Source organism: Corythoichthys intestinalis, chromosome 18, assembly GCF_030265065.1.
Source record: "Corythoichthys intestinalis isolate RoL2023-P3 chromosome 18, ASM3026506v1, whole genome shotgun sequence".
NCBI classification, from domain to species: Eukaryota; Metazoa; Chordata; class Actinopteri; order Syngnathiformes; family Syngnathidae; genus Corythoichthys; species Corythoichthys intestinalis.
Genome location: NC_080412.1, coordinates 12221237 through 12494792, shown reverse-complemented (window position 1 = coordinate 12494792; position 273556 = coordinate 12221237). Strand labels below are relative to the sequence as shown.

Below are 273556 nucleotides of genomic sequence, written 5' to 3'. Positions count from 1 at the left end.
ACTTTAAGATGATCACAATTTTGAATTAGACTGAGATCAGGTGATTTAACAAGTACATATGACCAGTGGCGTGGTTAGGCCTATTTTAAGGGGGCCTCAGCCCCCCTAAAATATTCTTAAGCCCCCCCCAATAATTCGGTGTTGTTTTATTTTAATTTTAAAAAAAAAACAAGCTGGCATATTCACTATGCAGTTGCCTGAATATTATTTTAAATTAATGATCATATAACCTTTCATTATTAACTTACATATGATCTTAGATCTGTCAGTTTCCTATTACGTCATAGAGAAAGGTAGAAAGTCCCTTCAGTGCGTCGTTATCTAATCCATTCCACTTGTTCATATAGAGAACGCCCACATCTGTGAAAATCCAGTCCGCGCTTTTCCGTTTTCCCTACCTTTTTTTTTATTTTTATTTTCCGCAGTCGGTCTCTACGTCTTACTTTTGTTGTTTTGCAGTCAAAAGTTACATCCCAAGTCTGCAGTCGGTCTCTACGCACGTCTTACCTTTGTTGTTTTGCAGTCTAAAGTTACATCCCAGGTCTAAAATAACGCTGCTACTTATCTGCTGCTTGCTAGTCAGTCTGAAATGCATTGTTAAGGTCCTAGTAGTGTTTAGTGTGCACTCTTGTTACCACTCTCTTTGGGGTGACTTCCTTCTGGAGCATCAGCTGTGTTTCTCACTTTACGCATAGAGGAGTACAGCAGCTGAGCTCATTCACGTATGATTATCATCAGTGGATAGTCATAATAATGCATTAATAATAATCATTCCACCACCTTTATTGGAGTCAGAGCAGAGGAGCAAAGAGGGTTACAGGGGAGAAACCTCTACTTAAAAGGTTAGGAGGAGAGTAATGATTAGAAAGTGGAGAAAGCCAAGAAGATGATTTTTTGTAGCATACATACACACTCACCCTACACACACATATACCGGTACTGTACAGGCCAAAAGTTTGGACACACCTTCTCATTTGTGCATTTTATTTTCATGACTATTTACATTGTAAATTGTCACTGAAGGTAATAAAACTATGAATGAACATGTGTGGAATTATGTACTTAGCATAAAAAGGTGAAATACCTAAAAACGTATAATATTCTAGTATATTTAAAGTAGCCACCCTTTGCTCTGATTACTCTTTTGCACAGTATGTATGTATAAGTAAATAAGTATTTAGTCAACCACCAATTGTGCAAGTTCTCCTACTTCAAAAGATTAGAGAGGACTGTAATTGTCAACATGGGTAAACCTCAACCAGGAGAGACAGAATGTGGAGAAAAAAAAGGAAAATCACATTGTTTGATTTTTAAAGAATTTATTCGCAAATCATGGTGAAAAATAAGTATTTGGTCAATACCAAAAGTTCATCTCAATACTTTGTTATGTACTCTTTGTTGGCAATAACGGTGGCCAAACGTTTTCTGTAACTCTTCACTCTTTGCTTGGTGTAAAGAAATCAACTGTGGGAGCAATTATTAGAAAATGGAAGACATACAAGACCACTGTTAATCTCCCTCGATCTGGGGCTCCATGCAAGATGTAACCCCGTGGTGTCAAAATGATAAAATCCCAGCAAAAATCCCAGAACCACACGGGGGGACCTAGTGAATGACCTACAGAGAGCTGGGACCACAGTAACAAAGGCTACTATCAGTAATACAATGCGCCGCCAGGGACTCAAATCCTGCACGGCCAGACGTGTCCCCCTGCTGACGACAGTACACGTCCAGCCCCGTCTGCGGTTCGCTAGAGAGCATTTGGATGATCCAGAAGAGGACTGGGAGAATGTGTTTTTGGTAAAAAGTTCTCGTGTTTGGAGGAGAAAGAATACTGTAGTTCATTCACTAGGTCCCCTCCGTGTGGTTCTGGGATTTTTGCTCACCGTTCTTGTTATCATTTTGACACCACGGGAGGAGATCTTGCATGGAGCCCCAGATCGAGGGAGATTATCAGTGGTCTTGTATGTCTTCAATTTTTTAATAATTGCTCCCACAGTTGATTTCTTTACACCAAGTGTTTTACCTGTTGCAGATTCAGTCTTCCCAGCCTGGTGCAGGTCTCTGGTGTCTTTCGACAGCTCTTTGGTCTTGGCCATAGTGGAGTTTGGAGTGTGACTGACTGCGGTTGTGGACAGGTGTCTTTTATACCGATAATGAGTTAAAACAGGTGCCATTAATACAGGTAACGAGTGGAGCCTCGTTAGACCTCGTTAGAAGAAGTTAGACCTCTTTGACAGCCAGAAATCTTGCTTGTTTGTAGGTGACCAAATACTTATTTTCTTTAAAAATCAAACAATGTGATTTTCAGTTTTTTTTCCAAATTCTGTCTCTCATGGTTGAGGTTTACCCATGGTGACAATTATAGGCCTCTAATCTTTTCAAGTAGGAGAACTTGCACAATTGGTGGTTGACTAAATACTTATTTGCCCCACTGTATGTATGTATGTATGTAGTACAGTATGTATGTATGTATGTATGTAGTACAGTATGTATGTATGTATGTATGTATGTATGTATGTATGAATGTATAATGTTTGGATATATGCTTGTGTGCATGTGTGTGGGTGTGTGTAAGGAAAATTAGCCTGACCCAGATATTACCCGTAATTTTCGGACTATAAGCCGCTACTTTTTTCCTTCATTTTGAATCACGCGGCTTATGGTCCAGTGCGGCTTATTTGTTGATTTATTTGGGTTAATAGGTAACACTTCATTTGAAAGCAGCGTCATTAGACTGTCATAAGACCGTCATAATTATGACGTGACACTATCATGGGCAATACTGAATGCTTATGTAATTAGGTGTCCTCCAGCAAATTATGTCACTAACCCCATTTATGTCCAGCGTGGCTCTTTTACATCCATTCAAAAGTGAAATAATTTGCCGGATAACACTAAATGACGTCAGTTATAAGCATTCATGAATCCTCATGACAGTTTCATGTCGTAATTATGACTGTCTAATGACGGTCTTATGGCAAAACTGTCAAATAAAGTGTTACCAAATACCATAACTAGCAGTTAATGAAAAAACCAGAAAAGTAATTGAAGAAATAATTACCACAGAACATGAATTTTGATTGCTATTTACATCTGTAGCGTTGCAATGCAATCTAGGAGGCATGTTGGACAACGACAGTGTTGACAGCAGGTGGCAGCAGAGGTTGACTGTCTCCCACAAGGGAGCAGTGATGGCCAAATGAACCCAATTGGATCAAAGCTTCATGGTGGTTCATTTGGTCTTATGACAGTCATATCATGCCACTGTCAAATAGTGTTACCGGTTAATATCTTTTGGTGTAAATATCCCTTAATACACTGAGGACAGCTGCGGTTTATAGTCCAGTGCGGCTTATCTATGAAAAAATGCAGTTTTCGTGCCAAATTTGGTGGGTGGGGGCTTATAGTCAGGTGCGCCTTATAGTGCGAAAATTATGGTACATAAATTCAAGTAATTAGTAGTATTTTTCAGGGTTTGAAATTACAGCAATTTTTGTTACATATGTGCCCCAAATTTAATCTGCGCTATTTACAAATATTTGGGAACAATCAATTACTGTGTTGTGGGTGAAAGCCATGGCATTAGCCTCCATGATATGGAGGCTAATGCTAATGCACCTCTCTTTAAAATAAACTGCTGTATTTTAAGCCAAAAGAACTGTTGTGTTTGATAGAACAATATGTCTATATGCTGCCATAGCAGATTCATGGCACATTAAGCCCCCGAACGATTTTTAATTTGTCCGTTTTACCCTGGAAACCCCTGTTTACAGATGTCGCGCAACCGCTTTTGTTTTCCACCCTAGCCATAAAAAGAAGGTAAGTAATGGTATTTATTATTCGAAATGTCTGCCATTTTTAGCTTAGAATCATTAATTGATGTATGATATTTTGTTTGAAAAAAAAAAAAAACGACTTTTAAAAATTATTCACTCGCATATTTTAAACTTTTAGACAAATTACGTCACAATGAAAAAATTTGCGTCTGTAAAGAAATCACGGATATCTACCTCATAACTATCGCTTAATTGTATTTCTTTCGTTACTGTCGCATTTTCCCCAATATTTTAGATGATAAATAATCCATCCAAAAAAAGAAAAATTGGAGAAAAAAAACAAAAAAACGTTTAAAAGGGTAAATATATGAAAATGGAAATCTCGACCACTCCTTGATGTTTGCGACTTCGGCATCGCGACCCTTGTTATATTGCCATGTTTCACCCATAATATCCCCCAAAATCCGGCTGTGGCCATTCACAGCTGTGTCTTGACACTCAGTGATACATGCTACATGGAGTTTTTGGCTCGAAACAAGGTAAGTACGCAATAATATCTCATTAAAGTCATGGCGTCTGTACTTCTGCTCTCACGTGCTCTCACCTCCAGATAGGGTTTTGCTGTTTCAATTTTATTTATCTTTTTTAAATGCCCTCGTTTTCAAATTCATGCCCCAGGAAAGTGAGATTTTAAGCTTTCCAATGATGTATCACACATGCATTTCGGACCATTTTGAAATTTGGCTAAATTCTCAGAGCAGAGCTTCAAGTCACCTGAGTGTTTTCCGCCATAGAGAGAGAGAGAGAGAGAGAGAGAGAGAGAGAGAGAGAGAGAGAGAGAGAGAGAGAGAGAGAGAGAGAGAGAGAGAGAGAGAGAGAGAGAGAGAGAGAGAGAGAGAGAGAGAGAGAGAGAGAGAATTATTAGTCTTTGTAAACTGTGAAGTTTTGTTTTGTACGCTACGTTCACGTACATCCTGTGTAACTCCTGGGGGCTTAGCCCCCCCTGTTCTTAAGACCTAGTGACGCCCCTGCGAGTGTACTTTTCAGTTTGTAAATTAATAATAGTATTATTTTAAAACCTGAAACTTACGACTTTGTGTGTATTTTTAGTTTGGAAAGTACTGTGGTTGTGTTTTTTAATGCCTAAATTATACGGACGTCATTACACTGTCGGTTTCAGGATTAGGTTCCACGTGCGGAATGAAAACTGAAATCAAGTGTGTGAAGTGCTGCTGCCCGAGAGCTCGACTCGATTTATTCTTTCTAATATAGTATTGCTAACGTCCTGCTATTTTTCCAAAACTACTATTTAACGTGACCTGATGCGAGGTAAGTTTTTCCACATTTACTTTCAGCAACAGGCAGTGTACAACGTTTTTAACTCACCTGACTAAACCGTGTCGTTAAACAAAAACGTTGCATTTGATGAGTTACTTGTTGCATTCAGGGACAGTTCGAAATCCTCACAGTATTTTCTGTAACGGTTTAACTCCAGGTGAGTTTGAAATCCTAGCTTTCGTCCCTGCACTAATGAATAATTTGTCTGAAGGATGTCGACTTTAGCGCTCAGGGAAATTCCTCAAACAACTGCTCTTCTAACTAAATAATCATCAACATTCAAATAATGGATTTAGAGATTGTTAAATCCCATTTTACGTACTCATTTTACTCATATCAATAACTGTATCTGCATACTGTATATCAAAATTACCCCTCTAGATGGCGCCAGAGTACGAAGAAAAAAACAACTTCCTTCTTTACCCATGAGAAATGTGGCTTAATCCATGTTCTTAACTCATTAGCTGCCATTGACAGTGATAGTCGTCCAATACATTTGAACTAGGAGATATGGTTCTGCCCCCAGTCAAAAGGATTGGACGTCTACTAGTGTCAAACTAAATTAAATTCACAACAGAAGGATGAAAAGAGCCCCATGATTGGACGTCTATCACCGTCAATGGCTGCCAATGAGTGAATTTATGAAATAACCTTTTTTCCCCTTTGATTTTTCCGTGCAAGTTTTCCAGTCAAAGATTCCCAGATGTTGCTTAAGCGTGAAGCTTGTGGCATAGCCAGGCCCGCATGCGTGTCATGTGCAAAGCAAATATTTGCACCTGCATGTATCATCAGTTTTTGTCGAGTCGAGTGAGAGCGGAAAATTACAGAATGATTAACACGCCAAGCTGATGAGTTTGATTTGATTGTGTGTGTATTTAGTAATTACAGGTAAACACCGATACTCCCGCTACACCGCCTAAGGATAAGTGTTTTATTCTGAGCTTCTATAGAATTGAGATTGGAAAAAATAAATACACAACATAACAAAATGCCTGCAAGGGCGTAGATTTGCATGCGGACATAACACTACCAGCATTTCAGGGTTCTCAAATTGTCCCCATCAACTTTTAAGCAACCTTATTGGCATTATATCATGAGTTCAGTTATATAATTTAGATTTCCATATGTTCTATGGATAGTATTGACCCTTTTATTATGTTCAGGCTGACATTTACCCCTTTTCACTTGCTGAATGTGCCAGTCCATTTTTCCCTCAAACACACGTTTGATTGGCTGATGACATGACCCCCCCCCCCCCACACACACACACACACACAAACGCACTCACAGCCCAGACAGAGATACAACATGTCGACAACATGCCGCCTTCTCTGCCCCCTTCGAAGACAAGTGATATTAGAATTTTATTTCGGTCAGCAGCAGCAGCAACCACTGTAAATAATGTAAAAAGACATCAATGTTGTGGAGGTGGGGAACAAACCACTAATTTTGCTACTATAAGTCCGACCTACATCAGAGTTAGCACAACATTAAACTGTATACATTTGCTGACCTGCAAAACTCAAGTAGGAAGCTGCTTGGAGAGAAGTGTCCTTCAGTATGTTTTCTTCTGTTAACCTTAATTGTGAGAAATGTGAACCGAGGTTTAACCCCTCCTCCCCAATTTTCATTTTTATTTTATTTATGTGGTCTTTAAGCAGCCCAAAGGAGCTTTATTTCTTTTTTTGTTGTTGTTGTTGAGTTTGTTTGTGTTTGTGGACAAAAGCATTCGTGTTTTACCTGAAGGAAGGCTCCATTTTTATTCACTTTTTTTATACGCTAAAATGTTTTTCAGTTATATTTAATTTATTTATTTAGATGATATTAAGTGGTCAATTGGTAATTTTTTTCATTCCTGGATAGTTAAGAGATTACTGTGTATGTTAATATTAGGGCTGTCAAACGATTAAAATTTTTAATCGAGTTATATACAGCTTAAAAATTAATTAATCGTAATTAATCGCAATTTTAACCATCTATAAAATATGTCATATTTTTCTGTAAATTATTGTTGGAATGGAAAGATAAGACACAAGACGGATATGTACATTCAACATACGGTACATAAATACTGTATTTGTTTATTAGAACAATAAATCAACAAGATGGCATTAACATAATTAACATTCTCTTAAAGCGATCCACGGATAGAAAGACTTGTAGTTCCTAAAAGATAAATGTTAGTACAAGTTATAGAAATTTTATATTAAAACCCCTCTTAATGTTTTCGTTTTATTAAAATTTGTAAAAATTTCAATCAAAAAATAAACTAGTAGCTCGCCATTGTTGATGTCAATAATCACACCATGCTCACTCATGGTGCTAACCCATAAAATCAGTTGGACCCAAACGCCTGCAGAGGGCGCCAAACACAAAAAAACAAGTAACAAGCGGACATTACACTGTACTGTCATTTTAGTCTGTTTGAGCGGGGTATGTGCGTTAATTGTGTCAAATATTTTAACGTGATTAATTAAAAAAATTAATTACCGCCCGTTAACGCTTCGACAGCCCTAGTTAATATGATTTAAATTCTGTTCAAGTATTGCAATTTAAATTTGCTAAAAAAAAAAAAAAAAATCCAGACATTTTAAGTTTTAAAATGTTTATTTAGTAGTGTTTGAAAACAAAGGTTTGAATCGAACGATGTATCACTTGAACTAATACATATGAAAGTTAGTATAAGTCAATACAGATTTATTTTGCATTGATCATTTAGCCTATCAATTAATTAGGTTGATATTCGTGAGAAATGTATCCCTGACCCCCATTCACCCAATCTGTTTGGTTTTGTTAATGTCCCGTCCCCAGCAAAAAGTGTACATGCAGTTTATGCTGTTATATCGTTCCTACCAATGTTGAGACCAAACCAATGCCCTTGTGTGGGGAGAACCTGGAGTACCCGGCACGGGGAGAATCCTTGATCTCAAGTCTGAAAGGCGGACGTGCAAACCACTCTGCTATAATTCCGCCCTCATTGAAGCATCTCTGTGGAATGTAGGGCAAATACTACAACCGCAATACCACATAAAAGAAATACCATGTGTGAGCTTCATTCTTTAGTCATGCGAGAATATTTTATACATATTTTTTAAATCCATAAATATATTTTTAAATGTGAAAAATATACCGTACATCAAATAATTTATTAAATGTATCCTTCAAAATGTGGCAATCTAATTACAAATTTAGAATGTAATTTATAAAACCAAATGTTGTCATTTTGTACATGTACAAAGTATTTGCTTTCCTTTTATTTGTGTTTGGTTGGGGAAGATTTAGGAGGATCGTGTCATACATAATCTAGCATTTTTATTTCGCAATTCTTTTAAATGAACCCTTTCAGGGATGGTGGTCACTAGGGTGGACAGAGATTCAAAAGTTGACACTTAAGAACTTTAATCCTTTGTACGGAAAGTTACTATTTTTTTGTCATTTAAAAAAAACAATATTAAGTTTATTACATTAATTTTATTAATTAATATTGTATCTTTTAAATTACTGCTTGACGTTATAGATTTATAAACTTATACAATATTGATGAAAAAAAAATGATAACACCAGAAATACCTATTGCTTATGCCTCCAAGTAAATTTTTTTCTCCATAGTATTTACAGTGCCTTGCAAAAGTATTCGGCCCCCTTGAACCTTGCAACCTTTCGCCACATTTCAGGCTTCAAACATAAAGATATAAAATTTTAATTTTTTGTCAAGAATCAACAACAAGTGGGACACAATCATGAAGTGGAACAAAATTTATTGGATAATTTAAACTTTTTTAAAAAATAAAAAACTGAAAAGTGGGGCGTGCAATATTATTCGGCCCCCTTGCGTTAATACTTTGTAGCGCCACCTTTTGCTCCAATTACAGCTGCAAGTCGCTTGGGGTATGTTTCTATCAGTTTTGCACATCGAGAGACTGACATTCTTGCGCATTCTTCCTTGCAAAACAGCTCGAGCTCAGTGAGGTTGGATGGAGAGTGTTTGTGAACAGCAGTCACAAGCATAGCATATTGGTAGTTCAAAACATTACCATAAACTGACAATATTTACGGTAATAATATGATTTGACAACTTCTCCAACTTACCAGAATCTAGGAGAAAACAAAACAGATGTGACTTTCCTTTAAAGGCTGCTGTATAACTTGCTCGTTTCATCATGATGAATAAATGTTTCTTCCATGGATTGAAAGTGAGGACGTAAGTCGGAAATCCGAGAGAGCTCATTGCTGTCGAAACGACAGCAACAATAGAAACTATTGTTATTTGGGTTTGAGTTTCCCGATGGACAGATATAGTTGACGGACACACACAGGAAGTCTGTGTTGTTACGTTTGTTATGGTCCGAGTTGCGGAGCTGCAATAAACGTTGACTCAAATGAGTTCAAGAAACTAAATTCTGTGCTTTATGAAGAGTGAAAAATGCAGAATTTAACACAGACGAAATCATTCGGCCGATCCGAGTGAAGTATTACCGAAACAAAATGGTGACGTCACGTACCGTAATGGTCGGCAACGGATCGCCGCGTACGTTTCTTCAACAGAACGTGGCCCTGTCAATAAAAAAAAAAATTGGTTTATATATAAATATATATATATATATATATATATATATATATATATATATATATATATATATACATACAGTGCCTTGCAAAAGTATTCGGCCCCCTTGAACCTTGCAACATTTCGCCACATTTCAGGCTTCAAACATAAAGATAGAAAATTTTCATTTTTTGTCAAGAATCAACAACAAGTGGGACACAATCGTGAAGTGGAACAAAATTTATTGGATAATTTAAACTTTTTTAACAAAAAACTGAAAAGTGGGGCGTGCAATATTATTCGGCCCCCTTGCGTTAATACTTTGTAGCGCCACCTTTTGCTCCAATTACAGCTGCAAGTCGCTTGGGGTATGTTTCTATCAGTTTTGCACATCGAGAGACTGACATTCTTGCCCATTCTTCCTTGCAAAATAGCTCGAGCTCAGTGAGGTTAGATGGAGAGTGTTTGTGAACAGCAGTCTTCAGCTCTTTCCACAGATTCTCGATTGGATTCAGGTCTGGACTTTTACTTGGCCATTCTAACACCTGGATACGTTTATTTTTGAACCATTCCATTGTAGATTTGGCTTTATGTTTTGGATCATTGTCCTGTTGGAAGATAAATCTCCGTCCCAGTCTCAGGTCTTGTGCAGATACCAACAGATTTTCTTCCAGAATGTTCCTGTATTTGGCTGCATCCATCTTCCCGTCAATTTTAACCATCTTCGCTGTCCCTGCTGAAGAAAAGCAGGCCCAAACCATGATGCTGCCACCACCATGTTTGACAGTGGGGATGGTGTGTTCAGGGTGATGAGCTGTGTTGCTTTTACGCCAAACATATCGTTTTGCATTGTGGCCAAAAAGTTCAATTTTGGTTTCATCTGACCAGAGCACCTTCTTCCACATGTTTGGTGTGTCTCCCAGGTGGCTTGTGGCAAACTTTAAACGAGACTTTTTATGGATATCTTTGAGAAATGGCTTTCTTCTTGCCACTCTTCCATAAAGGCCAGATTTGTGCAATGTACGACTGATTGTTGTCCTATGGACAGACTCTCCCACCTCAGCTGTAGATTTCTGCAGTTCATCCAGCGTGATCATGGGCCTCTTGGCTGCATCTCTGATCAGTTTTCTCCTTGTTTGAGAAGAAAGTTTGGAAGGACGGCCGGGTCTTGGTAGATTTGCCGTGGTCTGATACTCCTTCCATTTCAATATGATGGCTTGCACAGTGCTCCTTGAGATGTTTAAAGCTTGGGAAATCTTTTTGTATCCAAATCCGGCTTTAAACTTCTCCACAACAGTATCTCGGACCTGCCTGGTGTGTTCCTTGATTTTCATAATGCTCTCTGCACTTTAAACAGAACCCTGAGACTATCACAGAGCAGGTGCATTAATACGGAGACTTGATTACACACAGGTGGATTCTATTTATCATCATCGGTCATTTAGGACAACATTGGATCATTCAGAGATCCTCACTGAACTTCTGGAGTGAGTTTGCTGCACTGAAAGTAAAGGGGCCGAATAATATTGCACGCCCCACTTTTCAGTTTTTTATTTGTTAAAAAAGTTTAAATTATCAAATAAATGTTGTTCCACTTCACGATTGTGTCCCACTTGTTGTTGATTCTTGACAAAAAAATTAAATTTCATATCTTTATGTTTGAAGCCTGAAATGTGGCGAAAGGTTGCAAGATTCAAGGGGGCCGAATACTTTTGTAAGGCACTGTAGCTCATTTCATGCCATTGATGGCGATTTTTTTCCAATTGAAATAAGTGAATGAAGTTTCAACGCCATTGACGTCTAGCACCATCAATGGCAGCCAGTGAGTTAAATGTGTGCCCTGCAAGAGTTTAAAAATATATATACAGTGTATCACAAAAGTGAGTACACCCCTCGCATTTCTGCAGATATTTAAGTATATCTTTTCATGGGACAACACTGACAAAATGACACTTTGACATAAATAAAAAGTACTCTGTGTGCAGCTTATATAATAGAGTTAATTTATTTTCCCTTCAAAATAACTCAAAATATAGCCATTGATATCTAAACCCCTGGCAACAAAAGTGAATACACGCCTTAGAAACTACATCCCTAAATGTCCAAATTGAGCACTGCTTGTCATTTTCCCTCCAAAATGTCAAGTGACTCGTTAGTGTTACTAGGTTCAGGTGTGCATAGGGAGCAGGTGTGTTCAAATTTGTAGAACAGCTCTTACACTCTCTCATACTGATCACTGAAAGTTCCAACGTGGCACCACGCGGCAAAGAACTCTCTGAGGATCTTAAAATACGTATTGTTGCACTACATGAAGATGGCCAAGGTTACAAGAAGATTGCCAACACCCTGAAACTGAGCTGCAGCACAGTGGCTAAGATCATTCAGCGTTTTAAAAGAGCAGGGTCTGCTCAGAACAGCCCTCGGGTTGGTCGTCCAAAGAAGCTGAGCGCATGTGCTGAGCGTCACATCCAAATGCTTTCTTTGAAAGATCGTCGCAGGAGTGCTGTCAGCATTGCTGCAGCGATTGAAGAGGCATGGGGTCAGCCTGTTAGTGCTCAGACCATACGCCACACTCTACATCAAATTAGTGTGCATGGCTGTCACCCCAGGAGGAAGGCTCTTCTGAAGACGGTACACAAGAAAGCCAGCAAACAGTTTGTTGAAGACATTTCAACAAAGCACATGGATTACTGGAACCATGTCATATGGTCTGATGAGACGAAGATTAATTTTTTTGGTTCCGATGGTCTCAAGCATGTGTGGCGGCGACCAGGTGAGGAGTACAAAGATAAGTGTGTCATGCCTACAGTCTAGCATGGTGGTGGGAATGTCATGGTCTGGGGCTGCATGAGTGCTGCAGGTGTTGGAGAGTTACATTCCATTGAGGGAAACATGAACTCCAACATGTACTGTGAAATACTACAGCAGAGCATGATCCCCTCCCTCCAGAAACTGGGTCGCAGGCAGTGTTCCAGCATGACAATGACCCCAAACACACCTCTAAGATGACCACTGCTTTACTGAAGAGGCTAAGGGAAAAGGTGATGGACTGGCCAAGCATGTCTTCAGACCTGAACCCAATAGAACATCTTTGGGGGATCCTCAAGCGGAAGGTGGAGGTGCGCAAAGTCTCAAATATCCGGCAGCTCCGCAACGTCGTCATGGAGGAGTGGAAGAATGGCGTTAAACTTATATAGCGCTTTTCCACCTTTAATGGAGCTCAAAGCGCTTTACACTACATCGCCATCTACCTACTGGTGACGCAGCACCAGGAGCAATGTGGGGTTCAGTATCTTGCTCAAGGATACTTAGGCAAGTTCATCAGGGCAGAGAATCGAACCCACAACCTCTGGGTTGGGGGACAACTACTCTACCACTGAGCCCTGGAAGAGCATTCCAGTGGCAACCTGTGAAGCTCTGTGGCCTATACTTCGAAGCCAGTTTTCTGGCTTAGCAGGGTAACTTCGAGAGTAACTTCATCACGTGCGACCTAAGTTCGCAGCTAAGCGAGACTACGAAAGGTGAATATGTTGGAACCGAGAAGTGTTGCCATGGCAACACACGCCACACGAGAAACCTGGTCGTCTCAGAGTTAGATCTTGCTTAACCCCAGAATTCTAATTAACCACGCTATATTTAAACAGCACTCCTCCGCAGACGTGTCCTCCTGACAATGACAGCGTACCTGGACGACCCATACGACATTGGCGCGCGGATTGTGAGGGGCTCTCTTCGGAGGGCACGGGTTTTTGGAGACCGCCAGAATCCACTGGCGTACCCGGAAGATGTTCTCCATGAAAGATATAGATTTTCAGCTGAGGGAATTCTTTATCTGTGCCAACTGATCGAGGCAGACGTCACTATAATGTAACCCGCCGAAGTCAGGCCCTCACAAACGGGCAGATTGTGTGCCTCTCCGTGCGCTCTTTCGCCAGGGACAATATATGCATTCCAATGGTGATGCTGAATAGCTGCGTAAGAACACTGTATGCCGTGCGATTCGAAGTGGGGTATGGAAACGCTTCAAATTGATCGTTGAAATTGCTGAATGTAAACGAATGCGGAGCTTTGCTCTCATATACAAGAAATATATTTAACGGACTTTTCCAACGTTATTTCGTTGTGTAAATGAGTTAATAATAATCATAGAAATATGTAGACTATGTAAACATTGAGAAAACTTGCGTTTTTTTCTGACAACTCGAAGAGATTAAATTAAATGTCAAATCCACTGATAGGACAGACGCACAAATATAAAAGATATAAATGTTTATTGAATACTCATCTTACAGTCTTGTTTAACTGTGAAAATTCGTTACAAAAGACGGGCTTTAATTCACGCAACAACGCATGGCATCCCCGCATTTCCTTCTTCTCCTGAGTCCTCACAAAGATAACATAAAATTATGGAGGGGGGGGGGGTCGGGTCGGGCTCGGGCCTGCAAATCAAGTTAATTGATCGGGCTCGGGTCGGGCTTGATTTTTTAGGCCCAAACTAAGGAAAAAAAAAAAAAGGACATACGTATTCATACAGTCAATGGGACTAAACATACAATTATCCTGCTTCATGTGGTGATGCGCGATAAATTATTTTTTTACTGTTAACGTACCAAATCTTATTTTATTGTCCTGACAGCAGGCTTTATTTCTTTGCATGGACATAAGTAAACTGGCATATTGACGCATTCACAAATCACACGATCTGTAAATTCGCTGTCAACAGACCCGTCGCGCTCTACTCGCTGAAACGGTGTTCGATTTCGCGGTGAGGGTGGATTTTAATTCCTCATAACTCCGCATGATCATCGCGCATTCCTCCTCCGTGAAGTAAGGTGCCCGTGCCATCGTCACAAGTAGTGTTTGACTCTGGTCTCCGCCCCCTTTTATGTGAACGCACAGTAACTCTGACTGGGTTGACACAGGTTCGACTAATCAACCTCATAATCAGCGTCGTAGCACCGACTGACCACAAGCTAGACAACCAGGTTTTGTCAACTCCAGTTACCCGCTGGTAAACTGGATTACTTCTGGGGAGGTTGAACTCAGTTCGTAGTATAGGCCACTGGTCAACTCCATGCCCAGGATAGTAAAGGCAGTTCTGGCTAATAGTGGTGGCCTCACAAAATATTGACAGTTGACAAGTTGTATGTTAATATTGACAACTTACTCACAAATGTACACACTTTTGTTGCCAGGGGTTTAGATATTAATGGCTATATTTGGAATTATTTTGAGGGGAAAATAAATTAAGTCTATTATATAAGCTGCACACAGACTACTTTTCATTGTGTCAAAGTGTCATTTTGTCAGTGTTGTCCCATGCAAAAAAATATACTGAGATATCTGCAGAAATGCGAGGGGTGTGCTCACATTTGTGAGACACTGTATATATCAAATTTCGGACATGAAAGGGTTAATTTAATTGGAACCTTTTCCAAACAAAAAACGTGTCGTGCAAAAAAAAAAAAAAAACAGCTAGATGGCAGATGAGAGCCACATGTGGTTGAGTCGTGTTTCCCAGCCAGTGGAGCATTTCTTTGGAAATGGCTCGAAGCTCTCGCACCTCCAGCTGGAGAAAAGGCGTACTGCATAGAATAAGTCATGTGACTTCTCCTAAATCACACGGCAGCCTGACCCTTGCTTGATGCGGTTTTTTTGGCCTCACTGTGACATTCGGAAGTGCATGATCCACTGCTAGAGTGGCACTGATTAATGGTTGTTAAATCATATCATAAAAATGGGCCCTCAACTCCCGTAGTCATACTGAAAAAACAAACATTTGCCACATGAAAACAAGTTATGCAGCGTGCCTTACGTCCTTGCTTATTTGAGAAAAAAAAATGTTTTTGTCATACCTGGTACCATGTAATGCACCTGCTGGCACACCCTTGGTTGAAGGCCCGGCAAGACAAGGAAAAACATTCCTTTTGTCATCTTGCTGTATTTGTGGAACATGTTTGCTTTGACCTGGCTCATAGAATTAGCCTAGTGTTTTTACATTGTGGTTTTGTGTTCGGCAATTTGCCAGTTAATGGTGCTTTTTAAGTAGAACAAGTTATCCCCTTTTTATGTTTTGTTAAAAGACACTCATGAGTGTGGTGTGAAATTAAAGCTTTTATTTTTTTCAGGGCGGTGAGTCTCAAAGTGTAAACAGTGATTCCTCGTCTTTCACGGTTAACGGGGACCAGAACCTGATAAGTAAAAAAAGCGCAAAGTAGCGGCACCCCCCCCCCCCTTTGTGTGTGTTCAATGTATTTATTTAGATTTAGCAATGTAAAGATTTATGGCGGAAAACACAGACAAGACTGTAAAAGCAGTTTCTGCTTTTGCACCCCTCCTTAAAATAAACTGCCGTATTTTAAGTCTAAAGAACTGTTGCGTTTGATAGAACAATATGTCTATATGCTGCCATAGCAGATTCATAGAGCATTAAGCCCCCAAACTACTTTTAATTTGTCCGTTTTACAATGGAGACCCCCATTTAAAGACGTCGTGTAACCGCTTTTGTTTCAACCCAGCCATAAAAATAAGGTAATTATTTTAAGGCTGTCAAACGATTAAAATTTTTAATCGAGTTAATTACAGCTTAAAAATTAATTAATCGCAATTAATCGCAATTCAAACCATCTATAAAATATGCCATATTTTTCTGTAAATTATATATATATTCTGTAAAATAATTTGTTGGAATGGAAAGATAAGACACAAGATGGATATATACATTCAACATACGGTACATAAGGACTGTAGTGGGCATTTCACTCTACTGTCATTTAAATCTGTCTATGCTGTCCTCACTCCGAAGCGTCTACTTTTTCCAAAGCTAAACAGCTAGTGAACGACGCCTTAATAATCAGACTTCTTTCTTTTTCATCTGATTTATTAACAAAATGGCCTCAAACCACTGTCCTCTTTAGACCGTAATGAAACTACAAAAAAAAGTACACAAGCATTGCATTAGCAACAACGTTAGCTTAGCACGCTATAGACGTTCACTAAACATAAACAAAAAGCGTCTCATACGAAAAATATAACATTTCGCTGACTAACATAATATGTACATTCTTTACAACAACCATACTTACGGACAAATCTTGTCCAAGGATCATATAAGTACAACATTACAACGTAGGCGTCAGCCCGAGACGTCGTGCAGCCATATTGAACTGGCAAGAAAGCAATAAACCATGTCGCAAAGCGACCACAAGAGTTCGCTGTTAGACAGCACAAAAAACATTGCTGTAAAACTTACCAAAAGGCAGAATACTGTCATGTGCGTTAATTGCGTCAAATATTTTAACGTGATTAATTTAAAAAATTAATTACCGCGCGTTAACGCGAAATTATTTATATTTATAATTCAAAATGTCATTTTTAGCTCAGAATCATTAATTGATGTCTAATATTTAGCTTTAAAAAAACGACTTTTAAAAATTATTCACTCGCATATTTTAAGCTTTTAAACAAATTACGTTTACAATAAAAATAATGGTGTCTGTAAATAAGTCACGGATATCTACCTGATAACTATCGCTTAATTGTATTTTTTTTGTTACTGTCGCATTTTCTCCAATATGTTAGATGATAAATAATCAATCAAAGAAAAATTGGAAAAAGAAAAAAAAAAAAACGTTTAAAAGGGTAAATATATGAAAAAGAAAATCTCGACTCCTCCTTAATGTCAGAGATTTCTGCATCTCGACCCTTGTTATATTACCATGTTTCACCCATAAAATCCACAAAAAATCCAGCTGTGGCCATTCACAGCTGTGTCTTGACACTTGATGATACATTCTACATGGAGTTTTGGGATCGAAACAAGGTAAGTACGCGATAATATCTTTTTAAAGTGATGGTATCTTTAATTCTGCTCTTTCATGCTCGCACCTCCAGATAGGGTTCGCTGTTTTATTTATTTTAAATGCCCTCCTGTTGAAAAATTTTTCTTCACTCCGGTGACTTGAAGCCCCAATTTAGCCAAATTTTAAAGTTGTCCTATATGCATGTGTGATACATCATTGGAATGCAGAAAAGTTCAATTTTCTGGGGGAAGAAAAAAATTTTGAACAGGAGGGGATTTTAAAAAAAAAAAAAAGTTTTTAAATCCCTAAACCCTAACTCGAGATGAGCGCATGAGAGAGCATTATTAAAGACCCCGGGATTTTAACGAGATATTATCGCGTACTTACCTTGTTTCAATCCAAAAACGTGTAGCACGTCTCGCCGAGTGTCAAGAAACATCTGTGAATGGCCACAACCGGACTTTTGGGCGATTTTATGGGCGAAACACGGTAATATAATAAGGGTCGCAATGCAGTAATCGCAGACATCCAGGAGTGGTCGAGATTTTTTTTTTTTCAAATATTTACCCTTTTAAACTTTTTTTTTTTTTCTCCTTATTTTTCTTTGTTTGGATCGATTATTTAGCATCTAGCACAATTAAGTGATAGTTATGAGGTAGATATACGTGACTTATTTACAAACACTATTTTTTTCATTGTGATGTAATTTTGTTTAAAAGTTTAAAATATGCAACTGAATAATTTTATAAAGTTGTTTTTTTAATCAACTAATTATTAGACATCAATTAATGATTCTAAGCTAAAAATGATCGACATTTCAAATAATTAATATAATTACTTACCTCCTTTTTATGGCTGAGTTGAAACAAAAGCGGTTGCGCGGTGTCTGTAAACGGGGTCTCCAGGGTAAAACGGACAAATTAAAAATAGTTTGGGGGCTTAATGCGTCATGAAACTGCTCTGGCAGCTTATAGACATATTGTTCTATCAAACTCAAAAGTTCTTTTGGCTTAAAATACAGCAGTTTATTATAAAGAGTGGAGAAAGAGCAGAAACTGCTTTTTCAGCATTGTCTGTGTTATATACACATATATATAGACATGTTTTTTTTTTGTTTTTTTTTACCTTTTTTCTCCAAAGTATAATTTAAAAAATCTTTTATATACATATATATATATAATATATATATGCATATGTACATACATATATATAAATATATATATATATATATATATATATATATTTTTTTTTTTTTTTTTTTAATAAATGGTTGGAATCACTTCAAATGTAATAGTTATGATAATTTTTAATCATCTTAATGTCCCACTGAATTATATTTAAACCAGAATAAAGTAGTAGACAAATGCTTGGCTTTATTAAATGCTTCATTGAGTGAGTCCACTCAAATCCACTCAAGCTGCTCACACAAAATGAGTTGCCACAGCAAATGTTTAACAAGTTAAACGATGATTGACGCATGCGGCGCTTTGAAGTTCGCTTCTCTGGCAAGATTAAACATTAACGTCTGTCAATCATGGTTAACTTTAATAAGCAACTCCAGTGAGTGCACTGAGTGACCAACAAAGAGCAGGTAGAGGGAGGGAGGCAGGGAGAGTTAGACTGCGCGACCAGCTCAGGACAGCTCATCTGTATTTTAATCTTGATTTTTATTTTTTTAATTAACAAAAAAATCCGCGATGGACAGAGGGCTTGAAGTTTAAAGCACGAAGTAGCGAGGGATCACTGTCGCATGCAACAAAAAACAAAAAAAACAAACAAACTGAATTTACAATCTACATCACCAGCACACATCCAATCCATTTGAAGTAGGAGTCTGGCAGCGTTCTGCCAGCCCTCCTACTTCAAAGAGATTGGACGTCTAGTGCTGTCAGCACTTATCACTAGTAGAGTATCACTTGCAAGGTGGCAGCAAATGAACATTCGGACTCTGTTCGTTCATTCGCTGCCATCCCTCTCAGTGGTAGATAATGAATTTACCAATGTCTGACCTATCCATGATAGCAATTACTTTACAGTCAAGTGACTATGCTGTCAGTATAGTATCAGTAGGCTATCAGCCGATAACAACACACAGCCGGGTGTGGAATCTATATCAGGAGCGAAAAAATAGTGTCGGTGCAAAACTGCTAATTTGGTTTAAAATCCAGCTCATAGTTTTTATAAATATGAATATAAACTTTTTGTCTTTTAAGTACAAAATTATCATCACAAACACATATTTAAAATACAGTTGGGTTTTATTCAACTCAAGTTGTTCAGTACATTTTTTTATTTAGCGCATGTGCAATGAGTCAATATTTAACACATTCGCTTCTAGTGACAGTGATAGACATCAAATCCCATTTCAACTAGCATGGCGGGCATTGAGAGATCATGTTTCACTGCTATTGAGCGCGATAGACGTCCAATCCAATTTTACTAAACATACAACCTCGAGCAAAAAGTATGGAATTACCAGTCTCAGACTAGCACTCACTCAGACATTTTATTGTGTGGAACACACACAGAAGATAAAAAGCTTGAAAAAATAATGAATTCGTTCAAAAGTGCAACTCCCTGGCATTCAGAAACACTAAAAGACATGAATTAAAAACGTTGTGGTGGTGAGTAAAGGTTACCTTTATAGAGCAAGTGCAGGGGAATAATCATTCCATTCTGAAGAAAAAAATATGGAATCACTCCATTTTGAATAGAAAATACAGACACACCCAGTCAATTTCCTTTCCTTAATTGGGCCCCTGCCTCACATTAGATCTGCTTGTTAGTCAGCAGTTAAAAACAGTGCAGTTATCACACCTTGGAGGGCTGCTGGACCAAGTGGATTCACAAGAATCATGGCTCCAAAAAGAGAGATGTCTCTTGAGACCAAGGAGAGGATTAAGGATTGGACAAAGTGATGATGCTGGAACTTTTGTTTGGTGCCGTTCCAGTGAGATTTACAAAGATGACTGACTTAAGAAAACATCAAAATTCCCCTAGGTCTTGATGATATGGGGCTGCATGTCAGGCAGCTAATGAGTCCAGTTTTTTTTCTTTCATTAATATAAGCGCAATGAAAGCAGAAAAAAACATACCATTGACATTGATAGATATCCAATCTATTTTAAAATTGGACATCTATTGTTGTCTATCTTCTGATTAAGATCATTCGCTGTCAGCCTTCTCAGTCTTTCAAGTATTACACAATTCCTATTTTGACCTCAAACCTCGTCTGGATATTTTTGTTAACACAATTAGGCAAAAGTGCAACTGGTAGCACTTTGTATCACTTTTATTGCCATTACAACATAGCCTGGGAACCTGACCTGTTTTCCGAGTGGAGGAGGTCCACGCTCTACTTGAGTGCCTTTTCACTCATAAATATTATTGTAGAGGAGTGCGTGCGTGTTGTCAGATGTGTGAACAATTTACTTCCTGTGATGAATCCAGTGTGACACTATCACGTACCCTGAAGGTCAGAATGATTACAACAATAAGAAGTTGTAGGTTTTTTGTTTCACAAAATAAGCAGACAATTAAAGGTGGCATGTAAATCATCCCAATGATACTTCAGCTTTCCCAGGCTAGCGAGCTATCAGCCGCTAGAATGTGTCTTCACATTTTCAAGCGATGACATACCAAAGCATTTTTTTAGAAGCTCGCCCCTCCCCCCTTCAGGAAGGAAGCAAATAACAGACAAAGCCAGCAGTTGCATTATTTAAATTACAGTCAACCTCATTATTGGCAACCATTTGTCTTCAAACACAATACTTTTATCAACACTGTCTTGCATAATAATTTTTTACAGATTGCTGACATGGAAACCTTCAGATACTTTGGAGGTGTTTGAAACAATAGTGTTCCTCTTGCACTATAAACTTTAATTGAGTGTAAAAGTAATGGTCTTATTGTAGTGTTTTTGAATGGGTTGTTGTTGTTTTTGTCATTTAATAATCATATTGGCATGTTGCATTATTAGTTGCACGAAGTGCATGTGCAGTGCACAAACAGGAGGATTCCTTTACCCCATACCAAAGAATCCTAAGCTTGTGGGATGGTATATCTTAAATTAAACATCCTGTAAAACAGAAGTCAACATCAATAAATTATTTGATTGGCTGTTTTCATCCTTCTGCCATGAATTTAAATGAGTTTGTCACTAGCAGACGTCCAATCCATTTGAACTGCTCCGAGTCCAAATGTATTGTATGTCTATCGTCGTCAATGTAGTTTGAAATTTGAATTGATAAAAACATTGGTAAGTGTATGTAATAAGCAGTGGTGAAAGTGGCTAGAATTTCTTGCCGGAACTCCCTGACGTGAAGGGTTGCCACGGACCTCTTAAAACCACCAAAATGCAAAGAAAGCTGCTTTGGCACAGACATTCATATAACACATTGAAAAGCTGATTTTCGTTCAACGATTTGCAAAATAAAAGTTAACAAAAACAGCCGTAACCTCAACCTCCATCTTTTCATTTTCCCTCATTTCTTCACATCTAAATGCAAAATCTCAATTTTAACAACTTAAGAACATCTAAGAACATCGGATGTACATTAAAATTGACGTTAAAGTAAACATTTACTTTTTTTTTAGTAATAATGATAAAGATGTAAGTAACATATATTGAAAAAAATAAGTACAAATGACTTACGTTATGCAGTCAAATGGAATATATTTGAAGATCGCGCAAACATTGACTTTTTGAAATTATGAGGAAATGAATAAGTAGCCTAACATAAATGAACAAAAATAAGTCAAAAGTGCATATTGACATCAGAGCAAATGAAATATAATAAGCCTCTCCAACTCTTTGATTTGATCTATTTTCTGTTGCGTTCGCCTTTTTTTTTTTATAGCATCAATTCAACAAGTTTTTTTTTTTTTTTTTTTTTTTTGCTGTTCCAGAAAACATGCACATTTGAACCAATCAGAGCTAACTATCTCTGCTTATCACATGTCAGTATGTCGGCCAATTGAACTTCAAAGCTGCAGGGTTGTCGATTGTCCTCGCCGATCGGCAACCCGCCCAGCGGCAAGCAAGTTAGAGCTTGTCGTTCCCCTGCTGAGGGCAGAGGACTCGTTTGCGGGTAAGCAGCTGGACCACGACCGCCGGACAAACCGGCCAACATCAAAGGAGAGCGTAGCTGCCAAATGGTTAACACGAATATGGCAAAAGAATGCTTTACTGCACGGCGAAGACGTAAACTGCGAGAGAGTCATAGGAGAGCGGCTCTAGTTGTTGCGCAGCTAACATGACAGAATGTGTCTGAGGAGACCTACATGCCCATCCATGATCAAACGTAAGTAAATAGTCCATTATTTAAAGAAAATTTGTAGTGTTTACTTTGTAATCGCTGTATTCGCGGCCATCTTTAATGCAAAGTTGCAATTTCTGATCGGCTGGAAAATTTGACAGAACACCGAGCACACGAAGAGGGCAATAAGCTGAGTATAGTGCTCTTCCGGCGGGGGGATGTGCGACAATCCGCTGGTCGTCTGCCAAGGGGACAGGGAGCATGTCAGCCACAAAATGCAAGCCACCTCAGGATTAAAACGTGTGCCATGATCCCAGTATTTGACATAATACAAAACACGATGTTTACTGACTTCCTCGTAAGTCCAATGGTCCCACAGTAGTAGGGCTTGTTTTGGCTAATATCCACCGGTAAATGGGAACCTTTTGAAACCCCAAAAAGGCTCACACGCCTCTCCCTGGTGCAGTAACCTTTTTCTGCAGCGGTTTGGCTGGCATGACGCGAAAAATAAACGAATTAATCGGTTTGGTTCATTTTCGGTACAGTAAGAAAACAAAATGTAAAATATAAATGTGCTAGTTGTTTATTACACACCTTTCAACAATAGGAACATCAGCCTATACAAAGCTAGAATTCTGCTCAAAAAGTAGCGGGCATTTAAAGATAATCCAACAACAATTTGCCTTTCAGACCCCGCGTATTGGTCAGCTTTCTTTCTGAAAGAAAGAAAGAAAAAAGAAGTCCTGTGCTAAAGAGAAAAGCAATCCCAATGACAAAGATTTTAACATGTATTTTACAAATGAAATGCCTCAATGAATCTTTTTTTTCTGATGAACGGTTTTCAAAAGCTTTATTGGTGGATTTTCTCAAGTTAAAGCGCCACACAGAAGTGAATAAATTTAATTGTGTAAGCAGGATTTGTGTATTATTATTTAATTACAGGTGTTTTAGCTCATTTCAAATTTTTTTATTTAAATGGGTTATTATTTATTTTATTTTATTTTGTGTTTATATTTTACAAATGTGATATAGTATTCATTTATATTGTATATTTTATGTTGTATAACTTGTGAATATTAGTTCCTACTTGTTTTGTTGTGGTAGGAGGGTTTCGTATTGAACACGTGTTGATTATTATTATAGCAGAGAAAGCAGTAAATCAACAAAGACAAGTCAACTGTGTCCTGATCTACCACTCAAGAGATCTGATGGACTGAAAAAGTGGGTTACGATTGCATATTAGTTTGAAAATCGACCGGCTCCACCGTATTTTTACACGAGTGACTTCCTGTCTGCCCGATCCTAGCTACCGGTAGTAGTATTGACGCAGGAAGATCGCGTCTCGCGTCAAATAATGAACTCTGCCGTTCTTTTCACGTGCATCGTGTTGAGCCGCTTCTGGGACGCGTCTAGCACGCGGCAGCACTGCGACTGGTGTGCATTGGCTGAATGACTTTAACGCCCGCGTTTCATTGCGTTCTCGCGGTGGCCACGTTGTCGCGCCGTTGACGTTTCTGGGTTATACTGTCCTACCGTGTTGGTCCTCATTATAGTAGAGAAGACGGAGTAAATATAATCTACACAAAGAAACTGTAACCCGATCGACTCACAGCCTCGAAAAGTAAGGCATATACATTACGTCAGAAACTCGTTCGGTACGCCTCCGTTCCGAACCGAGCACCACGTACCGAAACGGTTCAATACAAATACATGTACCGTTACACCCTTAATAAAAACAGATAAATGAATAAAAAGCAAAAGTTGTACAATTGAGTATTTGAACCGTAGGGGCAAATATAAATACGCTGCTGTAAACAATACCGTTTTTAGCTTAGTCCCTATACAAAATAGTATAATTAGAAAAATGAGTGTCTGGTTTCAGTGGACCGACTCACATTAAAAAGACTGCACAGTTGGTGAATTGGCGAACACGTCCGTCTCAGTTTAAAGTGGTGAGTTAAAATTCGGCCTCTGTGACCCTTAATGTAGGTCGGGAACGTTTCCCCTCACAGTGACTCAGTGATCGCTTGGTGTGATGAGTCCCCACCCTCTTAAGTAGGCATCCTGCCAGGAAATGCTGTTCACTCCTGCAATTTTTATTTCCTTTTGTGTGTCTTTTCATGATAAGGGCAAGGAGAGGGTTAGGGGTAGGTTGCAAATATTCAGCTGTCAAAAAACTGCTTGTGTATGTGTGTGACTGCTCTCAGCTTTCTCATCCTATGAAGCCAAGGCCTTTCTGCTAAATCACCTGACTTCTGTCACTCCTCCTACCATTGGCTTCCTCCCTCTCTCTCAGACGGTCACACATTAAAACATACAGTACATACAACGCCACTCAAACACCCGTGTTTAACACGTTGGCCCGAGGCAACACCTTAGGCATGGATGACATCAGGCATTTACAATAAAGCAAAGTGTTTGTCATGATCCGTTTGGAACGCTTAAAACCAAAAAGTTGGCTCTTCGTAACAGGATTACCTCACTGAGATGGAATAGTAGCGTGCCACGATGGCAGTAGTGCTGAAAGTGTTGATAAGATGGATTTAGCTAATTAGCTGACAGTGAATGATCATGTTTCACTGCCATCATCAATTTTGACTGGAACAAACGTTCATTCGCCCCCTCCTAGTCAAAATGGATTGGACGTCTATCACTGTCGATGGGAGCCGGTGTGTTTAAAAAAAAAAAATCTTTAATGCAAAATGTTACACTTTTTTTCCCCCTCCACAAAAATACAATCTCTTTTTGAATGAATTGAATGAATTACTTTCCCTCCTTCCAACTTTTCCTGAATTCTTCTGAGTACTAATAGCAAACAAACTTTTTTTACTCTCTTATATTATCTGCATCAACCTCCAGTTTTTTATCTTTTCAGAAACGTGGAAGAGAAGCATTTTTTTTTTTTTGTCAAAACCAACAAACACGAACCTGAATAAATTATTATATGTACCGTATTTTTCGGTATAAGTCGCACCTGAGTAGAAGTCGTACCAGCCCAAAAATGCACAATGAAGAGGAAAAAAAACAAAAACAGAAGTCGCACCAGAGTATAAGGCGCATTTTTGGGGGAAATTTACTTGATAAAATCCAACACACAGAACAGATATGTCATCTTGAAAGGCAATTTAAAATAAAAATACCATCGAGAACAACATGCTGAGTAAGTGTACAGTATGATAATGTTACATGACGCATGAACAACGAAATGCGAACCTGGCCGGTATGTTAACATAACATAGCTATTAAGAGTTATTCAGATAACTATAGCATAAAGAACATGCTAACAAGTTTACCAAACCATCAGTGTCGCTCCAAAACACCAAAATAACATGTGAAATGATATCATGTGTTAATAATTTCACACATAAGTCACTACAGAGTATAAGTCGCACCCTCAGCCAAACTATGAAAAAACTGCGACTTATAGTCTGGAAAATACTGTACTTAATATATACAGTGTATCACAAAAGTCAGTACACCCCTCGCATTTCTGCAGATATTTAAGTATATCTTTTCATGGGACAACACTGACAAAATGACAGTTTGACACAATGAAAAGTAGTCTGTGTGCAGCTTATATCACAGAGTTAATTTATTTTCTCATCAAAATAACTCAAAATATACCCATGAATATCTAAACCCCTGCCAACAAAAGTGAGTACACTCCTTAGTACACAGGTGTCAAACCGGTCCTCAAAGGGCCGCAGTGGGTACTGGATTTCATTCCAACCAAACGAGACAAATACCTTTTCATCAATCTGGTTTCTTACAAGTGTAATCAGTTGATTGCAATCAGGTGCTGCTTATGTTAGTAGAAACCTCATTGGTTGAACTGTTTGTGCTGGATCTGTTGGAACAAAAACCAGGACCCACTGTGGCCCTTTGTGGAGTCGGTTTGACACCGCTGCCTTAGTAAATACGTACATCCCTAAATGTCCAAATTGAGTACTGCTTGTCATTTTCCCTCCAAAATGTCATGTGACTCGTTACAGGAGTGCTGTCAGCATTGCTGCAGAGATTGAAGAGGTGGGGTGGTCTGACTATTAGTGCTCAGACCATACGCCGCACTCTACATCAAATTGGTGTGCATGGCTGTCACCCCAGGAGGAAGCCTCTTCTGAAAACGGTACACAAGAAAGCCCACCCATCTCATCAGACCATAGAACATGGTTCCAGTAATCCATGTGCTTTGTTGACATGTCCTCAGCAAACTGTCTGCGGGCAAACTGTCTGTGTACCGGCGTATGGTCGGTGCACAAACAGGCTGACAGCACTCCTGTAACGAGTCACATGACATTTTGGAGGGAAAATGACAAGCAGTACTCAATTTGGACATTTAGGGATGTACGTAGTTTCTAAGGGGTGTACTCACTTTTGTTGCCAGGGGTTTAGATATTAATGGTTACATTTTGAGGGTAAAATAAATTAACTCTTATATAAGCTGCACACAGACTACTTTTCATTGTGTCAAGTGTCATTTTGTCAGCGTTGTCCCATGAAAAGATATACTTAAATAACTGCAGAAATACGAGGGGTGTACTCACTTTTGTGATACACTGTAGATATGGACGCAAAACAGTGTCAATTCTTAGTTAAAAGCAAAACAAAAAACGTGCAGTTAGCATTTATTTTACGTAAATATGTCGAAGTACGATCCTAGTCTGTTAGTCAATGTGGCGGCCGCCTTATGTAAACAGAGCTTTTATGGTGAAAATTCTTCTGAATAAATGCTGAAATCCCTGAATTTTTTATAGATACAGAGGTAAAACAGTCTCGATTCTTGGTTAAAAGGGAAAAAAAAGTGTGCAGTTAGCATTTATTTTGCGTAAACATGTCAAAGGACGATGCTAGTCTTTAGTCAATGTGGCGGCCACCTTGCGTAAACAGAGCTTTTTGAAAATATATACTTAATTATCTGCAGATAAGCAGCATACATGTTGCTAATCAGTACGTGTAGGATGGCACAATTATGTAAACGCATAAATGCAAGTTTTTTGTTCGTTTGTTTACAGGTGGAAAACGCTGTTTGGCAAGGGAAGACAACTTAATGTGCCTCACAACAACACTTACTGTCAGTCGATGAACATAATCGAGACTACGTGCGTTCTACTTTGATGATGGAAGGGTCGACTTATGCTCCACCTTCGTTAATATTTTTCTGATTTTATAAATTATTTATTGACCTATTTTGCACATGCACGAATCGTTTGAAATAAAACAAGAAATGGAATCATGTTGTCCAACTCTTTTATTGCGATCAATATCTGCAATAAAAAAAGAATGGCATACTATTTTTGTTTATATGTACATACCTTGTAGGATTTCCTTGTAACAACAAAATCCGTGTCAGCCCTTCTGCATTCGGCAACTGTAATATTATTTGTAATTTCACCTCAGTTTGCTCACTCAAGTGGCCGACGTATCGTTCTACACCTCACGTTAACACAGGCTGCGCAGATTGTTATAATTTTGTCCATGAATGATCCACCAAGTGATAAGAACAAACATACAATCTTTGAAGTTAGATCCTTAGGTTTAAACCACATTCTTAATTTTTATTGTCTGCAGCTGGTTTGTTTTAAGGCGTATGGCGAGGTAGATCAACACTGGCGCATAGCAGCTAATAGCTGGTTGCTGATCAAAACATTACACTTTCAACCATATTTATATAGGCGCTTCCAGGAGTTCACGCAAAGCACATAATGTCTCGGACTCTCACCTACGTCGTGCTGAATCAAATTTTGGAGATTCCGTGGGTTCCTCTGGTTTGATTTTGCAGTTTTAACTTTGTCAACACACTGCTTACTTCAACCGCAAGTCATGTTGTTCTGTCCAAACCGGAAGTTCAGAGCAAAAAGGATCAAAGATGGCGCCGCCCATGTTCCGCTCAGGAAACTTGTCTATAAAGACAGATTTTTTGGGTGTCATATTAGTTTAACCCACTGATGACGTAATTTATAGTTAACAAATATACAATAAGTATTGGAGGAATACGTAAGTATTTAAAAAAATGTATTAAACTAAATATAGAGAATTAAACTGAAAGAAATACAGCTAAAAATTTGAAAAACTTGAGCTATAATTCTTGGAAAAAGATTGAAAATAAAATCAAATGTGAAAGATAAATAAAAAGTACCAATTTTCACAATTCTTTTTTCACTGCAGTAATGAAAATAATTGATTTGTACCTGTATGAATCTTCTGAAATGTTGGAGATGCAGCAGCAGTAGAGCAAACCATTTCCATATATTCTGGGAATGTGTGGTTAGTCAAAAATATTGGTTGGACATTCATTATCATCTACAAGAAAGATGTTCAATTTTGATATCCCCATGTCCTTTGTCACCATGTACTTATGTAAAATAAATGTGCAACAAATTAGCTGTAATGAAAAGAAACTCATCCACATTCTATTGGCTGCAAGCAAAAAAGCATTGACAAGAAAGTGGCTCAAACCTGCAAGACCAACAACAGAGGACTGGATTGACGTCATTAGAAAGATTTTCATTATGGAGAGGAGTCCTACGCACTAAAACTACAACTTGACATGTTTTACTTTATGTGGACAAAATGGACAGAATATGTTAAGCCTGTACGAAATGATTTTGGTTAATATATGCTCACACATAGTCATTTCTTTCATGTAAAAAATGTGGCGAAGTAATAGCTTCCCTGCTCCTCGGTTTTGTTTTTACTTTATTTTTTTGTAAAACTCCATTTTTTTTTTTGCAAAATAGTAAAGGCAGAAGAAAACTGTAAAATCTTTTGTCTGGTATGTTGAAAGAACAAAGTGCTTTACAATAAATTTAAAAAAAACCACAAGAAATGTGTGTGTGGGGGGGGATAATTTTCTGAAATGTAATCCAACTTAATTTGCCCAGTTGTCGTGAGATTTCGTTCACATCTGTGCAAAAAGAAATATCATTCATCCTCAATGTTTTTTGCAATGCTGCCGATGAATCGCTCTTTCTCCGCATTTCTCCCGCAGCTTCAGCATTGCCATTTCCTGTAAAGCAGATGACCATTCTCACAGCTGACACCCACGCACCTAAAAGAGACACGCCTACGAGAACTTTGGCACTGGCAGAGAGTTTTTTTGTTTTTTTTTTATATATGGCGCATCACCTGATTGCCTGCTGGCAAGGGCGTAGGTTTGGTCTCAACATTGGTAAGAGCAGCATAACCTGCATGTACACTTTTTGCTCAGAAGGGCTTCATTTGTCATGAATATGAACCTAGTTAATTCATATGCTAAATCAGAGGTGCTCATTACGTTGATCACGATCAACTAGTCGATCGCAACGTTAGTGTTGGCAGCTCGCGGTGTACCCCCCCATTTTTAAAAAATTATTTTTAAATGTACACAGTTATGATTCCGGGCTAGTGGACACTCACCTTGTACCTCCATAACACTGAAGCCATTCATTCATGCTCTTGACTGTTTGTAACTTACGAACGTTGGGGTGGGGAAAGTGAACTGGGTTACTGAACACAAAAAAGAGGGAAAAACCGGTGAGAAGCTGTGGCTCCGTAGATTTTCTGGCAGTGCTGGAAAGGCTGGGATGGCTTGGAGTTGCTGTGAAGAAAAAGGATATCAATGAGTCAAAGTTTGGTCGATTGAGTGGCCTGTACTTTACCATGTGAGGTTAGGTGAAGCTCTGGCGTTGAATGATGTGCAGACCGGTCTTTTGTAGTGGCAGGCTATTGATTGTGAAGTGGAGGCAGGTGTGGAGATTGATGACAGGTGTGCACAGCAGAGTCAGTGAGGAGTGGGAGGAGGTGAAGGTGAGTGAGCCGTAACAGTCTGAGCACTAACAGGCTGACCCCCCACCTCTTCAATCTCTGCAGCAATGCTGACAGCACTCCTGTAATGAGTCACATGACATTTTGGAGGGAAAATGACAAGCAGTACTCAATTTGGACATTTAGGGATGTACGTAGTTTCTAAGGGGTGTACTCACTTTTGTTGCCAGGGGTTTAGATATTAATGGCTATATTTTGAGTTATTTTGAGGGGGGAAAAAATTTACTCTATTACAGTATATAAGCTGCACACAGACTACTTTTCATTGTGTCAAAGTGTCATTTTATCAGTGTTGTCCCATGAAAAGATATACTTAAATATCTGCAGATATGGGAGGGATGTACTCACTTTTGTGATACACTGTATAAAAATTCATGGATTTAAGCATTTATTCACTTTGCTGAGTTTTCAACGAAAAAAGCTCTTTGTCTGTGATTCCACTCGATCAGCTTTGACGACCACGTCAACAATGCAGGCCCCATATTGATCGGCCCCGCGCCCCGTCAATATCATTATGAAGTCTTTGCATTGACGTCCACATTTGTTCATTTGCTGCCAACCCTCCCAATTCAATTGGCTTGGACGTCTACTCATTAAAAACTAAATATACCGTAATCTTTGGACTATCAGCCACTACTTTTTTCCCTCATTTTGAATTCTGCGGCTTATAGTCCAGTGCGGCTTTTTGTTGATTTATCTGGGTTAATAGCACTTTATTTGACAGCGGCATCATAAGACTGTCATAAGATTGTCTTAATTATGACATACCAGTGTCAAGGGCATTAATGAATGCTTATGACACATGTCAATAAGTGTCATCTGGCAAATATTTCACAAACTCCATTTATTTACAAACTAAGATATTTTACATCCATTTAAAAGTAAGATAAGTTGCCAGATGACAAAATGAAATCTGTCATAAGCATTCATTAATGGTCATGACCAGTGTTGGGAATAACGCCGTTATAAATAAATAACGTTATAAATAACGGCGTTACATAACAGCGTTATTTTTTCAGTAAAGGGGTAATCTAACTAATTACTTTTTCCGCCGTTACAACGCCGTTACCGTTACTGACGGTCAAAAGCGTTGCGTTACTTACTCTAAATAAATTGAAGGAACTACCAGCCGTAACGAGTCTACTCTGCTCTGTTTATTTGTCATCCAAGACTTGGGGTGCGTTCAGCTTCGAGAACAGCGCATGTACTTTTTATGACTCCAGGCTGTTTGTCCCTGCTCATTAAATTAGACAATGCTTTCCAGAGCTTGCTAATGTTTCTGTGTTTGCTACACCTGAATGCTAGCCTCGTTCCCATCCCCCACTGTCAGCCAGCAAGAATGCTGCTTCCATCTTGAGGACGGCAGACGCTTTGAGGGTGACGGGAGGAGTAGGGGGACGAGGCTAGCTGAATGCACTCCATCGATAGATGCGATGGAAGTGATTGTGATTGGCTGAGGGTTAGACTCATGTGTCATGGTAAGCCAATCTGAGCCGGTGTTTTCACACACAAACCGGAACAGCGCGTGCGGCAAACACACACGCAAAACAGATGCAGAGGGATATCATGGCAGAGCATTCAGAGGAAAATTTGTCCTTGACGAGCTGGAGATATAAACACTATTTCAAGTTGGCCGAAATTAAAGGGAAGAACGTGCATGTAAATTGTAATTTATGTCCCGGGGCAAAACTTTTTCTGGTGAACCATTTCTGTGTAGATTTGGCCATATGTTTAGGGTCATTGTCTTACTGAAAGACCCAGTGACGACCCATCTTCAGCTTTCGGACAACAGATTTTTATTTCAAATGTCCTGGTATTTCAAAGCATTCATGATGCCATGCACCCTAACAAGGTTCCCAGGGCCTTTGGAAGCGAAACAGCCCCACAGCATCACTGACCCACCACCATACTTCACAGTGGGTATGAGGTGCTGTCTACATGCCAACAAGCTGTTTGGGAGGCATGCACAGAGAAAACCTTTCCTCACTCACAATCATAAACGCAAACGTCTGGAGTTCGCCAAGCGGTATTGGGGCTTCAACTGGGACCGTGTGCTTTAGTCAGATGAGACCAAGATTGAGCTTTTTGGCAACAAACACTCTAAGTGGGTCTGGCGTGCCACGAAAGATGCGCATGCTGAAAAGCACCTCATACCCACTGTGAAGTATGGGGGTGGCTCAGTGATGCTGTGGGGCTGTTTCGCTTCCAAAGGCCCTGGGAACCTTGTTAGGATGCATGGCATCATGAATGCTTTGAAATACCAGGACATTTTAAATGAAAATCTGTTGCCCTCTGCCCGAAAGCTGAAGATGGGTCGTCACTGGGTCTTTCAGCAAGACAATGACCCTAAACATATGGCCAAATCTACACAGAAATGGTTCACCAGACACAAAATCAAGCTCCTCCCATGGCCATCTCAGTCCCCAGACCTCAACCCCATTGAAAACCTGTGGGGTGAGATGAAGAGGCGAGGTCCCAGGTCTCTGGATGATTTAAAGAGATTCTGCAAAGAGGAATGGCTGAAGATCCCTCTTTCTGTCTTTTCCCATCTTGTGAAACATTATAGGAGAAGATTAGGTGCTGTTTTGTTGGCAAAAGGGGGTTGTACAAAGTATTAACACCAGGGGTGCTAATAATTGTGACACACATTATTTGATGTCAAATAATTATTTCTTTATGTGGGATTTTTTCCCCACTGAATAAATGCACTTGTATTGAAGGTTGGATTTTTCTCTTTTTTTCCATTAAGGTCCCAACTTATTTAGAAGAAGAAAAAATAATTATTAGAAGCTAAAAAACACATTATTATTATAAATCCAATCATTATGGAGGGCACTGTACCTGTCTGTTCTTCTCTATTCAATTGACTCGAATACTGCTCAGAAAATTTCAAATTCTTTGACATACAACAACTTCTTTTTAAAGTAACGGAAATAGTTACTTTTCCTGGGAACTAGGTACTCTTACTATAGAGTAATTCAGTTACTAACTCAGTTACTTTTAGAAGAAGTAGTGAGTAACTATAACTAATTACTTTTTTAAAGTAACGTGCCCAACACTGCTCAGGACAGTGTCATGTCATAATTATGGAAGTCTTACGATGCTGCTGTCAAAGTGATACCAGTTAATATCTTTTGGTGTAAATATCTCATAATACTGTGAGGAAAGCTGCGGTTTATAGTCAGGTGTGGCTTATAGCCCAAAAATGACGGTAAGCTATATATGAACACAGAAATCAAGAAGGGGGCAAATACTCAAAGCACTAGATCTGTGCTTGGAAATCCTCTCCTTATCAGGTGAGAATATTGCAGAATGACGTGTCACCGGGATACAGTTCAGGATATCTACCACAGGTTAACGTTCTCCACAAACAGCCTTGAGTACTTGTGTCAATGTGTAACCATTACCAAATGGTTTGCTTCAATAAAGTTTGACAATCAGTGCCTTAATTGATTCCTTCTAATTTATTACAAAACAATGACACTCGTCTGCAGTCATCATTTCCTAAAATGAGAAACTGAATGTTGAAATAACCCAAACGGAAAAGATTTAAAATGCAGAGGTGCCATTTTGAAGGTTCAATGTAACACAGAGTTCAAATAGGAGGCGAGTGTTGCTAAAAAATCCCAGACAGAATGCACCGCTCTCACGGGTGTCACTTCCTGTTGCGGTTGTCAAAAGAAGAGAAACGCGTGAAGTGAACTGATGTCCCACATCCGTTAATTTGTCGTGTTTAAACCAATGCAGTGCAGCGATTACAATTGAAGACACCCCAAATTTTTATACCGAGATGAAATGTTTTTTTTCAGTTAGCATTTACCTTTTAAATGAGTGGCACTGTCAGACCGCTTCCACTCCAAATATATTGGACTTCTTTCGCCGTCAATTGCAGCAAATTAGTTAAGCCAGGTGTGTCCAAACTATTCTACATAGGGCTGCAGAGGGTGCTGGATTTAATTTCAACAAAACAAGACAGTACCTTTTCACCAATCTAGTGTCTTACAAGTAGTGTTGTTAACCTTACTTTAAAAAAGTAATTAGTTACAGTCAGGGGTCACGTGAAGGTCGCCACAGAGCCCGAAATTGTGCTTATTTATTTATTTATTTATTTGTTTGTTTATTTGTTTTTTGTTTTTTTGTTTTTTTATTTATTTATTTATTTATTTTCATTTTTGGGAGGGGGGGGACCTAAAACTACTGAAATGCAAAGAAAACTTATTTCTATAACACATACAAAAACTGATTTTCATTCAAAATTTTATTTTCAATGATTTGCAAAATAAAAGTTAACAAAAACCGCAATAACCCCAAGCTCCATCTCCTAATTTTTATTTTCCCTAATTTTCTCACATACTAAATGCCAAATCTCAATTTTAAGAATATAAGATGTACTGGTATATTAAAATTGAAGTTAATGTAAACATTTACTTTTACTTTCTTTTTTTTATAATAAAGATATAAGTAACATACATTCATAAAAATAAGTACAAATGACTTATATTATGCAGAGTGAAATAGAATATATTTTGAAGATCGCGCAAACATTGACTTTTTTTTTTTTAAATCATAAGGAAACGAATAAGTAGGCTAACATAAATGAACAAATATAAGTCCAAAGTGCACATTGACAGTTAAGATGTTCTGAACCTCCCATTCAGAGCAAATAAAACTAAATATAATAAAAAAAGCCTCCTCAACTATTTCCTTGCTCTTAAAGATTTGATCCATTTTCTGTTGCAATGCCCTTTTTTGTCGCCTCAATTCAACAAACTTTTTTTTCTTTTTTGCTGTTCCAGAAAACATGCACATTTGAACCAATCAGAGCTAACTATCTCTGCTGATCACATGTCAGTATGTCAGCCAATTGAACTGATAAATGAGTCCAGGCGTTTTGCTTTGCTGCGTGCATTTGCACATTGACGTGACTCATCATCGTCAGACTCCGATAACTGCAGCAGCTGGGGAAACCTCCATGCCGTCCGTGGAATAACACAAGCTCAATCTTGGTTTCATCTGACCAAAGCACACGGTCCCAGTTGAAGCCTGGGACCGTGTGTATTTTTGTGTGAGACCAAGATTGAGCTTTTTGGCAACAAACACTCTAAGTAGGTCTGGCGTGCCACGAAAGATGCGCATGCTGAAAAGCACCTCATACCCACTGTGAAGTATGGGGGTGGCTCAGTGATGCTGTGGGGCTGTTTCGCTTCCAAAGGCCCTGGGAACCTTGTTAGGGTGCATGGCATCATGAATGCTTTGAAATACCAGGACATTTAAAATCAAAATCTGTTGCCCTCTGCCCGAAAGCTGAAGATGGGTCGTCACTGGGTCTTTCAGCAAGACAATGACCCTAAACATATGGCCAAATCTACACAGAAATGGTTCACCAGACACAAAATCAAGCTCCTCCCATGGCCATCTCAGTCCCCAGACCTTCTTTTGTTGGCAAAAGGTGGTTGTACAAAATATTAACACCAGGGGTGCTAATAATTGTGACACACATTATTTGATGTCAAATAATTATTTCTTTATGTGGGATTTTTTCCCCACTGAATGAATGCACTTGTATTGAAGGTTGGATTTTTCTCTTTTTTCCATTAAGGTCCCATATTATTTGAATAATAAGAAAATTATTAGAAGCTAAAAAACACATCTTTTTCAGGGGTGCCAATAATTATGGAGGGCACTGTAGATATATTTTTCAATATGCAGGTGAGGCCCTCAATTTCTTCCCTCTTCTCGTTGTTCTAGTTGTTTTGATTAGGAAAAAATACACAAGGTGTATGGACACGTCATTTAAGAAAAGTTTACGGCAAATGACTATTTTCCGTAATAAAAAACAAAAACAAATTATAATCATATTGTAGCGTCTACAAGGACAACGCCCACTTGGTAATGATAATGCACACTGAACAGGAAAACAGTCCATTATTTTCAATTATTTGTACCCACCTGAACGCCACGAACTGCATGTAAAAAAAATAATGATAATTGCCGGAGAATTTAAGATGACGCATAGACTTCATAACCTATTGACATGACACGGGAAACGGGGCCGATTGGTAGGGGCCTATTTTCAAAAACTTTAAATTAAAATATTAAAAAAACCAAAGCTGCTACTGACCTAAAACCAAAACAGGCACCTACCTTAGCCATATATGAGTCTCCATGAGCAGCGGAAAAAATTCAAAAGTCTCTTCCTTATAAAATCCCGATTAAATATTTTTCTTTTAAGTTATTTTATAAGTTTTATAAGTTTTATAAATATAACACAACTTAAAATGGCTATAAAAGTCTCAGATTTTACACTAGATGCAAAAATCATCAGATGCAGATATAATCACCTATATTTTCAGGATCAATAGCAATATTTAACATATATAGGTTTTTGACCAAAAGAGCACTTTTTTTTAAATTATTATTTACTGCAAGCTTTCAACAGCTAATAAATCACTCAATTTAACATCAGAAACTTAATACTTGAGGAAACCATGCAGAATCAATTATAAATAATAAGCAAACAGATTACTGATAAATTCTATATACAATCACAACTTCTTAGAGAATAAAATAGCCCTTTATTATCATTATACACTATATACTGTTAGCGAATGGGGCTAGCGGCTGCCTGGCGTAACAGGAGTTTTTCTGGCAAAAATTCTTGTGAATAAATGCTTGAATCCCCAAATTCTTCATAGATATGAACGTAAAACAGTCTCGATTCTTGGTTAAAAGCACAGAAACCGTGCAGTTAGCGTTTATTTTACGTATATTGACGAAGTACAATGCTACTATATATTAGCAAATGTGGCTAGCGGCCGCCGGGCGTTATCAGAGCTTCTGTGACGAAAACTCTTGTGAATAAATGCTTAAATCCCTGAATTCTTTATAGATATGGACGTAAAACAGTCTCGATTCTTGGTTAAAAGTAAACTATGAGGCTAGTCAGTTACGAAAATTAGTCACCTCCATGTGTAAACAAAGAAGAAAATTCCTGCGAATAAATGCTTCGATCACGCATGCATGGTTCAATCTGTTAACATTAACATATTTGATGTGAAAGATGTTCTAGAATGTATAATGTAATCCATGTATAAGATGAAAAGTAACATCAGTTACTTTGCTGAGTAACTAATTACTCTTACAATGAGGTAACTGAGTTACTTTGCCCAAAAAGTAATGGAGCTAGTAACTTGCAACTAACTTTTTAAAGTAAGATTAACAACACTGTATAGTACATACCACGTTCATAATAATTAGGACTATTATGACATTCAGTCATTGTTTCAGTGTGCTCAAAACAAGTATTCAGGGCCGGTGCTTCCCCACTCCTCAATTATATATTTTGAGTCCTGGACTGGCAAATCAGTAAGTCTCACCAAGAAAGTAAGAAAATGTATGGTGATCCTTTCCTAAGGTTGTGAAGTGACCGAGTGTTTATTTAGTCGTTACACATCTTTTGCATTTTTTAAAATTTGTTTATATTTCTAAAATGTAGTTAAAGGTATTATGACACCAACCTGGTGAGCTTCACCTCTACGACAGGTCCCTTCCCCCTTCTCAGGACACCGAACAGGTCCCTTCCACAAATTTGGTCTGTTACTGTTTTTCCCAAAAGTTTGCACACATTTTCTAAACTTCACATTTTCTAAACTACAGACACAATTACTGCTTTACATTCAAATTGCATTTCTAAAATACTTTATTTTTCAAAACAATGCACAAATTTGAGCCATTTTTTTTCTGTGGTTGTGTGGATTATAAAAGAAATTTGAACAAAGGAGCTAGGCACATTGTAGCCAGCAGTCGTCAGCTAATCCCTAAGGTAGAGCAGTTTATTCAACAAAAGAGGCTAATTGCCATCAGTCGTCATCTTGGAATTTGATCGCAAAAAGACTCTGGTCTATCATTCATATGTATATCAAATAGTCGCAGGTAAACAAAACAAAAAAATGACTTGATAACCTTTCAACGAGTGCAGTATAGAGGACAGAGGGTTTATTAGAGGTACATTTCTGTGGTATATTTGTGTGTGTTTTCCTATAGTATTTCATAGTTTTGATTTGCTGTGATAACCCTTGTTTGAATCCTGTGCATCAATAAATACCAGGAAGAAAAGACAAACATAAATTTTGTCAGACTCTTACTTCAGTTTTACATTTGATACTGATTGCATGTTCTATTTTCTGCAGGCACAAATTGTTACAACAAATATGCTAGCATATACAGGCCCTGCAAATATTCTGTCCAAAATATTTTTTTCCAAGAATAAAATTGTAAAGCAACACACATTAATAAGATGTGCAAACCCCATAAATGTAGCTTGACTTCAACTGACACAAACTATCACATGAATAGTTCGACCGTGGTGTGATTCCCTCCGTTTGGGCAGCACACCAACACAATGTATGTCTAGTGGTTGTATTTACATTTGAATGGTAGCTGTCTGTCGGACAACGACTTGCTAATTCAGAAGCAGTTGGGTCATTTTGGCCACCTCTGTTTTTTTCCGGAGGAGAAGCCAAATCGGCCATTGCTTGGGAATATTTGGAGTATTTGTCTTAGGAAAGGCCGATTCGGCCTCTGCTAGGTTTTCTAGTGTTAAAGTGTTATTGGGGGCCCATAATAAGTTTATTTCACATGGAATTGACTCAAAAAAAACATAGGTGTCCCAAATTCAACAAGAAGTGACTCATAAATACCCCTATATCAATAGGAAGTGACCAAAATACACGCAAGGTTACCCAAAAATCACCCAAATTTAATGTGAAGTGACCTGACCACCAAAATAATAATAATTAAATAAATTAAATAAACAATTGACCCGGAATTTAACCAAAATTAGCAGGGAGTGTCCTCAGATAAACAGGAACTGACCTAGAAATGCTCCAAACTCAAGAGAAAATGACCCTTAAATTCCCCCCAAAATAACAGGAAGTGACCATAAATACACAAGAAGTGACCTGAGATTTAGGGATTAGCATTTTCTTGGTAATTATTTACTTTTTAATATCTTATTAATTTCTTAATGTATGAATTAATAATAAAATCATGTTTTTTAAAAAGTAATAAGGAAAAAATGATAACACAATACAGTACTGTAATAACTATGTTAATGTTTCTTAAATTACAAAAAATAGCCTCTTGCCCTGCAAAGGGTTAAAACAGTGTTATTGTTATTGTATATCATTTAGGAACGTTTTCCCTCTATATTTAGAGAAATTTGGTTGTAATTTGTAACTCATCACATGCTTGATTATGCCATTGGGAAGTACCGAGACGCTGACTTTGTCGAGAGATGAAAGGAGCGTAAGGAGGTTTCCCAATATAATAGTGTAAAAAAAAAAAAAGAAACCGACTGTTGTAATGTGGGAAAGGACCAAAGATTTTTTAGTCCTTCTGCAAACAATACAGTTGTCACACAATTAAAGGGGAGACGGCACACGCTTTTTATAACAATTCTGGGTGGAAGAGAAAAAAATGTTTTAAAGTTATAAACATTCTATTAAAAATACAGCAATTATTAGATTAAATGCAATGTTTTGACAAAATAGGGTCAAATATAAATATAAGTAATACGGAGGGGTCCTACAAGTTTCTTCAAGTTAAATTTAAGACTTTTTAAGACCTAATTAAGACTATTTTTTAAACAACTTAACACAAATTTGTGTATATTTATTTTTTCGAAAGTGGACATGTGGAATGTGTGCAGGATATAAGAATGCAGCATATTGAATAGGCTACTTACACAACACCACCACAGCGCAGACACAGACAACTGGCCATGTAGAGGCGTTCTCGTTAGCATTAGTATTTAGCGTGGTGAGCATCATCTTAAACTCTCGGGTAACCACAACACTTCTGCCTACATGGTTGCTGTGGACCGAAACGATGTGTTTAGATCCACTCTCGGAAATCCACTAGCAATCATAGCTGGGCTGTCAAGGAATCTGACCTTTTAGCCAGACTGCTGGAATCGCGCCAGCCGAACTGCCGGACCCGCGCTGGCACAACTCCAACGACCCAGGCCGGCGGGACCTCGACATCCAGCCCAAAAGGCCAAACTCTGCGCTTTCACTATAGTCTTATCCCTTTGTACTGACTCCATTTTGAAAGAAGACTCACCGAAAACAAGTTGACAATTTATTGAGGTCAACAGCGATCAAACAGCAAGGCGAAACAGAAACAGACTCAGGCGGGGAGGCAAGGTCACCCTAACACACGTCAACAAAAGGTTCCCAAGAAAAATGACAACGTTTAGTTAAACATTCAGTCTTTTGAAGGCTCTCGTGGGGCGGGCCGTGGGCAGAAAGAAGGGTGTGTTTGTGATTATTGTCTGTTTGTGGATTGGACAGGAGGACTCGGGAGTTGCTGTTGTCAGGGCAATGAGGTATAGACTTCATAACCTATTGACATGACACAGGAAACGGGACCGATTCGTGGGGGGCCTATTTTCAAAAACTTTAAATTCAAATATTTACAAAACCAAAGCTGCTACCCACTTAAAACCAAAACAGGCCTACCTTAGCCATATATGAGTCTCCATGAGCAGGGGCATTAAAAAATTCAGAGTCGTTCCCTTATAAAATCCTGATTAATTATTTTTTTTATATAACACAACTTAAAATGGCTTTTAATTTTTTTTTTTTTTAATTTATCTTGAGTCATGTTTTGTTGTAAAGTACTTTGACGGCCTTTCAGGTTTTTGTAAAGAGCTATATAAATAAATTTGATTGATTGATTTGATTGATTAAAGTCACAGATTTTACACTAGATGCACAAAAAATCACAAAATTCAGATATAATCACCTATATTTTCAGGATCAATAGCAATATTTAACATATATAAGTTTTTGACCAAAATAGCAACTTTTTTTTTTTTTATTTACTGCGAGTTTTCAACAGCTAATAAATTGCTCAATTCAACATCAGAAACCTAATACTTGGAATGAAAAATGCAAAATCAATCATAAATAATATGTAAACAGATCATTAATAAATTCTATATACAATCACAACTTATTATAGAATAGAATAGCCCTTTATTATCATTATACACTATATACTGTTAGCGAATGAGGCTAGTGGCCGCCTGGCGTAAACAGAGCTTTTCTGGAGAAAATTATTTTGAATAAATGCTTAAATCCCCGAATTCTTCATAAATATGGATGTTAAACAGTCTCATTTCTTGTTTAAAAGCAAAGAAACCGTACAGTTAGCATTTATTTCGTGTAAATATTGCCAACAATTGCCACGTTTACATGGAGCCAAATATTCCAATTACAATCGGAATATTTGTTCAAACCGAATAAATGTGTTCCATATAAACACCTCATTCGGAATGAACAGGCCCAAACCGAATGGAATTTCATTCCGATTCACAGGGGTGGAATATTCCTTTTCCCAAACCGATTAGAAGTAAAATTATATCATGTAAACAGGGAAGCGGAATAGTGTCTGGTTCCGTTCGTTCTGCACATGCTCCGTACTGACGTGGTGACGTCACTTGGTGACGTAAGTAACGTCACATGCAACATGGCTTCCAAGCAGACGCACAGCGCACCCACACAACTTTTTAAATGAACGGCGTGTCATTCTGAAGTTTTGTTTCCACTCGAAAAGTTAGAACAGCAGCTGATCTGACAATCGATCTCCATGTTTTGCAACGTGACGCTTTGTTTTGATTAATCTGTGCATGTCAGACGGCAGTTGTCAAACGTCCTTTCGGAATAAAGGCAGACACATGTAAACGCTGGATCGGAATAGATGAAGTGACATGTAAACAGCTGATGTGAAATTTCCATTCGGAATGATTTGAATCGGTATGAATAAAAGTCAGCATGTAAACGTGGCTTATGAGGCTAGTCAGTTCCATGTGTAAACAAAGAAGAAAATTCCTGCCAATGAATGCTTCAATTACGTATGCATGGCACGAAAACTATAATATTTACCTTGAATCCTCGAACAAATCACTCCTGAGACAATCCTTCCTGTTTGTATGTGGTACAGCTTTCGTAGTTAAATCCAATCGTAAGTAAATCCAAGCTTAAATCCGACATGGAGTCTTATGGAGACTTTTGGAGTCTTATCAGTCGTGTTATCAGTTGGATATCGGGCGTTCTCCGGTGTTCCTTGTGTTGGGACAGGGCGTCCCGCCATTTGAACTGATTGCGAGAGTTGGTGGTGCAGACGTGGGCTCGTCAGCGTCAATCTTGCTCAGTCAGTTGCATGACGTAGACGTTGGGCTTCCGTGATAAGAAAGCGTCATATATCTTTTATGCCCTATATTCTGCTGGTTTTCCTTAAACTATGGTATAAGTGCTATTTATTTTATATTGGGTGTTTTGGAGTAATACAAACAGTTGATCGGTAAATGCAAGTAAAGATACTGTTCCCTAAATGATTTTATTAAGTGTGTTAGAATAATGCAAAGAGTTAGACAGTGCCTACGAGAAAAGGTGCTATCTCCTTCAGCTAGGATGCAGGGGGCTGCAGCACTAGCAGCTAGCTGGCTAGTGTTAGCTGCTATCGTTTCGCTTACATTAGCAGCTTTCTGGCTGGCTTTAGCTTCTGTCTCTTTAGGCTCGTGAGTAGCTGGCTGACTTAAACAGGCAGATTGAGAAACGCCGGCAATGGACGGAGTTTGTTTCTTTCCTCTTGGAGGTTATGTGCTTGGACGATTTAGGATGAGACTGTAGCGCCTTCATGCCCATTGTACCCAGCTGATTTTTTTTTTTTTTTTTTTTTTGCATACGATGCAAAAAGCCTCGAACACACTGTTATCCACTGGTTTGAGCCAAAGGCGAAAGGATTGTTTACTCAACCGCGCTTTGTTGAATTTACATTTCCCCATCTCTCTAATATGAAATGTTTGGCTAGGTGTAAAAAAAAAAAAAAAAAAAAAAAAAAACATTGTCGGGACTCCCGTCATGACACAGGAATCACGCGGGAATCCAGCGGTTGGGACGGGACTTGAATGAAAGTCAACTGGAGCTTGCAGGAGCAGGAGTGACATCAAATAGTGTAATAATAGTGATCTTTTTCAGCTGACCGCACAACATACCAAACGGCGTACCGCATGCAACACGTCACTTTTGCTCATTATTATTCATGACATTAGCATAACACCATTTACCATTAGCAATTGTTGCTAGGCGGGTCAACCTTGCGTTTGTCCCTAATGCTAAATGCAAGGAAATAGTGTACAAACGAGATGTTTACTGAGCTAAACCTACCAATCCTGTCCGGAAATGATGTCCCTGGTGCCATATTCACTGGTAAAGATGTGGAAGAACATACAAATGTTCAGTTAAAAAGATGGGTTGGGTGTCGAGGGCTGAAAAAGACGGGAAAAAGAGCCGCCCTGATCCAGAGGTAGCTTTTTTATCGACACCCTTTTCTTGTGTGCGTTGCCTTACGCCACTGACAATGACATTTTTCTGTTTCAACAATCTATTTTTTACCACCATACGCCCTGTCTTTCTCATATATTATATCCTTGGGTTGTCTTACGTCTCTGATCGTTCTTGGGGGTAATATACATTGCTATTTTTGTGTAGCGATGAAAAATCTTAATTCTATAATTTATTTACATTTCCCCTTACGAAAGTTGTTTTTTTTTCACAACAGAAAAGGTAACAACAGTGGCAGTCAAATACCATTTTAATTTTTTTCAGGTCATTGATTGTTACAAAGAGGCAGCAAGGCAAAACGCCACACTAAAAAATAAGTAAAAATATCAAAATTCCTTACCTCTTCATCCTCTTTAGGACCATGGCCCCCAACAAAATGTTTACTGCATATGGAATGTAAATGGCTTCACCTTGCTGGCGTTAAACTGGTCTTTTGGACGTCCGCGCAAGTTGATCCATTCTTCACACTTTTTTCACATTTTTGGCTTCGGGAAACGTATGAAGAAAACATCCTTCATATGTCTTAATGTCTAGAGTCGTTTCTACAAGTTTACTTGGCACGGTCTTTTTTGAAAGAAGAAGAAAAAACAAGCAGAAATAACATGGATTGTTTGCGAGGGCGTGTCCATGTTGACCCACTTCCGGGTTATGATGGTGACGTCACGGTCTAAAAATACCATTCATGCGGTACACTATTGAGGAAGCAGCCATATTTGTAGTCATCTTTCAGGGACCCAACGCTGTTTTGACCTTGGTTAGCAAATCAAAAGAATTACACAATATCTCATAATCCATCAGTGCTTGCAATCGGTGATTCTGACCTCTGGCCGGGTTACGTTCTCATTGATTGGCTCTTCCACCCCGTTTATTTATCCAAGCTACGTTATTCATTCAAAATGACAAATGACACTTTTGAGGAGAAATCAGACACAGAGAAGTTACACATCATACATTTTAAGACCCAGATATGAACATTTAATACTTTTCCAAGACTTTTAAAGGTATTATTTCCCAATTCATAAATTCGATTATTTTAAGACTTTTTAAGACCCTGTGGGAACCCTGAATACAGAAATACTGATTAGCAAAAATACACAGAAAGATTGGTCAAAGAAGCATAATATTTGTTGACTCACTGGGAAAGTACGGTGTAATGTTTATACTGTCCAAAGGGGAAGCACCTAAAACATTCTTCTACTTATCTAAAGACTGTGTGTTTTGTCACAAAAAGATTTTTGGATAAAACAATATTTTGATTGACTTTCTAGATTAATTTGCAAAACAAAAATGTAATAAATGTTGGACAAAAAGGCATAAATATTAGAAAATGTAACACTCAAACATTAGACCAAAATATTGCTCACCAACATTCCGAAAATCACATTTTATTGTTGATGATAAATATTACGTCATATATTACGGTATTATTTTATTCATTCTAAGTGCCAGTTTTGTCATTTCTCAGAAAAAATATTGATTTTATTTTGCAGTAGGGAATAATGTCAAGTGGATTACTGTGTCCATCGCTAATACATACTGCCTTGTAAAAGACAGAAGACAAGACTTTAAAAAAAAAAAAAATTAATTCAAAGGAGTTCATCAGCAGTAAACGAGGGTGGGTGCACTTTAGCCAGAGGAAGAAAAAAAAAAAAAACTCATCGGCTGCCACAGACAGCAATAAACGGCCAAGGCACCAGCACTTATTCCTTAGTATTCCCTGATACCTATGATGTCATTTTAGTGTTACATCAGTACCAATACTAGTATCGATATCGGTGCAACACTACTAAATACTGATAACTTTGAAATAAAACTTCAAATAATGTATTCACTCTGAGGGAGTTCTTTGCAAGCATAAAACATTTTAATCATAACATTTTAGAAATTATAGAAAATTCTGGAGCTGTACTTTACTGTGTAGAAGTTTTTGTATTTTGCAAACAATTTTAAATCAGTTTTTAATCTACAAAAATTCAGCCACACCACACTAATTGCCAGTGTTTTCACAGATTAGTTGAAAAAGTAATTTAATTACTGATTACGCTTCGAAAAAGTAATCTAGTGACTTTACTGATTACTTTGTTATCAAAGTAACTAAGTTACTTTAAAAGAAATTTATCGGTTACTTTTTCCCAATTTTTCGCCCTTTGATGCCTCAACATAAGAATGACAACAGAAAAATGTCATCACATGTAATTGACTTTCCCATAATTGAATTTAAAGGGGAAGATCAGAATTTTTCACATAAGGCTTAATCTTCGAGTTAGCGGGGGTTTAAATATTTGTTGGAGCTGATTTCAACCACCATTGATTCACGCTAGCTTAGCAACTCCAAAGCCCTGAAACTAACAAATAACTGACACGCTGCATGGAATTTTACTAACTCGAAGATTAAGCCTAATGTCAGAAACTCTGAACTTCGGGTTAGGGTTAGGCTTAACAGCATATCAGTGGCAATTTAAAACAATGCAAATTGACTGCACAATAATCAACAACACACAAATGAATTGCACAGTGCAATAAACACAAGTACGTCGTACACACTCTGTCAATTTGGCCATAAAACGCGATGACAACTAAGCACTTTACACTCAATCGGACTTACAACACATCCCAAAAATGCTAAACGAACACGTCACCTCACAGCATAAATGTGAAGCAGGAAAATTATGTTGACAATACTCACCGACTTCACGAGGACGAGCGGGAGGCATGACTACCCGCTGTCTCAACGGCAAGCCATAAAACAGCCACACATTTAGCGGCTCCAACCTATTGCTGGAACCCTCCAGAATGAAGGAAAAATACTCACGTTCATTCATGGACGCACACAGATCAAAATTCCCTTGCACCCACCTTTCTCAGTCCCAAAACACTTCGCGCGTGTGACTCGAGACCAATAAAGGAAGTAACTATGAACGGTTACCGTGAATACGAATGCGTAGTGGTTTCTAACATTTTCTATTCAAAATGCTCTTTGTACATGACTACAATATTCTTCATTCTACATACAGTGTATCACAAAAGTGAGTACACCCCTCGCATTTCTGCAGATATTTAAGTATATCTTTTCATGGGACAACACTGACAAAATGACACTTTGAGTCAACGAAAAGTAGTCTGTGTACAGCTTATATAATACAGTTAATTTGTTATCCCCTCAAAAGAACTCAAAATATAGCCATTAATATCTAAACCCCTGGCAACAAAAGTGAGTACACCCCTTAGAAACTACGTACATTCCTAAATGTCCAAATTGAGTACTGTTTGTCATTTTCCCTCCAAAATGTCATGTGACACATTACAGGAGTGCTGTCAGCATTGCTGCAGAGATTGAAGAGGTGGGAAGTCAGCCTGTTAGTGCTCAGACAATACGCCACACTCTACATCAAATTGGTGTGAATGACTGTCACCCCAGGAGGAAGCCTCTTCTGAAGACGGTACACAAGAAAGCCCGCAAACAGTTTGCTGAAGACAGACAGATTACTGGAATCATGTCCTATGGTCTGATGTGACAGGCGGGCTTTCTTTAGTACCGTCTTCAGAAGAGGCTTCCTCCTGGGGTGACAGCCATGCACAACAATTTGATGTAGAATGCGGCGTATGGTCTGAGCACTAATAGGCTGACCCCCCACCTCTTCAGTCTCTGCAGCAATGCTGACAGCACTGCTGTAACGAGTCACATGACATTTTGGAGAGAAAATGACAAGCAGTACTCAATTTGGACAAGCAGTACTCAATTTGGACATTTAGGGATGTACGTAGTTTCTAAGGGGTGTACTCACTTTTGTTGCCAGGGTTACATATTAATGGCTATATTCTGAGTTATTTTGAGGGGAAAATAAATTAACTCTATTATATAAGCTGTACACAGACTACTTTTCATTGTGTCAAAGTGTCATTTTGTCAGTGTTGTCCCATGGAAAGATATACTTAAATATCTGCAGAAATTCGAGGGGTGTACTCACTTTTGTGATACACTGTACATTATGAGGCAATTACAAAATAGTATCGCACTGACAATAAGAAAACTAACTTTAATCAGATTACTGGTTAAATGAACGTTTTGGAGTGCTTGCTACTGTATTCAGTATTCAGATTACAATAACGCGTTGCTTAGTAACACGTTAGTGACAACACTGCTAGTTGCGTATTGTTTTATGGTGATGGAAAGCTGATATTGGTTCATTTATTTGCTATCCCTTGTAACTCAAAATGGAACGATAATGGCAGTCAAAGAGTTTATATATATAAAAAAAGATCAACTTCACTACTTCACAAGTATTTTTCTTTTTATTGTAAAAAAAAAAAATCACAAAAGACAACTATATACACATATTTACATTTTTAACAACGAGTGAAAGGTTGTTTGAGCGAAGGTTAAATGTCTGGCTACCATAGTCATAACAAAACTAATGAGTTCCTGAAGCTCACAGATACTGTATTTATCTAATCATTGGGAAAAACTGCACTGTGGAAAGCCTGAACTGGCAACATTTTCCATTGGCGCCCCTTCATGTCAAAATTCCTTCAGCTCTGCATCTATAGTAGTCAGAGGCGACACCAACATGAAGACCGGAGATTTGTGGGCAGCACCAGATTGGTCTCAAATTGGCGGACGGCGGGGTGTTCACATTATAAATGGAGAAAAATTCGTAAAGTCCAATGAAGAAACGTCGTTGGGTTCTGAACGGAAGCTGCCGAATGACTGGGAGTGGAGGTCGCTCCAGGAGTCGTACGATGACAAGGGGATTTCCGTGCTCAGCGTGGTGTACATTCGCGACGGTTCATCCGAGTCGTCGGCTGTTCAAACAAAAAAGGGGCGCACTGTCACGAGTTTGAAGGAAACAATATAACCACAAAGTTCTACCTCGCAGATGCCTTCTGACTTTGAACTAGGAGTGGGAACCTTTTGGTACCTCACGATACGATTTGCAATACAAAGCTCACGATAACGATGATCTGACGATATGGCGATACAACGATTATCGATACATTGGTCATGAAATCATTCTCAGACCGGGGTCCCCAAACTTTTTCCTGTGAGGGCCACATAACTTTTCCCTTCTCTTCTCTTTGTAACAGAAAGAGTGTGACGATTGCAGGAGTGCCTAAATGTAAAAATGTATTGTTTTTCAGAAAGCTACACTCAAATAACCCTTTCTGAATTCTTCACAGAACAAAAGTAAATATAATATGATATAATATGATATGATATGATATAATATATAGGGCTGTCAAAATTATCGCGTTAATGGGCGGTAATTATTTTTTTAAATTAATCACGTTAAAATATTTGACGCATTTAACGCACATGCCCTGCTCAAACAGAATGCAATGACAGCACAGTGTCATGTCCATTTGTTACTTATGTTTTTTGGTGTTTTGTCACCCTTTGCTGGCGCTTGGGTGCGACTGATTTTACTAGTTTATTTTTTGTTTGTAAATTTAAAAAAATGTTATTAACACGAAAACATTAAGAAGGGTTTTAATAAAAAAATTCTATAACTTGTACTAACATTTATCTTTTAAGAACTACAAGCCTTTCTATCCATGGATCGCTTTAACAGGATGTTAATAATGTTAATGCCATCTTGTTGATTTATTGCTATAATAAACAAATACAGTACTTATGTACAGTATGTTGAATGTATATACAGTATCCGTCTTGTGTCTTATCTTTCCATTCCAACAATAATTTACAGAAAAATATGGCATATTTTATAGATGGTTTGAATTGCGATGAATTACGATTAACTAATTTTAAAGCTGTGATTAACGCGATTAAAAACTTTAATCGTTTGACAGCCCAAAATATAATATTATATAATATAATATAATGTAATGTAATGTAATGTAATATAGTATAATAATAACACTATTAATTAAATAGATAATAACTACATAACCCTCTCTGGGTTGTTCACAGAAAAAAGTCAGGAAATAAATAACACTATTGGGAAAAAAAAAAAAAAAAATTGTTCAGAGGGACGGACCAAATGTGGAGGCGGGCCGTAATTTGGGGACCCCTGTTCTAATATATTCTACAAACGACTAATAAACAGAAAAACAAGCTTCTGCTGTGAATTGGAATGAGTTTATCACTAGTAGACGTCCAATCCATTTGAACTGGGAGGGTGGCACGCTGCCATCCCTCCCACTTCAAACGGATTGGACATCTATGGAAGTCAGTGGCAGCCTATGCCAGGCAATGAGGTAATTTTGGGCCATTTAGGGTCATTTAACTGTTGATTTTCAGTCACTTCCTGTTGATTTTAGGGTATTTTATGGGTCACTTCCTTTTTATTTAGTTACAGAACATGAAGTGACCTGTTCATTTTGAGTTACAGAACAGGAAGTGACCTGGGAATCACCAAAATGAACAGGCAGTTACTCAAACTCAACAGGAAATGACCTGGAAATGCCCTAAAACGAACAGCAAGTGACCTGTAAATGGCCCGAAAATCGGACCGAATGACTGTGAATACTCTGGTTTTGAATGACTAACGTTTCCCAGTCTAAATGGATTTTTTTTTTTTTTTAAATAAATATTGACACCTTTTTAAAACGGTATCTCAATTCTTAACAGGAGCATATCGATAACCTTTTGGGATACAAAGTATCAAGATATATCACCATTTCGCTATTTTGTCACACCCCTACTTTGAACTATATCTTAGAATGCATGTAGCATTATTGGGGAGCTCAGTTTACCTGAGGAATCGCTCCATTGGCTCCCTGGACTGTAGTGCGGACTCAGGAACTCCTTGTTGTCATAAAAATTCATTTTCTGTGCTTCTCTTTCCAGTTGCTGGCAAATCTGGAGAGGCAATAGCGGAGTTTAGCCGTCTTACAGCATTTGTCTTTGCAGTTATAAGCCTGCGCGGCTGACAGAATAAACATGCCTGGTATGTCGCTCACCTCCACTATGTCGTATTCGTAATCTGGAGGGCGAGATGTCATGGACGGCAGGTGGAGGGAGACACATAAAAAAAAAGATAGAATTAGCATACAGTTTGCATTTTCTTATATGTTAATGGCAGCAAATGAGTTAAAACAGAAAATGTGTTCTTTCTTTGCCTAGGATGCACCCTCACACCAATTAGTTTATCAGAGGATGGCAGTGAATAATTAGCTGCCAACCCTCCCACTTCAATGAATAGGAAGTCTAGGGTGGTCAATGGGAGTTAATGAGTCTGTCAGCTTACCGGGGCTGTGTTCAGGTGAAATTTGAAATTTCTCTTCAAAGCTGCCGGGCAGGTGCGCGTTCAACTCAAATGGATTAAAACCTGAAAAGGAATCATAAAGCATTTTTTAAAAAATGTGATTCTTTCAGTGGTGCCGGGACACCTTGCCAATGCCTCATCCATCCCTCACCTTCTTTATTGTTCACGCCCACCGTGCTGTCCACCACATTCTCCTGAGGGGACGGCAGTTCATCATGCAACCGCTGAGGGTTAAGTGGTGATTGGGTATCGCTGTAGTCACTGTCCTCGGCCACAAATTTGACCTGCTTCCTGGACTTAGCTTTTGCTTTGCTTCGTTTTTCTGTAAAAAGGAACAAATCTGTTAATTTTTGTTCTATAATCAATGAGGTAAAGGGACAGAGTCAAACAATCTCACCTTTAGGTTTCTGGGGCAGTATCCGGAAGACCCGCATGGCCGACTGGCCCTTGTTGACACTCTTGTCCTTTACCTCCTCGATGTCGGGAAGCGAGTTCATGGCGCAGCGGAAGTTGGCCTTCCACGTCTTGGCATCGGGAGAGTTGCCCTCCATGTATTTTCCTACCGGAGCACGTTCAGGGTTAACCGAGTGTTGGCCAAGGTGTAGAAAGGATTGGAAGGGGAGGGGCCACACCTGTGTGGATGGCCCACATCTTGAACAAAGACGCATCCTTATTCATGTCCCAGCCGTGGCGAGCCGCATGCTTCCAAGGAATGGAGAACATGGTCTTCTCCTGGAATGGAAGATGGAGCATTGTCTGATTAAGTACTATTTGCTGACGTCCACTCTATCACTGTAGATGAGTTAATTTACTAGATTGAAACATGCAATTTAGCGGAGATGCATTTCGTAGACCTCACCTTGTCCAACCAAGTCAGACCGGCCACACTTTTGGACTCGATCATCCTCACCAACCACGGCCGCATCTTCTCCCTGGACACTGGCATGTTGGGCCTCTGAAAAACAACCAGGGGAATCATTTCAGTTAGGATGTAACAACTTTAGGCGGTGCGAGACGTGAAAAGTGGAGACATCCCTGCCCACCCACGCACTTTTATGGCTCCCGCTAGATATTGTGAGGTTGCACCGGTCGGTCACGGTGACTACGTGCAAAGAAAGCAATAGAGTGGAACTTCATAACAAATCACTCAGTGACACATTTCCCTCTCTTTTTTTGTCTTATAATCTCATTGTGAGCTTGTTGAAGTCATGCAAAGTGTACAAGAAGACCTTATTTATAATGCATAAAACTTGAAATTAGTATTTATTATCTTATTACTGCTTGTCCACTTACCAGTTTTTTAGTAATTCCAGTGAAGATGGAAAAGTGGCAAAAAATAATCCCCGCGATGGATGACTTGTTCCTGAATTATTATATCTCTTGTGTTTTAATTATCTTCTTTACTTCTTGCTCAAGTCTGACTTGTGCCGTCTTCTAAGAGCAGCACTCTCTTTTATAGAGAGCAGGTTGGTAATCCCCTGTAGGAGGGGGAGGGCTGCTGCGCTGTAAGAAATGTCCGCCCAATTGAGAAAGAACAGGCAATTTACATCGTGTTTTTTCCCTAAAATGTATGCATAAGTGGTATTTTCACCTTGAATGCAGGCTTAGTGTCTGAAATAACTATTAAGTCTCAAATTCATAGCACTAAAGGGTAAATTTGCACCGAAAATAGTGTCATTTTTGGTGCAAACGTGAACTGTACTCACATTTGCAGTCGTTTCGAACGTATTTATTCGAATGCTAATCCACAATAAGTCCAAAACGAATATTTGTAAGCTTAAACAGGAATAGTTTGTCATCTTTGGTACATAAACTTCTCCCTGTCTTGTTTATTATGCAGTTTAGTGTCTTATGGGTCACTAACACGTTTTACAGTGTACTGCGCATGCGTACTGGTGCACCCTTTCTCCGGCAGCTCTGACTATTCCTTGAAGTCACATGGTTTGACTAGACGCGGAAGTTGACGGCTTTTAACACAGGTGTGGTATTCTTTTGTAGGGTATTATTAATTTTAATTAGGCCTTTTGTGAAAATTATTGAGGTCAGCCATGAACTATGTGGGATGCCAAGTTATTGCGAGAAAAAACTTTTTTTTTTTTTTTTTTTAAATATATGCTCTAAAATGACAGAATTTGGAGAAAACAGATTCTCCTGGTTATAGGTTTACGTAAAATGTAGAATGAAACAATTGCCAATCACAGCAATTAGAAAAAAACAGCAAACACGTGCATTCGAGGTGATAAAAAAATGAACTTATTCTGAAATGCAAATCTTGCATCGAGTTGCATCATAGCAACAATGCCGAATTAACCACGTTATTTGCAACATTTGGAACAATCCAGCAACATTCCAGATTTCACCAACGCTTTATCATCATCATCATCATCATTGTCGTCGTCATTTCATTTAGCGTAAACAAGTGTGGCAAGGAGAAGCCCGCGCTTTCGCCGAAACGATGCATTAAATAACGTGGCCGCTTGAGGGAGCCAACGTGGTGTTTTGAGGTGGTTTGCATTGCGTGTGCATTGTGTGATGACGTCAGCGGACGGCAGAAAAAAACGAGCCGTAGCCCAGTGGGCGCCCATGTCGGTTGGTTGTGATCTAATGAAAAATTCCAGTTGGTTTCTCCCTGACATTAGATGTGGGTTTTCCCTATTTTGTATGAGTGTGCGTGTCCGTGCACGTGGATGGAAACCGAAAATGAGGGATGGGAGTCAGGTGACTTTCCAGAAATTGTGAGAGAGAAGGAGACAGGGGGTGTGTGTGCGTGCATGTGTGTTTTCTTAATTGTGTTGCATCATGCGCCCATTTCTGAGAGCGTACGATTGTATGTGCGTGCACTTAGTATATGAAGCCGGGAGGCAAAAAGAAGGAACGATGTAAGTCATGTGACTTAGCAGAAACTCTTGAGTTGTGTGACCATGAGTTTAGTTATTATGTCAGAGATAGCGTCTATGAGTGTGTCTATATGAGCTCGAGGCAGAACGAACGCGGGATAGAACTCTGGTGACTTCCCAGAAACGGAGTTGTGTGTGCGTGCGTGTGTTTTGTGTCGACAGTTCATATTTAACTCATCCACTGCCACTGGCGGTGGTTGATTTCCAGTCCTTCAATTCATGGCAGCCAATAAATTATGCGTAACAGGGTAAGACACCCACCTTGCCGAGTTCACTGCGTCCCCTGCTACTTATTTTTAGCTCTCCAGCACCATCATATTTCTCTTGGCCATAAGAGGATTTAAAGGGGGGAACAGGCTCCCTTGGTGGCAGGAAAGTGTCATTGCATGTAATTGACTTTCATATATATATATATATATGCATACACAAGCACACAAATAAGTTGTAAAGCAATTAAACTGCAACAAAAATGAATGAAATGAACAAAAAACACATTTTTTTAATGGGTCGAAATTATTTTTTGAGCACCTTAGTCATTTGGTTTGCATATAATAATGAAAAAACAAAACAACAACAAAAAATATATATATATATACAGTTGTGGTCAAAATTTACATACACTTGTGAAGAACATAATGTCATGGCTCTCTTGAATTTCCAGTTATTTCTACAACTCTGATTTTTCTCTGATAGATTGATTGGAACATATACTTCTTTGTCACAAAAAACATGCATGAAGTTTGGTTCTTTTATGACTTTATTATGGGTGAACAGAAAAAAGTGATCAAATCTGCTGGGTCAAAAATATACATACAGCAGCGCTAATATTTGGTAACATGTCCCTTGGCCATTTTCACTTCAATTAGGCGCTTTTGGTAGCCATCCACAAGCTTCTGGCAAGCTTCTGGTTGAATCTTTGACCATTCCTCTTGACAGAATTGGTGCAGTTCAGTTAAATTTTATGGCTTTCTGACATGGACTTGTTTCCTCAGCATTGTCCACAAGTTCTCAATGGGGTTTAAGTCAGGACTTTGGGAAGGCCATTCGAAAACCTTAATTCTGGCCTGATTTAGCCATTCCATTGATGTGTGTTTGGGGTCATTGTCCTGTTGGAACACCCAACTGCGCCCAAGACCCAATCTTCGGGCTGATGACGTTAGGTTATCTTGAAGAATTTGAAGGTAATCCTCCTTCTTCATTATCCCATTTACTCTCTGTAAAGCACCAGTTCCATTGGCAGCAAAACAGCCCCACAGCATAATACTACCACCACCGTGCTTGACGGTAGGCATGGTGTACTTGGGGTTAAAGGCCTCACCTTTTCTCCTCCAAACATATTGCTGGGCATTGTGGCCAAACAGCTCGATTTTTGTTTCGTCTGACCACAGAACTTTCCTCCAGAAGGTCTTATCTTTGTCCATGTGATCAGCAGCAAACTTCAGTCGAGCCTTAAGGTGCCGCTTTTGGAGCAAGGGCTTCCTTCTTGCACGGCAGCCTCTCAGTCCGTGGAGATGCAAAACACGCTTGACTGTGGACACTGACACCTGTGTTCCAGCAGCTTCTAATTCTTGGCAGATCTGCTTTTTGGTGATTCTTGAATCTTCACCCTCCTGACCAATTTTCTCTCAGCAGCAGGTGATAGCTTGCGTTTTCTTCCTGATCGTGGCAGTGACAAAACAGTGCCATGCACTTTATACTTACAAACAATTGTTTGCACTGTTGCTCTTGGGACCTGCAGCTGCTTTGAAATGGCTCCAAGTGACTTTCCTGACTTGTTCAAGTCAATGATTCGCTTTTTCAGATCCATGTAGACCCAGACCCAGCAGATTTGATTACTTTTTCTGTTAACCCATAATAAAGTCATAAAAGAACCAAACTTCATGAATGTCATATATTTATTTATATATATTAGGGGTGTAACGGTACAAAAAAATCTCAGTTCGGTACGTACCTCAGTTTTGAGGTCACGGTTCGGTTCATTTTCGGTACAGTAAGAAAACAATATGCAAAATATAAATGTGCTAGTTGTTTATTGCACACCTTTGTGCTTTCAACAATAGGAACATTAGCCTATACAAAGCTAGAATTCTGCTAAAACAGTAGCGGGTATTTAAAGATAATTCAACAACAATTTGCCTTTCAGACCCCGCGTATTGGTCAGCTTTCTTTCTGAAAGAAAGAAGAAAAAAGTCCTGTGCTAAAGAGAAAAGCAATCCCAATGACAAAGATTTTAACATGTATTTTACAAATGAAATGCCTCAATGAATCTTTTTTTTTTTTTTTTCTTATGATTGGTTTTCAAAAGCTTTATTGGTGGATTTTCTCAAGTTAAAGCGCCACACAGAAATTAATAAATTTAATTATGTAAGCAGGATCTGTGTATTATTCACATTATTTAATTACAGGTGTTTTAGCTCATTTCAATTTATTTTATTTAAATGGGCTATTATTTATTTTACTATGTGTTTGTATTTTACAAATGTGATGTAGTATTCATTTATATTGTATACTTTATGTTGTATAACTTTAGTTCCTATGTGAATATTAATTCCTACTTGTTTTGTTGTGGTAGGAGGGTTTTGTATTGAACAAGGGGCCGTGTTGGTTATTATTATAGCAGAGAAGACAGCAGTAAATCAACCAAGAAAAGTCAACTGTGCCCCGATCTACCACTCAAGAGATCTGATGGACTCAAAAAGTGGGTTACGATTGCATATTAGTTTGAAAATCGACCGGCACCACCGTATTTTTACACGAGTGACTTCCTGTCTGCCCGATCCTAGCTACCGGTAGTAGTATTGACGCAGGAGGGTCGCGTCTCGCGTCAAATAATAAACTCTGCCGTTCTTTTCACGTGCGTCGTGTTGAGCCGCTTCTGGGACGCGTCTAACACGTGGCCGTACTGCGACTGGTGTGCATTAGCTGATTGACTTTAACGCCCGCGTTTCACTGCGTTCTCGCGGCGGCCACGTTGTCGCGCCGTTGACGTTTCTAGGTTATACTGTCCTACCGTGTCGGTCCTCATTATAGTAGAGAAGACGGAGTAAATATAATCTACACAAAGAAACTGTAACCCGATCGACTCACAGCTTCTTTGATTGAAAATATATATATTTTTTTGATTGAAGCAACTTTTTTTGGGGATTGAATGATTTAGACACAAATGTCCTAATCATAATATGGCCCAAACACAAAAAGGATTGCTTCAGTGAAAGAAAACTTTTTCAATGAAAAATTAAGTGTTCAAATGCAAATTTTTCGATCTCAAATATTTTTTTGCCTTCAAAAACTCTTTTCTCATTGAAAATTTTCTTTTTTTTTGATTGAAATGATTTTTCTTTTTGAAAATCAATATTTTTTGATTGAATAATAAAGAGAAAAATGTCCTAGCCAAAATGTGGCCAAAACACAAATCAACCTTCAATCAAAAAGTTGCTTCAATCAAAAAAAAAAAAAAAAAACTTGACTTCAATCAAAAAATAAATAAATTAATTAATCAAAGAAAAATAGCTTTCACATGCATTTTTTATAGTTTCAAATTTATTTTTGCATTCAAACACTTTTTTTTTTTATTGAAGCGACTTTTTTGGGCTTAAAATTATATATTTTGATTAAAGCAATTTTTTTTTTTTTTTTTTTTTTTTTAAATTGAAGCAACTTTTTTTTTTGATTGACCCAACGCTACCTCCATATGGCTCTGCTCAGGGGATACAATTTTTACTGGGGTAACTACATTGGCATGACACCGGCGAGCGTACCAAATTCAATGGATGACGATCTTGGTGAAAAGTATTGCCTAAGCAGCCTGATTTAGAATTCCCCTTAATAACGATGGGAAAACAAAAAAACTCATTGTCAGCTTATTATTTTAAATATTCTTGTAAGTTAATTTTATTGCTGACACTGCGTTTTGGGGTCATCAACATATTGTGCCCGCCCCAAAAGTCAAACTCCGCCTATGCTCTTGGCCTTACTGGGTGTTTTTGTGTCACCCTACATTCCTCACGAATCTCCCTTGAAGGGTCTGGACCTCTTTTTAAGTCGACTGCATGTATCTAGGTTGGACTGATTCGCCATTTTGACACTTTGTGTTCATACATGCCATCATGGAATAACTGCAGCAGTCTCTGCAATGGAATATTGTTGGGAACCAAAACAGCAAGAGCAAGAGCAGCAAAAACAGCTACAAACAAAAGCCCCTGTTGCTGCAAAGCATTCTAAATTCATTTGGTGACATATAAGTTGTATATTTGCACAGCAACCTATACCGGCATTCATGGGCGTGGCCTGCACCACCAGTGACAGATGGGACGTGCTGAACTTTGACCTCTTTAACACGTCATGTAACCAAAACACTTTGCTTCCACGTATGGAGGAACACGACACCTGACACATGTGCGAATCAAACTATGACAGTAGTTTGACACGAGTTTTTCCAGTTTCCAAACTATTTAAGCATTTCAATTTCATTGCATTTATAATTTATTGATTTCACCCAGACAATTTTTTAATTAAAAATGCAAATGCAAAAAAGGTTTGGGGATAAAGGGTTATTTTTAATTCTAAAAAAAATGGGATTTCATTTTTCAAAAAAGTCATAAAGGCCAAAAGGTGAAGCTCTCGATTTACCAGTCGATCTATAGATCTGGGTAAAAGTCTTGGCACCCCTGCAATTCTTTCAGATAATGCTCAATTTCTCCCAGAAAATTATTGCAATTACAAATGCTTTGGTAGTAGTATCTATATTTATATTGCTTGCAATGAAAAAATACAAAAGACAATGGGAAAAAAAACATTAAATCATCATTTTACACAAAACTCCAAAAATGGGCCGGACAAAGGTATTGGCACACTTTGAAAAATCATGTGATGCGTCTCTAATTTGTGTAATTGACAGCACCTGTTACTTACCTGCGGCACATAACAGGTGGTAGCAATAACTAAATCACACTTGCAGCCAGTTAAAATGGATTAAAGTTGACTCAACCTCTGTCCTGTGTCCTTGTGTGTACCACATTGAGCATGGACAGTAGAAAGAAGACCAAAGAACTTTCTGAGGACTTGAGAATCAAAATTGTGAGGAAGCATGGTCAATCTCAAGGCTACAAGTCCATCTCCAAAGACCTGAATGTTCTTGTGTCTACCGTTCGATTTCATAAATAAATTTAAAGCCCTTGGAACTGTGGCTAACCTCCCTCGATGTGGAAGGAAAAGAAAAATTAATGAGAGATTTCAATGAAAGATTGTGCGGATGGTGTATAAAGAAGCCCGAATAACATCCAAACAAGTTCAAACTGTCCTGCAGTCTGAGGGTACAACAGTGTCAAGCCGTACTATCCGTCAGCGTCTGAATGAAAAGGGACTCTACTGTAGGATACCCAGGAAGACCCCACTTCTGACCCAGAGACGCAAAAAAGCCAGGCTGGAATTTGCCAAAACATACCTGAGAAAGCCAAACAACATTTTGGAAGAATGTTCTCTGGTCAGATGAGACAAAAGTAGAACTTTTTGGGAAAAAGCATCAACATAGAGTTTACAGGAAGAAAAAACAAAAAACGAGGCCTTCAAAGAAAAGAACACGCTCCCCACAGTCAAACATGGCGGAGGTTCCCTGATGTTTTGGAGTTGCTTTGCTACCTTGGGCACTGGACTGCTTGACCGTGTGCATGGCATGAAGTCTGAAGACTACCAACACATTTTGCAGCATACGATAGGGCCCAGTGTGAGAAAGCTTGGTCTCCCTCAGAGGTCATGGGTCTTCCAGCAGGACAATGACCCAAAACGCACTTCAAAAAGCATTAGAAAATGGTTTGAGAGAAAGCACTGTAGATTTCTAAAGTGGCCAGCAACGAGTCCAAACCTGAATCCCATACCTGTGGAGAGATCTGAAAATGGCAGTTTGGAGAAGGCACCCATCAAATCTCAGAGACCTGGAGCAGTTTGCCTAAGAAGAATGGTCTAAAATTCCAGCAGCGCATTGTAAGAAACTCCTAGTTGGATACCGGGAGCGGTTGTTCACAGTTATTTTGTCCAAAGGTTATGCTACGAAGTATTAGGCTCAAGGTGCCAATACTTTTGTCCGGCCCATTTTTGGAGTTTTGTGTAAAATAATAATGATTTAATGTTTCTTTCATTTTCCTTAACAAATGAAGATATTACTACCAAAGCATTTTTATATGCAATCATTTTCTGGGAGAAATGGAGCATTATCTGACAGAATTGCAGGGGTGCCAATACTTTTGGCCAGCACTATATGTTCCTATACCCTCACCAATGGTTACGAGCTGTGGGTCATGACCAAAAGAACAAGATCCCGGATACAAGAGGCTGAAATGAGCTTCCTCCGCGGTGTCCGGGCTCTCTCTTCGAGACAGGGTGAGGAGCTCGGTCATCCGGGAGGGACCCAGGTTTGAGCCGCTACTCCTCCGCGTTGAGAGGAGCCAGTTGAGGTGGCCAGGGCATCTGTCTCTCGGCTGGTCTGGGACCGCCTTGGGATCCCGCCGGAGGAGTTGGTTCAAGTAGCTGGGGAGAGGGAAGTCTGGGCTTCCCTGCTAAAGCCCTGCGACCCAACCCCAGATTAAGCGGTAGATAATGGATAGATGGATGGGAAAAAAGTAATACTGTAATTTGTTTAACTGCGCTCTTAAGACTTTTCTTTTGTTAAAGATTTTTTAAATATATACAATATCTATTCTTTTTTACGTGTATATTGATAGTATACCATTTATTTGTTTACACATTTAAACCCCAAAAATTACAAAAATAAATTGAATTTTTTATACAGTTTTTTTTTTTTTTTTAAGTTTTTCTTCAAGAATAAAATATTTAATTTGTAGCACTACTAAATTATTTCTACAATACAGTATTCGCAATGCAACATAACAATATTTTTATTTGTATTATTTTTTTGTTGATTAAAAATATACTTTTAATTTTTTTTCTATATATACTCACTTATATGTGTAATAATAGTAAGTATCTTTAGATTTAATTCCCACAAACCAAGGAAATAATGTCTGTCTTTCGAAAAAAAGCTAATTTATATGATCGACAAGAAATGTATATTTGGTCCCATGTACTTAGAAAGAAACAAAAAAACTATTGAAAACTGAGATTTTTACTGGATGTTAATCTTGAAAGCATTAAATGAAATCAAGATTTCGTCATTAATAATTTTGCCATGCCCATCTTTGTCCTCCCCCTGCCTCTATGCATCCGTACATCAGCCCACCTGGAGAGGTTACTTCAGTTCAGTGGGCGTGGCTTAGTGACCGTGACGCAACGTTGCCCCATATCAGTGACGTAGCCCCCCCCCCCCCCCCCCGCTCCCTATTAATTAATAATTGCAATCCGTAAATACTGCTTCTTTTTGGCGTAATATTTAAACTGCAAACGCTATCCACGATTCTTTTAATATAAATGAGGATGTGCACTGCATCGCCTTGACTCCACCGCCGCTGCCCCCCCACCAGCTCTCCCTCCCCCTCCTTAATCTCCAGATTGCCGGTGCCTCTTTGCAGCAAGCAAGCATCGAGTCCAGTCCACGGCCGCCGCACCCGGGACCTCCCCATGCGCCCCCCAGTCCACATGAGACAGACATGCTCGCCTTCGTGCTGGTGTCCGGCTCGCTGTGGATCCTTTTGGGTAAGTCTTTTCATCCTTATTAGCATTTATTTTCTTGGCTTTTTTCATCCCTTGTTCACCTTCATGCGTTTTTTGAAGGAGAGGGGGTGCAGGGTGACGCAGTGTGCGTCATTCAGTGCCCTTTCACCATTCGATTTCATTCATTCCTTTTTTTTTTTTTTTTTAACACTAGAAGGACTTTGAATCGAATTGAAGCCATTTATGTGAGATGCTAAGCTAAGTAAAGGCCAGTGACGTCAGGTGCATACGTCATGAAAATTCATTCATCCTTCTTTGAACTGCGTAGAAACGGATGGATGCACTTTAAGAGCACATTAAATAAGGTTATTCTCCTCGTTCGAATGTCCTCCGCCATGCATCACAAAGATGGAGGGGGGGGGGGGGGGGGGGGGTCCAGCGTGTGACGCTGAGATCCAAGCTGATTGGATGAGAGAACGGGAGCTGTCCACGCGAGAGGTGGTGCTGGAAAAAAGGGAGGAGGAAATACGGGCCTAAATGGGACCCCCAACACGTGCTTCATATAGAGACATTTGGATCCCTTCTGAAAATATACTAAGCCTTACCATTTGGCCACCATTGTTATATATTTGTGTTGGGGATTTCCCCCGTATTTTTCCCTAAATTTCAAAATCATTTAGTGATTTAATATACATTTTCCAATGAGCGAATGAATATGAATGAATATGCTAATATTTTATTTCATTTTTATTTTAAAAAAAAATATTTTTTTCAAACCTCCCCTGTTCAGATGTTTGACACGGAGAATGGAAGTCTAAATGTCCGGATGGTCTGAACAGTTTCATATTGAGAGTATGACATCCTCCCATTGTGATCATTCAACATACCTCGTTTGTTATGACAAAGCAGTGAACAGGAAGGGGTTATGGGGGAACAGAAGAAAAGAAACACAAGAAAAGAAAGAAACACAAAAAACAACAAGAAATATATGGATATATATAATATACATATATATATTTATACATATATATAAACGCCTACACTAACTATGAATATGTTGCTGTTATCGTCAGCTAGATGTATTTCTGGTTGACATCATGTGGGGGGCCTGCTGACCAGGAAAAGAAGGCGAGGGGTGTGGGGGAGTCTATAAACTAAGTGATTGGGAGGGCTGGAGTGTACACAAATCAGCTCTGTGATCTAGAAACCAGTAATCGTGTGAATCCATTGTGAATGTAAGCCCGTTGGCAACCGAGACTACGCCGCCCCACCGGGATTCCCCACCCGAGCGCGCCCAATCAGATCCAGCCGCGCGGGAGCCCCAGCAAACACGCGATAGCCTCGCAAACGAGCAGAGACGCCGCGCGGGCGCCAACCCAGGGTCACAGCCCCCACCCCGCCAGCCCTGGGAGGGAGGAAGGGAGGGTGGGCGGACAAAGGGGGGGCCAACGCAGCCCATCCCTCCTCCCACAGCCCAGCAAAGGAGCCATCATCACTCCCCCAGGATCCAGGGTGGTCCCCCTGGGCTACCCGCGCCCCCATCAACCGGCTTTCAGGGATGGGAAGAGGGGACCCACCACCAACCCCATGCCCACCCCCACACAGCGACCCGCGACGGAGCGCAGGGCGGATACCCAGGCAGAGAAGAGAGGGGAAGGCGGAAGCAGGAGAACGCCGTGTAGAAGCCGCGGGACGATGCAAAATCGGAGCCCAGACCTCCCCCCACTCCCGCGGCCGGCAGCCCAGGCAGAGGGGAAGCCACGCCCCTGGCGTTTTTTCATTTCATTGTAACGTTAGCGCGTTAACTCATTGGCGGCCACTGACGGCGATAGACGTCCAATTCATTTAATTTTGGGAGTGGTGGCAGCGAATGAATGTCCCTTCATCTGCTGCCATGGTGGTTTTTTAATTCGTTTTTAATAATACCAATATTTGTACAAAACCACTCAAATATACAAGATAAAAATTAGAACTCATAAAATGTCATTAACAGCGATAAAAGGCTAATATAGTAAACTGGACTAGCAGTAAATGATCATGTTTCATTGCCATTGACATCAATAGCTGGCTAATCCATTTTTACTGCCGACCTTCCCAGTGTCAATGTATTGGACGTGTATCGCTGTCAATGCTAATTTAAAGACAACATTATGTTAGAATGTGTGTTGAATTTAAGTTGACTGACCTAATTCACGCATAGAATGACACCTGGCTCTGATCCGTCACCTGGCTGCTACCTGGCATTAAAAATGCAAGCGTGTAACCATACTCATTGTCTTTAAATTTTAATTCAAGATGTCCTACTGCTGTTGTAAGGTCCCAAAACAGTATTTTGCTCTATTGACTTATCGGGCATTAACAGGGATTTGACGTTTATCGCCGTCATTGGCGCTGAAACAGGATCATTCATGGCACTAGTCCTAACACTTTGTTGAATTGTAATCAAATGAACGGGAGTGATTTGTATGCCAATGCCCTGCAGGCAGGCATACGCGCGTGCACGTTCATGTCCTGTTTTTGTTGTTGTTGATAACTATCCATGATCATGTGGCTCTTTTGTTCACTCTCTGCCAACCTTCCCAGTTTAAATGGATTGGACGTCTCCTCGTGAAAAAAACATTTAAATTCACAGCATAAGGTGACCAAGAAAGCTCAGTGTAGCAGGTGTGAAAAACTACAGTATGTCGACACTGGAATGAAACACGACAACTACTGAAAACACGACTACGAACATATCAATGTGTTGCATTTAGCATCACGTTACATTCGCTGTCAGTTTGAAAGCATTTTTTCAACAGCATACAGTGGTATGAAAAAGTATCTGAACCTTTTGGAATTCCTCACATTTCTGCATAAAATCACCATCAAATGTCATCTTTGTCAAAATCACACAGATGTAAAAACAGTGCTTAAACTAAAACCAACCAAACATTTATAGGTTTTGCTATTTTAATGAGGATAGTATGCAAACAATAACAGAAGGGTGAATAATAAGTAAGTGAACCATCACGTTTAATATTTGTGGCCCCCCTTTGGCAGCAATAACTTCAACCAGATGCTTCCTGTAGCTGCAGATCAGTCTGGCACATCAATCAGGACTAATCTTGGCCCATGTATCTCTACAAAACTGCTGTAGTTCAGTCAGATTCTTGGGATGTCTGGAATGAATCGCTATCTTTAGGTCATGCCACAGCATCTCAATGGGGTTCAAGTCTGGACTTTAACTTGGCCACTCCAGAACGTGTATTTCTTTCTTCTGAAACCATTCTGAAGTTGATTTACTTCTGTGATTTTGATCATTGTCTTGTTGCAGCATCCATCCTCTTTTCAGCTTCAACTGTTTGACAGACAGCTTCAGGTTTACTTGCAAAGCATCCTGATAAACTTTTGAATACATTCTTCCATTAATGATTGGAAGTTGTCCAGACCCTGAGGAGGCAAAACAGCCCCAAATCATGATGCTTCCTCCACAATGCTTCATGGCGGCGATGAGGTGTTGATGTTGGTGATCTGTTCCATTTTCCTTCACACATGACGTTGAGTGTTATTCCCAAACAATTCCTCTCTGGTTTCATCAAGCCACAATATATTTATTTTGCCAAAACCTCTGTGGATTGTCCAAGTGGCGTTTTGCGAACATTAAACGAGCAACAATGTTTTGTTTGACAGGAGTGGCTTCGTCCGTGGAGTCCTCCCATGAAAACCATTCTTGGTCATAGTTTTACATATAATTTATGTGTGCACAGAGGTATTGGACTGTGCCAATGATTTCTGTAAGTCTTAAAGTGCTTGTGACACGAAAAAGCATGTTTATTTCATAATACACGCGGTATTTTATGCTCCTGAATGATATGGACCGCTTGGATGTGTGTGGAAGCGATCGCTATATTTATTTAGTTTTTTGAATCCCGCGCCAGGAAAATGAGTGACTTCCGGCTTCGGTCTCGCATTGAGGAGGAGGGCGCTGTGACGTGTACGGTAGAAGACGTCCTCTTCACGCTACAGTGTACTGTTGTGTATGAGGACGAAGGATTCAGCTGATTTTGCGGATTAATACTTTTATTTTTTGCATCAAGCCAGCCAAACGGCTGCAGAAAAATCATTCTGTATGCGGGTTAGGCGTATGCGCCTTTTTGGAGTTTCAAAAGGTTCCCATTCACCGTGGATATTTACTGTGGGACCATTGGACTTACAAGGAAGTGAGTAAACATCTTGTTTTGTATTATGTCAAATACGAATACAGTGATTACAAAGTAAACACTATAAAATTCCTTTAAATAAAGGACTACTTACGTTTGATCATTGATAGGCATGTAAAAAGCTATCCTCACGCTCATTAGCAGTTAGCTGTTAGCACGTTAGCTACACAACAATTCCAGCCACCCTCCTCCAGGGAACGAACTGTAAATTGCTCTCCGCCGGGCGGTTTGCCGATCCGCAAAGAAACTCGACAACCGGGTCGTCATGTCAAATAATCCAGGCTAGTTATGTGTGATTTTCCACTTTGAAGACTTTGAAACATCCCTCGGTTCGGGTTAGCATGTCGGCTAGCTGTCACTCCTTCTGGTCTGTTTACATTCTCCGAAGCCGGGGAAGGGAAATGACATATGTCCGATTTAGGTGTCATAAAATATCGTTCGGCAGGTGTGACAGTAAAGGTAAAGTCGACTGTTTTGACCATTATGGAGTAATTTTGCCATGTCGTCTTGAATAAATGGATTTTTATTATTTTATATTCCATTTAGCACAAGTTATTTGTCATGACCATGCCATTTATTTAGCAATTGGGGAAAGTACTTGGGTAAAAAGAATATCCTGTAAAAATATTGAAGTAAAGAGACAGAAACAATGACATTTTGCCGCTCTCTTCGTCGCGTTTTCCTCATTGTGAATAGTTCCCCCTCGACGGGCTGACTGGTCCTTCTCAAGCCATTTATATAGCTATTGGGGAAAATACTTGGATAAAAAGAATATCCTGTAAAAATATTGGGAGTAGAGAGACTGAAACAATGACATTTTGCAGCTCTCTTCGTCTCGTTTTCCTCGTTCTGAACAATTCCCCATCAATGGGCTGAATAGTAAAACCAATGAGCCTAGTCTACCGCTGACGTCATCCACCTGTTGGGGACGCTAAAGCCCTATAATTGTAGGCGTGGCTAACCGGCAGATTAAAAGACTAATTTCTCGTCATCTGTGCTTTGCTAAATTGTTGTATATGGTCGAATCGTCTCAAAATATGATTCTAATTCACATAATAATGCCATTTAAGACTTTTTTTCTGGTGCCGTATGCTCTTTAAGCAGACACTCTAGGGTTCTTTTTTACCTCTTTGAGTATTCTGCGCTGAACTCTTGACGTCATCTTTGGTGGACGGCCACTCCTTGGGAGAGAAGCAACAGTGCCAAACTCTCCATTTGTAGACAACTTCTCTGACTGTCTATTGATGAACATCCAGACTTTTAGAGATGGTTTTGTATCCTTCCCAGCTTTATACAACTGAACAATCCTTGATCGCAGGTCTTCAGACAGCTCTTTTGACCGAGCCATGATGCACATCAGACAATGTTTCTCATCAAGACAATTCTTACCAAGTGTGTGTTTTATAGTGGGCAGGGCAGCTTTAAACCACTCACCAGTGATTGGGCACACCCATGACTTAAATTGTTTGGTAAAAAAATGGTTTCAATTGCTCTTTAAGTCTCCTTAGGCAGAGGGTTCACTTACTTATTTTTTCCCCCTTTTGTCATTGTTTGCATGCTATCCTCATGAAAATATGAAAACCTATAAATATTTGGGTGGTTTAAGTTCAAGCAGACACTGTATTCTCTTCTGTGTGATTTTGACAAAGATCAGATCACATTTGATGGTGATTATATGCAGAAATGTGAGGAATTCCAAAAGGTTCAGATACTTTTTCATACCACTGTAATCAAACGGCTGGAAGCGAATGAACATTCGTTCGTTGTCTGTCAGCCCTTCCAGTTCAAATGGATTGGACATCTGCTAGAAGGATGGAAGCGAATGAACAGTTTTTCATTCTCTGTCAGCCCTCCCCCCCCAGTTTAAATGGATTGGATGTCTATTGCTGTCAAAAAAAAAGATCACAACACTGTACTGTATTGCAATTTTAGGAGACAAACGACCTAACTTTTTTATTTAAAAAAAAAAAAAAAAATATATATATATATATATATATATATATTTATATATACTGTATATTTTAGAATACAATGCATTATTATCAAATTTTCTAGTACATTGTCATGTAATTTATCATTAGGATTTTTTTCCAATCTGCATTCCATATATATACTGTATATCCATTTAGGAAGAGTAGTTTGTCGGTATTGACTCTACCACAGCCGTATATATAGATGATGCGACCTCTAAATGTGTCTGTTTGATGTGAGAACAGGAAGTGACGCGTCCTCTACTCATGATGTCACACTGTGGTTTTTAAACCCCCACATCTGTTCACAACACTGTCAAGTGGCGATCGAGCAAGCTAAAGGGTTATAGAGTGAGTACGAGAGAGAGCGAGCGAGAAATATCCAGGTTAGAGACATCCATCCGTCTCAGCGCTAATAGGCTTTGACATTCTCAAGCTGGACACTAATCACCCGCAACATGGCCTGATGGGGCGGGCCTTCCATGACCGGGGCCCATGTTGCTTCCGGGACCATGAGACCAATCAGCCCACAAATCATAATACCAGTCTTGAAAGGTCACTGGTGTTTTCTTGATGCTGGGGCGCCAGCTGTAGCAACAAACTTTGCAGCGGGCCACGTTCAAGAAATCTACAACCTCTGCGTTTTCCTCTGGGGAGTCAATTTAGTTACAACAGGACACTTAGTTTGATATCAGGCACACACAACAGCTGAGTAAACCCCAAAAAGTCCAAGGCATCCTTTGTTAAAGTCAGAACGGAACACAATGTCTTTGCATTAGAAACAAATGCGTGATTTGTTAGAAGTCATGTTTCATTCCATTATCGGAATACTGTAGTTTTTCATATCTGCTACACTGAACCTTCTTTGTCACTCAGCCTGCCATGAAATGTTTATTTGTTGTGTTGACTCAGCAGGTTTACCTTCATGAGATTTTCATTATTATTCCATTGGCAGACATGAGTTACAGAGTAAGCTATAGACGTTCAATTCATTTGAAATGGGAGGGCTGACACTTAAAATGGATTGGGCAGCTACTAGACACACTCACTTAAATTCACAGTGTAATGATGATAGCAGCCACATGACTAAACAAAGCACACTGAGTGATAACTATTATGATGTACTTATTGTGTATGTGCGGGCAGTCACGCCCGTAGGTTAGGAAGCGTGTCTATATTTAGACTTGCTGGTCAGCGTTTTCCCCTTTGCTGGTCCCTATTCACCAACACTGATTAATCTATTCAATCTTTGTTGTCACCACCATCTCTTAACTGTATCATTAATGCTAAAATGTCCGCTACATGTCACATTTTTTCACAGAGCTGAGTTCGACGCTGATGGAGAAGATGCAGGCCCGGGAGATGCTAAGCGGCCTGAGGGTGCCCAACATGGACTTCTTCAGCTCGTCGCCCACTTCCGCCTTGGTGGGCATCGGTGCCCTCACCGCCCTACTGGCCTACTGGCTAGCCACCAGGCCTCGACCCATCAAACCCCCGTGCAGCCTCCAGCACCAGTCTGAGGAGGTGCCGGTAAGACTGAACAAGTATACAAATTGATGAGTAATTAGTGACCTTAGAAGCACTCAGTATTGTACTATTATAGTAACTCATTAGCTGTCATTGACATTGATATTTGCAGCTAGCCTCTGTGAAATGAAATTAGATTTTTGATAAAGACAACTTTTAGCATGTACAGTCCCTGACAAAAGTCTTGTCGCTTATCCATTTTGTAGAAACAATTGCTATTAACCTGACTTTTAATTATTCAGTTGGTTTCGGAAATGGCTCATATGAAAGCTAAGACCCTCCCAAATTATGTTGAATGTAGAAAAATATATATGTTTCACTGAAAAAAGATTTATCATATAATGAAAACATAAAGGTCAAATTTTGGCAAGACAAAAGTTTTGTCGCCTACAGAAAGTGTGAAAATTGAACAAAAAATGCTTCAAATATAAAAATATGTTACATAACATAAGCGAATTAAGTAGTGGTGCTGTGAGATCCAAATTTAATATTTTGTATGACTTCCATGGGCTTCGGCAAGGATTCATACAATTTATTGATGAAGTCGTCAGGAACATCAAAGAAAGCAGTCTTGCATGCCTCCCAGAGTTCATCAACATTCTTGGGTTTCGTCTTCCATGCTTCCTCTTTCATCCTACCCCAGACATGTTCAATGATGTTCATGTCTAGTGACCGGGCTGGCCAGTCCTAGAGGATCTTGATCTTCTTTGCCTTGAAGAACTTTGAGGTACAGATTGAAGTATGCGATGGAGCAACATCCTGCTGCAGAATTTTTTCCCTTTTTATGGTTAGCAATGTAAGAGGCAGCTAAGATTTGTTGATATTTCAAACTATCTCTCAGGGTGCAGACAATTAAAAAAACGTGTGGCATTTGCCAAGGCCCACAGCCTGTCAAAAGGATGGATGCTGGGAAAAGTGGCAAAAGGTGGATTTTTCAGATCAATCTTTCATTGATTTGCACCACAGTCGCCGCAAACATTGCAGGAGACCTACTGGAGCCCGCATGGATCCAAGATTCACTCAAAAACAGTGAAGTTTGGTGGTGGCAAAATCATGGTCTGGGGTTACATCAAGTATGGGGGTGTGCAAGAGATCTGCATGGTGGAAGGCAACATAAATAGTCTGAAATATCAACAAGTCTTAGCTGCAGCAGGATGGTGCTCCATCACATACTTCAATCTCTACCTCAAAGTTCCTCAAAAAAACGGTTGCCATGGATTTACGTTACCTTCCTTCTGGGTCCCCTTTCGTATAGCATGAAGATGGGGGTCGCAGGTCCATGATGGGAGACAGTTCTAAGCTACTGACTCATTACCACGACGACGCTAGGACAATGTACGAGGTCTTCCAACGAGGCCTCCATATATCAGGTCGTTATCAAATCTGCAAACTGATTCATGTTCATATGGTTTGGTTGTTGTGGTGATTGACACGTGGTCCTTCCTCGCAGGTGATGGGCCTTGCTTGGGCTCACGTCTTCCCAATCAGCCTTATAAGTGGATGTCCTATAAAGAGGTGAGATTGAAGTTTGATGTCTTTGTGACACCAAATCGACATTCCGTTTTTGCGGTCCTGCAGGTGACGTCCCGGGCCGAGCATCTGGGATCGGGCCTTTTGCACCAGGGCTGCAAGGCCAGACCGGACCAATTCATTGGGGTCTTTGCTCAGAACCGGCCCGAGGTTGCACTCCCTGTCTTAAATCCCCCTTCAACTGGTTATCACATGTATTGATCATTCCTGTTTTTTTGCTGCAGTGGATAATCGCGGAGCTGGCCTGCTACACATACTCCATGGTGGTGGTGCCCCTGTATGACACACTAGGTCCTGATGCCATACGCTTCATCATCAACACTGGTAAGACAGTAATCCGCCTCTCCACTCAAACAACAGCACTTAATGACTAATAATTAAACTCCTGGAAAGAACAGGACACAAGATTTAATATGTATAAGTGGCCATTTTTGCAAAAAAAAAAAAAGATGGCACTTTTTTTTTCATTGCGTCATCAAATTAGGACATGTTCACAAAATATTTTTTAAAAATCTAGAAAGCCCTGGTCAGTAGCTTTAATTTTAAGTACAGTGGTATGAAAAAGTAATTGAACCTTTTGGAATTTGTCACATTTCTGCATAAAATCACTATCAAATGTGATCTGAACTTTGTCAAAATCACACAGATGAAAAAAGTGTCTGCTTTAACCTAAACCACCCAAACATTTATAGGTTTTCATATTTTAATGACAATAATATGCAAACAATGACAGAAGGGGGAAAGTAAGTAAGTGAACCATCACATTTAATATTTTGTGGCCCCGCCTTTTGCCAGCAATAACTTCAACCAGACCCTTCCTGTAGCAGCGGATCAGTCTGGCACATAGATCAGTACTAATCTTGGCCAATTCTTCTCTACAAAACTGCTGTAGTTCAATCAGATTCCTGGGATGTCTGGCATGAATTGCTCTCTTCAGGTCATGCCACAGCATCTCAATGGGGTTCAAGTCTGGACTTTGACTTGGCTACTCCAGAACGTGTATTTTGTTCTTCTGAAACCATTCTGAAGTTAATTTACTTCTGTGTTTTGGATCATTGTTTTGTTGAAGCATCCATCCTCTTTTTAGCTTCAACTGTCCGACAGACGGCCTCTGGTTTTCCTGCAAAACATGCTGATAAAGTTTTGAATTCATTCTTCCATTAATGATTGCAAGTTGTCCAGGCCCTGAGGCGGAAAACAGCCCAAAATCACGATGCTCCCTCCACCATGCTTCACGGCGGGAATGAGGTGTTGATGTTGGTGAGCTGTTCCATTTTTCTTCAACACATGACGTTGTGTGTGAAATCCAAACAATTCAACTTTGGTTTCATCAGTCCACAAAATATTTTGCCAAAACTTATGTGGAGTGTCCAATTGCCTTTTTTCCTACATTAAACGAGCAAAAATGATTTTTTAGACAGCATTGGCTTCATCCGTGGCGTCCTCACATGAACACTATTCTTGGCCATAGTTTTACATAAAGTTGATGTTTGCCCAGAGATATTGGACTATGCCAGGGATTTCTGTAACTCTTTACCAGACACTCTTGGGTTCTTTTTTACCTCTCTGAGTATTCTTCGCTGAACTCTTGGCGTCACTTTTGGTGGACGGCCACTCCTTGGGAGAGAAGCAACAGTGCCAAACTCTCTCCATTTGTAGACAACTTCTCTGACTGTCGACTGATGAACATCCAGACGTTTTGAAATGGTTTTGTATCCTTTCCCAGCTTTATACAAATCAACAATCCTTGATCGCAGGTCTTCAGAAAGCTCTTTTGACCGAGCCATGATGCACATCAGACAATGCTTTTCATCAAAACATGTCTTACCAGGTGTGTGTTTTATAGTGGGCAGGGCAGCTTTAAACCACTCATCAGTGGTAGGCACACACCTGATTTAAAATGTTTGGTAAAAAATGGTTTCAATTGCTCTTTAAGTCTCCTTAGGCAGAGGCTTCACTGACTTATTTTTCTCCCTTTCTGTCATTTTTTGCATGCTATCCTCCTAAAAATATAAAAACCTGTTTGGGTGGTTTTAGTTAAAACAGACACTGTATTTTCATCATTGTGATTTTGACAAAGATCAGATCACATTTGATGGGGATTTTATGCAGAAATGTGAAAAAATCCAAAATGTTCAGATACTTTTTCATACCACTGTATGACTCGATATGGTAAACACAAAATTTAATAATGACGTTTAGGAAATGTTCACAATGGAAAAAGACAACTTCAGATTTTTTTTTTCTTCAAAAAGAAATACAATTTTTGGTCACGTGACCAGCACACCAGGATGTGTTGACAAAGTAACTGAAGATACCGCAAACACTCGTGATTACCTTGAATCGATAGGGCTAGCTGCAAATTGAATTTAAATTGCGAGATTTTGGAAGTTGATGCAATGGGAAAACAACTTTTGCTCAATTTGTCATCCCATGCAAAAATGATGACAAAATGAATGACAATCAATAAAGCACTGGTCACAGGCTTTAATATGAAGTGTGAGTCGATATTATTTGTGTCTCTGCAGCCGAGATTTCTACGGTTATCTGCGACAAGGTGGACAAGGCGCAAGTGTTGCTGACTAATGTGGAACGCGCAGAGACACCACCATTGCGCCGTATCGTCCTCATGGATGCCCTAGATGTCGCGCTTGTGGAGCGCGGACGTGGTTGCGGTGTCCACGTGCAGGCCATGCAGGAAGTGGAGGTAACACATGGAAGTCACATTGGGCTACAGTACTTTAGCACTTAATATATTGGTAAAATGAATGCTCAGCAACATTAGCATTTACAGCAGGGGTGTCCAAACTGGTCCTCAAGGGACGCTGTGTGTGCTGGATTTTTTTCCTACCAATCGAGCATGGACAGTTTAACCAGAGTTTAACCGATGAAGTTTCTGCTAAAACAAGCCACACCTGACTGCAATCAATATAATCACTTGTAAGACACCAGATTGGTGAAAAGGCAAGGGTGTAGGTTTGGTCTCAACTAGGGGTGGGACAAAATATCGAAATGGTGCTATATCGTGATACTTTGTATCCCAAAGGGTTATCGATATGCTCCTGCCAAGAGTCGAGATATTGTTTTAAAAAGGTGTCCGTAGGTTCCAAAACGTAAAGAGCCCAGCTCAACGCTCTCTTCTTTGTTTTCCTCACCAGCCCGCTGGACAGCGGCCCAAAAAAAAGACTTCGAGTTCGTTTGTTTAGTCCAACAAAACGTAATCCAAACGCAAACAAAAGAGCAAATGAGAGAATGAGGAAATGAAAAATCCCAAAACATAAAGAGATCGATGGAGAGAGTGGAGAGATATGGAGATATGGAGAGATAGAGGAGTCGAAAAACTGTGTGGCTCTCTCTGGCTTATGCCTTAAAGTGTATGTGACACGAAAAAGCATGTTTATTTCATAACACACGCGGTATTTTATGCTCCTGAATAATATGGACCGCTTGGATGTGTGTGGAAGCGATCGCTATATTTATTTAGTTTTTTTAATCCCGCGCCATGAAAATGAGTGACTTCCGGCTTCGGTCTTGCATTGAGGAGGAGGGCGCTGTGACGTTTACGGGTGAAGGCGTCCTATTCACTATACAGCGTACTGTTGTGTATGAGGACTAAGGATTCAGCTGATTTTTCGGAATAATACGTTTATTTTTCACATCATGCCAGCCAAACGGCTGCAGAAAAATCTTGCTGTATGAAGGAGAGGCGTGTGCGCCTTTTTGGAGTTTCAAAAGGTTCCCATTCACCGTGGATATTGGCCAAAACAAACCCTACTACTGTGGGACCATTGGACTTACGAGGAAGTGAGTAAACATCTTGTTTTGAATTATGTCAAATACGAATACATCGATTACAAAGTAAACACTACAAACTTTCTTTAAATAAAGGACTACTTACTTTTGATCATTGATTGGCATGTAAAAAGCTCTCCTCGTGCACATTAGCTACACGTTAGCTGCACAACAACTGCAGCCGCCCTCCTCTGGGGAACGAGCTGTAAATTGCTCTCCGCTGGGCGGTTTGCCGATCCGCGAAGACAATCGACAACCCAGTCGTCATGTCAAATAATCCGGGCTAGTTATGTGTGATTTTCCGCTTCGAAGACTTTGAAACATCACTCGGTTCGGGTTAGCATGTCAGCTAGCTGTCACGCCTCTTGGTTTGTTTACATTCTCCGAAGCCGGGGAAGGGAAATGACATATGTCCGATTTAGGTGTCATAAAATATCGTTCGGGAGGTGCGACAGTAAAGGTGAAGTCGAAAGTTTTGACCATTATGGAGTACCGTAATTTCCCGAATATAACGCGCACTTTTTTTCCCCAAAATCAACTTGTAAACTCATGGTGCGCATTATAAACGGGTACATGGATGGAGACAGAAATATATATGTATTACATATATATATAAACCGATTTTTTTTCATTGACACGGCCACGTTGTGTTGAAGAAACGTATGCGGCGACCCGTTGCCGACCATTACGGTACGTGACGTCACCGTTTTGTTTCGGTAATACTTCACTCTAATCGGCCAAATGATTTCGTCTGTGTTAAATTCTGCTTTTTTCACTCTTCATAAAGCACAGAATTTAGTTTCTTGAACTCATTGGAGTCGACGTTTATTGCAGCTCCGCAATTCGGACCATAACAAATGTAAGGACACACACTTCCTGTGTCCGTCAACTATATCGGTCCCTCGGGAAACTCAAACCCAAATAACAATAGTTCCTTTTGTTACTGTCGTGTTGACAGCTATGAGCTCTCACGGATTTCCGACTTACGTTCTCACTTTCATTTTACCGTATCAATCCATGGAAGAAACATTTATTCATCATGAGGAAACGAGCAAGTTATACAGCAGCCTTTAAAAGAAAAGTCACATCTGTTTTGTTTTCTCCTAGATTCTGGTAAGTTGGAGAAGTTGTCAAATCATATTATTACCGTAAATATTGTCAGTTTACGGTAATGTTTTGAACTACCAATGTGCTATGCTTGTGCTGTGTTTCACCAGTCAGTAAAATGACATCTCTGTATCTGTACACAAGCTCTGTTTTCTTCTAAAATTAGGGTGCGCGTTATAAACGAGTACAATAATTTTCCCTAGATTTTACAAGTAAATTTGGGGTGCGCATTATACACGGGTGCGCCTTATATTCGGGAAATTACGGTAATTTTGCCATGTCGTCCTGAATAAGTGCATTTTTTATTATTTCATATTCCATTTAGCACAAGACTGTTATTTGTCATGACCATGCCATTTATTTCGCAGTAGGGGAAAATACTTGGATAAAAAGAATATCCTGTAAAAATATTGAAGTAAAGAGACAGAAACAATGACACTTTGCAGATCTCTTCGTCGCGTTTTCCTTGTTGTGAATAGTTCCCCCTCGACGGCTGACTGGTCCTTCTCAAGCCATTTATTTGTCTATTGGGGAAAAATACTTGGATAAAAAGAATATCCGGTAAAAATATTGGAGTGGAGAGACGCAAACAATGACATTTTGCGGCTCTCTTCGTCGCGTTTTCCTCGTTCTGAATAATTCCCCCTCAATGGGCTGTATAGTAAAACCGATGAGCCCAGTCACCCGCTGACGTCATCCACCTGTTGGGGACGCTTGAGCCCTATAATGGTAGGCGTGGCTAACCGGCAGATTAAAAGACTAATTTCTCGTCATCTGCGCTTTGATAAATTGTTGTATATAGTCGAATCGCCTCAAAATATGATTCTAATTCACATAATAATGCTATTTAAGACTTTTTTTCTCCTGTCGTATGCTCTTTAACGCAACTATCGCACACACGGCCACTTCCGCATACATCGTCAAACGTCACAAACTAGTTCCGTACAATCAAAATAAATTATTCACAATTAACAAGAATAATTACCTAAACCATTATTTAGGCTCCTACAGTGTCGATGTCTAAAAAAAAAAAAAAAAATAATAAAAATGAACCAACAAGTTGCTACCAAAATCTTCCACCACAATAGTGTCTCAGTTAACTCTAAGGCTGCATTGATGGTGCTTGACGCCCAATCCATTTAGACTGGGAACGTTTGTTCATTCAAAACCAGAGCATTCAATCATTCTGTCAGATTTTCTGGGCATTTACATGTCACTTGCTGTTCATTTTAGGGCATTTACAGGCTGAGTTTGAGTCACTGCCTATTCATTTGGGTTATTCCCAGGTCACTTCCTGTTCTGTAACTCAAGATAAACGGGAAGTGACCCATGTAATACCCCAAAATCAACTGGAAGTAACTGAAAATCAGCAGGTAAATGACCTTAAATGGCCCGAAATTACCTCATTGCATGGCATTGGCTGCCACTACCGGCCATAGACGTTCAATCCGTTTGAAGTGGGAGGGATGGCAGCGAATGAACATCGTTCATTCGCTGCCACCCTCCCAGTTCAAATGGATTGGACGTCTACTAGTGATAAACTCATTCCAATTCACAGCAGAAGCTTGTTTTTCTGTTTTTTAGTTGTTTGTAGAATATCCTAGAATGATTTCCTGACCAGTGTATCGATAATCGTTGTATTGCCATATCGTCAGATCATCGTTATCCTTAGCTTTGTATCGCAAATCGTATCGTATCGTGAGGTACCAAGAGGTTCCCACTCCTTGTCTCAACATTGGTAGGGACGCTATAACAGCATAACCTGCATGTACACTTTTTGCTGGGGAAAAGACATTCATAAGACCAAACAGATTAAGTGAACGGGGGTCAGGGCTACATTTTCCACGAATATGCTGATGTGTTTCCTACTTAAAATGAAAGGAGTTAAAATTATTGTTTTCATGGGAGAAAGTCATTTTTCAAAATAGGGGATTTCCCCATTGCTTCATATAAAGGAAATTTTCAGTGGATGTTTTTGTTATTTGTGGGGGCGCAGGACGTGGGGGGAGATACTATTTAACCTATACATGGAACTACATGTTAGGCTACATTCTCGCGGTCGGCGGGATGTCACGATGATGTCATCTCGCATAGCAACATGTCGCCATTTTGAGATGGAGGCACGCACAGGTAAACATCCGTAGACAAACGTTGTCTGAAATTCATATATTTCAGCTGTGTTTTGCGTCTTTTTTTCATAAAAACATCTTAAACATGACTTATTATTATCACGAGTCACTGCCGACAGACACGAGGAGGCGATACAACTTAAAATTAGCATGTATTGGCCTTCAAATCTGCCCATACAAAGTCGCAGCTGATAGCTGGATAAACAATCCAAAGGAATTGCCTGCAGTAGAGTTCGGAAACATCTACAACTACCTCATAAAGTCACCCAGTAAGTTGACCTTTATCAATTACGTGGAATATGTACTGTGTGGAACTAAGAAAACTGGTAGTATATACGGAGTGATTATTTCTGCCGTAACTGGTATTTCGCCTCCAAGCGTTATTTAGCCGTGAACACGTCATGGCAAAATAACCAATTCCTACCAGGCCAATCATATACCGATTGACCGATCAGAGCAGTTCACTCCAAAAGATTGCGAGTTGTCGGTTCCGGTAATAATAACCCCTGCCTAGTCTATTGAATCCTAGCAGCTAATTGGGGCAAAAAAAAAAAAAATCTATTAAAATTTACTCACCAGTAATAAAATGTCCGCTACAAATGTAAATGTGCCTGGTCCACACAACCGTCTTCTTTTACTGTTCCTCGATTGATTGCTTTTAGCCAATCGCTTGTCCTTTTGTTCTCACGAGGAAGAATGAAGAACTTCAAATTCGGCTCCTAACTCTTCCTTTTGTTACAACTCGCAACACGGCAACTTTTAGTCATTCCGACGGAAAAAAAGACCGCAAATAAGACAAAATTTCAATGCGTTTGTACTACAATGCACGACAGAGCAACTGCTTGTGACTCGTGTTTTGCCCCCATTTCAATATGGCGACGCTTTGTTGTGAATGGTGATGCCATTAATGCCCGGATGTCCGACTGCGAGAATTGTCATTCACCACAAGAGTAATACGTTGCTTCAATTGGTTGTCTCTTTCATCTTTTTCCCCACATTTTCATCTCTAAACTGCATCAGTGGGTTGAGCAATTTAGGAAAAAAAAAATCTTAATTGGGATTAAACTTATCTCGATTATGATTAATGTATGATTATCTGAGAATAATGCCTGCAAAAACTGCAAATAAAAATATTTTTAAATAAATGGTGTAGAAACTAAATGAATATATTTCAATGAATGAATGAATGCACTAATAGGTATTTGGTTTCTAAAGTGTAAAGTCACAACATGCTCTAGCCTTCTTTCCTTCTAAACCAGGCCATTTACAAGAAGAAAAGAAGCAGCATGCGTTTTTTTGACAGTCAACACTTTCCTGTGAAACACGGACTGTGTCCTGGGATCTCTCACTAAGCAGCGTCTTGCTCACGTTTTGCTGGTTCTATAGTTCCCCGCCGAGTTCACTATATTTCTCACAGTTCAATTAATGATTACAGTAGAAAAAATACTGCAAATTTATAATTGGACCATAAATAAGTCTGTCAGTCTTACTTTCAGCTAGCTATTTTTCTTATTTCAATACATCTGAATAAAATTTTCTTGAAGCACTGGCAGATAATTTCACTTTTTTCTAGTAGATTTATACTGAAAAAATGAAAATTAACTCATTTTAAGGAGGTGTATTTTTGCAATGTGCCTGGGTTTTGCAGGTTAACAAGTTCACACAGTTTAATGCTATGACAACTCTGATGCAGGGCGGACTGTAAGTAATAAAATTAGTGGCTTGTTCGCCACCGTCACCAACATTGATGTCGTTTTTCATTACTTACAGTGACTGCTGCGGGCCGAAAAGGACATCTAATATCCCTCCTCTTCGAAGGGGGTGAATGAGGCGGCATGTATTTCTGTCGAGGTTGTGTGTGCGCGTTTGTGTTGAGAGAGGGAGTAAGGAGGGTGGGTACTCATCAGCCAATCAAACGTGCGTTTGAGGGGGGAAAAATGGACCGTCACATTCAGCAAGAAAAAGTGGTAAATGTAAGTCCAAACATAATGAGAATAATTCACTTAATAATGGTTGGGTCAATTCTATCAATCCAACATATGGACAGTAGGCCTGTCACGATAACAAATTTTATTGTGCAATAATTATTTTAATAAATTATTGCGATATGCGATATTACTGCGCCCCCCCCCCCAATTTTTCTAAACCAATTTACAATAACACAGTGAGAATACAGTATATATTAATAGATCAAGTACACCCATTTAAACGCAATAAATATTTACTCTTAAATTCAAAAATACTTTTTAAGAAATCACAACTGAAAACAATAGACCATGCCTCTTAAGTAAAAGACAACAATATTGATACCGCACAGAAACACAGAATAAATAAAAATGGGTTTTAAAAAAAAAGAAAAAAAAGCACTTTACTTAAGCATTTAGACTAATGAAAACTTTCCCATCATAGCTTCTGCAATGGTGTTCCATAGGGATGCAACGATACAGTTAAGTCACGGTTCGGTACGATTTTTGATACGGGGGACACGGTTTTCGATCCGATTCAATACATTTAATGCTCTGTAATGTTTTTTTTTTTTTGCTAATGAGCAAAAATTAAATTGCCATCATATAAACATGCAATTTAGTGCATAATATTTATGTTATACTATTTATTTACTTCTTACTGATCTGAAAAAAAAAATCATAAAAGTGCTGATTTTGCTAATGAGCAAAAATTAAATTGCCATCATATAAACATGCAATTTAGTGCATAATATTTATGTTATACTATTTATTTACTTCTTACTGATCTGAAAAAAAAATCATAAAAGTGCTGAGAACAATCTTTACTGTTTGTAAAATGAGGCAGGGCACAATGTTGATTGCTACAGCTGTCTTAGCAGCTAGGTTTACTACATGAGCAAGACATCCTATTTGTGGTCCGAATCCATCTGTGTCACGTACTGAATTAACAATATTTGCAACATTATCTATAGTCACTGGTATGGATTGATTTGGCCTTCTTAACTTCCATTCAGTTATGACAGTTTAGAATTCATCGATGTAGTATATGGACTACTTGTCCCATAATCACTCTGGGCTCACGTAGCCAATGGCATGGGACGTAGCACATCTAGTTTGCCATTTCATGATATCTAGTGTGTGCGCGCATTAAAAAAGTTAGTAAGTGCCGCTTAAGTCACGTCTGCTCATTACTACACAACACCAGCATATGACAATCGACTTTCATAAACAGGACGAGTTTGAAGCACAGCGCTCTTAATTTCATTCAGCTCTTCGTTGTCAAAGCGAGGTTGTTCGTAGCAGCCAAGTCGGTAACAATGTTTTGGCGGACTACGTTGTAAATATCTGGCGTTGTGCCGAAAAATAGCCGCCCCGCGTGAAATGTCACTCCTGATGGGAGCGCCCACACGTCAACAACACCGGCGCGCCGTAGATGGTCTGCAGTCACTCCGAAGCACTGACGCGGCCAGTATACGTTGAAAAATAGGATATAATGGGAACGATTGGTTTCGGCGCTAGTTTTTGCCGGACCTGGAACGAAGATGTTTTGCGCAGTTGGTAACAAGGAATCTGAACTTTTAACAGCACGTCTGCCGCACGCACGCACGTGCACGCGAGGCGATAAATTTGCAGTGGAAAAATTACGGCCTTCTTTTTTATTTATGGTGCGATAAATGGAATTATTGCATATTGCGACAAGCTTAATGGACAGGGAATCTAAATGACCTATAGAACTGAACTAATTATATAATGCAAATAAGATTGCTTGAAATTTGGCGGGCACAATTTGAGCATCCTGAAAAGTTGGTAGTGTTTTGTCCTTACTGTCACTGTGCAAACCTATGCCCTTGTGAAAATGTGTCGTTCTTGGTATGAAATCCAGCACCCACTGCGCCCCTATGTGGAATAGTTTGGACACCCATGATTCACAGTATTAAAATCTTAGTTCAACACATTTTCCCCACAGAGATTTGCATTTTGCAAGTTTGTCAATTTAGGAATGATGAGATGTAGTTTATTTATGCGACTAAATGTGTCATTCTGTGTAAAGTTTTGTAAACAATAGCATTCCTTGTGATGCCATTGCGATTACATCGCCACCTTTACTTGTAACATGACAGACTTGTTTTTTCTTGCGTGTGTTTGTGTCTGCATGAAACGATTTACATGGAAACACCGCTTCAGATAAATAAATATGTGCTAATCTTGCCCTCAGGCGCTGGGCAGAGATAACCATCGAAAACCTTTAGTAAGTATTAACAATTTGAACGAGTTAACACTACATAAGAAAAACAGGTTTTTGAGGGCTCAACATTTACTTTGCTTTTGTTTTATTTCTTAAGGGTTTTAATGTTTTCAGATTTTATCTGTTTAATTGTCTTAGTTGCTGATTTGACTTTAATCGCGATGTGTTGTTTTATTCTTTTTTCTCAATGTCATTGTATAATACTTTCCTTCCTTTCATTTATCGTGAACTATATTTATCGTTGTCGTAAAGTACTTTGAAGACCTTTTGGGTTTTTGTCAAGAGCTATAGAAATAAATTTGATGTGTTAGACGTCCAATCCATTTTGACTGGGAGGGGAGAATGTACATTCGTTCAGCCCAAGGATGTAGGTTTGGTGTCAACATTGGATGCATAACCTGCTTGTACACTTTTTGCTAGGGAGGGGACATTCATTAATAAACAGATTATTGAACGGGGGATCAGGGCCACATTTCTCACGAATATGAACCTAATTAATTGATAGGTGAAATGATCAAAGCAAAATCAATTTGTATTGACTTACACTAACTTTTATGTGAATTGGTTCACGTGATGCAACGTTCGATTCAAACCTTAGTTTTCATAAAGAACAAAACATTTTGAAGCGCAAGTCCCTTTATTAAAAAAAATGGGGAGCTATCCAAGAATGGGTCCACTTCTGAGGGACACTGGAGCATCCTTTGACTAAAACTAAAGTATTGAAATATAAATGTGATTTGGGAAACAATTCATGAAAAAAAATCTGAGATATCCTAGGACCGATGTACATCTGAGGCATCCTAGACTACCAAAAGACTCGAACCAAAGTACTCTCTCATGAAATTCAGATGTGTGATTTCATTTCACAGAATTTTTTTTCTCTCAGTTCATGTTCGTGTCAGTGTCCCTCTGAAGTGGACCCATTCTTGGGACTTGCATTCTAAAGCCACTGCGTTGCATTACGGTAATGCACATAATGCAAACAATGATTCAAATAGGGACGGCTAGCTTGACTTCGTTGTTCCTTGTGGCGCCTGGCCTGACCGCAGTAGTTTTGAAAGTTAGCAAGTTTACACAGATTAATGCTTTGCTAACTCTGATGCAGGTCGGATTTTCAGTAGCAAAGTGAGTGGTCTTTCCCCCACATCCACAACATTGAGGTCTTTTTACATTACTTACAGTGACTTGTGCTGGGCAAAACAGACCTCTAATTTCCCTCCTATTAGAAGCGGGTGGAGGAGGTAGCATTAGTTGAATTTTTCTTTTATCCCAGACAATTGTTTTATTCTTTAAGTGTAGACAAAATGAAATCAGTACAACTAATAAGGGAGGAGGCAGCATGTTGTATTTCTGTCAGCGGGTTTGTAATGTGTGAGTGTGAGACACTGTGAGTGTGCATGTGCGTCTGTGTGGCGGGAGGAGGGGTTGGGGTGTCAAGTCATCAGCCAATCAAACGTGCGTTTGAGGGGGAAAAAATGGACCGGCACATTCAGCAAGTGAAAAGGGATAAATGTAAGTCTGAACATAATTAAAGTACTATAATTCACCTAATAATGATAGGGTCTATTCTATCTTTACAACATATGGGAAGACAATCTAAATTACCTATATAACTGAACTAATTGTCTAATGCAAATAAGGTGGCTTAGAAGTTGATAGGGACAATTTGAGCATCCTGAAAAGTTGGTAGTGGTTTGTCCCTACCGTCCCAATGCAAACCTATGTCCTTGGTTCAGCCAATGAGTTAATATTAGGGCTGTCAAACGATTAAAAATTTTAATCGAGTTAATTACAGCTTAAAAATTAATTAATCGTAATTAATCGCAATTAATCGCAATTCAAACCATCAATAAAATATGCCATATTTTTCTGTAAATTATTGTTGGAATGGAAAGATAAGACAAGATGGATATATACATTCAACATACGGTACATAAGGACTGTATTTGTTTATTATAACAATAAATCAACAAGATGGCATTAACATTATTAACATTCTGTTATAGTGATCCATGGATAGAAAGACTTGTAGTTCTTAAAAGATGAATATTAGTACAAGTTATAGAAATGTTATATTTAAACGCCTCTTAATGTTTTCGTTTTAATAAAATTTGTAAAATTTTCAATCAAAAAATAAACTAGTGGCCCTATTCTGTCCTCAATGTGTGTGAGTACACAAATTGACAGATAGCGAACATAAGTTCCAAAAAAAAAAAAAAATCAGACGGTGTGGCAAAGTTGCATGGGCTTTACTGAAGTCTTTTTGACAGGAGCACGTTTCTTGTATTTTTGTAAAACTGAAAATAACAAGGCAATGTGTCAATAACTTGCATAAATCACAAAATAACATAAAATGTACACACACGTGTCCATTTGAGCAGTAGCACTAGCCAATTAGCTCACAAGCATCTAACAATGTAACTGCATTTCACTATATATGTGAACAAATTCAAATACACATCATCAATAACTATCTAATGCTCATGAATATAAACAAAGGAGGAATATAACTCACAAGCGATGCATGTATTAGACACAAACAGTGTGATGGGGCTATGAGAACTGCCACTGAATACTGGATGCGGACGTTAGCTGGTCTGAATAGCACTGTCTATTAGTGTGAGTTCGCGTCGACATATAATCACGTCAGAAAAGCGCGCCGAAACCCAAATAATCAGCTGCACTGAATCGCCAGCAGAGGGCAACATTACGCCACATAACATATGCAAGTCACACCCAAGTGCCAGCAGAGGGCGGAAAAACTCCATAAAACACAATTAACAAGTTGGCCTTTTACTGTACTGACATTTAAATCTGTCTGAGCGGGCCTAGTGCGTTAATTGCGTCAAATATTTTAACGTGATTAATTAAAAAATTAATTAACGCCCGTTAACGCGATAATTTTGACAGCCCTAGTTAATAAAGTTAAAAAATGTATTTTTAAAAAAATTTTTACAGTACATTTTCAAAATGTATTTTCATATTTAATTTTTTGCCAAAACCTACATTTGTGTCTTAAAATAAAACATGCATTGACATAATAATACAGATGAAAGGGTATAAGAGGCTATTTTGTAACATATTTCATTAGTATGATGGATATGAAATGATGATATATCTGTTCTGCCCCACCCTCAGCCGCCCTCACCACAGGACCTTTCTATTGTATGCTTCACCAGTGGGACTACAGGTGATAACAACCACAAACCATGAATGATTTAGCGGAAACAGAACATATATAAATGGGGTTACTTATGGGTCACTTCCTTTACATTTGGGAGCATTCCAGGGTCATTTCATGTCCATTGGTCACATTCTACTGATTTTGGATCTTATTCTGAGGATTTCGGGCATTCTCAAGTCACTTTAGTGACTTTACCAAATTTTGACAAAATTGTACTTTTTCCTGCTGAAAACAGCAAAAATCAAATACATGTTCATGCTAAATTGATATTCACACAACTCCCAGACAGTTATATCTTAAGCAAGTGTTCATGCTGAAACGTCTCTCGCTCAGGAAACCCAAAGGGAGTGATGCTCACCCACGGAAACGTGGTGGCTGATTTCTCTGGCTTCCTCAAAGTGACCGATGTAAGTCAGCAAATTAACGGCATTGTATTTTTATGGCTGGTTTTCAGTGTCGATTTCTTCTTTTTTGCAGAAAGTAATTTTTCCCAACCAGGACGATTGCCTCATTTCCTTCCTGCCGCTGGCTCACATGTTCGAGAGGCTGATTGAGGTAAATGGGGAAGGATGCTTTCCTGTGTGGCGCCATTTTGATGATTATATCTATTTAGTGAGTCAGCAGGCCTCCCCAGTGTTGCTATTTTAAAATATTTGTTTTCCAAAAGGCCATTAATGAAAGCCAGACAAGCCCAAATGCGAGCATAATGCAACTGTTAACTCTTTGCCTTGCCTGGCTGTGACAATGATACATATCCAATCCAGGGGCTCTTTTCATCATTCTGCTATGAATTGAAATGAGTTTGTCACAAGTAGACATTCAATCCCTTTGAACTGGGAGGGATGGCAGTGCATGAATGCTCTTTCATTTGCTGCCACGTTCCTAGTTCAAGTGGATTGGATGTTTATTGCTGTCAATGGCAGCCAATAAGTTAAAATTTGTGATATTCTGGAGCACATTTTAGCTAAACACTTGCATATGATACCCTGAAAAATGCATAGAAGAAGTGTGTGTGTGAGTTACAGTAGTGTGACAGTTTTCACTCATGTCTGTGAGTCATTGAAAACATCTATTAGCCCTGCAAAGTTACTGCAAACACACACACACACACAAACTTCTGATTGCTCAATTGCAAGAGGGCGGAGTTTTGACTTTGTGTCCTCAGACAACCTCGCGCCCAAGCAGGAAGTGGTCCTGTTATGGTGCTTTGTTTCCCCCCTCTTACCTCACGTACTGTAATTCTGCCTGGCAGCAGTGGGCTGACGGAAGTCCATATATGGGTGCCGTATGTCTCTTGTCTTGAGGAACAAAAATTTCATTCTTTGCTCGCAAAAACAGGAAACAGTCAGCATTTGTAAGTGTTTGTTGTGAAAACTGCATCTATTTATAGTCAATGCTTTTAAATGTTGACTCTAGGGAGTTAATGTTTCTGGAAGCATACATTAGGCTCAATATAAATTGAATTCTGAAAATGTTGACGGTAAAATATATTAAAACGAGCTGCGCTCATGACCGACATCACTGCTGTGTTGTTTCCCCCAGTCGGTGGTTTATTGTCACGGGGGGCGCATCGGCTTCTACCAGGGCGACATCCGCTTGCTCCCAGACGACATGAAGGCCCTTCGACCCACCATTTTCCCTGTGGTTCCCCGCTTGCTCAATCGCATGTATGACAAGGTAAGATTGAAGGCTCGTTGTTGCCACAAAAAAATGATAAAAATCTGAAAATTTGATCTTAATCATTAATCAAATGAATTGCCATCTGCAGATCTTCAGCCAGGCCAACACCCCGTTGAAGCGCTGGCTTCTCAATTTTGCTGCTAAAAGAAAAAGCGCTGAGGTCAGTTACGGCATCATTCGCAGCGACAGTGTTTGGGATAAAATCTTCTTCAGCAAAATTCAGGTAACACTTCAATACTTCTGACGAGTTGTATAACAAAATGCCTTTCATCTTTGCAAAACATTAAACAAGCACAAAGATAATCCTTGAATGTTGTCAATTTGATTGTTAAGGCTGTATCTTTGTTTGCGTGTGTTGCAGGCCAGCCTGGGTGGGAGGCTACGGATGATCATAACGGGGGCAGCCCCAACTTCGCCCAGTGTGCTGGGGTTCCTCAGAGCAGCTTTAGGATGCCAGGTCATACATACATATGCACTGAAGCACTAATACACATGGGTGGTTTCTACAACCCCTTGCAAAAAGTATGGAATCACCAGTCTCGGATGAGCACTCACTCAGACATTTTATCATGTAGAACAAACTCAGATAAAAAGCTTGAAAAAATAATGAATTTGTCCAAAAGTGCAACTCTTTAGCATTCAGAAACACCAAAAGAAATGAATATAAAACATTGTGGTGGTCAGTGAATGTTAATCTTATTGAGCAGGTGCGGGGAAATATATATGGAATCACTTCATTCTGAGGTAAAAAAATATGGAATCATGAGAAACAAACAAATAACAATCAAAACACATCTCTTATATTTAGTAGCACTGCCTCTGGGTTTTATGACAGCTTGCAGTCTCTGAGGCATGGACAGGATGAGTATTCTTCAACAATTTGGTGTCAAATTTGGCAGTCATCTTTGTAAATCTCACTGGAACAGCACCAAACAAAAGTTCCAGCATCATCATCAAATGCAGATTCTTGACTCTTGACACATTGGCCAATGCAGATTATTGACTCTTGACACATTGTCCAATGCAGATTCTTGATTCTTGACAAGGTGATGATGCTGGAACTTTTGTTTGGTGCTGTTCCAGTGAGATTTACAAAGATGACTGCCTGAAGAAGACATCAGAATTCCTCCAGTCCTTATGGATATGGGGCTGCATGTCAGGCAAAGGCACTGTGGAGATGGCTGTGGTTAAATCTTCAATAAATGCACAAGTTTACATTGAAATTTTAGACGGCTTTCTTATCCCTTCAATTGAAAATATGTTTGTCATTTTCCAAGATGATAATGCATCATGCCACAAAACTTAAACTGTTAAAGCATTCCTTGGAGAAAGACTCATCAAGTCAATGCCATGGCCAGTGTTGTTAATAACGGCGTTACAATATAACGGCGTTACTAACGGCGTTATTTTTTTCAGTAGTGGGTAATCCAATTAATTACTTTTCTCATCTTGGCAACGCCGTTACCGTTACTGAGGACGGAAAGGCATGCGTTACTATGCGTTGCTATATTGGTCGAAAAGTCTGAGGGAGACGGACTCACCGAGACGACAGAGCAGAGCAGGAGTAGGGAGGAGGCAAGAAAGTTGTGACGCCGAGCAAACGCGATGCTAGGTAGCTCCAATAATACATGTTGTAGCCGATAGCCTACAAACTACGCCCGCATGTTATGGTAGATATGGTAGACATGGTAGATATCATCACATGTACTGTACATAGATATAACTAGATGCAAAATGACAGACATGGCACTAAATGAGTTAGTAGACAGCCGCCATCTTAGAGCAGTACACTTTTTAGGACGGCTCTGTTGTAGAGAACCTTCCTAGCGAACCTAAGTAACTTTTTATCTAAAATACTTCTAAATCGGCAAAATCTTGACTTGAATCTATCTTTAAATGATGAAACAGTTTTAAAATTTTCATATGTCGAAAGTAGAGAGAAGGGAACTAATGCAATAATGGGAGCAATTTTAACAACTTTTAACAGTTGATTCAGGGTAAAGGGTAAATTAGGGTAAAGAATTGGGCTCGAGCCAATTGTACCAAAAACCTTCACAAAAAACTTCACATGGTGTGGCCAAGGTTTTTTTTTTTTTTTTTTTGAGGGAAAAAAAAAAAGTAATTATTACCTATTACTTTGCCAAGTAACTAATTACTCTTACATTCAGGTAATTGAGTTACTAACGCAATTACTTTTTGGGAGAAGTAATTTGTAACTATAATTAATTACTTTTTTTCAGTAAGATTAACAACACTGGCCCATGGCCTGCAAATAGCCCAAATCTCAACCCTATTGATAACCTGTGGTGAAAATGGAAAAAAATGGTCCACTTCGAGGCTCCGACCTGCAAGGATGATCTGGCAACTGCAGTTAAAGAGAGTTGGCACCAAATTGATGAAAAATACTCATCAAGCGGTCATAAAATCCAGAGGTGGTGCCACTAAATACTAGAGATGTGTTTTGAATGTTATTTCTTTGTTGGTTTCTCATGATTCCATATTTTTTCCTCAGAATGGAGTGATTCCATATATATATTTCCCTGGACTTGCTCTATAAAATTAACATTTACTGACCACCACAATGTTTTTATTCATTTCTTTTAGTGTTCTGAATGCCAAAGAGTTGAACTTTTGATCTAATTCATTATTTTTTCAAGCTTTTTATCTTCGTAAGTTCTACCTGATAAAATGTCTGAGTAAGTGCTCATCCGAGACTGGTGATTCCATATTTTTTGGTAGGGGTTAAGGTATGTGCAATTTTTGCAGCTGCACAGATTATAATCTTTTACAGGAATAAAATCATGTTAGATGGTAGATGTCCAGTAGCTGTCCAGTTGTGTGTCTCTTTTCATCCTTCTGCTGTGAATTTAAATGAGTTTATTGCTAGTAGATATCCAATCCATTTGAAATGGGAGGGCGAGCAGTGCCACCCTCGCATTTCAAAGGATTGCACGTCTATCGCTATCAATGGTAGCCAACAGGGTGACAAAAAAAATACAATCTTAATTTGTCATCATGCAGTGCACAACGAAATTCTGTTTCAGCTCTTGGCCCATACAAGGAGGCGTCATAAAAATTTCATTGTCATGCATAAAATGAACACAGTACAATTAAAATATCTCACGTCGTCGTATTGAGTAAAGTGTAACAGTGCAAGTAAGGTGTCACAGTGTAACAGTGCAAGAGAAACAAGGCCATCATGGCTATGGAAATCATAGTAAAAATAAAAATTCTACTTCAATAAAAGTGTAAAAACAAAGTTGATTTAAAAATTACAGGTTTCATCAAAGGTCAGCTGATTGGCTACATAATAGTCCAATAGAGTTTAAGTTACCACATTGGCCGGTTCTAATGATTTTTTAAGGTCCTGGGCAGATAAGATTGACCTGGCAACATAAAGAGGATGAAATCTAACTGGACCAAAAAAATTGAGTGCCAAAAAAATAGGATGAATCGATAAGAATAGATAATTTGGTAATTATTACAGTTTAAACAATTATTTCTTACAGTTTAAACTCACCCCTTGAGTTCAAAATGGATCGGACGTCCATAGCCGTCAATTGCACTGGAGCATTGTTGTCAATGGCAGCCAATGAGTTAATGAAGAAAATATTAATTTATAGTTTGCGTTCACAAACCTACTGACCTTCATTTACAGCCCAAGTTTTGGCTTGTAAATGTAGATTGTAAATGCAGTTCACTGCTGCCAGTAGCGTTTAGGTCATGTGCACTCGACCTTCTACCACTAGTAATAACCATTTTTTTGTTGTTCTAAGTGTAAAAACAAAATGATCCCTGCTTTCTCTTACAGGTGTACGAGGCGTACGGGCAGACGGAGTGCACTGCTGGATGCACCTTCACCACACCCGGCGACTGGACACCAGGTGAGCGCCGGTTATGCAACGTGACTCGATCCTTATCCAAGTTTCAAAAGGTCAGAAAGACATAATAAAAGAATGGAGGTAGAAGCGATGACGTCAATAGAATAACAAACATCTGCTGGAATGAGGTCGAGCACAGGGCTAACGATGGCAGGAGTGGTTTGGTCGCACTTAGAGTCAACATGTTAAACAGTGATTCAAGCGTAAATTGATCTTCTATGACAAGCACTTGCTAGTGCAATAACAGTTTTTGTAGAACAGATCACAAATGTGACTTTCTTCAAAGAACAAAATAAGAAAATGCTACGTTTTTCAATGCACGGTAGTTATAATCTCCATTATAACAAACATATCATCATAAAAATAGTCATAGTCTGGATCCTAGCATTTGTTTGCAATGTAACTGTCATTAACCCTTTAATGCAAGATTTTTTTACACTTACAGGGCACTCATTTGCTGCCACTGAAGTTCCTAGATGTTGTTTGCCTCTCCCAGTCAAAATAGATTGAACATCTAGTGCTGTCAGTAGCACTGAAAGAGGAGCATTCACGGCCAGTCTTTGTAGTTCAAATGAATTGGACGTTTATCGCCGTCAATGGCATGCAATGAGTAAAATACTGTGCAAAAATACTACTTTACTGTCACAGGGAACCATAACCTAAGTGTATTTCTGTTTTTATTCGTTTTAATTTCATTCCATTAGCTTTTATTAACATTAAATTAATTTATACATTGATTTAAAATTCTATAAAATAGTATAAAAAATACAGCAATTATTAATAATAATAAAAATAAATATATACACAATAATTATTGCTAATAATGACGTTTTTTCAATGAACAACAATAGTCATTTGCCCTATAAAGAGTTTAAAATGTTAAGTGTCAAATTTTGAATAGCTGTAGAGACAACTAACCCTAGAGAAGTTAATGGCCTGAACCACATTTCCTGGAAATGGTACTGTGCCTGGTACTAAAATGTAGTCCAGCACTACCCCCTGCTGTACAGAACTAGTACTATGTAGTAGATGCTCAACAACTAGGAATAAATCAGTATTGTTAGTACAGAAGATGTAACACAACTAAAATAGCTTGGTTTTTTTAATAACAATTTTTTGGGGGGGTTCAATGTTTAGGTCACGTGGGCGCACCGCTGCCGTGCAACCTCATCAAACTGGTGGATGTTCCAGAAAAAAACTACTTTGCTGCCAAGGGAGAGGGAGAGGTAAGTGTAAACACTGATTACAGGTAGTCCTTGATAAGTTCCGTTCCGTAACCCGAATTTCAGCATATGTCAGAAATAACCCATTGAGTGCCCCAAAATACCCCCTAAATCTCCAAATAACTATCCAAAAACATGTATTATACATCATTGTACTGTCTTCGCCATAGGTGGAGATTCTAAATTCTAAATCAGGCTGCTTAGGAGAGCCATACTTTTCGACAAGATCGTCATCAATTGAATATGGTACGCCCAACGGTGTCCTGCCAATGTAGTTACCCCTGTCAAAAACTATCCCCTGGGCAGAGCCACTGCGCTGCACTTATTAGCTGGATTTCCGTGTTTTGGTGATGTAGTTATGAAAGAGGCTTTTCAACACGGCCCATCCATCAAAAAAAAAAAAAAAAAAACTGAACGTACAAAAAGGCAATGTCTTACTTTTTTACTTGTAGGGTGGCCCATAACTGTTATTACTGTAATTCAAGTCATGTATGGAATTTCTCTAGTTTAAAAAACGTCAATGTCCAAAATATATAACAGTGGTTGTTTTCTGGCTTTAATTAATTGTTTAAGTAGACATAACTCATAACTAATGTGTGTGTGTGCGGCCAGGGGATACAATTTTTGATGAGGGTAACTACACTGGCAAGAAACCAGTGGTGGCTCTGTTGTACAATTAGTGTCTTCAGTGGGGCAAATTGAAGCTCTGCTCACCATTTTAGTGGTGCTGTCTGGCGTTTCATGGTCCACATTTTCAATCCTTGGTTCTTGCTCAGACGTTGTTGTCGCTTTTGAAAGCTTAGGATTGAAAAAATTACGTATATCCATCTTGATTCTTCGGTCCTTGGGTGGTTTTGGCTAAGCAAAGCAAATGCGCGTCTAAGGTGCTGGTCACATGATCTGTTCGAAAAAGTATTTTGACCCATTATAAAAATATCTCTTTTTTTTTCCCCCCCATGTCATTAATTTTTGTTGTTTTATTGTTTTACAACTTTTATAGACAATATTTTACTGGAAAACTCTTAATTTTAAAATCATATATAGGAAAGTCAATTACATGCAATGACACTTTTCAGCCCCCTTAAACTCAATGTATGGCCCTCGCCAAGATGCTGGAGCTAAGTCCTAGCCAGACACCGAGCTAAGCTGCGAAATGACTGTCGAATGTCTGTGTTTTTTGCTGACTTTATTCAGCTGTTCATGACACCAAGACTTGCACAATGAAACTAAAATAAAAATTTAATTAAATTGGCTTCATCTTCAATAACAGAAATTCAAATTTGCGTTTATTACTAGCTGCTGATACAGCAATAAGAATCCACACAAACGATTAGTATGTATCAATTAGCATCCGCACATCATCAAAAATAATCACATCAACTCGCCCCAAGTATTCAACCAATGAAAATATTTGAAACACACAATAGAGTAGAATACAAGTGGTGTTATATGCAGTTGTTGCCTCAGTGGATGCTTCACAAGCAACAAATATGCACGCAGGCTTGCAGCTCTTTCCCCCTTCTTCGTGGGAGCAAATGGCTCTTCCTCATATGTGTGCGTGTGCTGCCCAAACAATCTCTCACCTTTCGGCAAAATTCGCAGTTTTGAAGTAAAAAGGGTGACTTATGTGAATTGTGTAGATCCGAGGAGAAAATTTTTAAAGTTGTGAAGGGGTCGGGAGATTATTTTTAATATCAGACGCTTGGTATGCAAGCGGTGAAAGCGCTACAAAACCAAAAAAAGGGCACCAGAGTGGCCAAAACATGGACTTATTTCAATGAAACAAAGGAGGGTACACTGTTGTGTCTTGTCTCTTCAATGCTAAGCTTGGCTGCATGTAGGCCGTGAATGAACACCTAAAGTGCTGTCACCCAGTTGTAATTTTGGAAGACGACAGTAGACAATTACGAGCTGGGAGATCGGAAGTCCATCTAACTAACTAACCACATGATTTATGAAAGTTGCTAAGCCTGTCGTGATACGCAATGAGTCAATTTATCTAATGGTAAATACAAATGAGGGCGGTAATTTTCATGGCTGCGTTTTATTGCCTCGCACGCGTGCGCGCATACATTTGTGCATGCGTGCTGATAGCATATGAGACAACAGTTTCTTTCACAGATGTTTATTGGTCATCAACACACCGTAGAATTAAAGTTCAGACATACAAAATAAAGAAATAATCTATATTAAACACTGTAAACGTTAGCATTGTTACATTGAGGCTCATGGGGAAAAAAGACAACCTACTTTTGGTTTGCTATAGAACATTGGCAGTTTTCTCCAAAACGCAAACTTGCGGTTAAAAGGTGACTCTTCAAACATGAAAAATCGCTGGTTAAGAGCATTTGCAAATGATTACTAACACCACATGCAATGACAAAAGAGATTTTTTTGCGGAGCGTAAAGCTTACGGTTAGCGGTTTAGCGAATGTACTTCCAGTGAACATTTCAAAATAAAAGCAAGTCATGTTCGTCATATAAATAACGATCTCTGAAGTTGATCCCACATACTTCAGAATTCAGATTCTACACCAAGAATAGCTTTAAAATGACACCCTTTATGAAAAAATCATTTGAGTAATGAATAATTATTATACTTCTATTATATATAGTAGTATACTATAATATTAATGCTAGATATTTTTTTAAAGAATTGGTTTGAATTGTGTTGGAAAGGCGAAGTCAGTGTTCTGAATCTGTTTACATTCCATTCTTTTGCACTAGTTAATGCTATCAGCATTTGACCTCAGTGTTTATTTGTGATTTATTGTTGTTATTTACGTGTTTATTTGTACTTTAATAAAGAATTTAAGTGTTCCAAAATGTTTTTGTGAATTAATAAGCGTCATCAAAAATTTTATTGCTAAATTAGTTTAAAACAAAAAAAAAACGGGGGAACAAATTTATTAGATTAGTCGACTTATCGTAAAAATAGTCAGCTGACTAATCGAGAGAAAATTAGTTATTTGGGACAGCCCTCGTTGTGCAGTGTACGGGAACATATTTCCTCCACACCCTTCTCACCTTTTTAACCCCTAACCCATTTTCATGCCTGCCTCTTCTTGGTGTGAGCAAATATGTTCTTCTTCGTGTGTACGTATTCTCTTACTCGCGTCCGGAAGTACTACCTGCTCTACGCCTACTGCGCCAAAATAAACGCATGCACCACAAAACAAAAGTCAACATTATTAAAAAACAAACAAAAAAAAGACGACTGAGACTCCGGCGTCGTAAAGTCGAAAAATCACATAATCCCGGGGAATACTTGAATGATTATTTTTTGGGGTGGAATGTAGTAGACGTTGCAGCCCCACCGTGCTTCTTTTTATTTTATGGCATCAAAGAAAATGTCAGTTATTCAATCATAAATAAAAAACAGTTCAAAGACCTAAATGTACGAAAAAATGTTCCCAGTAAAAATTAGTTCTGTGTTACGTGCATTTGAGGTTTTTTTTTCCAATTTTTCCTCGGTCAGGTTTGCGTTAAGGGACCGAACGTGTTCAAGGGCTACCTCAAAGATCCCGAGCGGACCGCCGAGACACTGGACCCGGACGGCTGGCTCCACACCGGCGACATCGGCAAATGGCTCCCCGTACGTTTTATAAATTGACACCTTCGCTATGGAATGATATACGGTTGACGACTCGTCTTTTTGACAGAATGGTACGCTGAAGATTGTGGACCGAAAGAAGCACATCTTCAAGCTGGCTCAGGGCGAGTACATCTCCCCTGAGAAGATAGAGAATATCTACATCCGGAGCGAGCCCGTGGCTCAACTCTATGTGCACGGAGACAGCCTCCAGGTCAGTTGAAATCATTCGTCTTCTGCCTCAACTTTTTAAGCACATTTATAATCTTTTTTTTCAGTCCTGTCTGGTTGGGATTGTCGTACCAGACCCAGAAGTCATGCCATCCTGGGCCAAGAAGAAAGGGATCTTAGGCACCTACAAGGACCTTTGTAAAAACACAGTAGGTGATACAGCTGCAAACAAATGTTGGGGTAGAATTTTGGGGGTGACTGTAAGCGCTGCGATACCTGTATTAATAGGAACTTAAAAAGGCCATCCTCGAGGATCTGGTACGTCTAGGCAAGGCCAGTTCTCTGCACTCATTTGAGCAGGTGATTAAGTGTTTTTTTCTGTATTATGCAAAGAAAATCATACATGTACGTCTCTTACTGAACTGAAACTATTGCAAAAATATGTTAGCACTAAAACATCTATTCTCTGCAACCAGGTGAAGAACATTTACATCCACAGCGAGATGTTCTCTATCCAGAATGGCCTGCTTACACCCACCTTGAAGGCCAAGCGGCCTGAGTTGCGGGAATTCTTCAAAGAGAAGATCGAGCAGCTCTACAGCACTATCTCCATGTGAGGACAACAAATACAACAATGATGTGCATTTTGGAACAAGAAGCAAAAAAAAAAAAAAATCACCCCTCCATCCACCCATCCATCTATCCAGATAGTCATGCAGTTTTATTTCAAACATCAAATACATGGATTTTTTTGTAGGCTCACACAAGGGTACCTCCTGCCTTACCAGTAATGGCGTGGCCATTTTGGGGAGCACACCCACCACTCCTCTTTCCATTTTCTTTTTCATAAAAAAGGCAAAAGCAGGACTCGGCGGGGCAGTGCATGCAGTTGTCCTGTGGTGAAAAATAGAGCAACCATTCACTTTTAATTAAGCAGCGACTTGTATTATGGTTTAGTTTTTTTCTTATAAATCACATACGAATAATGTAGAAGCTTTTCAAGATTGTTGTCCCATAGCGTGAAAATGAACTATGTATGTACATACACGAGGACAGCTACACTAGAGATGTAAGCTTATTTATTGACAACTCGAATCTGCGGTTTGAATGAGATTTTTACTTTTTTTTTTTTTTTTTGAGTGTATGTATAGTGGGACAAACTGTACGTATTTATTTCTTTAATTTATGCAGTCGAATCAACAGCATATCCTTGTTATGATAATGATGATGGTGATGACTGGAGGTAGGAGGGGAACTAGGTTCATGAAATAAAATACCATTCTGAGATGATTTTAAACTTGATTTTTCGTATTTGGATGGAAATTTATAATGTCCACAAGTGACAAACAATACTATAATTATATCATGCTATAATAGTTAGCGTTCTTCTAAAGAATTATATAAAATTTTGTAACTACACTGCTGGCCAGAAGTATTGGCACATGATTGCAATTACAAATGCTTTGGTAGTAATATCTTCATTTATTTTGCATTTATTTTGATGCTTCTCTAATTTGTGTAATTAACAGCAAGTGTTACTTACCTGTGGCACATAACAGGCGGTGGTAATAACTAAATCACACTTCCAGCCAGTTAAAATGGATTAAAGTGGACTCAACCTCTGTCCTGTGCCCTTGTGTCTACCACATTGAGCATGGAGAAAAGAAAGAAGACCAGCGAACTTTCTGAGGACTTGAGAATCAAAATTTTGAGGAAGCAAGGCTAAAAGTCCATCTCCAAAGACCTGTGTCGACTGTGCGCAGTGTCATCAATAAGTGCAAAGCCCATGGCACTGTGGCTAACTTCCCTAGATGTGGACGGACAAGAAAAATTGACGAGAGACTTCAATGGAAGATTGTGCGGATGGTGGATAAAGAACCTCGACTAACATCCAAACAAGTTCAAGCTGTCCTGCAGTCCGAGGGTACAAAAGTGTCAACCCGTACTATCCGTTGGCGTCTGAATGAAAAGGGACTCTATGGTAGGATATCCAGTTTTCCTTGCCCTTTTTTGTCGTGGGTGGGAGACGCTGTTGCACCCGGTAACACAACAATACACACCGATAATTTCTTTCTAATACACCGAAGGAATTAGTTTAGCACTACCACACGTTACAATCCCCGTTGAGTTTGGCGGACCGGTGTTCTGCCAAAATATCCTACAACCGCGAAATGTCCTACATTAGTTGAATTTGACACCTAAAGTACTACCGTGCGCTCTAAACTTGTTTTGTTTAGATGCATACAGGAATAAGGTACAAAAAAATGCCTGCAGAAAATACTTAAATGTAGTTATATCAAATAAGGACGGTTTATACACGCTACGTGACTAATGTGGTCAACTGCTTCAAAGCTAACACAAAAAACACAATGGTTAAAAGTATGAGAGGGTAATACATGCAAAAAGTATCTTTGAGGCTGTGAAAAGGTTCTAAATAACTAAATAAAAACAAAAATAGTGCGTAATCGCCAAGTAATCGCCGCCTCTAACCGATGTGCGCATGCGTGTGAATGCATGCGCAAGCGCCCTGAGCATTGTGTAGACCAGGGGTCCCCAAACTTTTTCCTGTGAGGGCCACATAACCCTTCTCTTCTCTGATGAGGGACCGGGGTCAGTTTGTAACAGAAAAAGTGTGACGATTGCAGGAGTGCCTAAATGTAAAAATGTATTGTTTTTCAGAAAGCCACAATCAAATAACCCTTTCTGGATTCTTCACGGAACCAAAGTAAATAAAATAAAAATGATAAAATATAATATAGTATAATATAATATAATATAATTAGGGCTGTCAAACGATTAAAATTTTTAAGCGAGTTAATCACAGCTTAAAAATTAATCGTAATTAATCGCAATTCAAACATCTCTAAAATATGCCTTATTTTTCTGTAAATTATTGTTGGAATGGAAAGATAAGACAAAGACGGATATATACATTCAACATACTGTACATAAGTACTGTATTTGTTTATTATAACAATAAATCAACAAGATGGCATTAACATTAATATTCAGTCAAAGCAATCCCTGGATAGAAAGACTTGTAGTTCTTAAAAGATAGATTTTAGTACAAATTATAGAAATTTTATGTTAAAACCCCTCTTAATGTTTTCGTTTTAATAAAATTTGTAAAATTTTCAATCAAAAAAATTAACTAGTAGCTCACCATTGTTGATGTCAAGAATTACACAATGCTCATGGTGCATCAAATCAGTCGCACCCAAGCGCCAGCAGAGGGAGACAAAAAACAAGTAACAAGTGGACATGACACTGCTGTCATTTTAATCTGTTTGAGCGGGGCATATGCGTTAATTGCGTCAAATATTTTAACGTGATTAATGAAAAAAATTAATTACCGCCCGTTAACGCGATAACTTTGACAGCCCTTAATATAATATAATATAATATAATATAACATAATATAATATAATCAGGGGTGCACATAATTTTTTTGCCCAGGTTCTCAGAGGAGGACCTGGAGATGTGACTTGGTCCTCATTGAGCTTGAGAGCCGACCCACCTGATGCGATAAATTTATGACAAGCTTTACTTAGAGCCAATTAACTTTGATTAATTATATTAACAGTTAATGCTTGATTAACATCAACTGGCACAACAAAATTGCCATTACTTTGAAGTGAAATGTAAAGAAATAAACATAAAAGCACCAATTCAAAATAAAGGGCATTATGCGGCTCCCACATTAACTCCAAGCCTTTTTAAAAGTGGGATGTCCTCCTCATAAGACCTCATTGAACGTGCATGTTTAGCTTTGTAAAATACGAGCAAAAACACGTTTGTCAGTGCATGTCGCTGTTCATTACCTTTATTCCACCCTATTCCGCCACATGTCCATAGGGCCAGTGGGGTCCTGTTTGACATCGATAGTTTGCTTAATTGCCACATGCTCTCTGTTTTTTTCGTGCTTTTCAAAGTTTGGATGGCTGAAATTCTTTGACCCTACATAAAATGCGTTGCTCTAATCGGCGACATTGGGATTCTCACGGCACATTTTGTACAGCATTTCCGTGCGAGCATCATTCGCTTCTAGCCATGGTACCTCCTGTAGCCACTTTTCAGCAAAAGTCCTTTTTTTCGGTAGCTCCGGTGACGTCTCTGTCGTCTGTCTGTCTTTTGACGGGGGTGGGGGAACACGGAAGTAATTACTCAGTGTGGCCTGCCTCATCGACATTTTGAGAAGTTATTTTCTCGTGTCCGCCGCAAATAGAGTGGTCAGCCATCGGTACGCAAAAGCGTATGGAAGCCGTTGAGGGCCAGCGCATTTGTCTACGTCCAGTACGCATGTGCGGACCACTTATGTGCACCCCTGAATATAATATAATATAATATAATATAATATAATATAATATAATATAATATAATATAATATCATGTAATATAATATAATATAATATAATAATACTGTATTAATTAAATAGATAATAACCAAATAACCATTGCTCAGTTCTTCACAGAAAAAAGCCAGGACATGAATTACTCTATTGAAAAAAAAAAAAAAAAAAAAAAAAATTTTTTTTTTTTTTTTTTTTACAATTTTTTTTTTTTTTACAATTTTTTTTTTTTTGTTCAGGGGGCCGGACCAAATGTGGCTGCGGGCCGTATCCCGCGGGCCGTAGTTTGGGGACCCCTGGTGTAGACGTTTCGCTGCGTAGTAAGGAATGGCCGAACACCGGAAGTAAAGCATATCATCAGCATGGAGGCGCGTCCAAACAATGACGTAGTACGTCCCATTCCCTATTTGTACCCTAATAGTGTAAAGTGACCTAGCATAATCCGGTCCATCTCAATTTCCAGTGTGGGCTTTCAAAATAAGAGTGGGGGAACAGTCACACAGACTATTTTAATTTAAACACGTGTGTTTAGTGTAGAGTACTCGTTTTTCCGCCGTTAACGACTACGCCGATCTTGAGTGAACGCTAACGAGGTAGACGTTAGCTAACGTCCACGTTGCCATTTAATTCATTATCCCGGCTATTTATTCGCATTAAAAAGTTTCAAATGAGGTGTCACAGGGTCAATGCAGACACGCCTTTCAAGGTACCTCTGTTGCGGCGACATGGTAAGAAAACTCATTGTTTATACGACAAAATATCACCTGAAAATGCTTCTAATTCACCTCGAAGCTAGAGGGGTTTCATCATTTAAAAAGAAGGAAGAAATACCCGAGGAAGGCACTGAAGGCAATTCCAGTACAGCAAATGGTCACTTACAGGTAGGTTTTCCAATTTCATTACTTATTACTTAATACTAAGTTCTCCAATGACCAAATTAACTGCCTGCCATTCACAACGATAGACGTCCAATTCCTTGCAAATAGGATTGGCAGTAAATTCTCATGTTTTCGATCAATGCCATTGTCGGCGTCGTCGTCAATGACAGCCAATAAGTTAAACTCTTAATATAGAACATAGTTGGCTTTTCCAAGTCCAAAAAGTGTCAACGGCAGTCAGAGGTGGGTAGTAACGCGTTACATGTAGCCTACTCCGTTACATTTAGTTGAGTAACTTTTTTAGAAAAGCATACTTCCTAAGCGTTTTAGCAATACGTTTAGCTTTTAATGGAGTAGATTTCTCAGCTACTTTGTGCTACACTAGTAATTTTTCCTCTTTTTATTCTCTTTTTATTCTACCTATTAGATTTTACTTTTTTTTTTTTTTTTTTTTTTGCCAGCGATGTCAACAGTGGCTCTATCAATTTCACCAATGAGATGAAGCAACAATTTTCACATGACTCCATTATACCTATGCATGTGCTAATATGATATTCTGACGGTATGATAACCTTAAACCAAAATATCATGGTTTCACGGTACCACAGTATTGCAATTACAGCTCTAAAATGTGTTACTTTGAGATATCCGGGTTTATTGATTGATTGATTGATTGATTGACCCCCCCCCCCCCCATTTTACTGGATTTTTATTTTTCAAAACATTAGAAAAGTGGAACATAAGTATAATATCAAAACAAAACAAAAATTAAATAAAATTTAAATAAATGCAGTCCTGGCTTTAGGTGAGCCTAAACCCACAGCCACAGCTCAACATTATTACCATCAGAACAAAAACAAGTGAATTATATTCCATAAAAAGCATGTGTGTATGACTTGTATCATGTTTATATTATACACTCTTTCTCAACGCAGACAGTTGCCAGTGAGGAAAAAAACACCACGTTTTACCACCGCTAGACACACTAAACCAGGGGTAGCCAATTACGGTCTTCGAGGGCCCCTATCCAGCTTGTTTTCCATGTCTTCCTCCTTTGAAACACCTGAATCAAATGATCAGCTCATCATTAAGCTCTGCAGGAGCCTGATAACGATCCTGATTATTTGAGTCAGGTGGGTGCGTTGGAGGAGGGAGACATGGAAAACAAGCTGGATAGGGGCCCTCGAGGACCGATGTTGGCTACCCCTGCACTAAACCCTCTGATGTTAACTCTCGTAGCTGGTGGGAAAAGTTCATGACAGTGTTTACTAACCTTTAATTTTGTATGAATGCGAAATCTTATTGGAGGTAGGGGTGCACGATATCCATTTTTTGAAACCAATATCGATAACTTTCTGCTCCTCAAAGCTGATACCGATACGATAACTGATAATATATATATAATTTTTAAATGTATATTCACATGGGTTTTTGAACACGTGTAGGCCAAAAATACTACTGGTGGATTCAGCATAGACTTGCCTTTGACCTAACCAGAATTTTCATGATGACATGAGCATTATTATAATGAAAAAAAAACAAAGACAACAACAATTTTGACTTCAAATAGAGTGCCCATATTTGTTTTTTCAAATAAATAAAATTTGAGTCAATGACCATAAATTAGTCAATATTATAGATGATGTGTTCCCCTGAACAATGAGCGCTGAACTAAAACAAATATAAACCCAACAGGTATTGTGCTTTGTCAGCAGATTAAACATTTGGTGGTCTTGGTCCATGAAACAACTCAAACGCACACATCCCAATCCACCGACACGGTGCCAAAATTAATATCGATAGGCCCGATAATATATAATGTTATTGGATTTATTGGGAGGACGTCATAATTCCTATTATCGGACTGATAATTATCATGCACCTCTAATTGGAGGTATTGCCTTCTCGGCAGCCACCGTCCGCAAACATGTTTTACATGTCGGTTGGCCCTCCTCCGTGTGGCCGTCTGTAATTTTGTATGTATGCCCATACCAGCGATTTCGTTTTCTTTGATGGGGGAGAAAGTTCAGGAGTTTCACCTCCTCCAGTCATCGTGTAGCACAGCTGACTCACTGACACTGAGCAACAACCAGTGGGGGAGGGTTGAGCCTTACAGCTGCAAGCGCGGGATGCATTTTTGGGGACATAAAAAATAGCTCATACCTGAGGGAAAATGTTTGCGGTTTCAAAACCTTGATGTTTTCACACCACGGTATACCTTGAAACCGGTAATCTGCACATGTGTAATTATACCAATAGGACTCAAGTTTGCAGTTCCATCATCACGCCAGCCTGATAAATCACGTGGCGCCTTTAAAGCAGAATAAAAAAATTATGTACCATATTTTTGGACTGTAAGTCGCACCTGAGTATAAATCGCACCAGCCAAAAAATGTGCAATGAAAAAAACTAGTCGCACCGGAATTTAAGTCTAATTTGGGGGGAAATTCATTTGATAGAATCCAGCACCAAGAACAGACATGTCATCTTGAAAGGCAATTTAAAATTAAGATACAACAGGCTGAATAAGTGTACGTTATGCTAACATTACATGACGCATAAAACTGAGAACCTGCCTGGTACGTTAATGTAACATAGCTATTAAGAGTTAGTCATATAACTATAGCATACAGAACATGCAAGCAACAATGATATGTTTTAATAATTTTACACATAAGTCACTCCAGAGTATAAGACGCACCCTCTGTCAAACTATGAAAAAACCCTGACTTATAGTTCGAAAAATACGGTATTTCACATAGAACGCTGCTGTCAACATGACTCAATAGCGCTGATTTTGACATATCTCCCTTTTTTTTCCAGCACTGATTGACCTCGGAAAACCAGAGATATGATCCTTTTCATTTCATAATGGGAAATGTTTTCTCCATTAGAGGGCACTCATGCTCTTTGGACGAATGATGCTTCATTTCTGTGTATGTTTTTCTCTCTCGCCATAATTCAATTTTTTTTCAATTATTTGGCTTAATCTGGTTATGTAATAGGTACAATATTAAATTCCTGCTGAGAAAATACACTATTGTTTAAATAAACAATCAAACATTGTAAGCACTTACTCACAATGTTACTCATTACTTGAGTAGTTTTCACCAAATACTTTTTTACTTGTACTGGAGTACATTTTTTGGATGACTAGTTTTAATTTTACTTGATTAATATTATTTTGAAGTAACACTACTCTTACTTGAGTAAAATGTTTCACTACTCTACCCACCTTTGACAGCAGTTCAGTAGAACATGATTTGTATATTTTGGGCTTCATTTTGTCAATTTTTGTAAGTCCAAAAATGATCAAGTGCCATTTATTCCAAAGTCCGTACCATTTGTCAGTTCCCCCCCATGCAAGGAAGGGGTTTCCTGTTTGGCTTCTGTGGGGGATGTGCTATGTTGTCTTTTTACCTCTTCAGAACAGCAGCAGGCCCTCACAACCCAAACCCCATTTTCATCCAAGCTCCACTAAAACCATCTTGCCGATAACAGCATCATCAGCTGAACAGGTCACTTGGGGTCAGCCCGCGTGTCAGGTGAGATCAAACCCAGTTCAAACAGGGCTGACGGTGACAGCAGCTGACAACTCAAGTGACTCCTCGGACGATGATGTCTTCTGCGACTCTGAAGCCTCCACAAGCCTTTCTTCCCCAGAGATCTTCAGAAATGACCGTAATGGTGACTCCGTTGTTTGTGTAGAGACAACACAAAGTCTTTCATTAATTTGGTTTCCCACACGTCAGAGACAGGAATGTTTAATATCTCCCTCATGGACCCCAATGAGCTGGTGGATGTCCAGAAAACCTGGGTGAGGAACTCCACATTGGTGAATAGTGACCACAAGAGTATCAACATGTACCAGACCATCAACCTCTCTACCATCCTCGGTAAATTAAACTCGCTTTTTTTAAGACGTTCATTAAAGCTTGAGGACTCAAGTAGTATTTGCAACACATCTGTTTGGTAAATTTCTCTGAAACCTCGAGAGATTTGACAAATATTGCCACTTACGGAAGATTCTTAAATAAAAATAAATAATTCATACAATGATATTTGTCTAACTTGTTTTCAGACACCACCTCCGTTATGGTCAACACAAACAACAAAAAAAGGTGCCTCGACCCCTCCCTTCCATTCATAAATTATTCATTGACATGCACTTTTGAAACATTTTTAACAAATTTGTGCAGTGAACAGGAGCCGAGTGTTGACGATTCTCAGTCTTGTTCGGGTAAATGATCATATATATACATTAATAATAGTAATAAATGTGGTCAATAATGTGGCAATTTTGAATGTGTTTTGTTTTGTTTTTCTAATCTGCAGACAAATCCTCAAAGGGCAAACCCCTTAAAGTAAGCAATTCACACTACCACGACTCTTTCAAATGAACTACCGTAATTGTCAGATTATGAGCCACTACTTTTTTCCCTCATTTTGAATCCTGAGGTTTATAGTCCAGTGTGTCTTATTTCTTGAATTATTTGAGTTAATAGTTAACACTTTATTTTAACAGGAGCATCATAAGACGGTCATAATTATGACATGACACTGTCATGGGCAATAATGAATGCTTATGACAGTTGTCATTAAGTGTCATCCAACATTTTTTGTCATTAACTTCATTTATGTCCAATCCGGATCTTTTACATTCATTCAAAAGTGAGAAATGTTCAGACCTTCATTTGCTCAAAATATTTAAGTGTACAAATAGCAAACTTCTTAGACCTCTCACAATGGTGCATGTAATATTGAGTATTAATGACGTCACATAGAAGGACGGGCAGTCTGTGATACATGCACTTGATGGCAAAAATAGTACTAGTCATGATAATATGTCTGCCCCCATGTTGGGTGGCTACTTCCTGGATATTATTACCGGTGCTAGGGTCTCTTTTTGTTTTGTCACAATTTTTTTTTCACTACTCCATTTATGTCCAGGCCGGATCTTTTACATCCATTCAAAAGAGAAATAATTTGCCGGATGACACTTCATGACACCTGTCATAAACATTAAGTAATGCTCATGACGGTCTTATGATGCCGTTGTTATATAAAATGTTAATATCTTTTGGTGAAAAAAAAACAAAAATGTAGCGAGGACAGCTGCGGCTTATATATGAGCAAAGTTTTTGTGTCAAATTTGGTAGGTGCGGCTTATAGCCAGGTGTTCCTTATAGTCCGAAAATTACGGTACATTTTTTAAAATTAATGCTGTTGTTTTATGACTGTGACATAGTTGCATTAAAATTTATTCTTTGTACAACTCTATTTACCATTCTTCTGGTGACTGAAGTAAACACATTCATAAATCACATAACATAATGATTTGACTAACGGTGTTCCCGTTTTTAGCCTGCCAATGCCAGGAGGCCCATCTCGTACAGGAAATTGGCTACCTTTAAAAATGATCCTGTTGCCAAACAGGGGGCCCCGAAGCCATGCAAGGAGCAGGATTCTGAAGAGAATGGTGAGGTCATGTTTTTCCACTTTGACTCCTCCTCCAGGATGGAGTTCTTTAAGGAATATCGAAAGCGGTACTCCCAACTTGCAGTTTGGCACTTTGAACCCTCCGTGCCGTTATGCTGAATATATCATTTTGCCCCAAAACAGTGTTTCGCACCGAAAAAATAGAAAAGGAGAATGTGAGTTTTGTGCAAGTTTGAAGTTCATATATGTTTATACTGATGAATGGCCACTAGATGTCAGGCGTGTGTAACCTGACAAATGAGTTTCGAGTTGCTTTTAGTTTCACATAAAATGTTCATGGTATGTACGTAATTTAGTATATAATGAACTTTTAGGCCGGTGTTCCGTCCAAAGTAGTGCAAGTTACAGTATTTTGTGTCATGTCTTGTTTGAAGGCTTTTCTGTCGGGACAAGAATGTGTAAAATAATAAATAAATCGTATCTATGTTCGTTGGCCTCTGGTGGATTTCTTTTCATAAATAAGACAATCGCATTACACGTTGGTTACGACAAAACATCAACACAGAGCCACCCGTTGACCACGTGGTGCGTGTCCAAAAATAGCCAGCCAGTCAGATAATTCCCTCGCCTGGGCAGCCAATCAGAAAAATCCAGGGGTTGTTCGGTTGCCAAGCGGCTCCCGTGACTAAGCTTGTCATATGACTATGACACCCATGGAGACAGTTACAAGGAACAAGATTCGCTCGTGGATTTGAAAGAAAAAGGGACTCTTTTCTTTTCCCCCCCTCGCCGCTTGGTACAAAATGCCTCCGACTCTGTTTCAGAAACTTTTCAACAAGAGGAGTGCTTTTTCGCCGCCGCCGCAGCGATGTAACAAAGAGGAGCCAGCTTTCAGGTAGCTCATGTGGTTGTGTGCACGCGCGCGCGTGTTTTACGAGTCCAGTATTTACTAAACTATTTTGAGGGTCACCTCACGCTTTGTTATGTAATTTCTTGACAGAATGGGCATGACAAAACGTCAGTTAGGCGTCCATATAAGTAGTCGACATGTTGCAGTCTGTTTGACAAGGGGGTTAGCCCGCTAGCAGCTAGCTGTGCTAACTCAATGCAAGCGTGTGTGTATCGTCATTCACGTACGTGAAATACTCCAAGTATTCTAACCTTCGACTGTGTCGTATGTCCGAGCCCACCCCCACTAGTTGTGTGTGCCCGTCACGTGGCATCGTTTATCATTAGACAGCCTGCGTGTATAAATTCAGGGTTAAAGTGCAACTCGCGCCGCTGTCCTGGGTGTCGACGTGCGGCGCGGGACCGTCCGCCGTTGCTGGCCTGCCTGACGTCACGTCTGAAGCGTGCGGAGGCAGTGCGAGACCATATGGATGAGACCGCCGGTTGTCAACGTACGATTGTTAACTCATGAATGGCAATGACGACGATAGATGTTAATCCACTGTAACCGAAATTCCCCCCAGTTACGATAAACTGGACGTTGTTGCCGTCAAAGGCACTGAAACATTATCGTTCATGAGTTAATAGTGGAATCGGGGCATGTGAAGTCACATTATTTTTATCGGTCTTTTTGTCACACAGTGTTGCACTAAAAGCATTTTTTGGCTCCCGAAACAGATTCCGATACCTGGCTGGTGGTATCAGCCAATACAGTACCAATGCCATGTTTCTTTTCTTTTTTCTTTTAATAATTTCTGCACATTCACTTGGTTTAAAATAATTCTATCATGGCTTGGTCGGGCACTGCTTAACTCATTACTGCCATTGATGGCACTAGAGTGGGAGGACTGGCAGCGAATGAACGAACGTTCATTGTTTACCACAGTCCATCTTCAAATGGATTGAATATCTACTAGTAATAAACTCATTCAAATTCATAGCAGAAGAATGACGGCATACTATGTCTATCATCGTGCAAGAAAGGGCGACAAGCCCTCCTTTTTGTTTGGAAACGAAATCTCAAGGAGTCAAGGGCATAGGTTTGCATAGGGTGGGTAGGGACATAACACTACCAACTTTTCAGGATGTTTAAATTGTCCCCACTAACCTTTAAGCTACCTTATATGCATTATACAGTGAGTTCAGTAATACAGGTAATTTAGATTGTCTTCCCGTATGTTGTAAGGATAGAATTGACCCTACCATTATTAAGTGAATTATTGTATTATGTTCAAATTAACATTCACCCCTTTTCACTTGCTGAACGCGCTGGTCCAAATTTTTTCCCCCCTCAAACGCATGTTTGATCGGCTGATGATTTGACCCACCCCCCGACACACACACACACACACAGCCCAGACAGAAATACATGTCGACAACAAGCCGCCTCCTTCGAAGATGAGGGATATTAGAAGTTTTTTTTTTTTTCGGCCAACAGTAGCCACTGTAAGTAATTTAAAAAGATTAGGGCTGCAGCTATCGAATATTTTAGTAATCGACTGAAAATTCTATCGATTAATCGAGTAATCGGATAAAACAAATATATTTTTAGGTGAAGAGCAATTATAAATATACATGAGAAAACAAGACATTTCATCTAATCTTGAACCATTTTCAGTCAATGTCTTTATTTTCGATGTATATTGTTGAAAACAGCCAACAATTGCATCTCAGATGTAACTAGAATAAAAAAAGACTAATTCACTGCTTTCACTCAAAAAACCTTTAGATCTTATTTAAAAAAAAAAAAAAAAAAATCTAAAAATGCCGTTACGCTTGATAACACACATCACTTAAAAGTTAGGATTTTCCCCCCACGTGTTTCAATTGAATTCCTATTTGCGTCATGCCATTTTTAAGTTCTAGTTAAGTTTTAAGTTAGTCTAAACTGTAAGTCCTGATTGGATTTTGAGTTTTTGCAGTGTTCAAAATAAATGTATGATACAGGCTGTATTGGAGCACATTAGGGACCAGTGCTACTTGGTGTTTTATCTAGCAATGACTACTGAGCTAAAATTGATAGTTAGCATTATTGACATTTTATTTTACACCCTCATCACTTCACAACGCTATTTTATGTTAAAGCCTGTATGTAAGACACGTTAGCCATGCATCGAAAGTGGTCATAATTAATAGAAACCTAGCCCTCCGCAGGGCTACCGTTACTTGAGCTAGTGACAGTAACGTTAATCTTATTTATTAGCGCTTAGCGCTCTACTGCTTTAAGATGGCGGCTGTTTACTAACGCTGCTCAGACGTGGCCGAGTCTGTCATTTCGCATCTAGTTCAATATACATGTGATCTCTATGAGACTCATCAGACGCTACCTGCTACCAACGTAGCATCGTGCGGGCTAGTATTTAGCAACGTCGGCGTCGTTTGTAGCGGCTGTCGGCTGCAGTAAGGAGCTGTCAAAATAAACGATTACTCGAGGTGAATAAAATTACTCGGATCAGTTTTTAAACTCGAGTTACTCGAGTTGCTCGAATATTCGTTTCAGCTCTAAAAAAGATGCTAATGTTGTGAAGGTGGGAAACACACCACTAATTTTGCTACTGAAAGTCCGACCTGCATCAGAGTTAGCATAACGTTAAACTGTGAACGCGCAAACCTGCTAAACTCGAGTAGGAAGCTGCTTATAAGTGTCCTTTTGTTTGTGATTTCTACTGTTAATGTTGATTAAACTGTGGTAAATGTAGTGAACTCTGCTGGAAACTAGAACCAGAAAATCGTGAGCAAGAAGCTGCTTAGAGACAGGTGCTGCATAACCTCATATGTTGCTCACGCAACACAACATACACACTGTCACAACTTAATCATAATTAACAATGTACATTAAAACTTTTACTTAAACCTTTTTTTGGATGCCGCGAGCTACCCACACTAGTGTTGTAATCGACTGGTTGATCGTGATCGACATAATGAGCACTCTTGATTTATCATATCAATTAATTAGGTTCATATTCGTGAGAAATGTAGCCCTGACCCCCATTCACTCAATCTGTTTGGTCATATTAATGTCCCATCCCGAGCAAAAATTGTACATGTAGGTGCTGTTATATCGTCCCTACCAATGTTGAGACCAAACCTACACCCTTGCAAAGAGTACATATTGTACAGCATTGGCTTATTCTTACATAATTTTAGTGCTGTATCGGTAGTAATGGTATCGGTGCAACACTAGTCATAATTGTAGCTATTGAGGTTTTGTACTGGTGGCGAGTATACAGTTGCTAGTGATGCTTTATCCCAAAGTATTAACCCATTGTCTGCCATTGAAGACAATAGACATCCAATCTATATGAACGATGAAGCTGCATTCATTTGCTCACTGCCCTCCCAGTTTAAATTGATCGGACGTCTACTAGTGACAAACTCGTTTAAAGTCACGGCAAGAGGACAAAAAGCCACATGATTGGATGTCTATCATCGTGAGTGGTGCTGAAAGAGTTGAAGTGCCCGAGCACAGTACAAGCCCTGTGGAATACCAGCTGGGGCGGTGGATTGGCCGACCCCTGATTCCTCTCTCGTTTCCCCTGCAGAGGCACATGACTCCGAGCGGAGTCAAGTCCCAAATTTGCTTGCAAATTTCTGCGGAAGATTATAGCTATAAATCATAAATGAAACGGGGTCTGTCATGTGTTTGACAAGACTTCATTTCTCACAGAAAAACACAAGCAATGAATACTGTGGGATACATTTTCTTCTTTGGCCTGAGAGAAATCTGTGGTTGCCGCGCGGTGAACTTACTTTCACAACTGAGCGTGTCATGTGAGGCTTTCATCAATCACATGCTTGTCAAATGTGTATGTGTGGGTACACATCACAACACAGTGTGTGCATGTGTGCGATAATGGTGACTGTCAAATTTGTTTCAGGGCTATTTAAAAGGGCCATGCTTAGGCTTCTCAAAAATTTTGGGTCATCGCCATCTAATTCAAATAAATACCAAAAATTGTGAGAGATGTTCACTATGTATTCACAAATAGGCCTAACTTTTCCTCACACCAAAAGAAATTGCACAAGAATTTGATTTAAATTCATGTCACTGTCTTTTAATATTTTGTAATGCTTCAAAATTGACATCAATTGATTGGGTTCTTCATGTTTTTCCTCAAATTTCCTGATTTTCCAATGAGTTGGTTCACACCCGACCTAACTAAAGAAACTGGACAATAGGTGTTTCTATAACTTAACGCGGCAACAATTTTTTTTTCTTTAGTGCGCTGGTTCCACGCTTATTGTTCATCTTTTGCTTGTTAACGAACACACTCAAATGGTTTCTGCTTCTTCTATTTGACCAAATTATACATACGTACTTTTTGTATAAAATGAATTCAGTTTTTGTCATCTATTTCTGATTCACTGTCAGAAACCCCCCCCCCCCCACCCCCCAAAAAAAGGTAAAGGTCATTTGTTGGAAGTGTAACAAGGTAATAATGACAATTTCATATTGAAAAGGCTAAATGATCATTTTTTTCCAACTTTGTCGTAATACTGTTTCAATTTTTGAATATCGCCAACAGTAGCAGTTGTCCTTATGCTTCTCAACATCAAACAAACAGAAAGACAACAATGACAAAGAGCCAATCAGGTGAAAACTACTGCAAAGTCCACTGCCTGTTTCTCGTCACTCGTGATTTTAGGAATGCAGAGACGTTTCATGGGAAAGTTTTTTTTTTTTTCAACAACAGCGAAGAATATGCAGGTAGTCAGGTGCTCTGGTTTTTGCCTCGAGCCAAGTTAGGTTATTGGGGGAGGGTTCAACTCTGTCAGAGTGGGTAGCGGAGTCATTTTGTAGTATACAGTTACGTCGCATTGTGTTGCCTCTTAACAGGTTAGGCCAACATAAGTGCACAAGGTTCACATTAAGTTTTTAAAATGGACCGATGGGCCAGGTTGGTAGATGAGCCAGATATGTGTCCACAGGAATGTCGCAGGAGGTATTTATTAGTGCTGCAACGATTAATCGATTTAACTTGAGTTTGAATCAAATTTTGACGCTTCAAGGATTCATTTAATTAGAGTGGCGTTGCAGTGGTTTGTTTTGAAAATGTTTGTATTTAGTTTTATTGATTTGGGTGAATACACTGCGAATACATTTTTTTTGTCATTTATGATTTAGTTTATAAGTATATTTAGCAGTTTTATGGGAGTATATGTTTGAATTTATATGTTTGTTTTGTTAAGACCATTGTAAAAAAAAAAAAAACGTTAGCATTTTATTGCGTTTAAGCTAGCGGACTTTTGCTATGCAAGTTAGCCAATTGTTCTTTTGTTGTACTTAGATCCTCATTTATGTACAGTGGGGAGAACAAGTATTTGATACACTACCGATCTTGTTGGTTTTCCCACTTGCAAAGCATGTAGAGGTTTGTAATTTGTATCATAAGTTCTCTTCAACTGTGAGGGACGGAATCTAATACAAAAAACAGAAAATCACGTATGATTTTTAAATAAAAAATTTGCATTTAATTGCATGAAATAAGTATTTGATACATCACAAAAATCGAACTTAATATTTGGTACAGAAACCTTTGTTTGCTATTACAGATACCAAACGTTTCCTGTAGTCCTTGACAAGGTTTGCACACACTGCAGCAGGGATTTTGGCCCACTCCTCCATGCCGATCTTCTCCAGAGCCTTCAGGTTTCGGGGCTGCTGCCGGGCAACTCAGACTTTCAGCTCCCTCCATAGATTTTCTATCGGGTTCAGATTTGGTGACTGGCTAGGTTAGTTGCCTTGGCTGTGTGCTTTGGGTCGTTGTCATGCTGGAAGACCCAGCCACGACCCATCTTCAGGGCTCTCACTGAAGGAAGGAGGTTGTCAGCCAAGATCTGGCGATACATAGCCCCATCCATCCTCCCCTCAATACGGTGCAGTCGTCCTGTACGCTTGGCAGAGAAGCAGCCCCAAAAAATGACGTTTCCTCCTCCATGTTTCATGGTTGGGATGGTGTTCTTGGGGTTGTACTCATCCTTCTTTTTCCTCCAAACACGACGAGCCGAGTTTAGACCAAAAAGTTCCAATTTTGGTCTCATCCAACCATATGACCTTCTCCCATTGCTCCTCTGGATCATCCAGATGGTCAGTGGCAAACTTCAGACGTGTCTGGACATGCACTGGCTTTAGCAGCGGGACCTTGCGTGCGCTGTAGGATTTTAATCCATGACGGCGTAATGTGTTTGCGATGGTTTTCTTCGAGACTGTGGTTCCAGCTCTCTTCAGGTCATTGACCAGGTCCTGCCGTGTAGTTCTAGGCTGATCCCTCACCTTCCTCATGATCAGTGATGCCCCACGAGGTGAGATCTTGCATTGAGCCCCAGAACGAGGCAGATTGACCGTCAACTTGAACTTCTTCCATTTTCTAACAATCGCTCCAACAGTTGTTACCTTCTCACCGAGCTGCTTGCTTATTTTCCTGGAGCCCCTCCCAGCCTTGTGCAGGTCTATTATTTTATCCCTGATGTCCTTACACAGTTCTTTGGTCTTGACCATTGTGGAGAGGTTGGAGTTTGTTTGTTTGAGCATGTGAACAGGTGTCTTTTATACAGGTAACAAGTTCAAACAGGTGCAGTTACCTCCGGTAATGAGTGGAGAACAGGAGGGGTTCTTAAAAAAGAACTAAGAGCCGAAATATTTACTCGTTGGTAATGTATCAACAGTGTTGTTAATCTTACTGAAAAAAAGTAATTAATTATAGTTACAAATTACTTCTCCCAAAAAGTAATTGCGTTAGTAACTCAATTACCTGAATGTAAGAGTAATTAGTTACTTGGCAAAGTAATTGGTGATAATTACTTTTTTTTTTTCCCCTCAAAAACAAACAAACAAAAAAAAAAAAAACATTGGCCACACTATGTGAAGTTTTTTGTGAAGGTTTTTGGTACAATTGGCCCGAGCCCAATTCTTTACCCTAATTTACCCTTTACCCTGAATCAACTGTTAAAAGTTGTTAAAATTGCTCCCATTATTGCATTAGTTCCCTTCTCTCTACTTTCGACATATGCAAATTTTAAAACTGTTTCATTATTTAAAGATAGATTCAAGTCAAGATTTTGCCTATTTAGAAGTATTTTAGATAAAAAGTTACTTAGGTTCGCTAGGAAGGTTCTCTACAAGAGAGCCGTCCTAAAAAGTCTACTGCTTTAAGATGGCGGCTGTCTACTAACTCATTTAGTGCCATGTCTGTCATTTTGCATCTAGTTATATCTATGTACAGTGCATGTGATATCTACCATGTCTACCATATCTACCATAACATGCGGGCGTAGTTTGTACTAGCTATCGGCTACAACATGTATTATTGGAGCTACCTAGCATCGCGTTTGCTCGGCGTCACAACTTTCTTGTCTCCTCCCTACTCCTGCTCTGCTCTGTCGTCTCGGTGAGTCCGTTTCCCTCAGACTTTTCGACCAATATAGTAACGCATGCCTTTCCGTCCTCAGTAACGGTAACGGCGTTGCCAAGATGAGAAAAGTAATTAATTAGATTACCCACTACTGAAAAAAATAACGCCGTTAGTAACGCCGTTATATTGTAACGCCGTTATTAACAACACTGTGTATCAAATACTTATTTCATGCAGTTAAATACAAATTTATTATTTAAAAATTATACAATGTGATTTTCTAGATTTTTGTATTACATTCCGTCCTTCACAGTTGAAGAGAACTTATGATTGAATTTACAAAGTTTAACAAGGGTTGACGGCTATTTTTTGGAACTGAATATTTTTCCAAAATTGTTTAACAAGAGAACAAAGCTTTTTCCAGCAAATATTTGTATCATAATTACAACTGTCGCGTCCACATATGTACCACCTGTTCTCTTCATACAATAGCAACAGCTGCTTTCAATACGACATGGAAGGAATTGTAGTAGTTTGCCTAAAAAACGAACAGCAAAAAAGCTGGTTTTGACATACAGCGTGAAAAGGGCCGTAAATAAGGGAGAGCGAGGGAAAGGAGGCAGTCAGCAGAGTTCTGCTAGCCCCCCACTCTGAGCCTGCCGCTCACGCCGCAATCACCTGACATGTCTCATGTTGTGTGAATCGAGTAGGCCGTTATTCTTAGAGGCTGTGGGAGCGCTGAAAGGCGGTGTCAAAGGGGGCCAGAGCGCCCACAGGAAACACTGGCAGAGTCACAGCGATGCCCAGGTAGGAACTGCTAATACACGAATAATCTGTGTTTTGTCTTTACTGTATGAATCATTTGGTTTGGATCTATTTCATATGTGAGGTAGGTGATCGGTCAAGGTTTTTAGACAGTAAATCAACTAGATCAGGGTTGGTGGTGGTCTGAATCAAGGTGGGTTATTTTGTTTTTTGAGCTTGCATTGCAAGTGTATGTGACACAGATGAGGTCATGTGGCGCTTCTATGAATGACAGTCACAAGCTCACCACATCGTTGTGACCTCACTTTCGTACTGTATGCTTCCACTACTGCTTTTTGTGTACTTTGGTGACCCGAGATGACGAGGTGATATGTTTTTATAAGAAAATGTTAACTTTCTTTCCCCAAAAATCCAATTATACTAGATTTATTCCATGCGTGTTCTCTGGAGTCACAGCAACCACAGATAAATATTTGCAACTTGTGAAGCACAATTTGGACTTAAACATATGATGGGCTGTTGTTGACAGTCACTGACAGAATGTCATTGTATCTTCCTTTGGCTGTGTCCTCTCACTGTCATCTTCAAAACAAAGGCGGCAGTCAGCTCGCCGTCTCTTCATTGTGTTCAGAATCGGACTGAATCTGTAAACAACCAATGTAACACTTTCCAGGATTTAGTATGAAGTCTTGTAAAAAGTTATTGCATTCATTCATGGACACCCTGGAAACATGAATTTCACGAAAATGGAACACCAAGGTAGAACAGGTGTTATTTTACATGGGTTTAATAGGTTACCATATATATTAATACAAAAGCACATCTCAGAAAAGTAAAATCATATGGTCCCCAAGGTTAAATATCAGATCCTTAATGATTCGTATTTTGTACTTTATTTAATGGTGTATCATATTATAGAAGCTATGCGTTTGTTTTAGGTGCATAACTATGGAAGCGTCTCAGTGAAATTAAAGTATACAATTGGTTCTAAATAGAGATTTAAAATGGCCTTAAAAATGTAATACATTTAAGGGTTATAATAATAAATATGGCGGAAAAAACTCAGGTGACTTGAAGTTCTGCTCTGAGACCCCCAATTTGGCCAAATTTCAAAGTCGTCTGATACGCATGGTTGATACATCATTGGAAAGCTTAAAATCTCAATTTAAAAACAAAAAAAAAGTTTTTTAAACAGCAAAACCCTATCTGGAGGCGAGAGGACGAGAGCAGAATTACAGACGCCACGACTTTAACGAGATATTATCGCATACTTACCTTGTTTCGATCAAAGAACTCCATGTAGCATGTATCACTGAGTGTCAAGACACAGTTGTGAATGCACACAGCTGGATTTTTTTTTGGGATTTAATGGGTGAAACATGGCTGTATAACAAGGGTCGCGATGCAGAAATCGCAGACATCAAGGAGTGGTCGAGATTTTCTTTTTCATATATTTACCCCTTCAAACGTTTTTTTTTACTCTTCAATTTTTCTTTGTTTGGATCGATTATTTATCATCTGAGATATCGGAGAAAATGCGACAGTCACAAAAAAATACAATTAAGCGATAGTTATGAGGTAGATATCCATGACTTTTTTACAGACGCCATTTTTTTCATTGTGATGTCATTTGTTTAGAAGTTTAAAATATGTGAGTGAATAATTTTATTGCCGTTTTTCTTTTTTTTTTTTTTGACGAAATATTAGACATCAATTAATGATTCTAAGCTAAAAATGACAGACATTTTGAATAATAAATAATTACCTTAGTTTTATGGCTGGGTTAAAGAAAAGTGGTTGCGCGACATCTGTAAATGGGGGTTTTCAGGGTAAAATGGACAAATTAAAAATAGTTCAGGGGCTTAGTGCGCCAGCAAGAGCAAGAGCAGAAACTGCTTTTTCAGTCTTGTCTGTGTTTTCCGCCATATAGTATTTATAATTGTCTTACTGCAGATATGTTTTTGGCGAATATGAGCACTGTGTGTCAACCAATTTATTTTATTTTTTTTAAAAAGCATTTTTGTGGATTTGTTTGATCAGATTTGAGTTTTTATTTTTCCTCCTTTGTTCTTCTGTTAATAGAATGATCTTGTGTTTTATTTTTTAATGTGTTGAAAGAATGAGTCAGAAAATAGATGAACTTTATTTATGCTAAGGCTATTCAGCTAAGGCTAGTAGCCTAAGGTCAGAAAGAGGTACAGGGATTTATTTGAGTGACTGGCAATAACTGAAGATTCATTTGATGTTATTTTCTAAATATTTTGAAAGTCATTTTGCAGTTATGTGCAGTTCCAGTGACTCAAGCCAAACAGCGAATGACGGCAAAGTTGCAGAGAGGCATGTGACTTGACTAAAATGACCGCTTGATGTATAATCTTACACACAAGAGCTGGATATCAACCTGCGGAGGGGTGGCCTTTAATGGGTTATTTGAGCTCATTATGTAGGCCAGGCAGGCATTATGTCACACACTTAACACTCTTGGAGCTTATACCTGAAGGAGAAATCTATACAAATCTGGAGAGTGTCAGAGCAAACTGCCCGCCGCGATTGGCTTTTGTTTGGTCAATCATGCATCTCTCACCATTTAAATGTACATTTGTTTAAATATAAAAAAAGCGCTCATCGCCCAGCTTTACTAGCATGAGCTGAATAGCATTCACAACACATGTTCTCAACTCCGCGTTTCCCACAAACATATTAAGAATTTTGTACTGTAGTTAGGTCCCTTTGGCTTTGCATCTAATTGAGGTGACGCTGTCAACTTGTCCCTGTAGTGGTTTAATCTTCCCTGAGTGTGAATGTGATGTGTTAATGCGGCAGCATAGCTACTCTGCAAGCCGCTGAGGTTAGAGCTTTGCCCGAGGCACGTGATCACATGACAGGAAGATGGAGCATTCTGGTAAATTTGGGAGTGGAAGCAAAGGTGCATAAGCATATGATTGACTATTGGAGAGAAGTAGTGCTCAGTACTGTATGAGTTTCCTTGTCAAAGCCCCAATATGACAAATGACTTTGCTTTGACAGCTTAACATAATGAAAGCGTCACATGACTTTCTTAGCAAGTCATTTCATCAAAAGTTGAAAAACTAACCATTGTTTGAAAGCACCATAGCCATTTCTTTACGGTTGCTTGACATCCTAATCTCTTTGATTTAAAACCCTATTTAATGTAATACTCTTGAAAGCCTAATTTGAGCATTACCTCTCAACTCTAACCCAATTTTGAAACCCAAGCCATATGAATTTGATCACTTAAGTATTGCTTTTTGCTCTTTCGTCTCAAAAATTTAGCAGCGTTTTCCTACAAAAAGACGGACAATTGGGTCAACTGTATTTGTGTTTACTTAAAAAACACGGCTTTGTGCAACTTGCTCTAACATTTGGTTTGGGCTCCAGCCAAGTAAAATAATCAATAACCACTTTTGCGTAAAGAAAAAAAAGGTTTGCTGTGTTGTAACTTTGAGGTCATTTGTACTAACATATAAAATCTTATCTTGCTAAATCCACACAAGGACACATTGTGCTCGTCATTTTGAACTGACTGTAGATTGTTCCTTGCGGTTTTGAAGCATCCAAAGCCCAGTATTCCCTCATTTTAATTTTATTAATTTTGTTTTTATTACCATTTTATTACTTTATTTGTGTATTTATTCATACGAAATTGTATACAGTCTAGGTGAACAATGAAGAAACTTGATTACAATTGATACCTGGCGTCTACATTTGTGGACAGCAGATTTTCTGCCATGTCGGCCATGCTTTAAGACCAATGGTGTTATTCACCTAAAATACTCTTATCATTTTGAAGTTGCTAGTTGAAAAATATAAAAACTCACATTATGTGCTTAATTGCCTTAATTGGATGTGGTGGTAATTTTAATAAAAAAGTCACTTCCCCTATAATGGGTTAACTTATTCATTGCCATTGAAGGCCATCTCATTTTGACTGTCAGAAATTATTCACTGCTGGCTCTATTAGTGCTGAAACACCATTCATGTCATTACTATAAAATGGCCTAACAACCGCTCTTTTTTTTTTTCCATCCGTGTAGCTGGCCAATCCCCCAGTTGGAGCCCAGTCACATCCGGCTGATCGTATACCAGGACTGTGAGAGGCGCGGCCGCAACGTCCTCTTTGACTCAAATGCCAAGAAGAGGGGCACGGATGATACCCACCTCACTGTGAGTCGCTGCACATGCCGTTCGTCTTCGGTACTTTTGCCAGAGTGCTTGTTACCTGAATTAACATGAGCACAGTGTGGAGAAAGAGGAAGAACAAGAAGAATGATAATGATAATGAGTGGGTGAGGGAGGAGGAGGTTTGATTGTTGTGCTACTTTGCTTGTTCGTTCTCGAGGTCCTGTAAGAGTCATATGACTGGCAGTCACATGCTGTTGGCCTCTGTGTACACAAATCACACACGCACGCACACAAACTCACATTCCTCTCTTAACAAGCACATGACAGTCTGCTTTCAGATAGGCTGTACGTGCATCTATGCTGTTTTTTCAGGCCGATGTGGTGACTTCCATTGTGCAAGGTGTCATTTCTCAAGAAGAAATGACCTTAGTTATGACATTCACAGTTTGCGCTGAGTGTGCTGTGGATTTTGTGACTGGCTTGTGTCAAGCTGTTCTGTTCATGTAACAGATTTTGAATGATGACATGTGACAGAAGACGAGTTTGATTGGGGTATTTCTGGTTGTTCAGTTGATTTCTTTTGTGCAAGGAGACTGTTACTATAAATATTTGGCAAGCAACGCGGCTACTTCACTTACAGTGTGTGCTGTGAACTATTTGTACTGGATGGGTTCCAACAAGTGCGCGGTTGATTTTAACCGTTTTGTTTAGCAGTTGAGACCAATTACATGCGGCGGTCCCACTGCCCCAAGCCAAGCTCTTCTATTTTAATGCATACATTGCACTACCCTCCCCTCACAATCCCATCACGGTGCTGGGTGATGGCTGCCAGCCGGGAACCTGGCAGCCACAGTAATAGGGTGGTAGGTGGGTCCCACACTTTTTCCTCATGGCGTGGCTCCTGGGGTGCGGCCTCCCCTCTGCCTGGGCTGCCGGCCGAGGGAGTGGGGTGGGGGGTCGGGGCTCCGATCTTGCATCGCCCCATTACAGTTCCTCGGCGTTCTCCTGCCTCCGCCTTCCCCTCTTCTCTGACTGGACATCCGCCCTGCGCTCCGTCGCGGGTCGCTGGCTGGGCGCCGGTGTATCAGCGGGGTGTTGCCTGCACCGGCGGGGGGCCCTGTCCTGCCTTGGGCTTAGTGGGCCGCTGGGGTTCCCGTGGCGTGCCGTGCCAGTCGGGGGGCTGCGGCTGTGGCTCGTGGCCCTGGTGGGCGGGCGGGGGTGGGGGTAGACGTGGGGTTGGTGGTGCGTCCCCTCCTGCCATCTCTGAAGGCCGGTTGATGGGTGCGCGGGTGGCTTGGGGGACCACCCTGGATCCCGGGGCGGGGGGCGATGGCTCCTTTGCTGGGCTGCGGGGGGAGGGATGGGCTGCGCTTGACCCCCCCGGCCCCCCGACCACCCTCCCTCCCCGGGCTAGCTGGGTGGGGGCCGTGGCCCTGGGTTGGCTCCCGCACGGCTTCTCCGCCCATCTGCGTGGCTGTCTCGCGTCCCGTGGGGCTCGCGTGCTGCTGGATGCGGTTGGGCATGCTCGGGTTGGGGGTCCTGGTGCCGGGACTGGCGATGGGGCGGCGTAGGGTTGGTCGCCAACGGGCTTACATTCATAAGAGATTCACATGATTACTGGGTTCTAGATCACAGAACTGATTTGTGTACACTCTACCTCTTTCAATCACTTAGCGTATAGACACCCCAACCCCCGTCCCCCTCTTTCACTGGCCAATAGGCCCCCACATGGTGTAAACCGGAAATACATCTCGCTGACGATGGCACCAGCATATTAATAATTAGTCTAGATGTTCTATGTATTTCTTGTTGTTGTTTGTGTGTTTCTTTTCTTTCTTCTCTTGTGTTGCTTTTCTTCTGTCCCCCCATAATCCCTTTCTGTTTGCTGCTTTGTCATAATAAAAAGGTATTTTGAATGATCACAATGGGAGTATATCAGACTCTCAATGTGAAACATTAAAAGTGTTCAGACAACCCGGGCACTTAGACTTCCATTCTCTGTGTCAAACAGTTGAGACCAATTACAAATAAGCCCGGGCGTTATATCGATTTTATGAGTAAAAAATGTTTCTATTGTGAATGATGTAAAAAAGTTAAATTTGATTTTTTTTTTTTTTTTTTAAACAAAAAGTAAATCTAGCAACCAGTTATTAGATGGATTATTCCACGAGAAAGAGTTGTTCCTTTTTTGGACATTATTACTCTCTATTTAGGGCTGACTGCGCAAATAGCAGGAGAAAAAAAGATATTTAAGACAAAGGTTTTGCGTTTTTTCTTCTTCAATATTAACATTTTTTTCACTCCATAAATCGTCGCTATTTCAAGTGGCTTTATTTTATTATTTATTATTTTATTTTATTAACACCATAAAGAGCTGGTGTTGACATACCTTGACATTGCATTTTGGATCATGTAGGCCACAATGTAAACATTTGCCATAAAAGTGTGGCCTATATTGTGGCAATTAAGCACATAATATGAGTTTTCATATTTTTTAACTTGCAACTTCAAAATGATAAGAGTATTTTAGGTGAATATCACCACTGTGATGTGAAAAAATGCCCACTTGACGGCAATTGTCTTACCGACTACCTTATCTAATGTGCGCAGGCCACGGAGGGTAAGATGTTCGGTAAATGCTTCCGGCTTCGACCGACGGGGGGCAGCAGCAGCTCCCTGGACAGCTCTTCCTCGTCCTCCTGCGCCTCCGAAACCGCGAGGGAAACCAAAGACCAGGGTCTCCGTTTCCAGGTAGCGACCATAAATAAAAGGAAGGCTGAAAAAAAGCTATACATAACCGTTTAAACCAGGGGTCAGCAACCCGCGGCTCTTGAGCCACATACAGCTCTTTAGCGCTTCCCTAGTGGCTCCCTGGAGTCTAAAAAAAAAAAAAACAAAACTTTGAAAATGGAAAAAGATGGGGGATGGAATTATATTTTAGTTTTAATATGGTTTCTGTAGTAGGACAAAAATGACACATTCTTCTGACACATTAATATTATAATGGTTAAACTTGAGGCGGCATCATACAACAGAGTAATCATGTGGTGCGTCATTGTATATAGCAGGGGTCTCCAAACCGGTCCACGAGGGCCGCTGTGGGTCCTGGTTTTTGTTCATACCGATCAAGCACAGACCTTTTAACCAATGTGGTTTCTACTAAAACAAGCAGCACCTGATTGCAATCAACTGATTTAGGGCTGCAGCTATCGAATATTTTAGTAATCGAGTAATCGACTGAAAATTCTATCGATTAATCGAGTAATCGGATAAAACAAATATATTTTTAGGTGAAGAGCGATTATAAATATACATGAGAAAACAAGACATTTCATCTAATCTTGAACCATTTTCAGTCAATCACTGTCTTTATTTTCGATGTATATTGTTGAAAACAGCCAACAATTGCATCTCAGATGTAACAAAAATTTCAATTGAGTTTCTATTAGTGTCAAGCCATTTTTAAGTTCTATTTAAGTTTTAAGTTAGTCTAAACTGTAAGTCCTTATAGGATTTTGAGTTTTTGCAGTGTTCAAAATAAATGTATGATACAGGCTGTATTGGAGCACATTAGGGATCAGTGCTGATTGGTGTTTTATCCAGCAATGACTACTGAGCTAAAATTGATAGTTAGCATTATTAAGTTTTTATTTTACACCCTCATCACTCCACAACGCTATGTTATGTTAAAGCCTGTATGTAAGACACGTTAGCCACACATCGACAGTGGTCATAATTAATAGAAACCTAGCCCTCCGCATGGCTAATGTTATGTAAGCTAGTGACAGTAACGTTAATCTTATTTCTTCTTCTTCTTCTTTTTTGTTTATTGGCAGTTTACCCCTCAGTACCGTGGGGCATTACTTAATCTTATTTATTAGCGCTTAGCGCTCTTTATTAGCGAATAGCGCTCTACTGCTTTAAGATGGCGGCTGTTTACTAACGCTGCCCAGACGCGGCCGAGTCTGTCATGTCGCATCTAGTTCAACATACTTGTGATCTCTATGAGACGCATCAGACGCTACCTGTTACCAACGTAGCATCGTGCGGGCTAGTATTTAGCAACGTCGGTGTCGTATGTAGCGGTTGTCGGCTGCAGTAAGTTTTTTTTTTTTTTTCTTCTTCCTCTATGCACGTGACATCAGCGCGTTGTCCCGCATTAAAAGTAGTCCGAGCAAAACGTGATGCTTAGAGCTGTCAAAATAAACGATTACTCGAGGTGAATAAAATTATTCGGATCAGTTTTTAAACTCGAGTTACTCGAGTTTAAAGTATTCGTTTCAGCTCTAAACTGATTACACTTATAAAACACCAGATTGGTGAAAAGGTGTGGTCCTGTTTTGTTGGAATGAAATCCTGCACCCACTGTGGCCCTATGTGGAATTGTTTGGAGACCACTGGTCTATAGGCACTTCAGGAAATACAAACATTTACCGTATTTTTTGCACTATAAGGCACATCGGAGTATAAGGCGCACCTTCAATGAATGGCCCATTTCAAAACTGTTTTCATGTATAGGGCGCAATAGTAGTTATAGTAGTAGTAGCGATTGGCGTTACGTTATGCATCCACAAAATGAAGCTGAGCTAAATGGAATGTCATGCCATGATTGACCAATATTTATCCATGTATAAGGCACATCGGATTATAAGGTGCACTGTCGGCTTTTGAGAAAATTGAAGGCTTTCAGGTGCGCCTTATAGTGCGGAAAATAAGGTAAATATAAAGGCTCATTATGGATTAGTCATTTTGATAGTAGGCTAATATAGATACATTCAGCATGTGTTGCCTTCATTATAAGGCTTATATAAGGCTTTCACTTTTTCGTGGCTCCAGACATATTTGGGGTTTTTTTGTTCAATACGGCTCTTTCAACATTTTGGGTTGCTGACCCCTGGTTTAAACTGATGTACACTCACAGGCTTCGAGGTGTTCGTCCGACGTGGTCATGTTGGGGGAGATGATGTTTGGCTCGGTGGCCATGAGCTACAAAGGCTCCACGCTAAAAATACACCAAATTAGGTGAGAATAAACTACTTTTTCATCCAAGTGTGTACCTAATAATCTGTCTCATGAGTGTACCTTATCATGTCAGGTCGCCGCCTCAACTAATGCTGAGTAAAGTGTTCACGGCCAGGACGGGAGGCAGCGTTTATGGCAGCCTCAACACGTAAGTATGCACACATACACAGCCACAAAGGTTGTCTTATTATGATCTCCTGATTTTCTCCTTCTCACAGGTTACAGGACAGTTTGGAGTTCATTGCACAAGACAGCAGCAATACCCTGCGGCCAGATCAAAACACAGGGCCAAATAATCTCCTGGGGAACATAGGTAACCATAGCAACAACACACTCCTGTAGCCTGCAGTCACCATGAAGTGTCTTCTTTCTGGTGAAAATGTGTTTTGTAGGAGTTTTTTTTTTTGTTCTTAGAAAATTCAGTCCCTGAAACCACTAGGTTTCACTGACTAAAATGAAATTTGATCTTGATCTTTATGAGGAGAGCCGCAAAGAAGTCTCAGAAAGCCCTGCTTTAAGACAGAAACCTGTCATTTTCATTTAAAGCGGATATTTTAGGGTCAGGTTGGCCGGCCTCAGGTTTCTGTCAAAGCTAGTTGGTACTTTTCCAAGGATTTTTCGTTTTAGCCATTTTGCGTGGGTGTAGCATAGCTAAGTTTGATGACTCGCCATTTGGTCGTTTGGGTTATTTTTGCGGGAATGCGGGAACATTTGTTTTTCGCTTGAACCCTCAAATCCATTTTCATAACAGCAAAATGGACGTTCAAGACTTTCTTGCCAGTACTTCTACTTATAGCAACATATTTTAAAAGTCCAACAGGACACTTCTGAATACATTTACTTAATGAAATCAATGCCAGGAATTATAAAGAACTGTGGGTAAAATCTTCTTTCACAGCCTTATTCACAGAAAATTCTAAAAATATTCCAGTGCTGCAAATGACAAATTAGCTATTATAGGAGAGAATTTGATACTTATAAATCGTTTTGCTGTTTTTTTTTTTTTCCCCCACTCTTCTAAAAAGCTCCATGTTGTAAAGTCTGCTATGATGACAGGAGGGCTCCAACTTTCCTCCCTCTTCATTCACTAACAAGCATTTTTTCTTCTTTTTTTTTGTCCATCTCCCTCCTTCCCGTCATTCCCGCCACCTCTCTTCTCTCTGTCCCATGTTTGTGTGTTTGTGCTGCGCAGGATTTTCTCAGCTCTGCAGCCCTCGACGGGCCTTCTCTGAGCAGGGCCCACTGCGTCTCATCAAAAGCGCATCTTTCTTTTCAGGTTGGCGTTTTAAAAGCAAAAAAAGACAGAGAAACATGGCTGCCATCTTACGCCACTTGCATGTTTTTGCTGCCTCTTCTGTAATGTTTGCACACTTGATGGCAGCATGGGTTTTTTGGTGCGCGTTTAGATCAAGATGGGTTTGCAGACATGAGTAACCTGCTTGTTGTGGTGTTGGTTTTCAAAAAATTGGTTATGCATTTAAGGAACAAATGGTACATTTTCAAGGGCCTTGTTTTTGTTTGGATATGCATTTATATACAATAATATAAAATGAATTAATTTCCAGATTATACATATAATACAATCAAAATAACTACCTTTCTTTTTCCTTAAAAAAGTATTTTCTATTTTTATTTGCACTCACCACATAAGAGCTAGGTTAATGCCTTCCTTATTTAGTTGAATGAAACTAGCAACCGTAATATTATTGCAAATATATATATATATATATATATATATTTTTTTTTTTACATGCTCCAAACTTGAAATGTACAGTCATGTGTAAAAATTAGGACACCCCAACCTTTAATACCTGCAACATGAAGCAATTATCAGAGAATCCCAAAATTTGAAAAATAAGGTCCTAATAAAACCTTTTTTTCAAATTTGTTAAAATGAATATGTGTAATAAGCGCTCTAATATCTATAACCCTTCCTGAATCCTGTTTTTTTTTTCTGATGGAACCCCCTGATGCTTGTGTTGACTTGCATCCATCTTTTTTTTTTCCCAAAAAGAAATGTCAAAATTCTGAATTAGTCTCAAAATCATGAAATTTTAGGTGTATCAAATGTGATACGTTTGGTAATAAAGGGTTAAGAAATGTTCACGTATCAATGTCTGATCTTGTTTTTCTTTATCCATGGAAAAGAAAATGATTGCAGGTAAACAACAAAAATTAACATTGTTTTACTCATCAAACCAAATATATCAACAAAAATGCATATTCTAACTGAGGAAAAAGTTCGGACACCCTACCACCTAATATCCCCTTTGGCTGAAATAACTTCAGTGTGATGCTTTTTGTAGTCAGCTACCAGTCTTTGACATCGGTCTTTGAAGAAAGTTTGCCCCACTCCTCAACGCAGAATACTTCCAACAGTGACTGATTGTTGAAGTGAGAAAAAACACCATGGTGAAATCAAAGGAGCTGTCAGAGGCCTTCAGAAAGAAGATGTAGACGCTTATGAGTCTGGTAAGGGATTTCAAAAGATCTCCAAAGTATATAAAATCAGCCATTCCACTGTCTGGAAAATAGTCTACAAGTGGAAGACATTCAAAACAACTGTCAACATGCCGACGTCTGGCCATCCAAGCAAGTTCACCCCGAGAGCAGACTGCAAGATGCTAAAAGAAGTCTCCAAAAACCCTAAAATGTCACCACGGGACCTACAGAAGGCTCTTGCTACTGTTTGTGTGAAAGTACATGCCTCTACAATCAGAAAGAGACTTCACAAATTTTAACCTCCATGGGAGGTGTGCAACCTTTGCTCTCCAAGAAGAACATGAAGGCCAGACTGAAGTTTGCCAGAGTGAATGTAGACAAAGACCAGGACTTCTGAAATAATGTTCTTTGCACAGATGACTCTAAAATTGAATTATTTGGACACCAGAACATAGGACATGTTTGGCGTTAAGCCAATACAGCATTCCAGGAAAATAACCTCATGCCAACTGTGAAGCATTGAGGTGGAAGTGTCATGGTTTGGCATGCTTTGCTGCAGCAGGACCTGGTCAGCTCTCCATCATAGAATCCACTATGAATTCTATTGTGTATAAGAGTGTGCTTGAGGAACATGTGAGATTATCTGTGAAAAAATTAAAGCTAAATCAAAACTGGACCCTATAACATGACAATGACCCAAATCATAACAAATCCACTAAGGGCTGGATGAAAAGAAAGAAATCCTGAAATGGCCGAGTCAAAGCCCAGATCTTAATTCCATTGAGATGCTGTGGGGTGACTTGAAATGGGCCAAACATGCAAGAAACCTCACATCTGAAAGTATTCTGCGTTGAGGAGTGGGGCAAACTTTCTTTTCAGACAGATGTCAAAGACTGGTAGATAGCTACAAAAAGCGTCTCACTGAAGTTATTCCAACCAAAGGGGGTAACACTAGCTATTAGGTGGTAGGGTGTCCTAACTTTTTCCTCGGTTAGAATATACATTTTTGTTGATATATTTGGTTTAATGAGTAAAACGATGTTATTTTTGTTGTTTACCTTTCCAGAGTAAAAGAAAAACAAGATCAGACATTGATATATGAACATTTCTTAGTAAAGAACTGAATATTTCATGGGGTCTATTTTTTTCACATGACTATATACTGGTGTTTAAAATCATATACTTATTTATTTTAACAGTAGTTCTAAACTTTAAACCACATAACAGAAGGGTAATTCAAAAGGTTTTAGTCATAAATATATATATAATATATATATAATACACATATAAATTAAGGGTGTAACGGTACATGTATTTGTATTGAACCGTTTCGGTACGTTGTGCTCGGTTTGGAACGGAGACATACCGAACGAGTTTCTGACGTAATGTAACCCTTACTTTTCGAGGCTGTGAGTCCATCAGGTTACAGTTTCTTTGTGTAGATTATATTTACTCCGTCTACTATAATGAGGACCAACACGGTAGGACGGTATATAACCCAGAAACGTCAACGGCACGACAACGCAGCCGCCGCGAAGGACGCAGTGAAACGTGGGCATTAAAGTCGATCAGCCAATGCACACCAATTGCAGTGCGGCTGCGTGTTGGACGCATCCCAGAAGCGGCTCAACGCAACGCACGCGAAAAGAACGGCAGAGTTTATTTGACGTGAGACGCGACCCTCCTGCATCAATACTACTACCGGTAGCTAGGATCTGGCAGACCGGAAGTCACTCGTGTAAAATACGGTGGATCCGGTTGATTTTCAAACTATTATGCAATCGTAACCTACTTTTTGACTCCATCAGATCTCTTGAGTGGTAGATCGGGGCACAGTTTGCACTTGAGTGCATTACTTTTTGAATGCCTCTCGTACATGTTAAAATCTTTGTCATTGGGATTGCTTTTGTCTTTAGCACAGCACTTCTTTTTTCTTCTTTCTTTCAGAAAGAAGGCTGACCAGTACGCGGGGTCTGAAAGGCAAATTGTTGTTTGATTATCTTTCAATACCCGCTACTTTTTGAGCAGAATTCTAGCTTTGTATAGGCTACTGTTCCTATTGTTGAAAGCACAAAGGTATGTAATAAACAACTAGCACATTTATGTTTTGCATTTTGTTTTCTTACTGTACCGAAAATGAACCGAACCGTGACCTCAAAACCGAGGTACGTACCGAACCGAGATTTTTGTGTACCGTTACACCCCTAATATAAATATATATAAAAACATAAAACAAGGCTGGCAAAAATTCAATCTGAGCAAAATCATTACTCCTCAAGTTTTTAAACTACAATGCAGGTTGTTTTGAACGCTTACATAACAAGGAGGGTTGCTTCATGTGTATCTCAATCCCCCATCGTGTACGCCACTCGTGAAAAATACACTCAAATTGCATCTGCTACTTGTATATTTTATCGCCACTGGAATACACATTGTGCATGGGTGCTCAAAGGTGTTACTCGCAGACTTAACTAACGCTCACTCTTGTACTAACTGGGTGTTTGTGTGACATTGTGTGCGTGTGTGTGCAATAACTGATGTTATCCTTACTTGTTGAAAGCATCCACCCAAACAATGTCAATCCTCTAGTGCGTGCACAAAAATGAGCTTGCTTGCATTTTGAAGTGGGCCAATTTTGACAGTGTGAGGGGAACCCCCACATCCCACGTCTATTATTATACGCGCCAAACAGCACGTGTACCTCGTCTTTACTGCCGACAGTGTTTTATTACATTATTGTAGAAGTTGTAAGTAAGTACATATTATTTCATCCCCTTCACTAAGCACAGCTTTGTACCAGCAGTGCCCGTTGCATTATCAGTAACATTTCTTCATTTTACAACATGGGAAGTGCACTTTTCTTTTTCTAAATTGCATGTGTGAAGTGTTGCATGGTGCATTGTCGTGGAAATGATCGCATAGATTATACCAGACTGGATTTACACCACAATTCTATTGTCAACTTTATTCAGAATTTAGTGCTTTAAGTCTCACAATAATCAAGAAACAGATAAATAATATATGCAAGCCAGTCTTGACAGAATTGGGCAAAAATCCAGCCTTAAACTGGACTGAAAATTCAGGGACGTCCTTTCCACAAATGGGCATTATCGTACGCAACGTCTATTTTAATTTTCTGCTGTTTTTTTTCCTTGTTTTCTTCTTTCCTGGCATCATCACCGTCACCATCCTTAACCAGGCCACAGTCATCCAATGGACATGCCTGGCCGAGGGCTGCATGACGAGCGAGACAGTGGTATCGCACGCTCAGGTAGGTTCACCAGGAGAGATTGCTTGCAGGTCAAGAACAGTTACACAATACACTAGTGTTGCTATTCTGGAACTGCCGTGTGTAAGCTGTTAACTCTTTATAGGGCAAGTGACTATTTTTGCTAATTAAAAAAAATACAAAGGGAAAGACAAAGCTGTCAATGAGTGCCCTATAAAGGGTTAATTCCGTTACCTTATAGGCAAACACTCGTGTGTGTTTGAACCTTTTTATTAGCGTTAAAAAAAAGGTCTGAATCATAGTAGATAGTAGCACTACACACAGTGATTATCCCCAAGAAGTCAGAGTTCTATGATGTACTGACTAGTCATGCTGCAAACATAAACACATCACAGCTTCAGTCTATTGCTAAGAAAATAAACCCAGCGAGCATCAGCTGTTCTGTGCACACGAACGGCTGTATTCCGCAGCACAGTTCAGTCTACAGACTGGATCACCTCAGCGATGCAGGAATCCTACACGGCCTCATGTGATGGATGATACATGAGCTATTTCAGTATTTATTTCTCAGCTACAAATGGATTCGAAAAATCTTCCGATAAATGTGTTAAAACAATTTTTGTTCATTTTAAAGATTCATTTACTTCATGAAGTACTCATATATTTTAGATATTTAATGGCAATATAATCAAGTTTTGTGTTTTTAATGTTATTTAGTGCATAATTGGGTTTTAATTATAGCAATATCAAAATTGACAGATGAGTTTTTTCATTGAAATAGATAATTTTACATCTACATATACTCCTCTTCGACTGACCTGAACTTGTCTGTTTTTTTCATCTAATTCATTTGAAAATTTGTAAATAATAACATTGTATATACATTTTATAAACATTTTATTTTAACAAACCAAACTGTTGATAAATAATGTGTATATTTGCTTTCAATAATAATATTGAAAAAAATATTTTTTTTAAATTTAATTTTTGAAGCAAACTCATCTTCCCATCTTTCTCCAGCATCCCTGAGCAGCCTTCTCATCACGCCCTTTCCATCGCCGGGCTCCTCGCTGACAAGCAGCTGCGCCTCCAGCTACCAGCGGCGGTGGCGACGTAGCCAGACCACCAGCCTGGAGAACGGTGTCTTCCCGCGCTGGTGAGTGAACCTTACTCTCATTGCATTCGGGGTGTTTTTCTGTGCTCCGGAGACATAGTTTTAAACATTAAAAGATTCCCAAATTGTTCTTTTGTCCATTGTCAGGTCGGTGGAGGAGAGCTTCAATATGTCAGACGAGAGTGGCGGGCAGAGCCTGGGCGTGGCTCGCAAGAAGAAAATCGCCATCGGCGTCATCTTTACACTATCACCCAACCCTGAGGAGAACAGCCGCTTCCAGGACTTTTTCTTCTCACATTTCCCGCTCTTTGAAAGCCACATGAACAAACTCAAGAGTGCTATCGAACAGGTGAATAACCTACTTTTTCAACTTTTGTTTGCTCCTAAATGTTACTGTTTTATTTTTTTTTTTAGCGACTAACAAAACGATATCAATGAACAAGAGTGTAATTAAATTATGTAATCATCTAATAACTATGAATTAATGACATACAGATACAGTGGTATGAAAAAGTATCTGAACCTTTGGAATTTGTCACATTTCTGCATAAAATTACAAACGTGATCTGATCTCTGTCAAAATCACACAGATGAAAATAGTGTCTGCTTTAACTAAAACCACCCATACATTTATAGGTTTTCATATTTTAATGAGGATAGAATGCAAACAATGACAGAAGGGGAAAATAATTATGTGAACCCTCTGCCTAAGGAGACTTAAAGAGTAATTGAAACCAATTTTTACCAAACATTTTAAGTCATGTGTATGCCCAATCACGATGATGATGATGATGATGAGTGGTTTAAAGCTGCCCTGAGAAGCAATGACTGATGTGCATCATGGCTCGGTCAAAAGAGCTGTCTGAAGACCCGCGATCAAGGATTGTTGATTTGTATAAAGCTGGGATAGGATACAAAACCATCTCTAAAAGTCTGGATGTTCATCAATCGACAGTCAGAGAAGTTGTCCACAAATGGAGAGAGTTTGGCACTGTTGCTTCTCTCCCAAGAGGTGGCCGTTCACCAAAGATGACACCAAGAGTTCAGTGCAGAATACTCAGAGAGGTAAAACGGAACCCAAGAGTGTCTGCTAAACAGAAATACAGAAATCACTGGCACCGTCCAATATCTCTGTGCACAGCACACATCAACTATATGTATTACTATGGCCAGTAATGATGTTCAAGGGAGGACTCCACAGAGGAAGCCACTGCTGTCTAAAAAAAAAAAAACATTGTTGCTCGTTTAATGTTCGCAAAAAGGCACTTGGACACTTCACAGAAGTTTTAGCAAAATATTTTGTGGACTGATGAAACCAAAGTTGAATTGTTTGGGAGTAACACACAACGTCGTGTGGAGGAAAAATGGAACAGCTCACCAACATCATGATTTGGGGCTTTTTTGCTACCTCAGGGCCTGCAATCATTAATAGAAGAATGAATTCAAAAGTTTATCAGGATGTTTTGCAGGAAAACCTGAAGCTGTCTGTCAGATAGTCAAAGCTAAAAAGAGGAATGATGCTGCAACAAGACAATGATCCAAAACATAGAAGTAAATCAACTTCAGAAGAACAGAATACACGTTCTGGAGTGGTCAAGGGTCTGGTTGAAGTTATTGTTGCCAAAGGCAGGGGGCACAAAAACTTCAGAATGGTTTCAGAAGAACAAATACACATTCTGGGGTGGTCAAGCATCTGGTTGAAGTTATTGTTGCCAAAGGCGGGGGGCACAAGATATTAAATGTGATGGTTCACTTTTTTATTTTTCCCTCTGTCATGGTTTGCATTCTATCCTCATTAGAATATGAAAACCTATAAATTTTGGGATTGTTTTAGTTAAAGCAGACACTGTTTTTTGATCTGTGTGATTTTGACAAAGATCAGATCACATTTGATGGTGATTTTATGCAGAAATGTGAGAAATTCCAAAAGGTTGAGATACTTTTTCATACCACTGTAGTTCTGGGATAGTCGTTATTTTGTGCAGATGTACCCTGATGTTTTGTCCTAGTGCCATATAAATAAAAAGTAAGCTGTCATATTGCAGTGACTGACATTAACTTGTAACTCACAAATATTGTTTATGAGCTGGCATCGCATTTCCACCCCCCCATCCCCACCGGCAAGCAACATGGTCCCATCACATCCCTCGCACCCCACCTTCTCATAAATTCCAAAGAGTCAGATTTCTAAAAATTGTGTGTTATGTCACCTTCCCATAAGGCCATGAAGATGAGCCGACGGTCAGCTGACGCCAGCCAGAGAGCCTTGGCTTACAGCCGTATGGTTGACGGGCTCATTGAGTTTAGGTAGGTGCCAATTTCCTGTCACTTATACGTACAGTCACACTTATTCTTTGAAGGTTCATTTAACTCTTTCAGGGCCAGTGACGATGACAGACGTCCAACCATAAAATTAACACTTTAATTTAGTTTATCACTAGTAGACGTCCAATCGATTTGAACTGGGAGTCCAAGTGCAAATTGAACATCTAGCACCGCCAATGGCAGCCATCTAGTTAAGGTTTTCCATAGTAAATCCTGTTGTTCAAAGCACATCCCTCAAATGTGTACTACTTACGCTAAAAACATTGGCATTAGTGTGTGCGGCCCACACACTGTCACCTTTTTACAGTGGGACAAGGGATGAATTTGACTTGCACTAAAAGGAGGTTAAAAGTGGACCGCGTCAGTGTGTGTAGTTATAAGAAGTTTGACTGAACACATGCACACACAAATGTCCATTTTAACCCTACTGTTATGTCACCTTTATTTAAAACGGGTCAATTTGACCTGCAACATAACAGAAGGGTAAAGTAGACCTCATGTGTCGCCGCACACACTGGCAGCTGGCAAAGTGCCTTGAGGTTCCCTGCGTGTCATAGTCATATGACAGTTGGCAGCCGGCCCTTCTGAGTGGCAACCCTATCTAGCGAACCCCAGCCTCCAAGTCCAGAATAGTAGAGTGGGGCACAAACAAAATACCTGCACAATCTCACCTTCAGGGTTCAGCTAAATTTAAGTGGCCTGGCCTCTGCCTTTTTATTTGCTACCTTTGACTTCTTGAAACATTACAAAACCCTACCAGATGCCTTAACCCTCATTCTGTTCTGACGTGGGTACTTGCACACAAACCAAGACATGCTGACATAGATAAGGCGTGAATTTGGCAAAATCGCAAAAGGCGTCTGGGCTGGGCTAAGTGTGAGTAGCTGGGCTTTTACAAATAAAGTCTACAAATAAAGCATTGCTAGACCCAAGTTTATTTCATGAGGCTGTTAAACTTCATATATATATATTTTAAATATTTTTTAATAGTCCACTTGTGAACGTGAATATATTATGAGCATTTCTTAATATTGCGTCAGTTGAATGATGAGTAATGAACAATTTGAGGGGGCATCCTTGTTGGGCAGTATCACCCTTGGCCGCCAACAGAAATCAGTATGACAAATAGGGGTGTGCCATCTTAGGCACCTCACGATTCGATTACGATTCAAGGTGCTACGATTCGATTATTGAACGATGATCACGGTATTGACGATGATCATGGTTATCACGATTATCGATGCATCGTACATTACTAATTAATAAAGTAGACGAACAAATTTATGTCCATTATTTATTGAAAATATCCTCATGATTCAACAGGAACGATGGAAACATGCCCATGCAACAAAAAGTTTTTTTTTTCTTTTTTAAATAAGAAAGTGCAAAAACATTAACCATTTTAAAGGCTGTACTGATTTCTCTCAACAATACAATAAAATTAACAAAGGTGGAATGAATTCCACATATTCTGGAAACAGTGTCTTTAGAAATAAGACTTCTTTTAACCAATATACTTTGTTTTCACAGATTTCTGTACTATTTTGCAAATTTGTAGTGTAACCGCTGTACTTAATCATGATTTTACACATTCTGCATATGAAATAAATACACGTTAGCAAATTAGCTAGTTAGCTTAGTGCTCGGAGCTAGCTGTTAACATCTCAACAACAGTAATATAGGTTAAACAGTACAAGAGTGTTCGTGTACTCACCTCTTATAGACGCACACGGGTTTTAGCAACACACTCAGGAAATTTTTCAATTAACATGACTTGAAACTACTGCTGCAGAACTGAAAGACAAGGAGCAACAAACTATCACTTTTCCCCTTTCGCTCTAAAAAATAACGATCGCCTGTCTCATACCTGCCTTTCTCATACACAAATTTATTTTCCAGTCTTTTGAAAAGGAGTTAATCTCTCGCTCAGTAACAGGCAGCATCCATCATAAAGTTGTGGGTGCGTCCGTTAAAGGTGTCCGGGCGGCAGACGTGTCTTGAACTTCGCTCCGCTTCGAGCGGCTGCCATTAAGTTACTAGGGAAAATCATCGTTTTTGAACCTTTTTGAATCGTAATCAATTTGTCACGTGTCAAATCGCGATGCATCTAATAATCGAATTTTTGGAACTCTCTTAATGACAACTGTTAAGAGGCAGTTCAACACAAGGTAATTAAAACATGCCAAGAAGACACATTTAAAAACAGCCTACTAAAATAAGAAATACACATAAAAATAAAATGAATAGTACGTATCAGTCATTGCATATCTGAAAAGGAGGGTGATAGAATGCAACAGGTCTTTAAAGGGATCCACTAATAGAAAGGCTTGTAGTTCGCAAAAGTTAAACGTTATTATGAGTTGAAATAATTTGATATTGAAACCCCTCTTGATGTTTTCGTTTTTATACAATGTGTAAAATTTGTTTAACTAGTAGGTTGCCATTGTTGTTGACGTCGCAGGGCGGTGACGTCACATGGCAATGCTGCCGGGCCTCCAGAGCACGACTCTAGCAACATAAACATGTCATCTGTTCAACTCTTTCGATTTGAACCTGAGAGGAACATTAATGAGCAAGACAGCACTGTCGATATTTAACAAAACAAGCAGCAAAAGCAAAATGGACAGGAAAGACGGGATGAGACAACATGAGAGTAGGAAAAAAAAACTGTGTTCTGCCAAAATGTGCTACACTGGCGAAACATCTACAAGAGGTGAATTTGACACCCAAAGTACTACCGTGCGCTTTCAGCTTATTTTATTTAGATGCATACAGACAGAACATACTAAAGATGCCTTAAGAAAGTACTTAAACATAGTAGTATCAAATAAGGGTGGTTGAAATATGCTACGTGACTAATGTGGTCAACAGATCAATAATCTGCTTTAATGCTACCACAAGAAAACACAATGCTTAAAATAAAATTATGAGAGGGAAACACATGCAAAATGTATTTTTAGGCAATGAAAAGGTAATAAAAGACTAAAAAAAAGACCAAATAGTAAGTACTCGCCGCTTTTAACCGATGTGCGGATGTGTTGGACGTCTCGCCGAGTAGAAGGAATTGGAGTAACCCGGTAGTGTTCGTCTAGTGACCTTAACACTCACCCCGAGCCTCCATTGCGCACGTTAAACATGACGCCCTCCGTATGTCAAAACATGTACTAAATATCATAGATTTTTAAATCAATGGCAATATTTTATGTGTTTATGATAACATATTTTAGTAAAAGAGAACAATTGTGGCTTAATAGAGCCTATAAGTCTTTAAATCCGAGGTTCCCTTTAAGTTAGGAGTAGGCTTTTGTAAACAATAGTGATTCCAGCCCTAAAATAAAGAAAGAGTCACTTTGCGCACACCTCAGATCTTGAGGTTAGTTAGTTCTGCAGGTGAGGAGCATAACAACTGAATGCTGCCTCACCCTGCTTAATTCTTTTTCTTGGCACACACACTAAACCAGTTTCAGATGACCTAAGGGATCTAGATGCTTCGTAGAGATCTAGCAAATCAAGCATGTATTTTGGTCTAAGACCATTCAGTGTTTTGCAGACCAGCAGTAAGATTTTAAAATCTTATTGCTTGACTCACAGGGAAGCCAGTGTAGGGATTTGATGATTGCTGTAATATAGTCCAGTTTCCTTCCTTTACCAATAAGGTACTATAGTAGTGAAATGTAGAGTTGTGTGTCTTCTGCATAAAATGACTGTTGATGTTGAGATGCTTTACAGTATAATCTGAGCTAAAATATAGATGTTGAACAGAAGCGGTTCGAGAATGGACCCTTGAGGAACGTCATGTGATCTTAGTTCGATCAGATTAATGGTTTCAAAGTTCCAACTGATACAAAAAAGTCCAAATTTTGTGAGGTTTGAACCAATGTTGCCGTGAATTTAAATTACTTTGTCAATGGTAGAAAACCAATCCATTTGAACTGGGATGGTTGCAAGAACTCCTAGTACAAACGGGCTGGACGTCTAGCAACGTCAATGGCAGCCAATGAGTTCCACTTCAACTTCAACAGTCAGTGTGTCTCAAACAGCTCCATGTTTCCAGTCTGACATTCCCTGCGCCCTCAGAGATTCCCACAACCGCGTCTAATGCTGGCGTCTGGCCGAGACGTGCCCGACATCCCCCCCACCTCCTCCGTCTCCCTCCCTGGAAACTCCTGGCCTTCTTGCAATCGGGGCGAGGGAGAGTGGGGTGGGGGGGGTCTCCACAGCGAGGTCTTGTTCCAGGACAATAACACGTCTGTTCTCTCTCCCGCTCCCTCCAGGATGACCATATGCGACCTGTACAGCATGCCTCGCGTGGCCGAGCCCGTGTGGCTGACCATGATGTCGGGCGCGTCGGAAAAGAACCACCTGTGTAGCCTTTTCATGCGAGAGTTTTCACAGCTAATGGAGCAGGCCTCCAAGAACCAGTTGAGTGACACACTTTCTTCCGTCCGACCGGTTTGACACCCGCCCCGTCACTGCCGATCACGAATTGCTTATTGTCGCCTCGACAAAAGATGCCAGAGCGCTGCTACTTGTGCTTTCGTCAATTGGTAGCCAAGGCCTGGTGCTGAGCACAGGCAAACATATTCAGTACTCATTGCAGCGTGCAGCGTCTAGTGAAAAAAAAATTAATCTTATAATAGCATGTTTATTGTGTATGTCCACAGAGGATATTTTTGTGGTTCAACTTTTTTGTTGGTGTGCAAATTGGTCATGTAAAAAGTTGTTGTAAGATTTGAGAAATCAATTGCTTAGGAAAAACTAAATACACATTTTAAAGCGTTATTTACAGACAGTGATCTCTCGCTACGTGGTACCTGCAGTCCATCGCAGATTTTTTTTCGATTAAAAAATAGATATGTACAGATGAGCTGTCCCGATCTGATCACGTAGTCTCACTCTCCCTCCTGCTGCTTTCCTTGGTCAGGCAGTCCACTGGAGTTGCTTATTAAAGTTAACGATGACAGACGTTAAAGTTGGATCTTGCCAGAGATGCTTGTAAGCCGAAACTTCAAAGCGCAGCATGTGTCAAGTATCATTTGATTTGTTAAACAGTTGCTGTGGCAACTCATTGTGTGTAAGTGAGCAGCTTGAGCGGATTTGAGTCAATGAAGCATTTAATAAAAACAAGCCTTTTTCTACTTGTTTAAAAATAATACTGTGGGACAGTAACATGTTTATAATATCATAATTATTACATTTGAAGTGCTTATAAATGATTTTTAATGTATAATATATAGGGCTGTCAAAATTAACGCGTTAACGCGCGGTAATTAATTTTTAAAATTAATCACGTCAAAATATTTGACGCAATTAACGCACATGTCCCATTTAGACAGTATTCTGCCTTTTGGTAAGGTTTACAGCAAGGCTTTTTATGCTGTCTAACAGCGAACTCTTGTGGTCGCTTTGCGACATGGTTTACTTTTTTCTTGCCAGTTCTATATGGCTGCACGACGTCTCTGTTGTGCTTATATGATCCTTGGACAAGTATGGTTGTTGTAAAGAATGTACATATTATGTTAATAAACGAAATGTTATATTTTTTGTATGAGACGCTTTTTGTTTATGTTTAGTTAACCTGTATAGCGTGCTAAGCTAACGTTGTTGCTAATGCAATGCTTGTGAACTTTTTTTTTTTTAGCTTTACGACGGTCTAAAGAGGACAATGGTTTGAGGCCATTTTATTAATAAATCAGATGAAAAAGGAAGAAGTCTGATTATTAAGGCGTCGTTCACTAGCTGTCTAGCTTTGGAAAAATTAGACGCTTCGGCGTGAGGACAGCATAGACAGATTTAAATGACAGTAGAGTGAAATGCCCACTACAGTCCTTATGTATCGTATGTTGAATGTATATATCAATCTTGTGTCTTATCTTTCCATTCCAACAATTTATTTTACAGAATATATATATAATTCACAGAAAAATATGGCATATTTTATAGATGATTTGAATTGCGATTAATTAATTTTTAAGCTGTAATTAACTCGATTAAAATTTTTAATCGTTTGACAGCCCTAATAATATACAGATATACACATGTACAGTACATAGGTTTTTTTTTTTTTTATTATACTCTACTTTGGGGGGAAAAAAGTGAAAAAACATGTCTTATATGTATCTTTCCAATGCTAAATCTGAATAAACAAATACATTCAACACACACACACACACAAAAATTGATGGGGTGGGGTTGGGCTACTTGGCGGTTTTTCACTTTTTACGGCGGGTTCTGGGCCCCATAAACCGCGAAAAACGAGGGATCACTGTATTCAAAATTTTTCTTTTTTAAAATTTTATACAAATTTGAATTAAAAAAGGAACATTTTAAAATAATTTACATTTCAACACAAGTAGATTGACTTTATTTAAAAGATTCAGATTCTGATCCCTGAAGGGAAATTGTAATTTTTCTTTTGGTTGCTTTTATTTATTTATCCTTTTAAAGAAAGAAATGTACATTTTGACAATTGCAAATTAATTTATATTTCTGTCCTTTCAAAAATATGTTTTGTATAAATGTTCATTCCTCAAGAGATACTTGATTTAGTGTTTTTTTTTTTTTCAAACCTAAATTTTAACAAAAAAGTTAAACAACATAATTTCTCAAGATAATTTACATTACATTTTTAAAACAGTTGTTGTATTTAATTTCACATTTTAAAAAATAATTTCATACCAATTTTAACCACTGAAGGCTAATTGTAATCTAGTAGTTTTGTAGGAATCTACTCTAAAATAGAATATAATAGTCTTTATTGTCATTATACAGTTGTACAATAAAATTGTGGAGTGTCTGTCTACTATTACTACTACTGTCTAGTACAGTATTCGTTTTTTTTTTTAAAATTACTTGAAAATATTTCAATGTAATGACGGTAGTAGATCAATTTCATCTTTTAATAATTTCTGTTCAATTTTTAACCCTGACAAAAGACCAAAACTCATACACCATAAAAAATACTCCATTTACTGTATTCAAAAGTGTTAGTGTATTTTCCCTTTTTCTAAACCTAGATATCAACTTTTGTAAAAGTAGTTATCATCAGCTATGCTCTTCATAAAGTTAGCGTTGTTGACTTATATGGCACGTGACTGACTGACCACCTTGTCAGAGTGGAGTCATGGGACAGGAAGGGAAGTAGACGCTTGTTTAGAAATGGGAAGTGAATCATGCTGCAAGAATGCGTGTGTGTCGTTGTGTGTGAAAATGTGTCTATGCGCACACGTTTGTGTGTATTCATTCATTTACTGTCCAGTTTTGACCTTTTCAACTTGAGATGCATTCGGTGTTTCTCCCGCGACTGCTCACTCATTCGTCTTGTGATGTCGGCAGGTTCCTTCCAGCATTGCTGACGGCCATTCTGACCAACCACCTGGCCTGGGTGCCCACGGTCATGCCCAATGGCCAGCCACCCATCAAGATCTTCCTGGAGAAACACTCGTCGCCCTGCGTGGACATGCTGGCCAAGACACACCCCTACAACCCGCTGTGGGCGCAACTCGGTGAGAGACACGAATATGGAATACAAATAATGATTATCAATGAAAGTTCAAATAAATAAATGAAAGCAGAAATACACAATGGTTGTGGCACCCTTTAACACGCTAGAGTAGATAAAAAAAAAAAATTCATAGTATTTAACTCATTGCCTGCTATTGACAACAATAGACGTTCAATTGCTGATTCCGATGCTCATCTTTCAGTGTCATTGACGTTGCTAAATTGTCCAATCTATTTTGACGGGGAAGTGCGAATGAACGTTCATTCGCCCCCTCATAGTCAAATTGGATTGGATGTGTAGCGCTGTCAATGGCAGCCAATGAGTTAAAATGAATGCCCTATATAGGGTTAGAAAATAAAAACATTTTAGTTTAATATTGTTGTCTAAAAACTCATTCCTGGATCTCCACCTTTATCTAGCTTAATTAATTTGTGATAAAATTGAACAAAAGATGGTCTTTTTTCATGGAAAATTTAGGAATATTTGGATTTCAAAATAAAATTTATACACTACCGTTCAAAAGTTTGGGGTCTAAGCGACTCCAAACTTTTGAACCGTATAATGTATCATATGGGATTTTTCATTATGTACACTACGGTTCAAAAGTTTGGGGTTGCTTAGACCCCAAACTTTTGAACGGTAGTGTATATAAAAATATCTTCTTCAAGTTTTTGTTAGTTTTTATTTTCAAAATGGTTATTAGAATAAGTACTGTACTAAGAAAAAGTTGAATCTTTCATGCAGCACATTGTCATGTTGTGAAAGTGAGCTTATGGGGACACCAAGTGCTGAGAGGCAAGAACTGCAGAACATTCATACATTGGGAATCACTTATTTGTGTTGTGTGGGAATAATGTCAAAAAAAGCTAAAAGCTACTTCCCGACTTTGTGTTGGCAGGCGATTTGTACGGCGCCATTGGGTCTCCAGTTCGCCTGGCCCGCACGGTGGCGGTAGGCCGTCGTCAGGAGCTGGTGCAACGCCTTCTCTATGTGCTAACCTACTTCATCCGCTGTTCGGAGCTGCTGGAAACGCACATGCTGGACAGCGCCGAGGACGAGGCCATCGTCATGCCCGGCTCGCTGATCACCACCTCGTTGCGCAAGGGCGAGGTAGAGGAGTCTGACTACGTTCTGGTGACCATGCACAAGCCCGCTGGTGACTACTTGGCAGAGAAGGAGGATGAGGGAGAGGATGAAAACGAGGACTGTACTCGAGCGACGGAGACGCTCCAGGAAGACATTTGCCGGACTTCAGAGCAATCCGAGCGACTCCACAGGGAATCCGGCGGCTCGCTGACCCCCGAGGCCCGGCTGGAGACGATGCTACCTGTGGGCTCGTGCACTCCGAGGGAATGTGGACCAGACGAGGGCCTGGGTAGAGACCCGGCCGGGGACCCGATGCTAGGCTTCCCTCCGGAGAAGAAGCCTCCGGATAAGAATGTCCCCCCGGGAACCGCCGCGTCGGGTCCCATGTCGCTCATTCTAACAGAGGAGCCGGCATCCAAAGTCACCTTCCTCATCGGGGACTCCATGTCGCCCGAGTCGGACACTGAGAGCCGGCGGCGAAAAGTAGAGGAGGACATGAAGAAGCACAGGATGCTCCACCATCTTATGCCGCCACTTTCGCAGGACCCGCCATCCCTGCAGCGGGTGTCCAGCAAACTTCCCCAGTGGAACACAGACGCTCCGGATTACAGCCACTTCGACGAGTACTTCTGCCAGGAGAATCCGGTCGAGACCAGGACTATAGACGATGTGGCCAAGCGGGAGGAAGCCGCAGGAAGTTCAGCCACTCTTCACAAAGACCTGCTCGATCCCTCAGGGGCCGGGCGGCAAATTCTGGACGATGTCGAGACAGCGAGCGATTCATCGGACACGCAAAGGAGGTGTCGTTGCATTTCCACAGACTCGTGTGACAAAGGACTTGTCTTGTCCGTACCTGTCCTACACCGGGACGGAGTCGACGGCGAAACTGACTGTGAGGACCAAAAGTGTAAGCTGGCGCCCCTCAATGACTGGGAGATTCCACGTAACGAGAGCTCGGACAGCGCCCTGGGCGACAGCGAGAGTGAAGAGACGGAGGACTGGCAGGAGGAGGTGATGGTGCCCTTTCCAGGGTGAGTGGGGGTCTCAATGCAATTCTTGTGTAAAAAGAGGAATACACTGCAAAGGAACTTAAATTAGTTTGTCACTAGTAGACCGGGAAGATTGGCTTTGAATGCTTATGTTTGAGTGCCGTTGACAGCATTAACTAATGTTCATTTACCCCTTCTCAGTCAAACTGAATTGGAATTCTAGCGCTGTCAATGGCAGCCAATGAGTTCACATAGACACTATTGTTGGGGATTTTGGTAGCAACCTGTTGCTTTCTTAGTACAACAATGACATCTTTTTAAACAATAAATGGATTCTTGGCAGGAGCATATCGATACCCGATTGGGATACAAAGTATCGCAATGTATCCTCGTATCGATCGATTGTCCTACTCCTAATGGAAAGAGTGTTAAAAATACAGTCATTGCACATAGGCTGAAAGGCAATTATAACATGACAATTAATGATGTGGTATCTGCACTGGCAGCTCCAAGCTGGTGGAGAACTACTCCAAGCCAACTATCGCCAACTTTGGCCGTTCGCTTTTTGGCGGTTACTGTCCCACCTACGTCCCGGACTTTGTACTGCACGGTATGCCCAGCGATGACAAGTTGCGGCAGAGCCTCACGGCTGAACTCACGCATGCTGTCCAGGTAAAGGAATCCATGTGAAAAGCCCTAAGGAAACAAGCGGTCTAACGATATTCTGCATTGTCGCACGCAGCATCCGGTTCTTGACGAGCCTATAGCAGAGGCCGTGTGCATCGTCGCCGACACGGATAAGTGGACGGTACAGGTGGCCAGCAGCCAGAGAAGAGCCACCGACGTGGGAAAGCTGGGCAAGGAGGTTCTGGTGTCCAGCCTGGTGTCGGGACTGTTGCACTCTACGCAGCAGCTGTACAAGCTCAACATGTCCCCCAACTTCGTACGTTTCATTTTACAAAAGTTAATGGAAATAAGTTGCAAGAAAAAGTGCTGTTAAAATGTTAAAATTTGTGGAGTCTTGGAGCATTTCCACGTCTCACGTGTCTCATTCAGAATGTCGAGGAACTTCAGAAAAACTTGTGCATCTTTAACAAATCTTGAAACAGAATAGCAAAAGAACATTTGGTGGCACTTGAGAAAATCTCACATTTCTAGAAAGCTTGTGAAACGTGTATCTTGTGCAAATCCCTCATTTCAAGCAAAATATGCCAACAGCTCTATTGAGACTTTTGAAAAAAATCGAGACTATGGCAATTGTGAGACTTGAAGCAAATCTCATGGCTTGAATTTTGACCTGTCTTATTCCTCCTCAGTGCATCATGCACCTGGAGGACCGACTGCAGGAGATCTACTTCAAGAGCAAGATGTTAGCCGAGTATCTCAAAGGCCAGAAGCGAGTCCACGTCAAAGAACTTGGCATGGTCTTAGGGTGAGCGCACACGATTGCCATTATTCTACAAGTGCGCATATAGAATGAGCCCAGTTTTCTAATCCGGTTCCTTGTAATGATTTCCAGAATTGAATCAAGTGACCTCCCGCTTCTAGCTGCCGTGGCCAGCACTCACTCGCCCTATGTGGCCCAGATTCTGCTGTGAGGACGACTAGGCGTTTCTCAAGTCTTTTTTTTCTTTTACCTTTTTTTTTTAGACCACACACTGTGCTGCTGACAAGTGCGATGCCCACATTGCACCACAGGAGGGTACTCTCGGGCAAGAAACGAAGTGACTATTGTATGAATGTTTTTTTTGTATGTGTGTGTGTGTGTGTGTGTGTGTTATGGACACCATGCCAAAGACTTTTGTTACCAAAGGAGTGGTAAGATCAGGCTATAAAGAAACTCATTTACATCACTAGATTGAATGTCGGAATCATATGACAATATGTGACTTAATTGTCGGGAACATAGAACTTTATTTTCTCTGGGTTAATTTGTACTTTATTCTCTTAAGATTCCGACTTGAATCTGGCCTTTTCATTCGTCTAATTTCTTCTCAGTGTGGCCCTAACACTCCTTGGAACGGTGATGAACTTTTACATGAACCTTTGAAACAGAAAAAGGCGCTTTGATGTATTTTCTCTACAATTTTGTGCTTTTTCTGTACAATCTCCAATAAGCCAGCCATGTTAGTTACGCAGTTAGTTAAAAAAATCATGCCAAGTAACTTTTTTTTTTCCCAAGCCAAATTTGACAATTTTTGCCCCATTTTAACTCTTATTTAGCATGTCGCACCAGTTCGGAGAATTTCCAAACTCTACCTCATATGCATCATGAATAAATATAGGTAATTAAAAAAGGGATTTTAATTCATTAAATCAAGAAGTAACTTTTTTCCTCATTGCAGAGTCATTGCTGCATCCATTTTACAACCAAAACAAAAAAATGCTGAATATTTTTTATGTCATGTTTACGATGAGGAGTGATGACGCGATGGAAGAAAATTCACTGAGGGAGGGTTATTTGTCATCTTTATATTTTTAAACAGTACTTTTATTCTTTTTCGTCTTAATTGGGAGTGTGAATGTCATGGCAGGTTTCCAAACAGCAGCTAACATTGAGTAGCGCTTGTTGGTGTCTTCATGGCGTCCTTTGTATAAAACTAAGTTATTTTTGTGGACTGTACAATTCATTTCCATGTATTTATACCTTTTCAACAATTGTCTCATCGGAAATTATCTTTTTCCCAATTTTATGGGAATGTTGTGCAATAAACATGCAGACATTTGGACAAAAGTGGTCTGTTTATTATGATTTAAATTTTTCTTTTCACTTTTACCTAGAGATTCACTTTTGAATAATATTTTTAAGTCATATAAAGTAAAACTTATCACAAGATATTTGTATTGTTTAATTTTTTGGGATGTTACAATTATCCTGAATGTATTAATATGTATATTCATGATACAGCATATATATATATATATATATATTACCCATTTTGATATTTATAAACATTTATATAATTGAACTATGAATATGACCTATCAGGGCACCGTTGATGTTGTCTACTCTCGATCGCCTTCCTGTGGTGGAAAAGCGAAGCAAAACGACCGCCTTCGAGTCTCCGCCGTTATGCAATAAGACGAATCCAGTAAGGAGTGTCCAAGAAAGTGACTCAAAAAATGCCTGGTTTCTTGTCGTGACGCCATTACACAACACAGTATGTCGACGTCAGAATGTGCGTTTACATTACTTAAAAATTGTGTAATTTATGATAGCCTTGGCTTTTAATGCAGTAGTCAGATTTCGCTGCACTCGAAACAGCTACTGAAAGTGTCAGCAGTCAGTGATGCATTCAAGTGCTGCGGTAATGTGCCAACAATGAGGTTCGACGACTAAAACACGGTCGTATTATGCTTTTAATTGTTAAAACCGGTAAAGTGTATGTTTTTGACCTTAGTTACACGTGTCTGAAGTGGATTAAATCGGATGTTGAGTCCATATATCCCGAGAAAACTACAGTGTATCACAACGCTGTTTCATCTTTTTCCCGGTGCACATGAACGCAGCGTCGCTTTACTGGCAAACACGAATGTCGTCAACTCGCCACATTCGCTACTTTCTCCGGGAGGAGGCAACCAAAATCTCTCCCGTCCGGATGGAACCCGCGGTGACGGCGGTCGAGATGGACGTACAGAACCCATGACGATCCGGATACGACCTTTTTGGCATTTTTTAAAGGATTAAGACGCTGTGTTCTGGCGCTTTTTAAGTGTTTTCGGGCGTTTGTTCGCTGCCCGGGAGGTGGGGAGTTAGCTGAAAAAGTTTGCCGTCCATGCACGCCGGGCTAGGACGAGTTACAACGCCGGTGATATGACCTACCCCGAAGCTTAAAAAACAGTAAAGAGGAAGGAAGAGTCCCTCCGAGTTGAAATTCGACGTTATGAAAATGACCGGAGCTATGGAAAGTGCTTTCAAACTAGCGCTGAGGAAGCCGCCCGCCCTGCGGTCGGCAGAGGTACGTGAAGCCATCTCGCTCCGACATGAACACATCGCTTCTTTTTCTTCTGCCCTCAAAGTTAGCTCACAGCTTTGCGGCTGTTATCTTGTTTTGTCATCGTATGACGTCATTAGCAGTGATACTTGTGTTATTATCGCAAAGTAAGCTGTGTAAATTAATAAAGGCACGCCGTTGAGGATTGGCACGCCGAGTCCAACTGAGAACGTTACATTCTGAAAGTTAACGCTCAGAACGCCTTGAAGTAAGTGCCATTGACGCCAATAGTCGTCCAATCCATTTGAACTTCGAGCTGCCAACCCACCCTGTCACAAATTAATTGCACGTCTAGCACTGTCAACGGCTGCCAATGAGTTAATAGCATACAGAAATGTGCAATTTACCATGAACACTTAACACACCCCAATATCATCACAGATGCTGGCATTTGAATTTTACTGTGACAGCAATCTGTATGGTCCTTTTCCTTTTTTGCCCGGAGGAAACGACAGGCATGATTCCCTAATAAATTTGAAAAGATTTCCACTATAACTGACAATGGTTCCCCGTGCAATATCCTGAACACAAATAATGCTGGTTTGTAATGCAGTGCACCCTCAGAGGTCAAAGATGACAGTTTTTTTTTTTTTTTTTTTTTTGCGTTTTGACCTTTCCGCTTCAAAGGGATTTTTCCTCCCCTGAATTTTAAAAATAATATATATAGGTACAAACTCATTTCAATTCACTGCAGAAGGGTGACGAGAGCCATATAATTGGAAATCCGTTAATGGCACTGATGGAGTTTTTTGCTCACGCATCTGTTGACAAAGTGGTAAACCTCACCCCATCCTTGCCTGTGAAAAACTTTACTTTTAGGGATTCTCCTTTAATGATGTTGGCCTGTTTCCAATTCATTCAATTCCAATCATGTGGAATAGGATTGGGAACCTCTTGGTACCTCACGATACGATATAATTTGCGATACAAAGCTCACGATAACGATCTGACGAGACAACAATTATCGATCCATCGGTCAGGAAATCATTCTAGGATAATCTACAAACAACTAATAAACAGAAAAACATGCTTCTGCTGTGAATTGGAATGAGTTTATCATTAGTAGACGTCCAATTCATTTGAAATGGGAGTGTGGCAGCGAATGATCGAATGTTCATTCACTGCCATCCCTCCCACTTCAAACGGATTGAACTTCTACGGCCGATAGTGGCATCCAATGGCAGGCAATTAGGTAATTTTGGGCCATTTAAGGTCATTTACCTGTTGATTTTCAGTTACTTCCTGTTGATTTGGGGGTATTTTATGGGCCTCTTCCTGTTTATTTTGAGTTACAGAACAGGAAATGACCTGGGAATCACCCAAATGAATAGGCAGTGACTCAAACTCAAAAAAAAAATCCTGTAAATGCCCTACAATGAACAGCAAGTGACCTGTAAATGCCCTGAAAATCGGACAGAATGACTGTGAATGCGCTGGTTTCGAATGAACGAACGTTCCCAGTCTAAATGGATTGTCCGTCGAGCACTGTCAATGCAGCCTAGAGTTACCTGAGACACTATTATGCTGGAAGATTTTGGTAGCAACTTGTTGGTTCATTTAAATTTTTTTTTTTTTTTTTTTTAGACATTGACACCTTTTCAAAACGATATCTCGATTCTTGGCAGGAGCATATCGATAACCTTTTGGGATAAAAAGTATGACGATATATCACCATTTTGATATTTTGTCACACCCATAATGTGGAATGTTCCAAAAAGTGTTTTTAACTGTCTGATCTTTCCGGAAAATGCCAATTTCATCGAATTAAAAATGAGGGTTTATTTGCCCACACACAAAAATGACAATTAACTGACAGTGACAGGCCCAGTACATGGTGGATCTGATGACAGCCGCAAGTACCATCCATGGTACATCCACACATCCCCTCTGTGGAGCGCAATCGTAGCCCAGCGAGCGCTTTCCCCCTATTTTTCTTCTTTTTTTAGCACCACCATCTTTTCATAAAGGGGCTCTTTTGACGCCTCTTGATCCCCTGTTTGTTTGCGTCCGCGCACTGACCAGAAAGCCTCTTTCATGACATCCATAGAGCGCTTTTGTGCACACGTGAACAAACCATAACAAGCGGGCCAATGAGAGTGAAAAGAGGCGATTCGGGCTTTCTCGTCCAGTTCGATGTGTGAGTTCTCAAATCAAATTAAAGCTCACGAGAAGTATTGCAGCCAGCGAATGTAAAAATGTATGAATGAGCAAACTGTCACTTTAGAAACTTTCACTTTGAAATTCAATGAGTTTGTCTCTAGTAGACATTAGGAGTGCAACGGTTCAGTTAGCCCACGGTTCGGTTTGAACCTCGGTTTTGGGATCACGGTTTCGGTTCGGTTTTGGTTTGCGTTTTGCTTTTTTTTAAAACTGCCTTTATTTTGCTTTAAAAAAAAAATGAAATAAACACTTAAAATGTAAACATTTTCGACTGTTAAAATGCCTCTTAGCTCTTTGGCAAGTGTAGTGACTGACTACTGAAATACACACACAGTAGTAAAAAAGTTACTTGGCAAAGTAACTGGTGATACCTTTCATGTTTTTTTTTTTTTTTTTACTAAAAAAAAGAACAAAGTAACCTTTGCTATGTTTGGAGGTCATTTAATGTTGTGAATCAACCGTTAAAGTTGATAAAATTGCTCCCGTTTTTGCCTTAGTTCCCTTCTGTCTACTTTCGACATGTGAAAATTTCAAAACTGTTTCATCCTTTAAAGATAGACTCAAGTCAAGATTATGCCGATTTAGGAGTATTTTGGATAAAAAGTTGCTTAGGTTCGCTCGGAAGGTTTACTACAACAGAGGCTTTCTGAGAAGTTTACTGCTCTAAAATGGCGGCTGTTTACTAACGCTACCGTGTGTCATTTCGCATGTAGTTCTATATGCATGCGTTATCTAGGCGTAGATTGTATGATGTCGGCCACAGTCAGGAAATATTGGAGCCGCCTAGCATCGCGTTTGCTACAAACCAAACGCGTGACCAAATCCAAACGGATGAAAAAAAAAAACGCAATGTACGAAAAAGGTGCAGATTTTGAACGTAACGTACTGCGTACACATTTAAAAATCAGTGCTCACTTGTACAAATAACGCCGAGACCGTACAACTTGACAGGTATGAATTATAGTGGACCGTCACAGTTAGGTAGTAGCACTCTGTAGCACGGGACGTCCAACTATCAGCGGTCAGGGCGAAACTATGTGCTTTCGCGAAATCATCTTCGATGGCTTTGCGTGCCATTTCATAAATGTCGGGGATTATGTTGTTGGCGAAATATGTCCGCGAGGGAACAATATAACGCGGGTCAAGCGTTGCAATTAAATTAACTAAGCCCGCATCTTCAACCACGGAATATGGTTGCATGTCTTTTGCAATGCACATCCCCACTGTGTGGGTTATTTTCTTGTGTTTTTCTGACCTGATATTGTAAGGCTTTTGGAACGCCTCTTCTATAGACCCATGTGTTTTCACTGGTGTCATCTTAGGGGTTGTCCTGCTCTGAGAAAGCGATGTCTTTGGGTGATGCCGGCTGAGGTGCCCAAGTCATGTTAAAAGTGTTGCCGTTAGCATAGGGAACAAGCGCTAAGCAATGCTTGCAAATTGTTTTATTTTTTTTTCAATATTTTCTCTCCGTCTGCATTGTAGTCCACGGGGAAACTGAAATGTTGCCACACCGCAGATTTGAAAGAAGCCGGTGCCTCCTCAAAAATCAGTCTGTCGACTCCTCCGCTTGCCATAGCTTTTTTTGTTTTCTTTCTTGTTTCACTTTCACATCGCTCGTAAGCGAGAGAGGGCGTTACTCGGCTCCTATTACACAGGTGCTTGACAGCGATTGGACATTTACTCGCGGGGCGGGAATTTCTCCACAGCTGCGCTTCACGTCACACACAGGCACACAGAGTTTGACCAATTCATTCCACAAGCGTTCGGAAAAAATTACTGTAATTGCAAAACCAAAAAAGCGCGGTTCATAAAGGCGTATTGAACCGTACAGGGCGAACCGTACGGTTCGGTTTTGAACCGCAAACCGATGCACTGCTAGTAGACATTCAATTCATATTCAATCCATTTGAAGTGGGAGTCTGATTCGTTCATTCACTGCCAGCGTTCCGACTGCAATCATTGGACGTCTGTGGTCGTTAATGGCAGCCAGTGTGTTAAAAATAGCAGCCACATTTTTGAATGAATGTTTTAAAAACATTTAGGGATTTCAATGCTCAAAATCTAAAGTATTTTACTTGTGTGTTGTGCTTTAATATGTCAAGTAGGCATGTGCCGGTATGATATTCTGACGGTATGATAACCTTAAGCCAAAATATCACGGTTTCACGGTATCACGGTATGGTGATTACAGCTCTAAAATGTTTTTGTTATATTGAGATATCTCAGTTTAAAAACAAAATAAAGAATACTTTTTCCATTGAACAGGATTTTTATTTTTCAAAACATATCAGTAAATTGGAACGTAAGTGTCATGTTAAGTTAAAATTAAAAAAAAAAAAAAAAAAAAAAATATATATATATATATATATACTGGACTGTCTCAGAAAATTAGAATACACAATATTCTAATTTTTTGAGACAGTCCTGTGTATATATACAGGACTGTCTCAGGAAATTAGAATACACAATATTCTAATTTCCTGACTGTCTCAGGAAATTAGAATATTGTGTATTCTAATTTCCTGAGACAGTCCTGTATATATACACAGGACTGTCTCAAAAAATTAGAATATTGTGTATTCTAATTTTCTGAGACAGTCCAGTATATATATATATATTCTAAATAAAATTAAAATGAACGCAGTCCTTTAGGTGAGCCTAACCCCACAGCCACACCTCAATATTGTAACCATCAGAACAAAAATAATTGAATTATTTTTCATAAAAAGCACGTGCGTATGACTTGTATCATTTTTACACTATACACACACTTTTTTCTCAACACTGTTGCCAGAGAGAAAAAAAAACACGTTTTACCACCGCTAGATACACTAGACACGCTAGAGTTAACGCTCGTAGCTGGTGGGAAACTTTCATGACAGTGTTTACTATCCTTTAATTTAGTATAAATGCGAAATAATATTGGAGGTATTGCCTCCTCGGCAGCCCCCTTCCGCAAATGTTTTACATGTTGGTTGGCCCTCCTCCTCTAAGCCGCAGCCGTCTGTAACTTTTCTGCAGCAAAAGTATTCCCAATTTGTTTTCTTCGATCGGGGAAAAAGTTCAGGAGTTTCACCTCCACTCGCCATCAAGTTGCACAGCTGACTAGCTGACACTGAGCAACAACCAGTGGGGGAAGGTTGAGCCTTACAGCTGCAAGCGATGGATTCCTCCACGCCCTTTGTATTTTTGGGACATAAAAAAATAGCTAATACCTTAGGGACGGTATGACAGAAAATGTTTGCGGTTTTGAAACCTTGATGTTTTCATTACCACGGTATACCTTGAAACCGGTAATCGGCACATGTCTAATGTCAAGTTGATTCAAAGTACTGATTCAAGGCATCTCTGATAACCTGCCCCCCTGCAAAAAAACATTGAGGCTGCTTTGATCTGGAATTAAATATTTTCCAACAATAAATAGGCATCAAGGGGTTAATGTTATTTTAATAAGTTACTGGTTATGGAATCCCTGGAAACCTTCCAGTAGCTTTTCCTAACAACAACCCTGTTTTGAAGCATCAGGAAGCGTCCGCTCCATGCGTGCCTGCCGGCCATTGTTTGAAAGTAAACACGCTGCCACTTCCTGTGGGCACCCGGTCTCGACCCGCCGTGCTGTCGCTCGCTCGCGTCATAGCTGGCGCATGCGTGTGCTAACAACACACTGTGTGTGAGTGTGTGTAAAAAAAAAGGTCAATACATTCCATGGAGAAGAGCAAGCGTGAACAAGCACACAACTCTCGGCATGGAATGCGTGTGGAGGCTGCAGGTGGACTCACCTTGCACAGTCAACCAACACAGTGGCTGGCATTGATGGCGATAAATACATTTGAACTGGGAAAGCTGGCAGTGAGTTATCACGGATTGGACTCCTGAGTTTTTTCTGTTTTCATTGTAGATCATAAAAATAGAGATCGGACGATATGACAAAGAAAAACAAGATAATTTTTTTTCAAAAAATTTGCCCAGCCCTAGCGTGTAGTAAAGTCAGTCGCTTTAAAGGGGAAGTTCAGAATTTTTAACATCAGGTTTAATCTTCGAGTTGAGGGGGGGTTTAATTAGTCAGTGGAGCTGATTTTTTTAAAAATATCTGTGCAGTTAGTTATTTATTATTTTCAGAGCTCCAGAGTGGCCAAGCGAACACAAGTCAATAGTCACCTCCTAGCATGCCAATAAAACAACATATGCACGCAGGAAAATCACAGATGACGCATGCAATCAATAGGGGTGTGCTATCTTTGGCACCCCACAATTCGATTCGATTACGATTCAGGGTGCTACGATTTGATTATTGAACGATGATCACGGTATTGATGATGATCACGGTTATCACGATTATCGATGCATCATACATTGCTAATTAATAAAGTAACCAAACAAATTTAGGTCCATTATTTATTTAAAATATCCTAATGATTCAACAGAAACGATGGAAACATACCCAAACAACAAAAAGCTGCCGTTAAACTGCTTTTTTTTTTTTTTTTTTTTTTTTTTTTGAACAAGAAAGTGCAAAAACAATAACCATTTTAAAGGCAGTACTTATTACTCAGCATGCCTATACAACAAGAACATGTGCAAAAACTCCTCTAAACTTCTCTAAACAATACAATAAAATTTACACTGGTGGAATGAATTCCAAATTTTCTGGAAACAAAGTGTCTTTAGAAATAAGACTTCTTTTAACCAATATACTTTGTTGTCACAGGTTTCCGTACTATTTTACATGTTTGTAGAGTTACCGCTGTACTTAATCTTGGTTTTAAACCTTCTGCATCTGGAGTAACTTTTGTACACCGCCAAATAATGCACAAGTTGATATGGAAATACATGTTTGGTAATTAGCATAGCGCTCGGCGCTAACTAGTAACATGTCAAAAACAACAAAAATAAAACCTAAACCGTACAAGAGGGTTTGTGTACTCACCATTGATAGACAGACACAGGACTTAGCAAAACACTATGGACTTTTTCCAATTAACACGACTTGAACCTACTGCTGGACAGCATAAAGACAAGGAGCAATGAACTTCAGTATCTCTCTTCCCAGCTACTCACTCTACCCCTATTAGTCAGAGTAACGTTCTTACAGGAAGGCACTGCCCCTGGCGGCCGGTGGCATTCTCTTTAAATCCAACGATTTTTTGGAACACCCTTAGCAATCAATAGTGTTGGCTAAGGGAGTGCCAAAACATCGAATAATAGATGCTTTGCGATTCGACATGTAACGATTCCATTACGATTCATAAATGTTGAAAAACGATGATTTTCCCTAATAACTTTCTGACAGCCGCTAGTAGCAGAACGAAATTCAAGAGGTGTCTGCCGCCCGAACACCTTTAACGGACGCACGCACGCACAACGTTATGACGGATGATGCTGGTTACTGAGCGAGAGATTTACCCCATTTCGAATGACTCAAAAATAAATTTGTCTATGAGACAGGCACGGACCGACACGGCAGTCACGCTTTGGGTCCTCTTCTGTGCGCAAGTTATTTTTTAGAGCGAGAGGGGAAGAGAGATAGTTCGTTGCTCCTTGTCTTTCAGTTGTCCAGCAGTAGGTTCAAGTAGTGTTAATTGGAAAAAGTCCTTAGTGTTTTGCTAGTGTCTGTCTTTCAGAGGTGAGTACACGGACACTCTTGTACTGTTTAGCTTTTATTGTTGTTGTTTTTGAGATGTTACTAGTTAGCGCCGGGCGCTATGCTAATTAGCGACTTCGCTAACATGTATTTCCATGTCAGGTTGTGCATTGTTTGGTGGTGTACAAAAGTTATTCCAGATGCAGAACGTTTAAAACCAGGATTACAGCGGTAACACTACACACATGCGAAATAGTACAGAAATCTGTGAAAACAAAGTCTGTCGGTTAAAAGAGGTCTTATTTGTAAAGCCACGTTGTTTGTTTCCAGAAAATGTGGAATTCCTTCCACCAGTGTAAATTTTATTGTATTGTTGAGAGAAATAAGTACTGCCTTTGAAACAGCTATGTTTTTGCACCTTCTTGTGAAAAAGAGCTCTCAAGGTCAGCTGTGTGTTGTATAGGCATGTTGAGAAATAAGTACTGCCTTTAAAAGGGTTAATGTTTTCGCACTTTTTTGTAGAAAAAAAAAATCTTGTAATTATTGTATGGGCATTTTTCCATCATTTTTCTGTTGAATCATTAGGATATTTTAAATAAATAATGAACATAAGTTTCTTTGGCTACTTTATTAAGTAGTAATGTACGATGATAATCGTGATCATCGTCAATACCGTGATCATCGTTCAATAATTGAATCGTAGCACCCTGAATCATAATCGAATCTAATCGTGGGGTGCCCAAGATGGCACACCCTTAGTTTTGGCTATGTTGTCAGGATAAAGTTATTAAAACGTATCATTGTATGTCAATAACTGCATTATGAACAGCAACATTAGTAATTCAGTTGCTTTGCAGAAAACAAGCTGCCTGGGCAAGCAGGGCGGAGGGATATCATATTAATCTTTTCAGAGCTGATTTTTGTTGTTGTTGTCAAATTACACAGATTTTAAAAAAAATTAACACAGACTAATTAACCCACCCCTAACTCGAAGATTCAGCCTAATGTCAAAAATCCTGAACTTCCACTTTAAGGCATTCAACATTCTTGAAAGTTAACCCCCCCCCCCCCCCCCCTCCAGTAAAAGTGTCACTTTCCCATCAAACATGTCCTAGATTGTTGCTACGTGTTGTCATGCGTGACGCCTCCACCCTCAGGTGCTTGAGTCCACCTGTAATGCAAAGTGGGTCACTCGAAATACCTCCCGTAAAGCTTATGGAGGTTGTGCAACCAGACGGTGACATCGTCCACCATCGTTGGTTCTTTTTACGCAATTTCCTCTGTGATAAGACAACTGACTCACTCGCCTCAATTCACAAGCTGTCAGTAAAACCTTTCAATATGTTCAGTATGAATCAGAGGGATCCCTCTTAATTTTGGCAGAGGTGCAAACGGACACGGTAGAGAAAAGACAGTCTATTAGTTTGAGCTATTTTTTATTATCTTACAAATGCTAACTCGTCGGCCGCCACTGCAGTGGCGCCTCCAGAAATTTTTCATAGGGGTGGCCAGATGGGGCCACTTAAAATCTTGGGGTGGCACACCAAAACTAAAAGCCGTAATTTCAGGTTTTCATTATATTATTGCAGTAAAAAGGTCAGGGGAAAACTATCAGAAAGACTTAAGGACACGACTACTGATATACTTTGGTGGATTGTGTAATATTTGATGTTACTAATGATTTAATGTGCATAGTCCATAACTGTCCAGTCAACATTTTGACTTCCACAACAATTCTGTTTAATTGTGTTATGTATATATTAGGCATAAGGTCTACATTTAACGAAATAAAATAATTACTGGGGAAAAGCAGGTGCTGGCAGATTTGCATTTGGGATGAAATGCATAACTGATGCTACAACAATCTAATGATATACTGGCAAGCGGGGTGGCCAGTGGGGTGGCCAAAAAATTCATAGGGGTGGCCCCCTGGGGGTGCCACTGCGCTTGCCTGGTACACCAGACTCACCGCTGTTCCAGCTATTGAGTCTGGCCACCATTCAGCGGATACAATTTCCAGGGCGGAGCAAGCCACAGCAAACAGACAGCGGAGTGGACCAATCAGCGACGGGCAAACGTGACGTTAGTAAAACGACGAGGGCAGGACGAGGGACCTGCGCGCGGAAGTAAACATACGAGGAGAGCGGAGTTTATTCAACATGGCTAGCGCAAGACAGGCTGTTGTCAATGACTCGTGTCGACATGTTTTTGGTCATTTAAAACTGATTTTACCGTGGATTGGAACATATTCTCGGCTTTCTTGTTCACCATCTGTGTTGTTGTGGTGACGACTTCCGACGCGCAAGAGTGACGTTGCCTTTTAAAAACACGTCACGCAAATAAACGAATCTGATTTGTCGATTGATTTTGTACCTGCTCGAGAGGCCGTTAATGGGCTGGTTCCCAGACTTTTCTCTCAGTGTTTGAAAAATACAGGGAGAACAGTCTGGCCGTGCCAGGCAACCACTGCACCACTGATAGAAGTCCAATCTATTTGAACTGGGAGGGTTAGCGGTGAATTAATTCGTTCATTCGCTGTCACCCTGTCAGTTCAAACGGATTTGGACGTCTACAAGTGATGAGCTCATAAATATACAACGTAAGGATGAAAAGTTAATGGACATCTATCGTTATTCGGGCTGAATCATTATGTATCGATAATGTAGCTTTACTTTTTATCATCTAATACAACGATATTGGTATAATACATGGTACCGTATCGTTACAGATATTGGTACCATATCGCAATGTCCCATCTAAAACTTTTCAGTCTTCCTATTTCTGTCATTTTACTTTTTCAAACATGCTACCGGACAGGTTTGAAAGGAATGCCCTGGCCGTCGCCCGCAGAACGCCAGGAATGTGACAACCGCATTCCCAGAACATTTGCTCCCGAACAATGAACCCAAGAAGACAAAAGTAAAGCTTCCTGTCGCGGCCGTTGCAGAGAATATAAAAAGCTGTTTTTTTGAAAATGGTCTGGAAAACAGGAAGCGAAAGGCCCTGACTCAGTGGTGTTTTATTCACAGCTGTGATGGTGAAAGGTCGACTAAACACGCACGATGTTAGTTTGTACACTTTGAATTTATGATTTATGGCTGTGATGACATTTTACCTGATTACTGCCGTTCAACGGCCTTTGAATTTGACTTGTGTAGGAATTTTATATTGTAACAAGTAGCCATTAGCTAGGCCTAGGAGCTAAATCAATTTTATGAATTGATTTAAAAAGGAAATCTAGCTACCAATTATTTAATCATTTATTCAATGAGAAAGCGTGTTTCTTCGTGAAGTTATTACTTTACATTTGAGCTTTTAACTTTACAGCAATGGCCGTGTTAATGATGTACAGCAAATGTTAATTTCACAGGCAAATATTTGAAGTTATTCTTGGAGCTGTTAGCAGTACAAGCTAATTTTCACAGAGGTTCTTCACTGACGTTTACTACTTCATTCTGGTCAGAGCGTACGCAGCCGTGAAACATCCCTCGCCACTTCATTCATTCCAACATGAAACTCATCTAAAATTACACAGATGTTCATATTTTCCAGTGTGGCGCGTGTGCCGTGTGTTTTTGGCGCGGTTTTGGCGGGTGACGCGCCTGCCTTCCTTTTTCTGCCTGCAAAGAGTTTCCAGGTGACTTTTTTTGCACTTTGTTTCAGAGATGTCCAATTCCAACACTGGACTTCTAGAGGATGGAAAGTCGACGTACTTTCCGTCTTTCTTTCCACGCCTCTGCTTTTGTGCCACTTTTAAACGATTTGCCGGCCAATCGCCCTCATGTGTCTTCAATTATGCCGCATTGCCGGGCGGCGAGCAAGAGATGTTTAGGTCTCCGAGTGTGTGTGTGTGTGAGCTTTGTTGCTAAGAATAGCGTCTTTGTACGGACCGGAGAGGGGATTTAGTACGACAAGTACTCTTGTGACATCACATCGATGTTGGTATGATAACGCCTTCCTGGACTTGATGGATTTTACTCTTACCTCATTGGCTGCCAACAGAAAAGTCTGTTTCAATGCCATTGATGGCGATAGATAAATTTATTTTTAAGAGGAGGACTGGCAACAGATAATCACCAATTGATTACCCAATTAATCGAATCAATTGATAATCTATTATCAATTAGATTGTTTTCTTTCAGCCTGTTGAATAATTTGCTGCCATTGACAGGGATAGACGGCCTATCTTTTTTAAGTAGGGGGGGCTGAAAACAAATGAACGAATGATTAGATGTCAAGAACCAATGATCTAATGAACATTTTAAGCTTTTTCATTTAGCATTCACCTGCTAAACAGACCCGTTCAAACATATTGCTCAGGCTTGTTTGTCCTCATTCGAGTGCAACGTTGACCCGCAGCCCGGAGGAGTCAGAAGTTTATGTAAATGTTGAAGGTCAGCTATGTGGCCAAGATGTTTATTCAGCCATTTTGAAGGGACGTGCTGTGTCTTATGTCCACAATGGCCTCGCTGTGAGGCGAATTGATGCGTATTCCTCAGCTCTAACAAAAGTCTTGAAATTGTCCGACAAACCGCCGCCAAAAACTTGAAAGGTTCAATCTTTATAAAAAAAAAAATCTAGTGAAGTTAAAGCAACACTAGTTAACTTTTCAACCTTTATAAAATGTTTTCATAACATTTGCGTTGATACGTCGACTGAGTGACTGACAGCTCGGCATCATTGTTGACGTCGTAGGGCGGTGACGTCACATGGCCACACTGCCGTGCTTCACAGTGTCACTCTTTAACTATGTACTGTAAGGTAGTGATTTAAATACACCACAAGGTGTCAATGGTGAGTTTTAAATTAATAAGCGATCAAGCCAATAAGTGCGTTTTGTCCCTCGACTGACTCTGTAGTTTCATGTTTTGTTTATGTTCATTTGAGTGTTGTTTTCACAACAAACAAGACTCCTGATAATGAATCCCAGCATCATAGTTTGTATATTGTGACTAAATATTGCCATCCAGTGTATTTATTGAGCTAAAAGAGTTGCTAAAATGTTTAAATAGAGTTTGACCGGTCTGAGTAAATTTTATGTGTATTTTGCATATCTATTTTTATTGTGAATTTGTGAATGCCAGTTCTCTTTGCATTGTTGTTTAACTGTATGAGAATAGGGCCTCATTAACACAGATTGAAGCACTTTTTTTTTTTAACAGGATTTTTTGAGATATGAATATTATTTTTGTTTTATTTTCACTATATGATATTTATGTTTGTTGTGAAGGAGTTGCCGAAGCTTATGCCAATAAACGGCCGAGCTATGAATCTGAACACCTGTGTCCACTCTCCTTTTTCTCTGCCTTACAGGAATCTCTCTGGATTAAAGGAAAACTACGACGCCAGTCAAGGGACAAAACGCACTCATTGGCTTGATCCCTAATTGATTTAAAACTCACTATTGATACTTTGTGGCGTATTTAAATCACTACCTTACATAATTAAAGAGTGACACGGTTTATTTATTTATTTATTTTTTAAAAGAGTGACATGTGGAATTCCGTCAGCGTGGCCATGTGACGTCACCGCCCTGCGACGTCAACAATAATGGCGACCTAATAGTTAAAATAATTTTACAAATTTTATTGAAACAAAAACATCAAGAGGGGTTTTAATATCAAATTATTATAATTCGTAGTAAGATTGATCTTTTAAGACCTACGTGTCCTTTGATCCGTGGTTCCGTTTAAGGCAAAACAGTCCCGCTTTTGCGCACCAACGTCGCTAAAATCGACCAAAATTGAAAAGTTACCTAGTCTTGCTTTAAAAATGCCTGAAAGCCTTGGAAAGTTTAAAATGTTGGCCAAAGCTTCCATAAAAATTTCCAATAAAGCCACTTTGTCTCTACAGTATCTAGAGCAGGGGTCCCCAAAGTTTTTCCTGTGGCGGCCACATAACTTTTCCCTTCTCTGATGAGGGGCCGGGGTCAGTTTGTAACAGAAAAAGTGTGACGATTGCAGGAGTGCTTAAATGTAAAAATGTATTGTTTTTCAGAAAGCCACAATCAAATAACCCTTTTTGGATTCTTCACGTCACAAAAGTAAATAAAATAATAATATATTGTATAATAATAATAATAAATAATAATAACTGAAAAAGAGGGTTAATTTGATTGGTGATCCCTCTGTGGGTGTGTGGTATAAAGCCGGCGACGCTATGGAGTTGTGACTCCGATCAGAGAATAAACAGGGGACGTTCAGGATTTATTTGTTTCCTTTAATGATGATAAAAGGAGTTTATTTTGTTGTATTGTGGTTTCTGTGAATATAAGATAAACATATAACATGTCAGTAATATATATAACCTATAAACATATATTGTGTTACAAACATATCTAAATTAACAGGAACATTGAACATAATATAAATGAAATACACTGCTTACATAATGCATACAATGCTAATCATTCACGATAATGAGCATACACATTAAGCAGGAAAATAACAATTTAGATAAGTGAATTGGCAACAAACAAAATTCGGCCTCCACCGTGTAGCCCAGTGCTTCTCAATTATTTTCTGTTACGCCCCCCCCAAGGAAGACGTAAATGTTTCGCGCCCCCCCAAACTCTGTCGCCACTGTAAATAGTATCATTTGTCTATTACTATTATAAGTACGCCTCTGCCTCACATTGGATCCTTTTTTTTTTCTATTAGAGAAAATAACAGGGATCAACTTATAAAGTATAACTTTATTAACATTGTTTTGTTTGTAACAGAAAAGACAACACGCATCAATTTGCCTGAATTAAAAAAAAAAAAAAAAAAATCACATCCAAACTGTAAAAATACACTCAAGGTACATTTTTGAACATTTGATACTGAAAAATAAAATCAGTAAATACTAACAAATTCAAACTGATTAGAAACATTAACTCATGGGGACAATATGCCAAAAAATTTGACCGAAAAAACAAAACTGAATAGAAGAAGAAGAAAAAAAGTTTCTTTGGACAGAAGGACAGTTTTTATTTTCGCTGCTCCCAGTATCACCTCCAGTTTGCAATGATGTGGGGTTATATTGCACTGAGCATGCTAACAGTGCTCACTGGTTTACTGATATAACACTGACAAAGCGGGACGATTGTTGGCAATATTCGGCACGTTTTCACTGAAAAACAACCAAGCAGTTTATCAATGAGATTGGGGTCTAATGTCTTTAAGTGGTGTCTTAATTGATTTGGCTTCCGGCTGTCCGCTGTAATCATTTTTAGACACAGTAAACAGTCGTCTTTCCTCATCTACCACTGTATTAAATGTCAAAGCCAAAAGGCAAACGACCCGAAAAAAGCGCATTCTCGGCGGCCGAGGGAGAACCGTAGGTGAGGGCGGTCGTCGTGACGATCCCAAGCCGAAAATGGCACTTTTCGGGCGGACACGTGAGAACCGGAGAAGACAGTGGGTCGCTGCGTGAGTCCGGTCGGAAAACGGCTTTCGAAAACGACGCACAGCTTTCCAGCTCTTCTTTCATGAGTCTCTAACGTGTGCTCTTGCTTACTTCAAAAATATTGCGTGCACTTTGAAAATGAAAGCGCCACTGCCACCCACTGAGTGGATGTGCAAGTACACTTTATTCTAGTACGGCAAAAAAAAAAAAAAAAAAAAAGCATGTTCCCAGAGGTCCCATGCGCCACCCCTGGCATCGCTCTGCGCCCCCCTGGGGGGGGGCGTGCCCCACTATTTGAGAAGTACTGGTGTAGCCAAAGGGACCAACGATTAGCATGAGCGATTTGCGCTAGCGGCTAACGGTTAGCACACGGTGGCTAGCGGTTAGCTCGTGGCGGCTAACGAATACAAGGGTTTATGCACACTTCTGTAATATACCCACCTCTCTCATTCACACACAACACTTGGTTTGCCACTAAACAGGACGGCAGCTTGAGGAACAAACCGCAGGCAGTGAAAGGAAAAAAAAAGTGACTCGTGTACATCAGCAGTGAAGGGAGGAGAGAAAGTGACTCGTGCGCGCGTCGATTTTCTTAAAGGGCTAGCGTAGTAACAATTAAACTAAAGCACAAACATGCAATGGGGCTTTCTTAAAAAAAAAAAACACTATTAATTAAATAGATAATAACCAAATAACCCTCTCTGAGTTCCTCACAGAAAAAAGCCAGGAAATAAATAACACTATTCGGGGGGGGGGGTCAAAATGCTCTCTGGTAGGGATGTCCCGATCCAGGTTTTTGCACTTCCGATCCGATACCGATATTGTTTTGCACTTCCGATCCGATACCGATACTGGCCCATACCGATCTACCTATCTGAGCATGTGTTAAAGTGCCTGTGACATGAAAAAGCATGTTTATTTCATAATACACGCGGTATTTTATGCCCCTGAATGATATGGGCCGCTTAGATGTGTGTGGAAGCGATCGCTATTTTTATTTAGTTTTTTGAATCCCACGCCATGAAAATGAGTGACCTCTGGCTTCAGTCTTGCATTGAGGAGGAGGGCGCTGTGACGTGTACGGTAGAAGACGTCTTCTTCACGCTACAGTGTACTGTTGTGTATGAGGAAGAAGGATTCAGCTGGTTTTGCGGATTAATACGTTTATTTTTTGCATCACGCCAGCCAAACGGCTGCAGAAAAATCATTCTGTATGAGGGAGAGGCGTATGCGTCTTTTTGGAGTTTCAAAAGGTTCCCATTCACCGTGGATATTTACTGTGGGACCATTGGACTTACGAGGAAGTGAGTAAACATCTTGTTTTGAATTATGTCAAATACGAATACAGCGATTACAAAGTAAACACTACATACTTTCTTTAGATGAAGGACTACTCACATTTGATCATTGATAGGCATGTAAAAAGCTCTCCTAATGCTCATTAGCAGCAGCACGTTAGCTGCACAACAACTCCAGCCACCCTCCTCGGGGAACGAACTGTAAATTGTTCTCCGCCGATCCATGGTGACAATCGACAACCGGGTCGTCATGTCAAATAATCCAGGATAGTTATGTGTGATTTTCCGCTTTGAAGACTTTGAAACATCACTCGGTTCGGGTTAGCATGTCGGCTAGCTGTCACGCCTTCTGGTTTGTTTACATTCTCCGAAGCCGGGGAAGGGAAATGACATGTCCGATTAGGTGTCATAAAATATCGTTCGGGAGGTGCGACAGTAAAGGTGAAGTCAACAGTTTTGACCATTATGGAGTAATTTTGCCATTTCGTCCTGAATAAATGCATTTTTGTTATTTCATATTCCATTCAGCACAAGACTGTTATTTGTCATGACCTTGCCATTTATTTAGCAATTGGGGAAAATACTTGGATTAAAAGAATATCCTGTAAAAATATTGAAGTAAAGAGACAGAAACAATGACATTTTGCCGCTCTCTTCGTTGCGTTTTCCTCGTTGTGAATAGTTCCCCCTCGATGGGCTGACTGGTACTTCTCAAGCCATTTATATAGCTATTGGGGAAAATACTTGGATAAAAAGAATATCCTGCAAAAATATTGAAGTAAAGAGACAGAAACAATGACATTTTGCCGCTCTCTTCGTCGCGTTTTCCTCGTTGTGAATAGTTCCCCCTCGACGGGCTGACTGGTCCTTCTCAAGCCATTTATATAGCTATTGGGGAAAATAATTGGATAAAAAGAATATCCTGTAAAAAATATTGAAGTAAAGAGACAGAAACAATGACATTTTGCCGCTCTCTTCGTTGCGTTTTCCTCGTTGTGAATAGTTCCCCCTCGACGGGCTGACTGGTCCTTCTCAAGCCATTTATATAGCTATTGGGGAAAAATACTTGGATAAAAAGAATATTCTGTAAAAATATTGGAGTAGAGAGACTGAAACAATGACATTTTGCGGCTCTCTTCTTCGCGTTTTCCTCGTTCTGAATAATTCCCCCTCAATGGGCTGAATAGTAAAACCGATGAGCCCAGTCTACCGCTGACGTCATCCACCTGTTGGGGACGCTAAAGCCCTATAATGGTAGGCGTGGCTAACCGGCAGATTAAAAGACTAATTTCTCGTCATCTGTGCTTTGCTAAATTGTTGTATATAGTCGAATCGTCTCAAAATATGATTCTAATTCACATAATAATGCCATTTAAGACTTTTTTTCTCGTGTCATATGCTCTTTAAAGTTTAAGTTATTTAGCCTCCTTACTTAGTTGTCAGACTCATGTTGAAAAAGGTTTTAATACTCTTGATAACAACTAGCCAGCTGAATTAGGTGAGTTTGAATAACACAATGGTTGGTAACAAGAAACTGACCTGTTTATTCAGAGACAAACACAAAACATTATAAATAACAAACAGAAATGGCATAGTCAGTCAGTAAAACATGCAAATAATATTGTAAACTGTCTTAAAAAAGCAAAACACACAAACAACCTCCGTGGAAAATCCCACAAACCCCCAACCTATTAGATGCTTTTAATGTTTCGTGCATTAGTTACAAAAATTGTATAAAAAGCCTCTCAGGTTTAAATAAACGACTATTTCAGTATCAAGTTAACATTTTAAAACAGTAAATACAATACTCAAGTCCCCATTCTGTATCAGCAGCTTTAAAGTACATTCAATTCATTTAATTTTGCAAATCAACTGTTATAGTTGTTAAAATTGCTCCCGTTATTCCATAATTTCCCTTCTGTCTACTTTCGGCAAGTGAAAGTTTTAAAACTGTTTTGAAGATAGATTCACGTCATGAATTTGCCGATTTAGGAGTATTTTAGATAAAAAGTTAATTAGGTTCGCTTGTTCACAACGGCCTACTAGGGAAGTCTCCTGCTTTAAGATGGCGACTGTTTACTAAGGCAACTAGTTTTCAATACTTCAATGTTGCTAACGCCGTCGAGTCTGTGATTTTGCATCTAGTTCTATATACTTATGTTATCTATTATCTGCAGTAAAACGATGTTGACGTAGTTTGTAGCGGCTGTCAGCAGCAGTCAGGTATTCTTGTGTTTTTTGTCCAGCGGCATGAGTTGAGCTAAAGCCGTGAGTTGAGCATTGGCATTACCTGGGTCTATGACAAGCAGTGTTGTTAATAACGGCGTTACAATATAACGGCGTTACTAACGGCGTTATTTTTTTCAGTAGTGGGTAATCTAATTAATTACTTTTCTCATCTTGGCAACGCCGTTACCGTTACTGAGGACGGAAAGGCATGCGTTACTATGCGTTACTATATTGGTCGAAAAGTCTGAGGGAGACGGACTCACTGAGACGACAGAGCAGAACAGGAGTGGGGAGGAGGCAAAAAAGTTGTGACGCCGAGCAAACGCGATGCTAGGTAGCTCCAATAATACATGTTGTAGCCGATAGCCTACAAACTACACCCACATGTTATGGTAGATATGGTAGACATGGTAGATATCACATGTACTGTATATAGATATAACTAGATGCAAATGACAGACATGGCACTAAAAGCGTTAGTAGACAGCCGCCATCTTAAAGCAGTAGACTTTTTAGGACGGCTCTGTTGTAGAGAACCTTCCTAGCGAACCTAAGTAACTTTTTATCTAAAATACTTCTAAATCGGCAAAATCTTGACTTGAATCTATCTTTAAATGATGAAACAGTTTTAAAACTTTCATATGTCAAAAGTAGAGAGAAGGGAACTAATGCAATAATGGGAGCAATTTTAACAACTTTTAACAGTTGATTCAGGGTAAAGAGTAAATTAGGGTAAATAATTGGGCTCGGGCCAATTGTACCAAAAACCTTCACAAAAAACTTCACATTGTGTGCCCAATGTTTTTTTTTTTTTTTTTTTTTTTTTTTTTTTTGAGGGGGAAAAAAAAAAGTAATTATCACCAATTACTTTGCCAAGTAACTAATTACTCTTACATTCAGGTAATTGAGTTACTAACGCAATTACTTTTTGGGAGAAGTAATTTGTAACTATAATTAATTACTTTTTTTCAGTAAGATTAACAACACTGATGACAAGCATGATGTTTACTCTCGGGACGCAATGCGGTCCGTTTCTCATTGCGTCCCGAAGACCGCGCTGTGTATTAGTTCCACTTTACTTGACATATTTCAATAATCGGAATTTGGATGTTTGTGAATTGTTCTCGAATCTCCCACGGCCGAACCGCTCAAGGATGTAATGACTGCTGGGCATGTTGTACCGTGGTTCTAAGTGTTGGATGGTGCGTCTTTACTCACGAGAGATAATGGCTCGTCATCCAGAATGAATTCTTCGGCAATGACCCTTGTTATTCCCTGGGCTTTGGGACTGTCGAGTGCCAGTTTATCACGCATAGCAAAAGTTTCTGCCAGTGTTAGTTGCATAGGACCGTTCTTTTTGTCTTCGGTTTTCTTAACATACTTCTTATAGTGTTTGTGGTGGTATTTCGCTAAATGCTTGATTAGGTTGGTTGTATTAAAACTTCTTACAGCTTTACCACCACGCTTGTCTTCATTGTGGCATATGTTGCACTCTGCCTCTTCGTCTTTGTCGTCCTTTAAGGTGAAATTATCCCACACAGCTGACATTTTTACCGATAAAGTCTCTCGGTAAATTGGGAGACGCTAATGTAAATGTAGTGTGTTGAAGGTGTGCCGTAATATGCGGACCGGATTTTAGGGAAACCGAAGCAAAAACTGGAATGGATTATGTAAATCGGTGCGCTGAAAAACCCGGACCGGACTTTGGGGGGAAAAAAAACTGGATCGGAAGTCTGGATCGGAATCTTTCCGATCCGATACCGATGCGCATTTTTTGCCCATATCGGCTTCCGATCCGATCCAAATATCGGATCAGGACATCTCTACTCTCTGGTATTGTTCAGGGGGCCGGACCAAATGTGGAGGCGGGCCGTATCCGGCCCGTATCCGGCCCATATCCGACCCGTATCCGGCCCGCGGGCTATAGCTTGGGGACCACCGATCTAGAGTATCTCTATAGAGTATCACTCTCTAAAGTATTATGCTTTATACATACCTGTCAAATTGTATGGTTTCGGCATAATTTGTACAAGTGAGCACTGATTTTTAAATGTGTACGCCGTACGTTCAAAATCTGTATGTTTTTCGTGCATTACGTTTTTTCTCCGTTCGGATTTTGTCACCGTTTCGGCAACGAGATAATGTGCGTTACTATGCGTGACTACGTTGGTTGAATGACGCGAGAAAAGTCAGAGACACGGAGAGAGAAGAATGTTTGTTGTGACGCTGTAGCAAACGCGATGCTAGACTGGGTGGCTCCAATATTTCCTGACTGTAGCCGACAGCCTACAATCTATGCCTAGATATCAAATGCATATAGAACTACATGCGAAATGACAGACTCGGCGGCATTAGTAAACAGCCGCTATTTTAAAGCAGTAGACTTCTCAGAAATGCTGTTGTAGTGAACCTTCCTAGCGAACCTAAGTAACTTTTATCTAAAATACTCCTAAATCGGCAAAATCTTGACTTGAATCTATTTTTAAATGAGGAAACGGTTTTAAAACTTTCACATGTCGAAAGTAGACAATAGGGAACTAATGCAAAAACGGAAGAAATTTTAACAACTTTTACAGCTGATTCACAACATTAAATGACTTCCAAACATAGCAAAGGTTGCTATGTGTGTTTTTTTTTTTTTTTTTTTTTTAATTAACATGAAAGGTAACACCAGTTACTTTGCCAATTAACTATTTACTCTTACATTCAGGTAACTGAGTTACTAGCTCCATTACTTTTTGGGAGAAGTAATTTGTAACTGTAATTAATTACTTTTTAAAAGTAAGATTGACAACACTGGTCATAAAGATGAAGTGTGATGAAGAATGAAAAGTGATGAAAGCGGAGATTTTATTCTGCCAATTTGTTGCAGAACACAATTTGCCCGCAACTATTGCTGATCTCTTCTCAGAATTAGCAAAAGAAATGTTCCCTGACTCAAAGATTGCATCGGTAAGCTAATTTTATCAGTTGACCTTTTTAATTATAATTGGACACACTAACGAACTACCTTCAAGTCAAACTGAATTGCAAGCTGAAGTGCCATGAAGTGCAGCCATCATAAGACTTGATACAAATTGCCAAAAGTGCTACATACAATTACAACAAAAGACACTGTTAAATTTTAGTAATCCTGATGTTGCTGAAGATTTTGATTGTTCTATGATTGCACCAAGTTATATGTTACCAATAAATTCATATTATTTTAAAAATTGAGTTTTATTTTTGTTTCATATTGCACGCTACATACAACGTTGTAAGATTAAATTTGTAAGGGCATACAGCACTATTTGTAAGATTGCCAACGGCCTCGGGTTGACAGGTATGTTTATATGTTTAATTAATTAATAAATAAATAAATACAATCCTGAAAGTGTCCAATATCCTCCACAACATTTGTAAACATTGACAATACGTGTATCCATGAGTTCAGAAGTTGCTGAACATTTTTTACGATCAACTTTTGTTCCACTTTCGTAAATGAAAATCCATCGTGGGAATACAAGGCGTCCTTTAAATGTCGAACAGCAGAAATGCGTCGAGTGGGCGTCCGTGGCAACAAGTGACTTATTTGTGTGAGTTCCAGTGACGCACATAAAAAAAATTCTTCTGCTGGCGTAACATTTAGAGTAGGCCAAAACAAAGATTGAATACCACTTTCAAGAAAAGGCTAGTGTGGTTTTACTTATTGTGTTTTGGACGCCCTCATCTCCTCAGTGACCTGAGACTTGTCTTTGTTGTGACCTGTGCCAGCAGATGGCAGCATCATTTCAGCGATGCTCATCTCACGCTTGCATCACAGAGAAACTAAAGACCTTGGAAGTGTTTGTTCCATGAATAGCAACAACTTTATGTACTGCTATTTTGGGAGCATCAAAGTGTTTTTGACACATTGAAACTCCTTCCTACTTGACACAGACTACCAACTACAACTATATATTTCTGACTGACATGCTTTATCGAAGGTTAATAAGAAAGCCCATTCCTACCAGTAAAAATAAATAAACCCAAAACAGGCTATTTTCTTTCTTATAGTAAGTTACATTTGATTTATTTAAAATTGAGTGGTAAAAATGGGCCTCTTCCTAGATTCACCCCCCTTTTTCCAAACAACTCGTAGAATTTACAAAAATATTTTCTAGGCAGACTGAGAATGTTGCTGCATTGTAAAAACTGAAACCGTGAAAAGAGGCCACAGCAGTAGGCAGCGGACGGATCCAGCCCTCCTCCTCACATGTGAGGGCTGCTTGCCTCGGGCTCGGGCTGACAGCGCGACAGGGGGTGCTTACTGCAGTGCTTGATTGTGCTCACTAACCCACTTAATGCAAGTCAATACGCTTCCGCTGCGGAACTGCCGCCGTGCGCCTAAAATTCAGCCCTTGGAGCTAGTTTCACTTAACAGTCTGTAATTTGGTTCACGTGTCTGTCATGAGTAGACCAAGTAGAAAGTCTCAAAAAGCAAGGACGAAATAAAACACAGGAGGTCAAGCATTTATTTATAAAGTCGCTTGCTGCCAGGCCTCCCAGTCAAATCGGATTTGGCGTGTATTGCTGTAAAGGGCACTGAAACAGTTAATTACTTGTAGATGTCATATCCATTTGAACAGGGAAGGTTGACAGGGAATAAACGTTCGTTCATTCCCTGCCAACCTTCCCAGTTCAAATAGATAGGACGTCTATCGCTAAGAGTTAGCATTCTGTCAGCCTCTCAGCGCTCTGAAAGGCGTCTCAAATCGAGCGCTATTTCGGGAGCGTGGCGGCTTGATGCTGTCACCAGCATGTCGCCATCAATGTGGCGGACACCAATCAGGCGTTCCGCTTGCTTCCCAGAAAAAGTCCCACTTCTTCCATGTTTTGTTTCTTAACTCATTGGCTGTTATTGACGGGGATGGAAGTCTAATTCAATTAGATTGGGAGTGCTTGCAGTGAATGAATTAATGTTCCAATGGATGCACTGCTGGCCAAAAGTATTGGCACCCCTGCAATTCTGTCAGATAATGCTCAATTTCTCCCAGAAAATGATTGCAATTACAAATATTTTGCTAGTAATATCTTAATAATATCATTTATTTTTGGTTGCAATGAAAAAAAAAAAAAAATCATCATTTTACACAAAACTCCCAAAATGGGCTGGACAAAAGTAGCACCCTCAGCCTAACTTGGTAGCACAACCATTACACGAAATAACCGCGAACAACCGCTTCCGGTGTCCATCAATGAGTTTCTTACAATGCTCTGCTGGAATTTTTGACCATTCTTCTTTGGCCAAATGCTCCAGGTCTCTGAGATTTGAAGTGCGCCTTCTCCAAACTGCCATTTTCAGATCTCTCCACAGGTGTTCTATGGTATTCAGGTCTGGACTCATTGCTGGCCACTTTAGGAGTCTCTAGTGCTTTCTCTCAAACCATTTTCTAGTGCTTTTCGAAGTGTGTTTTGTGTCATTGTCCTGCTGGAAAACCCATAATCTGTGAGGGAGACCCAGCTTTCTAACACTGGGCCCTACATTATGCTTCAAAATTTGTTGGTAGTCTTCAGACTTCATAATGCAATGCACACGGTCAAGCAGTCCAGTGCAGGAGGTAGCAAAGCAACCCCAAAACATCAAGGAACCTCCGCCAATTTTGACTTTGGGGACCATGTTCTTTTCTTTGAAGACCTTGTTTTTTCCTCCCTGTAAACTCTATGTTGATGCCTTTTCCCAAAAAGCTCTACTTTTGTCTCATCTGACCTGAGAACATTCTTCAGAAACGTTTTTGGCTTTCTCTGGTAAGTCTTTGCAAACTCCAGCCTGGCTTTTTTATTTCTCTGGGTCAGGAGTGGGGTCTTCCTGGGTATCCTACTATAGAGTCCTTTTTCATTCAGATGCTGACGGATAGTATGGGTTGACACTGTTGTACCCTCGGACTGCAGGACAGCTTGAACTTGTTTGGATGTTAGTCGAGGTTCTTTATCCACCATCCGCACAATCTTTCGTTGAAATCTCTCGGCAATTTTTCTTTTCCGTCCACATCTAGGGAGGTTAGTCACAGTGCCATGGGCTTTACATTTATTGATGACAATGCGCACGGTAGACACAAGAACATTCAGGTCTTTAGTGATGGACTTGTAGCCTTGAGATTGCCCATGCTTCCTCACAATTTTGCTTCTGACATCCTCAGACAGTTCTTTGGTCATCTTTCTTTTCTCCAAGCTCAATGTGGGACACACAAGGACAGAGGTTAAGTCAACTTTAATCAATTTTAACTGGCTGCAAGTGGGATTTAGTTATTGCCACCACCTGTTATGTGCCACAGGTAAGTAACAGGTGCTGTTAATTACACAAATTACAGAAGCATCACATGATTTTTCATAGGGTGCCAATACTTTTGTCCAGCCCATTTTGGGGGTTTTGTGTGAAATGATAATTTTAAAAAAATTCCGTTCTCTTTTGTGTTTTTTAATTGCAAGCAAAATAAATGGAAGGCATTACTACCAAAACATGTGTAATTGGAGAAATTGAGCATTATCTGACAGAATTGCAGGGATGCCAATACCTTTGGCCAGCAGTGTAGGACGTCTACTTGGGACATTGATTTGAATTCACAGCAGAGGAATGAAGAGAGCCCCGTGATTGGACATCTATGACCGTCAATTCCACTAAAAGAGTTATAAATGTTAATAAATGTAATTTACAAAAAACATTCTTAAAACATGAACTGTATGTATTGTTGTTGTGTACGTATTTCTGAAAAGTTTTTTTCCTATATTTTAGGACCTGCACACCATCTACTGCCACCTCTACCACATGGATGTCCTCTCGCACCTCAGGGAGCACCAGCTGAGGTCAGTTGTGCAGACAGAGAGTCCAATCTGGAGCTGCTCGATCGGGCTCGTACTTCCGCTAGATGCAAGCCCTTTTTGCTTGTTTGCCCAGTAGATGGCGAACAGGTTTTCAAGCATGTTATAAAAGTATGCAAGTTATGTTTGGAATGTTTCCCTAGCTGCTCCTAGCTGGGAATAAACACTACAACAATTAAAGACAATAATAAGCAATGTATTTAGTAATTGTGACCTAATTCCTTTGACAGCAGCCAGAACTTTAGAACTGTCACTTAAACATAATTAGGTGTTAAAACAAGGTCTGTCAAAACTTGGATGACAGCGGTGCCAAAGAGCTTGTTTTTTTTTTTTAATCCCCTCCTATAGGTCCATGTGTACCTCGGTCAGGTATGAGAGACATGAGGCCAACCACATCCTCTTTTTGTGAGTACACCTCAAACACTCGAGAATTGCACAGTATAGCTTTCAAATAGCGGGAATTATACCCCACCTTTTTTCAAGTCCATTACACCTTCAAGCAAAGTGTCCTTGTTATCTTTCTTGTGTAGTCCCGACAGCATCGCCAACTGTTGGTACATCCTCCTGTCTGGGTCAGTCTTTGTCAAGGAGCACATGTACCTGGCCAGGTGTTGGTATGTAGAATGCTGTACACGTACACACTCAGTAAGTGCCATTGGCGGCGATAGACGTCCAGTTCATTTGAACTGGGAGGGGGCTGGCAGCGATTACTGCTGTGAATTTAAATGTGCTTATCACTAGTAGACGTCCAATCCATTTGAACTGGGAAGCTGGCAGCAAATGAACGAAATTATCGCCGTCAATGGCAAGTAGGCATGTGCCGGTATGAGATTTTGACTGTATGATAACCTTAAGCAAAAATACCTGGGTTTCACGGTATCACAGTACTGTACTGCTATTATAGCTCTAAAACGTTATTTTGAGATGTATGGGTTTTAAAAAAAAAATCCATTGAACAGGATTTTTTTTCCCACAATATATTTTCAAATTGGAACATCAACATGAATATAATGTTAAAATAAATAAATAAATAACAAAAAAATAAACAACAGAAATATTTGAAATAAAATTGAAATAAATAGAACCTATACACTAAACCCACTGCCACAGCTCAAGTTGCTAAACATTAGAACAAAAATAATTATTTTCAGAAAAAAGTAAAAACACTTCTAAATATATTTATATATATATCTACTTCTATATATATATATAATATATATATATATATTGCGGCCAGTTCACTGACTTTAAAGCTTCATCTCAACATTTTTTGAGACTTGCTCATATTCTATATAAGTTATGATTCAGGAATGTGAATATGTTCACCTTTTTTTGGGTTAATATACCACTACTACTATTATTATTAATTAGTTGAATAGTAACAGACACGGAATGCGTGTGTATGACCCGTATCATTATTTACACCTTATACACGAACCCCGCACACAACTTCTCTCAACACAGTCACCAGAGAGAAAAAATACCACAGGTTGTATTATGAAAATGTTATTTTGAATAGATGTTCACAATGGCGGAAGACTTTACAAAAGTGCACTTACAGTGAGGATAGTGAGGAAACAAGTTAGCCGTCTTGGCATGCTAATGAGCCATGTTAATAGCCTCGGTAACAAGCTCACGTTATAGTATTTGTTTTAGCATTGCTAGTCACGTGAAGCACGCTGGAGTGAACTCATAGTTGGTGAGAAATGTTCATGACAGCGTTTACTTAAATTTTGTGCAAAGTGACGAATGAGGTCACGTAAATGGGAAGTCATGTTGGAAGTGTTGCCTGCCCGTTGGATGTCCTTCCCCCTCCAAGCCGCGGCTGTCTGTTTCTTTTCGGTAGCCGAAATAGTGATACTTAATACTAATACAATACTAGCGACTGTCTTTTTTGAGGAGGGAAAAAGCTCAGGTGTAGTATCGCAGACAGACACAGGACAGAGCAACAACTGGACAGGCAGGGGTGAGCGCTGCCGATCCAGGCCATTTTTCGCTGCATTTTTGGGACATAAAAAATAACTACGGTAATACTATACTACAGTTTGACGGAAAAGTTTAGTGGTTTTGAAAATGTGACATTTTTATATCCCGTTGAACCTTGGGCAACCGTTGAGTTTAGTAGGCAAAGAGGCATTGAAATAACACATCAGCTTTCAATATCTGTGTGTGTTTGTCCTTATGTGACACCGACTATTGTGATAAAAGGGGGATTGCCAATTCGCAATCCGAACATAAGAAGCATTTCAAGTTTTTTTTAACCAGAAAGTAGCATACCGTATTTTCGGACTATAAGTCTGACCTGAGTGCATGTTGCACCAGCCATAAAATGCCCAACGAAGATGAAAAAAACATAAAAGTCGCACCGGAGTATAAGTTGCATTTTTGGGGGGAAATTTACTTGATAAAATCCAACACATAGAACAGATATAGAACAGATATGTCATCTTGAAAGGCAATTTAAAATAAAAATACAATAGAGAACAACATGCTGAATAAGTGTACAGCATGATAATGTTACATGATGCATGAACAACGAAATGCGAATGTGGCCGGTATGTTAACGTAACATAGCTATGAAGAGATATTCAGATAGCTATAGCATAAAGAACATGCTAACAAATTTACCAAACCATCAGTGTCACTCAAAAACACCAAAATAACATGTGAAATGATATAATAATGTGTTAATATTTTCACACATAAGTTGCTCCAGAGTATAAATCGCACCCCCAGCCAAACTATGAAAAAAACTGGGACTTATAATCCGAAAGATACGGTACTTAAATATCGTATCTTAACCCTTTAATGCCAGCAATATGAATCAATCATCAGAGAATCCCAAAATTTGAAAAATAAATAAAAATAATGAAACCTTTTTTTCAAATTTGTAAAAAGAAAAGTCAAAATGAATGTGTGTAATAAGCGCTCAGATATCTACAGTGGGGCAAATAAGTATTTAGTCAACCACTAATTGTGCAAGTTCTCCGACTTGAAAATATTAGAGAGGCCTGTAATTGTCAACATGGGTAAACCTCAACCATGAAAGACAATGTGGAAAAAAAACACACCAGAAAATCACATTGTTTGATTTTTAAAGAATTTATTTGCAAATCATGGTGGAAAATAAGTATTTGGTCAATACCTAAAGTTCATCTCAATACTTTGTTATGTACCCTTTGTTGGGAATAATACGGAGGTCAAACGTTTTCTGTAACTTTTCACAAGCTTTTCACACACTGTTGCTGGTACTTTGGCCCATTCCTCCATGCAGATCTCCTCTAGAGCAGTGATGTTTTGGAGTTGTCGTTGGGCAACACGGACTTTCAACTCCCGCCACAGATCTTCTATGGGGTTGAGATCTGGAGACTGGCTAGGCCACTCCAGGACCTTGAACTGCTTCTTACGAAGCCACTCCTTTGTTGCCCTGGCTGTGTGTTTGGGATCATTGTCATGCTGAAAGACCCAGCCACGTCTCGTCTTCAATGCCCTTGCTGATGGAAGGAGATTTTCACTCAAAATCTCTCGATACATAGCCCCATTCATTCTTTCCTTTACACAGATCAGTCGTCCTGGTGCCTTTGCAGAAAAACAGCCCCAAAGCATGATGTTTCCACCCCCATGCTTCACAGTGGGTATGGTGTTCTTTGGATGCAATTGAGTATTCTTTCTCCTCCAAACACGAGAACCTGTGTTTTTACCAAAAAGTTCTATTTTGGTTTCATCTGACCATAACACATTCTCCCAGTCCTCTTCTGGATCATCCAAATGCTCTCTAGCGAACCGCAGACGGGCCTGGACGTGTACTTTCTTCAGCAGGGGGACACATCTGGCAGTGCAGGATTTGAGTCCCTGGCGGCGCATTGTGTTACTGATAGTAGCCTTTGTTACTGTGGTCCCAGCTCTCTGTAGGTCATTCACTAGGTCCCTCCGTGTGGTTCTGGGATTTTTGCTCACCATTCTTGTTGTCATTTTGACGCCACGGGGTGAGATCTTGCATGGAGCCCCAGATCGAGGGAGATTATCAGTGGTCTTGTATGTCTTCCATTATCTGATAATTGCTCCCACAGTTGATTTCTTTACACCAAGCATTTTACCTATTGCAGATTCAGTCTTGCCTGGTGCAAGTCTACAATTTTGTCTCTGGTGTCCTTCGACAGCTCTTTGGTCTTGGCTATAGTGGAGTTTGGAGTGTGACTGACTGAGGTTGTGGACAGGTGTCTTTTATACCGATAGTGAGTTAAAACAGGTGCCATTAATACAGGTAACGAGTGGAGCCTCGTTAGACCTCGTTACAAGAAGTTAGACCTCTTTTTGACAGCCAGAAATCTTGCTTGTTTGTAGGTGACCAAATACTTATTTTCCACTCTAATTTGGATATAAATACTTTAGAAATCAAACAATGTGATTTTCTGTTTTTTTTCCCACGTTCTGTCTCTCATGGTTGAGGTTTACCCATGTTGACAATTACAGACCTCTCTAATCTTTTCAAGTAGGAGAACTTGCACAATTGGTGGTTGACTAAATGCTTATTTGACGCACTGTATAACCCTTGCTAAATCCTGTTTTTTTTTTTTCATGGAACCTGCAGATGCATGTGTTGACTTGCATCCATCATTAGGGCCCGAGCACTAAGCGTGCGAAGGCCCTATTGTTTTGCAAAGGATTATAAGGGCCCGAGCACTAAGCGTGCGAAGGCCCTATTGTTTTGCAAAGGATTTTTTTTTTTTTTTCAGGGCAAATGAAAACGGCCAATTTGGAGGCCTGAACATGCACGAAAAGTCACCAAAATATGCACATACGTGCGGAAAATTGTAAATTTTGATAATTTTGCAACGTTGCAAAAAAATGTAACAAAATGGCTCAGTGGCGCCCCCTTGAAATTTTAAAATTGGCCTATAACATTAGGGTCTGTCAGCGTAGAGCGATGAAATTTGGGGAGTCTATACCTTGTCCAAAACCGCTCCAAAAAAGCATCTACACCCATATTCCAAACCCAACAGGAAATCGGTTATTTTGGATCGAATATGAAATTTTTATTGATTTACAGGGTGCACATTTTGAGACCTTTTCGTCGAGGGAGTTAGTTGGATCATCTTCAAAATTGGTGAGACTGTTCGGGAGACATATGAGATCTTAAGTTTTTAAAATGGTGCGTTTTCATTCACGGGTTTGACCTGGGCGTGGTGCCAAAGTTGGCCAATTTTTTCGGCAAAATGACAAATTCAGTAAATGACTAATAGTTCCTTGACACAACGTTCAATCTTTTTCATATCTGGCATGTATGTGCGGTATCCCACCCTTAACACGAGTGCATTGAAATATTACCCATTAGGCCTAGCGCCCCCTAGTGAGAATAGGAAATGCCTTTTTTACGAGACAGGTTCCTCCTCCAAGGGAAAAAATTCTGTTGACCTCAAACCTGTTTCAGGGGAGCCTCAAGACATGTGTTCAGGTGCCTGATGAAATATATTGAGGTTTCGTTGAAGCGGAGAGGTCCAAACTGGAAGTGAAAATGACCGTCAACAATTTGTCTCGCCAAAAACTTTGAACAGTCATAACTCGGCAGATATACAACATATCTGCGCCAAACATCCCGTGTTTGTTGAGAGTTATACCTTGAAGGTTCTTGTAGGGGTCATTTGCATCAACTCTACAGTGCCAACTAGTGGCGACAGAAAGGAGTTTTAAAAAAGGCCTTTCCTATTGGGTTTTTTCAACATAGAGCGAGGAAATTTGGGGAGTAGATACCTTATGCAAAACTGCTCCAAAAAGTCTCTTGCACCCGTATTCCAAATCCTACAGGAAATCGGGTATTTTGGATCGAATGTGAAATTTTCATGGGTTCACAGTAGTTTACATTTGGAGGCTTGAATATGCACAAAAACTCACCAAAATTTGCACATACATGCGGCTTTGGATAACGTTCGATAATCTTGCAATGTTACGAAAAAATGTAACAAAATGGCTCAGTGGCACCCACTTGAATTTTTCAAAAAGGCCTCTCCATTTAGGTTGATTTTAACATAGAGTGATGAAATTCGGAGAGTCAAAACCTTGTGCAAAACTGCTCCAAAAAGTCTCTTGCACACACATTCCAAATCCTACAGGAAATCGGGTATTTGGGATTGAATGTGAAATTTTTATCGATTTACAGTGTGCACATTTGAGACCTTGGCACGGAGGGAATTAGTTTGATCATCCTCAAAATTGGCGAGACTGTTCATGAGACAAATGAAATCTTAATTTATCAAAATGGTGTGTTTTCATTCACGGGCCTGACCTAGGCGAGGTGCCAAAGTCGTCCATTTTTTCGGCTAAACGCCAAATTCGGATAATGACTGATAACTCCCTCATACAACATTCAATCTCTTTTAAATCTGGCATGTGTGTGAGGTATCCCAGCCTGAACAGGACTGGATTGAAATATTACCAATTGTGCCTGGCGCCTCCTACTGGGAACAGGAAATGCACTTTTTTACGGGACACACTCCCGCTCTAAGGGGAAAAAAAAATCAATCAACCTCAAACTTGAATAAGGGAAGCCTTAAGACGTGTTGAGATGGCTGATGAAAATTATTGAGGTTTGGATAGAGCAGAAGGGTCCAAAAGGAAAGTGATTATGACTGTCATCATTTTCTCTCTCCACATATTTTGAACAGTGATAACTTGGGAAATGTAGAGGGGGGCTGTCTGCCACCACCCCGACCTGCATGCCGTCCGAGTTTGCGTGGCGTCCGAGTTGCGCCAAATTGCGAGGGCCCGTTCAGTCCTGCTTGCAGGCCTAGTTTTTTTTTTTTTATTATTATTTTTTTTCAGGGCAAATGAAAACGGCCAATTTGGAGGCCTGAACATGCACGAAAAGTCACCAAAATTTGCACATACGTGCGGAAAATTGTAAATTTCGATAATTTTGAAATGTTGCAAAAAAATGTAACAAAATGGCTCAGTGGCGCCCCCTTGAAATTTTAAAATGGGCCTATAACATTAGGGTCTGTCAGCGTAGAGCGATAAAATTTGGGGAGTCTATACCTTGTCCAAAACCGCTCCAAAAAAGCATTTACACCCATATTCCAAACACAACAGGAAATCGGTTATTTTGGATCGAATATGAAATTTTTATCGATTTACAGGGTGCACATTTGAGACCTTTTCGTCAAGGGAGTTAGTTGGATCATCTTCAAAATTGGTGAGACTGTTCAGGAGACATATGAGATCTTAAGTTTTTAAAATGGTGCATTTTCATTCACGGGTTTTACCTGGGCGTGGTGCCAAAGTTGGCCATTTTTTCGGCAAAATGACAAATTCAGTAAATGACTAATATTTCCTTGACACAACGTTCAGTCTTTTTCATATCTGGCATGTATGTGCGGTATCCCACCCTTAACACGAGTGCATTGAAATATTACCCATTAGGCCTAGCGCCCCCTAGTGAGAATAGGAAATGCCTTTTTTTACGAGAAAGGTTCCTCCTCCAAGGGAAAAAATTCTGTTGACCTCAAACCTGTTTCAGGGGAGCCTCAAGACATGTGTTCAGGTGCCTGATGAAAAATATTGAGGTTTCGTTGAAGCGGAGAGGTCCAAACTGGAAGTGAAAATGACCGTCAACAATTTGTCTCGCCAAAAACTTTGAACAGTCATAACTCGGCAGATATACAACATATCTGCGCCAAACTTCCCGTGTTTGTTGAGAGTCATACCCTGAAGGTTCTTGTAGGGGTCATTTGCATCAACTCTACAGTGCCAACTAGTGGCGACAGAAAGAAGTTTTAAAAAAGGCCTTTCCTATTGGGTTTTTTCAACATAGAGCGAGGAAATTTGGGGAGTAGATACCTTATGCAAAACTGCTCCAAAAAGTCTCCTGTACCCGTATTCCAAATCCTACAGGAAATCGGGTATTTTGGATCGAATGTGAAATTTTCATGGGTTCACAGTAGTTTACATTTGGAGGCTTGAATATGCACAAAAACTCACCAAAATTTGCACATACATGCGGCTTTGGATAACGTTCGATAATCTTGCAATGTTACGAAAAAATGTAACAAAATGGCTCAGTGGCGCCCCCTTGAATTTTTCAAAAAGGCCTCTCCGTTTAGGTTTTTTTAACATAGAGTGATGAAATTCGGAGAGTCAAAACCTTGTGCAAAACTGCTCCAAAAAGTCTCTTGCACACACATTCCAAATCATACAGGAAAACGGGTATTTGGGATTGAATGTGAAATTTTTATCGATTTACAGTGTGCACATTTGAGACCTTGGCACGGAGGGAATTAGTTTGATCATCCTCAAAATTGGCGAGACTGTTCATGAAACAAATGAAATCTTAATTTATCAAAATGGTGTGTTTTCATTCACGGGCCTGACCTAGGCGAGGTGCCAAAGTCGTCCATTTTTTCGGCTAAACGCCAAATTCGGATAATGACTGATAACTCCCTCATACAACGTTCAATCTCTTTTAAATCTGGCATGTGTGTGAGGTATCCCAGCCTGAACAGGACTGGATTGAAATATTACCAATTGTGCCTGGCGCCTCCTAGAGGGAACAGGAAATGCACTTTTTTTACGGGACACACTCCTCCTCTAAGGGGAAAAAAAAAAAATCAATCAACCTCAAACCTGCATAAGGGAAGCCTTAAGACGTGTTGAGATGGCTGATGAAAATTATTGAGGTTTGGGTAAAGCAGAAGGGTCCAAAAGGAAAGTGATTATGACTGTCATCATTTTCTCTCTCCACATATTTTGAACAGTGATAACTTGGGAGATGTAGAGGGGGGCTGTCTGCCACCACCCCGACCTGCATGCCATCAGAGTTTGTGTGGCGTCCGAGTTGCGCCAAACTGCGAGGGCCCGTTCAGTCCTGCTTGCAGGCCTAGTTTTTTTTTTTTTTTTTTTTTTTCAAAAAGAAATGTCAAAATTCTGAATTAGTCTCAAAATCATGAAATTTTAGGTGTATCAAATGTGATACTTTTGGCAATATAGGGTTAAATATTCTTATAATTAGAAAACAAGATTTTTTTTAACAATACTTCAGCCCTGTTATTTAAAAAAATATTTAACTCAGTTTGTTAAAATATTATATACAATTTGTTATATATTTTTTAAAAATCCTATAATACCCCAATCCAAAAAATTGCTTAAAAGTGATTAATTTAGAGTTAAAACTTTTAAGATTATTTCTATATATCTTTGTTCATGTGTGCAAACTTGGTTGGTAGTAGTTTTTGTGTGGGGGAGGTTTTCAGTCATGCAAAATGACCGGAGGGTGTGTGTTGGTTAGTGGTCACAGTAGGGGGTGTTGAAGCGGGTCAGAGTGTATTGTGTGCGTGTGTGCGTGGAATGTATAGACCTGGGCTGGCCATGTGTTCCTACCCGCCTGGAGCCCACCAGCACATCCCAGGCAGGAAATGAGCAACGCACACACGCGCACACTCAAAGGCAGCCGACAGACAGAGCAGTATCAAGCGGGAGGCAACACTCAGCCTCCTTCCTGCTAAACTTTTCCTGGAGTAACTTTGGATCTTTTTTCTTCCGTCTTTGTGGATAACATGCTGGATTTCCGTTCATTTTCATGGAATCCCGTCAAGCGGAGCCGTAAAATTCTCGGTTAGTGAGCTTGAAACTTTTTCTTGGGCACCCCCCACTGTAAGGTTGTTCAAAGTTCCCTCTTTTTCTTTTTCCGCGTGTTCCTCATATTGTTTTTGGATCTGAAAGAAATGTAGAAGTTTTATTTTCCAAATCCACACACACAAGCGGGCACATAATATATTTGTTTCTATACAAACTGCAAAGATGACATCCCCAAACGCTGGAAATATTCTTCCTTGTTCACAGTGAAACATTACCAACATGGTTAATGAGTGCTTTTTAAAAAAATGACTCATAAATTTTAGCGCATGCGTGTCCGTCCTTTGTGGTCCAAGTTACCAGGGAAACGGTGGTTAACAAATGGACCTGTTTGAATTGAGCTGGTGACCCCACCTCCCCCCACAGAAAAAGCTGTCTCCACTGGACAGCTAAAGTCTGGTACTCTTGAAACGTGTCATAAAGTATGCAACCAGCTTAACTCTTTCAGTTCCATTGATTCCAATCATGTGGCTCTTTTTATCAATTAGTTTATTAGTAGTAGACTTGCAATCCATTTGAACTGGAATGGTTCAAATGAATAGGACGTCTATCACCGTCAGTGGCAGCGGGATTCTTACTGGAAGTTATTCACAAGGTCCACACTGAGAACTTTCAAAGACATTTATTGTCTCACTTTTCTGTCTTTGTGTGAGTGTGGCTTGGTTTCCTTGCCGCCTGTCACAGTTTATTGGCCTGTGGCACCGCAGCTGTCAGTAGACCTGTCAGAACCCCTTCTTACCACCTCATCCTCAGCCCCCCTTCCTGCACCCCAAACAGACACTTGTTTCTTGAACGCGGGATTGAAAGATGGGTGGCCGCACAGTAATCATCACCTGATGTAATACGCCACTTTCTACGCTATTCTTCCACATAGGCGGTGTGTTTTAAAGGGCAATGTTTTTTAATGCCTGTTTGTAGTTAAGAATCGTCTGTTTTTTTTTTTTTAATGAGTCGATTAGGGATGTGACAATATATCGATATAGTGATATATTGCGGCACTTTGTCTAGGTTATCGATATGCTCCCCACCAAGAATTGATATATTGCCGGGATTCTCAATTAGCGGACCGCGGTCCACGACAGGACCATGGCACACCTCTCTGCGGACCCAGGAACGAACGATAAAATGAAAAAAAAAACCAAACATTTTCAACATATCATTTGTGTGAATCGCCGATCTATTGATATGCGCTACAGTTCTATCACTAAATTCTGTTTCATTTTTAGTTAAATATCATTCATGTTCCCACTTCTGTTGTCATCTCTATGAAAACGATGCGCTGATTGGCTGAGAGAGCCTGAATGGATGCGCTGATTGGCTGACAGAGCGTGCATGCTGCTAGCTAGCGTTGACGGACCGCAGCAGTGTGAAACATGAGTCGCACCCGGCACATTGCAATCTGTTTGTTCACATGCCACCAGTAGAAGACCGAATCTAACAAAATGGCATGCTCAAAGTTGACCAAGAGAAGAAAAGTGCACAACGAAAATCGCCGTTTCAATGAGGAATGGAATGACAAATATGCGTCCATTTTACCAACTGCAAGTACCAAACCTATGTGGTTAATGTGCTTAAAAGCAGTTGCTCTGATAAAAAGTGAAAATGTGAAACGCCATTATGTTAAAGAGCACAGCTCTTTTGAAGAGGGGTTTCCTCCTAAATTAGAATTGAGAAGGCAAGGAATTAACAGGTTTGAAGCAGTCATATCAAGAGTCAAGCAAGGTTATTGTTAAATCTATGACACAACAACAAATTGCAATGGAGTGCTCACTCAGAGTGTAGGCCAAACATAGAAGCCGTTCTCTGATGGAGAAATATTAAAACAGTATATGACAGAAGTGATGGCAGCAATTGTTTGAAGGAAAAGAAAAGGAGGAAATGACAACAAAAATCAAACAAATCTCACTCTCAAATTCATCAACCACAACACGCACTAAAGTACTGGCTGATGATGTGAGTAAGCAGCTCTGTGACCCCCAAATGCCATTTCTCTCACTGAGCAGTTTTACAGTTAGTTACTGTCAATAATTGTTATGTTTGCACTAGGGCTGTCAAAATTTGCGCGTTAACGCGCGGTAATTAATTTTTTTGATTAATCACGTTAAAATATTTGACGCAATTAACGCACATGTCCCGCTCAGACAGTATTCTGCCTTTTGGTAAGTTTTACAGCAAGGCTTTTTGTGCTGTCTAACAGCGAACTCTTGTGGTCGCTTTGCGACATGGTTTATTGTTTTCTTGCCAGTTCAGTATGGCTGCACGACGTCTCGGGCTGACACCTACGTTGTAATGTTGTGCTTATATGATCCTTGGACAAGATTTGTCCGTAAGTATGGTTGTTGTAAAGAATGTACATATTATGTTAGTAAGCGAAATGTTATATTTTTTGTATGAGACACTTTTTGTTTATGTTTAGTGAACCTGTATAGCGTGCTAAGCTAACGTTGTTGCTAATGCAATGCTTGTGTACTTTTTTTTTTTTTTTTTGTAGTTTTACGACGGTCTAAAGAGGACAATGGTTTGAGGCCATTTTATTAATAAATCAGATGAAAAAAGTCTGATTATTAAGGCGTCGTTCACTAGCTGTCTAGCTTTGGAAAAAGTAGATGCTTCGGAGTGAGGACAGCATAGACAGATTTAAATGACAGTAGAGTGAAATGCCCACTACAGTCCTTATGTACCGTATGTTGAATGTATATATCCATCTTATGTCTTATCTTTCCATTCCAACAATTTATTTTACAGAATATATATATAATTTACAGAAAAATACGGTATATTTTATAGATGGTTTGAATTGTGATTAATTGCGATTAATTAATTTTTAAGCTGTAATTAACTCGATTAAAAATTGTAATCGTTTGACAGCCCTAGTTTGCACCTTAATGACAGCTTTTCATTTATGTTCTGAAAAAGTGAACATGTACTGTACTACTTGCACGTTTTCTTTTTTGCCCAGCAGTGTTTTACAGTTACAAAATGTATTGGCAATGGTGATGGTTTGCACCTTAATGACAGATCTTGTCAATTATTTAACGTACATGTGTAAACATTGTACTTGCATGTTTTTTTTTTTTGTATTTTTATTTTAAGTCAAAACATTTTTTTGTTAATTTATTCTTATTTCATCAGAATGTACATTGTATTTTTGTTTGGTCAAACAAAAACCACCTTTACCATCTTCGACCTGCCTTGTACTTGACCGACATTAATAAACGGACCCATGCTTTTATGAAAAAAATAATTGTGGACCTTCAAGATTTGTATTGAGGACCCCTGTTATATTGTTTTGGGTAGATGTCACCATTTGTCACTCAAGGATAGTGTCTTTTAACTCACTGGCTGCCATCGACAGTTCTAGACGAACAAATCATTTTACTACTTGAGACTTTTGTGGGTTTGCTCTTGATAGACAGACCCACCAAAGTTAATGATGGTCCCGTGGCTGAATTTTCCCAAAATTATTTTAGATGTCTGACCGGTATACACTGCCCACACGCAATGATGAATACTCAAAATTCTTGCAGTTATCAGGTATCTAACTGGTACGCAAAGTTTGCAAGCTAACCGACTTTAGAGTCTTTAGAATGACTTGGTTGCAATCTGTGTCACATCGCGCCGACAACCTCTGCAGACTCTTGGCAGTCTCGCTTCACTGGAGTGCGCAGACATCTGTCAGCAGCCGGCCTGACCTCCAGGAGGAGGGGCTCGCCGACAAGTCTCGAGTCCAGCGAGAATGCAGACGTCGCTGGGTAGCCTCCGCCTCGCTCCTGGGTGGTCACCAGAATTTCAAGTGGAGGCTAGCGTTTGAATGGGGACCTCATCCGTTGCTGTGAAGATTATACCTTCAGGCCGTGTTGGGAATGTTCACACTCAAACAGGGAGGGCATTTTTCAAATACCTAAATGAACATAAAGGTCTCCTAATTGACTTGTAACCCAGTTTTGGGTTTCACAGGCTTGACCCATGTCGAAAGATGACACAAACAAATGTGTAATTTTTATTTCTAACTTGTTCACTTAGACAGTGATAGACGTCCATTCAATTTCAACCGGGACTGAAACTGCTGTAACGTCATTTTAGTGCATTACTAGTATTGGTGCAACACTTGTAGACGTCCAGTCTGTTTGAATTGGGAATGTTGGCAGTGTATGACGAACGTAAATGGCCTTGGTGGTGGTCTGCTCTTTACATTGAAGTTCATCGACATATTGGACTACTTTCTCGGTAGCTGCGGAGAAAATGGAATGTGGAATTATTTAAAGAGACAAGATCTCACGGCGGGAGGAAAAGTGTCAGCTCATAATCAGACGGAGTCGGTCGTCTCTCCCCGCCGGTCAGCACACGTCCGTAATTAAAAGCAGCCGCCTGCACGCTTCCTCAAACACTGCTGAGTCGCCGCTCCGGCTTGCCAAGGGCTGCTCGGCATGTGCGCGCAATCTGTTAGCAGGGAATCCTCAGAACACTCGGGGATGTGTTTATAATTAGCCTAGCCAGACGGCGACATTATTTTAGGATGGGGACAAATTGCATGTTTTGTTAAAGGTTGAAATTGAGAATGTTTGAGCACTTGTCTCATGAAATCATGTTTTTGTTTGGCTGTGAGAGAGTAGTAGTTAGGACAACGCTTAATTTATTGGCTGCCATTGGCGGCGATATGCTTTTAATCCGGTGTTTCTCACATTTTTTTCTACAACAAGAAGACGTAAATGTTTCATACCCCCCCCAACTCCCTGCCGCCATTGAAATCATTTGTCTATAAAATTATTATTATAAGTATACCTCTGCATAACATGGTGTCCTTTTTAATATTAAAGAAATAAAAAAGGTCAATTTACAGTATAACTTTATTAACATTGTTTTGTTTATAACAGAAAAGGCTTAAAGCGCATCAATTTGCCTGAATAAAAAAAAGTCACATCCAAACTAAAAATGCACTCGATGTACATTTTTTGACCATTTGATACTAAATAATTCTTTTCACTCAATGTACATTTTTTGTCCATTTGATACTTATTAAGTCAATTTAATAAAATCAAGAAATAAGAATAAATTCAAATTGATTACCAGTATTAACTCATGAGGCCAACATCCTAAACAATTTGACTGGGGGAAAAAAAAAAAAAAAAAGAACAAAAAAGACAGTGTCATTGGACAGAGGGAGAGTTTTTATTTTTGCTGCAGGCAGTATCAGCTCATTTGCTATGGTGTGGGGTTATTTTGCACTGAGCAACTTGGTATGCTACCTTAAATAATGCCAGCAGTGCTCGCTGGTTTACTGATATGACACTGACAAAGGGCAGCGATTGTTGGCAATATTTGGTACGTTTTCACTGAAAAAAAATAAAAATAAAGCGTCTTATCAATGTGATCGGGTTCCAATGTCTTTAAGTGACATCTTAACTGATTTTTTTCTTCCTGCTGTCCACTGCGAGCATTTTTAGGCACAGTAAACAGACCAGTCATTCCTTGTCCCCCACTGTATTAAAAGTCAAAGCCAAATGCTACATACGCTTGGTCATATTTCCTTATCTCCAAGTAAAGTGCTCTTTGCTGTGTGCTCTTGTTTGATTGAAAACTAATGCACACACTCTGAAAATGAGAGCACCACTGCCACCCACTGAGTGGATGTGCAATTACACTTTATTCTAGTACGGCAAAAAAGTATATTCCCCGAGGTCACATGTGCCACCCCGGCATCGCTCTGTGCCCCACTGTGGGGGCGCGCCCCATTATTTGAAAAGTACTTGTTTAATCCAAGGCTGTAGGTTTGGTCTCAATAGTAGTAGGGACGATATAACAGCATAACCTGCTTTAACAGCATAACCTGCATGTACACTTTTTGCTAGGGCTGGGACATCAATAAGACCAAACAGTTTGGGTGAATGGGGATCAGGGCTACATTTCTCACGAATATGAACCTTATTAATTGATAGGCTAAATGATCAATGCAAAATAAATCTGTATTGACTTGTACTATGTATTTCATGTGTATTGGCTTAGGTGATACATGGTTCGAGTCAAACCTTTATTTTCAAAAACTACTAAAGAAACATTTTGAAAACATCCAGAATGTCTGAATTCTATTAGCAGATTTAAATCGCAATATTTAAACATAAATCATATTAACATACACAATAAATACACACTTGTTAATAACTAATCTAAACCAACTATCCAGGAATGCAAAAAATAAACATTCAAAAATACTCAACATTATCTGTCTAAATAAATATAACTAAAAACGTCTTAGTCAGGGTATAACAACTTGAAAAAAAGAGCCTTCCTTAGCTGAAACAGTACTGCTCTAGTCCACAAGCAAAGATAAACGCAACAAAAAATGAAAACTTTTTACCTCGACTATAATTATCTGAAAAAATGTCCACATATGCTGCAAATGAAAATATTTTCAAATAAATAATGTAGAAAATAAATACATTTTGAATAAATGAAAGTCATCAGCCAATCAGAGAAAATGGACCAGCACATTCTGCAGGTGAAAAGTGGTAAAAGTAAGTCTCAACATAATGAAAACAATTCACTTAATAATGGTAGGTTCAATTTTATCCTTACATCATATGAGAATGCAGTCTAAATTACCTATATAACAGAACACATTATATAATGCAAATAGGTTATTTAAAAGTTGGTGGGGACAGTTTGAGCATCATGAAAAGTTGGTAGTTGTAGGTCCCTACCGTCCCTATGCCATACCCGTCAACACGAGGCCGTTTGGAATCTTACAAATAGTGATAAATGCCCTTACAAATTGGTGACTAATCTTACAACGTTGTATATAGCGTGCAATATGAAACAAAAATAAAAATCAATTTTTAAAATAATATGAATGTATTGGTAACATATAACCTGGTGCAATCAAAGAACAATCAATATCTTCAGCTACATCATGATTACTCAAATTTAACAGTGTCTTTTGTTATGATTGTATGTAGCACTTTTGGCAATTTCTATCATTTGATGGCTGCACTTCATGGCACTTCAGTTCGCAGTTCAGTTTGACTTGAAGGTAGTTCGTTAGTGTGTCCAATTATAAATTAAAAAGGCCAATTGATAAAATTAACTTAGCAATCTTTGAGTCAGGGAACATTTCGTTTGCTAATTCTGAGAAGTGATCAGCAATAGATGCAGGCAAATTGTGTTCGGCAACAAATTGGCAGAATAAAATATCCGCTTTCGCCACTTTTCATTCTACAGACTTCATCTTTGTGACCAGTGTTGTTAATCTTACTTTTAAAAAAGTAATCAATTTTAGTTACAAATTACTTCTCCCAAAAAGTAATTGAGTTTGTGACTCAGTTACCTGAATGTAAGAGTAAATAGTTACTTAGCAAAGTGTTACCTTTCATGTATTTTTTTCCATTAAAAAAAAAAAACAATAACAAAAAACATAGTAACCTTTGCTACATTTGGAAGTCATTTAATGTTGTGAATCAACTACTAAAGTTGTTAAAATTGCTCCTGTTTTTGCATTAGTTCCTTACCGTCTACTTTCGACATGTGAAAGTATTAAAACTGTTTCATCATTTAAAAATGGATTTAAGTCAAGATTTTGCCGATTTAGGAGTATTTTAGATAAAAAGTTACTTATGTTCGCTAGAAAGGTTCACTACAGCAGAGCCTTTCTGAGAACTCTACTGCTTTAAAATGGCGGCTGTTTACTAACGCCACCGAGTCTGTCATTTCGCATGTAGTTCTATATGCATGTGATATATAGGCGTAGATTTTAGGCTGTCGGCTACAGTCAGGAAATATTGGAGCCACCTAGCCTAGCATCGCGTTTGCTACAGCGTCACAACAAACACTCTTCTCTCTCCGTGTCTCTGACTTTTCTCGTGTCATTCAACCTACGTAGGCACGCATAGTAACGCACATTATCTCGTTGCCGAAACGGTGACAAAATCCGAATGGAGAAAAAAACCGTAATGCACGAAAAACGTAAAGAATTTGAACGTGTGGCGTACACATTTAAAATCAGTGCTCACTTGTACAAATTACGCTCAAACCGTACAACTTGACGGGTATGCTATGCAAACTTACACCCTTGGTTTAATCCAAGCGAATGACTACTGCCATCACTCCCAGTTGAAATGATTAGACGTCTGTCCTCATCAGTGGTACGGAATGAGTTTGGGGTGGAGTGAATTTCTTGCAGCAACCACACATGGGTGCAGCTGTTCTCCCCCTCCTTCGTTCCTCTTATCACACAAAGCAGACAAAAGGTGACATTGTGTGAACGCACAATGTGGCTTCTGCTAACATGGTAAACTACTGTTAGTGTGCAGGAAAATAACCAAACCAACATTTAGTGGCGGCCCATAAGAGCATTTTATACAGCAACTGACGTGTATGTTAAGTATTAGGTACATACTTAAAATATGTACACTTTGAATATGTAATCTTAGGAGAATTAATACATAAACAGGTTAAATAAAAACAATTCCGTTTTTACTGTGAAAAAATACTTTTGGAGAAAAATGTAAAAGATGTACTTTTACCAGACTAAAGTGAGATATAAAAAAAAAAGTATTTCAGAAAGTTGAATACAGTACATTTTCAACTGAAACAATGTACTGTTACAAATGTAATGTGACTTTAATTTTCTAATAAAGACTCCCTTTTCCCCACATTTTAATTTGAATTAACTCAATCTTTTCTTCCTTGAAAATATGTATATATATACATTATATATTTTATCATAATACTAAAATTCCTACAGATGTACCAAGGTTGATTCAGTATATTTTTTCCTAATAGGAGAAGGTAAAACCTGATATGTTGTGTGTGGTCTCCAGCTGGTTTCTGTTTCCCATGTTCACACTTGATATTCGCGTGTGTGTCTCTTTAGTTTTGGCAAGCAGCTGGGGGGCCGGCGAGGCTGCGAATGCATCACGTTGGAACCGTCAGAAATGATTGTGGTAAGAGATGATGCCCTAACTCTTTGACTCTTTCCCTCTCTTGTTCTGCATTCCTGACACTTTTGACGTTGCTGAAATTCCTCCAGGAGATACTGATCCCAGATTAAAATCTACCACATGATTCACCCTAAAACAACATTCCAGCCTAATAAGAAAATAAGAAAACGTGTCCAGGAAAGACGTCAACAGCAAATATCTGCATTAAATTTGCAGTTTAATTTATAATCGGACGTTTTTCATCTAATTGAAGTGTTAGTTTGTCACTAGAAGACGTCCACTGCATTTGCACTTGGAGGGCGCCGCCGTCCCAATAGCGTACCGCACGTAACACGTTACCTTTGCTCATTAATATTCATGATGTTAGCAACTGTTGCTGGGGGGGGTCAAACTCGCGTATGTCCCTCATGCTAGATGCATGTAAATAGTGTAGGAATGAGATGTTTACTGAGCTAAACCTACCAATTCTGTCCGAAAATTATGTCCCTGGTGCCAAATTCACTGGTAAAGATGGGGAAGAACATACAAATTTTTAGTTAAAGAGATGGCTTGTGTGTCGAGGGCTGAAAAAGACAGGGAAAAAGAGCCGGCCTGATCCAGAGGTAGCTTTTTTATCGACACCTTTTTCTTGTGTGCATTGCCTTACGCCACCGACAATGACATTCTCCTGTTTCAAGAAGCTATCGTTTACCACCATATGCCCTTTCTTTCTTATATATTATATCCTCTAGTTGTCTTAAGTCTATGACCGTTCTTGGGGGTAATTTATATTGCTATTTTTGTGTAGTGATCGCAAATACTACTTATTGACAGCCAATGAACACTTAATTTTTTCATTAATAACAAATCTTAATTCTATTAATTCATTTACACTTCCCCCTTACTAAGGTTGTTTCTTTACAAGAGAATAGGTTAAGCTGTTAAATCTAGAGCGTACCTGTCCTATAGGCATGAACAAGCTTACTACAGAAAGATCAAGGCCAAAGATGGCTTATTTATGTAGATATCCGTATTTTACAAAAATAGACCTACACAACTGTTATGATATATAAATAAAATTTTAAATTTTTTCAGGTCATTCATTGTCAGAATGAAGCATCACGGCAAAACGCCACACCAAAAAATAAGTAAAAATATCAAAATGGCTTACCTCTTCGGGGCAGGCAATTGATCAGGACTGTCATCTGTCGGACTCTGGCCCCCAACAAAATGTTTACTGCATATGAAGGTGAATGGCTTCACCTTGCTGGTGTTAAACTGGTCTTTTGGACGTCCGCACAACTTGATCCATTGTTCACATTTTTCCCTTCTGAAGAAAACTTACTTCATATGTGGATGGTCGTAATGGCCAGAGTAGTTTCTACAAGTTCCATAGCAGCAGTGTTTCCTCGGCATGTTTTTTTTTTTTTTTTAAATATAAAAAGATTACCGGCACAAAACAAGCAGTACTAGCATGGGTTGTATGTGAGTGCGCTTCTATGTTGACCCCCTTCAGGTTTACGATGGCGACGTCATACAGCCTTGCGATCTAAAAATAGCATTCGTGCGGTACGCTATTCAAATTAATGGACGCCTATCGCCGTCAATGGTAGCTAATGAGTTGGCGGCAGGTTTTGTGTGTCATGTTTGGTTGTGACGTGGTGCAAACACTCACATATAATGAGGAAGCAGGAAGTGTGGTCACATTGCAACCATGCATGTGCAGCGAGAGGGTCACATTGTGTGTGATTCGCGCACATTATCTGCAGTGTGTCCCATGAGGCTTGTTAAAATGACACCATGCCCCCCCCTTTCAAAAAGGAAAAAAAAATAATTCCTCTAGGTTTGTAACTGAGCCAGGCCATTATTGCTCTTGTATGCTTTTTATTTTAGTGTGTTAGTCAGTAAATCCTAGATTTTCATTAAAATAGGTGTTAACTCATTGGTTAACCTCACAGTTCAAACGAATTGGACGTCTACTAGTGACAAACCCTTTTAAATTCACAGCAGAAGGATGAAGCAAGCCACATGATTGGATTTCTATCATCGTCAATGGAACTGAAGGAGTTAACCTAGTTGCGTTGATAAAAGTAATGCGCAAAGTAGAATTTCAAAAAATAAAAAAGTAGCAGTTAAAATTAACTATTGAAAATTACGTATTTGACATCGCATTAATAATTGTAATTGCTCAGTTTTTATTGCCTAAAATGTAATAATATGTACAGACTATTATAAATAAAAAATAAACGTAATAGTAAAAACTGTAAATATTCTATGTATCATAGTAATAAAAATGGGTTTTGTTAATGGATATTAAAGCCAGAATAATTGAGAAAAAAAAACTAAATAAATTATAGTAAAAATTAATACAGTATCATAGAAAAAATATGATGAATTAAAATAAGACAAAATGAGATGTCAACAGAAATAACTAATATCAAAGTAAACAAAAAAATCTCTAAACCCTACATAAATAATAATGAAAGTGAAATAATACAACTAAAAATAATGGTCAAAAAGAAAAAGAAATAAAAAACATAGTAATTAATACAATAAGAAAACACCTATAATGAAAATGAATATAATAAAAATATACTAAAAATACTTATAGAATAGAACTGTATAACTGAAAACCTATTATTGTACTTCATAAAAAAATATAGCAATTATTATGAAGAAATAATTAAAATATAAAAAAAACAATTGTAATAATGATTAAATAATATACATGAACATGTCCAACAAAATCCTAATCTAACCAAGCGAGCTCTTCCTTAAACATCCATGAAAACAAGATTTTAACTGCGTATTTGAAATTCCTCCCGCGTTGTGAAACAATGACACCATTGACTGACGCAACGGGGCAAGAAAACAAATTCTTGCTGCGACAGCGGCCGACACAAAAACTCTCGGGAACTTTTCAGCATATCGGCGAAATCTGCTCTTTTGTTTTTTTTTTTTTCTTGTCGCCACGACACCTCGTGAGAGGATGTTTGCGTCGTTTCCTGGAGGAAGCGGCCTCGGCTCCAAGCCCGTGAGCCACTCGCAGGCTCGGGGACACGTCGAGCAGACGGAGCTTGGATGTAAACGCCAGATTTTTTCCTGAAAGTTTTGGATTTAATTTTGATTTTTTTTTTTTTTTTTTACTGCCCGTGATCCGAATGAGTGGGTTGCGCTGGAACCGGCTTTCAGCGTTTTGGAAGAACTGGATCTTTAACCAGGAGCCCGCCGAGGCACTGAGACAGGATGAGGTTGAAGATCAGAAAGTGGATTATGAGTTTGCAAAAGTCAAAGTCTGCAAGCGGAACTCTGATCCATCGCCCAGGAATTCCTCTGCTGACAAGTCCAAAGTCCTCCAGCGTAGCCGCTCTGAAGCGACGCCAGATGGGTCCAGTTTGCGTTCTGAGGAGGCTGCCCGCTATGTGTTGCAGGTGGACAACGGCGGCGAAGGGGACGACGGCTTTCTGCACCGGGATGGCTCGCAGCGACGTTCCCGCCGGCGCTTCCGCAGGATCAACCCCAAGGGCGAGCGGGAGCTAATCACTGACGGGCAAGAACCTTCCTCCTACAAGGTAGGATTGATCAGTCTTTCTTGGCCATTAACGGCAAAAGATGTTCAATTTAGTTGGGCTAAGATTTTAAATATTAGTTATGCTTATTATTGTGGTACAATATTATATCTTGTACATACTGCTTTTTTCTTGCCCTGATATGATCAGTCTGTCATGTCAGTTAGGAGCTCAGCTAATCACCACTCACCACATGTCACACACTGCCCGTTTCTTTTTTTGGCCTTTTTTTTCAGAGGACCACGAGTGCCAAAATTGAATAAATGAATACATCATTAAATAAATTAACCCTCACTGGCATTGGCGATAATGGACGTCCAGTCATTTGGCACTTTTCATCCTTCTGCTGTGAATTTAAATGAGTTTGTCACTAGCACATGTCCAATCTAATTCAACTGGTAGCACCAGCAGCGAATGAAGGGTCGTTCCTTTGCTGCCAGGCATCGCAGTTCAAATGGATTGGACTTCTTATGAGTTAAATGCGCCATAAAATACAGTGATAACTCTACATACAAATTTATTTCTTGGTTTGTAAGTCGAAATGGTCGTATGTCGATTGGGTTTTTCCCATAGGAATACATTATAATTGGAATAATTTGTTTCACACCCCAAAAACCTACGCTAAATCCTTAATAAATACTGCTGGTACAATCACAAATAGCAATTACACATAGCAAAACAAGTGAATGATAAATACAAATCAGAATAGTAATAATATTAGAAGTGGGAATCTTGGGGCACCTAACGTTTCGATTGCGATTACGATTCAGAGGCTACGATTCATAATAATCAATTATTGATGCACATCCGGCAACAAGCTCAGGCATATTAGCACCCATGTGGTTTTCATGCAATGCACATAATGACGAGTTGGTCTACATTCGACAGCGGTGGCATGATTTCTAATTTTGTTTGCTTGTAGAGAGCCGGGACTAGCGTGTCAGTGAAATAGCGTCGGGATGGGATTACGTACTAATGCTCTTGCTTTCAACATTTTTCGAAATCCCCTATTTTCTAGAAGATTTTGTAGTGGAATCCAAAATAATTCTACACATCTGCTTTTAAATTTTTGCAAGCAGGTCTTATCTCATGGAGAAGTTGGATGGTTAGGTCAGCCATGCTTGTTTCTGTTTTGTATCCAGGAAGCGTGAGTTGTGGATGTGTACTCTGGGCCCGTTCCCCATAGCGTCCCGAAGACCGCGCTGACTATATTTTAGTGCCACTTTACTTGGCATATTTATTAGAGGTGTGCAAAATTTCCGATTCTTCGATTATTCGCGATTCGGCCGTGAAAAATTCGAGAACAATTCACAAACATCCAAATTCCGATTAGTGAAATACGTCAAGTAAAGCGAAACTAAAACACACTAAGCGCGGTCTTCTGGACGCAATGAGGAACGGACCAAGAGTAAACATCATGCTTGTCATTACCCGGGTAATGACAATGCTCAACTCTCGGCTCTGGGTAAACTCATGCCGCTAGATAAAAAAACAATAATACCTGACTGCTGCCGACTGCCGCTACAAACAGCGTCCACATAATGCTACGGTAGATAATAGATATATAGACCCCATTCACGTGACGTCACAACTCCGCCCCCCTGACTTGAGCCGCCATATTGTCCGTCAGCTCATCGTGTTTACATATTACCGCTACGTACATTCCTCCTATTACTGCATGTTTTTCTGCTTGTCTAAGGAATTACCGCCCAGTTAACGAACCCCAAAACCTTCCTGACAATCGTTAACATTGATTAATCAAATGGTGAAGGCATGTGTGGCGGTTGGTTGCAGTAACAGAGAAGATAAACGGTCATTTGTGTGCCCATTGTTAAAAGGGCAAATCTCTAAAGCAGCACGGTTTGTTTATCTCGGTCCATGATGCGTTTGTGTCGACCGCCGTCAGACAGCGGCAAAAACATTAATAGTCGTGATGCCAAAACGACCGCAGACATCATCAGACGGAGACTACGAAGCTCGTCGCCACGGTCGCGCAGCAAGAAGGTGAACACTACAACAGGTGTTGTACCGAAAAATAGCCGCCCCGCGTGAGATGTCCTCCCTGACGGGAGCGCCCACACGGAAACGACTTTATTGTACCGTGAATATGTATTATTTTACTCTGCTTGAACTAATAAATCTTGTACTATGAATATGTATTATTTTACTCTGCTTGAACTAATAAATGTCATACCTGTGTGATTGTCATTGGGATATGGTCGTGAAAACCTAATACATTTCTGTTCAAAGATCGTTATGTGGCCCAGTCCATGACAACGATTTGTTACTAAAATACAGTACTAATATTTTGTGTAATTTAATTATTTATTTAAAACTGATTTTACAGTCGTAAATCCAAAACTGTAATGCGTCCATGAAAACAAATGATGTTTTCACTTCAATAAAGCGTTATAAATAAGCGCGCCTGTTGTCGAACTGTCGATCAAATTTCATTTTACAATCGTGACAATGGTGACGCTCAGCTGCCCAAATATTGGTTTATATTCGGGCCGGTGCCGATTTTGGGTACCCGACGCCTCATCGTAACATCAACTGGAGTATGACTGGAGGTTTTTGCACGGGACGGGACTGGACGGGAGGAAACATCGATTTGGGCATCAGATATGGATCTGGCGACTGGATCGACCAAAGCTTTTCCAAATGACGGCTTTTATGCAACTCATCCAATGAGTTTACAGCGTCTGAAAGCACCGGGGCTTCCATAATTTGCAAGTGAATCCACCTTTAGAAACTACGATCATTGACAATACGGACACACAATGACGGACAATATGGCGGCACAATACAGCGATCACGTGATAGTGTGACGTTGGTGATTGGGGTCTATAGAACTAGACGTGAAATGACAGACTCAGCGGCGTTGGCAGCACGTGTATAGAAAACTAGATGCGAAATGACAGACTTGCCGGTGTTAATTCAGTTCAACTCAATTTTATTTGTGTAGCCCTATATCACAACAAAGTTGTCTCAGAGGGCTTTGCAGAATCAATATGATACAAATCAGATACAGTAGATGAATTAGATGAATTAAAGTACTGGGCATCCCCCATCCTTAGACCCTCCATGGCGGCAAGGAAACTCTCAAAAAACACAATGAGCAAAAAGAGAAACCTTCGGGAGAACCACAGGACGGACAGGCTATAGAAGCACTCGGACTGATGATGGGTATTAGCTGATGGAGTTCCAGTTTGTAGAGATGCAATGGAGTGAGAGAACTTGAGGGGGTCCATCTAGCCAGATGAGACGGGGGGGCGACGAGGACGTCCATCCAGCCAGGGGTCAGGATAGTCAGGCGGCTGCGGCTGAAAAATAGCCCCTCCCCCAGAGGGGAGGCGGGAAAGGGGACACCAGGTTTACTAGAATGTAGATTAAAGCTGCTTTTACTGTTTTGAACTATTAACTTGATACTGAAATAGTCGTTTATTTAAGCCTAAGAGGCTTTTTGTACAATTTTGTAACTAATGTACGAAACATTAAAAGCAGCTAACAGCTGGGGGGGGGGGGGGGGGGGGTCATCAATAGTCGATTTATAATCAAATCGGAGCCTCTGAATCGTAATGCCCAAAGATTCCCACCTCTAATATTTATATACATAATCGGAATTTGGATGTTTATGACTCGTTCTCGAATCTTCCACGGCCAAATCGCGAATAATCTAAGAATTGGAAATTTCACACACCTTGAATAATAATATAATAAATAATGTAACGAATTGGGTTCTAATAGGGCAGTTGTGTTTTGCATGACACAAGATGGATATATATATACATTCAACATACGGTAGATAAGGACTGTAGTGGGCATTTCACTCTACTGTCATTTAAATCTGTCTATGCTGTCCTCACTCCGAAGCGTCTACTTTTTCCAAAGCTAGACAGCTAGTGAACGACGCCTTAATAATTAGACTTCTTCCTTTTTCATCTGATTTATTAATAAAATGGCCTCAAACCATTGTCCTCTTTAGACCGTCGTAAAACTACAAAAAAAAAACTACACAAGCATTGCATTAGCAACAATGTTAGCTTAGCACGCTATACAGGTTCACTAAACATAAACAAAAAGCGTCTCATACAAAAAATATAACCTTTCGCTTACTAACATAATATGTACATTCTTTACAACAACCATACTTACGGACAAATCTTGTCCAAGGATCATATAAGCACAACATTATCAGCCCGAGACGTCTTGCAGCCATTATGAACTGGCAAGAAAACAATAAACCATGTCGCAAAGCGACCACAAGAGTTCGCTGTTGGACAGCGCAAAAAGCCTTGCTGTAAAACTTACCAAAAGGCAGAATACTTTCTGAGCGGGACATGTGCGTTAATTGCGTCAAATATTTTAACGTGATTAATTAAAAAAATTAATTACCGCGCGTTAACGCGATAATTTTGATAGCCCTAATATATATACATATATATATATATATATATATATATATATATCTCTACATCAAAGTTTTTTTTTTGATTTGGGGAAAATATTTGAAAAAACTTATATCTTATATACACTCACCGGCCACTTTATTAGGTACACCTGTCCAACTGCTCGTTAACACTTAATTTCTAATCAGCCAATCACATGGCGGCAACTCAGTACATTTAGGCATGTAGATATGGTTTAAGACAATCTCCTGCAGTTCAAACCGAGCATCATTATGTGGAAGAAAGGTGATTTGAGTGACTTTGAACGTGGCATGGTTGTTGGTGCCAGAAAGGCTGGTCTGGGTATTTCAGAAACTGCTGATCTACTGGGATTTTCACGCACAACCATCTCTAGGGTTTACAGAGAATGGTCCGAAAAATTAAAAATATCCAGTGAGCGGCAGTTCAGTGGGCGGAAATGCCTTGTTGATGCCAGAGGTCAGAGGAGAATGGCCAGACTGGTTGGAGCTGATAGAAAGGCAACAGTGACTCAAATAACCAACCGTTATAGCCAAGGTAGGCAGAAGAGCATCTCTGAACGCACAGTACGTCGAACTTTGAGGCAGATGGGCTACAGCAGCAGAAGACCATGCCGGGTGCCACTCCTTTCCGCTAAGAACAGGAAACTGAGGCTACAATTTGCACAAGCTCATCGAAATTGGACAATAGAAGATTGGAAAAACGTTGCCTGGTCTGATGAGTCTCGATTTCTGCTGCGACATTCGGATGGTAGGGTCAGAATTTGGCGTCAACAACATGAAAGCATGGATCCATCTTGCCTTGTATCTACGGTTCAGGCTGGTGGTGGTGGTGTAATGGTGTGGGGGATATTTTCTTGGCACTCTTTGGGTTCCTTGGTACCAATTGAGCATCGTTGGAACGCCACAGCCTGCCTGAGTATTGTTGCTGACCATGTCCATCGCTTTATGACCACAATGTACCCAACTTCTGATGGCTACTTTCAGCAGGATAATGCGCTATGTCATAAAGCTGGAATCCTCTCAGACTGTTTTTTTTTAATTTATGAGAATGAGTTCACTGTACTCAAATGGCCTCCACAGTCACCAGATCTCAATCCAATAGAGCATCTTTGGGATGTGGTGGAACGGGAGATTCGCATCATGGATGTGCAGCCGACAAATCTGCACTGTCTGATGCCTTCGTGTCAATATGGACCAAACTCTCTATAGAATGCTTCCAGCACCTTGTTGAATCTATGCCACGAAGAATTGAGGAAGTTCTGAAGGCAAAAGGGGGTCCAACCCGTTACTAGCATGGTGTACCTAATAAAGTGGCCGGTGAGTGAATATATCTTTCCAATGCTAAATATGAATAAATATATTGAACACACACAATTTTTTTTTTTTTTGGTGTGGGGGGCAGGCGCTACTTTGCGGTTTTTCACTTATCACGGTGGGTTCTGGTCCCCATTAACCACGATAAACAAGGGATCACTGTATTTCGAGCACAACGTCATATGTCGAGACAAATGACGCGTCAAATTTTACATCGGATGTCAAAAGGAACGTATGTCGAGGTGTTCGTTTGTCGAGTTATCGCTGTATGTTCTTATTTCAGTATTTATTTATTTAATTCAAGATTGAGCTCAACATTTAGATTTGTATTTATTTTGTTTATCAGATTTTACTCATTCATTTTCTTTTGTAGTTTATTTCTGTTTTTGTTGATTAGTTTTATTTTTTTTTTTTTTAAATCCATACATTCATTCAGTCATTTTCCGGTTAGACCCGGTGGGTGTTTTTTGGGCTATATAAAAGTCAAAGTAAACAAATGAAAATAGAAATATTGAAATATATCTTGAAATGAATGAACACTTAAATAGTGACATACAGTGCCTTGCAAAAGTATTCGGCCCCCTTGAATCTTGCAACCTTTCGCCACATTTCAGGCTTCACACATAAAGTTATGAAATTTAATTTTTTTGTCAAGAATCAACAACAAGTGGGACACAATCGTGAAGTGGAACAACATTTATTGGATGATTTAAACTTTTTTAGCAAATAAAAAACTGAAAAGTGGGGCGTGCAATATTATTCGGCCCCTTTACTTTCAGTGCAGCAAACTCACTCCAGAAGTTCAGTGAGGATCTCTGAATGATCCAATGTTGTCCTAAATGACCGATGATGATAAATAGAATCCAACTGTGTGTAATCAAGTCTCCGTATAAATGCACCTGCTCTGTGATAGTCTCAGGATTCTGTTTAAAGTGCAGAGAGCATTATGAAAACCAAGGAACACACCAGGCAGGTCCGAGATACTGTTGTGGAGAAGTTTAAAGCCGGATTTGGATACAAAAAAAATTCCCAAGCTTTAAACATCTCAAGGAGCACTGTGCAAGCCATCATATTGAAATGGAAGGAGCATCAGTCCACTGCAAATCTACCAAGACCCGGCCGTCCTTCCAAACTTTCTTCTCAAACAAGGACAAAAATGATCAGAGATGCAGCCGAGAGGCCCATGATCACTCAGGATGAACTGCAGAGATCTACAGCTGAGGTGGGAGAGTCTGTCCATAGGACAACAATCAGTCGTACACTTCACAAATCTGGCCTTTATGGAAGAGTGGCAAGAAGAAAGCCATTTCTCAAAGATATCCATAAAAAGTCTAGTTTAAAGTTTGCCACAAGCCACCTGGGAGACACACCAAACATGTGGAAGAAGGTGCTCTGGTCAGATGAAACCAAAATTGAACTTTTTGGCCACAATGCAAAACGATATGTTTGGCGTAAAAGCAACACAGCTCATCACCCTGAACACACCATCCCCACTGTCAAACATGGTGGTGGCAGCATCATGGTTTGGGCCTGCTTTTCTTCAGCAGGGACAGGGAAGATGGTTAAAATTGACGGGAAGATGGATGCAGCCAAATACAGGAACATTCTGGAAGAAAACCTGTTGGTATCTGCACAAGACCTGAGACTGGGACAGAGATTTATCTTCCAACAGGACAATGATTCAAAACATAAAGCCAAATCTATAATGGAATGGTTCAAAAATAAACGTATCCAGGTGTTAGAATGGCCAAGTCAAAGTCCAGACCTGAATCCAATCGAGAATCTGTGGAAAGAGCTGAAGACTGCTGTTCACAAACACTCTCCATCCAACCTCACTGAGATCGAGCTGTTATGCAAGGAAGAATGGGCAAGAATGTCAGTCTCTCGATGTGCAAAACATACCCCAAGCAACTTGCAGTTGTAATTGGAGCAAAAGGTGGCGCTACAAAGTATTAACGCAAGGGGGCCGAATAATATTGCACGCCCCACTTTTCAGTTTTTTATTTGTTAAAAAAGTTTAAATTATCCAATAAATTTTGTTCCACTTCACGATTGTGTCCCACTTGTTGTTGATTCTTGACAAAAAATTAAAATTTTATATCTTTATGTTTGAAGCCTGAAATGTGGCGAAAGGTTGCAAGGTTCAAGGGGGCCGAATACTTTTGCAAGGCACTGTATTTATAAGGGTGGTTACTATGTGTGACTGAATGTATGAATATACAGTACACAGAACCTGAATGTGTTGTCCAGTACACACTGTGGTAGATAAGACACAGGATGTTGTTATTGAGACCTAATAACATCAGCGAGCCATTAACTGTCCTGTCTCCTCAATGGTTCTGCTTCAGCACTCAATGGAAATGAAAGGCCATGAATTGAAGTGGGGAATGCCAGCTTTTGTATCTCTAAATTGGTTTAAGGGAGTTGTAGTTTCCAGCATGGAAACCTTGAATTTGAAATATAAGAGACGAAGGAGTATATATCAAATCTGGGTATTATTTCTGCGAACCTTGCATCTTTGGGGGAGGGGGGGATTATCGTGTCTTTTACAGCTTTAAATGTACTCTTTTGTTGTAATTGTTCATGTGGCCCGTGATTGTGATTGACCCATATTGATCCAGAAAGCAGATATCCCTACCATTGGGTCAGGAGTCTTCGCTTTGTATTGGTGAAAGACTGTGTCATAACACGACAGCACACGCGGGGTTGTGTTTCTTTCTTGGCAATGATATTTTCTGGCCTGTGATGCGTTCATGCTGACTTATGAACTCTGTTATCTGTGTCTCATGACTCGTTGGGTATACGTAAATGAATCCTTCTTTGTCAAGAATATTGTTGACGAAGAGGAATTTGATCATATCCAATTTTGTTGTGAATTTTTGCAACACTGTTTTTGTTTTTTAAACAGGCTGCTGGATAACATATTTTATATCCATTTACAAATCCGCAATGTTATCATTTCAGTTCCATGAGTGACAACCACCCGCCGTCTTTCCCTCGGGTTTCCAACTGGCATGCTATTAGCTCCACTTGCTTGAGTTTAACACACAGACGCTGACTTTATTAAGACGCCGGGGACCTTACCGGGTTACGGCGTTCAATAGAGTGAGTGAGCCAAAGCCAGATGGATGAAGCCATCAGCTCGTTTGCCTGCGGGGGGAAAGCTGGAAGGAGGTCTTCATTCCCGGGGTCGTTAATCTAATAGGAAGTCTGCACATGGGAGCTTTGACTCGTCCCTTGTGGAATTGGATGCGCTTTTTAGCTAGCAAGGTGCACCGGTGTTCATTTAATGTTATGTTTAAAGTTCAGTGGCCCAACTCTAGTGGAAACATCTTTTGCGCTCCAGCATGTGCGGTTGAGCTCACTTCCTGTGTCATAAAGTGTCTGAATTTTCTCAACCTTTCTCAAGAATCGGTTACATCACTATAAACATTAGTGATGCACGATAATGCATTTTTCAACCGATACCGATAACCGATAATTTCCTCCTCATTCCAACCGATAACCGATAATGTCAAACCGATAATTCTATTAAAAGATTTATGTAAAATTTTAAATTATACACAAGAGAAAATATTACTGTGCAAAAATATAATTTATTGCTCTTTTTTCAACATCAAATGTGAACAAATAGTAAATTCAACATCTAAAAAATGACCGATTGCCTGACATTGTGTAATGGTAAACTTTTGACAACAATTACTTACAGAGTAAATACCTAAGTTGCACAAAAATGCCTTTGAAAGTAAGCCATTCCTAACATATATAACATTACTGCACTGCAAAAACACACCTCCTTAAAACTAGTCAATTTTAAGTGTGGATCTATTGGAAATAAGTGAAATTATCTGCCAGCGCTTCAAGTGTATTTCACTCAGATTTCTTGGAAGAAAAATAGCTGGCTAAAAATAAGAGTACCAGCCTTATTTTAAACAATAAATTATTATACTTAATCCAAAAAAAAACTTGTTTGTCAGAAATGTTCTTTATTCAAGAATAGGTATGGTTCAGAAATGTTCTTTATTCAAGAATAGGTATGGTTCAAAACATTATTTGAAAGCAATTTTTAAATTGAGAAGTGTTAATGAGTGCCAATAAGTTTTAATTATCTACTGTGACCGTAACTGAGCAGACAAATAAGTTAAATAATTTGAAAAGTGATTCTAATGTTATATGTTTTGTTGAGCACTGTGAAAATGATAACCTCAAAAGAGGGAGATGTCATGTATCTGTTGTACAGCGCTTTGTTTACATTTGCGGCACTCACGACACTTGCTTTACGGCAGCTCAGCTGATACACGGCAGTATTAGGCCGGAGTTGGAGCTCGCATCCCTGTGCGTGTGCCTGAGTTTTGTTAAGCCGAAAATAACGGTAGCGTGGCTGGGAAAAAAAATCTCCTCCCGCCTGTGCCCTTCAGTCCATCTGGCCGCCAAATTGGCACCCGCGCCAGGCCTCTGTCTGGTTCGATGAGTGGAACTGGAGTGGCGGCGGCAGCTACGTTCGTAACGGATATCCGCCCGCCTCGCCATGGCATATTCTTGGCCTGGCTCCGCGCGTCCCGCACGGCGTGGGGGAACGCTCGAGGCCTGCAAGGACTGGCCACAGCAGCGGGCTCCATCGGAAGACGGCTACTTGTCAACTATCGGCTTCGTGCCGGTGTTTAGCATTAGATGGAGTTTACCACCCGCTTTGGGCTGAATGAGGACGCTTTTTTTCCGCCTCGTGAAACTTCTGCAGTGCATATTTTGTAGATGGCGAGAGCGTCGTTTTTTTTTGTTATTTTTTTACACAAATCCAGCCACGGCAATGACAGCTATCTTAAACTGCTTCGGTTGTGTAACTCCGCCTCCTCAACCTCTCCTCCCTCAGGGGCTTCAGAGAGGGGAGGGGTTGAGGAGGCAGCGATGCTGAATGGCGTACCGCACCCAGGCTATTTTTAGACCGTGACGTCGCATCGTAACGCGGAAGTAAAGCCGAAGTGGGACATTGTAGACCCGCCCTCGCATAGACCCAACGTAAAAAGTGCTACTTTTCTCCGGTAATCTTTCAAAAACGAACATGCCGATCACGCATTGCTTTTTTGGAACTTGTAAAAACGACTCTAGACATTACGACACATGAAGGATGTTTTCTTCATACGTTTCCGGAAACCAAAAACTCGAGAGGAAAAAATGCGAAGACCGAATCAACTTGCGCGGACTTTTAACACCAGCTTGGCGAATCCATTCACGTTTCATATGCAGTAAACATTATGTTGGGTTGGCATGGTCTTTCAGAGGACAAAGAGGTAAGCCATTTTTATATTTTTAACTTATTTTTTTAGCGTAACGTTGTGCCGTACTGCTTCTGTCTGACAATGAATGACCTTAAAAGAATTACAATGGTATCTGACTGCCACTGTTACCGTTTCTGTTATATATATAAAAAACAACTTTAGTAAGGGGGAAGTGTAAATAAATTATAGGATTAAGATGTGTTATCAATGAAAAAATGAAAAGTGTTCGTTGGCTGTCTCTGAGTAGCATTTGCGATCGCTACACAAAGCTAACTAAATTACCCCCAAGAACGGTAAGAGACGTAGGACAACCAGAGGATATATAAGAAAGACAGGGCTGATGGTAAAGGATAGCTTGTTGAAACAGGAGAATGTCATTGTCAGTTGCGTCGATAAAAAAGCTAAAGCTATGCTTAGGTCGGCTCGTTTTTTTTCGTCTTTTTCAGCCTTCGACACTAAAGCCATCTCTTTAACTGAACATTTTTATGTTCTTCCACATCTTTGCCAGTGAATTTGGCACCAGGCACATCATTTTCGGAGAGAATTGGTAGGTTTAACTCTGTAAACATCTCCTTCGTACACGATTTCCATTCATTTCCTATTAGGGACAAACGGTGGCTTGTCCTTACTTAGCAACAGTAGCTAATGTCATGAATATTAATGAGCGGAAGTGACGTGTTGCTTGCGGTACGCCATTCTTCGGTTGCGCACATTTGGAGGCTAAATGAAGTATATAATTATCGGATTGCACTATCGGTTGAAATTTTTTTAATCTGGATTATGACGTCATAATGACCATTATCGGCTGATAATTATCGGTAACCAATATTATCGTGTATCTTTAATAAACATAATGGTAGACAAGTTTAGCAGATGTCAATAGTGTTTTCATTTGAAGTAAGATTGTCTGACTGCCATTACGGCGCTAGACGTCTAATCCATTTTGACTGGGAGGGGCCGTTCATTCCCCCCTCCCAGTCAAAATGGATTGGACATCTAGCACCGTCAATGGCAATGAAAGTTGAGGCATATGCGAGGTTAAGGTTTTTTTTTTAATGACCAAAAATAGTCACTTGCCCTATAAAGGATTAACATTTTAATGTAGGAACGTTAACATGACTGATCCCTGATTTACCACCACACTGCTGATTTTATTACATATGTTGGTGGCTTGTTACGAAAAAAGGCAATATCCTGGTTCCCTCAAGATTCATATTAAAAGCCGAACCCCGGTCCATTCCATCATTCTGGCCTCAGCCAGCCTGTGTAATACAAGACTCTTTAGAAACCCAATGAGACTTCATTAAAGCAGGCGGCCCAAAAAATCCTTAAAACCAAACGTAAAAGAATATCCAAAGCGAAGGAAATATTTGCTATTTTTGAGTATTGTTACTTTTGCAGTTAAATTTTAGCCAGTTGTTTCTGGTCACAATCTTCTCAGTTCAAATGGATTTGATTCTATCGCCGACTATGGCGGTCCTTGAAGTTATCGAAATATTGAAGCTAAGGCATGAAAAAGATCACCTCCATCAACAGCTGTATTACCGCTATAGGTGTTACCCTCATATCTAAGGTGCTTCCAGTTAGGGAGGGGCGATATGGCCTTAAGTACTTATCACGGTAAATTGAGCAGATTTACCTCAATAACGATAAATGACGATAAATTCGCCCAAGCGGACTGTTATATCATTTGAGAATCTGAATAGATGCATAAAATACATGTTAACCGTTTCTGGTTGATTAATTTACCAGCTTTCAATTTGACATATTTAACAATTGAACATTAAGCGGAAATATTAAGTATAAAAAAATCTATTGTAAACAATAAGCATTAAAGTAAAAACATTCATAACGGCTTGTATGACTTGAATAAGGTACCACATTCTAAATATTGTGCAAAAATGTCATTGTAACACAAGTGACTTACAGCAAGAGGGGCTTGAACAGTGCACTTCAAACAGAGGACAGTATCAGACAACCTATTGTTAATGGCTGCTGTGACATGATCACTCAACACAGTACTGTAGTATCTACTTCACTGAGAAAGACTAGCATGTTAACTATTTCTGGTTTCAGTTTTTTTCCAGAGCATTTTCTGAAATAAATTAAGCTATACTGCTCTAACTCTTAAGCCAATTAAACATTTAAAATTTTATAATGGCAGTAATGACACATAATAAAACAAACACATAAAGAAAAATAGCTGTAGCCATTAAACGGTCATATTATAGACTACACTGCTGGATTATACTTTATGCTGAATGCTGAGCTGATCCATTGTAAACTGTACCATCATAAAAGCAATCAGAGAAGTGAAACACACACAGATACAAAATGTTGTGGTATACTGATTGCCAGATGCAGTCTGTGCCCAAAGCACCGCTCCCGTATCCACTTATTGAGTTCAGCCGCTTTGACAACGTTAGATTTGCTGTCGGTGGTGATGGCGACAAGGCACTCATTCTTCTGGTCTCTTGCAGAAAGCATTCGTTTCAGGCCCTGAGCGGTCTTTTCACTTGCGTGTTTATCCGAGAAATAGGCTGTATACAGCACCAGGGTGCGCAGTTCCCACTTGTTTTCTATGACATGGACCTTCAAACTAGGGATGTCCCGATCCAGGTTTTTGCACTTCCGATCCAATACCGATATTGTTTTGCACTACTGATCCGATACTGATACTGGCCGATACCGATACCGGCCTATCTGAGCATTTGTTAAGTTTAAAGTTATTTAGCCTCCTTACTTAGTTGTCAGACTCATGTTGAAAAAGGTTTTCGTACTCTTGATAACAACTAGCCAGCTGAATTAGGTGAGTTTGAATAACACACAACGGTTGGTAACAAGAAACTGACCTGTTTATTCAGTGACAAACACAAAACATTATAAATAACAAACAGAAATAGCATAGTCAGTCAGTAAAACGTGCAAATAATATTGTAAACTGTCTTAAAAAGCAAAACACACAAACAACCTCAGTGGAAAATCCCACAACCCCCCCAAGCTATTAGATGCTTTTAATGTTTCGTGCATTAGTTACAAAAATTGTATAAAAAGCCTCTATGGTTTAAATAAACGACTATTTCAGTATCAAGTTAACATTTTAAAACAGTATATACAATACTCAAGTCCCCATTCTGTATCAGCAGCTTTAAACTACATTCAAATCATTTAATTTTGCGAATCAACTGTTAAAGTTGTTAAAATGGCTCCCGTTATTCCATAATTTCCCCTTCTGTCTACTTTCGACATTAAGATAGATTCAAGTCATGATTTTGCCGATTTAGGAGTATTTTAGATAAAAAGTTAATTAGGTTCGCTTGGAAGGTTCACAACAGCCTACTAGGGAAGTCTCCTGCTTTAAGATGGCGGCTGTTTACTAACACAACTAGTTTTCAATGCTTCAGTGTTGCTAACTCCGTCGAGTCTGTCATTTTGCATCTAGTTCTATATACATATGATATCTATTATCTACAGTAAAACGATGTTGACGTTTTTAGCGGCTGTCAGCAGCAGTCAGGTATTCTTGTGTTTTTTATCCAGCGGCATGAGTTGAGCTAAAGCTGTGAGTTGAGCATTGGCATTACCCGGGTCTATGACAAGCATGCTCTCATCATACTCTCTCGCGCTGTGTAGTTTCGCTTTACTTGACATATTTCAATAATCGGAATTTGGATATTTGTGAATCGTTCTCGAATCTTCCATGGCCGAATCGCTTAAGGATATAATGACGGCTGGGCATGTTGTACCGTGGTTCTAAGTGTTGGATGGTGCGTCTTTACTCACGAGAGATAATGGCTCGTCATCCAGAATGAATTCTTCGGCAATGACTCTTGTTATTCCCTAGGCTTTGGGAATGTCGAGTGCCAGTTTGTCATGCATAGCAAAAGTATCTGCCAGTGTTAGTTGCGTAGGACCTTTCTTTTTGTCTTCGGTTTTCTTAACATACTCCTCATGTTGTTTGTGGTGGTATTTCGCTAAATGCTTGATTAGGTTGGTTGTATTAAAGCTTCTTACAGCTTTACCACTACGCTTGACTTTATTGTGGCATATGTTGCACTGTGCCTCGTCGTCTTGTCGTCCTTTAAGGTGAAATGATCCCTCACAGCTGACATTTTTACCGATAAAGTCTCTCGGTAAATTGGGAGACGGTAATGTAAATGTAGTGTGTTGAAGGTGTGCCGTAAAATGCGGACCGGATTTTAGGGAAACCGAAGCAAAAAACTGGAATGGATTATGTAAATCGGTGTGCTGGAAAACCCGGACAGGATTAAAAAAAAAAAAAAAAAAAACTGGATCGGAAGTCTGGATCGGATTTTTTCCGTGTTCTGATCCGATACCGATGCGCATTTTTTTGCCCATATCGGCGTACGATCCGATCCAAATATCGGATCGGGACATCTCTACTTCAAACTGATGTAGGGCTCCATGGTTTGTCATCCTTCTCGAATTCAAAATACCTCCAGACAACAGACATCGAGTTCTTTCTTGGCAGCAACACCACACAATAAGCATCGACTAATGCTATACTCGAAGTGCCTGTGGCCTGGTTTCCTTTAGCCGTTTCACTATTATCTGACTCCATCCATCACGTTCACTTGTAGCATTAGTGTACCGTTTGATAGCAAAGTGCTTCTGTTTGTTTGGTTTTCTGATAGCCAAATGGCTTTACATGTAAGCACACTGGTTGTACTTTCTGAAAGGGAAATGACCATAGCCTAACAACATATAGTCAAAGCAGGCTGAAAAGACTTTAATTTTCTCGTTTCATTAAAGAAAACGAATTTACCGACATGGTCAAAGTTAAGTCGGTCATCACTAATTATCTCGGTGAAGGTACATTTTTGGTATACCGCGCTTTTCTACTTCCAGTCTTAGCAATTCACATCTTCACACAGGCTACCTTCACCACTTATCTAATGCTGTGAATCTCTTTTGGAATTCAGCCAGTCACATTTTTTTAATGGTAATTTTGTGGTAACTCATCAGCTACCATTGACGGCGAATAGACGTCCAGTCCATTTGAAGTGGGAGAGTGGCAGCGAATGAACCCTCCCACTTCAAATTGATTGGGCGTCTACTAGTGATACAGCATAAGGATGAAGTTGTTTGTTCCTTTGCCGTTCCACTAGGGAAGTGTTCCGCTGGCACTTAAGTAGCATTAGAAATGTATGTTGTTGCTAACATGGCATGGCTGCATGCAAGTCTGAATGTCTTTAGCCTATACAGTATGCCGGGTTGCTGCTGCTAATTTTAGGGATTACATCAACAGCGCTAAAATGACAACCCAAGTGAACTCGCCCTCCATCTTCCTTCTCGCCTCCTCCTCCTCTTTATGCTCCCTCTGGTCGCTAATCCTGTCTTCTCATTTAAAAGGACATCCACCTGGCTTATGGCAATTGTTAGGCAGGGATACATTTTTGTGTTGTTTTTGTTGCAGACTGCAGGAAGGGAAGGGCCTGCTTTAAATGGCAGGAATTCCTGTCCTGTGCTACAAACGCGTAACATCCGATGGTATGTTTACGTGTTTTTTTCCCCCTCACCGTTCGTAACGGAAAAAATGCTTTCACAAATTCCCCTTAAATTGTAATTTGAGGGGAAAACATATGACTTAATGCGGCTGAATTCACGTCTTTTCAGTTAAAAGTTTCCCGTCTGCTATGTGACATGGCATGTTGTGGTTGACACCTAGAAAGTCAAAGGTGGTACCTATGATCTGATCTGTAACACTTCACCAAGATGTGTATGGTTGCAGTTTGGTTCAGTTTGCAATGGCAACTTCTTTTGTTTCCACTCATTTTTTAAATGTGCTGAAAAAAACTGAGAGTGCAACTTTAATGCATGAATTTATATTCATAACAAACGGATTTAGCAAGTCATATAAATTAATGCATTTTAATAATGGATTGTATTCTAATCACGAAACCTTTAATCAACATAAAATTTTGTCAGTGCACAATTTTCCGATAAACTATTTAAACGTATGCACAAATGAGGTTGCATGACGGTTAATGAAATAGGGAGATCTGATTAAATAAGCACATTTCAAATAAAAAACTCTGGTTTAAAAAAAATGTGGGTATGTGCAAAAATATATAATGTGCTAGTCTTATGGGCTGGCTCGTTGAAAATAAAAATAAAATAGTTTTTTGCCCAGGTTACATGGAGTTTTAGCTCTCTTGACCATTTATAGAAGAATGATGTGTACTTTATGCTTTTTTACCTTTTTCTTTTTACCATTTAAATGTCATAAAATGATACTAATGAATTGCATTCTAAAATCCTTTCAAATTAAAAATTTCCCTTGTCGGAACAAAGATTGCAATGCGATTAAAATGTAATTAATCAAGGTTAATTATAAAGCCTCTGTTTAGATAGATTGATTTTTATAATCGATTCCAACCCTAGAAAAACTCACTGCATTTTTATTGTAACACTTCAGTTGTTGCCTTGGCCTGAACATATAAACAGCAAATAGTTTATTCAGTTCGTAAGAAATGATAGGTTCCCCACCAATATATGTCAATGCGGGGGTTCACTGTACACGTATTCTGTTGTTTTGAAGCCGAACGCAAAAATAGGACAGCGGTAAAAAGTGAAACGTTTTGAAGATGCTGATCGCACCTAGCAACAGGATACAGGTCGCAACAGAAGCACTTCCTGGAGCTTTGTGTGTCAAATTGTGGCTACCTCTAACGCTGGTTCTGTTGGTAGTTTTGCAAATCATGGCATGTTTTACTGAAAACCCTCAAATTGCAGCTCCTCTCAGATCAAATTTTAGCTAGCACAGTGGAAATCATAAAGTTGTCAAGTTTTAAATTAAGGTAAACTTGAGAGACAAAAGCAAATGTTTGATTTTGATATTTTCAGTATTACAAATTTTTATAATTTGTTGCATTCCTTCTCTTTCATGCGTTAATCCATTCAGCATGTTAAATCGGATTAGCTATTGTAAATGTTTGCCTGTTTTTGAGTGGCACATTTGAATAGTAATTCCTCCTCCCCTCCTCCCTTTTGTGTCTTTTTCATGTTTTTTTTTTAAAGACTGTTCTATTTTTTAAACTCCTCCTCTCTTTCACTCTCTCTGTCTCTATTCATCTTTTTTCCTCTTCATCTATTTCCATCCCTCCTCTGCTCAGCCTCTCTTGTGTACACTGGCTCCTTCGAAGGCAGGCCTCCATGTGCTCGTCCCTTATTGGCTGCCTCCTATAAAAATGATGTCATACTCCAGCGTTGGGGAGGGCGGAGGGAGTACAAATGGAGATGCGCCGATGTTGGATGGAAAAAAAGGGGTGTAGAAAGATTTTGACTTTAGACAACTGAGGAATGATCATATTTCAGTGCCATTGATGGCGATAGACCTCCCATCCATTTTGACTGTTGAGGGGCGAATGAACAAATGAAATGGCTGGGACGTCTGGCTCTGTCAAATGCTGTGAATGAATTAAAGGGTATTTTCTATCCGAAATGAACAGTCCTGCTTTTCCTCTTTGTAATTTGTGCACAAGGGGAGGTAGGTGGGATGTATTTTGCATGTGGGGGCTTGCCTTAATAGACTACATAGCTTTATGTTCCCGATCAATGAAGATGCTCCCTTTTATTTTCCTCTCCAGCCAATCCATCTAATGCAGTTCCCCACTGCCCCCACTCTCTCTCTCTCTATCTCCACCCCTTGCTCGCTCGCTCGCTCGCTCGCTATACAGGTGATGTCATTCTTTTTCAGCTGGATTCCCTCTCCTCCCTCCCTCCACCGTTTGCCCATTAGCGACCTCAGTGCAAGGCAGCACAGCACAGCATCCTAACCCGGCTCAGCTTGTCTCTCAAAATCCCGCCCCCACCTCAACCAAAAAAAAAGCGTAGGAATGCCGGCGCATTAGGGGGCTGTGGACTTGCAGGAGAGGAACCTAGCGTAGCCTATTAGGGGGGAAATAATCGGCAGCCGGCCATGGAGACTCGCCGGCGGGCTCGCGGAGTTGCAGCGGGAGTTTGATGGCGAGGAAGGGGCACTTGGATCTAAATGAATTGAGCATGGGTGGTTTATTTTGGTGAAATTCCAAGAGAAGAAAAACCTCAAAACTTGGACGTCGTTTTCTGGGAATTGTTGTATTTTTTTTCCAGCTGAATTTCCAGTTGAAATCATCTTGTGAGGAATTCCCTGGGTGTCTTTTCCAATCCGGCAGCTTTTTTTGGAGGGGTGGTTTCTCCTTCCTTGTTTTTTTTCCCCCTCCGTTTTTTGGGCGACAGGGAGAACTTCCCTCCTCCCCTCGGTTGAAGAGATGGCTTTCCTGGTCCGTTGCTATGCCAACTGCTTGCAGCCGTGGTCCTCCAAAGTAAGCTATGTTGTAATGCCCATTGACTTTGTGTGTATGTGTTCGGAGGTGGAGGCTGGCTTCCCTTTTAGTGTGTGGTTGAAATACTTTTTCCCTTTACACCTGATTTTTTGAATTAATTTAATTGATTGGATTTGTGCACGATTAAAAGAATAATTGATTTGATGTATACTTTTTTGTTGTTGCCAAAAAGGAAATCTAGCTTTTTATAGTTATTACTTTGCGTTTGGGGGCTTACAGCACAAATAGAGAGGAGTAAAAAAGATATTAAAGACTCTTTGCACTTTATTTATGTTTTGTTCAACATTTAACATGTTTTAACCCTTTTTATGGTAAGCGACTATTTTTGGTTTATTTGGTCAAAAAATCCCTTAAAGACCTGGCGTGTGCGGCCTACATGACCCAAAATGTGAACTTCAGGTCACACTTATAACTAGGCCTGCAAGCAGGACTGAACGCGCCCTCGCAGTTTGGCGCAACTCGGACATCACGCAATCTCGGACGTCATGTGATGAGGTGGTGGCAGATCGCCCCCCTCTAATCATCTAATGAGAACCTAACATGCTTGAAACTCTCCTCTTTTTTGGATTAGAAATTGTGGTGAGTTTTCGAGCGTGTAAAGGCCCCAAATTGCTGCCAATAGTTGGCGCTACAGAGTTGATGTAAATGACTACTACAGGACTCTTCAGGGTAAGATTATCCCCAAGCACAGGTGGTTTGCAGCAGATATCTTGTATATCTGCCAAGTTATGACTGTTCAAAATGTGGGGAGAGACAAAATGGTGACGGTCATTTTCACTTTCCTGTTGGACCCTTCTGCTTCAACCAAACCTCAATATAACACATGTCTTGAGGCTCCCCTTGGAGCAGGTTGGAGGTAACTGATTTTTTTTGCCCTTGGAGGAAATTCCTGTTCCCACTAGAGGGCGCCAGGCCTAATGGGTAATATTTCAATGCAGTCCTGTTCAGGCTGGAATAACTCACATACATGCCAGATATAAAATAGATTGAACGTTGTATGAGGGAGTTATTAGTCATTTTCTGAATTTGGTGTTTTGCCGAAAAAATGGCCGACTTTGGCAACCTGCCCAGGTCAGGCCCCTGAATGAAAACACACCATTTTGATAACTTAAGATTTCATATGCCTAATGAACAGTCTCGCCAATTTTTTAGGAGGATTCAACTAATTCCAAAGGTGCCTAGGTCTCAAATGTGGACCCTGTAAATTTATAAAAATGTCACGTTCAATCAAAAATACACAATTTCCTGTTTGGTTTGGAATATGCGTGCAAGAGACTTTTTAGAGCAGTAATTATGAATAATTATTTTTACTTTGTATATTTTTTCTTGAATGAATAGATTTATAAGGAAAAACTTACCATTGAATTCGTTGCCTGCCATTGACAATTGCCACGTTTACATGGAGCCAAATATTCCAATTACAATCGGAATATTTGTTCAAACCGAATAAATGTGTTCCATATAAACACCTCATTCGGAATGAACAGGTCCAAACCGAATGGAATTTCATTCCGTTTCACAGGGGTGGAATATTCCTTTTCCCAAACCGATTAGAAGTAAAATTATATCATGTAAACAGGGAAGTGGAATGGTGTCTGGTTGCGTTGTTTCTGCACATGCTCCGTACTGACGTGGTGACGTCACTTGGTGACGTAAGTAACGTCACTTGCAACATGGCTTCCAAGCACACGCACAGCGCACCCACAAAACTTTTTAAATGAACGGCGTGTCATTCTGAAGTTTTGTTTCCACTCGAAAAGTTAAAACAGCAGCTGATCTGACGATCGATCGCCATGTTTTGCAATGTGACGCTTTGTTTTGATTAATCTGCGCATGTCAGACGGCAGTTGTCAAACGTCCTTTCGGAATAAAGGCAGACACATGTAAACGCTGGATCGGAATAGATGAAGTGACATGTAAACAGCTGATCTGAAATTTCCATTCGGAATTATTTGAATCGGTATGAATAAAAGTCAGCATGTAAACGTGGCTAATGATAGGCGTCCATTTCATTGTCAATGGCAGCCTGTGAGTTAAATGAGTGTCCTATCCATCCATCCATCCATCCATCCATCCATCCATCCATCCATCCATCCATCCATCCATCCATCCATCCATCCATCCATCCATCCATCCATCCATCCATCCATTTTCTCCCGCTTATCCAAGGTCGGGTCGCGGGGGCAGCAGCTTCAGAAGGGAAGCCCAGACTTCCTTCTCCCCAGCAACTTCAGTCAGCTCTTTCAGTTCCCAGGCCAGCGGGAAAACATAGTCTCCCTAGCGTGTCCTGGGTCGGCCCTGTGGCGCCCTCCCTGTGGAACGTGCCCGGAACACCTCACCAGGGAGGCGCCCGGAGGCATCTTAATCAGATGCCCGAGCCACCTCATCTGGCTCCTCTCGATGTGGAGGAGAAGCGGCACTACTCCGAGCCCCTCCCGGATGACCGAGCTTCTCACCTTATTTCTAAGGGAGAGCCTGGAATCCCTACGGAGGAAACTCATTTCGGCCGCTTGGTTGAGTGTCATAGACAGGGTTAAAAGGTTTAATGCTGAATTTTGTTGCGTTGCTCTCATAAAAATAAAAAGGTAGTGCTTTTCTGCCTTACTGTGACAATGTGCCAAGAGGTCATGTTGAATTTGTGCAGAGAGGTTTCATTTATAAAGCAGCGGTTTCTAGTCATCAACTAGAGGTTTCCACCAGCTGGCCCTGTTTAAAGTCTGTATCTAATTGGTCTGCGGCATTGTCACTAAAGGTTAATTACGTTTTCATGAAGATGCTAACTTCAGTCTGCAGCTCCAGCAGCAGGCAGGAAGGATCGTCTATGATTAAAACTTTTCACCTGGAATTTTAATTTTTAAAAATTCTAATCAGTAATTCAATTGTTTTGGTCCCACTGACTGCGATAGACATCCATTTGAACTGGGAGAGTTCAAGTAGACTGCACGCTTATTTCCGTTAATGACACTGAATGTGTTAAGTTTGGTTGACTGTAACCACTCCATCAGATGAGAACAAATCTATCACTTCTATAAATGTCACCCTCAATTCCAAGGTGCTAATAGTCTTTAGCAACAAGCTACCTGCACCAATTACCACCTAACAATGTGTATCTCACTCATACGGCATTGGTAATATTCTTGCTAGACAATAGCAGAATCCTGTATCACAAAAGCCAGGGTGAGCTTTGACCTTGTGGTATTCATTGATTAGTTTGTAAATGGCCAATCTCACCCTAAAATGGCAGACCTTTGTACTTTCTGGCACATCTTGTTGAGACTTTGGTGTGTGATAGAGATACCAAAATTCCTGTCACTAAAGTAAACCAGCCTCAGGGGCTGCCCATCGACAATCAGCATTGGATGGATGTCGCGTCAGAGTTGCGATGAATAACAAAGAGATTTTGCTGCCGGCTAATGAGCCAGACTTGGACAGTTTGATGGATTCGGTGCCAGGGCGGGCGAGCCGCTGATGGACGGGCTGCCACGTGGGCATAGTGACTCTGCATATCGAAGTAGGAATGCAGGGAAACGTAGGGTAAATCGTCTCGGGATGCAACAAATAGATCAATCTAGATTGGACTATAACCATTAGTGGTCCCCAAATCTGAAATGTTCACTAATATCAGAACATTATGGTGCAATTCAGGCTTCAGCAAGTGAATAAACCAGGCACTGCGCTTGTGGGAAAGGACACACCTTTGAGCTGGAATAGCACCCTTACTTAATGCTGTGCACAAGCCTGTGTTTTGTTCAAGTGACTTTTAGTCACAGCAATGAAGTTGAGAATGAAAGATCTTGAAGATATGCTTCATAATTAATACACTGATCAATCTAGGTTGGACTTGAACACTGTTCCGCCACAGTCTTGATTCGTCACCTTATCAAGACATTGTCAAGGAGTTAGGACACTCCTTTCAATCAATGAATGTATTGATCCTATAGCTGCACCTGTATCATAATTCATCATAATTGCAAGATGATCCTATCATTAAAGGCGTGCCCGAAAAAGGGGATCAACGCAAACCCTACAAAAGAACCAAATTTTTGCCATCTATACTGTACATTTGTTGGTAGTCCTTGCAAGTTTTTGTCATCATATGTATCATCAACAGCCTGGATAAAAAATGCTTATGATTTGGGGGGGGGCATGGGGGGCATAACAGGATCGATCTTTGCCAGATGATGTCATGGCCTTAGGCCCTCCGACATCAAGGTGATTGATAGACTGACGTGATGCCAGATAATGTCGCCTTTGAGCCTTGAAAAATGAGCATGAGAGCTAGAGGGATGTCAGAGCTGTGTGTGTTTGTAAGTTAAAACCGTTATCAGAATGATGCTCCCCTTTCTACCGCCACCCCAATCTCTCCCCAAGTGAGGGGACAGCAGAGTGCTTTTAAGACCTGCCGCAGGGACGTCTGGAAGCTCAAATGCGCAGGAAGTTGAGGCGAATACGATCAATATGGGTCACATTACAGCAGGCCGTGTCCAGATCGCCTACTACAAGTCATCAATTACAACTGTAAAAATCACACAACTAATTAAGCGTCCATTCTATTCTTTTACAACACAAACAGCCCTCCGACAAGGCCAAAACCAACCAAACTGATGTCTGTCTTACTCAGTCAAGCGCATGCCTTTGTGTATTTTGTAGACCCGACCTTAACCTCACTCAAAACCGTCCTCACTTTGACCTTGACGCATCATGATGACATTCACCCTGGCCCCTGCCCCCCCCCCTCGATTTCACACTGTCCCATTATCTCTTTGGTATTGATTCAGCACTGCTGTCTGGGCAACCAGAAAGAAGCGCGAGAGTCTTTACTGGATCGTTTTCAAGGCTGTTAATGAATATGAGATGGGACAGGTCGATTATGTTTTGATGGATCAATCTAGGTCGGGCCAGAACCTTTAGTTCTCCCTTCATTTGTCAGCTTACTAAGACATTGTTAGACACTCCCAGGTCAAATGGATTAAACGTCCGCCGTCATTTTCTACATATAACATGTGGCACTTATCATCTTGTTAATTTGACTTCCTCGGTCTTCTCGAGAAATGTGCATTCAACTTCAAATTTTGCTGTGCACTAAAGTTAATTTCCTGTCCTAGCAAAGCATGCTCGTGATTTATTGTCCGCCCAGACTGGGTGAGTTTTTAGGAAACATTTTGGAACAAAAACAGACTCTACTAGCCCCTGGGCTCGTTGCGTTATCGATGCCAATGTCGCTGCGTGGAGTAGGAAACATCTGTTCATAGCGGGTACCGTGCTTCCCCACCTTATTCATGGGACCAAACAGAGGGTTTTAAAAAAACAACAACGTTCCACACACTTCAAATGGTTGCATTTTGTAAGCGACTGTGGTGTCCCACCCTTCAACAGGTGGAAGCATTTATTCTAATGGTGATCCAGAGCTCCACCGGGATTCACCCGCTAATTTGCAATTCCTATTTATCCAAATCATGCTGGCATCCAGTGCGTTTAGCACGAAAACATAGTATCATCTTGAAAACCTGCAGCATTCTTCTGATAAATTCAGCTCACAATCCCATTCATCATGCCGCCACATTCGGAACTCATTTGCTAAAGCAGCAGATTTTTGGAGATGAATAGGAAAAAGGTGTTGGTAAGGGATGGCCAAGGGAATGCTGAAAAAGCAAAAACACACCCCCGTCAGACCAACCAAGTGTTTAAAGTTGCTTGTTCTGCAGTGCTTTCCCACTCCTGACACATCACATCTAAAAATGCTATTCCGCTCTGAGCAGGGTTTTTTTGTTGTTGCTAAAAGCTCCTCGCCCTCGAGCGAAGTATAGGCTGTGACTATTCCCCTCATTTTTGGGAGGGTGGTAATGCTCCACTTAGAAAAGATGGCATTGGCAAACACCAGACAGTTTCCACCCCATCTGGCTTGGATACTACACTAATACTTATGTAACTCTTTCTATGCCATTAGTTGGGTTTACATGAAGCCAATTATGTCAATTACAAAATATAAGACCAAACCGTATAAAAACACCCATATAAACACCTCAATCAAAATGAATAAGCAAAATCCATTGGGTGGAATATTCCTTTTCCCAAACCGATTGAAAGTAAAATCCTGTCACGTATATGTTGGTTCTTAAAGATGTCAGGAGCCCCTTTCACACACGCCGAAACACCGTGAAAATCCCGGGCAGCCCTTAAATGTGAACGCAATTTCACGGGTCGACTGACATGGAGATTACACGGACATTTCACAGGTCGCGTCTTAGTTTAATGCCCGGGAAAGTCCCAGGACGAGGCCTATGTGAAAGCAAGCGTTAAATTCCGGGGTCATAGCACAATGGCTGAGGACGGAAATATCATGACGGGCCGATGGTCACTTTCTCTTTCTTTGCATTAAGACGAAAAGCGGTAAACAAACATCGCAATGATCTACATAGCAAGCTGGAAATTAAATTAAACTGAAAACATAACGAAATTAAATTGCTACTAGATCGTCAAGCTGAGGAAGAGAGTCCATCGTCCATCTTTGGAAATTTAAGGCTTATTTTGTTTCCAGTGTTAGGGTCCGGAACTACGGAAACAAGGTTGTACCTCAAACCAGAAAACTATGGAGGGATGCATTCAAGGGTTTATTAAATACAAACAAAAATACAAGCAATTGCGGAAAATTGGGTCCGTGACAGTAGGTCGACGAGAATCAATAATAACAACCTAAGCGATAGGCAGAAAGCCAATAAGAATACCAGCACAAGGTAGGGGATTTCAAAACAAGGGCGGCAGAGGTGTTGAAAGGCATCCAGCAAGGTAATACAATGGGGAGAACAAGTATTTGATAGTGTATCAAATACTTGTTCTCCCCACTGTATCTCGGCACCCTTCTCTTGGTTTAAATACAGTTTTGATGAGCTTAGATTGGCTGCAGTTACATCGAGAACGCTCCCACAAACGGCTCTGTAAAAAAAACACGATTTGACCAAAACTGTGACAGCCGATGCCAACCAAAAATGATGTAATGTCCTGGTTATAAAATCGCACCAGCAGCCCTCCCTGCACAGAGAGCGCCAGTGGGCAACACGGGACAAGTCCATGAAAGTGTCTAACCCATGTCATTGGCAGGATATCTCTACATAGGTGAAAGCAATGACGCATCCCGCGTCACGTTTCACGGAAATTTACCGGGATATGTTTGTGAAAGGGGCTAGGTTGTGTCTTGTCTACAGATGCTGTCGTGATGTAAAAGAGCAGAGATGTTTATAAATTGAAAATATGGCACCTAAACAGCACACAAACCTGCGTTGAAGCTTAACATCATGGCACGCTAAGACAGCAGAAAGACATGGAATGACTATCTATTTAAAACGACATAGTTAAAATTCGCCGAAGCTTGGAATGACCAAAATATTGAACAAATAACAAACCACTGGAAAACACTTAAGACTGACTAATGTAAGGCTAAACTGCAAAACTGCGTATGGCCCTGCCAACTCTTGCTTTTCGAGCCGAGGGATGAAATCATGGAAGGGCACCCGTTGGGAAACGTCAATGGCAACAGAAGTTCTGATTAAACGTCGCACTTGTAAATGACAGATCGGAATAATCACGTCCCATGTAAGCAGTTCACCTGAGAGCTTTAGTTAGAATGAAGAAAAAGTCTAATACCCGACTATTGATAATGATAGACATCCAATCCATTTGATGCGGGAGGATTGGCACTCTCGCAGTTCAAATGGGTCTGACGTCTACTAGTGATGAATTCGTTTGAATTCAAACCTTGAAACTATTCATGTTCATTGCTGGTTTTGCTTTTGTTCGCCAATATATGTCTGAGCCCCGTGTCGCTAAAATAATAGCACGAGTGAGGAATTTAGAGCCCCTGTGTTGTAATAATCCGAAACATTGTCAGTTGATAGTAAAGATTTTCCAGCCGGAGTCAGATGTTTTATTATGTGGATCATACAATAACACTATACTCAAACTATCCCATCGTCGCTCAAAGCAGTCCATCTTGTCAAAGTTTCAGCCACCTTTGTAAAGCTGCCATTGAAAAACTTAATCTCTTTCCTCGCCACCTTTACGACTTCGCTCTGTATTTCACACAAGCGTGCAGAGATATACGAGGTAGTCTCAGCCGCGGTCGAAAATTGGATTCTCCGGGATGTTTTCATCTTCATTTCTCGCAGGTAGTCGTCAATCTGAGGCCTCTTTTGCCGAGTGGATCCCTCATTCCCGCTCTGAACATCATCAACCCTCAGACACATCTGCTTTGACGCCATGTGCCGTCTTTCAGCGCCTTTGCGGCGCACCTTCCCCACCGTCTTTGATGCGAAATTGCATGTCGGCTGGAGCAGACTTCATCCATAATTCAAGCCCTGGGCGTGGAGGTGAAAATGCCAGGAACGAGAGGAATAGCAGAATGAGAGAAAACCCAGTCAAATGACTGACCGCTGGAGACCTATGAGAAATAATCCAGTAGTGTTGTGGATTCGTGTTTGACAATTTTGATTCTGTTAAAGTAATTGTTGCCAGTCCATCTCGGACTGTTGAAGGATGTTAGCTAGCAGTGCACTGACACCTACGGGCCAAGAATGGTCATGGCAGGTGGCCAGCCAGTGACCCGACCGTCTGTCACTATGCCTGTATTGACTCAGCTGTGTTGGCACCTCATGCTGGAACACTTGGGAATACTGAAACAAGACCTGTAACAAATCCCTTAAACCGCTCAATGAAATGTTGACTGAATATTTTTGGGGTGAAACTGGACTACTCTTAAAATGGCTTAATTTACTTGTTGCTATTGATGGCGATAGATGTTTAGGAGTTTGTCATTTGTAGACCATCTGAACTGGGAGGGTCACAATAAATGAATGTTTGTTCATTCGTTCAATGCCACCCTTGTAATTCAAATGGATGAACGTCTATCGCCGTCAATGGCAGCCAATGTTTTGAGCATCTGATTGTGTTATCCAGGTCTGACAGTTACACATTGCCCCCGCTCCCTTTCTTTCCATCCTCCATGTTGACTTTATGGAATTGTACAGTTGAAGGAAGCTGACACATTTATATTTCATCTTCAGACTCTCATCCTTAATACATGAGGAGAATGGGAGACCCCTGCCCCCACGCAGCCACCCGCCAAGTAGCTCCCAGGGGAGATGGAAAGTGTGTGTGTTGAGGGGAGGCACTGGATTAAGGCAGTATTAAGTAAGGGTGTGAGTCTGAAGATAACCTCGAGACATGCTTCCATTTTCAAATCTATTCCAAACCCAAACAAGTTTTGGTATTATTTAAACATATTGGCTGCATCCTAAAGTGTGATACAGGCACGCACATATGATGTGGAAAAATGGACAAGCAGATCCAACAACCATGGCAACACATGACTTAATTCACATTGGTGATTAGAGAGTGGTAATTTGAAGTTTCTGATGTGTCCATGACAAATGGTCAGTGTTTCAACCATGTGTCATCATTAATAACACCATTCACATTAATGGGTTTTGTATTATTAATGTTACTTTTAATCAATGCACAAAAATATAGTCTGTTATATCAATGAATTAAAAAAAAAAAAAAAAAAACATTTTAAAGGAATGAAATGTGTAAAATACTGTATATTGCTCTTTAAAGATGCCAAAAATGGCAAGTTATCGAAATGTTTTTCTGAATGTTTATTAGGCATTAAAAATGCTTTGTTTATCAATTAACTCACTGGCTGCCATTGATGATTACAGGCTTGGAGGTTTATCGTCATCAATGGCAGCTAATGAGTTAATAATGACCTTTTCAGTTTTCATAATGTAATGGGGCACATTACCTTGGGCTTGTTGCTTTCCCAAAGCTCCACCCAGCACTCCTGGGGTCCTTCACGGGGGTCTTCACAGGTCCTGCTCGACAACGAGCCTATTAGAAGGGAGCATGGAAGGAAAGGGGGGGTGCCAGGTCTTTAATATTTTATGTTGGCACTGTGGTTTCTCCTTCCTGTTCCACATCTGCTTGTTGTTGGATGTCGCATGGGTTCAGGCACCGTTTTGATGGAAGATGCATGGTGCGGGTTGGCGCGTTGTCGCCGGAGGACTTTATCGTTTTCTGTGGCACTGCCACGATCCAAACTGGTAAATATTTAAATATGTGTTATTATTAATAGCTTTTCAATCATTTTCAATTTTTATATCATTTGTAGTTCATTGGGAAAATAAACCAATTAAAAAAATGATTAACAGTACATCATTTCACAATTTAATCAGACATAAAAAAAAAAAATTGTTAATTCGCTGCCAGCCCGCAAGTGAATTGGGCATTTATTGCCGTCAATGGCAGTCACTGGTTGTTTGGATGTACGAGGGCATCATGTGATGTAAAAGAAGCTTGTGCTTGATTGAGACCTAGGCTGCTATTGGGTCTTTTATGCATTTTTAAACTGGTGTTTGACCTCCCTGCAGTGCCTGAGCAACAGTATTGTTGCTGTGTGCCATCATTACCTGTTGTAGAGACCATCTATGACCATCTATCCAAGTGAAGTAAATGGACCATCTATTCTTTTGTATTGCTGAATTACAAAAGAATAAATGCCGACTGTTTTGTTTGCGTCCATGTGTGCTACTGTCACTTTAAAGAGTGGTGCTCGTTATGAATAAGTAGGACTACAAGCTCTTTGTAATATTTTGACGTGTACAGCTGCTGTTTCAACGAACTTTTTTTTGGGCAAATCACTTGTGCAGCACAAAATAAGGCTCCACCATATTATGTTTTCTATAAATAAAGTTGGTCATCTAACATGATAAATTGAGCTATCTTAGTTATGATTTGACTTCTTTGCTGTCGCTTGACATTTTTTTTAATATATTCTGCAAAGTTATTTTCAGTAGTAATATAAATTGAGAATAAAACATAGAGATCATGAATTGAGTTTTGTTTACAGTGTCTCTCGGAGGGGGAAAAAAAATATATATATATAAGAACACATCCCGGTTGACTCATACCGTGTGCTTCCTTCCTGTCTGTCTGCACAGCTTCCAGCCGACCTCAATAAGATGCACTTGACGGACCACGCCCACCAGCAGGTGATGCACGTGCCTGCCAGTCAGTCGGGCTGCAGCATCGCCAGTGACTCGGGCAGCAGCAGCCTGTCGGACATCTACCAGGTGCTGTGTTCCAGGGAGTGAGATGATAACTCAAAAAGGGCCATACCCTTGATCAAATTTTATATTTTCCATTGGTTGATTTTGGTCTATGTCCACCGCCCCTGCCAGTGTAATCCTCCCTCATTTGGCTAATTAACACTGCTGCCTGCATAGCTACTTCCTGCGGCGGTTGCAAAGGTCTGACGCAGGAAATATCCCTGACCTTTTCCCAGCTGAGTCTACGCCTTTAGAAGCGTCGGGCGATGTCCTCCAGCTTCTCCAGAGGATTGTAGTTGTCACGGCGAAAGCAAATCAATAATCCATGAAACAACACGTGTTGCATCCTTGAAAGCCCTTAAGCGCGGCCTGAAATTAATCCAATAAATAGTTTCCACCTTGGTGGCATTTTGGCTTATGAATTCCAAGCTAATGAGTTGCTGTGATCAATACGTAGGCCCCGTCGGGGAATGTAAACGGCCACGTTATTGTGGCAGAAAATGAACTGGAGGAACGTGTGTATGCGTTACTCGCACTGAAAGGGGCCATTTTTCTTCCTCAGGCCACAGAAAGCGAGCTCGGCGATGTGGACCTTTCTGGCCTTGCCGAGGCTGCCGTGGACAGCGAGGAGGAGGAAGAGGACGAAGAAGACCTGGAAAGGGCATCTGACGCGCTGCTGGGTCGGGACCTGGTGCGTGAGTGTCTGGAGAAGGACCCGGCTGACCGAAACGACGATGATGTCGGTCAGTATGTGTTTGATGGCATTAGCATCAATGGAGACCCAATCCATTTCAACTGCGAGGGCTAGCAGCGAATGATATCTATCAGTCAATGGAATAATGTTCTGTACAGCTGTTTCAATTTGACATCATATAGAATGCCAATGAACGACTAAAATTTACCAAATTTGAAATGATACACCACTATTTTGTCATATTTTATATTCTCTATACATATATTTACGATCAGGTAGCATATTTGCATATCTAATGTTTATACAATGCATTGTTGCATTTTATCTGATGCCCTAAAAACTTTATCATATTATACTGTATATTATACAAACATTTTTTATAAAACTCTAACATATCATTTTTAATTAATTCATCATATACTAGTGTAAATATACACACAATAATATTATTTTTCTATTTACTGTATTTCCACCATGCTCTAATGCTCTATAAAACATCCATGTAACGTATATTTTTATGTGTTCTTGTACACAACTCGAATATACCATATTTGCTCTGTAATATGATGATTGTATGGTAACATAACATATACATGAGGACTATATACTGTAACTCATAACGTGCAATGTTTGCATCATTCATGTTTTATACAACTCGACTGCACCTTACAAATCTCATGTCAAATTTTACGTACAACTCAAATGCACCTTCGAGTGTATTTAATAGGTCCACAACAACTTCAACCCTAATGTAGCATATTTTAATATTCTTTTTTAATATATTTCCAGAGCAACTGCTGGAGTTTATGCACCAGCTGCCAGCATTCGCCAACATGACCATGTCGGTGCGCCGTGAACTGTGCGGCGTGATGGTGTTTGAGGTGGTAGAGCAGGCAGGCACCATCATTCTGCATGACAAGCAGGAGGTCAGAACCACCACACTAAAGTAGCAAAAACAAAGTGCCGGCTGGCCACTGTACGAGTACGAAAATGTCATTCGTGTTTCCTACCCTAAGCTGGATCAGTGGTACGTCATCCTAAATGGGGCGGTGGAGATTGGGCGACCCGAGAGCCGGGCGGAAACGCTATGCATGGGCAATAGCTTCGGCATCTCTGCCTCCATGGAAAAGCAGTACATGAATGGCGAAGTCCGCACCAAAGGGGACGACTGCCAGGTAATGGACATCTATCACTGTCAATGGTAGCAAATGAGTTAAGGGGCTCAAATAAGTTCTGTGTCTACATTGAACTGTTCAGTTTATATTCTGGTTCTGTAGGTTTACAAACAACCTCTAATCAAGTTCAACGTTATGTAATTATACGGTATTAAGGCTGGGCAAGTTAACTAGTTAACTCTGAGGTTACTCACAATTATTTAACGCAATTATTTTAATCACACGTTAACATCAGATCCACCAAAGAAAAAGTTGTCTTTTTCAGCTCTCCCAAGGGTGTGCTATTTGTAGATACTACTACTTTATACACTACTATACTGTATATGCTACCTAGCTACAGTGCCGTCCATAATTATTGGCACCCCTGGTTAAGATGTGTTTTTAAGCTTCTAATATATATATTTTTTAATTCAAATGATATGGGACCTTAATGGAAAAAAAGAGAAAAATCCAACCTTCAATACAAGTGCATTTATTCAGTGGGGAAAAAATCCCACATAAAGAAAAAAATATTTGACATCAAATAATGTGTGTCACAATTGTTAGCACCCCTGGTGTTAATACTTTGTACAACCCCCTTTTGCCAACAAAACAAGGTCTGGGGACTGAGATGGCCATGGGAGGAGCTTGATTATGTGTCTGGTGAACCATTTCTGTGTAGATTTGGCCATATGTTTAGGGTCATTGTCTTGCTGAAAGACCCACTGACGACCCATCTTCAGCTTTCGGGCAGAGGGCAACAGATTTTGATTTAAAATGTCTTGGTATTTCAAAGCATTCATGATGCCATGCACCCTAACAAGGTTCCCAGGGCCTTTGGAAGCGAAACAGCCCCAAAGCATCACTGACCCACCCCTATACTTCACAGTGGGTATGAGGTGCTTTTCAGCATGCGCATCTTTCGTGGCACCCCAGACCCACTTAGAGTGTTTGTTTCCAAAAAGCTCAATCTTGGTCTCATCTGACCAAAGCATGCGGCCCCAGTTGAAGCCTGGGACTGTGAAATACCAGGACATTTTAAATCAAAATATGTTGCCCTCTGCCCGAAAGCTGAAGATGGGTCGGCACTGGGTCTTTCAGCAAGACAAAGACCCTAAACATGTGGCCAAATCTACACAGAAATGGTTCACCAGACACATAATCAAGCTCCTCCCATGGCCATCTCAGTCCCCAGACCTTGTTTTGTTGGCAAAAGGGGGTTGTACAAAGTATTAACACCAGGGGTGCTAATAATTGTGACACACATTATTTGATGTCAAATAATGATTTCTTTATGTGGGATTTTTTCCCCCGCTGAATAAATGCACTTGTATTGAAAGTTGGGTTTTTCTCTTTTTTTTCCATTAAGGTCCCATATTATTTGAATAAAAAAAAATATTAGAAGCTAAAAAACCTTATCTTAACCAGGGGTGCCAATAATTATGGAGGGCACTGTAAATAGCATTGCAAGGGCATTATGACTTCATATATGATTGGATACACCTAATAGCTGATAGGACGGGAAGAGGGAAGTCTGGAAAGATTTGGGTATCATTATAACTACTGTAAATACTGATGAATCAGACAGTGTTAATCACAAATTTCTATGCTATTAATCACGATTAAATATTTTAATTGTTGCCCTAAAGTGTATTGATTTTTTCTAACGCTCTGTGCTCATTTAAACACTCACATGTGACCTACCGGACGCTCCTAACATGGTGCGCTATCCGTCACTTCCTATCGTCGGACCTTGAGGAAGTTGACGAAATTGCTCATAGTAGAAGGGGAACCTAGCTTTTTTTTTTTCCATGCATACATACGAGAAAGTATCTGTTCTGCCTACGTGGTATGAGTGACTATGCGCTACCTGATTCGCACTATCATGTTTTCCGCTTGCAGTTGGTGTGCATCGCCCAGGAGGACTACTGGCGCATCCTCAACCACGTGGAGAAAAACACACACAAGGTGGAAGAGGAGGGCGAGATAGTCATGGTGAAGGAGCACCGCGAGCTAGACCGGAGCGGCACCCGCAAGGGGCACATCGTCATCAAGGTAGGTGGCACCAAAACGTCTAAGCTTTCAGTGCCATTGACCGCGATAGATGTCTATCTTTGTTAATGGCAGCGGAAGAGTTAACAATTGAGTTCAAAGTTCAGGTTAGGTTATACCTTGACCTTGTTATGCCTTAGGAGTCCAAGGCGGCTAATTAGTGTCCCCTGGGTTAGCGAAGATCGATGGGCAGCTACTTGCCGAAACATCAATGCGCCGGCTCAGCGCTCTTTGTTGCTCATTAAGAGGAAGCATTAGTGCCATGAGCACTCCTCTTGTCCGCCAAAGTCCTCTCTTGATCTTTTGTTGTTTTTTATTCTCCTCTGAATCTCTAGAGGCAGTCGGGTATCGATTTTGTAATGGGCCCCTATGATTCCAAAAACAGATTCAGCGTATACGGGTTGAATCTCATGTGTTTTTCATTTTCTTTCTTCCTTTCTGTGCCTTGCTATAATACTTTCGCTTCCTCGCTAGAAAAAGAATCTATCCTTCAAAAAGTGTCTCTTAGACAATCTATCGATGTCAGTGGCGGCCAGTGAGTTAGTGTTGTGATGTTTCTGTATAGTTTCAAGTGACACTTTTTTGGTAGTTAAAAAAAGAAAAAAAGGGGGGGGTTATGTAGGCCACAATATTAACATTTGGTATGTATGTACAGTGTATCACAAAAGTGAGTACACCCCTTGCATTTCTGCAGATGTTTAAGTATATCTTATTGTGGACAACACTGACAAAATGACACTTTGACACAATGAAAAGTAGTCTGTGTGCAGCTTATATAATAGAATTAATTTATTTCCCCTCAAAATAACTCAAAATATAGCCATTAATATCTAAACCCCTGGCAACAAAAGTGAGTACACCCCTTAGTGAAAGTTGTCAATATTAACATACAACATGTCAACTGTCAATATTTTGTGTGGCCACCACTATTATCCAGAACTGCCTTTACTCTCCTGGGTATAGAGTTGACCAGAGCTTCACAGGTTGCCACTGGAATGCTCTTCCACTCCTCCATGATGACGTTGAGGAGCTGCCGGATATTTGAGACTTTGCTCACCTCCACCTTCCGCTTGAGAATTTCCCAAAGATGATCTATAGGGTTCAAGTCTGGAGACATGCTTGGCCAGTCCATCACATTTACCCTCAGCCTCTTCAGTAAAGCAGTGGTCATCTTGGGGGTGTGTTTGGGGTCATTGTCATGCTGGAACACTGCCCTGCGATCCAGTTTCTTGAGGGAGGGTATCATGCTCTGCTACAGTATTTCACAGTACATGTTGGAGTTCAGGTTTCCCTCGATGGAATGTTACTCTCAAACACCTGCAGCACTCATGCAGCCCCAGACCATGACATTCCCACGACCATGCTTGACTGTAGGCATGACACACTTATCTTTGGACTCCTCACCTGGTCGCCGCCACACATGCTTGAGACCATCGGAACCAAATAAATTAATCTTTGTGTCATCAGACCATAGGACATGGTTCCAGTAATCCATGTGCTTTGTTGACATGTCTTCAGCAAACTGTTTGCGGGCTTTCTTGTGTACCGTCTTCAGAAGAGCCTTCCTCCTGGGGTGACTGCACTTCTGCGACAATCTTTCAAAGAAAGCATTTGGATGTGACGCTCAGCACGTGCGCTCAGCTTCTTTGGACGACCAACCCGAGGCCTGTTCTGATTGAACCCTGCTCTTTTAAAACGCTGGATGATCTTAGCCACTGTGCTGCAGCTCAGTTTCAGGGTGTTGGCAATCTTCTTGTAGCCTTGGCCATCTTCATGTAGCGCAACAATACGTCTTTTAAGATCCTCAGAGAGTTCTTTGCCATATGGTGCCATGTTGGAACTTTCAGTGACCAGTATGAGAGAGTGTGAGAGCTGCACTACAAATTTAAACACAGCTACTCCCTGTGCACACCTGGATCTAGTAACACTAATGAGTCACATGACATTTTGGAGGGAAATTGACAAGCAGTTCTCATTTGGACATTTAGGGATGTAGTTTCTAAGGGGTGTACTCACTTCTGTTGCCAGAGGTTTAGATATCAATGGCTATATTTTGAGTTATTTGGAGGGGAAAATAAATTAACTCTATTATATAAACTGCACACAGACTACTTTTCATAGTGTCAAAGTGCCATTTTTTTCAGTGTTGTCCCATGAAAAGATATACTTAAATATCTACAGAAATGCGAGGGGTGTACTCTCTTTTGTGATGCACTGAATGTCTTTGGTTTGGTCGTTTGATGTCCACATCTTCTTATACTTACATATATTTATCTATAAAATTGTCCATGCGGGCTGCAGGGGACCCCCGAGCGTCTAATTATGCACCTGGTGGAAGAGCCTTCGGTGGTGGATCCGACTTACATTGAAGACTTCCTGCTCACCTACCGAACCTTCGTGTCCAGCCCCATGGAGGTGGGCAAGAAGCTGCTGGACTGGTTCCAGATGGACACTCTCAGAGACACGGTCAGTGTGTGAGCACTTACTGAGTGCACCGTATCAATAAAGAACATGGAACTTTATGCATTTATTCATTGCTCATTGTTATTTCCACGCTTCTGTCAGCATGCGCTGATTTTTTATTTTTTTTTAATCCACGTGTTTTTGATCAATATGCACATTCAGCAGGCTCAGCGGTCCTTGAGCTCGCTGGCCAGTAGTTCACGGTCGACACTTTACTTGTCTATAGGAGCTTTGGGTGGGGATTAGTGCATACTGCTGTCAATAATAGTCTAAATTTACCTTACAAATGAAAAACAAGAAACCTCCACACCGCCATCCTTTGGGAGGTGAACGCTTTGATTGGAAAAAAAAAGAAAATAGTTAATATTTCTCAATCTGTTTTCGATTTGGCATTATGGGGCATTCTGTTTGGAATTTTGATGGGAAAATGTTACTTAATCTATATTAAAAAGAGGGCTGTTTCATGAGAATTTTGCTCTTAAAAATTAAATAAAAAATCTTTTAATGAGATTATCACTAGTAGCCATCCAATCCTGCCATTGACGGTGCTAGACGTCCAATCCATTTGAACTGGGAGGGTGGCAGCGAATGAAAATTCTACTAGTGATGAACTCATTTAAAGAGCTTTCATTTAATTTTAATTTGTTCTAGTTTCACCTAAAAATAATTGTCAATATGGCGTTTTGTTTGAGTAAAAATTTAAGGGAGTTTTCAAAAATGTAATACATTTTCAAATATAGGTTACGCGTATTGTGCTTCTGTGGGTAAACAACCACTTCAACGACTTTGAGGGCGATACGGGCATGACACGCTTCTTGGAAGACTTTGAAAAGCTGCTGGAAGCCACGGTAAGACCACATGTCTCACCGGGTCATTTCCACAATTTAATAGCCACGCTATCATTTTTTTTATTAGAAAATGAAAGGTCACCTGCGGCTGCTTAACATCGCGTGCGCTGCCAAGGCTAAGTGGCGGCAGATCACGCTGCAGAAGGCGTCGCGTGAGTCGCCGCTCTACTTCAGCGTGCAGGGCGGGAGCGAGCGCGGCTTCGGCATCTTCGTGGAGTCCGTGGAAGACGGCAGCAAAGCGGCCGAGGCGGGACTCAAACGCGGAGACCAGGTTAAACGAGTTCGAAGACGTGGGAGTGGAATTTTTATTTCGTCATTTTAATGAGTGTTCTTCACCTTTTCCTTTCCCTTTAAAAGTGCAACTGAAACTACTTACTCCATCTTGAGGAACTTCCTCTCTCTGTTTTTAGTTGTTCACACGTTGCTAAAATGTGACATCTCGTTGCCTTATTTTAGATCATGGAGATCAACGGGCAGAACTTTGAGAACATCTCCTTCTCTAAAGCTGTAGACATCCTGAGGAACAACACGCACTTGTCACTCACGGTTAAGACCAACATATTCGGTGAGGGAACCACCTTAATATCAATAAATGAAATAAATTCTTATTTATTATTATTATTACTGGCTGAAGGCTTGTCAAGTTGTTGTTCCTGTTGGGGTTGATGCGTACACTATCATTTGAGAAATTGAAAATGAAATTTGGCATGTTTTTTTTAGGTATATATATATATACATCCATCCTCTGAGCCCGATTTTTTATTTTCATGTCTCAGGGCTCAATAATTACTATACTTTAGTTCACCTGACTAAAAGCTGCACCTACAAATTTTCAAAAGAAAATTGTATTTGTCCATATATGTATAAGCCGTGCGCACTGGACTATAAGCTGCACGTTTTTACATCGCATTATGGATATTTACACCTAAACACATTGCTTAGGTTGTTTTTGTTGTTGATGGATCACAATGATATTTGGTAGGTACCGTATTTTCCACACTATAAGGCGTACTTTCAATGAATGGCCTGTTTTAAAAGTTTTTCTATATAGGGCGCACCTCGTTATAAGGTGCAGTAGTAGTAGTGTTTGGTGTTGCGTTACGCATTCACTAGATCGGGGTCGGCAACCTGTGTTTTGACAGCCGCATGCGGCTCTTTAGCGCTGCCCTAGTGGCTCCGTGGAGCATTTTAAAAAATGTTTGAAAAGGGACAAAGATGGTTGAGGGAATTTTTTTGTTTTGTTTTGTTATAGTTTCTGTGGGAGGACAAAAATTGCACAAACTTTTTTAATGTTTTCCAGGGCTGCAAAAATGTGTACAATAAAATATTATATTTTAACATTTCTGTCAATGAAGATTTGGGTCATAGCCTGCGACACGAGTTTCTATCAGCATGGCGGGATGCAAGGCTGATGACTGTTGTAAACAAGCCAGAACACCTGTTGGCAGCCGAGTACCCAGTTGGGAGTGAGAGAAAAAGTGCAATTTCATTACTTCTGAAGAACCTAGGCTAGGTTCATACTGCACGTCTTAATGCACGAATCCGATTTTTTTGTGTTTTTCCGACTCGACTAGTGAGGCATTAACTTGACTGTCTGAATGGGACAAGTCACGTAGAAGTGGACCATTTCAAATCCGATCTCGGTCACTTTTGTATGTGGTTTAAATCCGATCTGGACCACATTTTTCCAGAATGTGGCGGGCGGTCTGAACTGTCAAGTCTCCCGAATTGGAATACATGCAGTAAATTCATCAGCAAAGAGCGAGAGAGACTGGGCACTACGGTAGCGGTGCAGCTGTGCGGTGGCTCCTAGCTTGCCTTGAACACGGCTTTTGGGGGAGGGTCGGGCTTGACACCAGTCATAAAAAAATAAAATGGGTTGAGGATAAGCCTGAAAATGCTTGGTTTTCTTTCTGCTCCATATGAGCAATATTTCAAGATTGCTTACACGGCCGAAGTCGCAAACTGTCCGTATGTGTGTGTGTGTGTGTGTGTGTGTGTGTGTCATGCACTGACAGTGCATGCATGCTATCGATCCATATAAACTTTGAACATAAGACTAAATGGGGATTATTCTGTTATTTTTGTCATGATATGTTCACCTATGAATGACGTTGAGCCAGCATGTGTGGTCATTTGTTTGATGCTTCTGCGCAGACTTCAAAAGCAAAACGGAGATAATAAAGAAAATCAAAGACATGCCTAGATGAGGGGCATGTTATGCACGTTCCATTTTGTTTTTCGAAACTTTAAAATAAAAACGGCATCAAAAATCGGATTTCTTTATTGCATTTCTATAATTTCATAAAAGCAATGAAACAATTCACTAATATTGTAATGAAGTGAATCTTGAGGTGGCATCGTACAACAGAGTAGTCACGTGGTGCGTTGGATGCACTGCAGGGAAAATAAACATTAAATCATGAAGGCTCATTGCTAGTATGTATTTTTAGCCGAGTTAGTCATTTAGATAGTTGGCTAATATAGCTGATTCAGATACATACAGCATGTGTTGCCTTCATTATTAGGCTTATTTAAGGCTTTTCATTTTTTGAGGCTCCAGACATATTTGTTTTTTGTTTGTTTGTTTTTTTGGTCCAATATTTCAACATTTTGGGTTGTCGACCCCTGCACTTGATGGAGCGTTGGGAAAGGGAAAGTCATGCCATGATTAAACCGTATTGATCCATAATCATGTAGTCCCCGGGTTACGGCGTACCCGACTTACGTGATTTCAACTTTACGACGCCGGAGTCTCGTCCGCCGTTTTGTCTCAAATTGTTTTTTGTTGTCGTTGTTTAATAATGTTGACTTTTGTTTTGTGATGCATCCTTTTATTTTGGCGCAGTAAGCATAGAGCAGGTAGTGCTTCCACACGCGAGTAAGAGCGTATGTACACATGAAAAAGAACGTATTTGCACACACACAAATTGATATATGCTAATCATTTGTGTGGATTGTTTGTGTGGGGATAGCGTAACCACGCCAGTGGTGGAGTAGTTGTCCCCCAACCCAGAGGCTGTGGGTTCGATTCTCCACCCTGATGAACTGGCCTAAGTCTCAGTTCAGATGGATTGGATGTCTACTAGTAATAAACAAATTGGTCGACGGGTGCATCTTAGCGAGAGAACGAACTGGTCACAGCCTTCAGCCTGTATTAGCACATTAGTGCTTTTGTCAATTCTGGCAATGACTCATGATCTGTCAAATTGGAATATGTGAGTAATTGATGTCATTCATCCATTAACCGTCAGTTTTCAAAGAGCTTCTCAGCCGGATCTTGCATGAGAAAAAGAACGGCGGGCCGCACATTCCAAAAATCCAGGAAAAGAAGGGCAACCGCTTCTCCATCCCGGACTTACCCGGCGACATGGAGTTTGCCACCGACCACAAGGTCACACGCAAAATGAAGGCCAACACGGTGTCGGGCGGCCGCAACAAGATCCGCAAAATGCTGGAGAAGACGCGCTTCAGTATACTGCCACCCAAACCTTTCAGGTATAACCCCGCTTAAACCAAATCAATACTTTGTGCGTAATGTGCCAACTCGGCTGCTCGGCATGACTTTTTCTATTACGGATGAGGTCAAAAAGTCGCTGTGAGTGTGCACGCTTCCTTAATTTAACATGTGTAGGAGGAACAACGCTTTTTCGCAGTTGCGTGTCCTCAAAGTGCACGCGTGTGAACTTTCATCACGCATGCTCGATGAAGTTCCATTCATGTTTTCGCCCTTGCTGTGCTTTCATCCCAAAACGAAGTGGTACTGCTTCTCTCTTTTCTGTTAAATTCCCATTTATTTAAAACTTTCTGTTTCTTTTCCCCCTGCTTTGCTGCTTCAGGGGCCTGTTTGGGTAAGATTTCTTGTTCAGCGCATACACACGCAAGCACTTTAGTTCCAGGATTGTGCTGTGTCATGTCCTATTTGCTGTGCAAAAACAGCGCCTTAAGACATTTTTGTAGAGCAAATATGAAAAAGTCTCAGTATCAATGATTATTGGCTAATGTTGCAGATGTTTCATTGATAAATTCACTGTTCAAATGTGTCTATAGGATGACTGACTTAATTTAGCAGGCCTGTGCAATGTGGTTACTTTTTTCTTCAAGTTGTCCAATCTCGATTATTATCACAAAATTTTTAAATGTGATTTATATAAAATATTTTAACCCTTTATAGGAAGAGTGGCTATATTCTGTATTTTGGAAAAAATATTTGACAGAATACAGGCCTTGCGTCCACACAAGTGGTCATCGTATTTGGATCATGTGGGACACATTATTAATTTTTAAATTGATGAATAAAATTATAAATTGTTTAAATGTTAATTTTTTTTCTGTGCATCCAATCATGTCTCTTATCATCCTTCTGCTAAATTAGTTTGTCACTTGTAGACATTCGTTCATTCGCTGACAGTTCTAATGGGTCGGACCTCTACTACTGATAAACTCATTTAAATTCACGTTGCGAATGATCCCTGCCAGCCAATCAGTAAAATCGCTGTCCTATCAACAGCTAATTGATAGTTCCAGTTTATATTGAAAACTTAAGAAACCAGAACATAGTTGAACTTATTTACGTGTAAAGTAAACAATGACCAACACAAACGTTGCCTCTAATTGGATATTGCCACGCACATTTCCACCACCAAAGTGTTCAGTTTCAGTTATATTTTGTATGTTATTTATTCAACAGAAAGTGGACATGTGTAAGCATGTAGACTGTGAATTACCGTAATTTCCCAAATGTAAGGCGCACCCGTGTATAATGCGCACCCCAAATTTACTTGTAAAATCTAGGGAAAATTATTGTACCCGTTTATAGCGCGCAACCTAATTTTAGCACCAATAAATAGAAGAATACAAGAAAACAGAGCTCGTATACAGATACAGAAATGTCATTTTACTGACTGGTGAAACACAGCACAAGCATAGCATATTGGTAGTTCAAAACATTACCATAAACTGACAATATTTACTACGGGAATAATATGATTTGACACCTTCTCCAACTTACCAGAATCTAGGAGAAAACAAAACAGATGTGACTTTTCATTTAAAGGCTGCTGTATAACTTGCTCGTTTCATCATGATGAATCAATGTTTCTTCCATGGATTGATACGGTAAAATGAAAGTGAGAACGTAAATCGGAAATCCGAGAGAGCTCATCGCTGTCGACACGACTGTAACAATAGGAACTATTGTTATTTGGGTTTGAGTTTCCTGAGGGACAGATATAGTTGACGGACACACACAGGAAGTCTGTGTTGTTACGTTTGTTATGGTCCGAGTTGCGGAGCTGCAATAAACGTTGACTCAAATGAGTTCAAGAAAATAAATTCTGTGCTTTATGAAGAGTGAAAAAAGCAGAATTTAACACATACGAAATCATTCGTAATCAGAGTGAAGTATTACCGAAACAAAATGGTGACGCCACGTACCGTAATGGTCGGCAACTGATCCCCGCATACGTTTCTTCAACACAACGTGGCCGTGTCAATTAAAAAAAAATAATCGTTTTTTATATATATATATACTGTAAGTATGTATGTATGTATGTATGTATGTATATATATATACTGGACTGTCTCAGAAAATTAGAATACACAATATTCTAATTTTCTGAGACAGTCCTGTATATTGTTCTATGTAAAGGACGTCAGCCAAGGTCGGCCCCCCACATTTTTACCACGCCAAATCTGGTCCCCTTTGCAAAAAGTTTGGACACCCCTGCTTTAAATGGTGGATAAATGTACAGGACTGTCTCAGAAAATTAGAATATTGTGTATTCTAATTTTCTGAGACAGTCCAGTATATATATATATATATATATATATACATATATTAATATATTTCTAAAGATGCACGATAAGATAGGATAAGACCTTTATTGATCCCACCATGGGGAAATTCTCGGTGTTACAGCAGCAAAGATACAGGTAGCTCAGAGGACGGCGTGATGTGGCCGTTAATGTATAACATTAGCAGTCAACATTCGAAAACACATTAATAGTCTGTACATAGAGTACAGAGGGGGAAAAAAAATAGGTGGCAGTGCAGCAGTGTAAATGTCAAGTACAGAATATCGGTCACCGATAATTATCGGCCGATAATGGCAATTATGACATCACACAGATAATCCAGATAATAAAAAAATTCAACCGATAATGCAATCCGATAATTATATACTTGATTTAGCCTCCAAATGTGCGCAACCGAAGAATTCAGCACGCCGCCTCCCCAGCCCCTCCTCTCTCTGAAGCCCCTGAGGGAGAAGGGGCTGATGAGGCGGAGTTACACGACAAGAAGCAGTTGTATATTATGGCGGCTGTTACTAAAAAAACGAGCTCTCGCCATCTGCGAAACATGCACCGCAGAAGTTCCACGAGGCAGAAAGAAAGCATCCTCATTCAACACCACTAACCCAGTAGCCATTTAAAACTGCATCACAAAGATTTTTGGAATGAATATGAGGCTGCTGCTAGCGGGAATGCTAAAGCTATTGTAAACACAAACTAAGCTAAACTACGGGTCTTGTGATGATACAGAGTCAGGTTGTTTGGGAATGCAGCCCAAGGCGGGTGGTAAACTCTCATCTAAGGCTAAACACTGGCGCAACTCGAGACCGATAGTCGACAAGTAGCCATCTTCCGACGGAGCCCGCCACTCTGGCCGGTCCGGCGGCGGAACCTACAGCGAACACCCCAGTTTCTCGAGCGTTCCCCCACGGCGAGCAAGACGCGAGAGGTGCGCCTCCGTCCGGAGCAGAGCCAGGCCCCGAATATGCCGTGTCAAACCGGCCGGATTATCCGGTACAAACGCAGCTGCCGCCGCTGCCGAGACAGGACACGATTTTTTTTTTACCGAAATGACCCGAGAGCCAAAGCCCCAGATAAAAAAAATAATGCACTTAATACGACCACCATTCTTCATGAAAAACATGCAAATCACATTTTCACCACGGACATTTGGACAAGTGATGTCCAGTAAGCAAGCTTATCATGATGGCACAGTGATTAGATGATCATTTAAACATGCACAATGCATTCAGTATGTAAAAGGACAAGCGGTCAGATGACTTTGTAACGCTGCCTTTATTTTCGGCTTAACAAAACACAGGCACAAAACAACAAGCACGGAGACGCGAGCTCCACCTCCGTCCAAATAGTACTGCCCTGTATCAGTTTAGCTGCTGTAAAGCAAGTGTCGTGAGTGCCGCAAATGTAAACAAAGCGCTGCAGAATGGGTACATGACATCTCGCTCCTTTGAGTTGATCATTTTTACAGTGTGCAACAAAGCATATAACATTAGCAATCACTTTTCAAATTATTTAACTTATTTGTCTGCTCAATTACAGTCACAGTGGATAATCAAAACTTATTGGCACTTATTAACACTTATCAATTTAAATATGCACATTCCTGTTGTAATGAAATAACAATAATATTCTGTAGCCACAAATATTCAAAATCCTTCTTCCAATTTTTTTTTTAGGATTAAGTATAATAATTTATTGCTTAAAATAAGGCTGTTAAGATTATTTTCAGCTAGCTATTTTTCTTCCAAGAAATCTGAGAGAAATACACTTGAAGCGCTGGTAGATAATTTAACTTATTTCTAATAGATTGACACTTAAAACTGACTAGTTTTAAGGAGGTGTGTTTTTGCAGTGTAGTAACGTTATATATATTAGGAATGGCTTATTTTTAAAGGCATTTTTGTTTACTCTATAAGTAAATGTTGCCAAAGGTTTACCATTACACAATATCAGACAATCTGTCATTATTTAGATGTTGGAATTGACTACTTGTTCGTATTTTATGTTGAATAAAAAAAAAAAAGAGCAATAAATTATATTTTTGCACAGTAATATTTTCTCTTGTGTATACTTTAAAATTTTACATAAATCTTTTAATATAATTATCGGCTTGACATTATCGGTTATCGGTTGGAATGAGGAGGAAATTATCGTTTATCGGTATCGGTTGAAAAATGTATTATCGTGCATCACTAATATTTCTGTCTCCATCCATGTACCCGTTTATAATGCGCACCATGATTTTACAAGTTGATTTTGGGGGAAAAAAGTGCGCCTTATATTCGGGAAATTACAGTAATGAGACAATCAGGCAAGATTTGCACTTTTATTGATTGCACCTACATTTTTGACCCCCTCTCAGTGACGGTGGATTGGGCCAGTCGCAGGACGACAGTATCGTGGGTACCAAACAGTGCCGGCACAGCGTAGCTATTATGCCCATCCCTGGCAGTCTGTCGTCAAGCAGCCCGGACCTCCTACAGCCCGCTACCAGCGTCCTGGACTTCTCCAACCCGGCAGGTAGGAGACTAATAAAATCCTGGAGACCAGGGTTTTTCAGCAACCTGTCTTTTCACTGCCTTCATTCTTTCCTCTTGTTTTCTTCTTCCATTCTGCTGGTCCAGCACTGGGACTCTACTGTGAGTACAGATGCTTGACTTGTGTTCTGTCAAAGTGTGTTGACTAAAGAGTTGTGTTCTGCATGCGCTCTGAAAAACAATATCATTAATTGATTTTACATCGAAACCGTGAATTTAAATATTGCAATTTGAAATAGCCAATACCACATTTTATTTCATGTGCGCATCACTGACCCAGGATCTCTTGTGCTAACTAATAAATTAATTAACTACCATAATTTTTGCACTATGAGGCGCACCTGACTATAAGCCGCCACCCACCAAATTTGACACAGGGATATTTACACTTTTGTGCCGCGAGAAATTATCCAATGCTGTTTTTTTTTTTTTTTTTTTTTTTTTTTACGTTGTCGGGCGGAGTTGCAGTAAGAAGGAAGGAGTAGACAAAGTTCTCGGTTGTGTGCAGATGAGCGAAGTATTCCTCGTGTTACGTTCAAGAACTGCTCGGATTTCTAGCTACCTTGCTGTCCGTGACAATGTGGACCCCAGCATGTCCACTGTGTATTATTTAATGGCGTACCGCAAGCAACACGTCACTTCCGCTCATTAATATTCATGACATTAGCTACTGTTGCTAAGCAAGGACAAGCAACCGTTTGTCCCTAATAGGAAATGAAGGGAAATCGTGTACGAAGGAGATGTTTACAGAGCCAAACCTACCAATTCTCTCCGAAAATGATGTGCCTGGTGCCAAATTGACTGGCAAAGATGTGGAAGAACATAAAAATGTTCAGTTAAAGAGATGGCTTTAGTGTCGAAGGCTGAAAAAGACGGAAAAAAACGAGCCGACCTAAGCATAGCTTTAGCTTTTTTATCGACGCAACTGACAATGACATTCTCCTGTTTCAACAAGCTATCCTTTACCATCAGCCCTGTCTTTCTTATATATCCTCTGGTTGTCCTACGTCTCTTACCGTTCTTGGGGGTAATTTAGTTAGCTTTGTGTAGCGATCGCAAATGCTACTCAGTGACAGCCAACGAAGACAAATTTTTTCATTGATAACACATCTTAATCCTATAATTTATTTACACTTCCCCCTTACTAAAGTTGTTTATATATATATATTTATATATATATATAACAGAAACGGTAACAGTGGCAGTCAGATACCATTGTAATTCTTTTCAGGTCATTCATTGTCAGACAGAAGCAGTACGGCACAACGTTACACTAAAAAAATAAGGTAAAAATATAAAAATGGCTTACCTCTTTGTCCTCTGAAAGACCATGCCAACCCAACATAATGTTTACTGCATATGAAACGTGAATGGATTCGCTAAGCTGGTGTTAAAAGTCCGCGCAAGTTGATTCGGTCTTCGCATTTTTTCCTCTCGAGTTTTTGGTTTCCGGAAACGTATGAAGAAAACATCCTTCATGTGCCGTAATGTCTAGAGTCGTTTTTACAAGTTCCAAAAAAGCAATGCGTGATCGGCATGTTCGTTTTTGAAAGATTACCGGAGAAAAATAGCACTAATTGCGTTGTGTCTATGCGAGGGCGGGTCTATAATGTCCCACTTCGGCTTTACTTCCGCTTTACGATGCGACGTCATGGTCTAAAAATAGCCTGCGTGCGGTACGCCATTTGACCCGTCAAGTGTCTATTTTCACAAAAGTGTCCTTTCCATTTTGTCTATTTGTGATGACCCTCAATCCTCCCTCTGTGTTTTATTCCAACACATAATCGAGGACAGCAAGGTGGCTGAAGGCTAGAAATCCGAGCAGTTCTTGAACGCAACACAAGCAGCTATCTAGCGCCATGGTGCCACGCAAGCTTAAACGTCATCTCCAAACGACAGACCAGTCGCTTCAAAACAATTCGATAGAATATTTTGTTCGCCTTCGTGAAAACACAGAAACGGGCAACTTTTTTGAGAAAAACTACAATGGTAAATAAGAAAGCCTTGAAAGCTAGTTACTTTGTTGCTGAACTTGTTGCTAAATCCAAAAAGTCCCAAACTGTGGCAGAGACGTTAATACGACCTGTCTGCAAAGCCTTTGTCAGCGAGATGACCAACCCTAATGTGGTTAAAGACGTGGCTAAAGTCCCCGTCTGACAATTCTGACTTTTTCAAGCCTAACTGCTGAAAAAAAAATAATAATAATAAGAACAAAGAGAGACTGAGAGCTGTTGAAGAACATTCCTGCCAGCAAGAACATTCTTGCCAGTATATTGGATTTGTGTTCATCTTAACAGGCTCAAGTTTCACATTGAGTAAGTATAAATACTGAGAAATTATTTTATAATTAAATATACTGTACAGAAAATAATTTTGGAAAATTTTGGTGTGGTGTGCCGCGAGATTTTTTCCAGTACAATAAAGTGCTGTGACTCAGAAAAGGTTGATAAACACTGATCTGATATGATGAATTTTCTCATCTTTGCAGCGCCATTACCGTTACTATGCGTTACTACGTTGGTTGAATAACGCGAGAAAAGAGACACGGACTCATGGAGAGAGCATAGCGGTAGTGGGGAGGAATGAAGGGAGTTCTGACGTCGTTGCAAACGCCATGCTAGGTGGCTCCAATAATACCTGACTGTAGCCTGTATATAGAACTAGATGCGAAATGACAGACTCGCTGGCGTTAGTAAACAGCCGCCCTCTTAAAGCAGTAGACTTCTCAGGAAGGCTCTGTTGTAAAGAGCCTTCCTAGCGAACCTAAGTAACTTTTTATCTAAAATACTCCTAAATCAGCAAAATCTTGACTTGAATCTATCTTTAAATGATGAAACAGTTTTAAAATTTTCACATGTCGAAAGTAGAAAAAAGGGAACTAATGCAATAACGGGAACAATTTTAACAACTTTAACAGTTGATACAAAACAATAAATGATTTCCAAATATAGCAAAGGTTACTATCTAGTTATCGCAATATCCGCAATACCCCTGTGTTTAGCTAAGTTTGGGGGGGGGGGGGACATGAAAAGTAACACAAGTTACTTGCCAAGTAACTAATTACTCTTACATTCGGGTAACTGAGTTACTAACTCAATTACTTTTTGAGAGACTAAGATTAACAACACTGGCTGCAAAACTTCATTGCTTCAAAAAGCTTCATTTGGCCTTCACTGCTCCCTTGGGGGAGACAGTCAACCTCTGCTGCCACCTGCTGTCAACAATGTTGTTATCCAACATGCCTCCTAGCATGCTTTGCAGCGCTACACATGTGAACAACAATCAAAGTCAATGTTCTGTGCTAATTATTTCTTCAGTTACTGTTCCAGTTGTTTCATTAATTGCTAGTTATTGTATTTGATAACACTTTATTTGATAGTGGCGCCATCAGACTGTCATTAGATAAAATCAAAATCATGACATGACAATGTCATGAGCATTAATGAATGCTTAGAACAGATGTCATTTAGTGTTTTCCGGCAAATTATCTAACTTTTGAATGGATGTAAAAGATCCGAGCTGGACATCTGTCAAAAGCATTCAGTAATGCCCATGATAGTGTCATGTCATAAGTATGACGGTCTTATGACGCTGCTGTCAAATAAGGTGTTACCTATTAACCCAAATAAATTGATAAATAACCCGTACTGGACTATAAGCCGCAGGATTGAAAATGAAGGGTAAAAGTGGCGGCTTGTAGCCCGTAAATTAGGGTAATCTTCTGCCATTGACGGCGATAGACATTCAATCCATTTCAGCGAATGAACCAATGTTCATCCGCTGCCATCCCTCCCAGTTGAAGTGGATAAGATGCGCTATAGTGATTAGTCACATGTCTAACATCCATCCCTCTCCAGACATTCCGGACCAGGTGATCAGAGTGTTCAAGGCCGATCAGCAGAGCTGCTACATCATTATCAGCAAGGATACCACCGCCAAGGATGTGGTCGCCCACGCCGTTAACGAGTTTGGATTAACGCCGGCCGCCGAGAACTACTCACTGTGCGAGGTGTCCGTCAGCCCTGAGGGCGTCATTAAGCAACGTCGCCTGCCTGACCAGCTCTCCAAGCTAGCCGACCGCATTCAACTTAATGGCAGGTAAGACTGCGTGGGGCTGTTTTCTAGGTCCTACTTGACGGTTGATTGGCAGCAGGTCCATTTGGGGCGCAGTCAAGCAGACAGTCTGACATGTTTTTGCCCGCCAAAACACTCGGCGGTCTAACACAGAGTAGTTTGATCCACCTTGGCATCGGTCCCAGTGACTCACAAGGTTTTGCTTCACTGCTTTTTAGGTGGTGAAGTCCCTTTTCTCTTTGAAAGGTTGCATGTTTTTAGAAAGCATTGAGTCGAAATGGGCAATGACAAGGCAACCTTCACTTCTGCTTTTTCACTCTTCACTTTTTTCAAGTTAAAGTGCTTGAATAGTACATCAGAAGAGATCATTTGGAGGGCACGCCTGATAAACCTATTGTATTCATTTTGGATCATTTTGTAACGTTATATAGTTCCCATTAAACAATTCATATTTTAATGACTTTAGTTCGTGTCGGGCGACTGCCAGGTTTATTTTATTATCATATTATTTGATGTACTATTATTTCATATTTAATTTCATTCAAAACACAATACATTGGAAGTAGTTCTTAAAATGTTTTAAAATTTTCTTTCATTTATTTTCAAGTTTTTTTAACCGATTAAATTTTTTATTTAATTAATTTCTCATTTCTTCCATTATTTATTGTTTAGATTCACTGTTTGTTTGTTTTTTCTTCAGATTTTTTATTTATTTTTAATTTGTTCTTATTCATCTTTTTATTTTGGGGGGGGGGAACAATTCAATTTTATAATTTTACTTCATTTTTTCAAATTTTATATGGAAATATATATATTTTTTACTTTTTCCAATACAATCCTTGACAATGATATGCATTCGTTCATGCAAATTTACATTAGCTTGTCACTATTAGGGCATCCAGTCTATTTGAACATTCATTCATTCGCTGCCAACCCTCCCTTTTCAAATCCATGAAATACAGAAAGTGAGTTGTTGCTAAAACCGGTCATGAATACTTATAATACTTTTTGCGTCTGCGCCGTTGGCAGGTACTACCTGAAGAACAACATGGAGACAGAGACGCTGTGTTCAGACGAGGACGCCCAGGACCTGCTGCGTGAAAGTCACATTTCGCTGCTGCAGCTCAGCACCATGGAGGTGGCCGCCCAACTCTCTATGCGGGACTTTGAGCTCTTCCGAAACATCGAGTCCACCGAGTACGTGGACGATCTGTTCAAGCTGGACTCGGCGGGGGGCGGCAGCCACCTCAAACGCTTTGAGGAGGTCATCAACCAGGAGACCTTCTGGGTGGCCACCGAGATCCTCAAAGAACCAAACGCCCTTAAGAGGATGAAGACCGTCAAGCACTTTGTTAAGATTGCCCTGCACTGCCAAGAGTGCAAGAACTTTAACTCCATGTTTGCTATTATCAGGTAAGGCGTTTTGGCAGTGAATGATTATGTTTATGGCAGCTAGCCAGCCAATGATTTAATTGCATATTTCTGTCCCCGGTTTAGTGGTCTAAACTTGGCCCCGGTGGCTCGCCTGCGCAGCTCGTGGGAGAAGTTACCCAGCAAGTACGACAAACTTTTCGGGGACCTCCAGGACGTATTCGATCCATCGCGGAACATGGCCAAGTACCGAAATATCCTGAGCGGCCAGAGCATGCAGCCGCCCGTCATCCCTCTCTTTCCCGTGGTCAAGAAAGACCTTACGTTCCTGCATGAAGGTGAGTAGCATTTTGCCTCATAGACTTCTTCTTTGATGTCATTTGGTGCGCACTAACTTCTGCTAAAAATTTCCTATATTGATCGCTTTACCTTTCACTCTGACTCAAACCAAAACCAAGTCAGTTTCACTTTGACTAGTGGAGGAATTAAAAATAAATCACTGGCTGCCATCGACGATGATAGGCCATCTGTTGCACTAAAATGTGATCGTTCATTATTCTGTGCTGCGTCCACCAGGCAACGACTCAACAGTGGACGGTCTCGTCAATTTTGAGAAGCTGCGGATGATCGCCAAGGAGATCCGCCATGTAGTCCGAATGACATCGGCCCACATGGACCCTGCTCTGATGTTCCGACAACGGTCAGCCATCTTTGTAGTCCTATCGCAATTGATCGATTAATGAATGGTTGTCAGTCTGCGTTCATTCACTATGTGTCGCACACAATGTTCAGCATGTAAGGGTCTGCAGTGAAGGAGCGCCACTGCCCCCTGCAGATCCTACTAATGTATTACAAGAGTAGATGGCCTTGTGGACAAAGGTTTTAGGACGCCTCACTTAGACTTCACTTTTTTGCCTTCTTGTAAGGTGTCCCAAAACTTTTGTCAATGCAGTCTGTGGCAGGGATGGGCAGATTGTTGACATTATTAAAAGTCTTTGAATAATTTTTGCATTCATTTATTTTTCCTTTCAACTTAGTCATTTAAAATCCATCTATCCATAACATGATTGTACCATTGAATTTCTAATTTAAAAAAAATATTATTGCTATTAAAGAATACTATTTGACACATTTTACATGACCATTAAAAAAAAGTTATTGGATCAACATTTGAAGTTTTGAACAGCCCCTTTGTCCATTTTCGAAATCAAATGAGCCCCCTGAACTGAAAAGTTTGCCCACCCCTGGTCTGTGGTCACCTCACAACACATTTGTTTTTTTCACCTCCATTTCATAACCCAAAACCCTCTCCAACAACAAAAACTTTTGTCCTCACGCTTCAATCTCCGCGCCTCTCGCTTGCAGGAAGAAGAGGTGGAAGAGTTTAGGGTAAGTTTTTGTCCCCAAACACCCCCGGCGCCATTTTGTCGCATCATCACCCCACTTCCCAAAAAAAAAAAAAAAAAAAAAAAAAAAAAGCATGCAAAGAGACTGACTTGTATACGTTTGACTGTGCTTGTGCATCATTAACACAGTCCATTCACAATGTCCTTTCGCCACCATTAAGCCATCCATTGTGTGTCTGAGTCCTAAAAACTTTAAATCATAACATGCTGATAAACCTGCTGTTGGAAGGTAGTATAGATATCACATATAAAGAGAGCTAGATGCGAAAAGTCCAAATCGGCAGCGTTATTAACTGTGGTAGCTATCCTAAAGTAGTGGTCTTCTCTGGATGCTCTACTAAAATCTTGACAGATTTTGAAAAAGTTTGTTTAAAAACAAACCTTATTAACGTGGCTAAAATTCAGGCTGGTTGTTAAAAAAAAAAAAAAAAAAAAAAAAAAGATTAGTTTTAAGAATGGAGTAAAATGGAGCAGTTTAAAGCTATTTCAAAGTACACGCTCTATTGACCCGAATGTTATGTTGATTGAATGGCGCTGAGAAAATAGTCAACAAGTGATACCGTCTGTCCCGTTTGATTCACAGCACACAAAACACATCTAGCTCGTTCTATATGTGATATCTATGGAAGGTAATACATGGACTCTGCATCCCATAATATTGCCCGTATCCAGTTGTCACACCCTAACCCTCCCGCTGTAAACAGCATGGCGCGGCTAGCTGCATGGACTTGTTTTGCTACTACTGTATATCTTAAATAGTGATGATGATAACATTTTATTGAGTGTGATCAGAGGACGTGTAGCATTGAGTGCTCTTGCCTAGTAATATTATATACAGTGTAATGAAAAAGTATCTGAACCTTTTGGAATTTCTCACATTTCTGCATAAAATCACCATTAAATGTGATCTGAACTTTGTCAAAATCACACAGATCAAAATACAGTGTCTGCTTTGACTAAAACAACCCAGACATTTATAGGTTTTCATATTTTAATGAGGATAGAATGTAAACAATGACAGAAGGGAGAAAAATAAGTAAATGAACCCTTTGCCTAAGGAGACTTAAAGAGCAATTGAAATTTTGGGTGAAATCACTGACAAGTAGTTTAAAGCTGCCCTGCCCACTATAAAACACACACCTGGTAAGAATTGTCTTGATGAGAAGCGTTTTCTAATGTGCGGCATGGCTCGGTCAAAAGAGCTGTCTAAGGACCTGCGATCAAGGATTGTTGATTTGTATAAAGCTGGGAAAGGATACAAAACCATCTCTAAAAGTCTGGATGGTTATCAATTGACAGTCAGAGAAGTTGTCTACAAATGGAGAGAGTTTGGCACTGTTGCTTCTCTCCCAAGGAGTGGCCGTCCACCAAAGATGACGCCAAGAGTTCAACGCAGAATACTCAAAGAGGTAAAAAAGAACCCGAGCGTGTCTGCTAAAGACTTACAGAAATCGCTGGCACAGTCCAATATCTCTGTGCACACATCAACTATTTGTAAAGCTATAGCAAAGAATGGTGTTCATGGGAGGACTCCACGGAGGAAGCCACTGCTGTCTAAAATAACATTGTTGCTCGTTTAATGTGTCCGCAAAAAGGAAATTGAACACTCCACAGAGGTTTTGGCAAAATATTTTGTGGACTGATGAAACCAAAGTGGAATTGTTTGGGAGTAACACACAACGTCATGTGTGGAGGTAAAAGTGAACAGCTCACCAACATCAACACCTCATCCCCACCGTGAAGCATGCTGGAGGGAGAATCATGATTTGGGGCTGTTTTGCTGCCTCAGGGCCGGACAGCTTGCAATCATTAGTGGAAGAATGAATTCAAAAGTTTATCAGGATGTTTTGCAGGAAAACTTAAGGCCGTCTGTCAAGTAGTTGAAGCTAAAAGAGGATGGCTGCTACAACAAGACAATGATCCAAAACACAGAAGTAAATCAACTTCAGAATGGTTTCAGAAGAACTCATACACATTCTGGAGTGGTCAAGCGTTTGGTTTAAGTTATCGCTGGGGGTAGTAGACACAAAACATTTAATGTGATGGTTCACTTATTTTTTCCCCCTTCTGTCATTGTTTGCATACTTTCCTCACTAAAATATGAAAACCTATAAATGTTTGGGTGGTGACAGTTGAAGCAGACACTGTTTTTTTCATCTGTGTGATTTTGGCAAAGATCAGATAACATGTTACGGTGATTTCATGCAGAAATGTGATATAATTCCAAAAGCTTCAGATCATTTTTCATACCACTGTATATATTCCAAGTAATTTTAATCTGCAATACTGGTTGCAATTTTTTTTTTGTTTTTTGTTTTTTTTTTGCAGTGTTTCATCATTTTTGCTCACTTTAAAATCATATTTAAGAGTGACTTATTATTTTTTGTATCGTTTAATCTTTGTTATAATTTGAAAAATAATAATATTTGGACGTAATTAGTTATCAGTCAACAATGTGTAGTATTGTATTTTTTTATCATCATGAAAAATGCTTTAATGTTTTTTCATGTCTATATATTTTTTTCTACTGATCATTTATATGATTTCAAATATGAATTACAATTCTGTGTATAAATTAAATAAAATATTCGTGGCATCGGAAGAAATCTTGCATCTCCTAAACCATCACAGCCATGAAATAGATCAAAATCACCATATGAGGGTGGCAGCAACAGCAATGTATACTTTTTAACTCATTGGCTGCCATTAACAGGGATAGACGTCCAATCCATTTGAACTGGGTGACCCTTCCAATTCAAATGACAAACTCCTTTAAATTCTCAGCAGAAAGATGAAAAGAGCCCCTTGATTGGACGTCTACTATCGTCAATGTCACTGAAGGAGCTGATAATTAGTATTATACTAATGTTCAATGTAATAATTTGTCATTTATCATATTTGTTTTGTTAACTTGAGAAAAAACTCAAAATTATCAAATGATTTGCAGGTCCTTGAGTCAAGGAAGCACCAACTCCAATATGCTAGACGTGCAGGGCGGCGGGCACAAGAAGCGTGTGCGGCGCAGCTCGCTGCTCAACGCCAAGAAGCTGTATGAAGATGCACAGATGGCGCGTAAGGTCAAGCAGTACCTGTCCAACCTGGCAGTAGAAACGGACGAGGACAAGCACCAGATCATGTCACTGCAGTGCGAGCCTGCCTACACTACCAGTGAGTGCGCAACACTTCCCATAATGGCTCTAATCATTTGAATCAACGCTACTAAACAATCCATCTTCTAGTTTCAAAGAACTTGAGTGACCGGCGATCCAACAAGTCTGACATGTCGCCCGTCTCGCTACGGTCGGCGCTGCCTTCGGGGAAGACCCAGAACCGGGTGTCGCAGGTGCTGCAGGTGCAGGTGCCGCTCAACCCGCTACGAAAGAAGAGCACGGCCAAAGACGTGGGCCCGCCCAGTGAGTATCCAAATTGTATAACTAATTTAACTAATTGGCATCTATTGACAGTGCTAGACGTTCAAACCACTTTAACTGGGAGGGGCAAATAAACATGAACATACAGTGGGGCAAATAAGTATTTAGTCAACCACTAATTGTGCAAGTTCTCCCACTTGAAAATATTAGAGAGGCCTGTAATTGTCAACATGGGTAAACTTCAACCATGAGAGACAGAATGTGGAAAAAAAAAACTAGAAAATCACATTGTTTGATTTTTAAAGAATGTATTTGCAAATCATGATGGAAAATAAGTATTTGGTCAATACCAAAAGTTCATCTCAATACCAACACCAACACCAACCAACCCTTTGTTGGCAATAACGGAGGCCAAACGTTTTCTGTAACTCTTCACAAGCTTTTCGCACACTGTTGCTGGTATTTTGGCCCATTCCTCAATGCAGATCTCCTCTAGAGCAGTGATGTTTTGGGGCTGTCGTTGGGCAACACAGATTTTCAACTCCCTCCACAGATTTTCTATGGGGTTGAGATCTGGAGACTGGCTAGGCCACTCCAGGACCTTTAAATGCTTCTTACGAAGCCACTCCTTTGTTGACCTGGCTGTGTGTTTCGGATCATTGTCATGCTGAAAGACCCAGCCACGTCTCATCTTCAATGCCCTTGCTAATGAAAGGAAATTTTCCCTCGAAATCTCTCGATACATGGCCCCATTCATTCTTTACTTTACACAGATCAGTCGTCCTGGTCCCTTTGCAGAAAAACAGCCCCCAAGCATGATGTTTCCACCCCCATGCTTCACAGTGGGTATGGTGTTCTTCGGATGCAGTTCAGTATTCTTTCTCCTCCAAACACGAGAACCTGTGTTTCTACCAAAAAGTTCTATTTTGGTTTCATCTGACCATAACACATTCTCCCAGTCCTCTTCTGGATCATCCGAATGCTCTCTAGCGAACCGCAGATGGGCCTGGACGTGTACTGGCTTCAGCAGGGGGACACGTTTGGGAGTGCAGGATTTGAATCCCTGGCGGCGCATTGTGTTACTGATAGTAGCCTTTGTTACTGTGGTCCCAGCTCTCTGTAGGTCATTCACTAGGTCCTTCCGTGTGGTTCTGGGATTTTTGCTCACCGTTCTTGTTATCATTTTGACGCCACGGGGTGACATCTTGCATGGAGCCCCAGATCGAGGCAGATTATCAGTGGTCTTGTACAGTGGGGAGAACAAGTATTTGTTACACTGCCAATGGGAGCAGTGTATCAAATACTTGTTCTCCCCACTGTATGTCTTCCATTTTCTAATAATTGCTCCCAAAGTTGATTTCTTTACACCAAGCGTTTTACCTATTGCAGATTCAGTCTTCCCACCCTGGTGCAGGTCTACAATTTTGTCTCTGTTGTCCTTCGACAGCTCTTTGGTCTTGGCCATAGCAGAGTTTGGAGTGTGACTGACTGAGGTTGTGGACAGGTGTCTTTTATACCGATAATGAGTTAAAACAGGTGCCATTAATACAGGTAAGGAGTGGAGCCTCATTAGACCTCGTTAGACCTAGACCTAGAATTTAGACCTCTTTGACAGCCAGGAATCTTGCTTGTTTGTAGGTGACCAAATACTTATTTTCCACTCAAATTTGGAAATAAATTCTTTAAAAATCAAACAATGTGATTTTCTGTTTTTTTTTTTTTTTTCCACATTCTGTCTCTCATGGTTGAGGTTTACCCATGTTGACAATTACAGGTCTCTCTAATATTTTCAAGTAAGAGAACTTGCCAAATGGGGGTTTACTAAATACTTATTGGCCCCACTGTATGAATAAACAAATGCAGGGAAATTTTGTTGTTTTTTTCTCTCCTTCTTTTGGAAAACGTTCAAATATGACTAATGGGTCGTTTACATGGTGACGCTGCGACACCAAGACGCAACAATTGTGGTGTGGAATGGCCTTGCCTTTACAGAGTGACGGCAAAAACGAAAGGCGAAGATGCAAACTTTTAATTCCGGCCTCCAAAGTGGAACGATTTGATTGCGGGAATCGCTCCACAACCAAATGAATGGAACTCTCTCACTCCGATGACGTCAACATTCACACAAGTCACTTTGGGCATGTGCAGTTGCTGCTAGTAAACATTCAAAACAGCAATCATGGTGGAACGTCAGCTTAATTTTGCTATTTTTATAATATTAATTATTGAAATATATTTTCGCGTTTTTGTGCCATTTGAAGCAAAAGAGGAAAAAAACGCATGGACGCCATAGCTTCAAGTGGGCAGGTATGTTGTCTTCCGGGCTGAGGAGGTTGTTGTCAAGGAAGTGCATCCGTTTGACACCCCATACTTAGACAATTACGCTATAAGGCTAATGATATGTGGACATCTCATTAAGGGTAATGTAGGACACACTTGTTTACCAAATGCCAATATTGTGGCCTACAGGGCCAAAAATGTCAGATCCATGTGTGTGACACCAGGTCTGTATGGGGTAATGTCTGTTTTTTTTTTTTTTTAATTCTCAAGAAATGTCACTTACCCTACTAAGGGTAAAACACCCTCAGTACGGTAGCAGATATTCAAAGACTTTTTTCATCCGTTCCAGACTTCAGCTCGCCTCAGGTAGTGAAAAAGCCCCCTTCTGGCTCGGCGGACGAGTGGACCTCCAAGAGGTCCTCGGAAGACACCATTTCCACAGTCTCATCCCTGCACTCCAGCCCCACGGTGTCACCGCAGGGCTCGCCACGCAAAGGTCCATCTGCCAAAACCCAAACCTCCTCGGGCCAGATGAACCTGTCAGGCTCCTCCTCGTCACTGACCAGTGATGCGAGCACCAAAACGAGCACTATCAGCCTGCGAAGTTACGGCATAGGTAGGCCATACTAACCTGACAGAACCATAAAGGTACCAACCACAGTTGTTCGGTACGATTGTAGTACCGAGACATATTCCTGAAGAGAGTTCAACTAAACCCTGTTTCCATTGTGCAGGTTATGCTTTGCTTCCCCCGGGCAAAGCGGACAACCTGTCCGATTCCAGTCACAGCGAGATCTCGTCTCGCTCCAGCATCTGCTCCGTGGACTCTGTGCCCGCCCCGGGTCTGGAGGAGCGTTCTAACAGCGTCGGCGCCAGGACGTCTATTGCGTCCGCCACCGCCGCCCCCTCAGTGCCGGCTGGCGTGCCGACGCCAGAGAGTGCGGCGGCCACACACTTGAATGTTGACTACAGCCAACCCAGCACAAGGTTAGTACGCCTCCGCTTTTCGATATTTGATATCATCTCCGCAATTGACTGGCTTGACTGCCGAGTGGTGACCATTGCGTCATTTTTTTCTCTAATCCATATGTTAATTTCTGTAAATTTGTGGTCACCTGCTATTCATTTTGGGGCATTTTCAGGTCACTTTATTTTTAACTCATTGGGTGCTCACTTCTCCCAGTCTAAATGGATTGGACTACCAGTGCTGTCAATGGCACTGAAAGATGAGCATTGACAGACTGTCCGTCCAGTTTAAATGAATTTGATGACTATTGTTGTCTGACTATTGTTGTCAAGGGCGGGCAATGAGTTAATTTTGGGTCACTTTTTTGGGTCAATTTTAGGGTACTTACAGCTCACTTCCTATTGATTTTGGGTCACTTCCTGTACATTTTGGGGCATTTTGGGATCACTTCCTTTAGATTTGGGGCTTTTTCGGGTCACTTCCTGATATAGTGTCCTTTTCATCCCATTGGAAATGGAGATGTTTTTGTCATATTTTGGTGGCAAAAAAAGAAACATGCTTCTTAATTTTCTGAATTTATTTATCTGTAAATTCCATGAATTGTACAATAAATGAAGAACGAGAGACATTTTGAAATTGGAAAATTTAAAGGTTTGTGCCGTTGGAATTAGTCTTTTTTTTTTTTTTTTTTGTTTAAAAAAAAAAAAAAAAAAAAACTGCACTTTTGCCGCAACCATAAATATTAGGGGCAAAATCAAGCCTGTTAAAGAAAGGCTGTGTCATGTGAATTTTTTTAATGTTTCAAAGTTGGAACAGTGGGAATCTGTCTAAGTGTATGTGCTGTGTGGCGTGCCAAAAAAGTGGACAGGGAAAAAAAACCTGAATTTTATCAGTGTTAAGCTTTGCATAGTATCTTGCGGCAAGTAATTCCCCACTTTCGTAATCCAATGGCGCAGCTCCCTGGCTTCTGCGGCAGCAGCAGTGGCGGCATCGAGGGGTTACACATCACGAGGCTCCACATTCACGTCGTCCGTCTCCACGGAGGAGCTGACGCCTGACCTGGCCTGTCTGGACTATGTGGCCGACAGCGGGCGCGGCAGCTGGACGTCCTGCTCCTCCAATTCCCACGACTCTTTCCAGAGCCTGCCCGCCTCTTCTTGTCGACCATGGGACCATGGCATTCACGGGCACCCTCTCAGTCACCGGCTGGCAGGCGCCACCATCGCCGAGGCGGGCGCACGTGACTCGAGGCTGGCCGAGCAGTCACGGCAGAGCTGGGCGTCTTCGGGCTCTTTGTCTGACACGTACGAGGGAAATTACGGCACGGTCAAGAGAAGGAACGGCGCCGAGCAGCAAAGGCCGTCTCCCGGATGTGCCTCCTCTGCCTCGCCGACCAACGACGATGGAATGCAGACTACAGACCCCGCCTACAAAACGGTGACATCCAGCACAGAAAAAGGTCTCATAGGTGAGAGCACGGTAGTTGTCTTAGCAAGGTAGCATTCGTTGTAGAAATGTTTATATGTAAGCTGCCATCCTTCATCTCACTGCTTCTCGTCATGTTTTGCTTCATGGTGTTTTCCCAGTCGTTACCACCATTTAATTTCTCCATGGTTTTCTTGTGTTGCCCCCTTCACTCCCTTCCCTGTTCCTTTTTTTTTCTTTGTTTGTTCTTTCTTCATCGCTTTCATCCAGTGTACTGCATCACCTCCCCCGCCAAGGACGAGCGTTACCGAGCCCCTCCTCCCACCCCTCCAGGCTACCAGGGTCTGGCCCTGGGGGATGTCAAAGACGCAATGGCGCCGGTGTCGGCGGGGCCGTCCGTAAGGCCTCCCCACCTCAGACCTCCCGACTACAGCGTGGCCATGCAGAGAAGCAAACTCCTGCAGAGCCCCGGAGCTGCCGGTAGCCTAGCGGAGGCACGCAGGCTCGCCGGCAGCCGTTTGGGAACGCGCGACACTGCCGACAGCGAGGAAGGTACGCGATAGATCCTATCGCTGGGATGTTGTGAACTGTCATCAAGCTCATTCATTTTCCTGATCTGATATAATCATTGCTATCTATAGCCATCAGTAACAGAAAATGAGATAAAAGAAATAGGATTTTTCTTTAAAGGGAACCTTGGATTTAGACTTGTAGGCTCTAATAAGCCACAATTGTTCTCTTTTACTAAAATATGTTATTAGTATCACATAAAATATTGCCATTGATTTAAAAAGCTATAATATTTTGTACATGTTTTGACCATGTTTTAAGCGCGCAATGGACGCTCGGGTTGATGACGTAATTTGTCACTCATGAAGGAATCTGACATTCTAGCCAGACTGCTGGAATCATGCCAGCCGAACCGCCAGACCCGCGCTGGTGCAGCTCCAACGGACCCCGGCAATCCGGCCAGAAGGCCAATATCCACACGTTCACTTTAGTCTTAACCCTTTGTACTGACTCCATTTTGAAAGGTTTATAGAAGGCTCCCTGAAAACAAGTTGACAATTTATTCAGGTTAACAGAGATCTAAACAGCAAGACGAAACAGAAACACTCAGGCGGGGAGGCAAGCTCGTTCCAAGGTCACCATATCAGAAGTCAGCAAAAGGTTCCTGAGAAAAAATGACCACGATTAGTTAAACATTCTGTCTTTTGAAGGGCTGTGGGCAGGAAGAAGGGTGTGTTTAGGATTATTGTCTATTTGTGGATTGGACAGGAGGTTCGGGAGTTATTGTTGTCCGGGAAACGAGAGTTGTGAATTTTGCCACCTCAGCGTCAAAGGAGCTCTTGGAGTCTTGTTAGTCGGGTTATGAGTTGGATATTGAGCGTTCGCCTGTGCTCCTTGTGTTAGGACAGAGCATCCCGCCATTTGTTCTGGACTGTCCGGGAGAACTGATTGCGAGAGTTGGTGCGTCAATCTTGCTCATGACGCACACATTGCGCTTATGTTATAAGAAGTATCTTTTATGCCCTGTATTCTGGGTGTTTTCCCTAAAGTATGGTATGAGTGGTATTTATTTTATGTTGGTTGTGTTAAAGTAATACAAACTGTAAATACGAGAAACGGTACTATTCCCTGATTAATTATATTAAGTGTGTGAGAGTAATGCAAACAGTTAGACGGTGCCTACGAGAAAAGGTACCATCTTCCCTCACTCACTAGACAAACACTACCGGTCTTGAGCAATTCCTTCTACGCAGCGAAACGTCCAACACATGCGCACATCGGTTACAAGCGGCGAGTACTTACCATTTGTGTTTTTATTGAGTCTTTTATTACCTTTTCATTGCTTCAAAATAATTGATCTGCTGACAACATTAGTCACGTAGCTTATTTAAACCACACTTGTTTGATATTGAACGTTTATAAGTACTTTCTTAAGGCATCTTTAGTATGTTTTGTCGGTATGCATCTAAACAGAACAAGCTGAAAGCGTACGGTGGTACTTTGGGGGTCAAATTCGCCTCTTGCAGGACGCTTCCACTGTGCAGCACATTTTGGCAGAACACCGTTTTTGTCAGACTCTCGTCTCATCCTGTCTTTTCTGTAGGGGTGTGCCATCGTAGGCACCCCACGATTCGATTCGATTACGATTCAGGGTGCAACGATTCGATGATTGAATGATGATCACAGTATTGACGATTATCACGATTACCGATGCATCATACATTATTAATAAAGTAGCCCAACAAATTTATGTCCATTATTTTTTTTAAAATGTCTTAATGATTTAACAGGAACGATGGAAACATGCCCACACAACAAAAAGTTGCCCTTAGGCTGTTTTTTTTTTTTTTTTTTTTTTTGCAAGAAAGTGCAAAAACATTAACCATTTCAAAGGCAGTACTTATTTCTCAACATGCCTATACAACACAGCTGACCTTAAGCTGCTCTTTTTCACAAGAAGGTGCAAAAACTACTAAAGTACTTATTTCTCTCAACGATACAATAACATTTACACTGGTTGAATGAATTAAGACTATATTTAACCAATATTCTTTGTTTTCACAGATTTCTGTACTATTTAGCATGTTTTTAGTGTTACCACTGTACTTAATCCTGGTTTTACACGTTGTGCATCTAGGGTAACTTTTGTACACCACCAACACACAAATCGACACGTTAGAGAATTCGCTAATTAGCATAGCGCTCTTCGCTAACTAGTAACCTCTCAAAAACAACAACAATGAAGGCTAAATAGTACAAAAGGGGTTCGTGTACTCGCATCTTACAGACGCACACGGGACTTAGCATTACACTAGGGACATTTTCCAATCAACACGACTTGAACGTACTGCCGAACAACTGAAAGGCAAAGAGCAACAAACTATCTCTCTTCCCTCTCGCTCTAAAAAATAGAGGACCCAAAGTGCGACCCGGTGTTTGCTTTTCTCATACACAAATGTATTTTTGAGTGTTTTGAACAGGAGCAAATTTCTCGCTCAGTAACGTCCGCTGCAGCAATCTTGACCTTGGACATCCCTTTTGGTGTCGGTGCGGCAGACGTGTCTTGAATTTTGTTGCGCTAGCAGCGGGCTGTCATCAAGTTAACAGAGAAAATCATCGTTTTTGAACATTTATGAATCGTAATCGAACCTTCGCGTGTCGAATCTAGATGAATCCAATAATCGATTTTTTGGGCACACCCTTACTTCCCTGGTCATTCTGCTTTTGCTGCTCGTTTTATGAAATATCGACATTGCTCTCATGCTCATTAATGTTCCTCTCGGGTTCAAATTGAAAGGGTTGAACAGATGATGCTTATGTCGCTACAGTCATATTCTGGAAGCCCGTTTGCACAACCAAGTGACGTCACCGCCATGTGAAATCAACAACAGTGGCAACCTACTAGTTAAACTAATTTTGCAAATTGTATCAAAATGAAAACATCAAGAGGGGTTTTAGTATTAAATTATTTTAATTCAAAATAACTAGGGCTGCAGCTATCAAATGTTTTAGTCATCGAGTATTCTACTGAAAATTCTATTGATTAATTGAGTAATCGGATAAAACATTTTTTTTTTCAGGTAAAGAGCAATTATCTATCTAATATTGAACCATTTTCCTCAATCAATGTCTTCATTTTCGATGTACATTGTTGAAAACAGCCAACAATTGCATCTCAGATGTAACTAGAAAAAAAAAAAAAAAAAAAAACTAATTCACTGCTTTCACACCAAAAACTTTCAGATCTTATTTAAAAAAAAAAAAAAAAAAAAATCTTACATCTTACCTAAAACTGTCATTACACTTGATAACACACATCACTTAAAAGTTAAGTCCTTTATCCACGTGTTTCAATTGAATTTCCATTTGTGTCAGCTATTTTTAAATTCTAATTAAATTTTAGGTTAGTCTAAACTGTAAGTCCTGAGAGGATTTTGAGTTTTTGCAGTGTTCAAAATATATGTTTGATACCAGCTGTATTGGAGCACATTGGGGACCAGTGCTACTTGGTGTTTTATCCAACAATGACTACTGAGCAAAAAATGAGAGTTAGCTTTATTATTTTTTTATTTTACACCCTCATCACTCTACAGCACTGTGTTTTTATTAGGGCTGTCAAACGATTAAAATTTCTAATCGAGTTAATCACAGCTTAGAAATTAATTAATCGCAATTCAAACCATCTCTAAAATATGCCATATTTTTCTGTAAATTATTGTTGGAATGGAAAGATAAGACAAGACGGATATATACATTCAACATACTGTACATAAGTACTGTATTTGTTTATTATAACAATAAATCAACAAGATGGCATTAACATTATTAACATTCTTTCTTCGAAAGGGATCCACGGATAGAAAGACTTGTAATTCTTTAAAGATAAATGTGAGCACAAGTTATAGTAATTATATATTAAAACCCTTCTGTATGTTTTCGTTTTAATAAAATTTGTAAAATTTTCAATCAAAAAATAAAGTAATAGCTCTCCATTGTGGAATGTAGTGATTGAAATACACAACAAGGTGTCAAGGGTGAGTTTTAAATTAATTAGAGACCTAGCCAAGTTTTTCTAGTGCGTTTTGCCCTTCGACTGATGCCGTAGTTTCCGGGTTCATTGTACACGTTCATGTGAGTGTTGACTTCACAACGTACAAGACTTCTGATAGTTTGTATGTTGTGACTAAATATTGCCATCTAGTGTATTTGTTGAGTTAAACGAAATGTTTGAATAGAGTTTGACCAAAGTCTGAGTATTATTTTGCATAGCTATTTTGATTGGGAATGCCGGTTCTCTTTGCATTGAGCGCTTTTCTTTTTGTGAACATTATTTTTTTTGAGAGATAGGAATATTATTTTTGTTGTGCTTTCAGTAAATGATACTGTAGCGACTTAACTGTTCCGCCCAAATGCATGATGGGAAGTTGGGCAACACTGACTGTCAGTTGTGGCTGCAAATGGTATATCTTCTCTGCATTGTGTTCAATACAGGTTGTTAAGAAAAAGATTCTCTCCTGTCATTCTACCCCACGTCGCTCGCCACAATAGTTAGAATTGTTGTGGAAGAGATTCCAAAGCTTATGCCAATAACTAGCGCGGCCCCAATGAATGCCTGAGTCCACTCCTCTCGCTTGTCTCTGCCTCTTAGCTTTCAATATACATAAAACGGCGCCATTGTAGTCTGTTTGCGGCAATGCATGAGTGGGTCATCCCCCGCATTCGTTAAGTATTTTAACGTGATTAAGTAAAAAAAATTAATTACTGCCTGTTAACGCGATAAATTTGACAGTCCTAGTTTTTACAGATTAAATAAAGCCTGTATGTCAGACACGTTAGCCATGCATCGACAGTAGTGATAATAATAAGATGGCGTCTGTTTACTAATGCCGCCAAGTCTGTCATTTCGCATCTAGTTCTATATAAATGTGATATCTATGATAGGCATCAGACGCTACCTGCTACCACCATAGCATCAGACACTACATGCTACCACCGTAGCATCATGCGGGCGTAGTTTTTAGCAACGTTGGAATAGTTTGTAGCGGATGTCGAGCACGTCCCGCATTAAAAGTAGTCCGGGCAAAACATGATGCTTAGAGCTGGCAAAATTAAAGGATTCCTCGAGGCGAATAAAATTACTCTGATCAGTTTTTAAACTCGAGTTACCCGAGTTGCTCGAGTATTTGTTTTAGCTCTAAAAATAACATTTATCTTTTAAGGACTACAAGTCTTTCTATCTGTGGATCCCTTTAAAAAGAAAATATAAGAAATATCCTAAAGCTGTTGCGATACCAAATTTTTGCATATGTAGGATCTGCCCGATTTCCGTTCACGTAATCCGATCTGCGATTTATTGTTGTGGCTCTCTTGCAGATGAACAAGTATCCGCCGTGTAGACGTGTGGATCTTCGCATTATGGACTGCGGCCCGACAGTTTTGGCCACTCCCGGGAACTCGTGCCTGCTTCACTTGAAAAAAAGACACTTTTTAAATACTCCTGACCTGGAAAAAAACAACAACTTTTTTTTTAAACTCAATTTTAATTTTGCACCACGTTTCTTCGAGACAAGATGGCCGACAGAAGGCTCACACAGCGCCCCCAAAATTGGTGCCTGCTTCGTGGGAATATAAGAACCTTAACTTCAGACCGGGAAAGGTGGAAACAAAACAAGGTTTTGCCACTTTTAAAGCTTTTGACTTTTTTAAGAGACATTTGAACTTTGCACCACGTTTTCCTCAGGCTGACTTGTGGAGCACTTACTGTTCTTGGAGGAAACAAAAATGGCCGCCTCCTGAAGCTAGCTAGTTGAGCAGCGCGCTACCTCCTGGACCTTTTTTGGGTAACTCCTCTGAAAATGATTTTACATTTTTGGAAAGGCAAAACAATTTAAACAGGGAAGGGCGTTTACGGTGTTGATTTGACGAGAGCCCGAGCCGCTCCCCCTCAAATTTACATGGCAGCCAAACAGGAAGTGCATCTACACTCCAGTGTTCTCTCGTACAGAAAGGATTGGTCTTTCTGATATCCGCTCCTTTCGCAACTTTAGGAAGACTTGAAATGCTAAAATGTTTGCATTTGTATAAATACATGAATGGAAGCGTATAAAAATGTTATTTTTGATGTTGGTTTTGCCATAAATTAATAAGGATGTATAAATGAGACTGGAATATTTTGTTACTCAAAAAAAGTTTTATTTTCTTTGTTAGCTCCTTGCCTGCGCTTCTTGTAGTCATGTAGACCCTGCTGTGTGTGCGTGTGAGTGTGCGTGTGGTGAGGATATTTTACTTTCTGTATTTATCTCATATAAGACCCCCACCTTGCCTAATTCGCTGGGTCTCAGGCCCCATTTTGGGTCTGTTGTCCCATTTTTTTAGCACTCCAACACCATCATGTTTCTAGTCGCCTCAATGGGTGTTTTTATGTCACCTACACTCCTCACGAATCTCCCTTGAATTTTAGGTCAACTGGATCTAGGTTGGACTGAACTGCCATTTTGACACTTTGTTCTGTTTTTGCACAACTTCTTTCATCACGTTGTAAACCGCGTGTCAGTATTAACCCTCCTCAGGTGTGAAGTGGTTTTATATAAAGTTCATAAGTTTTAAACCGCCATTTAGTTCTTCCCCCAAACAAGCCCTCCATCACCCCCACACTCCCCTTTTAGGACGCAATAAGCGATGTGAATGAAAAGCGATGATGACGACGATGCCCAACAAGCTGTAAAAGTGAGTGGTGGCTGCACAAATAACGTCCCGTACGGTGTATGTAGAAGTGGCACTCGTCCTGTTGTTGTTTTTTTTTTCTTTTTTTTTTATGTCTTTTACAAAGACGACTCCATTTTGGCCTCGTATGCTTTGTATATGTATATTTTTTACAGGTGGATTGTACATAATTGTTCTATTTTTGTTTAAGAGGATGTGTAATATGGATTTAAAACAAAGAACAAAAAGAAAAGGACATTTCCTTTAAAGTCTACTGATAAGAATTTGGACAATGAATAAAAATCTGAAATGGAAGCTTGGATTCATTGTTGTTTGTGAATTCACTGGGTATTTATTTATCCATTTATTTATTTATTTTAAACCTGTCCTGTTCAGCTGTTTGACACGGAGACTGGAAGTCTAAGTGTCCGGATGATCTGAACGGGTTTTAATGTGTCACATTGAGAGTATGACATACTCCCATTGTGATCATTCAACATACCTCGTTTATTATGACAAAGCAGCGAACAAGAAGGGGTTATGGGGGAACAAAAGAAAAAAAACACAAGAAAAGAAACACAACAACAACAAATACATTGAACAGCTACACTAACTATGAATACGTTGGTGCTATCGTCAGCTAGATGTATTTCCAGTTGAGACCATGTGGGGGGCCTGTTTACCAGGGAAAGAAGGGGAAGTGGGTGGTGGAGTCAATAAGCTAAGTGATTGGGAGGGGTAGAGTGTACACAAATCAGCTCTGTGATGGTCTAGAAACCAGTTATCGTGTGGATCCCTTGTGAGTGAAAGCCCGTTGGCAACCGACCCTACGCCACCCTATCGCCAAGCCCGGCACCAGGATCCCCCACCCAAGCGCCCAATCACATCCAGCTGCGCGCGAGCCCCACCAAACACGCAACAGCCACACAAACGAGCTGAGACGCAGCGCGAGCGCCAACCCAGGGCCGCGGCCCCCACCCAGCCTGGGGAGGGAGGGAATATGGTCGAGGGGCCAGCGCAGCGCAGCCCAGCAAAGGAGCCATCGTCAAACCCCAGGATCCAGGGTGGTCCCCCGGGCCACCTTATCAACCGGCCTTCAGGGATGGGAAGAGGGGACGCACCACCAACCCCTCGGCTTGGGGCAGTGGGACCGCTGCATGGAATTTCCACCCAGCCGCCCGTCCCACCGCCCTTTGCCTTGCTCCCTCGTGGAGTATGATGTGTGTGGTGCGTTAAAAAAGGTGCGGGAATGGCTGGGCCTGTCGTGAGGAGGTAACCGTGAGCACCCCCAAAAACAGGTCGCATCCACCCCTCAACGTTGGTGTGTGATGCATTAAAATCAGGGGGGAGCCGGGCCAGGTGTGTATGGCCCCGTCCCAACTCTACCTGGAGGAATGAATGAGTGTGTAGTTGCCAGGGTGAAAGATATTTACATTGAAATGGAAGCTTGCATTTATTATTGTTTGTGAACTCACTGGGTGTTGTGACAAAATTTTAATTGAACCCCATGAAATAAAGTGGGATTAATAATAATTACAATACTGTAATATTTTGTGTAGAAAATGTAATTTGAGCTGGTCCTGTACATTCATCCTCAGCCATGTTTATGAAATGGGTGCTGACTTGTGTTCATATTGATTTAAACAGGAGCTAGAGAGGGCAGTGGCAAATGTAGGTAGTAATGCGTTACATCTACTCCCTTACATTTACCTGAGTAACTTTTTGCAAAAAAATATTACTTCTTAGAGTAGTTTTACCATGCCATACTTTTTAGAATTACTTGAGTAGAAATTAGGCCTGCATAATACATCGATTGAACATCGCCATCGCAATGTGCCCATGCACAATAGTCCCATCGCACAACGTGCGATTTTTTTTTTTTTTCTTCGTAAAAGCTGCATTTGTGCAGAGACATGGCTTCCTTGACCCCTTTTATATACACAATCTTCATCATTCACAGATAACCCCCCTTAGCCTCTATTAAACAGTATAATATGAATATGAGGGATGTCCCGATTGCATATTTTTGCACCCGAGTCCAGGTCACCTGATTTTGAGAATCTGCCGATACAGAGTCTCAATCTGATACAGGAAAAAAAGTTGTTTTTTGTGCTTTAATGCTCACGCTGCCGTGAACAGCCTCAAACTTACACAATGAATAAGTTGCCACAGCACACTTCATACTGTGTACCAAGCTTAACAATGATTAACACTTTTGTGCCTTTGATCGTAGAGCTACCGGGCGTCTATGGCCAGATCAAAGCTACAAACCTAACCATAACACATATAAATGCTGTATGTTTGGATTTGTCATGCCTGAAGGGAAATAAATAAATAAACCTGTCAATCATCGTTAACTTTAAGTATCAAACGCCAGCTGCACTGGTGACCAAGAAAAACAGTTTGGTCGCACTGCTTTTCAGGATCGAGTGTGAGAGGCTGTATGATCATGAAGCAGAAAAACACATCTATTTTTTTTTTAAATTAAAAACCAAATCCTTTTCACCCGATTCCAATCCTCTGAAAAATGCAGCAATTGGTATGATTTCCGATTATGTGATTGGATCGGGACATCTCTAATGAATAAAATGCGTTCACAGTGAGTCAACCAAAGTCTTCCCAAACAGAGCTTTTCAAGTCTAGTGGAAATTCTTCTATTTTTAATATTGCAATATATCGCAATACTCCCAAAAATCGCAATGTCAGATTTTTCCAATATCGTTCAGTCCTAATAGAAATGCTACTCTTACTCCACAACTTTGGGGTTACACTAGTCGTTACATTTTTCTTATTTATCCTTCATTTTAAACATTATTTTTGCCAGGGATGCCCACTGTGACTCAATGAGACGTCCCAACAATAACCACATGACTCCATTGTACCAATCAGACGTAACAATACAGTCACATCACACAAGTTTGCAGTTGAAGTCCTGTAATCACTCCAGCCTGTTCAATCACATGGCATCTTTAAAGTACCGTAAAAAATGAATGGTAAATGATCCCTCGCTACTTCACACTTCAAAGTTTGCGCCCTCAGTACATTGCGAAAGTTTTTTTCAATTAAAAAATACAGTACTTTATAGACCCCAATCACGTGACGTCACAACTCCGCCCCCCTGACTGGTGCCGCCATATTGTCCATCAGCTCGTCGTGTTTACATATTACCGCTACGTACATTCCTCCTATTGCTGCGTGTTTTTCTGCTTGTCTAAGGAATCACCGCCTTGTAAACGAACCCAAAAACCTTCCTGACAATCGTTAACATTGATTAATGAAAATGGTGAAGGCATGTGTGGCGGTTGGTTGCAGTTATAGAGAAGATAAATTGTAATTTTAGTAGTTGCTGTGTGGCCATTGTTAAAGGGGCAAATCTCTAAAGCAGCACGGTTTGTTTATCTCGGTCAATGATGCGTTTGTGTCGACAGCCGTTAGACAGCGGCGAAAACATCAATATGATGCCAACACGATCGCAGACATCATCAGACGGAGACTACATAGCTCGTCGCCACGGTCTCGCAGCAAGAAGGTGAGCGCAACAACAGGTGTTGTGCCGAAAAGTCCCCCCTGACGGGAGCGCCCACACGGAAACGACTTTCTTGTACCGTGAATATGTATTATTTTACTCTGCTTGAACTAATTAATGTCATACCTGTGTGATTGTCATTGGGATATGGTCGTGAAAACCTGTAGACTAATACATTTCTGTTCAAAGATGGTTATGTGGCCCAGTCTGCGAGTAGTTAGTAAAATACAGTACTAATATTTTGTGTATTTTAATTATTTAAAACTGATCTTACAGTCGTAAATCCATTACTGTAATGCGTCCGTGAAAACATTTAATGTTTTCACGTCAATAAAGCGTTATAAATAAGCGTTCCCGTCAGGGGGGACATTTCACGCGGGGCAGCTATTTTTCGGCACAACAACTTTGGCCCGTTGTCGATCAAGTTTCATTTTACAATCGTGACAACGGTGACGCTCAGCTGACCAAATGTCGGTTTATATTCGGGCCGGTGCCGATTTTGTGTAACCATCGTGACATAAACTGGAGTATGATCGGAAATTTTGTGGTCTCAGGATGAGATCTGTCACATGGGACGGGACCAGACGGGAGGAAACATCGGTTCGGGCGTCAAATATGGATCTGGCGACTGGATCGACCGAAGCTTTTCCAAATAACGGCTTTTATGCAACTCATCCAATGAGTTTACAGTGTCTGAAAGCACCGGGGCTTCCATAATTTGCAAGTGAATCCACCTTTAGAAACTACGATCATTGACAATACGGACACACAATGACGGACAATATGGTGGCACAATACAGCGATCACGTGATTGTGTGACGTTGGTGATTGGGGTCTATAGAGATGTCCCGATCCAATCACGCACAGCCTCTCACCCTCCTTCCTGCTGCTGTTCTTACTTATTAGGCTAGCTGCAGTTTGCTTGTTAAAGTTAACGATGAGTGACAGGCATTGTAGTTTTGAAATTGCCAGAGAACCTTGGGAGCGCTGCCTTAAAGGAGCCGAGTCGTTTAGCTTGTAAAACACTAGCGACAGTGTGCTTTGGCAATTCATTGTGTGTGTGTGTGTGTGTGTAAGTGCTCTTAGCAGCGTGAGCGGATTTGAGTGGACTCACTCAATGAAGCATTTAATAAAGACAAGCATTTTGCGACGTTATTCTTGTTTAAAAATAATTCGGTGGGACAGTGACATTTAAACCCTATCATAATTATTGCATTTGAAGTGCCGAAAAAAACATTTATTAAAATATACATTACTTTTTTTTATGTATACTTTGGGGTGGGGGGAGGGGAGATGTCTTATATGTATCTCTTTCCGATGCTAAATCTGAATAAATACACTGAACACGAAAAACAAAAAAACAAAACAACAAAAAAAACCGAGGGATCACTGTACAACCCCTAGCAAAAAGTATGGAATCACCAGTCTCGGACGAGCACTCACTCAGACATTTTATCATGTAGAACAAACTTAAATAAATAGCTTGAAAAAATAATGAATGTCTTCAGCATGCAGGAACACTAAAAGAAATTAATAAAAAACATTGTGGTGGTCAGTAAATGTTAATTTAATTGAGCAAGTGCAGGGAAATGAATATGAAATCACTCCATTCTGAGAAAAAAAAATGGAATCATGAGAAACAAAGAAATAACAATCAAAACAAATCTCTAGTATTTAGTAGCACCACCTCTAGCTTTTTTGACAGCTTGCAGTCTCTGAAGCATGGACTTGATGAGTATTCTTCATCAATTTGGTGCCAACTCTCTGATTGCAGTTGCCAGATCATCCTTGCAAGTAGTAGCCTTGCTGTGGACCATTTTTGTTCCAACTTCCACTACAAGTTATCAATCGGGTCAGATCTGGGCAATTTGCAGGCCATGACATTGACTGGATGAGTCTTTCTCCAAGGAATGCTTTAACAGTTTTAGCTCTGCGTCATGATGCATTGTCATCTTGGAAAATGACAAACATATATTCAATTGAAGGGATAAGAAAGCTGTCTAAAATTTCAATGTAAACTTGTGCATTTATTGAAGATTTAACCACAACTATCTACCCAGTGCCTTTGCCTGACATGCAACCCCATATTATCAAAGACTGAGGGAATTTTGATGTCTTCTTCAGGCAGTCATCTTTGTAAATCTCACTGGAACATCACCAAACAAAAGTTCCAGCATCATCACCTTGTCAAGAGTCAAGAATCTGCATTGGTCAAGGTGTCAAGAATCTGCATTGGACTTTTTGCTAGGGGTTGTATTTCACTGAGTAGAACAGATTGCAACCTCTCCCAGTTTTTATTTACGAAAAAAAAAAAACGGAGATATGATCGTTTGAATTTCATGGTAGGAAATATGTTTTCTTCTCTAAAGAACACTCATTCTCTTTGGACAGATGTTGTTCATTTCTGTAAAATTTTCTGGTCGGATCGATGATTTTTGTATATTTTATTTTTTTTAGTTTTTGCCTTAATACGGTCCTGTAATAGCTTATACTACAGTGTAATAATTAGTTCATACAGATGATGTGCTGAGGAAAAAATAGGTATAGGTAGTCTTTTCACCGAATATTTCATACTTGTACTTGAGTATATTTTTTGGATGACTACTTTTACCTATTTTGAAGTAATGCGACTATCCATCCATCCATTATCTACCATTTAGTGTGATTTTTCGCTTCGAAAAGCGAAAATAAGACTTTGAGACATCACTCGGTTCGGGTTAGCATGTCGGATAGCTGTCACGCTTCTTGGTTTGTTTACATTCTCCGAAGTCTGGGCAGGGAAATGACAAAAGCCTGACAAACTACGGTGAAATATATCGTTCCAGAGGTGTGACAGTAAAGGTGAAGTCGACAGTTTTGACCATTATGGAGTCATTTTGCCATGTCGTACTGAATCAATGCATTTTTATTATTTCATATTCCATTTAGCACAAATACTGTTATTTGTCATGTCCAAACCATTTATTTAGCAATTGGGAGAAAATACTTGGATAAAAAGAATATCCTGGAAAAATATTGGAGTAGAAAGACTGATACAAGGACATTTTGCTGCTCTCTTCGTCGCATTTTCCTCGTTCTGAATAATTCCCCCTCAATGGGTTGAATTCTAAATCAGATGAAACCATGACCCTGCCGACGTCATCCTCCTGTTGGGGATGCTAGAGCCCTATAATGGTAAAAGACTAATTTCCTGTCATCTGCGCTTTGCCAAATTGTTGTTTATAGTCGAATTGTTTCAAAATATTATTCTAATTCACATAATAATGCTATTTAAGACTTTGTCTGTTGGTGCCAGACGGACTGGTTTGAGTACGTAGGGTATATAACTCAAATATAATTATAAATAATGCGCTATTTACATTGCACCAGTTCAATATATTTCTTTTCTCAAGTGAATTGAGACATTGTGTTTTCTCATGTAGTATCCCTTTCAACCACCAGGGAACAGTGCTGCCTTTCGAAAGCACTGCTCGGACAGGCCCTTCAAATTTGTGGAGGAAGGCATTTTTCCTATCCTACTCCTTTTTTGACATTAGGCTATAGACTTTTGGAAGTTATTTAACCGATTCAAGGAAAATGGTCACTACAGCGGACAACTATTCAAAAGCTGATCTTTAACCTAAAACAACCCCCACATTTTAGCATTTAGCAAATTTGACATTTTTACGTAAGGTACATTTTAGAACATGGAAAGTCATCTGGAGGCAGGGAGTCACTGTATTTTAGGGTGACCATATTTTGATTTCCAGAAAAGAAGACACTCCACTAGGCCTCGAGATACCTAAATTTTACCTAAGTTCACTCAGAGATGCCTTATCACTTTAATATACTTAAAAGTGTGCCTCCTCCGTCTGGATAGGTTTTACTTATGCTTTTTTTCTTTAATTGATTTTTTTTTTTTGATTGAATAATAAAGACAGAAATCTACCTCTATATAATCAGTCAGAAATGTCATTGTTAAACAGAAGTTGTTCAAAAATTAATAGCTTAATATTTTATGAAATATAAAGCAGACCCATGGAAGTGTAGTCCAGTCAATACACACACGCAGTATGCTATGTGACAGCTAAACATTTTTAGAAATGACTATCAATACAATTGTTGTTGACAAATTGTTATTCCCACTCAACGCTAAACCCTAACCCTTATCCTCATTCAATGTTCTAGATTGCACGTAAACCATAATCGAAATAAACTGTCAAATAATTCAACCAGCATGTTTCCAAACGCAGCAGTTCAAAACTACATTTCCCATAATGCAAGGGTAGGTTTGGTCCCAACATTGGTAGGGACAATATATCAGCATCTATGAAATTCGGATGTCTGATTTCATTTCACAGATTTTTTTTTTCATGTCAGTTCATGTTCATGTCAGTGTCCCCCTGAAGTGAACCCAGTCTTGGATAGCGCCGTTTTTTTGTTGTTTTTTTTTTTAAATAAAGGGACTTCCACTCTGAAGCCACCGCGTTGCATCACAATGATGTACATCATGCAATCAATGATCCAAATGAGGGACCGCTAACTTGACTTTGTCGGTCCTTGTGGAGGCTGGCCTGGCTGCTGTGGTTTTGCAGGTTAGCTACCTCACACAGTTTAATGTTATGCTAATTCAATGTTGGACTTTCAGTAGCAAAATTAGTGGTGTTTCCCCACCTACACAACATTGATGTCTTTTTACATGACTTGCTTGCTGTTGCTGAACTTCTAATATCCCTCCTCTTCGCAGTGGGCGGAGGAGGCGGCATGTTGTCGAAATGAATCTGTCGGGGCTGTGTGGGTATGTGTGGCAGCGGGGGCGGGGCTCAAATCATCATCCAATCAAATGTGCATTTGAGGGATAAAAATGGACTGGCACATTCACCAAGTGAAAAGGGATAAATGTAAGTCTGAACATAATGAAAATAATTCACTTAATAATGGTTGGGTCTATTCTATCCTTACAACATATGGGAAGACAATCTGCATTTCTTATATAACGGAACTAATTATATAATGCACATAAAGTTGCTTATAAGTTGGTGGGGACAATTTAAGCATCCTGAAAAGTTGGTAGTGGTATGTCCCTACCGTCCCTATGCAAACCTATGCCCTTGCCATAATGTTTAGCGCGGCTTAGGTCACTGAAAACTAACTACTCTATTAGCGAGCAACTGTAGCCGAGGCAAAAATCAAACACTGCTATAAAAGTTTAGAATCATCGGCAGCTCAGTGATGCGACACCAACCAGAATTTTACAGATCACACCAGTACAGGGGGGCCAACACCTGGTCCTCGAGAGCCGGCATCCAGCTTGTTTTCCATGTCTCCCTACTCTAACACACCTGAATCAAATTATCAGGATTGTTATCAGGCAACTGCAGAGCTTGCTGATGAGCTGATCATTTTATTCAGGTGTGTTAAAGGAGGGAGACATGGAAAACAAACTGGACTGCGGCTCTCGAGGACCAGGTTTGGCCACCAGTACAAAGCTCCAACAGAACTCAACAGTTGTCAAAATGTAAAAGCAAATGTACATACCAATAGCCCAAGGGCGTAGGTTTGGTTTCAACATTGGTAGGGATGATATAACAACATAACCTGCATGTACAATTTTTGCTGGGGAAGGGACATTAATAAGACCAAACAGATTGGGTGAACGGGGGTCAGGGCTACATTATTCACAAATATGAACCTAAATTAATTGATTGGCTAAATGATCAATGCAACATAAATCTGTATTGACTTATACTAACTTTCAGGTGTATTGGTTCAGGTGATACACCGTTCGATTCAAACCTTTGTTTTCATAAACTAATAAAGATACATTTTGAAAACTTCTAGAATAAATGTCTAGATTTTATTAGCAAACTGAAATTGCAAAATAAGAACATAAATTATATTCACACCCACACACAAACACAAAAAATTAGGGCTGTCAAAATTATCGCGTTAACGGGCGCTAATTAATTTTTAAAATTAATCACGTCAAAATATTTGACGCAATTAACGCACTTGCCCAGCTCAGACAGATTTAAATGACAGTAGAGTGAAAGGCCCACTTGTTAATTGTGTTTTGCGGAGTTTTGCTGCCCTCTGCTGGCGCTTGGGTGCGACTGATTTTATAGACTTCAGCACCCAGGAGCATTGTGTAAGTATTTATTGACATCAACAATGGCGGGCTACTAGTTTATTTTTTGATTGAAAATTTTACAATTTTTATTAAAACGAAAACATTAAGAGGGGTTTTAATATAAAATTTCTATAACTTGTACTAACATTTTTTTTTTTTTTTTAAGAACGACAAGTCTTTCTATCCATGGATCGCTTTAACAGAATGTTAATAATGTTAATGCCATCTTGTTGATTTATTGTTATAATAAACAAATACAGTCCTTATGTACCGCATGTTGAATATATATATCCATCTTGTGTCTTATCTTTCCATTCCAACAATAATTTACAGAAAAATATGGCATATTATATAGATGGTTTGAATTGCTATTAATTACGATTAATTAATTTTTAAGCTGTAATTAACTCGATTAAAAATTTTAATCGTTTAACAGCCCTACAAAAAATACAAACTTGTTAATAATCTCTTAACTATCCAAGAACGCAAAAAAAAAAAAATAAACATTTGCCTTAAGACCACTCAAAATTGTCTGTCTGAATAAGTTAAATATAACTGAAAAAAAATTCTTAGAGCATAACAAAAGTAAATAAAAATGGACCCTTCCTGCAGATAAAACACTACTCCTTTCGTCCACAAGCACAGCCAAACTCAACAAAAATCGAAAATTTTTTACTTCGATTATGATTAATGTATGATTATCCGAAAAATCTGCATAGGCTGCAAGTAAAATTTTTTAAATAAATAATGT

General features: G+C 40.0%; 5 protein-coding genes across 15 annotated transcripts; 4 read left to right on the top strand and 1 right to left on the bottom strand.

Moving 5' to 3' along the window:
- Window positions 1–48217: 48217 nt before the first annotated feature.
- irf1b (interferon regulatory factor 1b) lies at window positions 48218–52620 on the bottom strand. The gene is made up of 9 exons (XM_057820888.1): window positions 52455–52620; window positions 52021–52116; window positions 51794–51893; window positions 51559–51720; window positions 51313–51483; window positions 51144–51224; window positions 50857–50879; window positions 50650–50755; window positions 48218–48738 (listed from the first exon to the last, which is right to left on the bottom strand). Exons 2-9 carry the CDS (start codon window positions 52105–52107, stop codon window positions 48566–48568), a joined length of 903 nt encoding a protein of 300 aa, XP_057676871.1. The 5' UTR covers window positions 52108–52116; window positions 52455–52620; the 3' UTR covers window positions 48218–48565.
- An 8913-nt stretch (window positions 52621–61533) lies between these two features.
- acsl6 (acyl-CoA synthetase long chain family member 6) lies at window positions 61534–97144 on the top strand. The gene is made up of 21 exons (XM_057820843.1): window positions 61534–61702; window positions 69151–69359; window positions 70612–70726; window positions 70807–70871; window positions 70935–71036; window positions 71111–71210; window positions 73415–73593; window positions 82097–82129; window positions 85265–85316; window positions 85644–85717; window positions 85788–85865; window positions 86853–86987; window positions 87079–87213; window positions 87352–87447; window positions 90802–90874; window positions 92009–92097; window positions 95573–95689; window positions 95757–95900; window positions 95965–96066; window positions 96146–96217; window positions 96334–97144. Exons 1-21 carry the CDS (start codon window positions 61657–61659, stop codon window positions 96472–96474), a joined length of 2157 nt encoding a protein of 718 aa, XP_057676826.1. The 5' UTR covers window positions 61534–61656; the 3' UTR covers window positions 96475–97144.
- A 3457-nt stretch (window positions 97145–100601) lies between these two features.
- On the top strand, window positions 100602–106995 carry LOC130906750 (uncharacterized). Of its 2 annotated transcripts, none has more exons than XM_057821347.1 (8): window positions 100602–100934; window positions 100999–101087; window positions 104513–104771; window positions 104837–104980; window positions 105166–105205; window positions 105284–105324; window positions 105420–105448; window positions 106449–106995. In XM_057821347.1, the coding sequence occupies exons 1-8, from the start codon at window positions 100874–100876 to the stop codon at window positions 106680–106682; spliced, it is 897 nt and encodes a 298-aa protein (XP_057677330.1). In that variant the 5' UTR covers window positions 100602–100873; the 3' UTR covers window positions 106683–106995. The 2 variants fall into 2 exon arrangements, with proteins under 2 accessions (XP_057677330.1, XP_057677331.1); XM_057821348.1 differs by having other exon boundaries at window positions 100607–100934; window positions 104513–104765.
- Window positions 106996–107219: 224 nt separating this feature from the next.
- On the top strand, window positions 107220–146165 carry fnip1 (folliculin interacting protein 1). 3 transcript variants are annotated; one of them, XM_057821080.1, is made up of 18 exons: window positions 107220–107418; window positions 119644–119773; window positions 122342–122482; window positions 124653–124753; window positions 124827–124901; window positions 124972–125066; window positions 125946–126029; window positions 130395–130466; window positions 131445–131580; window positions 131686–131887; window positions 133760–133845; window positions 138138–138284; window positions 141199–141368; window positions 142266–143484; window positions 143949–144114; window positions 144185–144385; window positions 144759–144874; window positions 144962–146165. In XM_057821080.1, the coding sequence occupies exons 1-18, from the start codon at window positions 107327–107329 to the stop codon at window positions 145038–145040; spliced, it is 3312 nt and encodes a 1103-aa protein (XP_057677063.1). In that variant the 5' UTR covers window positions 107220–107326; the 3' UTR covers window positions 145041–146165. The 3 variants fall into 3 exon arrangements, with proteins under 3 accessions (XP_057677063.1, XP_057677065.1, XP_057677064.1); XM_057821082.1 differs by lacking the exon at window positions 122342–122482; XM_057821081.1 differs by lacking the exon at window positions 125946–126029.
- Window positions 146166–146741: 576 nt separating this feature from the next.
- Window positions 146742–263492, top strand: rapgef6 (Rap guanine nucleotide exchange factor (GEF) 6). Of its 8 annotated transcripts, none has more exons than XM_057820203.1 (30): window positions 146742–147401; window positions 172846–172916; window positions 173280–173336; window positions 173462–173545; window positions 191422–191491; window positions 194899–195039; window positions 225395–225526; window positions 226065–226245; window positions 226986–227122; window positions 227213–227371; window positions 229253–229405; window positions 231704–231868; window positions 232606–232713; window positions 232781–232984; window positions 233170–233278; window positions 235968–236211; window positions 240890–241047; window positions 241152–241166; window positions 244922–245162; window positions 246168–246551; window positions 246636–246847; window positions 247086–247209; window positions 247875–247898; window positions 250863–251083; window positions 251155–251328; window positions 253916–254182; window positions 254301–254553; window positions 255490–256001; window positions 256292–256510; window positions 261842–263492. In XM_057820203.1, exons 1-30 carry the CDS (start codon window positions 147327–147329, stop codon window positions 261862–261864), a joined length of 4917 nt encoding a protein of 1638 aa, XP_057676186.1. In that variant the 5' UTR covers window positions 146742–147326; the 3' UTR covers window positions 261865–263492. The 8 variants fall into 8 exon arrangements, with proteins under 8 accessions (XP_057676186.1, XP_057676181.1, XP_057676182.1 ...); XM_057820198.1 differs by having other exon boundaries at window positions 146744–147401; window positions 256229–256510; XM_057820199.1 differs by lacking the exon at window positions 241152–241166 and having other exon boundaries at window positions 146746–147401; window positions 256229–256510.
- The last annotated feature ends 10064 nt before the right edge of the window (window positions 263493–273556 follow it).

Excerpts from the sequence above, each read along its gene's own strand:
- irf1b (XM_057820888.1), bottom strand. The coding sequence starts at position 52,107 with ATGCCAGTGTCCAGGGAGAAGATGCGGCCGTGGTTGGTGAGGATGATC. Across the intron at positions 51,484-51,558 it reads ACTGCCCCAGAAACCTAAAG|AAAAACGAAGCAAAGCAAAA; the intron begins GTGAGATTGTTT and ends TCCTTTTTACAG. Across the intron at positions 51,225-51,312 it reads GGGCGTGAACAATAAAGAAG|GTTTTAATCCATTTGAGTTG; the intron begins GTGAGGGATGGA and ends ATTCCTTTTCAG.
- acsl6 (XM_057820843.1), top strand. The coding sequence starts at position 61,657 with ATGCTCGCCTTCGTGCTGGTGTCCGGCTCGCTGTGGATCCTTTTGG. Across the intron at positions 85,718-85,787 it reads GCTTCCTCAAAGTGACCGAT|AAAGTAATTTTTCCCAACCA; the intron begins GTAAGTCAGCAA and ends TCTTTTTTGCAG. Across the intron at positions 96,218-96,333 it reads CTCTGCACTCATTTGAGCAG|GTGAAGAACATTTACATCCA; the intron begins GTGATTAAGTGT and ends CTCTGCAACCAG.
- LOC130906750 (XM_057821347.1), top strand. The coding sequence starts at position 100,874 with ATGAGGTGTCACAGGGTCAATGCAGACACGCCTTTCAAGGTACCTCTG. Across the intron at positions 101,088-104,512 it reads CAGCAAATGGTCACTTACAG|AACAGCAGCAGGCCCTCACA; the intron begins GTAGGTTTTCCA and ends TTACCTCTTCAG. Across the intron at positions 105,325-105,419 it reads CGATTCTCAGTCTTGTTCGG|ACAAATCCTCAAAGGGCAAA; the intron begins GTAAATGATCAT and ends TCTAATCTGCAG.
- fnip1 (XM_057821080.1), top strand. The coding sequence starts at position 107,327 with ATGCCTCCGACTCTGTTTCAGAAACTTTTCAACAAGAGGAGTGCTTTT. Across the intron at positions 119,774-122,341 it reads CGGATGATACCCACCTCACT|GCCACGGAGGGTAAGATGTT; the intron begins GTGAGTCGCTGC and ends TAATGTGCGCAG. Across the intron at positions 126,030-130,394 it reads AAGCGCATCTTTCTTTTCAG|GCCACAGTCATCCAATGGAC; the intron begins GTTGGCGTTTTA and ends ATCCTTAACCAG.
- rapgef6 (XM_057820198.1), top strand. The coding sequence starts at position 147,327 with ATGAAAATGACCGGAGCTATGGAAAGTGCTTTCAAACTAGCGCTGAGG. Across the intron at positions 231,869-232,605 it reads TGGACACTCTCAGAGACACG|GTTACGCGTATTGTGCTTCT; the intron begins GTCAGTGTGTGA and ends TTTCAAATATAG. Across the intron at positions 233,279-235,967 it reads GGTTAAGACCAACATATTCG|TTTTCAAAGAGCTTCTCAGC; the intron begins GTGAGGGAACCA and ends ATTAACCGTCAG.